This window comes from Loxodonta africana, chromosome 13 (genome assembly GCF_030014295.1).
Source record: "Loxodonta africana isolate mLoxAfr1 chromosome 13, mLoxAfr1.hap2, whole genome shotgun sequence".
Taxonomy (NCBI): Eukaryota; Metazoa; Chordata; class Mammalia; order Proboscidea; family Elephantidae; genus Loxodonta; species Loxodonta africana.
This window is the reverse complement of record NC_087354.1, coordinates 8,767,966-9,056,323: the sequence shown is the minus strand read 5'-3', so window position 1 is coordinate 9,056,323 and position 288,358 is coordinate 8,767,966. Positions and strand designations below refer to the sequence as shown.

General features: G+C 40.7%; 1 protein-coding gene across 1 annotated transcript; it reads left to right on the top strand.

The window, feature by feature from the left end:
• The first annotated feature begins 76,776 nt into the window (after window positions 1–76,776).
• On the top strand, window positions 76,777–277,627 carry LOC100656157 (neuronal acetylcholine receptor subunit alpha-7). The gene is made up of 10 exons (XM_064296216.1): window positions 76,777–76,875; window positions 77,180–77,319; window positions 161,258–161,302; window positions 176,734–176,843; window positions 260,646–260,725; window positions 265,220–265,387; window positions 266,388–266,582; window positions 267,560–267,646; window positions 270,244–270,353; window positions 277,109–277,627. The coding sequence occupies exons 1-10, from the start codon at window positions 76,821–76,823 to the stop codon at window positions 277,625–277,627; spliced, it is 1,509 nt and encodes a 502-aa protein (XP_064152286.1). The 5' UTR covers window positions 76,777–76,820.
• The last annotated feature ends 10,731 nt before the right edge of the window (window positions 277,628–288,358 follow it).

The following is a 288,358-nucleotide window of genomic DNA, read 5'->3' as shown; positions in this document are numbered from 1 at the left end:
TGTTGAGCCCAAAGCTGAAATGTGGAAGGGGAAGCAGGAGCAAGAGGGCCACACACCTGAGACCCAAGGTCACAGAGCATGCCTGTGACTGAGGCTTAATCACAGAGGCAGAGACCTGACCACCACCACTCTTCCACTGCCGGGAAAACAAGGTGTGAATAACATGTAATATCAAAATATGAAAGGAGAGAAACAGGACAAAAATAGAAGTATGCAAAAAGATGCTATCTGAGTTAAAGTTCAAAGGGAAGATCTTAAAAATCAGAATTAGACATTGGTCTGCAAAACAAACCTCCACACTAAAATGAGGAATCTCTACTGATATTCGAAGACTGTGGTTCACTGAGAGTAACCATAGCAACAGCAACCCCAAATCCAGCTGAAATCCTAAGTAGATTAACTCAAACCCCTTAAACTAAACATATATCAGAAGAAAGGTTGCACATAGAAGTTTTCCAGGCATAAAAACTATCTATGTCAGCCTCTGTTGTCCTACACAAGATGCTCAACTTTTAACAAAACATTTTGAGGCAAAATGTTTCTCCAAAGACAAATAAATCATCAGACAGATTCAGATATGACACAGATATTAGAACTATCTGATAGGTGATTTATTATAACTATGATTAATATGTTAAAGGTGGATAATAGGTGAGATCAGATGAATAATTTTAGCAGAGATATGAAGACAAAAAAAAAAAGAACCAAATGGAAAAGAAAAAATGAAGAACACAATAATAGGGATAAAGAATACCTTCAATGGGTTATCAGTAGTCTTGACACAACTGAGGAAGGAATCAATGGATTTGTAGATAAGGAAATAGAAATTTATTGAAACAGATTGAGAAAGAGAGAGAGAGAGAGGCAAACTAAAGAGAATGTCCAAGAGCTATGGAGTAATATTAAATGTTCTAATATATGCATTGTTGGAATGTCAGAAGAACAGAGAGAAAATGGAGCAAAGGATCTACTTAAAGAAATAATGGCCAAAAATTTTTCAAAATTATTTACAGACATCAAAGATACAGGAAGCTCAGAGAACTTCTGGGGGATCAATACCAATACATACACACACACAACACACACACACACACACACACACACGTTTATATCATATTCAAACTGCTTAAAACAAAAGACAAAGAGAAAATTTTGAAGGCAGGCAGAGAAAAAGAAACATTATAAGGAACAAAGTTGAGAATTAAAGCAGATTTCTCTTTAGAAACTATGCAAACTAGAAGACAAGAGAGTCACAGCTTTTTTTTTTTTCTTTAATTTAAGGTAGTTTTTAAAATTTAACTTTATTTTTAAAATAATATTTTATTGTGTTCTGGGGGAGGAGCCAAGATGGCGGAATAGACAGATGGTTCTCTTGAGCCCTCTTTACAACAAAGACCCCAAAAAACAAGTGAAACCAGTACATTTGTGACAAGCTGGGAGCCCTGAGCATCAAAGGCAAGCTTAGACAATGAACTGAGGGGCAGGAGCAGGAAGAGACCATTCAGAAGTGGAGAGGAGTTACCGGACCTGAACCACGGGGAGCCCTCAGGCACCGTTCTTGGAGCGGTGGCTGTGGCAGCAGCGGGCTGGTCCTAGCGTTCGGCCGCAGTTCCTCATGGAGAAGCAGCCAGCCACACAGCCCACTCACACCTCTGGAACCTGAGGAGAAGGGCGCTCTCAGCAAAAGCTAAGTACTTGCGTATATTTTACTGCATCCTCCCACCCCCAAGCTGGCTTCAGCGGCTGAGTCCCTGGGCCTGAGATAGACCCTGGTGAGCACCTAGAGCCGTCCTCCCGGCCTTGGGGAAGGAAAAAATTTCCAACGGGGGGGAAAAGCTAATTTGCTAGCTCCATTAACTGGGGGAACTCAGGACAGAAGCAGCTCCTGTCCAGGCATAAACCATCTGTGGACCTTGAGCACCTTTCCCTTCTGCATGGACCTGTGTGGGCCTATTTCGAGAGAATAGGCTCTTGTTAGCAAACTCCAACCATTTCAGCTGTGCGGTGGAGAGGTGGGTGTTTGACATTTGATATTGCTTTGTCTATTAAACAAGGTCCTCACCTACCCACAACAGGGACCTAAGGACTGGTGGCTCCACTTGGGTCACCCAGCCACCCGCAACAGGGGTCCAGGGATAACTGGTACCTCCCAGCCCTTACAACAAAAACTTTGGGTGCCCATGGTCCCTCTACAGAGCCCACCCACCAGCACGCTTTAGGGAACAGAGATGCGTTTTCCTCAGAGACACTTGGGGGTTGGTTCTCAGCCCCCTGCCTTGTTCAGAGTGTGATCCCCTGCTGCAATCAGATACTGGTATATATGCCAATCACCCCTGCCCCTCTAAGACTGTAGGACAGAGCCTGTACCACACACTTGATGATCAGCTACCTGGAAACCTGAGCTGAATTCATACAAGAAAACTGAACGGACTCCTAGACTGGATATACCTGATAACAGCTCTAGCCAGCTGGGGACAGGACACCAGAGCTCCAAAGGTGAGAATAATCAAACTAGCTCACTCAAGCAACCCATAGGCGTATACCAAAACAAAACAAAACAAGCAGCTACAACAGTAAGCAAGCATAAACTAATACAATAACTTATAGATGGCTCGGAGACAACAGTCAATATCAAGTCACATAAAGAAACAGGCCATAATCACCTCAACAGGCTCTTAAAACAAAGAATCCAGGGATCTTCTGGATGAAAGTGCATTCCTGAAATTACCAGATGCAGAATACCAAAGTTTAATATACAGAACCCTTCAAGACATCAGGAAGGAAATGAGGCAATACACAGAACAAGCCAAGGAACACACAGATAAAGCAACTGAGGAAGTTAGAAAGATTATTTGGGAACATAATGAACAGTTTAATAAGTTGGAAAAATCCATAGACAGCAATCAGAAATTCAGAAGATTAACAATAGAATTACAGAATTAGATAACTCAATAGAAAGTCAGAGGAGTAGAATTGAGCAAGTAGAAGCTAGAAGATAAATCACTTGGCACTAATATATTTGAAGAAAAATCAGATAAAAAATTAAAAAAAATGAAGAAACCTTAAGAATCATGTGGGACTCTATCAAGAGAAATAACCTACGAGTGATTGGAGTACCAGAACAGGGAGGGATAACAGAAAATACAGAGAAAATTGTTGAGGATTTGTTGGCAGAAAACTTCCCTGATATTGTGAAAGATGAGAAGGTATCTATCCAAGATGCTCATCGAACTCCACATAAGGTAGATCTTAAAAGAAAGTCACCAAGACATATTATAATCAAGCTTGCCAAAACCAAAGATAAAGAGACGATTATAAGAGCAGGGAGGGAGAAAAGAAAAGTCACCTACAAAGGAGAGCCAATAAGAATAAACTCGGACTACTCAGCAGAAACCATGCAGACAAGAAGGCAATGGGATGACATATTTAAAAAATTGAAGGAATATTTTATTGTGTTTTCAATGAAGTTTTACATAGACTTTAGCTTCCTATTCAACAATTTCTATACAAATTATTCGGTGACGTTGTTTACACTCTTCACAATATGTGAACCATCACATTATTTCTGTTCTGGTTGTTCTGCTTCCATTAATATAGTTTCCCTGTCCCTTTACATTCTCATTTTTGTTTTAAAGTAATTTTTGACCATTTGATCTCATATAGGTGATTTTTTTAAAGGAGCACAGTACTTCAAAAAGTACTGAGGGATAGTCATTATTTTCTGAGTCAATTTGTTATTTAGCTACAAGGTGACCTTACGGGTTAGTTTCAGTGCAAGGTTTGAAGAGTAACTCAAGGCAATAGTCTCAGGGAGTCCTCCGGTCTCAACCAGTCCAGTAGGTCTTTTTATTTTTTAGGAATTTGAGGTTCTGTTCCACATTTTTCTCCCATTCTATCAGGATCTATTGTGGCCTTGATTAGAACAGTCAGTAGTGGTAGCTGGGCACCATCTAGCTCTTCTGCTCTCAGGGTAGATGAGGCCATAGTTTGTGTAGACTATACTGTAGACTAGTTTCTTCTTGGAGTCTTTGGTTTCCTTCTTTCTCTTTTGCTCTGGATGAGTAGAGACCAATAGTTGTATCTTAGATAACTGCTTGCAAGCTTTTAAGACCCCAGATACTACTCAGCAAACTATGATGTAGAACATAACTGTATGAACCATATTATGCCAATTGACTGAGAAGTCCCATGAGACCATGGTCCTAATTCTTAAATCCAGAAATTCAATCCCTCGAAGTGTTTGGTTATGTCTAAGAAATATTCACAACTGTGCCCCCTCTGCACTTTATTATGTACATGAATATGTGTGCACACAGTCACTAGATGAATACGTATGCATACATCTATATCCAAAAACCAAACCTGTTGCTCTTGAGTTGATTCCAATTCATAACAATACTGTAGGACAGAGTAAAACTTCCCCACAGGGTTTCCAAAGTAGCAAATCTTTAGCAAAGCAGGTTGTTACATCTTTCTCCTGCAGAGCGGCTTGTAGGTTTGAACTATTGACCTTTTGGTTAGTAGCTGAGCACATAACCACTGTGCCACTGGGGCTCTCTATACACCTATATATACACACAAATATATATACCACACATATATGTTTTGCATGAGGCCCTGGTGGCACAGTGGTTAAGTGGTATGGCTGCTAACCAAAAGGTCAGCAGTTCAAATTCACCAGCTGCTTCTTGGAAACCCTATGGAGGAGTTCTACTCTTTCCTATAGGGTTGTTATGAGTTGAAATTGACACGACAGCAACAATTCTTTTTTTAAAATACAACTAATGAGGGGTACCATTGCTGATGTCCAGATGGATCTTCGCTGAAAGCAGAGAACACCAGAAAGATGTTTACCTGTGTTTTATTGATTGTGCAAAGGCGTTCAACTGTGTGGATCATAACAAATTATGGATAACATTGCAAAGAATGGGAACTCCAGAATACTTAATTGTGGTCATGAGGAACCTGTACATAGGCCAAGAGGCAATCGTTTGAACAAAGCAAAGGGATATCGTGTGGTTTAAAATCAGGAAACGTGTGAATCAGGGTTGTATCCTTTCACCATACTTATTCAATCTGTAAGCCAAGCAAATAATTCGAGAATTGGAACTATATGAAAAAGAACACAGCATTAGGATTGGTGGCAGACTCATTAACAGCCTCCGATATGCAGATGACACAGCCTTGCTTGCTGAAAGGGAAGAGGACTTGAAGCACTTACTGTTGAAGATTGAAGACCACAGCCTTCAGTATGGATTACACCTCAACATAAGGAAAACAAAAATCCTCACAACTGGACCAAGAATCATGATAAACAGAGAAAATATTGAAGTTGTAAAGGATTTCATTTTACAGAAGTCTACAACCAACACCCATGGAAGCAGTAGTCAGGAAAATCGAATGACGTACTGCACTGGGCAATTCTGCCCCAAAAGACTCTTTTAAAGTGTTAAAAAGCAAAGTTATTACTTTGAGGACTCAGGTGCACCTGACTCGAGCCATGATATTTTCAATTACCCCGTATGCTTCCGAAAGCTGAACAATGAATAAGGATGAAGGAAGAAGAACTGATGTCTTTGAATTATGGCATTGGTGAAGAATATTGAATATACCATGGACTGCCAGAAAAATGAACAAATCTGTCTTGGAAGAAGTACAGCCAGAGTGCTCCTTGGCAGCCAGGATGGAGAGACTTCATCTCATGTACTTTGGACATGTTATCAGAAAGGACCAGTCCCTGGATAAGGACATCATGCTTGGTAAGGTAGAGGTCAGCGGAAAAGAGGAAGACCCTCGATGAGATGGATTGACACAGTGGCTGCAACAATGGGCTCAATCATAACACTTGTGAGGATGGCGCAGGACCAGGCAGTGTTTTGTTCTGCTGTGGTTAGGGTCTCTGTGAGTCAGAACCAACTTGCTGGCACCTAACAACAACATACATACCCCCCAAAAAAAGAAACCAAAACATACATATATACATAAATGCCTACATATATACATATGTACCCACACATTTTTTCGGTTGTTTTTGCTGTTGTTTCAACATTATATATACCATTTAAGTTACCAACAGGTCCTTTTTTCTTGTGTACTTTTTAATGACACTGTTTACCTTCGTCAAGCTGTGTATACCTCACCCACATTTGGTGTTATCTTTCCCATCACAAGTGTTTACTCTCTAGAATGAATCCCTCTCTCTCTCCCTTCCCATCCCTGATAACCACTAATGAACATTAATTTCTGTGTATTTACTTGTTCATGTCATTTCACAAAAATGAGAACATATAGTATTTTTGTGTGTGTGTGTGTGTGATTGACTTAGTTTGCTCAATATAATGTCCTCCAGGTTCATCCAAGTTCCAAAGATGTTTTGGGAACTCATTTTTCTTTATTACTGGGTAGTATTCCAATGTATGTATGTAACACATTTTACTTATTCAGCCACTGATGGCCACTTAGGTTGTTTCTATCTTTTTGCTACTGTGGATAGTGCTGCAATGAATATAGGTGTATATATGTAGAGTGACATTTTTAAAGTGATATAAAAAATATGGGAAGCCCTGGTGGTGTAGTGGTTAAGTGCTATGGCTGCTGACCAAGAGGTTGGCAGTTTGAATCCACCAGCTGCTCCTTGGAAGCTCTATCCGGCAGTTCTACTCTGTCCTACAGGGTCGCTATAAGTCAGAATCGACTCGATGGCAGTGGTTTTCTTTTTTATTTTTTAAGTAAAAAATACTGTCAACCCAGAATTCTATACGCAGTGCAAATATTTTTTGAAAACGAAAGAAAAATAAAGACTTATTCAGACTAAAATGGAGGGAATTCATTGCCAGCATATTCTCTATTTTCACTACAATAACCGTTAGCAGAAGTTGTTTGGGCAAAAGACTGAAACATACTGAAACATGAAACATGGTGTGGTGGAATGGTTTTTTTTTAATGTGTCCTTTCTGGGCCTTGGTTTCCAGTTCTCCCAGAATGATTGATTGGCCTCAGTCTTGCAAGAGATTGGTCAGTTTACTATCTGCGTAAGTGGCTTGCAGGGATTGGTCTGTTTACTCTCCACATGAAAGGATTGCAAATCCACCCAATAGGATTGGTCGATTTATGATCTCTCTAAGGGATTGGTTGATTTACAAAAGCCAGACCTTAAATTGACAAGGAGTTTCCCTGTATAAATGGTCAATCTCACAGATTGTTTTGAGGCTTCCTGATGAGGAGAGCCAGGAGGGAAGTGTGTCCTTTGGACACAGGGCCCTGTTCTAGTACTTCCTAGAGGAGCTGTAATACAGGTCAAGGGCTATAACACTGTGCTGGTAACACCGAAGACTGAGAGAACAGGCAGGAAGCACAGCAGAGCTGAGTGGCAGATAAATGGTGGCAGTGTGAGCAACAGGAGCGACAAGACCAGCAGATGGCAGCAGTGGGCAGAGATGGCCCACAAAGAATTGCTGGGCACCTCTGGGCAGGAGGTCATCAATGGAGCAGGAGTTGCCTGTAAAATGGTTTTGCCTCAAGAGCTGTCATAATGCCAAGATAACCCTAGCACTGGCCCAAGGTTGTCCCAAAGCTGCTGGTTGTGAGCTGGATCAGCAAGCACAGGAGCTAGCCAAGAAAAGCCACGGAGAGAGACAGAGAGGAAACAAATACAGCCATGCCACTCCTGACTTGACAACATACCTGCTGAAGGAGAGAGACACTTGCTGACACATGATTCAGAGTGTCCCCTCCCAGTGACAGAGAAGTGGACATGGGTAACTAGGGAAGGGCGAGCAGGTCCCTGTTTAGACACAGATAGATTCCTCTGCTACGATGCTAAGTGGGGGTACTTATAGGGGTAAAAGGGACTGGTTCTCCTCAAATTTGTTCTTACTATTTGCTGTGTTGCTTCCTGTAAGTAATCTGTTCTTCTTGTTTAGTGTTTACCTTCTATAAATAGTAACAATTGCTAACACCGTGTCTTATGTGTGTGACTCAATTATATTGGATAGTAGAGCCCTCATCCCAGCAGTCTCATGAGTGCTTGGAATTTAGAGTACAACATGTGTGTATAGACATGTATGTGCATGTGCACATAATTTACATGGAGTCGTCACAAAGAAAAGAAGAGCTCTGGAAATAGAATAAATGAAGATAAAATATGTATGCATTTTTAATTTCTGTAATAGATAACTGTTTGAAATTCGCTCAGACTGGATCAATGACCTAAACTATGGGAACCAAACCCAAAATACTTTAGATGAAAACATAGGATGAAGATTCAGGACTTGTTTTTAACAATGAATTCTTAGATATGACAACAAAAATATAACCAGCAAATGAAACTTTTTCACATCAAAGAATTTTATCAAGAAAGTGAAAAGACAAGGTAAAGACCAACAGAATGGCAAAAAAAAAAAAAAAAAAAAAAAATTGGGAACCATATATCTGATAAGGATTTAATATCTGAATATATAAAAAAAACTCCTACAACTCAACAACAGAAAACAAATGAACCAATTAAAAAATGAGCAAAGGACTTGAATATACATTTCTTCAAAGAAGATAAACACATGGCCAGAAAGCACATGAAAAGATAACATCTTTAGTCATTGTTATTGACTCTGACTCATGGCAAACTTAAGTACAACAGAACTAAAGATTTCCCAGTCCTACATCATCCTCATAATCGCCAATATATATGAGTCCATCATTGTAGCTACTGTGAATATCCATCTCACCGAGGGTCTTCCATGACCTTGTCAGCTGTCTACTTCACCAAACATGATGTCCTCCTCTAAAGACTGATCACTCTTAATGACGTGTTCAAAGCAAGAGAGTCAGACAATGTTCTGTTGTGATCCATAAGGTTTTCGTTGGCTAAGTCCCAGAAGTAGATTGTCAGGTCTTTCTTCCTAGTCTGTCTTAGTTTAGAAGCTCTCCTGAAATCTGTTCACCATAGATGACCCTGCTGGTATTTGAAATACTGATGACATAGCTTGCATCATCACAGCAATACACAAGCCACCACAAGACAACAACCTGACAGATGGGTGGTGGTATTAGTCATCAAAATATTGAAATAGGAAGTGGAGCCAATATGGAGCTATAGACAGAGCACTATGCTGTCCCTCCACAGCAAAGGCCCAAAAAACTAAGTAAAAAAAAGACAAATGTCAGTCTTGGAACCCTAAGCATCAACTGAAAAGATAAAGAACTCAACCAAACATCGAATGGAATAAGAAACTGACAGACAACAGAGAGTGAGGAGAGATACAAGCAGAGGTCCCTTATCAGTTAACGCAGCATGGATTCACCATCTTGGACTCCTGTCGGAGATTGGCAGGCAGGGAGTACAGGAAAGCAGCTTCACGGAGCTCCTAGCAGGAGACAGAGCAACCAGTTACCAGTGATACACGCTTTCCCACCCCTCACCCTTCCACCCCCTGTTCGGCCTCTGCAGCTTCCCAGCTGACCAAGCGACCACAGCCCGGGAGGCACCGGCTCCAGGCCACTTGGATTCACCCCACCCACACAGGCCAGCTCCTTCAGTGCCATTTTTTTGTTGCTGATGTTGATTTTTTTTGACTTATTTTGGTTTCTTCCCTGCCTCTCACCTCCTCCCCCTCCTTTCTCTTGATCACCTGTCTCCATGTACCATTTTTGTTTCTTCTTGACAGACTGTGGAACACCGCTCAGCTGGGGAAATGTTTCCCCAGTCCGCAAGAACCTCAGCTTGTTATGATTCTTTGCCTGGTGGGGTGACCCAAAACTTCATTCCTGGAGGGTCTGGGTCGTTAGCACTCATGTCGGAATTGAGTTGCTGTAGTTTTTCATTGACTTTAATCACAGGTCATGGTAGTACTAAGAGATGCCCTAGGGGATCTCCTGCATTCCAGACATACTCTTCTTTACCTCCATTATGTAACAACAATCCAATTTCCTCTTGGTAATCAGGATCAATCTCACCAGCCAGTATGGTAACTCCCTTTTTTGCCTGTTGATCCAGAGGCATAAGAAGCCCAAAGTAGCCAGGTGGCACCCTTTGCTTCCAGTTCAATGGAATCAGTGATGTGTCTCCAGGTGGGAGTATATCTCCCTTTGGAACTAAGACTTCTAGACCTGCAAAGCATAAGGTTGAAGGGACAGGAAGCAAAAATCTTGCAAGTGGGTCACTAGGGGTAATAGTTAGTGGTGCCACTCCTATTTCCACCTCTTGATTCCTGGACCCATGAATCCTGGCTATGGGAGAAACAGCACCATATATTGGATCCTGGTTTAGATCATATACAGCCTCCTGGAGAACACTGCCCCAACCCTGCAAGGTACCGCCCCCTAGCTGGTGCTGTAACTGTGTCTTTAGAAGACAATTCCGTTGTTCTATCAAGCCAGCTGCTTCAGGATGATGGGGAACATGGTAAGACCAGTGAATTCCATAGGCATGGGCCCACTGCTACACTTCATTTGCTGTGCAGTGAGTCCCTTGATCTGAGGCAATGCTGTGTGGATACCATGACAGTGGATTAGGCGTTCTATAAGTCCATGGATGGTAGTTTTGGCAGAAGCATTGCTTGTAGAGAAGGCAAATCTGTATCTAGAGTAATTTTCCAGTAAGGAAAAACATTGCTCTTTCCTTGATGGAAGTGGTCCAATGTAATTAACTTGCCACCAGGTTGCTGGCTGAACACCTCGAGGGATGGTGAGATATCAAGGACTCAGTGTTGGTCTCTGCTGCTGGCAGTTTGGGCACTCAGCAGTGGCTGTAGCCAAGTCAACTTTGATGAGTGGAAGTCCATGTGGCTGGACCCGTGCGTAACCTCCATCCTTGCCATCGTGGCCCTTTGTTCACGAGCCCACTGAGCAATGATGGAAGTAGTTGGGGAAAAAGGATGACTGGTTTCCATAGAATGCATTGTCCCACCCACTTCGTTGTTAAAATCATCCTCTGCTGAGGTCACCCTTTGGTGAGTATTCACATGAGACATGAATATCTTCACTTCTTTGGCCCATTCAGAGAGGTCTGTCCACATACCTCTTCCCATAAATCCTTGTCTCCAATGTTCCAATCATGTTCCTTCCATGTCCCTGACCACTGGCCACAGCCCACGAATCGGTATACAATCACACATCTGGCCATTTCTCCTTGCATGAAAAGTGAACAACCAGGTGCACTGCTCAAAGTTCAGCCAATTGGGAGGCTTTCCATTCACCACTGTTCTTCAGGGAGGTCCCAGAAAGGGGCTGTAGTGCTGCGGCTGTCCACTTTCGAGTGGTGCCGGTACATCACACAGAACTGTCTGTAAACCACACACAAGTTTTCTCTTCTTCAGTCAACTGATTATAATGAACTCTCCATGAGGCCATAGGTGCAGACTGGGAGATGGAAGGTAATGTGGCAGAAGTGGAGACCATGGGCACTTGGGCCACTTCCTCATGCAACTTACTTGTGCCTTCAGGTCCTGCTTGGGTCGAATCTCATATATACCACTTCCATTTAATGACAGAGTACTGCTGTGCATATCCAACTTTATGACTCTGCGGGTCAGGCAACACCCGGTTCATAATGGGCAGTTCAGGCCACATGGTGACTTAGTGTCCTATGCTTAAGCATTCAGTCTCTACTAAGGCCCAATAATAAGACAAAAGCTGTTTCTCAAAAGGACAATAGTTATCTGCAGAGGATGGCAAGGCTTTGCTCCAAAATCCTAAGGGTCTATGCTGTGATTCACCAATAGAGACCTGGCAAAGACTCCAAACAGCATCTCTACCTGCCACTGACACTTCAAGCACCATTGGATCAGCTGGAGCATATGATCAAAGTGGAAAAGCAGCTTGCACAGCAGCCTGAACCTGTTGCAGAGCCTTCTCTTGCTCTGGGCCCCACTCAAAACTAGCAGCTTTTTGAGTCACTTGATAAATAGGCCCAGAGTAGCACACCCAAATGAGGAATGTGTTGCCTCCGAAATCCAAAGAGGCCCACTAGGTGTTGTGCCTCCTTTTAAGTTGTGGGAGCAGCCAGAGGCAATAACTTATCCTTCACTTTAGAAGGAATATCTCGACATGCTCCACGCCACTGGAACCCTAGAAATTTCACAGAGGTGAAAGGTGCCTGAATTTTTGTGGGATTAATTTTCCACCCTCTAGCGCACAAATGTTTTACCAATAAGTCCGGAGTCATTGACGCTTCTTCCTTACTAGGTCCAATCAGCATAATGTCATCCATGTGATAGACCAGTGTAACATCTTGAGGAAGCAAAATGTGATCAAGGTCCCTTTGGACTAAATTATAATATAGGGCTGGAGAGTTGATATAGCCCTGAGATATGCAAGTGAAGGTGTATTCCTGGCCTTGCTAGCTGAAGGCAAACTGCTTCTGATGGTCCTTCAAAACAGGTATGGAGAAAAAGGCATTGGCCACATCAATAGTTGCGTACCAGCTACCAGGAGATGCATTAATTGGGTCAAGCAATGAAACTATATCTGGAGCAACAATTGCAGTTGAAGTCACCACCTGGTTATATTTTCAATAATCCACTGTCATTCTCCAAGGTGCATCTGTTTTTTTGCACAGGCCAAATAGGTGAGTTGAATGGGGATTTGGTGGGAATAACCACCCCTGCATCCTTCAAGTCCTCCTTCATGGTGGCAGTAATCTCTGCAATCCTTCCAGGAATGCAGTATTGATTTTGGTTTACTATTCACCTAGGAAAGGGCAGTTATCATGGCTTCCACTTGGTTTTTCCTACCATAATAGCCCTTACACTCTTTGTCAGGGATCCAATATGGGAGTTCTGTCAGCTGCTGAGTATATCTATTCCAATTATGCATTCTGGAACTGGGGAAATCACTACAGGATGGGTTCAAGGACCCACTGGATCTACTGTGAGAAGGAGATGAGCCAAGACTCCATTAATAACCTGACCTCCATATGCCTCCACTCTGACTGGTGGGTCACAGTGACATTTTGGGTCTCCTGAAATTAGTGTCAGTTCAGAGACAGTATCCAGTAATCCCTGAAAAGCCTGATTATTTCTTTTTCCCCAATGAATAGTCATTCTTATAAAAGGCTGTGGATCCCTTTGGGGAAGGCTGGGAGGAAGATTAACAGTAAAAATTTTTGGCAGTGTATTGAAGTCCTTCCTCAAGGGAACCCGGTCTCCCCTTTGTTCAAGGGGTTTTGAATCTTTAAACTCACTCAAATCTGGAAATTAATTGAGGGAATGTGCCTCTCTATTCTGGCAATTCAAGTTAGACTGCTGTTCACCTGAACTAGAATTCATCCATTTGCACAGATCAAGTAAATATTTAGTAGGTTTCATAATGATTTCACTCCTAGGGACACCATTTCTAAGTAGCCAACTCCAGAAGTCCATATGAATCAGAGTATTCTGATTACTGCTTTAACTCTGCTGTCCATTACTGTAATTATGCCCACCTTTTCTTTGTTGATTGAGTGCAGCCACTTGGCCCTACTACCACAGTGTCCAACCAGCCCCATTGTAGTCAGGTGTTTTAATTCAGTTAGGGCAGGTCCTACTGTCGAATCTGATTTACATAAAATAGCAGTCACAGCAGTCTTCAAGGATACTGGAGCTCCCTGTCACAAATTTGCTCCTCAGAGTTATGGTAAAAGGTGTGTCCTCTGGGCACTTCGTGTGTGGGTCTGTGGGTCTAACCCGATAAATCCACTCTTGCATGCCAATTTCCCTAAGCCTTTGGTTACCCTCTTCTACAGTACACAAATGCTGGTCTGGTACTTTAACTTGATTTAACATAGACCACCTCGTAATCCATACTTCAGCAACCCAATGAAAAAAAAAAAAAAAAAGATCCTTTCTTAACTTCTTGAGCTGAAGCATTGAATGAAGAATCTATGCTTAGTGGACCTATATCAGTAAAATCAGAGTGATCCATCTTTATTTTCCTTGTACCATTATCCCACACCCTTAATAGCCATTCCTACACATGTTCCCAGGTTTCTGTTTGAACATATTAGAAAAGTCAAGCAGTTCTTTTGGAGTGTATCTTACCTCCTCCTGGGTCATGCTTCGTACTTCACCTTTGGGGCTCGCTGGGACTTAATTCTAGTTATAGGTTTAGAAGCCATAATCAGTAGTGTGGGATTGTTTTGAGAACATTCAGCATTGTCTTGAGAACTGTCTGCCTCAGGCACTGCCCCAGACAATGACTCAGGCAAGGGCTCTTTAGAGGCAGCTGGGCTAGAGCTAATCACATTAGATGGGAGTAGGGGAGTTAATAGTTTTTCTGGGCAGGGTGGTTTAGCAGACAAACATGAAGTAATCTCTTCAGATGGAAGTGGTTCTGCTGGCAGGAGTGATTCAATGAAATTTAGGGGCTCAGTGTCCCCAGCCTCCTGATTATCTGCCCATATATCCCCATCCCAAGCTTCAGGATCCCATTTCTTCTCAATGAATGCTCTTACTTTAACTTCAGACACCTCTTGAGGTTGGCAATTGAGCTGGCGTTATAATGCAGACACTCTTACAATAAGACTCTGGGTTTGGTTTTCAGCAATTTCAGCTCTGTTACTACAAGAAATAAGGCTTTCTTTCAAAGCATTAGTGGAAGTCTTGATGTCATTTATGTGGCACTTAAGCCTTGACTCTGAAGCCTGAGCACATCTCTTTCTTTCACCAGTTTGTGTAGCAAAAGTAGGACCAAACAACCAGCTTCCTTATACTTCTAATTCTGTCAAAACTGTAGGAAGATATCACACATGTGTTCATGCAGAGCCTCGGCTTTCACCAATACCTGATTTACTGGTGGTGATATTTGTGTAATTGTATCCCCACCTCATGCCATGGATTAGCACTGCCCTCTTTACTGCTGGAAGCAGAGTGGTCAACATCTTTAAGACTAACTAGACTTGACAACCAATTTAGAAAACTCATCCTTACAGTTTTGTTTTTCTAGAACCATTCTCGGTTGAGAAGCAAAACCAGTAAAGTGTATATATATATATATATATATATATATATATATATATATATATATAGACAGAGAGAGATTAATATCAAGGAAACAGCTCACACAATTGTAGAAGCTGAGATGTTCCAAGTCTGTGAATCAGGATAGAGGCTTCTCTTGATTCATGTAGGCACAGGAGTTGGGGAACCCAAGATTGGCAGGTCTCAGAGGGCAGGGCTGTTGCTCACAGGCTGTGAATATTGATGAATTCCAAAATTGGCAGGCAAGGCTGCAAGGGTTATCCTGACTCATGTAGCTGCAGTGGCTGGCAAACCCAAGATTAGCAGGTTGGAGAGCAGGGCTCATGCTCTCAGGCTGTGAACATCAAGGAATTCCAAGATTGGCAGATAAGCTGATAGCTCAAATCCCAAGAGCCGGAGATCAGATGAACAGGAGGCAGCTGCAGGATTCAGAGCAAGGAAAAAGCCAGAATATCTACTTATATTTGGATGCAGGCCACACCCCAAGGAAACTCCTCTTCAACTGATTGGCTATTCACAGCAGATTCCATCATGGGAGTGACCACTTATTAACATTGAGAATCATGGCGCAGCCAAGTTGACACACAAAGTTAACCATAGTTATACTACAACAAAACTTTATTTAAAACGTGTATCCAGAAATTATCAAGAGCTCTCAAAACTAAAAAATAAGAAATGAGCATGCAATTTAAAAATGTCAAAAGATCTGAACAGACACTTCACAAAAGAAAATATGAGGGTAGAAAATAAACATATGAAAAGATGTGATGCTTCATATAATTTACCATTATAGAAATGCAAATTAATACACAGACTAAAACAACTAGATGACAAGGATAACAACTAGGAAAACAACAAGCTGACAAGGATATGGAGTCACTGGAACTCAAATATATTGTGGGCAGGAATACAAAATATTATAGCCACTTTGGAAAATAGTTTTACAGATTTTAAAATTATTTTAATTGAAAATTTTATTGCTATTTTATTGATTATGGCTTTACATGCAGTTGTAATAATACATAGAAACTCATTGCATACTTTGCCTAGTTTCCAACAATAGTAGCATTTTGAAAACCTATAGTATATCACAACAAGAATATTGACATTGATAGAATCCACCTACCTTATTCTCAAGAATAGATTTGACAGATTGAATACTAACAAACAAAGACAAGGCAAGCTGTGGAATGACATCAAGGACATCATACATGAAGAAAGCAAGAGGTCATTAAAAAGACAGGAAAGAAAGAAAAGAACAAAATGAATGTTAGAAGAGACTGAAGGTTGTTCTTGAATGTAGAGTAGCTAAAGCGAAGGAAGAAATGATGAAGTAAAAGAGCTGAACAGAAAATTTAAAAGGGTGGCTAGAGAAGACAAAGTATTACAATGAAACATGCAAAGACCTGGGTTAGAAAACGAAAAGTGAAAAACACACTTGCGGCTTGAGAAAGCTGAAAGAACTGAAGAAAAAAGTGCAAGCCTCGAGTGACAATATCGAAGTATTCTACAGGGAAAACATAAAAAAGATGGAAGCAATACACAAGAGTCACTGAACCACTGTACCCAAAAGAAGTGGTCGACATTCAACCATTTCAAGGGGTAGCATATGATCCAGAACCAATGGTACTGAAGGAAGAGGTCCAAGCTGCACTGAAAGCATTGGTGAAAAACAAGTCTTCAGGAACTGATGGAATAACCACTGAGATGTTTCAACACATGTAAGAGCTCAGTTATCTATGAAGAAATTTGGAAGACAGCTACCTGGCCAACTGACTGGAAGAAATCCATATTTGTACTCATTCCAAATAAAGATGATCCAACAGAATGAGGATATTATTCAACAATATCATTAATATCACACAAAAGTAAAATTTTGCTGAAGAATATTCAAAAGCTGTTGCAGCAGTACATCAACAGGGAACTGCCAGAAATTCAAGCTGGATTCAGGAGCGGATGTGGAACAAGGGATATCATCACAAATGTCAGATGGATCATGACTGAAAGCAGAGAGTACCATAATGATGTTTACCTGCGTTTTATTGACTATGCAAAGGCATTTGATTGTGTGGGTCGTAACAAATTACAGATAACATTTCAAAGAACAGGAATTCCAGAACACTTAATTTTGCTTTTGAGGAACCTACCTGTACATAGACCAAGAAGCAGTCATTTGAACACAGCAAGGGGCTACTTTGTGGTTTAAAGTTAGCAAAGGTGTGGTCAGGGTTGTATCCTTTCAACATACTTATTCAGTCTGTATGCTGAGGAAATAATTTGAGAAGCTGGACTGTATGAAGAAGAACAGGCCATCGTGATTAGAGGAAGACATATTAACAACCTGCGTTATGCAGATGACACAACTTCGCTTGCTGAAAGTGAAGAGGACTTGAAGCACTTACTGATGAAGATCAAAGACTACAGCCTTCAGTATGGATTACAACTCAACATAAAGACAACACAAATCATCACAGCTGGACCAATAAGCAACATCATGATAAGCAGAGAAAAGATTGAAGTTGTAGAGGATTTCATTTTACTTGGATCCACAGTCAACACCCATGCAAGCAGCAGTCAAAAAATCAAACAATGCGTTGCATTAGGCAAATCTGCTGCAAAAGACCCCTTTAAAGTGTTAAGAAGTATAGATGTCACTTTGAGGACTAAGGTCCACCTGACCCAAGCCAGGGCGTTCTTAATTGCCTCATATGTGTGCGAAAGCTGGACAATGAATAAAGAAGACTGAAGTAGAACTGATGTGTTTGAATTATGATGTTGGCGAAGAATATTGAATATAACATGGACTGTCAGAAGAACAAACAAATCTGTCTTGGAAGATGTACAACCAGAATGCTCCTTAGAAGCGAGGATGGCGAGTCTTCATGTCACATCCTTTGGACACGTTATCAGCAGGAACCACTCCCTGGTGAAGGACATCATGCTTTGTAAAGCAGAAGGTCAGCAAAAAAGAGGAAGACCCTCAATGAGATGGATTGACCCAGTGGCTGTAACAATGGGCTCAAGCGTAACAACGATTGTGAGGATAGTGCAGGACTGGGCCGTGTTTCGTTCTGTTATACACAGGGTTGCTATGAGTCAGAACCAACTCGATGGCACCTAACAACAACAACAATGGTAATTACATGCTTAGTTTTATAAGAAACTGCCTGAGTTCTAGAGTGGCCATGCAGTTTTATATTCCCACCAGCAAAGTATGAGTGGTCCAGTTTCTCCACATTCTTATGAGCATTTGGACTCCAATTTATCAATTTTTCCTGATATGTATCACGCTTTCGGTGTCAAGTCTAAGAACACCTTGCCTAGTCCCAGATTCTGGAGATTTTCTATTTTTTTTTTAAAGTTTTATTGTTTTACATTTTACATGCAAGGTTATGAAAAAATTTCAGTTAATTTTAATATAAAATGGAATGCTTAGGTTGGAGCCATTTTTACCCTATGGCCATTCAATTGGTTCAATACCATTTGTTATAAGGTTATCCTTTCCCAAACCAGGTGGGCATATTTCTGGATTCTCTATTCTCTTCCCTTTATCTATAAGTCTATCTTTCTGAAAAGATTACATTGTCTTTATTATTGTAGCTACATATTAACCTTTAATATACAGTGCAGTGTTTTCTCATACCTTATTCTTCTTTCTTCAAGATTGTTTTAGCTATCCTAGGATCTGTATCATTCCATATCAATTTTAGAATAAGCTTCTCTATGTCTACAAAAACTTTGCTGGGATTTTATGAAATTACCTGTACACGTCAAGTTGAGGAGAACTGACACATTTTCTATGTAGAGTCTTGGTAATCATGGACACAGTATGTGTCTCCATTTATTCAAGCCCTCTCTGGTTTCTTTTATCAACATGTTGTAATTTTCAGCATATAGATCCATACAAGTTTTATTAACCATATACTTAAAATTTAATTTACATTGGAATGATTGTAAATTATATGTTTATAATTTTAATTTCTCTATCTTCATTGTTAGTATGCAGAAATGCAATTCATATTTGCGTGTTGGTCTTTTATCCTGTGACTTTGCTGAACTCACTTATTAGTTCTGGGAGTTTTCTTATAGATTCCTTGGGGCTTTCTAGGTAGATAATCATGCCATGTGCAAATAGGACCAGTTTTATTCTTCCTTTCTGATCTGCATGCCTCATTTCTTTTCACTGCCTTTTTGAGGTAGCTACAACTTCAGTACTAGGTTGAGTAAGAGTGGTGACAGTGGACGTCCTTGCTTTGTTTCTGATCCTTGGGGAAAAGCATTAAGTATGATATTAGCTATATTTTGTTTGTTTGGCTATTTTTTGTTAAATGCTTTTATCAAGTTGAGAAAATTCCTCTCTATTCCTAACTTGCTGAGCGTTTTTATCATGAATGAGTGTTGGATTCTGTTAAATGCTTTTTGTGCATCAGTTGACAAGATCATATGATTTCTCTTCGTTAGCTTGTTGACATAGGGCATCAGCCCTGCATCTCTATAATAAATCCAACTTGATCATGGTGTGTAATTCTCTTTATACATTGATGGAGTCAGCAGCTAATGTTTAGTTTTTTTGTGCCTATGTTTATGGGTTAAACATGTTTATGGGAGATATTTGTCCATAGTTTTCTTTGTTTATACTTACTAAGTCTGGTTCTGTGCTCAAGGTAAAAATGGCCTCATAAATGGAGTTGGGAAATGCTCCTTAAATCGATGTTAATTCTTATTTAAATAGATTTTCTAATTCTTCAGTGGACTCATTCGGGCCTTGGTGATTTCTTTTTCAGGAGATCTTTAATTACAAGTTCATTTTCTTTAATTACTTATTTCAACTTGGATGCCTTTTGGCAGTTTGTGGTTTTTGAGGTATTGGTCCATTTCTTTTAAATTGTTTAATGTATGTGTAATGCATTCGCAACATTCCCTTGTTTTTTTTTTTTAATGGTGGCAGATATGCAGTGACAGCCCCTATTGCATTCTTAGTATCGATGATTTACGTCTTCTCTTTTTATTTTTTCAGTCTGCTAGAGGTTTATCAATTTTATTTATTTGTTCAAAAAGCAAGCTATTTATTTCATTGATTTTATCTGTTTTCCTGTTTTCAATTTCATTTATTTCTGCTCTTATGTTTATAACTTCCTTCCTTCTGCTTTCTTTGATTTTTTTTTTCCCCCTCTTCCTTTCCTAGGTCTTGAGGTAGGGACTTAAGTTATTGATGTGAGACCTATCTTCATTTCTAATATAAGCGTTTAGTGCTGTACCTTTCCCTCTCAGCACTGCTTCACTGCATCCTAACATTTTGATATGTTGCGTCTTTGGTTTGCATTCCATTTTATGTATTTTTTTATTTCCTCTGAGACTTCCTTGGTGGTCCATGGACTATTTGGGAGAGTCTTGCTTAATTTTGACAAGTTCAGAGATTTTCCTGCTATATTTCTATTATTAGTTACTGGTTTGAATCATTGTGGTTGGAGAATACACACTTTGTATGATTTCAAATTTTTATTCTGACCCAGGTTGTAGTCTATCTTGGTGAATCTTCCACAGGTATTTGGGGAAAAAAAAGTGTATTCTGCTAGTGTTGAATAGGGTGTTACCTGTATATAAATTCAATACTGATGTTCTGCTGTGTGGTTGAGTTCTTCAATATCCTTGCTGATTTTCTGTCTAGTAGTTATATCAGTTGCAGAGAGGTGATGATGGTGGGGCATTGAAGTCTCTGACTATAATTGTGGATTTTTATATTTCTTCTTTCAACTCTTTGCTTTATGTATGATGAGACTCTGTTTTTTGGTGTATACACTTTTAGGATCATTATATCTTCCTGGTGTATTGGCAGTTTTATCATTATGTAATGTCCTTCTCTGTCTTTGTTCTGAGGTCTCCTTTTTCAGATATTGATATTATCTGAAAATTTGTCACTCCTGCTTTTAAAAGTTAATGTTTGCATGGTATATCTTTTTCTGTCCTCTTGCTTTCAGCCTACCTATTCCATTGAATTTGAAGTGAGTTTCTTACATGCAGCTGATATTTGAGCCATGTTATTTTTTTATCCATTCTTTCAGTCTCTGTCTTTAGACTGGTAAATTTACACCATTTACATTAAGACAGTTATTGATATGTATGACTTAATTCCATTAAAAAAGTATTTGTTGTTTCCTTGGGTTCTTGTTCTTTTCTTGCCTTCTTGTTGATTACTTGAATACTTTTTTAGGACTCCATCTTATTTTATTTATAGTGTTTTTTAGTGTTTAAAGTTTTCTCTGTGGCTGCCGTGGGTATAACAATATGTGTATTTTACTTATCACAGTCCACTTCATCAACATTTTACCACTTCGTGTTAAGGGTTGAAACTTTAAACTTCCTTTTAGCTCCCTTTATCTTCTCCACCTTAAATATCACTGTCATAAGGATCAGACGGTGTTTTCATTTTTGTTTAAATCATCAAATATGATTTATAAAACTCATACGAAGGATAATCTATTATATGTACCCATTTTTTGTTGTTTTTTGCTGTTCTTTCTTTCTGATGCTTTAAAATTCTGTCTATCTTTTCCTTTCTGTTTGAAGAACTTCCGTTAGCCAATTTTTAACCATAGGACTAATTGCAACCATTTTTTTTTTTTAGTTTTTCTTTGTCCAACAATATTTTATTTCCCCTTCATCCCTGAAGAATAGTTTCACTGGATATAGACTTAACAGTTGACAGTTACTGTCTTTCAGCACTTGAAAAATACTGTGCCCCTGTCTTCTAGCCTCTGTGATTTCCCAAGAGAATTCTGCTGACATTCAAATTAGCGTTTCTTTCTTGGTAATGTATTGTTTCTCTTTAGCTGCTCACGAGGTTTGTTCTTTGCATTTAGTTTTCAAAGTTTCATTATGACGTGTCTCGGCATGGATTTCTTTGGATTTATCCTGTTTGGGGTTTGCTCAGCTTCTTGGATGTGTAGGTTTGTGTCTTTTACCAAATTCTGTAAATTTTCAAATATTATTTCTTCTAATACTCTTTCAATCCCACTATCTTTCTCTTCTCTTTCTGGAATTTTGGTGATATAAATGTTGGACCTTTTGTTACTGTTCCACAGTTCCCTAAGACTCTTTACATTTTCTTTTTGTTGTTCAGAGTGGGAAGATTTTGTTGACCTGGCCCTTTGTGTATTGATTCTATCCTATTTCATTTCCATTGTACTATTGAGGTCATCCTGTAGGTTAGTTTATTTATTTATGTGATTGTATTTTTCAGGTCTATAATTTCATTTGGTTCTTTTTTATAGTTCCTGTTCTTTGATGAGATTTAATTTTCTTTGTTTCAAGAGAATTTGTAATTGATTGTTGAAGCATTTTTATGATGACTGCTTCAAAATCCTTGTCAGCTAATTCCAGCATCTGATTCATGCTGGTGTTGGCATCCGTTGATTTTCTTTTCTTATTCTAGTTGCTCGTGATATGGCTGGTGATTTTGAACTGTATTCTGGACATTTTCTTTATTATGTTAGAGGACTCTAGGCCCTATTTAAATATTTTATTTAGGGGGCAATCACCAGTTTAAGTTTATCACATAGGCCTTAGGTACTTTTGTGGGCTGTGGTTCCAACATCAGTCTAGGGCTTAGAACCATTTTGGTGTTATTTTGGTCTGTTTGGTTTATCTGTGCCACTGGGCCTCACACAGATCCATGTATGTCCTGCCAGAGGTGGCAGAAGGGGCTTATCTAAGTGGGTAGTTGTGTATTTCTTGGTAGGGGAGGGGAGTGACGAGTTCTACCCCTCAGTGCCCCCCTCCATATACTGGTGTCTCTAGGAGGGGGAAGAGAGTTTCAAGGCTACAAGGACAAGGAGGGTTCCCTGGCCGAGACATTGTTGTGGTTGAGGATCACTTTTTATCTCCTCCCACCTGTCCGGTGTTTCTTTGCTGAGGAGGAGTAACTCAGTACTGTGAGGACAAAGAGAGAAACTGAGATACTACTGAGAATCATGGCCCAGCCAAGTTGACACACAGCCTTAATGATCACAATAGCCTTAACAGTTTTGAGGAGTGCTGGTCATGTGTTTTGTAGAATGTCCCTCTATTGGGATGTGTCTGATGTTTTCTCATTACTAGACTGAGGCTATGGGCTTTTGGAAGGAAGACTACAAAGGTATCATTCTCATCACATTGTATAAAGCATACATTCTATCTACATGATTTATAGTTCTTGATGTTAACCTTGGTCACCTGGCTGAGGTAGGAATAGGTATATTTCAAAATGCTAATAGTGTGGTGAGATCCTTGGAAACCCGAAGCTGGAGCTCCCTGAACTGCACGAGTATAAGGTGTGCTGTTTGTGCACTTGTGCAGGTTTTGCCCCCTTCTTTGGCAGGGTCCTCAACTTTGGTTCTGTCCTGGAGCCTCCCAGGCATCTGATGAAGTGGTAACATCTTTCATAATTTTGAGGAGGTTGCTGAACCAGTATTGCTGATCCACTGAACCTAGATCAAGGTTACTTGCCTTGGAGCCTAAATGGGGGAATAAAAAGAAAAGAACTGGAGGTAATAAGAGGAATACTTCTCTCTCTTTGTTTCTCTGTCATTTAAAACTTGCTTTGGTGTTTTTTTGGTGTAAAAAAGTAATGGAACAGCAAAGGCTGGTTTTATTGTGAACTAAGGAGGAAGCAACAGGGCTTGGCTATATCTTGGCCAAGAAAAGGAAAGGGTGAACCAGGAGGCTTTCCCTGGACTAAGATCAGTCCCTGGGAGTTAAGAGATCGGAATCCCTGATCACACAAATCTCTAAGACCCACTCCTCATTCTTTACTCTACAGACTTTTTTGTGACCATCACTCAACCTGCTTCCAACACAGTTCTTATTACTCTCTGGTCCTCAATTGTAGCAGACACAAATTGACATGGCTCCCACTTAGAATATTTCCTCCAGATGTCATGTCCTCATCACTCACCACATCCTTGGACTGTTGAGAAGGGATGATTGGTGTAAATATAGAATTCACCTAAGTTGGCCAGTGCTTGAGCCAAATAAAACTGGTCATGATACTTTCCTGGGACTTTTCATGCTGGGTCTTGGAAATTCCCTGCTGGTAGTATGACTTGTAAGCCAATGAATCATTTACTTTTTCTTAATTAGTGAGGGTTGGGTTTCTGTCATTTGCCATTTCTAGTGTGCCCTGGTTTGCCTGGTACTCTTCTGGTTTTAACACTGAAAGTTCCACCTCCAAGGAAACCATGTAGTCCCAGATGAACTGGGGCAGTTGGTCACCCTACTTGCAACCAAAATATTCTGGCTAATATATTTTCCTGTGGATTTTCTGAAATGTCCTTTCTTCGATCTTCCTAACAGGGCTCATAAATGAACCATCACCTGGGTTTAACACTACTACATGGAATTCTGAATTCATTCCCACATACATCCTGAGATATTATCCCAGCTTTTGCAGGCCCCCATTCTCTCCACAGAACTTTCCTGTACACTTCAACTGGCAAAAGCAATCTGAGGGTCAGACCCAGATACTTCTGCCTCTTTTCAATACATAGCACTTCATCTTCCTCTCTCAAAGGTTGGAATTGAATTTTGTTATCCACATGGGTTCACACAACACTAAGATTTTATCATTTTATTAAAAGGCATGCCAATCACCAGATTTTTATAAACTGGAATTGTAACTTGTTACTTTCCTAATAAATCCCATAATCGTGAGTATTGTCTGTGGGTTTTGTGTGACCATTGCAATGAATTAGCAAACTCAACATAGAAATAGAGTGTGCCCTGGGAGGGTCAGAGAGTGTCAGAATTAGTAAAGATGGGACAGAGGGGATGTTTGGACCCCAAATTGCTGACATCTGTATGTCAGAACCACACTTCCTACTCTGCCTCCACGAAGTTGTTTGGGGAGCATTACTCGGTCCCACATGTGGTTCAGAGCTTCTGAACCCTGAAGCACAAAATCCACTCTTTAGTTATTTGTTTTTACTCTTGACTGATTGGGTCTCTGGCCAAAATTGAAGGCCACATTCTGGAAAGTTAAGAAAGAAAAGCCATGATTCAGTTGGGCTCTTTAATGTCATGAAATGGATTTGCTCAGACTATCTAATATAAGTGAGAGTACATCTTGAGGGTTTCTGTAAGAAAATGGAAACTAGGAATCTTGGCTATGGGATGAACCTTCATAAGAACACAAGGAAAGCTGAACAACTACACCTCAAGTCAAGGTCAGGGACCCTAAGCTGGCCACCAGGAAGATTTGAATGGGATGAGAGAGGGTGAGCAGCATACTGAGTCCAAGGTAGCTCCACGCCTCAGCAGTTAGAATCCAGGGTTCTTCTAGCAGATTACTCAGCTAATTGCTGCTTCTCCATTTTTCTCTATGTGAATCAATTTCCCTTTTGCCAATTAAGGAGATCATTGTTGCCAAATCTTCCAATTTAAATTCCAGAGAGGAAGGTTGTATTTCTCCAAACCCCAGTAATGTCCATAATACCTGTTATGGAAAAGCTTTTCATTATAGACCACACTTCAGGCCACTGACTTTTGGAATGCTTACCTTCAGTCTTGTGCCGATTCCTAGCCCATCAGCTGTGGGCTGGGAGTGGAAGGTCTCTCTGGCCTGTTGGCCTCTGCCCTGCTTGGGCAAGTGTTGCCAAGCTCTTAGAGCTCTGCCAATAAGTGCCTGGAGGCACCCCACTTCGCAAGTAAGCCTTGGCAGAAAGGTGCTCAGCTCTGGATCCATGGGTTGTCAAACCTAGCTCCACGAAGTACCCAGAGGCACTGTACTCCACCTGCAAGCCTTCTGTCTAAATATATTCAACTTACTCACTCCATGGGTCGGGCCTTCCCCTGGCTCTGCTACCACTGTTTCTCTGCCACTGCTTCTCTCCATCTTCAGTTTTACAGCTCTATCTCTCTCTCTTGGTCTCCTGGTTCCAGGAGCTTCTCAGTGCAGCCACCCTGGGTCCAAAAGACATGTTCTAATCATGGCTATTCTTTCTTGGTGGTGGTGAAATCCTCCTCTCCCATCCCTGGGGCGGCTCATTTTAAACCTAATGGAATAGCAAAACTATCAATTTCTTTGTTAGGGTTCCATAGGCCTTATTTGCATGGCCCCACCCCCACAGAAGATTTCAAAGTCCAGCTTGAGGTGACAAAGTATTATAATGACATGTGCAAAGACTTGGAGTTAGAAAACCAAAAGAGAAGGACATACCTGGCATTCCTCAAGCTGAAAGAACTGAAGAAAAAATTTAATCCTCAAGTTGTAATATTGAAGGATTCTGTGGAAAAAATATTGAATGATGCAGGAAGCATCAAAAGAAAATGAAAGGAACACACAGAGTCACTGTACCAAAAAGAATTGGTTGACATTCAGTCATTTCAGGAAGTAGCATATTATCATGAACTGATGGTACTGAAGGAAGAAATCCAAGCTGCACTGAAGGTATTGGCAAAAAAACATGGCTACAGGAATTGACTGAGTAACAATTGAGATATTTCAACAAATGGATGCAGCTCTGGAGGTGCTCACTCTCCTATGCCAAAAAATTTGGAAGATAGTTACATGGCCAACTCGTGCCCATTCCAAAAAAAAGTGAGCCTGTGGAATGTGGAAATTATTGAACAATATCATTAATATCACAAACAAGTAAAATTTTGCTGAAGGTCATTCAAAAATGATTGTAGCAGTACACCAACAGGGAACTACCAGAAATTCAAAACTGCTTCAGAAGAGGACATGGAACGAGGGATATCATTGCTGATGTCAGATGGATCTTGGCTGAAAGCAGAGAATACCAGAAAGGTACTTACCTGTGTTTTATTGACTATGCAAAGGCAATCAACTGTGTGGATCATCACAAATTATGGATAACATTTTGGAGAATGGAAATTCCAGAACACTTAATTGTGCTCACGAGGAACCTGTACATAGACCAAGAGGACAGAACAGAACAAAGAGACACTGACTGGTTTAAAGTCAGGAAAGGCCTGCATCAGAGTTGCATCCTTTCACTATACTTATTCAATTTGTGTGTTGAGCAAATAATTTGAGAAGTTGGACTATATAAAGAAGAACATGGCATCAGGATCGGTGGGAGATTCATTAACAGCCTGTGATGTGCAGATGATACAACCTTGTTTGCTGAAAGGGAAGAGGATTTGAAGCACTTACTGATGAAGATCAAAGACTACACCCTTTGGTACGGATGACACCTCAGAAAAAAGAAAACAAAAATCCTCACAACTGGACCAACAAGCAACACCGTGATAAATGGGGGGAAACATTGAAGTTGTTAAGGATTCCATTTTACTGGGATCCACAATCAACACCCATGGAAACAGCAGTTAAGAAATCAAACCATGTATTGCATTGGGCAAATCTGCTGCAAAAAACCTCTTTGAAGTGTTAAAAGCAAAGATGTCACCTTGAGGACTAAGGTGTGCCTGACCCAAGCCATGGTGTTTTCAATCACCTCATATACATGCAAAAGCTGGACAATGAATAAGGAAGATGAAAGAAGAATTGATGTCTTTGAATTATGGTGCTGGTGAAGAATATTGAATATGCCATGGACTGCCAGCAGAACGAACAAACGTGTTGGAAGAAGTACAACCAGAATGTTCCTTAGAAGCAAGAATGGAGAGACTTTGTCTCACATACTTCGGACATGTTATCAGGTATGACCAGTCCCTAGAGGAGGACATCATGCTTGGTAAAATAGAGGGTCAGCGAAAAAGTGGAAGACCCTGGACAAGATGGATTGACACAGTGGCTGAAACCATGGGCTCAAGCATAACAATAGTCGTGAGAATTGCTCAGGACTGGGCAGTATTTTGTTCTGTTGTACGTAAGGTCACTATGAGTCAGAACTGACTCAGTAGCACCTAACAACAACAACAAAATCATACATTTAGGTCTGCTTTACAACAGTAGGAAACCCTGGTGGCATAGTGGTTAAGTGCTATGGCTGCTAACCAAAGGGTTGGCAGTTCGAATCTGCCAGGCACTCCTTGGAAACTCTATGGGGCAGTCCTACTCTGTCTTATACGGTTGCTATGAGTCGGAATCGACTCGACAGCACTGGGTTTTTGGTTTTACAATACTAAGTAGGAGAACATTCGCTATCCATAGCACATTCAAATAAACCCTTTTTAAAAACACCCCAGTTTCATCTTCTCCACAACATGACTGTCTTCCCATTCATATGCATATGGCCTCAGGCCTCTGGATGGGTGGAATCAGAAGACCTTGGCTCCCTATTAATCATCCTGTTTTGAAGGACTGGCCATTGCCCGTAGCCACTCCAGATGCTGCTTTTCTCCTCTCAGCTGTAGCATAAGATCTCTCACTTTCCTTTAAGCCATTATAGATAACAACAAAGTAACGATCTAGGAATCAAAAGTTTCAATTCCAGTGCCCCTTCATTTTTTTCCCTTACAAAATCCTGTGCTTCCATGAGTTTGGAGCCATTGCAACGACTCCTGCTTCTGACACCAACTGTAAAAATGACGTGGCAGAGGCATCTGACCTCCTCTAACTTCAAAAGAGGGAGGGAGAATCAAGATAACAGCCTAAGGCTGATTCTTGTGAGTCAGAGGTCAGACGTGCCTCCTCTCTCTGCCGTCTTTACCAATTCTGACACCATCTGTCCCTCCCATGGTGCACTCTACTTCTCTGCTTAGTTCAATAATTCATTGCAGTGGCCATACAGAACTCGTAGACAATACTCATGATTATGGGGTTTATTAGGGAAGTAACAGGTCACAGTTTAAGTTCAGGAACACTCAGGATACAGTTCTCCGACAAGGAGAGCCTCTTCTAGGCCATGTCCACAGGCACGTGTCTCTCTGGCCCCTCAGCCTCTGCCCTGCTTGGGCAAATGTTACAAAGCTCTTTGAGCTCTGCTGATTAAGTGCCCAGAGATACCCCCACTTCACCCATAAGCTCCAGCCCAAAGACTTTCAGCTGTAGATCCATGGGTCAGCAAACCTAGCTCCACAAAGTGACCAGAGGCACGCTATTCCAACAAGCCTCCTGCTCTTAGGCTCTCAGCTTTCTTGCTCCATGGGCCAGGCCATCTCCTGCCAGTCTCCTGTTTCTGCTGCTACCATTTCTCTGCCACCGCTTCTTGCCATCTTCAGTGTTACAGCTCTCTCTCTGGGTCTCCTGGTTCCAGGAGCTTCTCAAAGCGGGGATCCTGGGTCCAAAAAAGGTGCTCTACTCCTGGCTCTTCTTTCTTGGTGGTGGTGAGATCCCGTTCTACCACCTCTGAGATGGCTCATTTTAAGTCTAGTGGGATGGCAAAACTGATCGATCCCTTTGTTTTGGTTCCACAGTCCTCATTTGTGTTGTCCCACTCCCACAAGGGTGCCCAGAACTTTATAAGAATCATTGGCAAGCTCTTCATTCTCCTTGGTTGGCCACAATTACCTTATTTTTATAGCCCCATCCAATCACTTTGGTGGGAGTTAGAAGACTATGGCAAGGAAGCACGTATAAAAATGATAGATCACGTCACAATGGGAATACTTGCTTACTGTGTCTGTTGTGACTCCAAAAGCATCTTGCAAAGGCCCTGACGCACCATAGGGCATTTGTAACTACTAGTTTCCAGCATGGACCTAGGATCCAAGCAAGGCCTGACATCCACTCCTGTGCCTCTTTTTCCTGAGTGATTACACTGCACCATAACACAGCACAACAAGGGCTCTTCAATCAACAATTGGTCTTGCTTTTGATGGAACATGAGCTGGGTGGATTTGGGCACTCAGCAGCCATTCATCAATCTCAAATCTTTTATGTAATCCAAGCACATGACCAGAGATCTTATACCTTAATTCTGAATCATCAATCTTAGTATTACTGGAATATAGAAAAATGTTTTTCCCTGGAGGATCACTGAAAGGTCACAGTCCTGTTTTCCCCTGATAGATTTTCTGTCACATGATGTAGTAATATTCAGTTGAGTGGTGAGATTACTGTCCTCTTGAGAATAACAGTTGCTCTCTGTATCTATGCAGCCCAACTCTTCAACTGGACTGTGAGTTTTTCCAGCGATGACATTTGAATCACGGGGATCTAACCCGGTGCCTGGTTCAATAATTTTTAGCCGGTTTTATCTTTTAGGATCACAAATAAGCAAAATTAACTTGACTGTATTTCTCAGCATATGGTACTTTCTCCATAAATTGTACAAAGCCCCTGTTGTGTTAATTCATGCATCATTTATTTGAGTTTTAATGTATTTATTAATAAAATAATAAGTTATTAATTTATTTATTAATTTTCCTTTCCTCCATCACCACCTTTCCAATTCCACTCCCCAACCTTGACCTCCAAGGTGTACACACATTGTACCTAAAGAAGGGCATTGCAAACCGTAGTGTATGCTCTCAGATATACATATGACTTAGAGATTTGCTTTGTGTATGAGTGTTCAATCAAATAATACTTTTTAAAAAATCATACCTATATTGGTATGTTTTTGTTTCTGTTAGCTGCCATTGAGATGGTCCCGACTCATAGCAATCCTATGTACAACAGAACGAAATACTGCCTAGTTCCATGCCATCCTCACAATCCTTGCTGTGTTTGAGCCCATTGTTGCAGTCACTATGTCAATCCATCTCATTGAAGGTGTTCCTCTTTTTTGCTGACCTTCTACTTTACCAAGCATGATGTCCTTCTTCAAGGACCGGCCCCTCCTGAGAACACGTCCAAAGGATGTGAGACGAAGTCTCGCCATCCTGGCTTCTAAGGAGCATCCTGGCTATATTTCTTCCAAGACAGATTTATTCGTTCTTCTGGCAGTCAACATTCTTCCCCAACACCATAATTCAAAGGCATTATTGTCCAGATTCCACATGCATATGAGGCACATAGCTTGGGTCAGGCACACTTTAGTCCTCAAAATGACATCTTTGCTTTTTAACACTTTAAAGAGGTCTTTTGTAGCAGATTCACCCAGTGCAATATATCATTTGGTTTCTTGACTGCCTTTTCCATGGGCATTAATTGTGGATCCAAGTAAAATGAAATCCTTGACAACTTCAATCTTTTCTCCATTTATCATGATGTTGTTTATTGGTCCAGTTGTGAAGATTTTTCTTTTCTTTATTTGAGGTATTATCCATACTGAAGGCTGTAGTCTGATCTTTGTCAGTAAATGCTTCAAATCTTCACTTTCAGCAAGCAAGGTTGTGTCATCTTCATATTGCAGGTTGTTAACGAGCCTTCCTCCAGTCCTGATGCCTTGCACTTCTTCATATAGTCTAGCTGCTTGGATTATTTGGTCAACATACAGATTGAATAAGTATGGTGAAAGAATACAACCTATTGGTGTATGTAAATCTAATTCATTATTTTTTACGGGTGCTGAGATCTCTGCTGTGTGCATACACATTTCCATATAGAAGACTACCCTGAGTATCAACAGCTCCTTGCTGTCATAACCAAGGATATTCATGAATGAATGAATGTCTTTGTAATGTTTCCTTGTGCACATTGTGAAGGCTTTCTCTGGGTCATATAGTCTGGAGTGGGATTGCTGGGTGTAAAAGAGTAGGACTAGTAGTAGTCACAGCAACATCAGAACCTGACTAAATTCAGAGAGAATAATGACCAGGATCAGCCCAAAGCTAACTCCCATGAGATGGAGGTCAGACATACCTCCACTCTCCAATCTTTTTACCAATTCTGACAGCAGCCGTCCCTCCCATAGAACTCTTTACTTCTCTTCTGGGTTCAATAATCCATTGCAACGGGCACACAGGACTCACAGACTATACTTACAGTTAAGTGGTTTATTAAGGAACAGGGTACATCTTGGGATCAGGATCAAGAAGCATGTAGGCAAAGTCTCCCTTCTTCAGTGAAAGACAGCTCTCTAGGTTCCTCTTGGCAGTGCAGGCCCCCTCTAGAACCCCTGAGGATGAGCTCCTCTCAGACCCCTGAGGACAGGCTTCTCTTGGGCCCCCTGAGAATAGGCTCCTCTCGGTCCCCTCAGGACAAGCTCCTGTTGGTCTCCTCTGGACAAGCTCCTCTTGGCCCTGGCTTCTGTCATGGCAGCCTATGCTGCTGGACCCTGACTGGGCCTCTCGCTTTCTTCAGTGTTACAACCTTTGACCCTGTTACAGTGCTTTTAGGAGGTTCCCTGCCTTTTCTTTCTCTGTTTCTTCTCTATTCTTTCTTCCCTCTGCTTCTTCCTGCTGCTTCTCCTCCTGCTTCTTTCTGTCTCCAAAAACCTCTATGGGATTGGCTGCTAATACAGAACTCCTTAACAATTTCAAGTCATGGGCCCTCTCAGTGGGGGCCACAGACACTTCATTTGCATAGTAGGCTACAACTCGCCTCATTTGAATAGTCCATTGACCAATTCCTGCAAGGTGTATACAAATCCCAGGGCAGGCTGCAGCCCAGGACCAGACAAAAAATATCAAACCAAGTTGTTTGCAGCTTTCCCAGAAAAATATCAATTAACCTGGCAAAATAACAGATACTCTGGGGCAGAAAACTAGGGCAAATGTAACTCCTCAGGGCTTAGGGGAAAATCCTCTTAAGTTGTCTTTCCAAAGAACCAAGGCAAAAGGTGACATAAAGGACCTCATTTCACCACACATGTCAGAAGGTACACACACGCATAGTTGTACCTGATTGCCCTCTAGAACATTCTACAGTTTTCAGTCCCCAAATTATACATAGGTTCCCATTTCATCACACCCTTTCTAGCATTTTATATCAGAACTTTTTTTAGTTTTTGCCAATCTGATGTCAATATGGTAATTTGACATTTAAATGTGCATGTCTTAGGCTATTAGTGAGGCACCTGTTCATTCAGTGGGCAAATACTCTGTCTGATTTTCCCTCTGAGAGCAACTTTTCATATTCCATTGCCTATTTTTCTATTGGACTGTTGTTCTTTTCCTTGGTGATCTAGATATTGCAAATAGCAGAGCTCGAATCTACCATCCATCTATTAACTCTGTCTTTGCTGAACAGAAATCACACATTCTGAATCTGTCAAGTCCATTGATCCTTCCCTTTAGTATGCATGATTATTGGGTCTTGGTTAAGAAAGACTTCTCCACCCAAGTTCATAAAGCTATTTTACATTTTCTCCAGTAAAAGTCTGTCCTCTCTAGTCAAAAGGCCAGGAAAGTTGAAACCTAGCATAACTGAAAACTTTTTAGACAATACTTGCCTCACCCCTACCCCTGTGAGCAAAAGCCAAGTGGGAGGCCCAGACTGCCATCCTCCCCTGACCGTAAGGAGGTGCCCTCCCTGCCGTCAGGGAAGAAGGAGTGGAGAGCGGGGACTTCACCCTTGCCCAGTGCTAAAGAGCCACCCCCCAAGTGTGAGTGGGGCCTTGTGGGGATCTTGGCTTTCCATCTCCCCAAGCCCCTGCCCAGGTAAGGAGGAGATGCCCCTCCCTCTGCTCACCTCTGCTGGAGGGAACAGAGTCAGATTCCAGAACTTGCCAGCCACTCTAGTAAGGGATTATCTCCCACCATGTCTTACCAAAAGTGTCCCTCCGGCTCCCAGCTGGGGTGGTGCCAGCCACGGTGCCAGCCATGGCCTAGTGGGAGCTTGAATTTCACTTCCATCCGGTAGTAACAGGGTACATACCCAAAGAAGGCTGAGTGAGGAGCAAGGACCTCCCCTCCACACACATATCAGGAGCAAGGTGGTACACCCTTGAACTGAATCGGGCTTATGTGGGTATTTACAGTAATTACTTAAGTTGTATAATTGTGTGGTCTTCCTGCATTTTTCTGTGTGTGTGTTATGTTCATAACAAAAAGGTTAAACATATTTTAAAAATAAACATGTTTAGAATCCTCAGTGGTAAAAAAAAAAAAAATAGTGTGATAAAAGAACAAGAAATGATGAAAAAATAGGCAGAAATGAAATAAGATAAAGTGCACGTGAACAAATAAAAATAAGGAAAATGAAAAAAATAGACATTTTCATTTATAAAACCTAATTGACAGAATAAATTCTAGACATGGCATAGTTAAAGAGATAATTACTAATTTAGAAGCTAAAACTTATCATCCAGGCTGAGACTCTCTCAAGTGTATAAGGGGGTGCTGCTAATAATTTCATGAGGACAACATCCATAAACCAGGACTGTCAGGAGCAAACTGGGATATGTCCCACCTACTCATAACTCACTGCAGAGATGTAGAGGGAAAAACACAAACAAAAACAAATCATGAAGGGAACATTTAGAAGGGAGGAGACCATGAAAACCTCCAACATAAATCTGGCTGCAGTTTCAGAATAAGAGACCAGAGAAAATGGCAGAGAAACAATTTTAGGAAAGATAATGTCAGAGAATACTTTCTAAGGTACCAAAAACAAACAAAGCCCAAACCAGTTGCTGGTGGGATGGACCCTGACTCATGGTGACCCCATGTGTGTCAGAGTAGAATTGGGCTCCATAGGATTTTCAATGGCTGATTTTTTTTTTTTTTCAGAAGCAGATAGCCAGGCTTTTCTTCAGTAATGCTTCTGAGAGGGCTCTAAACTTTTGGTTAGCAGCCCAGCACGCTGTCTGCATCACCCAGGGATTTGGAAAGCGATTTTAATTTGAAAGCTCAAAGGTAAAAGAAAAAAAATTTTTTTTTAAAGAGCTTTAAAATTAAAATTTACTCTGAGTAACAAAGCAACTATATTACCTTAAAAAAAATAAAGGAGCATAATTGAAAATACACACACTAAGGTATAGCCTAGTGAAACTGAAGATTATCAAGGAAACAAAAATCTTAAAATCTCCAGAGAAAAGATAAAGTAGCTACTGGGAAATGACAGGGCGGTCTTAGATATTTTTTAGGGAAAACAACTGCCAGAAAGTTGTGGAGTAATATTTTCAAATGTGCTGAATGTAAACAGCTATCAACATAGAATTTTATATACACTTAACATATTTTTCCAAGGATTCTGGGATGATGGTACAAGGAGCAGCGTCAGTTATGAATGTCTCCCAACCCCCCATGAACACCCTAAATGGCAAAAGCGAAACCCAAATTTAATGGACAACATCTGTGACAAAGCTAGATAGCCTGGTGTGCCCAACAGTCTGGCACACAAGGCAATGGGGATGAACCCTGATATCTAAGAGACATGTATAGCTTTAGCAGGGGAAACCAAAAGGGTGTTTGATGTGTCTGAGCCCCTCACAACCCTGCACCCAGTGCAGTCACACAGGGCCCTGCACTCACAAGGGGGCCAAGTTTGGATGTTAATATCTTGCACCTGCTATGTTTAATAATAATTTTATATTTGAATTTGTTAGATGGACAAAGGAGCACACATCAGGGTTTTGGAGCCTTGACTCCTGTGTAGTCCTAGTTCTCGCTGCCTTCAGGGGATGGGTTCTCTGTCACCCGCTTCTGGCCTCTGCCAGGTGACTGCCATCTCCCTTTGCCTCTGCCCCCCCTTGTCCCCTGCCCATGAGCACTTGGTACAAGGAAGGCTGAAGCTGGGTGTGTGAACCCTGTGAGCTGAGTCACAGAGTGGAGCTGCCCACACCTGAGATGGTCTGCACTCATCCTGCAATTATCCCTGTGTCTGAGTGGATAAATAAATAAATATAAAAATTAATTACTTAATTTAAAAAAGCACCATCACAAACCAAGAAAAAGATCTCAGAAAAAAGAATTTTTTCTCCCTGATTTTTGAACAAGAGGCCCTGTATTTTCATTTTGCACTCATTCCCCCAAATTTTTTGTCAGATCTGCTAACAGTTACTTACTGGAAATCCCAGAAGACCAGCTCTGACAAAGCAGTGGGGTCAGGAGGGGTTTGCACACTGTTAAAGCAAATAAGTTCAAGAGGACTCAGTAAGGTCTGAAGGGGTTTGAACCCACTAGGTCTTCCAAGCTCTAAATAATTATAAAAAAAAAAAATTCCCTTTCAGGTCAAATTCCCACACTGAGAAGAAACTGTTGAGGACAAAGGCCAAAAGGAACTGAATAGGGACAAAAGAGATGAAGGAAAAAGAGAGTCCCCACCCCTTCACAGAAACAACAGAAGGGGGTACTTGTGTCAGCAGTCAGGATTCAATCAGAGAAGCAGAACCACTGGGGTGCGTGTGTAGTGAGTTCTTGAGAATGATGGTACTGGAAAACCTTCTAAATCATGCCTCCATTCTGAAAGCTTACCAGAGTTAATTTCATGTAAAAATCAGTGACAGGAAAGGATCAAAGTCATATAAAATTATTATAGATAAAAGAAAATAAAAACAATCCAGAAAGATGTTTGGTAGGATTTAAAATGTACAAACATATCAAATTTGTATCGGTATCAATATTTGTAAAATATTTTAAAATAATGGGTGAAGAAAATGATACAAGAGATAAAAGAACAACATAAATGAATAGAAATCAATAAAAATAATTAAAAGAACTCATTTTTTAAATAAACAGTGCAAATAAACACAAAACATAATGTCTTAAGAGAAATGAGAAAAGAAAGGATAGTTTAAAAGTGAAAAAGAAGGTATGAAAAGAATTTGAGTGAGTGTTCATTTTGAAAGACGAATTAAGAGAACAAAACAAATACTAAAAACTGTAATTAAAAAATATCCCTAAAAAAAAAAAAAAAGGAAACTACAGAATGAAAAGATATACTGCATACTCGAGAAAGTCAACCCAGAGCATGCGGCACCAAGACATTCAGTTAACATATTTGGGTTTAAAGTAAAAGAAAAATGTTCTTTGGGTATTAGGGAGCAAAGAATGTATAACATAAAAAAGTGACATAAAACAAAATCAAAATTAGATTATCATAGACACTTCAAAGTAGCATTTTATGCCAGAAAACAATGGTGCAAGATATTTAAAGATACTTGAAATTTTAACAATTGTCCAAGAATTATATATCCTGCCAAACTGACCTTTTCAGTAAAAAGACAGTAAACAAATTGTCACCAGTAGGCAAAGACTCAAGGAATAGTTTTCCATGAGCCCTTTCATAGAAATGTACTCGAGAACGAGCATTAGACAATGTACATTACAGGAGAGTCAGCATCATAAAAGACTGGTTAAAAAACCAAAAAATCCATTGCCGTTCAGTTAATTTCTACTCATAGCGACCCTACAGGTCAGAGTAGAACTGCCCCGTAGAGTTTCCAAGGAGTGGCTGATGGATTTGAACTGCTGACCTTTTGGTTACCAGCTGAGTTCTTAAGCAGTGTGCCACCAAGACTCCAAAAGACCGGTGGTAAGCATCAAATATGTATATATATGTAGAACTAAGATTCAGTATCACTTGTCTATTAGTTTTTTACCTCACCTGCTAAAAGTTAAGAGGACTTAGAAGCACTCACTGATGAAAATCAAAGACTACAGCCTTCAGTGTGGACTACACCTCAACATAAAAAAACCAAACCAAAGAGGAAATCCTGGTGGCACAGTGGTTAAGAGCTATGGTTGCTAACTGAAAGGTCGGCAGTTTGAATCCACCAAGCGCTTCTTGAAAACCCTATGGGGCAGCTCTACTCTGCCCTTTTAGGGTGACTATGAGTCAGAATCAACCTCAACATAAAAGAAAACAAAAATCTTTACAACTGGGCCAATAAGAAACAATATGATAAATGGAGAAAAGATTGAAGTTGTAAGGATTTCATTTTACTTGGATCCACAATCAATGCCCATAGAAGCAGCAGTTAAGAAATCAAATAGCATATTGCATTGGGATTGGGCAAATCTGCTACAGAAAATCTCTTTAAGGCATTAAAAAGCAAAGATGTCATTTTGAGGACTAAGGTGCACCTGACCCAAACCATGGTATTTTCAGTCTCCTCATATGTTTTTTTTTTCTTTCTTTCTTTTTTTTTTATTATGCTTTAGTTGAAGGTTTACAGAGCAAACTAGTTTCTCATTAAACAGTTACTACACATATTGCTTTATGACATCAGTTAACAACCCCACGATGTGTCAACACTCTCCCTTCTTGATCTTGGGTTCCAGCTTTCCTGTCTCTTCATGCCTTCTAATTCTTGCCCCTGTGCTGATATGCCCTTTTAGTCTCATTTTGTCTTACAGGCCTGTCTAATCTTTGGCTGAAGATCTTTGAACCTCGGGAGTGACTTCATTACTAAGCTAAAAGGTTGTTTGGGGGTCATACTCTTCGGGTTTCTCCAGCCTCTGTCAGGCCAGCAAGTCTGGAGATTTTTGGGAGTTAGAATTTTGTTCTGCATTTTTCTCCAGTTCTGTCCAGGATTATCTATTGTGATCCCTGTCAGAGCAGTCAGTGTTGGTAGCTGGGCAACATCCAATTGTACTGGACTCAACCTGGTGGACGCCGTGGTAGATGTGGTCCAGTAGTCCTTTGGACTAATCTTTCTCTTGTATCTTTAGTTTTCTTCATTCTTCCTTGCTCCTGAAGGGGTGAGACTAATGGAGTATCTTAGATGGCCACTCACAGGCTTTTAAGACCCCAGAAACTACTCACCAAAGTAGAACGTAGAACATTTTCTTTATGAACTATGTTATGCCAGTTGAGCTAAGTGTTCCCTGAGACCATGGTCCCAACAGCCCTCAGCCCAGCAATTCATTCCCTCAGGGAGCTTGGATGTGTCTATGGAGCTCCCATGACCTAGCCTTGTACAAGTTGTGCTGGCTTCCCCAGTATTGTGTACTGTCTTACCCTTCACCAAAGTTACCACTTACCTATTGTCTATTTAGTTTTTCCATCCCCACCCCTCCCTTCCATTGTAGCCATCAAAGATTGTTTATTTTTGTGTGTAAACCTTTTCATGAGTTTTTATAGTAGTGGTCTCATACAATATTTGTCCTTTTGTGATTGACTTATTTCACTCAGCATAATGCCCTCCAGATTCATCTATTTTATGAGATGCGTCACAGATTCATCATTGTTCTTTACTGTTGCATAATACTCCATTGTGTGTATGTGCCATAGTTTTGTTTATCAATTCATCTGTTGATGGGCATCTAGATTGTTTCCATCATTTTGCTATTGTGAACAATGCTGCAATGAATATGGGTGTACATAAGTCTATTAGTGTGACAACTCTTATTTCTCTAGGATATATTCCTAGAAGTGGGATTGCTGCATCATATGGTATTTCTATCTCTAGCTTTTTCAGGAAGCACCATATCGTTTCCCAAAATGGTTGTATCATTTTGCATTCCCACCAGTAGTGCATACATAAGAGTTCTGGTTTCCCCAGAGCCTCTCCAGCATTTGTTACTTCCTGTTTTTTTTGTCAATTGCCTCATGTGAAATGGAAAGCTAGACAATGAATAAGAAAGACTGAAGAAGAATTGATGCCTTTGAATTATGGTGTTGGCAAAGAATATTGAATATACCATGGACTGCCAAAAGAATGAAAAAATCCGTGTTGGAAGAAGTACAGCCTGGTTGCTCCTTAGAAGGGAGGATGGCCAGACTTCCTCTTACATACTTCAGATATATTATTAGGAGGGACCAGTCCCTGGAGAAGGGCATTATGCTTGGTAAAGTAGAGGGTCAGTGAAAAAGAGAAAGACTCTCAATGCCATGTATTTACACAGTAGCTACAGCCATGGGCTCAAAAACAGCAACAATGGTGAGGATGGGCAAGACTGTGCAGTTTTGTTCCATCATACATAGGGTTGCTATGAGTTGGAACCAACTCAGCAGTGCCTAAAAACAACATGATGCTGGAAGCTATGCCATCAGTATTTCAAATACCATCAGCAGCCATGGTGGGCAGGTTTCAGTGTAACTTCCAGACCAAGACAGACTAGTAAGAAAGGCTTGGTGATCTACTTCCCGAAAGTAGCCTAAGAAAACCTTCGGATAACAATAAAATATTGTCCCACGCAGTGCTGGAAAATAAGCATCTCAGGTTAGAAGGCACACAAAATATGACAGGGGAAGAGCTGCCTCCTCAAAGTAGAAAACAAAAAAAAATCGAAATCCGTTGCCATCGAGTTGATTCCCACTCATTGCAAACCTATAGGACAGAGTAGAACTGCTTCACAGGGTTTCCAAAGAACAGCTGGTGGATTCAAATCACTGACCACTTGGTTAACATCAGACTCTTAACCACTGCACCACCAAGGCTCCCTTCAAAGTAGGGAAAAAAAACCCATTGCCATTGAGTCAATTCTGACTCATAGGACCTTATACGACAGAGTAGAATTGCCCCACAGTGTTTCCAAGGAGTGTATGAAGGATCTGAACTGCTGACTTTTTAGTCAGCAGCCTATCTCTTAACCACTGTGCAACCAGGGCTTCAAAGTCAACCTAATTATGTGAATTGAGTAAAGTCTTTTGGACTTTCAGTGGCACAATATAAAATGAGAAGTAACAACAGCTGCACATGTCCATTATTAATCAGAAAGTGGAATGTATGAAGTATGAATCAAGGAAAATTGGAAGTCATCAGAAATGAAATGGAACACTTGAAGATCAATATCCTAGATGTTAGAGAGCTGAAATGGACTGATACTGGTCATTTTAAATCTAACAATCATATGGTCTACTATGCTGGAATGACAAATTAGAGAGAAGCGGCGTTGGGTTCATTGTTACAAAGAAAATTTTGAGATCAATCTTGAAGTACAAGTCTGTTAGTGATAAGTTAATATTCATACATCTAAAAGAAAGACCAGTTAATACAACTGTTATTTAAATTTATGTGCCAACCACAAATGCATAAGATGAAGGCATTGAAGATTTTTATGAATTGCTGCAGTTTGAAATTGATTGAACATATAGTCAAGGTGAATAACAGCAACACATTATTCATTGGAAATACTTTTTTTTCAACAACACACAAATGACTATACAAGTGGACCTCACGAAATGGATTACATAGGATTAAATTGACTACAACTGTGGAAAAAGGCTATAGAAAAGTTGATTATCATCAGTTAAGACAAACCAGGGGCAGACTGCAGAATAGACTGCAATTGTTCATATAAAAGTTCAAATTTGAGCTGAAGAAAATCAAAGCACAGGCACAAGAGTCAAGGTATGATTTTGAATACATCCCACCTAAATTTAGAGACAATCTCAAGAATAGATTGGTTGCACTGAAAACTAATGGACAAAGATCAGAAGCATTGTGGGAAGATATCAAGGACATCATACATGAAGAAACTGAAAGGTCATTAAAAAGAGAGGAAACAAGGTAAAGACCAAAATGGGTGTCAAAAGAGACCCTGAGGGACTTCTGGCCAACATGGTGCCTTAGATAGAAGCACCATGCCATACCTCCATAGCAAAGACCTGAAAAACTAAGCAAAACAAATGTCAGTCCTGGAACCCAAAGTGTCAAATGAGGAGATAAAGAACTCAGCCAAGCACAGAATGGAATAAGAAACTGACAGAACAGAAAGCAAGGAGAAATACTGCAGAGGTCCCTTATCAGCTAACGCAGCACGGACTCTCCATCTTGGACTCCTGCTGGAGACAGGCAGGCAGGGAGCATGTGAAAGCAGCTTCACAGAGCTCCCAGCAGCAGACACAGCACCCGGTAACCACTGATACACACTTTCCCATCCCCCATCCTCTCCCTGGTGCTCTACCTCCCTGCTTCCTGGCTGGCAGCAGTGGCTCAGCTGGCCAGGAAGTGCAGCATCTGTGCTGCTTGGGTTTGCCCCACCCACATCAGAGATTGGTGAACAGAGAGTACGGGAAAGCAGCTCCTTAAAGTCTCCAGGAGGAGACGGAGCACCCGGTAACCAACCATACACGCTTTCCTGTCACTCTTCACCCCCATCCACCCCCTGCCTCCTCGGCTTCTGCCAGCTGCAGTCTCTTGGCCCAGAGGCAACTGCTTCAGCCCGGGTATCTTGGATTCACCTCGGCCACACTGGGTGGCTCCTTCGGTGCCAGTTGTCTGTTGTTTTTTCCATTTCTTTTGGTTTCTTCTGTGCCTCCCACCACCTCCCACTCCTTTCTCTCAAATGCCTGGCTCCATATGCCATCTTTGCTTCCTCTTGAAAGGCTGTGAAGTACTCCTTGACTGGGGAACCACTCCCCTGGCTTGTGACACCATGCTGGTGGAATCCCTGGGGATTTTTTTTGTTTTGTTTTGTTTTGCTTTGTTCTGTTTATTTGTTTTCTTCTTCTTTTTGCAGCTTGGGAGCCCCTTCTAGCCAGGCTGTACTGCATGGCTTAGGAGCCACTCTTTCAATCTGCACAGCCACATAGGTGGGCTCCCTGGGGGCATTGCTTTTTGCTTTCTTTCTTTTTTTCCTGTTCTGTCTTTCTCTGTTTCTCAGTTCTCATCTCTCTATACTTACCTTCTTTTCCTGTTTCCTGAGTATCTGGTGCCTTGTGACATCTATACGCCCTCTAGCCAGGCCATATTGCACAGCCTGGGAACTACTTCCCCGTCTTTTTTTTTTTTTTTTTAAATAATTTTTATTGTGCTTTAAGTGAAAGTTTACAAATCAAGTCAGTCTCTCACACAAAAACCCATATACACCTTGCTACACGCTCCCAATTACTCCCCCCCTAATGAGACAGCCTGCTTTCTCCCTCCACTCTCTCTTTTCATGTCCATTTCGCCAGCTTCTAACCCCCTCTACCCTCTCGTCTCCCCTCCAGGCAGGAGATGGCAACATAGACTCAAGTGTCCACCTGATCCAAGAAGCTCACTCCTCACCAGCATCCCTCTCCAACCCATTGTCCAGACCAATCCATATCTGAAAAGTTCGCTTCAGAAATGGTTCCTGTCCTGGGCCAACAGAAGGTCTGGGGGTCATGACCACCGGGGTCCTTCCAGTCTCAGTCAGACCATTAAGTCTGGTCTTATGAGAATTTGGGGTCTACATCCCACTGCTCTCCTGCTCCCTCAGGGGTTCTCTCTTGTGTCCCCTGTCAGGGCAGTCATCGGTTGTAGCCAGGCACCATCTGGTTCTTCTTGTCTCAGGATGATGTAGTCTCTGGTTCATTTGGCCCTTTCTGTGTCTTGTGCTCTTAACCGCCTTGTGTCCTTGGTGTTCTTCATTCTCCTTTGAATCAGGTGTGTTGAGACCAATTGATGCATCTTAGATGGCTAATTGCTAGCATTTAAGACCTCAGATGCCACTCTTCAAAGTGGGATGCACAATGTTTTCTTAATAGATTTTATTATGCCAACTGACTTAAACGTCCCCTGAAACCATGATCCCCAAACCCCTGCCCCTGCTACGCTGGCCTTCGAAGCATTCAGTTTATTCAGGAAACTTCTTTGCTTTTGGTTTAGTCCAATTGTGCTGACCTCCCCTGTATTGTGTGCTGTCTTTCCCTTCACCTAAAGTAGTTCTTACCTACTATCTAATCCTTTCATTTTTTAGGCCTTCCTGTTTCCCTAAATTCATACTTTGTACATTCCATGTTCCAATTATTAGTGGATGTTTGCAGCTGCCTCTTCTCATTTTTTTAAATAATTTTTATTGAGCTTTAAGTGAACGTTTACAAATCAAGTCAGTCTGTCACATATAAGCTTATATACACCTTACTCCATACTCCCACTTACTCTCCCCCAATGAGTCAGCCCTTCCAGTCTCGCCTTTCGTGACAATTTTGCCGGTTTCTAACCCTCCCTACTCTCCTATCTCCCCTCCAGACAGGAGATGCCAACATACTCTCAAGTGTCTCACTCTTCATCAGCATCTCTCTCCTACCCATTGTCCAGTCCCTTCCATGTCTGATGAGTTGTCTTCGGGAATGGTTCCTGTCCTGGGCCAACAGAAGGTTTGGGGACCATGACCAATGGGATTCCTCTAGTCTCACTCAGACCATTAAGTCTGGTCTTTTTATGAGAATTTGGGGTCTGCATCCCACTGATCTCCTGCTCCCTCAGGGGTTCTCTCTTGTGCTCCCTGTCAGGACAGTCATCAGTTGTGGCCAGGCACCATCTAGTTCTTCTGGTCTCAGGATGATGTAAGTCTTTGGTTCACGTGGTCCCTTCTGTCTCTTGGGCTCCTAGTTATCGTGTGACCTTGGTGTTCTTCATTCTCCTTTGATCCAGGTGGGTTGAGACCAATTGATGTATCTTAGATAGCCGCTCGTTAGCATTTAAGATCCCAGAAGCCACATTTCAAAGTGGGATGCAGAATGTTTTCATAATAGAATTATTTTGCCAATTGACTTAGAAGTCCCCTTAAGCCATAGTCCCCAAACCCCCACCCTTGCTCTGCTGACCTTTGAAGCATTCAGTTTATCCCGGAAACTTCTTTGCTTTTGGTCCAGTCCAGTTGAGCTGACCTTCCGTTTATTGAGTATTGTTCTTCCCTTCACCTAAAGTAGTTCTTATCTACTAACTAATCAGTAAATAACCCTCTCCCACCCTCCCTCCCTCCCCGCCTCGTAACCACAAAAGTATGTGTTCTTCTCAGTTTATACTATTTCTCAAGATCTTATAATAGTGGTCTTATACAATATTTGTCGTTTTGCATCTGACTAATTTCACTCAGCATAATGCCTTCCAGGTTCCTCCATGTTATGAAATGTTTCACAGATTCATCAGTGTTCTTTATCCATGCGTAGTATTCCATTGTGTGAATATACCACAATTTATTTAACCATTCATCCATTGATGGACACCTTGGTTGCTTCCAGCTTTTTGCTATTGTAAACAGTGCTGCAATAAACATTGGTGTGCATATATCTGTTCATGTGAAGGCTCTTATTTCTCTACGGTATATTCCGAGGAGTGGGATTTCTGGGTTGTATGGTAGTTCTATTTCTAACTTTTTAAGAAAATGCCAGATAGATTTCCAAAGTGGTTGTACCATTTTACATTCCCACCAGCAGTGTATAAGAGTTCCAATCTCTCCGCAGCCTCTCCAACATTTATTATTTTGTGTTTTTTGGATGAATGCCAGCCTTGTTGGAGTGAGATGGAATCTCATTGTAGTTTTCATTTGCATTTCTCTAATGGCTAATGATCGAGAGCATTTTCTCATGTATCTGTTAGCTGCCTGAATATCTTCTTCAGTGAAGTGCGTGTTAATATCCTTTGCCCACTTCTTGATTGGGTTGTTTGTCTTTTTGTGGTTGAGTTTTAACAGAATCATATAGATTTTAGAGATCAGGTGCTGGTAGGAGATGTCATAGCTGAAAATTCTTTCCCAATCTGTAGGTGGTCTTTTTACTCTTTTGGTGAAGTCTTTAGATGAGCATAGGTGTTTGATTTTTAGGAGCTCCCAGTTATCAGGTTTCTCTTCATCATTTTTGGTGATGTTTTGTATTCTGTTTATGCCTCGTATTAGGGCTCCTAACATTGACCCTATTTTTTCTTTCATGATCTTTATCGTTTTAGTCTTTATGTTTAGGTCTTTTATCCACTTGGAGTTAGTTTTTGTGCATGGTGTGAGGTATGGGTCCTGTTTCATTTTTTTTGCAAATGGATATCCAGTTATGCCAGCACCATTTGTTAAAAAGACTATCTTTTCCCCAATTAACTGACACTGGGCCTTTGTCAAATATCAGGCTCTCATATGTGGGTGGATTTATATCTGGGTCCTCAACTGTGTTCCATTGGTCTATGTGCCTGTTGTTGTACCAGTACTAGGCTGTTTTGACTACTGTGGCTGTGTAATAGGTTCTAAAATCAGGTAGAGTGAGGCCTCCCACTTTCTTCTTCTTTTTCAGTAATGCTTTACTTATCCGAGGCTTCTTTCCCTTCCATATAAAGTTGGTGATTTGTTTCTCCATCACATTAAAAAATATTATTGGAATTTGGATCGGAAGTGCATTGTATGTATAGATGGCTTTTGGTAGAATAGACATTTTTACTATGTTAAGTGTTCCTATCCATGAGCAAGGTATGTTTTTCCACTTAAGTATGTCCTTTTTAGTTTCTTCCAGTAGTACTTTGTAGTTTTCTTTGTATAGATCTTTTACATCTTTGGTAAGATTTATTCCTAAGTATTTTATCTTCTTGGGGGCTACTCTGAATGGTATTGATTTGGTGATTTCCTCTTCGATGTTCTTTTTGTTGACGTAGAGGAATCCAAGTGATTTTTGTATGTTTATCTTATAACCTGAGACTCTGCCAAACTCTTCTGTTAGTTTCAGTAGTTTTCTGGAGGATTCCTTAGGGTTTTCTGTGTATAAGATCATGTCATCTGCAAATAGAGATCATTTTACTTCCTCCTTGCCAATCCGGATGCCCTTTATTTCTTTGTCCAGCCTAATTGCTCTGGCTAGGACCTCTAGCACAATGTTGAATAAAGAGTGGTGATAAAGGGCATCCTAGTCTGGTTCCCATTCTCAAGGGAAATGCTTTCAGGCTCTCTCCATTTAGAGTGATGTTGGCTGTTGGCTTTGTATAGATGCCCTTTATTATGTTGAGGAATTTTCCTTCAGTTCCTGTTTTGCTGAGAGTTTTTATCATAAATGGGTGTTGGACTTTGTCAAATGCCTTTTCTGCATCAATTGATAAGATCATGTGGTTTTTGTCTTTTGTTTTATTTATATGGTGGATTACACTAATGGTTTTTCTCATATTAAACCAGCCTTGCATACCTGGTATAAATCCCACTTGGTCGTGGTGGCTTATTTTTTTGATATGTTGTTGAATTCTATTGGCTAGAATTTTGTTGAGGATTTTTGCATCTATGTTCATGAGGGATATAGGTCTGTAATTTTCTTTTTTTGTAATGTCTTTACCTGGTTTTGGTATCAGGGAGATGGTAGCTTCATAGAATGAGTTAGGTAGTATTCCGTCATTTTCTATGCTTTGAAATACCTTCAGTAGTAGTGGTGTTAACTCTTCTCTGAAAGTTTGGTAGAACTCTGCAGCAAAGCCATCCGGGCCAGGGCTTTTTTTTGATGGGAGTTTTTTGATTACCGTTTCAATCTCTTTTTTTGTTATGGGTCTATTTAGTTGTTCTACTTCTGATTGTGTTAGTTTAGGTAGGTACTGTTTTTCTAGGAATTCATCCATTTCTTCTAGGTTTTCAAATTTGTTAGAGTACAATTTTTCGTAATAATCTGATATGATTCTTTTAATTTCAGTTGGGTCTGTTGTGATGTGGCCCATCTCGTTTCTTGTTCGGGTTATTTGTTTCCTTTCCTTTATTTCTTTAGTCAGTCTGGCCAATGATTTATCAATTTTGTTAATTTTTTCAAAGAACCAGCTTTTGACTTTGTTAATTCTTTCAATTCTTTTTCTGTTCTCTAATTCCTTTAGTTCAGCTCTGATTTTTATTATTTGTTTTCTTCTGGTGCCTGATGGATTCTTTTGTTGCTCGCTTTCTATTTGTTCAAGTTGTAGGGACAGTTCTCTGATTTTGGCTCTTTCTTCTTTTTGTATGTGTGCATTTATCAATATAAATTGACCTCTGAGCACTGCTTTTGCTGTGTCCCAGAGGTTTTGATAGGAAGTATTTTCATCCTCGTTGCATTCTATGAATTTCTTTATTCCCTCCTTAATGTCTTCTATAACCCAGTCTTTTTTCAGCAGGGTGTTTTTTTTATTGTTCAGTTTCCAAGTATTTGATTTCTTTTCCCTAATTTTTCTGTTATTGATTTCCACTTTTATGGCCTTGTGGTCTGAGAAGATGCTTTGTAATATTTTGATGTTTTAGATTCTGCAAAGGTTTGTTTTATGACCTAATATGTGGTCTATTCTAGAGAATGTTCCATGTGCGCTAGAAAAAAAGTATACTTTGCAGCAGTTGGGTGGAGTGTTCTGTGTAAGTCAATGAGGTCAAGTTGGTTGATTGTAGCAATTAGGTCTTCCGTGTCTCTATTGAGCTTCTTGTTGGATGTCCTGTCCTTCTCCAAAAGTGGTGTGTTGAAGTCTCCTACTATAATTGTGGAGGTGTCTATCTCACTTTTCAGTTCTGTTAAAGTTTGTTTTATGTATCTTGCAGCCCTGTCATTGGTTACATAAATATTTAATATGGTTATATCTTCCTGGTCAATTGTCCCTTTAATCATTATGTAGTGTCTTTCTTTATCCTTTGTGGTGGATTTAACTTTGAAGTCTATTTTGTCAGAAATTAATATTGCTACTCCTGCTCTTTTTTCATTGTTGTTTGCTTGATATATTTTTTTCCATCCTTTGAGTTTTAGTTTGTTTGTGTCTCTAAATCTAAGGTGTGTCTCTTGTAGGCAGCATATAGACGGATCGTGTTTCTTTATCCAGTCTGAGACTCTCTGTCTCTTTATTGGTGCATTTCGTCCATTTACATTCAGCATAATTATAGATAAGTATGTGTTTTATTTTAGTGCTGTCATTTTGATGCCTTTTTATGTGTGTTGTTGACAATTTCATTTTTCCACTTTTTTTGTGCTGAGATGTTTTTCTTTGTAAATTGTGTGTTCCTCATTTTCATAGTATTTGGCTTTATGTTTGCTGAGTCGTTATGTTTTTCTTGGTTTTTATTTTGAGTTATGGAGTTGTTATACCTCTTTGTGGTTACCTTAATATTTACCCCTATTTTTCTAAGTAAAAACCTAACTTGTATTGTCCTATATCGCCTTGTATCCCTCTCCATATGGCAGTTCTATGCCACCTGTATTTAGTCCCTCTTTTTGATTATTGTGATCTTTTACATATTGACTTCAATGATTCCCTGTTTGGGGCTTTTTTTTTCTTTTTAAAATTAATCTTAATTTGTTTTTGTGGTGTCCCTATTTGAGTTGATATCAGGATGTTCTGTTCTGTGACCTTCTTTTGTGCTGGTATCTGATATTGGTTTTCTGACCAAACAGTTTCCTTTAGTACGTAGCTTTGGTTTGGTTTTGGAAATTCTCTAAGCTTGTGTTTATCTGTAAATGTTTTAATTTTGCCTTCATATTTCAGAAAGAGTTTTGCTGGATATATGATCCTTGGCTGCTAGTTTTTCTCCTTCAGTGCTCTATGTATATCATCCCATTGCCTTCTTGACTGCATGGTTTCTGCTGAGTAGTCTGAACTTATTGATTCTCCTTTGTAGGAGACCTTTCTTTTATCCCTGGCTGCTTTTAAAATTTTCTTTTTATCTTTGGTTTTGGCAAGTTTGATGATAATATGTCTTGGTGATTTTCTTTTTGGATCAATCTTAAATGGGGTCCGATGAGCATCTTGGATAGATATCCTTTTCTCTTTCATGATGTCAGGGAAGTTTTCTGCCAACATATCTTCAACTATTCTCTCTGTGTTTTCTGTTATCCCTCCCTGTTCTGGGACTCCAATCACATGCAAGTTATTCTTCTTGATAGAGTCCACATGATTCTTAGGGTTACTTCATTTTTTAAAATTCTTTTATCTGATTTTTTTTCAGCTATGTTGGTGTCAATTCCCTGGTCCTCCAGATCTCCCACTCTGCCTTGTAATTGCTTGAGTCTGCTCCTCTGACTTCCTATTGCGTTGTCTAACTCTGTAATCTTCAACTGCTTTATCAGTGTGTTCCTTGGCTTTTTCTGTAGATTGCCTTAGTTCATTTCTGAGGTCACCCTTGATGTGTTGAAGCATTCTGTAAATTAGTTTTTTATATTCTGCATCTGGCAATTCCAGGATTGTATCTTCATTTGGGAAAGATTTTGATTCTTTTGTTTGGGGAGTTGTAGAAGCAGTCATGGTCTGCTTCTTTGTGTGGTTTGATATCAACTGCTGTCTCCGAGCCATCACTAAGATAATGTAGTGATTTATTCTCTACTTGCTCACTGAGTCTTATCTTGTTTTCTTTTCTTTCAATATATGTAGATGGGCTACTAGATTGCGCTGTCTTGATTGTTATAGCTCTGGAATCACTTATGTCCTATTACCAGCTGGTTTGGGCTGTTACCAGATATATAAGCCTAAGAGTCCATTCACTATTCTTGAGTAGAATGTGATTTTGGGTCATCAAATATGTAGTGCACACTGTCACCTATCCACCTAGAGAAGTAGTGGTGATAGTTGTGTGCACCAGAGTCTAGTAGCAGCTGGGGTTCACACTCCGGGGGGAGGGGGGAAGGATGCTGACAGGCTTCCCCCAGGTGCCAGTGAGGTAGGTGTGTCTCTATTCCTAAAGCACTTTGGTGGGTGGGCTCTGCAGCTGTACCTTAGGCACCCAATGCAAGTACCTCTACAGATTGGTAGGTGTCACCCTCCTTAGACCCCTAAGGCCAGAGGCTAAGTGGTCTGGGGGGAGCTTCAGCCCTCAGTTCCCTGTTGTGGGTCAGTGAGGGCTCTGTTGAATACGCAGAGATATCAGACCTGGGAAACTTGTCTTTCCAGTAAATCCGCTAAAACAGTTGCAGTCAGATCCCTATCAGAAATGCCTTTGCATTATAATAGCCTCCTTGTTTTTTTTATTTTCCCTATAGGGATGAACGCCCAAGACTGTGGATCACATATGCTTGGCTGGAGCTGGCTCTGTGTTTTTAGTGCAATTAGGGAAGGATTTTTGTTCCCTGGGTTTTTTGTAGCTGCTTCTCTCAGGCCAGGAGAATGGGTTAGGAAAAGACCAAAAAAAAAAAAAAGGAAAGAGAGAAAAACCGCAGCGCAGTTCACTCTCTGGCTCAGGAAATTCCAACGTTAATGAAGCTGCCTGGGAAGGGGAGGGGAGGGTTCAGATAAATAGGAGAGAGTAGCACTCTGGAATATAGACAAAGTTACTTATCTTGCTTGAGATGACTGTTTTATCTAAGATTCCCCAGGGGCACGTCGACTGTGTGCGCTGGCTGGGTTGAGATTGCCCCCGAGGGTCAGGCCTGTGTCCCGTGCTTGTGCTGTCTCAGAAGCCATGGCTGGTTCCTCCGTTCCCAGTCCAAAGCCCAGCGCCAAGGTTCCCCGGCTGGGATGCGGCACTCCCGGCTCCAAAACCAGTCACTGCCTGCCGGTGACTTCTTCTCCTGTCAGCCACCTTTCTGCGCTGTCTGCGTGCACTGGCTGGGCTTCCCCTGAGGTCACTTCTGGGGGCTAGGGCGGCATCCCGTGTGCGCCATCTCAGGATGCCCTGCTCAGCTCCCCTGAGCCCAGTCCAATGCCCAGCACCAAGGTTTCCTGACTGGGACGCTGGCTCCAGGCTCCGAAAACAGTCGCTGCTTCCCCGTGGTTGTTCGTTCTCAGTCTCTGTCACTTAGGTCAACTCTTTAGATCTGTGTTTGATGGTCAGGGTTCATAGATTGTCATGTATGTGATCAATTCACTTTTTTTTCTGAGTCTTTGTTGCAAGAGGGATCTGAGGTAGCTTCTACCTAGTCAGCCATCTTGGCCCCACTTCCCTTCCCTGGTTTTTGATGCCACACTGGTGGGACCCCTGGGAGCTTTTCTTTTCTTCCAAATTTATATCTAGTTATTTTTTTCTTTTTCCTTATTTTTCTCTATTTCTTAGTTTCTTATCTTTCCATTCCAACAGCAAGCTCCCTTAGAACTCTTTTTTGTTGTTGTTGTTGGCTCCTGTTTCTCTCTCCTTTTTTCCTTACCAGTATTAGCTCCACACATCACAACCTCTCCCCACCTTCCTGCCTACCTGCACTGTGCACTGAACATCACACCCCTGAGCAGCACAGGCATGGCCTCCTGGAACCTGACCAGCACTGATTCTCAGCCTGCCCTGTTGGCCCTATTACATGCCCCAAACTACCCATCCAGTCCATTCCCTTCAGCTGGATCTGCAATGCTGCACCATAGCTGAGTGACTGGCCCTGCCCATTGGACAAGGAGGTGAAAAGTACCAAGACCACTGACAAGTAAACAACCAAGAATGCACAGCTGGCTTGCTCAGACATAACCAAATTAAAAAAAAATAATAATAATCAGGATGAAACAAACAGATCTACAATCAATAAAGAAAGAAAATAACCACTGAATGTCCCAAAGACAGCAGACAATATCAAAACATATTAAAAAGCAGGACAGGATGGTTCCAGCAGGCACATAAAATAAAACACCAGATGACTTTCCAGTAGAAGAAAAGGCACTAGAACTACCTGATAGGGAATTTAAATCTCTAATATTCAGAGCTATCCAAGAGTTAAGCAAAAAAGCTGACAAATGTAAGTCAAAAATAGACAAATTCATGGAAAAAGCAGACAAAAATTGGAAGAATTCAGGAAAATAATACAGGAACAAAATGCCAAAATAAATTCACAACTAGAAATCATATAAAAACAGAATTAGAAATCCAAAAGATAAACAAAAAGATTTCAGAAATGGACAGTGTAATGACAGTTTTATGAAAGGCTAAGGAGCAGATTTGAAATGATGGAAGACAGGATCAGCAAAATTGAAGACAAACACTTGGATACAACTCTGAGGAAAAATCAGAAAAAAAGAATGAAGAAACCCTGAGAATTTTGTGGGATACAATCAAAAACAAAAATTTGCAAGTGATTAGAGTTCCAGAACAGGGGGAAAAAAATGGAAAACACAGAGAGGATCATTGAAGAATTGCTGACAGAAAATTTCCCTAATATCATGAAAGATGAAAAGCTGACCACCCAAGAAGCTCAATGAACCCCATATAGGTTAGACCCCAAAAGAAAAACACCAAGGTGTATTTTTTTTTAATTGCATTGGCTAAAACCAAAGCCAAAGAAAGAATCCTGAGAGCAGCTTGAGAAAAGCAAAAAGTCACATACAGAGGAGAAACAATAAGTCTAAGCTCTGATTATTTGGCAGAAACCATGCAGACAAGAAGGCAATGGGATGACATATATAAAGCCTTAAAAGAAAAAAAAAATTGCCAACCAAAAAAAATATATCCTGCAAAACTCTCATTGAAATATGACGGTGAAATTAGGGTGTTTCCAGATAAACAGAAATTAGAGGAATATGTAAAAACCAAACCAGACTTACAAGAATTGTTAAAGGAAATCCTTCGATCTGAGAACAAATAACATCAGACCGCAGCCTGAATCTAGGATGCAAAATTGTACCATCCAGATACCAACATAGGAAATGAACTCTCAAAGACTATCCAAAACCAAAAGAACTGCATAAGGGAACCAGAGACATTAATCTATAAATGACATCACCATCGGAACAATAAAAGAGGGAATAAACAGTGTAGGTATAGAACTTTCTAATGGAGAGGAAGGCAAGGTGATACCAAGTAATAATAGGTTTAAACCTAGGAAGATAAGGGTAAATTTCAAGGTAACCACAAAGAAAGTTAACAAGCCTACTCATTGAAATAAAGAAGAAAAACATAAAACCGCAATAAAAACAAAATATACAAAAACGAAAGAAATCCACAAACAAAAGAAATTCAACACAGGAGAGCAAGAGGAACAAAGAAAATGTCAGCACCACACACACACACACACACACACACAAAGCACTACAAGGGGTGGGGGTTTGGGGACCATGGTTTCAGGGGACATCTAAGTCAATTGGCATAATAAAATCTATTAAGAAAACATTCTGCATCCCACTTTGAAGAGTGGCATCTGGGGTCTTAAATGCTAGCAAGTGGCCATCTAAGGTGCATCAATGAATCTCAAACCACCTGGATCAAAGGAGAATGAAGAACACTAAGGACACAATGTAATTACGAGCCCAAGAGACAGAAAGGGCCACATAAACTAGAGACTACATCAGCCTGAGACCGGAAGAACTAGATGGTGCCCAGCTACAACCTATGACTGCCCTGACAGGAGAGAACCCCCGAGGGAGCAAGAGAGCAGTGGGATGCAGACACCAAATTCTCATAAAAAGGCCAGACTTAATTGTCTGACTGAGACTAGAAGGACCCGGGTGGTCATGACCCCTAGACCTTCTGTTGGCCCAGGACAGGAACCATTCCCGAAGCCAACTCTTCAGGCATGAATTGGACTGAACAATGGGTTGGAGAGGGATGCTGGTGAGGAGTTAGCTTCTTGGATCAGGTGGACACTTGAGACTATGTTGGTATCTCCTGCCTGGAGCAGAGATGAGAGGGTAGAGGGGGTTAGAAGCTGGTGAAATGGATACAAAAAGAGAGACTGGAGGGCAGGAGCGGGCTGTATCATTAGGGGGAGAGTAATTGGGAGTGTGTAGCAAGGTGTATATAAGTTTTTATGTGAGAGACTGACTTAATTTGTAAACTTTCACTTAAAGCACAATAAAAATTATTTAAAAAACTACAAAATGACAGCAATAAACACACACCTATCAATAATTATGCTGAATGTAAAAGGCCTAAATGCACCCATAAAGAGACAGAGAGTGACAGAGTGGATTAAAAAAAAAAAAAAAAAAACAGGATCCATCAATATGCTGTCTATAAGAGACACACCTTAGAAACAAAACTCTAGCCAATAGAATTCAGCATCACATCCAAAAAAAAAAAAAATACACCATGACCAAGTAGGATTCGTACCACATATGGAAGGATGGTTCAGCATTAGACAATCAATCAACGTAATCCACAGCATAAATAAAAGGAAAGAAAATAATCACGGGATCATATCAATCGATGCAGAAAAGGCACTGGTGAAAGGTAAAACAATACACAATACTGGGGAAGCCAGCATAACTTGTACAAGCCAAGGTTATGGAAGCACCATAGACACGTCCAAACTCCCTGAGGGACAGAATTTCTGGGCTGAGAGCTGTGGGGACCATGGTCTTGGGGAACATCTAGCTCAATTGGCATAACATAGTTTATAAAGAAAATGTTCTACATTCTACTTTGGTGAGTAGTGTCTGGGGTCTTAAAAGCCTGTGAGCGACCATATAGGATATTCCACTGGTCTCACCCCTTTGGGAGCAAGGAAGAATGAAGAAAACTAAAGATACAAGGGAAAGATTAGTCCAAAGGAGTACTGGACCACATCTATCATGGCCTGCACCAGACTGAGTCCAGCACAATTGGATGGTGCCCAGCTACCACCACTGACTGCTCTGACAGGAATCACAATAGAGGGTTCCAGACAGAGTTGAAGAAAAATTTAGAACAAAATTCTAACTTAAAAAGACTAGATTTGCTGACCTGACAGAGACTGGAAAAACTCTGAGACTATGGCCCCTGGAGACCCTTTTAGGTCTGTAAAGAAGTCACTTCTAAGGTTCACCCTTAAACCAAAGATTGGACAGGCCCATAAAACAAAATGAGACTAAAGAGGCATATCAGCCCAGGAGCAAGACTAGAAGGAAGGAGGGAACTGGAAAGCTGGTAATAGGGAACCCAAGGTTGAGAAGGGAGAGTGTTGGCATGTCGTGTGGTTGTTAACGAATGTCATAAAACAATGTGTGGCTGTTTGTTTAATGAGAAACTAGTTTGTTCTGTAAACCTTCATCTAAAGCATAATAAAAAAAGAAAATAAGAAAAAAGAGAGAGACCCTGAAAATTGTTCTTAAAGAAAGAGTAGCTAAAGAAAACAGAAGAAATGAAGTAAAAGATTGAATAGATTTCAAAAAGTGATTCGAGAAGACAAAGTATTATTATGAAATATCCAAAGAAAATGAAATGATTGCCATTTTTCAAGCTGAAAGACCTGAAGGGGTGGTTCAAGCCTCGAGGGACTCTATGTGTAAGAAATTGAATGAGGCACAAAGCATTAAAAGAAGATTGAAGGGATAACAAGTCCACAAGAGCCAAAGTATGACTTTGAGTGTGCCCCACCTGAATTTAGAGGCCACCTTAAGAATTGATTTGACACACTGAACACTAATGACCAAAGACCAGAGTGGTTGTGAGACTACATCAGAGACATCTTACTGTTGTTGTTGTTAGGTGCTGTCCAGTCAGTTCTGATTCATAGAGACCCCATGTGCAACAGAATGAAACAGTGGCCAGTCCTGCGCAATCCTCACAATTATTGCTATGTTTGAGCCCATTGTTACAGCCACTCTGCCAAATTATCTCATTGAGGTTCTTCTTTTTCTCTGGCCACCTACTTTACCAACCGTTGTATCCTTCTCCAGGGACTGGTCCCTCCTGATAACATGTCCAAAGTACTTGGGAGGAAGTCTTGCCATCCTCCCCTCTAAGGAGCATCCTGGCTGTACTTCTTCCAAGACAGATTTGTTTGTTTTTCTGGCACTCCATGGTATATGCAAAACTCTCACCAACACCATAATTCAAAGATATCCATTCTTCTTTGGTCTTTCTTATTTATTTTCCAGCTTTTGTGTGCATATGAGGAAATTGACAATACCATGGCTTGGATCAGGTGTACCTTAGTCCTCGAAGTGACATCTTTACTTTTTAATACTTTAAAGAGGTTTTTTTGCAGCAGATTTGCCCAATGCAATACGGGGTTTGATTTCTTGCCTGCTGCTTGCTTGGGTGTTGATTGTGGACCCAAGTAAAATGAAATGCTTGACAAACTCAGTATTTTCTCCATTTATCATAATGTTGCTTATTGGCCCAGTTGTGAGGATTTTTTTTTCCTTTAGGTTGAGGTCTAATCCGTACTGAAGGCTGCAGTCTTTGATCTTCATCTGTAAGAGCTTCAAGTCTTCTCTACTTTAAGCAAGCAAGGTTGTGTCATTTGCATATCACAGGCTGTTAATGAGTCTTCCTCCAATCCAGATGCCACGTTCTTCACATAGTCCAGCTTCTCAGATTATTTGCTCAGCATACAGATTGAATAAGTATGGTGGAAGGATACAACCCTGACTCACACCTTTCCTAATTTTAAAACATTCAGTACTCCCTTGTTCTGTTCGAACAAGTGCCTCTTGGTCTATATACAGGTTCCCCTTGAGCACAATTAATTATTCTGGAATTCCCATTTTTCCCAATGTTATCCGTAATTTGTCATGATCTCCACAGTTGAATGTCTTTGCATAGTCGATAAAACACAGGTAAACCTCTTTCTGGTATTCTCTGCTTTCAGCCAAGATTCATCTGACATCAGCAATGATATTCCTTGTTCCACATCCTCTTCTGAATCCCACTTGAATTTCTGGCAACTCCCTGTTGATGTACCACTGCCACCGTTTTTGAATAATCTTCAGCAAAATATTGTTTGTGATGTTAATAATATTGTTTGATAATTTCCACATTCTGTTGAATCACCTTTCTTTGGAATGGGCACAAATGTGGATCTCTTCCAGTTGGTTGGCCAGGTAGCTGTTTTCCAAATTTCTTGGCATAGACAAGTGAGCGCTTCCAACATTGCACCCATTTGTTGAAACATCTCAATTGATATTCTGTCAATTCCTGGAGACTTGTTTTTTGCCAATGCCTTCAGTACAGCTTGGACTTCTTCCTTCAGTTCTTGATCATATGCTACCTCCTGAAATGGTTGAACATTGATCAATTCTTTTTGGTACAAGGACTGTATGTATTCCTTCCATTTTCTTTTGATGCTTCTTGAATTGTTCAGTATTTTGCCCATAGAATCCTCACTATTACAACTCAAAGCTTGAATTTTTTCTTCATTTCTTTCAGCTTGAGAAATGCTGAGCATATTGATCCCTTTTGGTTTTCTAACTCCAGGTCTTTGGACATTTCATTATATTTTTTGTTGTGTTCCCAAAGTGCCACTTGAAATTTTCTGTTCAGTCTTTTACATTATCAACTCTACCGTTTTCTTTAGTAACTGTATGTTCAACAGAAATTTTAAGTCTCTTCTAACATCTATTTTGATCTTTTCTTTCTTGTCTTTTTAATGACCTTTTGCTTTCTTCGTGTATGGTGTCCTTGATGTCATTCCACAGCTCATATGTTTTCCAGTCATTAGTGCTCAATGTATCAAATATATTCTTGAGATGGCCTCTAAATTGAAGGCTATACTTTGACTCTCATGGGCATCAAATTGAACTTGCATATGAGCAATGGATGATCTGTTCCACAATAGTCCCCTGGCCATGTTATGACTGATGATATTGAACTTCTCCATCATCTCTTTCCACAGATGTAGTTGATTTGATTCCTGTGTATTCCATCCCTCGAGGCCCATGTGTTTAGTAACCATTTATGTTGTTGAAAAAAGGTATTTGCTACGAGTAAGTCATTGGTCTTGCAAAATTGTGTCATCCAACCTCCAGCATTGTTTGTATTGCCATGGCCATATTTTCCAACGAAAAATCCTTCTTTTTGTTTCCAACTTTTGCATTAAAATCACTAGTAATTATCAATGCATCTTGATTGCATGTCTGATCAATTTCAGACGACGGAAGTTGGTAAATGCCTTCAATTTCTTCATCTTTGGCATTAGTGTTTGGTTGTAAATTTGAATAATAGTTGTCTTAACTGTTTTTCCTTGTAGGCATATGCGTATTATCCTATGACTGATGGCAATGTACTTCAGAATAGATTTTGAAATGTTCTTTTTGACCATAAATTCAATGCCAGTACTCTTCAATTTGTCATTCCCAGTATAGTAGACCATATTAATGATTCAATATGGCTAATATCAGCCCATTTCTGCTGACTAATAACTAGGACATCAATTTATACACTTTCCATTTTGTTTCTGACAACTTCCAATTTTCCCAGATTCATACTTCGTACATTCCACATTCAGATTATTAATGAGTATTTACAGCCATTTCTTCTCATTTTGAGTCATGCCACATCAGCAAATGAAGGCTCTGAAAGCTTTACTCCATCTATGGCTTTAAGGTCAACTCTACCTTGAGGAGGCAGCACTTCCACAGTTGTATTTTGAATGCCTTCCAACTGCAGGAGTTCATTTTCTGGCACTATATCAGTCAGTGTTCTGCTGCTATTAATAAGGTTTTAACTAGCCAATTGTTTCAGAAGCAGACTGCCAAGTCCTTTTCCCTTGTCTGTCTTAGTCTAGAAGCTCCACAAAAATCCTGCTGGTATTTGAAATACCAGTGGCATAGCTTCCAGTATCACAACAACAAGATAGCTACCACAGTGTTATAAACTGACAGACAAGTGGTGGAAAGACATTATGCATGAAAAAAACAAAAGGTCATTAAGAAGACAGGAAAGAAAGAGAAGACCGAAAAGGATGTCTGAAGAGACTCTGGAACTTGTTCTTGAATGCAGAGTACCTAAAGCAAACAGAATAAACGATGAAGTAAAAGAATTGAACAGAAGATTTCAAAGGGCAGCTCGAGAAGACAAAGTAAAATAGTGTAATGAATTGTGCAAAAACCTTGAATAAGAAAACCAAAAGGGATGACACATTTGGCATTTCTCAAGCTGAAAGAACTGAAAAAAAAAAATCAAGCCTCGAGTTGCAATATTGAAGGTTTCTATGTGCAAAATATTGAATAACGTAGGAAGCATGAAAAGAAAATGGAAAGCATACACAGAGTCACTGTACCAAAAAGAACTGATTGATGTTCAGCTTTTTCAGGAGGTAGTATAAGAGCTCAGCTGCTAACCAAAAGGTCAGCAGTTTGAATCCACCAGCTACTCCTTGGAAACCCTATGGGGCAGTTTTACTCTGTTTTATAGGGTCACTATGAGTGGGAATCGACTCAGTGGTAATGGGTTTGGTTTTTTGTTTGTTTTATTGTATGATCAAGAACCCATGGTATTAAGGAAGAAGTCCAAGCTGTACTAAAGGCATCGGTGAAAAACAAGGTTTCAGGAACTGACAGAATACCAGTTGAGAAATTTCAACAAACAGATGCAATGTTGGAAGCACTCACTCTTCTATGCCAAGTAATTTGAAAGATAGCTACCTAGCCAACCAACTGGAAGAGATCTATGTATGTGCCTATTCCAAAGAAAGCTGATGAAACAGAATGAAAATTAGTGAATAATAACGTTGATATCATATGCTAGCAAAATTTTGCTGAAGATAATTAAAAAAAAAAGACTATAGCTGTATATCAACTGGGAACTTTAAGAAGTTTAAGCAGGATTTAGAAGAGGACACGGAATGAGGGATATCACTGTCAATGTCAGTTTGCTCTTGACCAAAAGCAGAGAATACCAGAAAGATATTTACCTACATTTTATTGACTATGTGAAGGCATATGGTGGAGTAGATCATAACATTATGAAGAATGGGAATTCCAGAACACTTGTCCTCTTGCAGAATCTGTACGTGGATCAAGAGGCAGTTGTTTGAACAGAGAAGAGGGGTAATTTCATCATTTAAAATTGGAAAAAAAGATGGCATTCTTTCATATTACTTATTTAATGTGTATTCTGAACAAATAATCTCAGGAGTTGGACAATCTGAAGAAGAACCTGACATCAGCGTGGAAGGAACAACCATTAGCAATCTGTCATATGCAGGTAACACAATCTTGCTTGGTGAAAATGAAGACGACTTGAAACACTTATTGATGAAGGTAATAAATCACAGCTTTCAGTACTGATTACACTTGAATGTAAAGAAAACAAAAATTCTCACAACTGGACCAATTAACAACATCAGGATGAGTGGAGAAAAAATTGAAGTTATCAGGAACATCATTCTACCTGGATCAATAATCAATATTCATGGAAGCATAAGTCAAAAATCAAACAATGTGTTGCACTGGGAATATCTGCTACAAAAGGCCTCTTTTATGTTCTAAAAAGCAAAGATGTCACTTTGATGACTAAGGTACACTTGACCCAGGCCATGATCTTTTCAATCAACTCATATACATGTGAAGACTGAACAATGAAAAAAGAAGAAATAAGAATTGATGTGTTTGCATTGTCGTGTTGTGAAGAATATTGAATATATCATTAAGTGCCAGAAGAACAAACAAATCTGTCTTCGAAGAAATACAACCAGAATGCATATTAGCAAGGAGGATGGTGAGACTTTGTCTTACTTATTTTGGACACATCGTATGAAAGACCACTTGCTAGAAAAGGCCATTATGCTTGATAATCAAATAGAGGGTCAGCGAAAACTAGGAAAACCCTCAATAAGATAGATTGACACAACAGGCTCAACCATGGGCTCAAACATATCAAAGATGATGGAGTTGGCACAGGACTGGGCAATGTTTCATTCCTTTATACATAAGGTCACCGTGAGTTGGAGCCAACTTGATGTCAACTAACAACTACAAAAACAAAGATTCAATATGAAATGTGAGGGAGAGAGTAAACAGCATGTAATAACTATATTCTCTGACAATGGACATACAGCAAAACTTTTTAAAAAGTGACAGAGAAAATAGGAAGACGATATACAAAAACAATTTAAGGAATATTTTTTAGTAATCAAGTTGGTGATAGTGTTGATATTAAAAAAATTTTTTTTCTTAATGTTGATATTACTATTCTGAATATGGTTTCTCTATAATGTGAGATTAAAAAAATAAATATGTGTATGTTATTCTAATTTGATTACCACCAGTGTCTTTGAGAACCAGAGTTTTTAGGAGAGGCAAATGTAAGATAGAAAAGTTTAAGTAAATACACAGTAATCCTGAATTTGAACTCGTGAGATATTTTATTTACATGTAGGTAGGTAGATAGAGTTGGTGATTTGAAACTGCCTAAAGGCAACTCGGAAGAAAGATCTGGCAATCTGCTTCTGAAAGATCACAGCCTTGAAAACCCTATGGAGCACAGTTCTCCTCTACACACACGGGCTCACCATGTGTCAGAATCTACTTGACAACAACTGGTTTGGTTTTTTGGCTGAGACAGACTGATAGACAGACAAATAGATACCAAAACCAAACCAAACTTGTTGCTGTTGAGTCAATTCTGACTCGTAGTGACCCTATAGGACAGAGTAGAATTGCCCCATAGGGTTTCCAAGGAGCAGCTGATGGATTTGAACAGCCAACCTTTTGGTTAGTAGTCAAGTTCTTAACCAGTGAGCCACCAGGGCTCTGACGAATGGATACATATCCTAAATGTATCCATTTGAGAAGTCCAAAAATAACTTCTACCACTAGAAGATAACAGGGCCTCTTAGAGAAATCATTGAAATAACTCATTCCAGGCCCGGGGCAGGAAATGTATAAAAAGAGTTTAGAATATCATGTTGTAACAGAAAACAAGGACACTCTGTATTAGGTTTGTGTTAAAAGGATTTGGGAGCCAACCTGAATAATCTCCCACTCACCAAACATAGGACAATTTGATCATCATGAAAGGTAATGGCTGCAATAAATTGAGACATATCAAGTATGTTTAGATCTGTGAACATAAGTCTATGAAATCTGTGTTGTGCAAGTCCTCCAAAAGCCGTTTCCAAGGTAGGATTAAATATGCAAGGATTTTACTGGAGGGAATAACCATGTGAGATAAAATAGCAAAATAGCCAGAGAAGTCTGGAAGGTCTGTGAAATTGCAATGTATGACTGACACCAAGTGAAGGAAGGAGGGAGGAAAGGCTGTGTGGAAGGGTATTAGAGCCTTATCCACCCATACAGGAAAGTTCAGAAAGAGTGTCAGGGAGCCCTTGAGTCAAATTTGGTCATTAGCCGGCTTTAGTATCTCCCAGGAAGAGCATTTCCTTAGAACAATATCTTCCAGGAATGTGTTGCCCAGGAACAAGAAGCAGCCTGTCAGAGATGTGGCTTTATCACGGACAGAGGTATGGATTTCATAACTAAGTAGCTGGGGCCCTTGGTGAATTGTGCTCCCTGCGGTTGGAGGTCTGCATGATCTCACACACACACACACACACACACACACACATACACAGAGGTTGGTCCCTTTAGAGGATGCTAACCAGCTCTTTATTCTGAAATCTCCTAAATAAAAGGAAAAATTCAAACATCTATCTTGCCTTTCCTATGTAAACTACTGCTGAGAAGACAAATAGCAGAAGTGGGGAATGTATTTAAATGAAGAAAGAACGATGGGTTTGCAGCATCACCATTTGTAATATCCACAGATTAAAGATTTAAGCTCTTCCAACGAAGTATGTATTGCTTCCAATATCATAAAAAGAATGGTAACTGAGAAGTATATGCCTCTTGACAATGAACACAGAAGCACCAACGAAGTAATCTTCCTCTTAAGATAAAATCTGAGTCAGATTAAACCTGTAGATTCAACTTGCAGGAAATCTAGAGGACACATGAAAAATTCAAGCTATACCATGTGAATTGAATCAGCAAAATTTTGACTAAAAAGGAAAAAAATGGTCTGATTTCTCCAACGCATAATTTTCAAGATTAAAAAGACACAAGGGGTAACATACATATTATAAAATCAGGATAAGCTAAACTATAGGGCTGCTTGAAACAAAACAAAAAAAAAAGATTGCCATCGAGTTTATTCTGACTCATAGCAACCCTATAGGACAGAGTAGAATGCCCCAGAGGCTTTCCAAGGCTGTAAGTCTTTCCAGAAGCAGACTGCCACATCTTTCTCCTGCAGAGTGGCTACTGGGTTCAAATCACCAATCTTCCAGTTAGCAGCCAGAATGCTTTAACCCCTGTGCCACCAGGGCTCCTCACTCAATTAGATACTAAATTTATAATGAAAAGTAATAAGGGAGTTTCTATAACAGCTAGAGCAGTAGCTACTTGACAAGGGAGGGCGATGCTTGTGTTAAGAAGGGGATATGTGGAGGCTTCTAAGGTGGTTGCCAGTGTCTGTCTGATTTATGGGTGGTGATTAAAAAGGACATTCATCTTATAACAACTCATTAAGTGATATATTTGTTTTAAGCTGTTTTCATATTATTTTCACAGTAAAATATTTAAAAAGTTGATGGGAAAACATTCATAGACATTTAATAATAAGGAGCTTACCACCTTGAAAGTGAATTTTATCTTGTATAGGATTATTTAATCACAGTTTCTTTATTTTAATAGACTATTGATGATTATTTTTCTATAATTTTCAATTTGGATGTGTACAATTTCCACATGTAACTTATATATCAATTAAAAATCAATAAAACAAAAAGAAAAGCATACTAGTAGTTTTTCTCTTTTGTGGAAATACATAAGCTGATTTTAAAATTTATATCTAAATGCAAAGGTAGCCAAAGTGAAGGTGCAAGGACAAACGGAACCGGGGGAGACAGAATGTAGAGCCCAGAAACAGACTCTCATATACACTGTCATCTGATTTATTATATAAGAGATACTGTAATTCAAGGGAGAAAGGTAACATTTCCACTAAATGGTGCTAGAACAACTGGATATCCATACAGAAAAAAAAAAAATCTTGAAGCCTACTCTACCTCAGGACATAAACAAGAGTCAATTACAAATGCATTACGTATCTAAATGTGAAAGATAAAACAGTAAGTATTTTAGAAGAAACCGTAGGGATATCTTTCTGACTTTGGAGTATGAACATGTATGTTTTAAACAGGACAAAAAAAGCACTAACCACCAATGAAAAATATATAAATTGGACTGTATGAAGGCTAGTAAATTTATGGGTCAAACGATGTCATTCAGAGAGTAAAGGGGAAGCTATGGAGTGGAAGAAGATAATTGCAGCGTATTTTCCCGACAAAGGGCTCCTATCTAGAATACATAAGCAAGTCCTACAAATAAATAGGAAAAAGAAAGCCTATTCAATTAAAATTGGGCAAAATCTTTGAACAGGCACTTCACAAAATAGCATATTCAAGTGGTCGATAAATATATGAAAAGGTCCTGGACCTCATTTCTTAGCAGAAAAAACCGATAACTAATACCAATACTAACTCAAAGGTTGAAAACAAAAGGGGAAAAAATCAAGTGTTCATAAAGGTGGAGTAACCGTATGCAACAGAAATACACACATATTCACCAAAGATCATTCATAGAAATGCTCATAGCAGCACTAAACAATTTTTAATTGCTAAGAACTAGAACATATACAAGTGAGCATCAACACTAAAAGAGTGTTTGGTGTATTCACAAAATGAAATACTATACAGTAAAGAGAATCAATGAACTACAACTGCATGCAAAAATATGGATGAATACCACAAAGCAAGTTTGAGTAAAAGTGGCCAGACACAAAAGAAAATGCACTCTATGATTCCATTTATACAAAATTTAATAATAGTTAAAACTATCATTTTTTTTTATGATGTTAGAAGTCAAGATAACATAACTCTCTGTGGGGTAGAAACTGCAAAGGAGCAAAAGAAGGGATTTTGGGAGCTGGAACATTAATTTTCTAGATCTAGGTGCAAGTGTCATATTTTGTGAAAGTCATCGTATCGTAAACTTACCATTTGTGCATTTTTTTATTTGCTTGTTATATCTCAATAAAAATTACAAAATGAAATCTTCTGTTAAAGAAAACACCACATTAAGTGACGTTGTTGTTGTTGTTGAGTGCTGTCAAGTCGATTCCAACTCATAGTGACCCTTTAGGACAGAGTAGAACTGCCCCATAGGGCTTCCAAGGAGTGGCTGGTGGATTTGAACTGCTGACCTTTTAGTTAGCAGCCCTATCTCTTAACCACTACGCCACCAAAAACAAAAACCAAACCCGTTGCTGTCCAGTCCAACTCATAGCGACCCTACAGGACAGAGCAGAACTGTCCCATATGGTTTCCAAGGAGTGCCTAGTGGATTCGAACTGCCAACCTTTTTGGTTGGCAGCCATAGCTCTTAATTGCTATGCCAGCAGGGCTTTCACTACACCACTGCGGCTCCAAAAATGACTCTACTACTTACTTTTTGTAAATATTTCAGGATAAAATAACATAAACCTTATAAAAACTCTGTCTGAATGTAGGTAATGGGGAATAACTTCCAATTCATTTTATTAGACCAACATAATCTTTATAACAATGTCTTACAAGTTTATTACTAGAAAAGAAAATTTCAGGTGTATTCCTTTGATAAACAGACACAAATTTTTAAAGAAAATATTCACAAATTCATCACTGTATAGAAAACAATAAAGAACAAGAGGGTTATGTTTCAGGACTATAAGGTAGGAAAGAACTGTTTAGCTGTGAGTCTGTAATTCATGACTCCTGTCTCTCAGGCAGTTTAACCTTGACAGGAACTCTAATAGAAAAGAAGTTATTCACAAGGCTAGAGCAGGTCTACCTGACTGGCAAGTGTAAAAGCTGAGTCATAACCAAACTCAGCTACTTTCCAGTGCTGACTTGTCCCTTATGCAGTTAGCACTCATCACTCTGAAAACAAAATTCACCATGCGTAGGAAAAGGAGGCTTAGGGAGCTGAGTCTGGGGAGTTCAGGGCCTCCCAGATATTGATGTAATATTTGTTGTTGCTCTTGTTTTGCATCTTTTGCTAATTATTGGCAAGAGTTGGTGCTGGGCAAGAATTAAGTCTGATTGATAATAATGTGGGCCTTCTTAATGGTGCACAAAGTTCATTTAACAAATTAAAAAGCAATGTAATTCAACATATTAACTGAACAAAGTATAAAACAATATCTCAATAGATGCTGAAAATATGATATAATTCTACACCCATTCATGATTTTTAAAAATTATTATCTGAATAGGAATAGAAAGAAATTTTATTTTTTGGAAAAGAAATATCTACCAAAAAAAAAAATAGCAAGCATTTTACTTGGTGAATTATTCAAACCCTTTTTTCTGCAGGAGATCAGGAATGAGAGAAACTGGTGTGGTATCACCTCTATTCAAGAATGAACTTGATGTCATAATTAGTGAAATAGTCAATAGAAAAATGAAAGAATAAGGACTGGGAAAAAAGAAGTTTATGACTCTTTGATTCGGCAGTTGTTATGAATGTGTTCATTAAACAAACAAGAATAATCTATAGAAAAACTATTAGAATTAATAAGTGAGTTTATCACATTCACTGGGGCAAAAAAAGATCAATAGGCATATATCAAATATATTGCTATATACAAGCAATAGTTATAAAATGGATTTTTAGTAAAATATCAATTTTGATAATATAAAAAAAGATCAAATATCTATGAATACTTCTAATAAAAGGTTTCCAGGAGATCTATATATGTTTTCCTTCAACAAAAAGCTTATATGAAAAATAAATAAATAAAGACTTAGAAAACAAAAGTTGGAATTATTTAAAATCATCAGATCCTAAATGTGGCAGACTATAGAAATCTATTTCTGGAAAAAGGAAAATAATTCCAAGGAGAGAGCCTGGAATATAAAAGTAAGTGGTATGCTTAAAATAAGAGATAAACACAGAATTTTTTTTTTTTAATTTACTGGTTAAACTGCAACAATAAAATAATGTCTAAACAGTAATGATGCCTATTTTCAGTAGTAAAAAGGCAAGAAAGAAATAAAACTTTCAATAATAATGACATATAATATTCAATGGGTGCAATCACATTTAAAGTATCCTAAGCTCCATGGGTTGTGTTGGAAGAGGGCAGAGATAATGCTTAACTTTAGACTTGATAATGTTAAGTATTCTTTTTTAAGTGTAAAGGGTACCAAAGCTATCTACTTGAAGGTAATAAGGAATAAATGATACCAGAGTAGTTCTGCACTCATAAGCAATATAAAATCAAATAAAATATATTTTGCAACTATATTTAGATGTACAATAAGCAGGATTGTGATCCCAGAAAGAAGAGAAATGCAGAAAGCGACCCCTGAACTCATGCTGTTGTCTGCCTCGGGGAACTTTTGGGGCACTGGTGTGGAGAGATGGAACCCAAGCAGAGCAAAGTGGTGTTGATCTGAGAAGGCCAAGATGGGATTTTTAGGCTGCAGAGAGCAGCTGGAATTTGTGTGTCAGCATAAATAAGAAGGAGCAATGCAAAGAGTGGTGGTACAGAAATTTGTGTGTGACTTAACAATGACCATTTGGCCAAGAACTGGGCTGCATATGCACAGAAGAAACTCCACAAGGCCTAAGACAAATTGCCTGTTGTGGAATAAAACCTGAACAGAGATGCTATATGTTGTTCTATGCTGAGTGTCAGTGTTCTGGAATAGCCAAAGGGGAGAAATAGTTCTGAATACCTTTGCCATTTGGTTGAGATCCCATAAATGCCAAGGCTTAAGCATAAGAATAATAACCTAGAGTAAGGGCTAGACTCTAAATTAAGTTCATTAAGTAATCAAATATATACATGTGTCTTAGTCCTCTAGTGCTGCTATAACAGAAATACCACAAGCGGATGGCTTTAACAAAGAGAAGTTTATTCTTTCACAGTCCAGTAGGCTAGAAGTCCAAATTCAGGGCACAAGCTCCAGGGAAGGCTTTTTCTCTCTGTCAGCTCTGAAGGAGGGTCCTTTTGATACATCAATCTTCCCTCGGTCGGGACCATCTTGGCACAGGAACCTCAGGTCCAAAGGACATGCTCTGTTCCTGGCGCTGCTTTCTTGGTGGTAGGAGATCCCCATGTCTCACTGCTCGCTTCTCTCTTTCATATCTCAACAGGGATTGGCTTAAGACACTACCTAATCTTGTAGACCTCATCAATATAACTGCCACTAATGCATCTTATTACGTCATAGTGATAGGATTTACAACATATAGGGAAATCACTTCAGAAGATAAAATAGTAGACAATCATATAATTATACAAGGGACCTAGCCAAGTTGACAGATATTTTGGGGGGACACAATTCAATCTATGACAACAAACAAAAAACAAAACAAGATGAAAAGGACCAAAACAATCCACCGTTAATAACTGCCTGCCAAAATAAAATTCAGTACCCTTTAAATGACTCCCTGCAATGCACAATTCACAATGTACAGCATAAAATAAAAAGTAACTAGACTTTTTTTTAGACACATGGAGAAGCAGAAAAATGTGACCTATAATTAAGGGGGGAAAGGCAGTCAATAGAAACAGAATCTGAGTTAACCCAGGTGTTAGAATTAACAGATGAGGATTTTTAAAGCAACAATTTTGAGGGTTTTTTTTGTTTTGTTTTTTTGTTTTTTTAATGTAAAGAAAAATGTTGTCATAGAGAATGATCAAATATGGAACCTGGGTTGTTGTTGTTGTTGGGTGCCAACTAGTCAGTTCCGACTCATAGCGACACTATGTACAACAGAATGAAACATTGCCTGGTCCTGTGCCCTGCTCACTACACTCACAAGAAAGAGAACTACAAAAAGGAAATCAGGAAAACAATACCATTTATAATAAAAAATCAAAAACCAAACCCATTGCCATCAAGTCGATTCCGACTCATAGTGACTCTAGAGGACAGAGTAGAACTGCCCCATATGGTTTCCAAGGAGCGCCTGGTGGATTTGAACTGCGACCTTTTGATTGGCAGCCATAGCTCTTAACCACTATGGCACGAGGGTTCCGTTTATAGTGTTGTTGTTTTGTTGTTGTTAGGTGCTGTTGGGTTGGTTCTGACTCATAGTGACCCTACATACCACAGAACGAAACATTGCCCAGTCCTGTGCCATACTCACTATCAGTGTTATGCTTGAGCCTATTGTTACAGCCACTGTGTCTATCCATCTCTTTGAGGGTCTTCCTCTTTTCCACTGACCCTGTACTTTACCAAGCATGATTCCTTCTCCAGGAACTGATCCTTCTTGACAACATGTCCAAAGTATGTAAGACACAGTCTCGCCATCATTGTTTCTAAGGAGCACTCTGGTTGTACTTCTTCCAAGACAGATTTGTTCCTTTGGCAGTCCATGGTATAGTCAATATTCTTCTCCAACACTACAATACAAAGATGTTAATTCTTCTTCGGCCTCCCATCTTCATTGTGCAGCTTTACCACGTATATGATGAGATTGAAAATACCATGGCTTGGGTCAGGTGCATCTTAGTCTTCAAGGTGACATCTTTGGTTTTCAACACTTTAAAGAGGTTTTTTCAGCAAATGTGCCCAATGCAATGTGTGTTTTGATTTCTTGACTGCTGCTTCCATGGCTGTTGATTGTGGGTCCAAGTAAAATGAAATCCTTGACAACTTCAATCTTTTCTCCATTTATCATGATGTTGCTCATTGGTCCAGTTGTGAGGATTTTTGTTTTCTTTATGTTGAGGTGTAATCCATACTGAAGGCTGTGGTCTTTGATCTTCATCAGTAAGTGCTTCAAGTCCTCTTCACTTTCAGCAAGCGAGATTATATCATCCACATAACGTAGGTTGTTAATCAGTCTTCCTGCAATCCTGATGCCATGTTCTTCCTCATATAGTCCAGCTTCTCTGATTATTTGTTCAGCATACAGATTGAATAGGTATGGTGAAAGAATACAACCCTGACGCACACCTTTCCTGACTTTAAACCACACAGTATCCCCTTGTTCTGTTCAAAGGACTGCCTCTTGATCTATGTACAGGCTCCTCACGAGCACAATTAAGCATTCTGGAATTCTCATTGTTTGCAATGTTATCCATAACATTGTTATCCATAACAGTGGAATGCCTCTGCATAGTCAATAAAACACAGGTAAACGTCTTTCTGGTATTCTCTGCTTTCAGCCAGGATCCATCCAACATCAGCAACGATATCTCTGGTTCCTCTTCTGAATCCAGCTTGAATTTCCGGCAGTTCCCTGTTGATATAGTGCTGCAGCTGCTTTTGAATGATCTTCAGCAAACCTGGGTAGTGAAATCATAACTAAAAAAAAATGAAACATGTAGAACTTGAAAATAGACTTTTTGGTATGAGAAATTCACTGGCTGGGCTTAATATCAGATTGGAACCTTCAGAAGGAAGGATTTTGGAATTTAAGGACAGATGAATAGAAATTATCCAATAAAAAGAACAGCAAGAAAAAAAAAGATAAAAGAAAGAACAGACCCTCGATAATATGTGAAACAGTACCAAGCAGACTAACATATATGTAACTGGAGTTCTAGAAGGAGAGAATGGGTAGGAAAAAAAAATCCAATAAAAAAAACTAATTTTTTTGAAAAGTATAAACTTAAAGATCCAATAACTTAGCAAACTCTAAGTTAAAAAAAAAAGACAGCCCCCCTCCCCCACAGACAAGCCCACCTAGGTATATCATGGTTACACATAAGAAAATCAAATCTGAGAAAATTGTAAAGACAACCAGAAGGGGGAAAAGGAAAAATGCGATACATCTAGGAGGACAGCAAAAAAATGACATCTGATTCTTATTAGAAGTAATGGGGACCAAATAACAATGGGATGATATACTTAAAAAAAAAAAAAAAAACTTAACATAATTTTACATCCAGAAAAAATACTCTTAAAAATGGTCGTAAGTAGTAGCTATGCACATTGGCTGCCAGCAGACCTGCACACATACCAAAGAAAGTTCTACAGGATACAGAGAAATGACATGGAAACTTGGATCTTTGCGAAAATATGAAGAACTTCAAAAATAGTAAATGTGTAATAATTTAAAAGACTATCTTTTTCTTCTAATCTTAATTTACTTGAAATTCAACTTCTATTTTAAATAACAATTTTTAACATTGTACTATAGGGTTTATTACTCATGTATATGTAAAATATATGGTAATAGTTGTACAAAAGATGGAGATGAGTTGAATTTTACTGTTATATGATTTTTGCATTTTATAGGAAGTAGTACAATAGTAACCATAAAGTAGACTGTCTTAAGTTAATGATGCATATTGCAATTCCTAGAGCAACTACTTAAAAATACAAAAAGGTCCCCAGACCTTTGGTTAGCCCAAGACATGAACCATTCCTAAAGCTAACTCTTCAGACAGGGATTGGACTGGACTATGAGATAGACGATGATACTGGTGAAGAACGAGCTTCTTGGATCAAGAAAACACATGAGACTATGTTGGCATCTCCTATCTGAAGTAGAGATGAGGTGGTAGAAAGGGTCAAAAGCTGGCTGAATGGACGCGAAAACAGAGAGTGGAGGGAAGGGGCAATTATGAGTATATAGCAAGGCGTTTATAAATTTTTGTATTAGAGTCCAACTTGATTTGTAAACTTTCATTTAAAGCACAATAAATTTTTTAAAAAATACAAAAAGATATTAATAAAAAGGCAATAGAGAAATTAAAATGGAATACTATATAAAATTTAAAATTTTAATTAATAAAAAAAGTATGAAGGAAGGAATAGAGGTGCAAGAAACTGATTGGACAACTTGGAAATCTATATCAAAATGTTAGACTTGAATATAATCAAATAAATAATTATTTTACATGTAAAATAGACAAAAAACTCCAAATAATAGCTTAGATATTCAGACTGGAGAAAAATCAACACTCAATTGTATGCTATCTTTAAGATATATTTTAATTATGAAGACTTAAAAGTAAAAGATTGTTTTGAAAAAAGTCATGAAAACAGTAGGAATAAGAAAGCAACTGTGACTCTATAAATATCAAATTAAAGTAAAAGATAAGGAGTGTTATGAAAATTAAAGAAGAATATCTCATAATGGTAAAAGTGTCAATTTAGCAGCAGGACATAACAATCCATAACATGTTTTCACTTAACAACAGAGATCCAAAACACATGAAGTAAAAACTGACAAAACTAAAAAGAGAATTAGAATAATCATTGATGACCTTCTTCTTAGAAATTAAAAAAAAAATCAGTAAAACTATAAAAAAATATAGCATAAGTGAAAAACTATAGCAATTTGCTTGCTTAATTGACGTTTATAGGGCACTCCATTAAGCAACTACAGAATGCATGCTCTTGTCAAGTGCACACATGGGATTTTCACCAAAATGGTACATTTATCATATTCTGGGACAAAAAGTAATTGTTAACACAGTTAAAAGGGTTGAAATCATAGAGAGTATATTCTCTGACCACAAAGGAACTAAATTACAAATCTATAAAAATGATCTATCTAGCGAAGTCACAGGCATTTGGAAATGAAACATCACACTTTAAAATAAATCATTGGTTAAAGAAGAAATCACAAGGGATATGAGAAAATTTTTTGAGCTGCAGGTAATTAATACAAAACCAAACCAAACCTGTTGCCGTAGAAATTAGTGGAAGGTAATAAAGTACAGGTACTACACATTTACCCAGCCAATTTGAAAATGTATGTCTACACCAAAACAGTGGGTGATTGTTTATAGCAGTTTTGTTCATTAAGTATTTCTTCAGTATTCAGTATACTTTGTAATTTTTGCCAATTGGACTTATTTTTGTAGTGGAAGAATTTGCCTGTTACCTGTACTTGTCATCTTCAGAGAACCAAAAAGGTCCTCTTTTGTTTTTCCCTTCCAAATTATTCTTCTTATTTCTTAATGGTCATTGTTTGTTTAGATTTACTTCTAAGTTTATCACTCTCTTGCCCTCTCATGCATCTTACCACCCATGCTTTTCTTCTGTGTTAAGTGTCCTTCTTTCCAAAATAAAACTTTTAGTTGTTTTAGTAACTGAATCTGTGAATGATTCTCTCCCTCCCTTTCTCTCTTTGTCTCTTTCTCTATTTCAGTCTTTCTTAGTCTTTAAATACTTATATGTGGCCATTAGTCTTAAATAATGATTTGCCTGACAGTGATTATGAGAACTTTGTAAGTAATGTCCCACTGTTTTCTGGCCACCATTATTGCTCTTAAAGAGTCTGCTGTCAGCAGTCTTCTGTCTCTTGAGGTTTGCTTTGAGTCTTTGCTATTTTTGAAATTTCACTACCTTTACTGTCTAGTTTTGAATTTTTATTTACTTAACATGCTCATTACTTTTTGCACATCCTTAATAATTACTTTTTCTTCAATTCTGAAAAAACCCGTAGTTATTTTCTCTAAATAATCCCTTGCTCATTCTATTAATATTTTCTAGAACTTCTATTAGATGAATTTGCGTTCTGGCCTTTTTTCACTTAACCCTTCTTATCTGTGCTGTTTTCTGGGTAAAATTTTCAGCTCTGTCAGTCAGTGTACCAATATTCTCTTCATCAGTATCTAATCTCTTTAACATGTTCACTAAATGTCCTATTTTAATTAATGTAGATTTTTATTTTTTCATTTGCCTGTGGTTTTTTGCTTTGTGGTTTCTTCTCTCCCTGTGTTGCCAATTTCTACTTTCATGCCCTTCTTGTGACAGATACTGCTCACTCTTCGCTTTATCTCTGAGGTCCATATATGAAGTCTGTGCTTCCAGTTTCCCTTGCACTGAGGCTAGGACCAAGTTCTGACAAAAGGAATGTGGGAAGAAGTGATGTAAGCCACTTCCAATCCTGGCCATAAAATATCCAGGTACTGCTCTTTTTGCTTGCAGGCTCTTTGAACGCAGCAGCTCCAGCAGGGCATTTGGGTTAGGCCCTATCTATTCTCAAAGACAGTGAATCCACCTGATGAAATGATGTAGTGTTTCAACCATTGGGAGGGTAGCCACTCAGGAAAGTCACCTGATTTTGACTGGTATGAGAAAGAAAGAAACTCTTATTGTGTTAAGCCAATAGAATTTGGTAGTTATTACTGCAGCTAACATCACTTACCATGATCAATAAATTTTGTATTTTAAACATACTTATTTTACAGTTTTTTTTTTCCCCAGATGGTGCTATTATCTCAAAATTGTGGACGCTAAGTTTCCAGATGATTATGTCTGTGGAATTTTCCTTACTATTTTCTTGCATGATTTATAGTTTGTTTCCTGGCGTTTTATATTTTATAATTTTGAGCTAATTTTCATGAACATCGTGATTTTCTCTTACTGTTTCACATGTGTGAAGTCAATGAAGTCTTCCTCCAGAGAGACTCTTGAATTCCAAATTATGTGGATAGTATGTATTTAGACTTCACACCTAAACCTAACACACTTTTGATTTTTCAAATGCTTACTTATCTTTTATCCTCTATCCAAACTCGAGCATTAGGCATACTTCCTTCCATCTCCCTAGTTAATGGCTTGGGTCTTTGAGGCTGTTTCCCGGGCACTGGTTTTATGTGGATGTCTCTGTTCCAGTTTCCCACCTCTCATAAGCCCAAGGCTAGGCTACCTCACTGGGTTGTTTTGTAACTTCCAGTCTTGATCCTACCCTGGGTCATGACAGCAATATCAGCTTGTGGGTAAGTGCTTAGGATTTGTTTTTACCCCCCACCTTTATGAGCTCAGATATGTATTCATTTTTGTTATACTTTATTTATCATTTCTTTATGTGGGATTGGGAGTAGAGATGGGGTCTGGGTATCACAGTCTGCTCTACTCTCAGAATTTCCTCCTCCTTTCTTCATTTTATGAATTAAAAGATGGATCCCATTAGATGGGACATAAATATAACCAAATTCACAGACATTGACACAGTGAAAACTGGAATTTATTTTCCACAATTACATCAGCTATAAATTGTAAACTGAGTGAAAGGACTATACTTGCAGGTCTTCCAGGTACATACATAGGGCATAAATAAATACTTATTGATTGATTGTCCTAACCAAAAACAGTGTACTTCTAAAACTAGGTTCATAATATTATGGGGTGTCATAGATGTAGGGAAGTTCTTATTTTATGAACGTGGTCAAGAAGTATGAGTTCCCATGGCCCCTTTGGACTCATCTTTCTCTAGAATGGACAGCAGAGCTCTGAGCCCCTTTTAGATGTGTGCAACAGACTAAGTGCTCTGTTCATCTGACCAATGGAGGCAAGTGTGCTGTGAGACTCCTCCAATTGCAGCTGACGCTTCATGTACCTCCTCTGTTCTATTGGCTTTTATTTTCCTTCTCTGACTCCAACTTTGCCAGTAGCCAATACCCTGTAGCTCATTCCTTCACCATATGCCTGCTCTATGAGTGTCCAGACTGCATGGATGGTGAACTCAGGTGCCAGAGGAAGCTAAGGGCACTCCTGTCTGCTGGCCAGAAGCCCCCTGCTCCAGTGTCCCCTTCTCCTGCCTGAACATCTGGCCATCTTTGAAGCAAGCCCAGATCAGTTGTCACCTCTTCTACCACTCCTGCTCCAGAAAGTGAAGTCCTCCTTCCTCTAGACTTTTAGAGCAGTTAATCAAGCTTATATTGGTTATTTGTTTGTACATGTATCAGCTAACAGGTATGAATTTGCTTCAAGACACTTCATTGCAAAGGCATCATATTTCTTTGTTTTTCTGAATTAAACAACAGGGTCTGAGTCTGCTACTGGGGTAAACCAAACTCAGGTTTTGGTGAGCCTTTCCCTTATTCTTGGTGTCACCCAGACATCCCCGTATCTGCATCCCCGAAATGTGGGCAGGGCCTATGGTGTCAAGTCCACAGTCAGCTGGCACTCCTGTGTAGTTCAGATGGTTCCAGGCCTACAGGAAGGCAGGCAGCAGTGCTCCTATGTGGGCGCCGGGAATCCTGCGGCGCTCAGCTTTCTTCAAACTGTTTGCTGGATACAAACGGTCAGCGCTTTCCACCATTTTGAAGCTCCTCTCCAGTACCAACTTTTCTTCTTATCCGACTAGAAACCACAGCCCCTTTTCAACCTCAAGACTTGCCTCCGCCTCCTGATCCCTCTGGCTGGTTTCCCTTAAAGCCTTGCCGCCTTGCTTATTAACTTGCCCACTAACTCTCCCTTGCAATAAAAAAATAAAAATAAAAAAGTCTAGATCAGAATAAAAAGTTTTGGCTCTCCCCTTCCCCCCACCCCCGCCAAGCGCCCGCTTTAACTTTGCATTAAGGCTGAGACATGAATTAGGATACCTACAGGGAATCCCTTCACACAGGTTTGCTGCCTCTCTCCTCCTGGACAGAACACTTCCAGAACAAAGACCTAAGACAGAATTTGGCCGGCAGTAAAAATGTCCAGCAAATGGTTGCTGGAAAAACACCAGGGCCTGACTAGGGACTAGGAGCAGTTCCTCTCGGGTCTGACTCCTCTGGCTGCAGACAATTCCAAATCCATTGGGTCGCTGTCCTCCTACCGCTGGACTAGACCCAAGGACTTTTCTGGCATTCTCCCAGTGGTCCCATGCAGCTTAAGGTTGAGAGCGGGAAGAAGCTGAGTGAGGGCAAAGGACATACGGGATCCGCGGAGCCTTGGCGTCGACAGCTACTTGCGTGGCCTGAGGCGCGGTGCAGAGGGGCCGCTGGGTGGAAACCAGATTTGGGGAGCCCCAAGACCATAGACCAGAGACTGGGTGTACGTTCTTTGCACCTCGGGCTGCAGTTCCCCGGGCAGCCGCTGCTCCGGCTGGCCTCTGGCAGCCGCCGCGCTGCCCAGCTTCTCCCCGGAGGGCGGGCGGAGCTCGGTCACGTGGAGGGCGCGCGGGGGCGGCGGAATGCGCGCTCCGCTTTTTAAAGGCGCGCGAGCCGGGCCAGGGGAGCCGGCTCCGCGGTGGAAGGCGCAGGCCGGAGCCGAGAACTGGGAGCTTAGACTGGGGCGCATCAGCCCTAGGCAGCTTCGGACTCAACATGCGCCGCTCGCGGGGAGGCATCTGGCTGGCGGTGGCTGCCTCGCTCCTTCACGGTAATGCTGCCGCCGCCGGGTCTCCCCGCCCTTCACTCTGCCAGATCCCAGGCGGCATCCTGGGGCGGCATCGCAGGCGCTTCGAGCGCCTGGATGGAGCGAGGCGGGGCGAAGCCAACGCGGGGTCCAGGTTCGGGCTCTGCCCGCGTGGGACAAGGGGCGGTGGGGACATTGCGGGTACTGTCCTGGCTAGTCCCGCTCTTCAGGGCTGAACCCGTTGGGCTGCGAGGGTCGCGAGCAAGTGGGCGTGGGACGCTCCCGGCTGGCCTTCTCTGAGCAGCTGCTGGGCTCTCCTCTCTTAAAGTGTCCCTGCAAGGCGAGTTCCAGAGGAAGCTCTACAAAGACCTAGTCAAGAACTACAACCCCCTGGAAAGGCCGGTGGCCAACGACTCTCAGCCGCTCACCGTCTACTTCTCCCTGAGCCTCCTGCAGATTATGGATGTGGTGAGTCCCGCCCGCCCGCCCACAAGACGCCCTCTCCCTGTCGCGATCGCAGGCACCGGGACTGCATCCTGCAGCCGGTTCCGAGGGTTCCTGGAAGGCTTGGGCTGGCAGGCCATGTAGCTTGGCTCGGAGTCTGAGGTGGCCCCAGAGAGGAGGGGCCCGCTCTCCGACCCCAGACCCCAGCCTCCCTCTGCTACGTGCCTCTTTCTCCTTGCCCGAGGGGTAGCGGGCGAAGCTGTGTTAAATCGCCCTGCCCACCTGTGCGTGGGGGACTTCAGTCCCACTTTCCTTCCTCTCAGCTCAGAAACTCAGGGCTTAAAGTATCCTGATACAGAGTCAGTAGCCAGAACAAGGTGTGAATGGCCACATCCGTGTAAGTGTTTCCATGCAATCTGGGCATTCGGTGATATTTTAGCCTTTTACAGACTTCTGCTGCCCGTGGTACAGCGTCTCAGGTAGGGTCCTGGCCCTGGGCTCTGCGGCTGTGAATCTGGCCAGGTAGAGGGCCAGCGGTGGGATTATAGAGCCCTTCTCACCAACTCGGATTCTAGTACTGGGCATTTTTTACCTTCCTTTTGAGGCTTTTTTGAGGCAGGGGAAACCCTGGTGGTGTAGTGGTTAAGTGCTACGGCAGCTAATCAAAGGATCGGCAGTTCGAATCCGGCAGGCGCTCCTTGGAAACTCTATAGGGCAGTTCTACTCTGTCCTATAGAGTCGCTATGAGTCCGAATCGACTCGACGGCACTGTTTTTTTTTTTTTTTTTTTTTTTAATCGAAGCAGGTGCTTTCACTATGAAAAAGGCTTCATACCAGGGATACACTTGTCTATCCCTGCTGCCAGCCTATGGGTTGTTTCTTCCCTTTGGGCCTTATCAGAGTCAATGTCAGCTGGCAGAATCTGTGTAGTTATCTATGTGAGTTTATTCTTTTGCTCTTCTGGGCTGCTGTGAATATTTAATTGCGTTTATATATCCTTCATACAATACAAAAAAAAATTTTAATGCTGAATTCATTGAAAATGGGTTTTGGGGTCTACTTTGTACAAGGTGTTGGAATCTGTTCGGGGGAGGATAGGGTGGGGTAGGGGTGTGGCACATGGATGAGGTTGACCAGGAGGAAAGCATGTGGTGGGAAAGAGGCGTGGGAACAGCCACAGCTCTAAGTAGAAAACTGCTAAGAGCCACCTGAGGGGCTCGGATAAAGTGGTGTAAGAAGCCGTGTGGTATTTCATGATCTTTTTACAGGTGGTTACTCACTTTGCCATCCTCATGCATGTTACTTCACCCTGCCTCGTTAAATTGCTGTGATGAATGGCTTCCTTTCCCACACTCCACCTGTGTTAACTGTGTGCTTCCTCCTGCAGACAGGATTAGGCTTTGAATGTTTGTGTGGTAACTTGGAAAAGTTATCATTAGAGAAAAGCTGTAAAGGAAGACAGGTGCCAAAATAGCACAAGTTGCCATTTACAGAGCTTAGATACAGGAAAGGAACAAAGATGGGGGTTTTGAGTTAGGGAATGTTGTTGTGTGCTGTCACATCCATTCAGACTCATAGTGACCCTATAGGATGGAGTAGAATGGCCCCATAGGGTTTCCTAGGCTGAAATCTTTACAGGAGAGCAGATTGTCAAGTCTTCTTTCCCATGGAGCGGCTGATGAATTAGAAATACCAACCTTTCAGTTACCAGCTGAGCACTTAACCACTGTACCCCCAGGGCTCCTTGAGTTAGGGAATAGATAGTGAAAAAGAAGCTCTAGCAGTTGAGCCAGGCTGGACCAGAGGAAAATGGAGGTGTGGGCTGTGGGGGCAAGGAGAGGAGGGAATAGGCTCTGGGACATTTGAGGGCAAATAACCTTATAGAGCAACTTCTTTGTTACTGGAGTACCTGGGTGGTACAAACAATTAGAACACTCAGCTGCTAACTGAAAGTTTGGAGGTTTGAGTCTACCCAAAGGTACCTCAGAAGAAAGGCCCAGTGATCTACTGTTGAAACACCAGTCATTGAAACCCTGTGGAGCACAGTTCTGCTCTGATATGAGAAGGGTTGCCATGAGCTGAAGTCGACTGTTTGTTTGTTTTTCTTTTTTTACTACGAGTAGTTCATCATTTGTACTTGGGAGCCCTCTGAGTTCTGTCTTTGTCAGTTTCTTGATGGTTGGTCTTAGGTAAGTTTCTTAAGTGTCCTGAGCCTTAATGTACCTGTTAATAAAATGGGCATGATAGCCCTTTACTTTCCTTGTGGTAAGCTAAATACTGTGAAGGCAAGTTTCACAAACCATGCCATTTGGCACACGACTCTGGTTGTGTTCAAACAAAACCCCAGGGGAAAAGACCAGCAACTGAGTTCTGCCATCACATGTGTGAGCACAATAGGGTGGGGAAGTGACAGCACCCACCCGCTTGCCGAGTGTCTGTTCCACAGCTGTCTCTCATGGAAGGGTCCTTGCACCAGACATGGTGTGACTGCACAGTGGCCACTTATTGAGGAGCAGGAGTGGGCAAGTGAAGCAGGGCTCCTGAGGCTGTGGCTGTGCCTTTGGAGAGGAGACCACTCCCCAAGGTGCTGCAAGTTTCTTCCTGGGTACCTCTGCCTCTTTAAGAGACCTTTAAGGAATCAGACAAAAATGCAGAACAATGGGTCTTAAGAGAAATGCAGGCAGAAACTAGGATTAGACAGTGTGAAATAAAAATAAATTCATTAAGTTAAAAAATTAAAACAAAAACATATGCATAGTGTGTCATCGACAGTCCAGATTTAGGAGAAACATATATGAAGCTGAGGTCAGCAGCTACAGGTTGGAAGAGGTGACAGGAGAAAACCTTGGTCCTACTAGGGCCATGGGTCTTTCCATGAACCTGTTGAACTTCCCAGCCAGGCAATGCTGCTTGCTTGTAGGGTGGCCTTGAGGAAATTGCTTTACCTTTCTAAGCCCTGTTTCCTCATGTGTAGAATGAGAATAATACCTACTTCACAGGGTTTTGAGAGGATTAAATAAGAGAAAGTGCTTGCCGCACGCTGGTTGATTCACTGATGGTTTGCTCAATCTTAATTATCTAGGTACTCAACTCAAAGCTGAGAAAGTCAATGCCCCTATACAGGTATGGTTGCTTGCCCAAGGTCAGTCAGCGGTGACGGGAGGGCTGCAGGAAAGCCCATATATCCTGACTCCCAAGTCCTTTGCCCTCTGTCTGCTGCCTCCTTTAGTTTATAACTTCCTTTTAGAGAAAAGTGAGATTAATTTATTTAAACTGGTTGCACTGTAACTGACTGGATGTGGCTGTGCTGAGATCCTGGAAAAAAGGAAGTCTCTATACCAGAAATAATGCAATATGCAAACATTTGTATTCCAACTGGATTTGGCTCCACCTGAATTTGAAACATGCACATCCAGGTCTTCCAGGCTGTATTTCAGCACCCTGGACAGAGACACAACTGCTCTTATAAGCAATTCATGTGGGCAAAGTCTTGGCTGGTCAATTTCCTTTTTTTTTTTTTTTTTTACAAGTTCAGTCCCAGGGGGTACTTGCCCATTCTGACCGGCTGTTCTAGAGACCATAAGTTTTTCCCATGTCATGTTTCCCTTTTTTGCTGTTGAGATTTCCTGGCTGGAGTTGTAGGGAAATGGCATATGAAGCTATCTGTATATTTTCATGAAAGATCATTTACTTTTCCATCGATGTATTCCACAAATACTGAGTTCTTATGGTGGGCTTTGCCAGATTCTGGTAATTCATAGATAAGAGATGATTTCTACTATCAGATAACTTAGAATCTGGCTAGGAAGACTGACTTGTAAATCCAAGATTACCACATGTACTGAAATGTAGCATAAATGTCTGTACAAAATGCTGTAGTACACATAGGAGAAACATTTATTTCCAAGTAGTGTGACTGAAAATGGTTTCAAAGAGTAGAGGGTTACATTTTAAAAATTGAGTAGGGTTTTTTTCCAGTTGGAGAAAGTTGGAAAGACTTTCCTGGCAGTGAAAACAGGGTGAGGAAAGGCTGAAAATGTGGTGGCAGACAGTGCAGCTTTCAACAAGGTGTGTTCTGGGGAACACTGGTGTCTACTTGATCTTTTCTACAGGTTCTACTGCAGGACTTCTCAGAAAATATATTGTGCTTATACTGATCATGAATCCCTTCGAGAATTTACAAAATGCATTTTTAGAGACCCTTTTGTAAGAATTATCTTCTAGAAACACCCTTTACAAGGTAGATGATACAGTTTTTTTCTTTAGGAGTTGCAAAATGGATCCAGATAAGTAGGGGTAGTAGATGATGAGAAAGGTCTTGGTTTATATTTTGCCCTGTGCCCTAGTCGGGGCATCTTGGAGGGCATGAGGTGGCAGTTTGCCAAGGGCTTTGTGAGCTGCAAGGTCAGCCTGCCATAGCATATTTTTCTAGAAATGGAAACACGCCAAACCATAATATTTGTATTAAATCCAACAAGTATAATTTATAGGTTAGAATAAAAAATGTGTTTTCATAGTAAAGACAAAACATGAGACTTCAAAGGAATTGCTTTATCTGCTGTGGTCTGTTCTAGCTATTCAGCAGGTCCCTTGGTGAAGCACTAGGTGGAAAGTGGAAAGTGTAGTGTATTTTTAATCAGGGGAGGGCTGTAACTAGATCTGTGTTTAGATAGAGCATATTGAGAGTAGGGTGTGTTTGTGGGGCAGGGGGTAAATTAGAGAGGAGGGAAAGTGTAGGTGATGATGAGGCAGTCAAAACTAGAATGGCCATTGCAGGAATGTGGAAATGGGGACAGATTCAAGAGATACTTTGGATATAATGCTTATGATGTATAACTGTATATATACATCATGTAGATACACAGATGAATTTATTAGGTGAAAGTGCCTAAATTATTCCTCAATGCATGCTCTAACTTATGGTGATTATTAATTTACTTCTCGGGCTTGCAGCTGAACTGGGAATGAGATAATATACCAGAAATCATTTCGAAGTGAATAAATGAAAGGTATAACTGCCAGAGGTTTCCACACTGTTTCTCCTTTATTCATGCCATTTAGTCAGTCTCCTCTACACGCACACCTAGAGGCTGTTCTAAGTGCTGGTTTGTGTGGAATCAGTCATGAAAGCGTGTGCAGAATACAAAGTGTTTAAAATGAATAACATGAATTAATGTGTGATTACACACAAATGTAAAACCAATAATTACAAACTAATGAATTTTGGTATTATTTTACAGATTTTGGATTGCAGTTTCAAAATTTTAGAAGCTTTAGGCACAAGATAGCACAGCTAAGTGGTTGGACATCTGAGGTTTGTTATTGCAGGTGGCAGGCATGGTTGTGGAGCTAGATATCCTCAGGGGTTGTATGTTATCTGAAATCTCTATGGTGTCTCTCCACTCAGGTTAATCAGATTTATGGCTTTGCATATATTACCTATGATTTAAAATACTACAACTCTCATTTAAACAATATTATCAAATATTAATTATAAAAAAAATACACTTCAGTCACATTCTATGAAGAAATGCCCAGGTACAATTAGGAAGCTATCCTGATTTTTTTAAGAAGTGATGTTTCTTAAAATTAAAAAAAAAAAAGTAATAATAATAAACTACAAAAATTTTGGTTTAGAAAACCAAATTTTTTAATAAAACCCAGGGAGATAGAGGAAAAATCACCCAAATCATCATTACACAGAAAATTCTGGTGCGATTGTCTCTTTTTATTTATATTTATAGGTGTGTAGAGAGGTATTTTGTAAGGAGTCCTAGAGCAGTAGTTAAGCGCTTGGCTGCTAACCTAAATGTTGGTGGTTTAAACCTATGAGCCGCTCCATGGGCGAAAGATGTGTCAGTCTGCTTCATAAAGACTACAGCCTTGGAAACCCTATGGGGCAGTTTTTCTCTGTCCTGTAGGTTCGCTATGAGTCAGAATCTACTTGATGGCAATGGGTTTGATTTTTGCTTTTAGAGATGTATTTAAATATTAAAATGGTATCACATCATGTATGATGTCTTAAAAATATTAACAGGCATTACTTTTAAAGTAGCACAAATAGACTAAGTAGTAAAAGAATACAAATTTTACAATAAACTTATTTATTTCCCCACTATTATGTAATGCTCACCATTACTGAGTATTCAATACCATTTCCTATTTTGGAGTTCCTGCCGAGAGCGAATGATAAAGCTCTTGACTACTAGCTGAAAGGTTAATAGTTAGAACCCACCCAGAGGTGCCTCAGAAGAGAGGCCTGGCAATCTTCTTCTGAAAGGGTGACAGCCCTGAAAACCCTCTGGAGCAGTTCTACTCTGCACACATGAGGTTGCCATGAGTTGGAATCGATTCAATGGCAAACAACAAGAACAACATTCCTATTTTATTATAGAAATTATTTTAAACATTTTTATTGACATGATTCACCTTACCTCCTGTAAGTAGCACTGTGGTGAAATGAGATTCTCTATGTGGCCTTTTGCCTTGGTTCTTTGGAAAAATATCTTGAGAGATTTTTTTTTTTTCCCCTCAGCAGTGATGAGTTACCTTAGCCCTAGTTTTCTGCCCCAGAAAATTTGTTACTTTTATCCAGGTTGATCAACTTCCTGGATAAGTTGTAAACGATTTGATGGTTTGATACTTTTTGTCTAGCCTTGTGCTGCAGTCTTCCCTGTGATTGATTTATTTTATTTACCTTGCATGGAATGATTGGTTTGCTATGCAAATCGAGTGACTTGTGGTCCACTGAGGGGATTGGTCAGTTCATGGGCCTGCTGGAAGTCCCATGCCTTGAAATTGACAAGGAGTTTTCTTATATAAGCAGCCAATCCCACAGATGTTTTAGAGGCAAGAAGAGAGAAACGAGAAGAAACAGAAAGAAGAGGCAAGGACTCTCCTAAAACAGCTGCAACACAGGCAAGGGCTGTAACACTGAAGATGGTAGGGAGCCCAGAAGGGGCCCTGTGGTAGAGCCCTTGTGGCAGAGGTGGCAGCAACAGCCTGAAAAGGGGTCTGAGGCAGAGCTGACTATGATGGCGGAAAGCTGCTGCTAGGAAGGCAGCTAAGAGAGCTGAGAAAGCTGCTACAGTGTCTATGAACTGGACTTGTGGAGAATGGAGAGGTGGACAATGGGTAAGCCGAAGGCAGAGAGGCCAGCACAGCTGAGAGGAGCATGAACAGCCCAGAAAAGGCTAGCATGGCTGAGACAAGAGCCTGTTAACCCAGGCCATAGGAGGCTTGAGAGAACTGTTCTGGTCAGAAGGTGTCCTGCACAAAAGGGAGGGATGTGCTCCCCACGTCAGGGGGGCCTTCCAAACCTGCCCGTGTGCTTCCTGATCCTGATCCTGAGTTGTTCCTCTTACTTTCAAGTTGATCCTGATCCCAAGTTGTAGCCTGTTACTTCCCTAATAAACCACTTAGTTGTAAGTATGGTTTGTTGGTTTGTGAGCTCTGTGTAACCATTGCAATGAATTACTGAACCCAGAAGAGAAGCAGAGAGTATCACGGGGATTGGGGAGGAGAATAGCTGGTATTAGGAATGGTGAAGAAGTTGGAGGGTGGAGGTGTGCCTGACTTCCACCTCATAGTGACCAGCTTTGTGCTGACCCTGATTCTTACTGCCCCTCAGGAATTTAGGTTTTTTTTTCTGAGGCTAGGTCACGAGCTCATAGTTGCTTTTTTTTTTTTTTTAAATCTAGTCTGACAATCTTTGTCTTTTGGTCACCTTTAATGTGATTGCTGATATTCTTAGTTTAGAATTATCACTTACTATATTTTTTTATTTATTTTCTACTTGTCATTCCTTTGTCTCTCCGTTATTGCATTCTTCTGAATTAACTACACATTTTATACTTTTCCCATTTTCTCTTCTTTTAGCTTATTATTTAAGTGCTATTGCTTGTGCCCATTTCTACCATGGCCATATTTTCCAATTACTGACGCTTCTTCTTTGTTTCCAACTTTCACATTCTAATCACCAGTAATTATCAACGCATCTTGATTGCAGGATTGATCAATTTTAGACTGCAGAAGTTGGTAAAAATCTTCAATTTCTTCATCTTTGGCGTTAGTAGTTGGTGTATAAATCTGAATAGTAATCATATTAACTGGTCTTCCTTGTAGCCTTATAGATATTGTCCTGTCACCGACAGCTTTGTATTTCAGGATAGATCTGGAAATGTTCTTTTTGATGATGAATGTGATACCATTGGTCTTCAATTTGTCATTCCCAGCATAGCAAACCATATGATCTTCTGATTCAAAATGTATTGACACAGTGGCTACAACAATGTCTCAACCATAGCAATAATTGTGAGGATGGTGCAGGACCAGGCAGTGTTTTTGTTGTTGTTGTTGTTGTTGTTGTTATACATAGGGTCTCTGTGAGTCAGAACCATATCTTTTAAACTCCCTAAGATTATTCTTATTTTCTACAGCCATTGTACTTTTAGATTTACCCATATGTTTACCTTTTCAAGTACTTTTCATTCCTTTCTGCATGTCCTGCCTCCATCTGAGATAACTGTCTTTCTATCCTTTAGTGTTCTCTTTCATGTGGTTTTGCCAGAGTCAAAATCTCTCCATGTTTGTTTTTCTGAATATACCTTTATGTTGCTTTTATTTTTGAAGGGTACTTAAGAGAATATAGAATTCCGGTTGGCACTTACTTACTTTCAATATTTTGGACATATTATTCCATTGTTTTTGACTTCCATTACTTTTCTTAAGATGCCATTTGTCAGTCTTATTGTTGCTACTTTGAGTGTACTTTCTTTGCCTGCTTTTAAATTTTATTCTCTTTGCTCTTCAGCAGTTTTACTACGATATGCATAGATTTTTGTTGTTTTGTTTTACCCGCTTGGTATTCATAATTTCTTCCTGAATCTGTTACTTGGTATCTTATATCAAAACACAGACACACACACACACAAACCCATTTCTGTTAAGTCCAATTCTGACTAATAGCAACCCTATATGTATCTTACATAAGTGTTGGAAATTTGTCACCAATAATTTCTTCAATCAGTTCCTGCTCCATTTCGTATCTTCTCCTTTTGGGACTGCAATTATGTGTTTGTTTCAGCTTTTTACTTTATCCCAGTGATTCTCATCCAAGGACAGTTTTGTTTCCCAGAGGACATTTGGCAATGTCAGGAGATTTTTTTTTTTTTAAATCACAGCTGGGAGGGAGGTGCTACTGTTATCTAGTAAGTAGAGGCCAGGATTGCTGCTAAACATTTTATGGTGCATAGGACAGTTGCCCGAGACAAATAATTAGTGGCCCAAAATATCAATAGTACTAAGATTGAGAAACCCTGCTGTATGCCATATGTCTCAAATTATTTTCTATAATTTCCCTTATTTTTTTCTACATGTTTCATTCAGAATATTTTCCTGTTGACCTGTATTCAGTTCACAAATGCTCTCTTCATTATTTCTATCTGTTGTTAGTCCTTTATATTATCTTGTTTTTAAATTTTCTGATACCATATTTTTTTTATTGTGCTTTAGGTGAAAATTTACAGCTCAAATTAATTTATCATACAAAAATTTGTACACATATTGTTATGTGACAGTAGTTGCAACCCCTAAAATGTGGCAGTGCACACCACCTTTCCACCATGGGTTTCCTGTGTCCATCCAACCAGCTCCTGTCCCTTCCTCCCTTCTCATCCTGCCTCTAGACAGGAGCTGTCCACTTGGTCTTGTGTATCTGCTTGAACTAAGAAGTATACTCTTATTGAGTATTATTTTATGTTTTATAGTCCAGTCTAATCTTTGTCTGAAGAGTGGGTTTCGGGAATGGTTTTAGTTCTAGGTTAACAGAGGGTCCAGGGGCCCTGGCTTCAGGGGTTCCTCCAGTCTCAGTCAGACCATTAAATCTGGTTTTTTATGTGAATTTGAGTTCTGCTGCACACTTTCCTCCTGATATGTCAGGGACTGTCTGTTGTGTTCCCTGTCAGCTGGGCACCATCTAGTTCTTGTTGTCTCAGGCTGATGAAATCTTTGGTTTATGTGGTCCTTTTGTCTCTTGAGCTAATATTTTCCTTGTGTTTTTGGTGTTCTTCATTTTCCTTTGCTCAAAGTGGGTTTAGACCAATTGATGTATCTTAGATGGGCACTCGAAAGCTTTTAAGACCCCGGACACCACTCACCAAAGTGAATTGCAAAGCATTTTCTTAATAGACGTTGTTATGCCAGTTGGCCTAGATGTCTCCCACAGCCATGGTCTCCAGACCACAGCCTCAGCTACCCTGTCCCTCGAAGCATTTGGTTGTGTTGCTCAAAAACACGGATTTGAGCCACTTGCCACAAAGCCAATACTGAGACATGGGTGAGGTAAGCAGTAAGAGGGCTTTATTGTATACTGGTATACAAGAGACAGAAGGCAATGGGCTCCTCCAAAATCTGTCTCTCAGAGACTGACTGGAGTGTTTTATAGGGTTAGGGCTTATGTTTTTTTTTTTTTTAATTAGCTTTTATTAAGCTTCAAGTGAACATTTACAAATCCAATCAGTCTGTCACATGTAAGTTTACATACATCTTACTCCCTTCTCCCACTTGCTCTCCCCCTATTGAGTAAGCCCTTTCAGTCTCTCGTTTCGTGCCAATTTTGCCAGCTTCCCTCTCTCTCTGTCTTCCCATCCCCCCTCCAGACAAGAGTTGCCAACACACTCTCAAGTGTCCACCTGACTTAATTAGCTCACTCTTCATCATCATCTCTCCCCCCCCCCCCCCCGCTGACCAGTCCCTTTCATGTCTGATGAGTTGTCTTCGGGGATGGTTCCTGTCCTGTGCCAACAGAAGGTCTGGGGAGCATTGCCGCTGGGATTCCTCTAGTCAGTCAGACCATTAAGTATGGTCTTTTTATGAGAATTTGGGGTCTGCATCCCACTGATCTCCTGCTCCCTCAGGAGTTCTCTGTTGTGCTCCCTGACAGGGCAGTCATCGATTGTGGCCGGGCACCATCTATTTCTTCTGGTCTCAGGATGATGTAAGTCTCTGGTTCCTGTGGCCCTTTCTGTCTCTTGGGCTCTTAGTTGTTGTGTGACCTTGGTGTTCTTCATTTTCCTTTGCTCCAGGTGGGTTGAGACCAATTGCTGCATCTTAGATGGCCGCTTGTTAGCATTTAAGACCCCAGACGCCACATTTCAAAGTGGGATGCAGAATGTTTTCATAATAGAATTATTTTGCCAATTGACTTAGAAATCCCCTCAAACCATGTTCCCCAGACCCCCGCCCCTGCTCCACTGACCTTTGAAGCATTCATTTTATCCCGGAAACTTCTTTGCTTTTAGTCCAGTCCAATTGAGCTGACCTTCCATGTATTGAGTGTTGTCTTTCCCTTCACCCAAAGCAGTTCTTATGTACTGATTAATCAATAAAAAACCCTCTCCCTCCCTCCCCACTTCGTAACCACAAAAGTATGTGTTCTTCTCAGTTTTTACTATTTCTCAAGATCTTATAATAGTGGTCTTATACAATATTTGTCCTTTTGCCTCTGACTCATTTCGCTCAGCATAATGCCTTCCAGGTTCCTCCATGTTATGAAATGTTTCAGAGATTCGTCACTGTTCTTTATCGATGCGTAGTATTCCGTTGTGTGAATATACCACAATTTATTTACCCATTCATCTGTTGACGGACACCTTGGTTGCTTCCAGCTTTTTGCTATTGTAAACAGAGCTGCAATAAACATGGGTGTGCATATATCTGTTTGTGTGAAGGCTCTTGTATCTCTAGGGTATATTCCGAGGAGTGGGATTTCTGGGTTGTACGGTAGTTCTATTTCTAACTGTTTAAGATAACACCAGATAGATTTCCAAAGTGGTTGTACCATTTTACATTCCCACCAGCAGTGTATAAGAGTTCCAATCTCTCCGCAGCCTTTCCAACATTTATTTTTTTGTGTTTTTTGGATTAATGCCAGCCTAGTTGGTGTGAGATGGAATCTCATCGTAGTTTTAATTTGCATTTCTCTAATGGCAAATGATCGGGAGCATTTTCTCATGTATCTGTTGGCTGCCTGAATATCTTCTTTAGTGAAATGTGTGTTCATATCCTTTGCCCACTTCTTGATTGGGTTGTTTGTCTTTTTGTGGTTGAGTTTTGACAGAATCATGTAGATTTTAGAGATCAGGCGCTGGTCGGAGATGTCATAGCTGAAAATTCTTTCCCAGTCTGTAGGTGGTCTTTTTACTCTTTTGGAGAAGTCTTTAGATGAGCATAGGTGTTTGATTTTTAGGAGCTCCCAGTTATCTGGTTTCTCTTCATCATTTTTGGTAATGTTTTGTATTCTGTTTATGCCTTGTATTAGGGCTCCTAGGGTTTTCCCTATTTTTTCTTCCATGCTCTTTATCGTTTTAGTCTTTATGTTTAGGTCTTTGATCCACTTGGAGTTAGTTTTTGTGCATGGTGTGAGGTATGGGTCCTATTTCATTTTTTTGCAAATGGATATCCAGTTATGCCAGCACCATTTGTTAAAAAGACTATCTTTTCCCCAATTAACTGACCCTGGTCCTTTGTCAAATATCAGCTGCTCATACATGGATGGATTTATATCTGGGTTCTCAATTCTGTTCCATTGGTCTATGTGTCTGTTGTTGTACCAGTACCAGGCTGTTTTGACTACTGTGGCTGTATAATAGATTCTGAAATCAGGTAGAGTGAGGCCTCCCGCTTTCTTCTTCTTTTTCAGTAACGCTTTGCTTATCCGAGGCTTCTTTCCCTTCCATATGATATTGGTGATTTGTTTCTCTATCCCCTTAAAATATGACATTGGAATTTGGATCGGAAGTGCGTTATATGTATAGATGGCTTTTGGTAGAATAGACATTTTTACTATGTTAAGTCTTCCTATCCATGAGCAAGGTATGTTTTTCCACTTAAGTATGTCCTTTTGAATTTCTTGTAGTAGAGCTTTGTAGTTTTCTTTGTATAGGTCTTTTACATCCTTGATAAGATTTATTCCTAAGTATTTTATCTTCTTGGGGGCTACTGTGAATGGTATTGATTTGGTTATTTCCTCTTTGGTGTTCTTTTTTTTGAGGTAGAGGAATCCAAGTGATTTTTGTATGTTTATTTTATAACCTGAGACTCTGCCAAACTCTTCTATTAGTTTCAGTAGTTTTCTGGAGGATTCCTTAGGGTTTTCTGTGTATAAGATCATGTCATCTGCAAATAGTGATAGCTTTACTTCCTCCTTGCCAATCTGGATACCCTTTATTTCTTTGTCTAGCCTAAATGCCCTGGCTAGGACTTCAAGTACGATGTTGAATAAGAGCGGTGATAAAGGGCATCCTTGTCTGGTTCCCGTTCTCAAGGGAAATGCTTTCAGGTTCTCTCCATTTAGAGTGATATTGGCTGTTGGCTTTGCATAGATGCCCTTTATTATGTTGAGGAATTTTCCTTCAATTCCTATTTTGGTAAGAGTTTTTATCATAAATGGGTGTTGAACTTTGTCAAATGCCTTTTCTGCATCAATTGATAAGATCATGTGGTTTTTATCTTTTGTTTTATTTATGTGATGGATTACATTAATGGTTTTTCTGATATTAAACCAGCCTTGCATACCTGGTATAAATCCCACTTGATCATGGTGAATTATTTTTTTGATGTGTTGTTGGATTCTATTGGCTAGAATTTTGTTGAGGATTTTTGCATCAATGTTCATGAGGGATATAGGTCTATAATTTTCTTTTTTTGTAATGTCTTTACCTGGTTTTGGTATCAGGGAGATGGTAGCTTCATAGAATGAGTTGGGTAGTATTCCGTCATTTTCTATGCTTTGAAATACCTTCAATAGTAATGGTGTTAAGTCTTCTCTGAAGGTTTGGTAGAACTCTGCAGTGAAGCTGTCTGGGCCAGGACTTTTTTTTGTTGGAAGTTTTTTGATTACCGTTTCAATCTCTTTTTTTGTTATGGGTCTATTTAGTTGTTCTACTTCTGAATGTGTTAGTTTAGGTAGGTAGTATTGTTCCAAGAATTTATCCATTTCTTCTAGGTTTTCAAATTTGTTAGAGTACAATTTTACGTAGTAATCTGAAATGATTCTTTTGATTTCATTTGGCTCTGTTGTGATGTGGTCCTTCTCGTTTCTTATTCGGGTTATTTGTTTCCTTTCCTGTATTTCTTTAGTCAGTCTAGCCAATGGTTTATCAATTTTGTTAATTTTTTCAAAGAACCAGCTTTTGGCTTTGTTAATTCTTTCAATTGTTTTTCTGTTCTCTAATTCATTTAGTTCAGCTCTAATTTTTATTATTTGTTTTCTTCCAGTGCCTGATGGGTTCTTTTGTTGCTCACTTTCTATTTGTTCAAGTTGTAGGGACAGTTCTCTGATTTTGGCTCTTTCTTCTTTTTGTATGTGTGCATTTATCGATATAAATTGGCCTCTGAGCACTGCTTTTGCTGTGTCCCAGAGGTTTTGATAGGAAGTATTTTCATTCTCATTGCATTCTAAGAATTCCCTTATTCCCTCCTTGATGTCTTCTATAACCCAGTCTTTTTTCAGGAGGGTATTGTTCATTTTCCAAGTATTTGATTTCTTTTCCCTAGTTTTTCTGTTATTGATTTCTAGTTTCATTGCCTTGTGGTCTGAGAAGATGCTTTGTAATATTTCGTTGTTTTGGACTCTGCAAAGGTTTGTTTTATGACCTAATATGTGATCTATTCTGATCTATTCTAGAGAATGTTCCATGTGCACTAGAGAAAAAAGTATATTTTGCAGCAGCTGGGTGGAGAGTTCTGTATAAGTCAATGAGGTCAAGTTGGTTGATTGTTGTAAGTAGGTCTTTCGTGTCTGTATTGAGCTTCTTACTGGATGTCCTGTCCTTCTCCGAAAGTGGTGTGTTGAAGTCTCCTACTATAATTGTGGAGGTGTCTATCTCACTTTTCAATTCTGTTAAAATTTGATTTATGTATCTTGCAGCCCTGTCATTGGGTGCATAAATATTTAATATGGTTATGTCTTCCTGATCAATTGTCCCTTTTATCATTATATAGTGTCCTTCTTTATCCTTTGTGGTGGATTTAAGTCTAAAGTCTATTTTGTCAGAAATTAATATTGCTACTCCTGCTCTTTTTTGCTTGATATATTTTTTTCCATCCTTTGAGTTTTAGTTTGTTTGTGTCTCTAAGTCTAAGGTGTGTCTCTTGTAGGCAGCATATAGATGGATCGTGTTTCTTTATCCAGTCCGTGACTCTCTGTCTCTTTATTGGTGCATTTAGTCCATTTACATTCAGCGTAATTATAGATAAATAAGTTATTAGTGTTGTCATTTTGCTGCCTTTTCATGTGTGTTATTGGCCATTTCATTTTTCCACATACTTTTTTGTGCTGAGACGTTTTTCTTAGTAAATTGTGAGATCCTCATTTTCATAGTGTTTGACTTTATGTTAGTTGAGTCGTTACGTTTTTCTTGGCTTTTTTCTTGAGTTATGGAGTTGATATTCCTTTTTGTGGTTACCTTATTATTTACCCCTATTTTTCTAAGTAAAAACCTAACTTGTATCGTTCTATATCACCTTGTATCACTCTCCATCTGGCAGTTCAATGCCTCCTGTATTTAGTCCCTCTTTTTGATTATTGTGATCTTTTACCTACTGAGTTCCATGATTCCCTGTTATGTGTATTATTTTATTTATTTATTTAAATTAATCTTAATTTGTTTGTTTTTGTGATTTCCCTATTTGAGTTGATATCAGGACGTTCTGTTTTGTGACCTTGTATTGTGCTGGTACCTGATATTATTGGTTATCTGACCAAACAATCTCCTTTAGCATTTCTTGTAGCTTTGGTTTGGTTTTTGTAAATTCTCTAAACTTGTGTTTATCTGTAAATATCTTAATTTCTCCTTCATATTTCAAAGAGAGTTTTGCTGGATATATGATCCTTGGCTGGCAGTTTTTCTCCTTCAGTGCTCTGTATATGTCGTCCCATTCCCTTCTTGCCTGCATGGTTTCTGCTGAGTAGTCTGAACTTATTCTTATTGATTCTCCCTTGAAGGAAACCTTTCTTTTCTCCCTGGCTGCTTTTAAAATTTTCTCTTTATCTTTGGTTTTGGCAAGTGTGATGATAATATGTCTTGGTGTTTTTCTTTTTGGATCAATCTTAAATAGGGTTCGATGAGCATCTTGGATAGATATCCTTTCGTCTTTCGTGATGTCAGGGAAGTTTTGTGTCAGGAGTTCTTCAACTATTTTCTCTGTGTTTTCTGTCCCCCCTCCCTGTTCTGGGACTCCAATCACGTGCAAGTTATCCTTCTTGATAGAGTCCCACATGATTCTTAGGGTTTCTTCATTTTTTTAATTCTTTTATCTGATTTTTTTTCAGCTATGTTGGTGTTGATTCCCTGGTCCTCCAGATGTCCCAGTCTGCATTCTAATTGCTCGAGTCTGCTCCTCTGACTTCCTATTGCATTGTCTAATTCTGTAATTTTGTTGTTAATCTTTTGCTTTTCTGCGTGCTGTCTCTCTATGGATTCTTGCAACTTATTAATTTTTCCACTATGTTCTTGAATAATCTTTTTGAGTTCTTCAACAATTTTATCAGTGTGTTCCTTGGCTTTTTCTGCAGTTTGCCTTATTTCATTTGTGATGTCTTAAAGCATTCTGTAAATTAGTTTTTTATATTCTGTATCTGATAATTCCAGGATTGTATCTTCATTTGGGAAAGATTTTGATTCTTTTGTTTGGGGGGTTGGAGAAGCAGTCATGGTCTGCTTCTTTATGTGGTTTGATATGGACTGCTGTCTCCGAGCCATCACTGGGAAACTAGTTTTTCCAGGTAATCAGCTAAAAAAAAATGTAGTCAGATCCCTATCAGAGTTCTCCCTCTGGCTCAGACTATTCGGATGTTAATGGAGCCGCCTGGGGAGGGTGGGGGAGGTATCAGAGAGCTGGGAGAGTAGCACCTCAGAATATAGCCAGAGTTGCTTGTCTTACTTGGGATGACTATTATATCTGAGATTTCCGCGGGGCGCGTCGCCTATGTGTACTGGCTGTGTGGAGATTGCCCCCAGGGGTCTGGCCTGCTGGCGTCACGTTCAGATCCTCCGCTGTCAGCCCCACCCCCAAGGTTAAGGCTCCCCTACTGGGACGGTGCACTCCCGACTCCAAAATCAGTTGCTGCCTCCAGGGGACTCCCCGTCCTGCCAGCCGCGTCGCGTGCCGCCCCCGCGAACCGGCTGGCCCCCCCCCCCGGGGTCAGCTCAGGAGAGCGGAGTAGCTCCCCGCGCCTGCGTCGCTACTGCGCGTTCCGGCTGGGACGCCACTCTCCCCGCTCCAAGACCAGCCACTGCCTCCTGGGGACTTCTCCCACCGGCTGCGCCACCATGCTGCCCCCGCGAAGCGGCTGGGCCCCCCCCGGGGCCAATTCAGTTGGATGGAGCTGCACCCTGCGCTCACGCCACGCCCGCCAAAATCCTGGCGGGATGGCTCCCCGGCTGGGACACTGCTCTCCCCGCTCCAAGACCAGTCACTGCCTCCCGGGGACTTCTCCCACCGGCTGTGCCGCCATGCTGCCCGCGTGAACTGGCTTGGCCCCCTCCCGGAATGAGTTCGGGGGCTAGGGCTGGGCCCCTTGTCTGTGCCGTCTGCCCCCCTGGGCTCTGCCCCAAATCAGGCTCCGAAGGTCACCTGACTGGTACGGTGGCTCCAGGCTCTGAAAACAATTGCTGTCTCCCCGTATTTGTTCGTTCTCCGTCTCTAAATCTGTGTTTGTTGTTCAGAGTTCATAGATTGTTATGTATGTGATCGATTCAGTTGTTTTTCTGAGTCTTTGTTGCAAGAGGGATCCGTGGTAGCGTCCACCTAGTCCACCATCTTCGCCCCGCCTCCCAGGGCGTATGTTTGAAGAATCTGGACAATGTGAGTTCCCCCTTGAGGGGCATGTGGACCTTCTATGAGTATTCTTAGAGGTCTTCTGATGCCATCCTGGTTTCGATCATAAGATGCGCCCCCATTGTCTGGTTGTCTTGTCCTAGGTTTTGATCGTTGTTCTGATTGTCAAGAAGGACATAGGTTAATCTTAAACTTTATAGAATCGTGGAGGATAGGAGAGGGAAGGGAGGAAACAAACCACAAATCACAAAATCACCCAGTATGCAAAAGCTAACTATGCAACTCATGTAGGAACAATGCTACAATACCCAGGATGTTAGGCCCCTACAATCTCTTTCTCATGCTGCCCCTTTCAGTTGTGTTCAGGGAACTTCTTAGCTTTTGGTTTAGTCCAGTTGTGCTGACTTCCCCTGAATTGTGTGTTGTCCTTCCCTTCACCTAAGATGATTCTTGTCTACTATCTGGTTAGTAAATTGCACTCTCCTTCCCTCCCCACCCTGGTAACCATCAAAGAATGTTTTCTTCTGTGTTTAAACCTTTTCTTGAGTTCTTATAATAGTGGCCTCATACAATATTTGTCCTTTTGTGACTGACTAATTTTATTCAGCATAATGCTCTCCAGATTCATCCGTGATATTGCATTTTTAACTTTTGGAATTTATTTCCTTCTTTTCTTGCTGTTTTTATGTTTTATTTCAGATATAATATGTGAAAATGTTTAATATTACTTGAGAGTCTTTAAAATACTGCCTTCCTCCAGTTTCATGATTGCTTCTGACCAACAGTCCTTACTTCTGACCAGCAAACCTAGATTACCTTAACGCAAGTAGGGCTGAGAGTGTGAGAAGCAGGGCTGGTCTGTTTCTGGTTCTTGCATATACTTCCTAATGTGTAAATCTGGGGCATTTACCTTTGCTCTTTACTTTCTTCAGCAGACTCTGAACTCCTCTTTTGTCTCCCTAGTTCTTGAGTCTGTTGAGGTATGCTCCAATTTTTAGCATCTTAACCATTCCTTTAGGACTCACCAGTTGGCTCTAAAACCAAACCAAACCTGTCACCATTGAGTCAATTCCTACTCGTATTGATCCTTTAGGGATAGAGTAGAACTGTCTGGTAGGTTTTCCAAGGCTGAAATGTTAAAGGAAGCAGACCATCACATCTTTTTCCCATGGAGCCACTGGTGGGCTCGAACCACTGACCTTTAGGTTACCGAGTGCTTAACCACTCTGAAAAAGTGGCCCCAAATCCTGTCATTCTGTTGGGGCTTCTCTCCCTTCCAGAATCTTGGCCCTGATGTTTCTCACCATCCTGTTTATTCTTTGGTGCCTTCAAGCACATGCTTTTTGTATTTCTTCCTTCTTTTCTAATAGTTTTTTACTGGAAGGTTGGTGAGAACTTCCTAGTTCATAATTGCTGGTAGCAGAGCTGAAATTCTAAGTTAAAACTTGTTTATAATGCACCTTTATATTAGATCCAGATTTATTATGGTATAAATTTTATCCTTTTTAAACATCTTCATGGCTCTGGTACATAAAACTACAAAATTATTTTAGCTTTATAGACTGAGAATTATGGGCATTTCTACTAAAGAAATCTTTCCTGTAAATGTTGCCTTTCAGGTGTAGCACTGAAAATGTTCCCCAAAGGCTTCAGCTCTCTCAGAGCTCCTGTTTCATCCCTGACACGCTATTAAAGAAAGAGAAATAGTCTTGTCATAGAGGGATGCCAGTGAATATCTTTGCTATTTTATTGATTTAGTTTTATATCAGGATTATGTAGTGTTTTTACTCCTTCTTAGTGAAGAGGAAAGTCATTTGGTACCATCTAATAGCAATTTCAAGGAGCCCCAGTGGTGCACTTGTTAAGCACTCAGCTGCTAATCGAAAGGCCTGCAGGAAGATGTGGCAGTCTGCTTCCTTAAAGATTTACAGCCTTGGAAACCCCATGGGGCAGTTCTACTCTGTCCTATGTGGTGGCTATGGGTGAGAGCTGACTGGACGGCAATGGGTTTGAATTTTTTGTTCGAATAGCAATTTCCATAATGTTTATTTCAGTGATTTCCTTATTCAAAGTCAACATTATCTACAGAGTATTCTAGTAAAATTTTTTTCAGAACTATTGTAAAACCGTGAATCTATGTACAAACTTATGTATACATGCGTGCATACAAGCAGGCACGTCCATGCGCACGCAAATACACACACACAGTTACCCTAATCTTTAACCTCTTTCTTAAATGCCTTTAAGAATATATATCTTAAAATAAAGCATCACAAAATATGCTTATTAAATTTTCAAGATATAAAGCTAGAAGTTACAACAAAAGCCTTGGAGTCACGGCTTTAGGAAAGCCAAAAACATTGATCGAAATTAATGTGAAATTAAGAAATTACACAAAATCCTGCATCATGGGTAACAAATTACTGCAAGAGAACAGGCTGCAGGAAAAGCCTTGATGTGTGGCTGACTATGGACTCCCTGTCAGCTACTAGTTGAAGGAGTTGACCTGTTCCAACTGCAGGTGGCAGTGGGCAGAGAGGGAGGAAGTTCTTTATGTCATGGTTAATGAATGCAGCCTGTGAGATGATTTGGAAAATGGGAACTTTGCTCTCGGATCACTGAAAGTAAATTGTCTGTAAAGAATCCTAGAGGTGGTGTTTATACCAGAGGGGATAAATGTAGAGGAAGGAAAATGTCTATGTTTTATTTTGCCCAGAGAAGGTGAGGGACAGGGTAGATGTTAAGTTAGTTTGAAATTTCAGAATTTCACAAGAATTTTCTAATCAAACATATGAACCTTATGAAGCACAGACATATAGTGTATTATGTTTAGGGTTTTAATTTAAGCAGATTAGACCAAGGCTGCTCTCTGATTGCTGGAATAGATTTTATTAAGGTCAAATTTATAAATTTACAATTGAACTCACAAGTCAGGAAACATCAGTTTATTCAGTGCTGTTTATTAGGATGTTTTATTAATGTTTGAAGTAACCTTTAACACACCAGCTAACTCACAGAGAGATGCAAGTTTCTCTTTGGAAGTTTTTCCGTAATCCTGTTTTAAAGGTTTGAATAGAAGTTTAACAGATGTACACAAATGTGGCGCAATACTGCAAGCAGCTCAGTGAATCTTCGCAAAGTGAATCCGGACAAGTCAACACCAAGCATCCTGGCTCCTCCCTCCTCCACAGGAAAACTATTAGCCTGACTTCGAACACCACAGCTTAGTTGTGACTTTCTTTGGAACTTTGTGTAAAGGGAATCACACTGTGTATTCTTTCCTGTCTTGCTGCTTTTGCTCTGTTTTATTTTTGTGAGATTCACCTAAGTTGTTGCTTGCAGCTGTAGGTTGTTCACTTTTACTGTATGAATATAATAAATTTATTATTCTGTTATTGGTGGATATTTGTTGTTGTTGTTAGGTGCCATTGAGTCGGTTCTGACTCATAGTGACCCTATGCACAACAGAACGAAACACTGCCCGGTCCTGAGCCATCCTTACAATCATTGTTATCCTTGAGCACATTGTTGCAGCCACTGTGTCAATCCACCTTGTTGAGGGTCTTCCTCTTTTCTGCTGACCCTGTACTCTGCCAAGCATGACGTCCTTCTCCAGGGACTGATCTCTCCTGACAACATGTCCAAAGTACGTAAGACACAGTCTCGCCATCCTTGCTTCTAAGGAACATTCTGGTTGTACTTCTTCCGAGACATATTTGTTCGTTTTTTTTGGCAGTCCATCGTATATTCAATATTCTTCACCAACACCACAATTCAAAGGCGTCAACCCTTCTTTGGTCTTCCTGATTCATTGTCCAGCTTTCACATGCATATGATGCGATTGAAAATACCATGGCTTGGGTCAGGCGCACCTTAGTCTTCAGGGTGACATCTTTGGTCTTCAACACTTTGAAGAGGTCCTTTGCAGCAGATTTGCCCAATGCAATGTGTCTTTTGATTTCTTGACTGCTGCTTCCATAGCTGTTGATTGTGGATCCAAATAAAATGAAATCCTTGACAACTTCAATCTTTTCTCCATTTATCATGATGTTGCTCATTGGTCCAGTTGTGAGGATTTTTGTTTTCTTTATGGTGAGGCATAATCCATACTGAAGGCTGTGGTCTTTGATCTTCATTAGTAAGTGCTTCAGGTCCTCTTCACTTTCAGCAAGCAGATAGATACTTAGATTATTTATATTATGAATAATACTGCTATTGATTTTACGTGTCTTTTATCGTGCAATCTTTTGATGCATCTGTGTATGCATTTATGTCTGGTTTTTACATGCACAGGAGTAGAATTGGTACTCACAGGGTGACATCTTTAACTTTCACATATAAGGCAAAACAGTTTTCAAATTAGCTATACCAATTCTTATTCCCACCAGCTGTGTATGAAAATTCTTGTTGCTCCACTTGGTGTTTTCAGTCTTTAATTTTAACTGTCTGGTTGATGTGACATGATACTTCTTTGTGATTTTAATTAGCAGTTCCCTGATTTTTATTTTATCCATTTGAGTATCTTGTAAAGTGTCTATCCCTGTCACTTGCCTATTTGATCTTGGGTTTTCTGTTCTTTGTTTTTTTCGTTACTGACTTCTAGATTTATATGTGCCATGGACATGAGCCCTTAGTCAATTATTATTATTATTGTTATTTTGCAAATACCTTCGTGGACTCTTTGTCTTGCTTTTTCACTTTTGATATCCCTTCTTCCTCTTGTTTGCTAAACTTTTAGCTGAAATATTACATACTTACAGATTAATGATGTCTTTTCATAAACAAAAATTCTTAACTTTAAAATTGTCCAGATTTATACATTCTTTTCTCTATGTTTAGTGCCTATTTTGTCATGTTTTTAAAAAAGTCTTTTCTTTCCTCAGTTCATTAATATATTTTCTTATGTTTTCTCTTAAACGATTCCTGGCGGCACAATAGTTAAGCCCTGGGCTGCTCACCATTGACTCTGCAGGAGAAAAGAGCTGCTGATCTGCTCCCCTAATGATTAAAGCCTGGGAAACCCTATGGGGCAGTTCTACTCTGTTTTGTAGGGTCACCAGTTGCTATGGGTTGGAATTGACTCCACGGCACACAATAACACCATTTCTTTTAGAAGGATTTTTTTTTAATTACCTTTTATATTTATATCTACCATCCACCTGGAATTGATTTTTGTATATGGTTTAACAAAAAGTACTTTTAAAGCAATGTTATGGAAATTTTTAATGATTTTTTCTTCCAAGGGGGATTAAATGGTTGTTGGAGCAGTTACGACATGAGTGTTGAACTATCACATCTGGATGTCATATTACCCAATATGTCTGCCCCAAAATATATGGGTTACCTGTATTATAAAAACAAAACCTGTTGCCATTGAGTTGATTCCAACTATTAGAGACCCTATAGGACAGGATAGAACTGCCCTGTAGAGTTTCCAAGAAACGCCTGGTGGATTTGAACTTCCAATCTTTTGTTTAGCAGCCATAGCTCTTAACCACTATGCCACCAGGGTTTCCACCTGTATTATAGACATATTAAATGGTGTTGGTGAAGAATATTGAATATACAATGAACTGCTGGAAGAACAAACAAATTTGTTTTGGAAGAAGTAAAGCCAGAATGCTCCTTAGAAGCAAGGATGGCAAGACTTTGTCTTGTGTAATTTAAACATGTTATCAGGAGGGACCAGTCCCTGGAGAAGGACACAGTGCTTGGTAAAGTAGAACATCAGTGAAAAAGAGGAAGACTCTCAACAAGATGGATTGACACAGTGGTTGCAACAATGAGCTCAAGCATAATAATGATGGTGAGGATGGTGCAGGATGGAGCAGTGTTTTGCTCTGTTGTACGTAGGATCGCTATGAGTTGAAACTGACTCAGCGGCACCCAACAACAACAACATATGGGCTATCATAGCTTTTTTTTTTTTTTTCAAGTTCCTGGGTGTTGCAAATTGTTGACATGCTTGGCTGCTAACCAAAAGGCTGGTGGTTTGGTTGATCCAGAGGCACCTCGGAAGAAAGGCCTGGTGATCTACTTCCAAAAAATCAGCCATTGAAAACCTTATAGAACATAGTTCTACTCTGTGGCACACATGGGGTCACCCTGAGTCTAAATGGATTTGAGGACAACTGACTACTGCTATGGCATTTTTATGTTTAAACATGTTGAAATGGCACACATACATTATTTACAGTGCCAACAGTAAAGCAGGGTCTATGAAAAGCCCTGGCCCTTTGCCCTAGCTTCTCCATTGCTATCCCATTCTCCTAAGAGCTGCCTTTATCAGTCTCTGGTTGGTTCTCCTGTTTTTTAAATTCTTTGCATATATTTCTACTCTGTGATTGATGGTCTTTATCCATTTCCTATTAACAGACCTCACACATCGCTCGTCCTTACAACCATGTCATACCTCTGTCCCCACTTTCCACTAGTCACTTCTGTACCTTCAAAAGACAGTCATACAACTTTGTTATTTCTGTTAACCATGAGACAGTCTCCCTTTTCCCCTCTGTGTAAACACTGCCATTCTGTCCCCTATTTTTATTTACCTTCTTCAACCTCCATGTTGGTAGCATTTACCTTCTATTCTGTAGCCATATTTAATATCTCTGTGATTTGGCTGATTTGATTCTAAATTAAAAATGAGTAGCCCCTATGATTTTATGTCAGTGTGAATACTGTTCTCTGCTAAGCCATTGCTCTGGGCTTGTATTACATTCTGTACAGTGTACTGCTGTTGTAACTGAACTTGGGTTCTTGTCCTGTCCTATTAGCCAATAGAAATAAGACAGATATACACCACCAGTTGCAAGGGAAACAAAAAGTGGGAATTTATTGTTTGTGCAAACAAGAGGCAACACAGAGTCTAGCAGTCGAAAGACCATGAACTCCCTGCCCCAGGGGTGCTGGGAGCTTTTATGTCCTCGAGTCCCCAGGGGGCAGGGATTGGGACCTGAAATCTGAAACCGCAAGCCCTCCTGTGCCCAAATTTGGAGATTAGGGTGTTGAGTCTTTCTGCACAGGAAGGGACTTTTTGCTTTGCAGAGGGGCTCAGGTGCTGCAGTGTGCCAGAAAATATCTTCCCCTCCAGAGATGCTCAGGTCTGGGGTCAGGTAAGGACACGGTTCTTTAGGTCCTGTGCATGTGCCAAGATGCCGGTTCACGGGTGTGCAGGGTTCTGGCACCAAGTTTAAACTGTGGTGTGGTCGGGCCAAGCCTCTGACTGGGGCTTGTTGGGTTACCAGCTGAATGGGGCAAAGGGAGAACCACTGCAGAGCACAGGAAGCCTCAGTGGAGGCTTCTCTGTGAGTTATTTACCATTCAGTGGAGTTAAGGGTTCCTGTTTTCAGTTGATCCTGGGATCCAGTTGCAAATGATTCTTTTTTATACTTCACACCAAATCTTATCATACCTTTGTTTTCCTCATTCATGCTGTTTATTCAATGGATCCTGTTTTTTATTCCCTCAGATCATTACACAGCTTTTTTCCTTCACTGCCCAACTGGATTAGATTCAAAGTTTGCTGGAGCCAGTGTCTTCCTATTAAAAAAAAAAAAAAAACCCAGTGCCGTCGAGCAGCACATACATATGTCTACGTACATACCTGCATTTACTCGCATTTGCTTTATCATACACATATATGCATACATATCTGCCTATGTAGCCACACACATTTTGTGGTTGTTGTTACTGTTGTTGCAAAATTGTAGGCATTATAGCATTTACTGAAATTTCTCCATTTTCTTGTGTATTTCTTAATGTCTTCATTTGCCTTTGTCAAGTTGTGCTGACTTCACCCATATTTGGTATTGCCTTTCCCATCACCAAAAATGGCATGTGTCTACTATCTAGAATTTGCATCAGGCAAATCTGCTCCAGAAGACCTCTTTAAAATGTTAAAAAGCAAAGATGTCACTTTAAGGACTAAGGTGCACCTGACAGAAGCCATGGTGTTTTCAGTCACCTCATATGCATGTGAAAGTGGACATTGAATAAGGAAGGCCAAAGAAGAATTGATGCCTTTGAATTATGTGTTGTCAAAGAATATTGAGTATGCCATTGGCTGCTGAAAAAAAGAACAGTTCTCTCTTGGAAGAAGTACAGCCAGAATGCTCTTCAGAAGTGAGGATGGTGAGACATCGTCTCTCAAACTTTGGCCATGTTATCAGGAGGGGTCAGTCCATGGAGAAGGACATCATCCTTGGTAAAGTAGAGAGTCAGTGGAAAAGAGGAAGACCCTCAACAAGATGGATTGACACAGTGGCTGCAACAATGGGCTCAAGCATAACAATGATTGTGACTATGACGCAAGACCAGGCAGTGTTTCCTTCTGTTGTACATGGGATCGCTATGAGTTGGAACCAACTTGATGGCACATTACAACCACAACAGGTATCTGGAAAGTAATTTCTCCTCCTTCTCCCTCCTATCCTTGGTAACCATCAAAGAACATTGCTTTCTGTGTGTTTTAATCTATCCTTGATTTTTCATAATAGTGGGACCACCATACAGTATTTATCCTGTGATTGACTTATTTCTCTCAGCATAACATCATTCAAATTCATGGTGTTATAAGGTTGTTTTGCAGACTTCTCATTATTTTTTATAGTTGTGTAGTATTCCATTGCATGTATGTTCCTCAATTTGTTTATCCATTCATCTGTTGTTTCTGTCTTTTTGCTACTGTGAATAATGCTGCAGTGAGCATAAGTGTGCATATATCGATTTGTATCACTGCTCTTATATTTCTTGGATGTATACCTAGGAGTGGGATTGCTGAATCATAAGGTATTTCTATTTCTAGCTTTTTGAGGAAGTGTCATACCGTTTTCCATAGTGTTTGTACCATTTCACAATCCCACCAGCATTGTATAAGAGTTCCATTCACCCTACAACCTCGTCTGCCTTTATCGTTTTCTGTTTTTTTGATCATTTCCATTTTTGCAGGGTTGACGTAGTATCTCATTGTAGTTTTGATTAGCATCTCTCTAATGAGTAATGATCCTGAGCATATTTTAATGTATTTGTTGGCCACCTGAATGTCTTCTCTGGTGAACTGTCTGTCCATGTACTTTGCCCCCCCCCCTTTTTAAATTGGTTTGTGAATTGTTTATATATGAGAATCTAGGAGCCCTGAACATCAAAGGAAAAGTTGAGGAATCAGACTGAGCAGCAGCAGGAGGGAGAAATGGTTCAGAAGTAGTGAGGAGCTGCCAGACCTGATCTGGCAAGAACTAGCACCGTGCAGGTCAATTCCTCTGGCATGAGCTTGATAAGACAATCAGTTCAGGATGCGTTTTCCACATCAGGAGAGACCAAGCAGCGGAGAGTCTACCCACACCTCCAGAATCAGTGAAAGTACTCAAACAGCAAAAGACAAGTATGGGCATTTAACCTACCGTGTGGATCAAAAAATACCCCTTTGGGAGAAACCTTTCCCCACTTACCTGCTCCTTTCCCGTTCTGCACTGGGTCCCAGCCAGCTGCATCCCCTGGGCCGGAAGTAGGACCCAGGACTCGTCCTGAGCCATTCTCCCGGCCTTGGAGAGGGAACAAATTAACAAATATGGAAAAATAAACTGCCGGCTCCCCTAAGCTGAGAACTCAGGGCAAACACGGCTCCTTTGCCCAGGAACGGGCATAAGAGGTCCACAGACTTTGAATGCCTTTCACCCCTGGATAGACCTGTGTGGGCCCATTTCGACAGCCTAGGCCCTCATTAGCACAGTACAACAGTATATATGCCTGAAGTCTAACTTCAACTGTTTCATTTATGTGGTAGAAAGACAGGTTCGTGACATTTGACACCACTCTGCCTATTAAGTAGGGTCCTCACCTGCACACGTCAGGGGCCTGAGGACTGGCAGCACCATCCATGCCACCTAGCCACCCTTAACAGGGATCAAAGAATAAGTGGTACCTCCCAGTCCTTACAGCCAACAACATTGGGTGCCCATGGTCCAGCTGAAAACCCACCAACCTATGTGTTCTAGGGAACAGAGATATACTTTCCTCACAGACACTTGGGCAGTTGTCAGTTCCCTGCCTTGCTCAGCACATGACCCCCTACTGTAGCCAGATACCTGTGCCTACACCAATCAACCCTGCTCGTCTAGGACTGTAGGTGAGAGCCTGCACCACATGCTTGGTGACCAAATACCTGGACACCTGACCTGAATCCATACAAGAAAAATGAACAGACTCCTCAGCTCACATACCTAGTAACAGCTCTAACCACCTGGAGACAGGACATTAGAGCTTCAAAGTAACCAATATTCAAGCTAACTCACTCGACCAGCCTATTTGGGCATATCAAAACAAAATAAGAAGCTAGGACACAGTAAGCAAACATAAAATAAATAAATGCAGTAACTTATTGATGGTTCAAAGACAACAGTCAATATCAGATCACATAAAGAGGCAGACTATGATGGCTTAGCAAGCTCCCAAAATAAAGATTCAAGAAATCTTCCAGATGAAGATAACTTCCTGGAATTACTGAACATAGACTACAAAAAATTAATATACAGAACTCCTCAAGAGATCAGGAAGGAGATCAGGCAAAATGCAGAACAAGCCAAGAAATGCACAGACAAAGCGTTAGAGGAAATTAAGCAGATTAGACAAGAGCATAATGACAAATTTAGTGGCTGCAAGAATCCATAGAGAGTCAGCAAACAGAAATTCAGAAGATTAACAATAAAATTTCAGAGTTAGATTTTTCAATATGAAGTCATAAAGACAAAATGGAGGGAATGGAAATCAGAACTAATGAGATCAAAGAGAACGCACTTGGCACCAACATATTTGAGGAAAAAGCAGATAAAAGAATTTTAAAAAATAAAGAAACTCTAAGAATTATGTGGAATCCTGTTGAGATGAATAATCTACGAGTGATTGGAATACCAAAACGGGGGGATAACAGAAAATACTGAGAAAATTGCTGACAATTTGTTGCCAGAAAACTTCCCTGATATCATGAAAGATGAGAAGATACCTATCCAAGATTTTTACCGAACCCCACACAAGGTAGATCCCAAAAGAAAATCACCAAAACATCTTATAATCAAACTTGCCAAAACCAAAGATAAAGAGCAAAATTTAAGAGCAGCTAGGGATAAATGAAAAGTCACCTACAAAGGAGAGTCAATAAGACTAAGCTTGGACTACTCAGCAGAAACCATGCCGGCAAGAAGGCAATGGAATGACATATATAAAGCCTTGAAGGAAAAAAATTGCCAGCAAATTATATATTCAGCAAAACTATCCCTCAAATATGATGGTGAAATTAGGACATTTCCAGGTAAACAGAAGTTTAGGGAATTTGCAAAAACCAAGCTAAAATTACAAGAAACAAAAATCAATAACATCAGATAACAACCCAAGACAGGATAATCAGATATTAACCGAGATAGAGAAATCACAAAAATAAATCAAAGTTAAAATGCTCAAAACAGGGAAACAGAGACATCATTATGTAAAAGGTGACACCATTAAAACAAAAAAGAGGGGCTGGAAAATGTAGTCGTAGATCTTTCATATGGAGAGGAAGTCAAGGCAATATAAAGAAATAAAAGATTGGTTTAAAATTAGAAAAATAGGCGTAAATATTAATGTAACCACAAAGGAAACTAACAACCCCACACATCAAAATAAAATACAAGGAAAACAAAGACTGAGCAAAAACAAAATCAATGACAATGAAAAAGAGGAAAAGAAAATATATAAAGAAAAACAACTCTGCACAGAAAATTAAGTGCAACACAGAAACTGTGAACAACACACACACAAAAAGACATCAAAATGACAACACTAAACTCATATCTGTCAATAATTATGCTGAATGTAAATGGACTAGATACATCAATAAAGAGACAGAAAGTGGCAGAATGGAGAAAAAAACAATCTGTCGATAGGCTGTCTACAAGAGACACACCTTAGACTTAAAGACACAAACAAACTAAAACTCAAAGGATAGAAAAAAAATATATCAAGCAAATAACAATCAAAAAAAGAGCAGGAGTGGCAATATTGATTTCTCACAAATAGACTTTAAAGTAAAATCCCCCACAAAGGATAAGAAAGGACACTATATAATGATTAAAGAGTCAATACACCAGGAGTACATAACCATAATAAATATTTACACATCCAGAGACCCAAAACCAAAACCAAACCCACTGCCGTCAAGTCGATTCCGACTCATAGCGACCCTATAGGACAGAGGAGAACTGCCCCATAGAGTTTCCAAGGAGCACCTGGCGGATTTGAACTGCCGAACTCTTGGTTAGCAGCCGTAGCACTTAACCACTATGCCACCAGGGTGTCCATACATCCAAAGACAGGGCTCCAAAATACATAAAACAAACTCTAACAGCATTGAAAAACGAGATAGACAGCTCCACAATAATAGGAGACTTCAACATAACACTTTTTTTTTCAATTTTTTTTATTAACTTTTATTGAGCTTCAAGTGAACATTTACAAATCAAGTCAAACTGTCACGTATAAGTTTATATACACCCTACTCCGTACTCCCACTTGCTCTCCCCCTAATGAGTCAACCCTTCCAGTCTCTCGTGACAATTTTGCCAGCTTCCAACTCTCTCTATCCTCCCATCCCCCCTCCAGACAGGAGATGCCAACACAGTCTCAAGTGTCCACCTGATACAAATAGCTCACTCTTCATCAGCATCTCTCTCCTACCCACTGTCCAGTCCCTTTCATGTCTGATGAGTTGTCTTTGGGAATGGTTCCTGTCCTGGGGCAACAGAAGGTTTGGGGACCATGACCGCCGGGATTCCTCTAGTCTCATTCAGACCATTAAGTCTGGTCTTTTTGTGAGAATTTGGGGTCTGCATCCCACTGATCTCCTGCTCCCTCAGGGGTTCTCTGTTGTGCTCCCTGTCAGGGCAGTCATCGGTTGTGGCCGGGCACCAACTAGTTTTTCTGCTCTCAGGATGATGAAGGTCTGTGGCCCTTTCTGTCTCTTGGGCTCTTAGTTATCGTGTGACCTTGGTGTTCTTCATTTTCCTTTGATCCAGGTGGGTTGAGACCAACTGATGCATCTTAGATGGCCGGTTGTTAGCATGTAAGACCCCAGACGCCACATTTCAAAGTGGGATGCAGAATGTTTTCATAGTAGAATTATTTTGCCAATTGACTTAGAAGTCCCCTTAAACCATGGTCCCCAAACCCCCACCCTTGCTCCACTGACCTTTGAAGCATTCGGTTTATCCCGGAAACTTCTTTGCTTTTGGTCCAGTCCAGTTGAGCTGACCTTCCGTGTATTGAGTATTGTCCTTCCCTTCACCTAAAGTAGTTCTTGTCTACTAACTAATCAGTAAAAAACTGTCTCCCACCCTCCCTCCCTCCCCACCTCGTAACCAAAAAAGTATGTGTTCTTCTCAGTTTATACTATTTCTCAAGATCTCATAATAGTGGTCTTATACAATATTTGTCCTTTTGCCTCTGACTAATTTCGCTCAGCATAATGCCTTCCAGGTTCCTCCATGTTATGAAATGTTTCACAGATTCGTCGCTGTTCTTTATCGATGCGTAGTATTCCATTGTGTGAATATACCACAATTTATTTAACCATTCATCCGTTGATGGACACCTTGGTTGCTTCCAGCTTTTTGCTATTGTAAACAGAGCTGCAATAAACATGGGAGTGCATATATCTGTTTGTGTGAAGGCTCTCGTATCTCTAGGGTATATTCCGAGGAGTGGGATTTCTGGGTTGTATGGTAGTTCTATTTCTAACTGTTTTAGGTAACGCCAGATAGATTTCCAAAGTGGTTGTACCATTTTACATTTCCACCAGCAGTGTATAAGAGTTCCAATCTCTCTGCAGCCTCTCCAACATTTCTTATTTTGTGTTTTTTGGATGAATGCCAGCCTTGTTGGAGTGAGATGGAATCTCATCGTAGTTTTAATTTGCATTTCTCTAATGGCTAATGATCGAGAGCATTTTCTCATGTATCTGTTGGCTGCCTGAATATCTTCTTTAGAGAAATGTGTGTTCATATCCTTTGCCCACTTCTTGATTGGGTTGTTTGTCTTTTTGTGGTTGAGTTTTGACAGAATCATGTAGATTTTAGAGATCAGGCGCTGGTCGGAGATGTCATAGCTGAAAATTCTTTCCCAATCTGTAGGTGGTCTTTTTACTCTTTTGGTGAAGTCTTTAGATGAGCATAGGTGTTTGATTTTTAGGAGCTCCCAGTTATCGGGTTTCTCTTCATCATTTTTGGTAATGTTTTGTATTCTGTTTATACCTTGTATTAGGGCTCCTAGGGTTGTCCCAATTTTTTCTTCCATGATCTTTATCGTTTTAGTCTTTATGTTTAGGTCTTTGATCCACTTGGAGTTAGTTTTTGTGCATGGTGTGAGGTATGGGTCCTGTTTCATTTTTTTGCAAATGGATATCCAGTTATGCCAGCACCATTTGTTAAAAAGACTATCTTTTCCCCAATTAACTGACACTGGGTCTTTGTCAAATATCAGCTGCTCGTATGTGGATGGATTTATATCCGGGTTCTCAATTCTGTTCCATTGGTCTATGTGTCTGTTGTTGTACCAGTACCAGGCTGTTTTGACTACTGTGGCTATATAATAGGTTCTGAAATCAGGTAGAATGAGGCCTCCCACTTTCTTCTTCTTTTTCAGTAATGCTTTGCTTATCCGAGGCTTCTTTCCCTTCCATATGAAGTTGGTGATTTGTTTCTCCATCACATTAAAAAAATGACGTTGAAATTTGGATCGGAAGTGCATTGTATGTATAGATGGCTTTTGGTAGAATAGATATTTTTACTATGTTAAGTCTTCCTATCCATGAGCAAGGTATATTTTTCCACTTAAGTAGGTCCTTTTTAGTTTCTTCCAGTAGTACTTTGTAGTTTTCTTTGTATAGGTCTTTTACATCTTTGGTAAATTTATTCCTAAGTATTTTATCTTCTTGGGGGCTACTGTGAATGGTATTGATTTGGTGATTTCCTCTTTGATGTTCTTTTGTTGATGTAGAGGAATCCAAGTGATTTTTGTATGTTTATCTTATAACCTGAGACTCTGCCAAACTCTTCTATTGGTTTCAGTAGTTTTCTGGAGGATGGAGGATTCCTTAGGGTTTTCTGTGTAAGATCATGTCATCCGCAAATAGAGATAATTTTGCTCCCTCCTTGCCAATCCGGATGCCCTTTATTTCTTTGTCTAGCCTAATTGCTCTGGCTAGGACCTCTAGCACAATGTTGAATAAGAGCGGTGATAAAGGGCATCCTTGTCTGGTTCCTGTTCTCAAAGGAAATGCTTTCAGGCTCTCTCCATTTAGAGTGATGTTGGCTGTTGACTTTGTATAGATGCCCTTTATTATGTTGAGGAATTTCCCTTCAATTCCTATTTTGGTGAGAGTTTTTATCATAAATGCGTGTTGGACTTTGTCAAATGCCTTTTCTGCATCAATTGATAAGATCATGTGGTTTTTGTCTTTTGTTTTATTTATATGCTAGATGATATTAATGGTTTTTCTGATATTAAACCAGCCTTGCATACCTGGTATAAATCCCACTTGATTGTGGTGGATTAATTTTTTGATATGTTGTTGAATTCTATTGGCTAGAATTTTGTTGAGGATTTTTACATCTATGTTCATGAGGGATATAGGTCTGTAATTTTCTTTTTTTTGTGATGTCTTTACCTGGTTTTGGTATCAGGGAGATGGTAGCTTCATAGAATGAGTTAGGTAGTATTCCGTCATTTTCTATACTTTGAAATACCTTTAGTAGTAGTGGTATTAACTGTTCTCTGAAAGTTTTGGTAGAACTCTGCAGTAAAGCCATCCAGGCCAGGGTTTTTTTTTGTTGGGAGTTTTTTGATTACCATTTCAATCTCTTTTTTTGTTATGGGTCTATTTAGTTGTTCTACTTCTGATTGTGTTAGTTTAGGTAGGTAGTATTTTTCCAGGAATTCATCCATTTCTTCTAGGTTTGCAAATTCGTTAGAGTACAATTTTTCATAATAATCTGATAGGATTCTTTTAATTTCAGTTGGGTCTGTTGTGATGTGGCCCATCTCGTTTCTTATTCGGATTATTTGTTTCCTTCCCTGTATTTCTTTAGTCAGTCTGGCAGATGGTTTATCAATTTTGTTAATTTTTTCAAAGAACCAGCTTTTGGCTTTTTTAATTCTTTTAATTGTTTTTCTGTTCTCTAATTCATTTAGTTCAGCTCTAATTTTTATTATTTGTTTTCTTCTGGTGCCTGATGGATTCTTTTGTTGCTTGCTTTCTATTTTTTCAAGTTGTAGGGACAGTTCTCTGATTTTGGCTCTTTCTTCTTTTTGTATGTGTGCATTTATCAATATAAATTGGCCTCTGAGCACTGCTTTTGCTGTGTCCCAGAGGTTTTGATAGGAAGTATTTTCATTCTCTCTGCATTCTATGAATTTCCTTTTTCCCTCCTTAATGTCTTCTATAACCCAGTCTTTTTTGAGCAGGGTATTGTTCAGTTTCCAAGTATTTGATTTCTTTTCCCTAATTTTTCTGTTATTGATTTCCACTTTTATGGCCTTGTGGTCTGAGAAGATGCTTTGTAATATTTCGATGTTTTGGATTCTGCAAAGGTTTGTTTTATGACCTAACATGTGGTCTATTCTAGAGAATGTTCCATGTGCACTAGAAAAAAAAGTATATTTTGCAGCAGTTGGGTGGAGAGTTCTGTATAAGTCAATGAGGTCAAGTTGGTTGATTGTTGTAATTAGGTCTTCCATGTCTCTATTGAGCTTCTTGCTGGATGTCCTGTTCTTCTCCGAAAGTGGTGTGTTGAAGTCTCCTACTATAATTGTGGAGGTGTCTATCTCACTTTTCAGTTCTGTTAAGGTTTGATTTATGTATCTTGCAGCCCTGTCATTGGGTGCATAAATATTTAATATGGTTATATCTTCCTGATCAATTGTCCCTTTTATCATTATGTAGTGTCCTTCTTTATCCTTTGTGGTGGATTTAAGTTTAAAGTCTATTTTGTCAGAAATTAATATTGCTACTCTTTGCTCTTTTTTGCTTATTATTTGCTTGATATATTTTTTTCCATCCTTTGAGTTTTAGTTTGTTTGTGTGTCTAAGGTGTGTCTCTTGTAGGCAGCATATAGACAGGTCGTGTTTCTTTATTCAGTCTGAGACTCTCTGTCTCTTTATTGGTGCGTTTAGTCCATTTACATTCAGCGTAATTATAGATAAGTATGTGTTTAGTGCTGTCATTTTGATGCCTTTTTATCTATGTTGTTGACAATTTCATTTTTCCACTTACTTTTTTGTGCTGAGACGTTTTTCTTTGTAAATTGTGTGTTCCTCATTTTCATAGTGTTTGACTTTATGTTTGCTGAGTCGTTACGTTTTTCTTGGTTTTTATTTTGAGTTATGGAGTTGTTATACCTCTTTGTGGTTACCTTAATATTTACCCCTATCTTTCTAAGTAAAAACCTAACTTGTATTGTCCTATATCGCCTTGTATCCCTCTCCATATGGCAGTTCTATGCCACCTGTATTTAGTCCCTCTTTTTGATTATTGTGATCTTTTACATATTGACTTCAATGATTCCCTGTTTTGAGCATTTTTTTTTAATAATCTTAATTTGTTTTTGTGATTTCCCTGTTTGAGCTGATATCAGGATGTTCTGTTTTGTGACCTTGTGTTGTGCTGGTATCTGATATTTTTGGTTTTCTGACCAAACAATTTCCTTTAGTATTTCTTATAGCTTTGGTTTGGTTTTTGCAAATTCTCTAAGCTTGTGTTTATCTGTAAATATCTTAATTTTGCCATCATATTTCAGAGAGAGTTTTGCTGGATATATGATCCTTGGCTGGCAGTTTTTCTCCTTCAGTGCTCTGTATATGTCGTCCCATTCCCTTCTTGCCTGCATGGTTTCTGCTGAGTAGTCTGAACTTATTCTTATTGATTCTCCCTTGTAGGAGACCTTTCTTTTCTCTCTGGCTGCTTTTAAAATTTTCTCTTTATCTTTGGTTTTGGCAAGTTTGATGCTAATATGTCTTGGTGTTTTTCTTTTTGGATCAATCTTAAATGGGGTTCGATGAGCATCTTGGATAGATATCCTTTCGTCTTTCAGATGTCAGGGAAGTTTTCGGTCAGCAGATCTTCAACTATTCTCTCTGTGTTTTCTGTCCTCTCTCCCTGTTCTGGGACTCCAATCACGTGCAAGTTATCCTTCTTGATAGAGTCCCACATGATTCTTAGGGTTTCTTCATTTTTTTTAATTCTTTTATCTGATTTTTTTTCAGCTATGTTGGTGTTAATTCCCTGGTCCTCCAGATTTCCCACTCTGCATTCTAATTGCTCGAGTCTGCTCCTCTGACTTCCTATTGCATTGTCTAATTCTGTAATTTGATTGTTAATCTTTTGGATTTCTGAATGCTGTCTCTCTATGGATTCTTGAACCTTACTAATTTTTCCACTATGTTCTTGAATAATCTTTTTGAGTTCTTCAACTGTTTTATCAGTGTGTTCCTTGGCTTTTTCTGCAGTTTGCCTTATTTCATTTGTGATGTCTCGAAGCATTCTGTAAATTAGTTTTTTATATTCTGTATCTGGCAATTCCAGGATTGTATCTTCATTTGGGAAAGATTTTGATTCTTTAGTTTGGGGAGTTGTAGAAGCAGTCATGGTCTGCTTCTTTATGTGGTTTGATATCGACTGCTGTCTCCGAGCCATCACTAAGATATAGTAGTGATTTATTCTATATTTGCTCACTGAGTCTTATCGTTTTGTTTTCTTTCAATATACATTGATGGGCTACTAGACTGTGCTGTCTTGATTGTTGTAGCCCTTGACTTACTTATGACCTGTTACCGGCTGGTTTGGGCTGTTACCAGATATATATGTCTGAGTCCATTCACTATTCTTGAGTAGAATCTGATTTTGGGTCATCAAGTGTGTGATGCACCCTATCACCTATCCACCTTGAGAAGTAGTGGTGATAGTTGTGTGCACCAGATTCTAGTAGCAGCTGGGGTTCACACTCCGGGGGGGGCAGGATGCTGACAGGCTTCCCCCAAGTGCCAGTGAGGTAGGTGTGTCTCTATTCCTAAAGCAGCTTAGTGGGTGGGGTCTGCAGCTGTACCTTAGGCCCCCAATGAAAGTACCTCTACAGATTGGTAGGTGTCACCCTCCTTAGACTCCTAAGGCAGGAGGCTAGGTGGTCTGGGGGGAGCTTCAGCCCTCAGTTCCCTGTTGTGGGTCACTGAGGGCTCTGTTGGATACACAGAGATATCAGACCTGGGAAACTTGTCTTTCCAGTAAATCCACTAAAAAAAAAGATGCAGTCAGATCCCTATCAGAAATGCCTTTGCATTATAATAGCCACCTTGTTCCCTGTAGGGATGAAAGCCCGAGACTGTGGATCACATATGCTTGGCTGGAGCTGGTTCTGTGTTTTTAGTGCAATTAGGGAAGGATTTTTGGTCCCTGGGTTTTTTGTGGTTGCTTCTCTCAGGCTGGAAGAATGGGTTAAGAAAAGACCAAAAAAAAAGGGAAAAGAAAAACCTCGGAGCAGTTCTCCCTCTGGCTCAGGAAATTCCAATGTTAATGAAGCCTCCTGTGAAGGGGAGAGGAGGGTTCAGAAAAACAGGAGAGAGTAACACCCCGGAATATAGACAAAGTTACTTATCTTGCTTGGGATGACCATTTTATCTGAGATTCCTGAGGGGCGTGTCACCTATGTGTGCTGGCTGGGTAGAGATTGCCCCCGAGGGTCAGGCCCGGAGAAGCCACGGTCAGTTCCTCTGCTGCCAGCCCAAAGCCCAGCGTCAAGGCTGGGACGCTGCACTCCTGGCTCCAAAACCAGTCGCTGCCTCCTGGGGACTTCTCCTCCCGCCAGCTGCATCGCTGCGCCGCCCACGCTGATCAGCTGGGCCCCCTCCCGAGGTCAGTTCAAGGGGTAGGGCTGCGCCCCGTGTTTGCATCGTCACATGATGTGGTGCTCAGCTCCCTTGTGCCCAGTCCAAAGCCCTGTGCCAAGGTTCCCTGGCTGGGACGCTGCACTCCCAGCTCCAAAACTAGTCGCTGCCTCCCGGCGACTTCTCCTCCCGCCAGCTGCATCACCGCGCTGCCTGCGCTGACTTCCTGGGCCCCTCCTGAGGTCAGTTCAGGGGGGTAGGGCTGTGCCCCGTGTTTGCGCCATCACAGGATGTTGTGTTCGGCTCCCCTGCACCCAGTCCTAAGCCCGGCGCCAACGTTACCTTGCTGGGACGCTGGCTCCAGGCTCCGAAAACAGTCTCTGCTTCCCCATGGTTGTTCGTTCTCCGTCTCTGTCACTCAGGTCAACTCTTTGAATCTGTGTTTGCTGGCCAGGGTTCGTATATTGTCATGCATGTGATCAATTCACTTGTTTTTCCGAGTCTTTGTTGCAAGAGGGATCCAAGGTAGCGTCTACCTAGTTAGCCATCTTGGCCTCCCCCCAACATAACACTTTTGATGAAGGACAGAACATCCAGAAAGAAGCTCAGTAAAGACTTGAAAGATCTAAATGCCACAATCAGACAACTTGACCTCAGAGGCATATACAGAACCCTCCACCCAACAGCAGACAAGTACAATTTCTTTTCTAATGCACATGGAACATTCTCCAGAATAGACCACATATTAGGCCATAACACAAGCCTTAAGAGAAGCCAAAACATCAAAATATTACAAAGCATCTTTTCTGACCATAAAGCCATAAAAGTAGAAATCAGTAACAGAAAAAACAAGGAAAAACTCAAACACATGGAATCTGAATAACACCTTGCTCAAAAACTCTTGGGCTATAGAAGATATTAAGGACAGAGTAAAGAAATTCATAGACTCAAATGAGAATGAAAACACATCCTACCAGAACCTTTGGGCCACAGCAAAAGCAATGTCCAGTGATCAAGTTATAGCAATAAATGCACACATCCAAAAAGAAGAAAGGGCCAAAATCAAAACATTAACCCTACAAGTTGCACAAATAGAAAGAAAACAAACAAACAAAAACAGCCCTCAGGCACCAGAAGACAGCAAATAATAAAAATAAGAGCAGAATTAAATGAAATAGAGAATAGAAAAACAATTGAAAACGTCAACATGACCAAAAGCTGGTTCTTTGAAACGATCAACAAAAGCGACCATCCATTGGCCAGACTGACAAAAGAAAAACAGAAAAGGAAGTAAATAACCTGAATAAGAGATAAGTTGGGCGATATCACAACAGACCCAACTGAAATTAAAAGAATCGTAACAGAATACCATGAAAAGTTGTACTCTAACAAATTTGAAAACCTAGAGGAAATGGACAAATTTCTAGAAAAACACTACCTACCTAAACTAACACAACCAGAGGTAGAACAACTAAATAAATCTATAACAAAAGGAGAGATGGAAAAGGTAATTAAAAAGCTCCCGACAACAACAACAAAAAAAACCCTGTCCCTGAGAGCTTCACTGGAGAATTCTACCAAATTTTCAGAGAAGAGTTAACACTACTACTGCTAAAGGTGTTTCAGAGCATAGAAAAAGATGGAATACTTCCAGACTCGTTCTATGAAACCAACACATCCCTGATACCAAAACCAGGTAAAGACACCACAAACAAAGAAAATTACAGACCAGTGTCCCTCATGAACTTAGACGCAAAAATCCTCAACATCATTCTAGCCAGTAGAATTCAAGAACATATCAAAACAATGATTTACAGCCAAGGGGGATTCATACCAGTATGCAGGGATGGTTCAACATTAGAAAAACGATCAGTGTAATCCACTACATAAATAAAACAAAAGACAAGGACCACATGATCTTAGCAATGGATGCAGAAAAAGCGTTTGACAAAGTTCAGCAGGCATTCATGGTAAACTCTCAGCAAAATAGTAATAGAAGGGAAATTCCTCAACATACTAAAGGGCATTCATACGAAGCCAATGGTCAACATCATCCTAAATGGAGAAAGTCCGAAAGCATTCCCCTTGAGAAAGGGAACCAGACAAGGATGCCCTTTATCATCACTCTTATTCAACATTGTGCTTGAGGTCCTAGCCAGAGCAGTTTGGCTAGAAAAAGAAATAAAGGCATCCAAATTGGTAAGAAGTAAGAGTATCTCTATTTGTAGATGATATGATCTTATACACAAAAAAACCCCAAAAGAATCCACAAGAAAACTACTGGAACTAAGAGCAGCAGAATATCAGGATACAAGTTAAACATACAAAAATCAGTTGGATTCCTCTCCACCAACAATGAGAACATCAAAGAGGATATCACCAAATCAATACCACTTACAATAGCCCCCAAGAAGATAAAATACTTAGAAATAAATTTAACCAGAGACGTGAAAGACCAATACAAAGAAAACTCCAAGACACTACTGCAAAAGAGACCTACGTAAGTGGAAAAACATACCCTGCTCATGGATAGGAAGACTCAACATTGTGAAAATGTCTATTCTACCCAAAGTGATGTACAGATACAATGCAATCCTGATCCAGATCCCAATGGCATTTTTTAATGAGATGGAGAAACAAATCACCAACTTCACGTGGAAAGGGAAGAGGCCCTGGATAAGTAAAGCATTACTGAAAGAAGAACAAAGTAAGAGGCCTCACACACTACCTGATTTTAGAACCTGTTATATCACCGTGGTAGTCAGAACAGCCTAGTATTGGTACAACAGATACATAGACCAATGGAACAGAATTGAGAATCCAGCCATAAATTAATCCACTTATGAGCAGCTGATATTTAACAAAGGCCCAAAGTTCATTAATTGGGGAGAAGCTGGTCTCTTTAACAAATGGTGCTGGCATATCTGAATATCCATCTGCAAAAAAGTGAAACAAGACCAATACCTCACACCATGCACAAAAACAAACTCAAAATGGATCAAAGACCTACATATAAAATCTAAAATTATAAAGATCATGGAAGAAAAAATAGGGACAATACTAGGAGCCCCAATACACGGTATAAACGATATACAAAACACGATTAACAACGCACAAGCACCAGAAGAGAAACTGGATAACTGGGAATGTCTAAAAATCAAACACTTATGCTCATACAAAGACGTCACCAAAAAAGTAAAAGGAAAATCTACAGACTGGGAAAAAAATTTTTTTTGGCTACAGCAAATCTGATCAGTGTCTAATCTCTAAAATCCACAAGATACTGCAAAACTTCAACCAAAAAAAGGCAAATAACCCAATTAAAAAATGGTCAAAAGTTATGAACAGACACTTTACTGAAGAAGACATTCAGGTGGCTAACAGATACATGAAGAAATCCTCCTGACCATTAGCCATTACAGAAATGCAAATCAAAACTACAGTGAGATGCCATCTCACCACAACAATGCTAGCATTAATCCAAAAAACACAAAATTAATAAATGTTGGAGAGGTTGTGGAGAGACTAGAACACTGCTGGTGGGATTGTAAAATGGTACAACTACTTTGGAAATCGATTTGGCGCTTCTTTAAAAGCTGGAAGTCCCATATGATCCAGCAATCCCACTCCTTGGAATATATCCTAGAGAAATAAGGGCTCTCACATGGATAGATAGATGCACACCTATATTCGTTGCAGCACTGTTTACAATAGCAAAAAGATAGAAACAACCTAGGTGCCCATCAGTGGATGAATGGATAAAGAAATTATGGAGTATGCACATGGTGGAATACTATGCAATGATAAAGAACAATGATGAAACGTGGAGGAATCTGGAAGGCATTGTGCTGAGTGAAATTAGTGAGTCACAAAAGGAGAAATATTGTACGAAACCACTATTATAAGAACTCAAGAAAAGGTTTAAACACAGAAGAAAACATTCTTTGATGGTTATGAGGGTGGGGAGGGAGGGAAAGGGGCGTTCACTAAGTAGATATGAAAAAGATTTATTTTAGGTGAAGGGAAGGGCAACCCACAATACAGGGAAAATCAGCACAACTGGACTAAACTAAAAGCTAAGAAGCTTCCTGAATACAACCAAACACTTCGAGGGACGGAGTAGAAGGGTCAGGGGCCTGGGGCCCATGGTTTCAGGGGACATCAAAGTCAATTGGCATAACAAAGTTCATTAAGAAAGTGTTCTGCATCCCACTTTGGTGTGGCACCTGAGGTCTTAAAAAAAGCTAGCAAGCGTCCATGTAAGATGCATCAGTTGGTTCAACCTACCTGGAGCAAAGGAGAATGAACACTAAAGATGCAAGGAAATTGAGCCGAAGAGACAAAAAGGGCCACATAAACCAGAGACTACATCAGCCTGAGACCAAAGGAACTAGATGGTGCCTGGCTACCCCCACTGACTCTCAGGGAACACAACAGAGTCCATGATGGAGAAGGAGAAAAGTGGGGTACAGACTCAAATTCTAGTAAAAAGGCTAGACTTAATAATCTTTCTGAGACTAAAGTGACCCCAGAGGACATGACTCCCAGACTGTCTGTTAATCCAAAACTGAAACCATTCCCACAGCCACGTCTGCAGACAGATTAGACTGGACTATGGGGCATAAAATGATACTGGCGGGGAGTGTGCTCCTTGGCTCAAGTAGACACATGAAACTAAGTGGGCATCTCCAGTCTGGAGGCGAAATGGGAAGGCAGAGGGCGATAAGAGCTAGTTGAATGGACATGGGCAATACAGGGTGGACGGTGGGAATGTGCTGTCACATTGTGGGGAGTGCAATTGGGTCACATAACTGTGTGTGTATAGGTTTTTTGTGAGCAACTAACTGATATGGACTGTAAATATTCACTTAAAGTGCACACGCACACACACACACACACAAAGAACCAGCTTGTAGTCACGTTGATTATATTGTTTTTCTGTTTTCTATTTCATTTACTTCTGCTCTGATCTTTAGTATTTCTGTGGTCTTCTTTTGCTACTCCTTTTCTATTTGTACAAGTTGTTTGTTTAAACTATTGATTTTGGCCCTTTCTTTTTTGATGTGTTCATTTATTGCTATAAATTCTCCTCTGAGCACCGATTTTGCTATATCCCAAAAGTTTTGCTCTGTTGTGTTTTCATTCTCATTTTATTCTAAGAATTTTCTAATCTAATTTTTAATTTCTTTTGTTGCCCAGTAGTTTTTATGTAAGGTGTTATTAAGTTTCCATGTGTTTAATTTTTTCCTTTGATCTTTCTGTTACTGATTTCTGGTTTTATAGTGTTATGGTCAGAGAAGATGCTTTGTATTATTCTGATGTTTTTGAATTTACCAAGGCTTGTTTGTGGCCTAAAATATGGTTTATTCTGAGAATGACCCATGTCCACTGAGGGTTTTCCTCATTTCCACTGACCATCTACTTTACCAACCATGATATCATTTTCTAACGATTGGTCTTCCCTGATGACATGTCTAAAGTAAGAGAGCCAGAGTCTTGCTGTCCTTGCTCCATGGGGCATTCTGGTTGTATGTATTCTGAGACCAACTTGTTCATTTTCCTGGCATTCCACAGTATATTCAGTATGCGTCAACACCACAGTTCAAATTCATCAATTCTTCTCCTGCCTTCCTTTTTCGTTGTCTAGTTTTTGTATAACCATTCTTGTCTAGGGTGGTGTGTTCTGTACATATCTATGAAGTCGAGTTGATTGATTTTGTTATTTAGATTTTCTGTATCTTTGTTGACTTTCTAGTTCTTTCCATCATCAAAAATGGTGTGTTAAAATCTCCAATTATTATAGAACTGTGTTTCTATTTAATTGTTGGAGTTTGTTTTACATATTTTGGTGCTCTGTCAATGGGCAGATAAATATTTATTATTGTTACGTCATCTTTGTGGATTGACCCTTTAATCATTATATAATGACATTCTTTGTCTCTTTTAATGTATTTTGACTTAAAGTCTATTTTATCAAATTATTATTGCCACTCCTGCCCTCTTTTGGTTACTGGTCGCTGGTTGGGTGGGGCTCTAAGGGGTGGGGTGGGGGGTGGGGGTGGCCATATGCTTCCAGTTGTAGGTCTGGTGGTGCGGGAGCTGGCACCAGGGTGTGCACTGTGGATCTCCAGGCTGGCAGGGAGTGATAGGGGGATAGGCACTGCTGGTTGCCAGGCAGGTGGAGTGGGTGTACATTGCTGATCATGGGTGGGGAGAAGCGGGGAGCACAGTGCTGGTCACCAGGAGGGTGGGGAGGGGGAGCATGCTCCCCTGTTCACCTGTGTGGGTGCTAGAGTACTCCTCATAGACCACCACTTAGTCTCCTCCCCCCTTAAAACACACACACACACACACACACACACACACTTTAAAAACGTCTTTAAAATATATTTTTTGTAAAATTAAAAAAAAATTACTTTAAAATTTTTCCTTAAATGTTATAGAGTTATTCAGCAAATTTGTGACCAGATCATTTAGGAGAGTATTTTTCATTTGCTTAAAATATCTTTAAAGATCCATTAAATTTCTTGATGAAAACTGAGTGTGTTCATAAAAATAACAAAGACAGTATAAACTTGATATTTTAAAACATTCAGGTGCTTGTGGTTATTTTTAAGGGAGACATCCTATAAACAATTAGAAGTCGGAGGATATTGTTATTATTATTTTTAAGTTTGGTATATTTCAGGCGTCTAGATATTTGAAGCAGGAGGGTCTCTCCAAATATGTGTATGCTTTAATAGAGTGAGACTCCACTTGTTCTTCTTATTAGTGGTCTTGTGTTTACAGAGTTCCCTGAGTGGTACAGACAGGTTGTGCTCAACTACTATTCTAAAAGTTGGTGGTTCAAACCTATCCAGTGGCACTGTGGAAGAAAGAGCTGGCGATCTGCTTCCTCAAGAAAATAGTATAGAGAAGTTACACTCAGTAACACATGGGGTCATAATGAGTCAGAGTAGACTTGATGTCAACCTTTTTTTTTTTTTTTGGTTGTTTTGTGTTTTATAACTCCCCACTAAGTAGGAATTATGTCAGAGGCTTTTCTCTCAAAGTTGTGAGGCCATGGCATGGTCTGTATCCGCTCATGTTCCCAAGAATAAGAGAGGCATTTCATTCAGCTCTCTGTACTGGGGTTGAGTTATACAGAGTTCCTCCTGGCTTCCTTTCCCTCTGAAGGAAGGAGAGCCAGATAATTTATACTCTTTTCCTGATTACCCATCATGGTCCAGGGAAATCCCTGGACAATACTATCAGGTGTATATTAAAACAGTAGTGTGAAGATGGCACATGTATTGTATAAAAAAAAAAAAATTGGGGAAAATATAGGCAGTGGGTTAAACTTTTAAAAAATGAAAGAGAATATTCATGACAGGAAATGTGTGTCCTTCCCATTGGTGCTTTGCACCTGAAGGTTCAGCTGGTCATTGATGTGATGTCACAAGACCAGCAGACAATGATTGAAACTCTTTTTCTTTCCCCTGATCTCATGGATTTTTCCAAATATCACTTTAAAAGCACATGGAATCAGGTGGACACTTGAGACTGTGTTGGCATCTCCTATCTGGAGCGGGGATGGGAGTGTAGAGAGGGTTAGAAGCTGGCAAAATTGTCACGAAAGGAGAGACTGGCAGGGCTGACTCATTGGGGGAGAGAAAGTGGGAGTATGGAGTAAGGTGTATATAAACTTATATGTGACAGACTGACTTGATTTGTAAACGTTCACTTGAAGCTCAATAAAAATTAAAAAAAAGAACATGGAATTAGACAAAAGTAATTAATCTAAAGTGCTTGAAACTTAGTCTCAAAGAGAAAAAATGAGCAATATGGGGTACGTTTTGTAGCTTTTTCTAGATCTGAAAAGATTGCACCTATTCCAGAAATGCCATTTTTTGGAGGAAAATAAGTCTCCTCCTGCCTTAATCATTATGTCTCTGTCAGGAGATGTGGAAAGGGCTGTGAGTATGGAGGAGAGGTAGGATGAGATTCAGGGTATGTCTCCCTACTAATTAGTAGCTTTAGTTGTGTGACTTTGGGTTAACTCAGTATTTGTAAAATAATATCATCTGTTTGTATTAACTAAGATTTTGAAAGTAGTTCTCACCATTTCGTATTACTCCTTTTAACAATCCTGTGAGATTGTTGTTGTTAGTTATCATTGCTGCAATTCATAGCAACCTATGTATAACAGAAGGAAATGTTGTCCAGCCTTGTGTCGTCTTCATGTTTGAGTCCGTTGTTTTGGCTAGTGTGTCAATCCATCTCATTGAGGGTTTTTCTCATTTTCACTGACCATCTACTTTACCAACCATGATATCATTTTTTCTAACGATTGGTCTTCCCTGATGACATGTCTAAAGTAAGAGAGCCAGAGTCTTGCCGTCCTTGCTCCATGGGGCATTCTGGCTATATGTATTCTAAGACCAACTTGTTCATTTTCCTGGCATTCCACAGTATATTCAGTGTGCATCAACACCACAGTTCAAATTCATCAATTCTTCTCCTGCCTTCCTTTTTCATTGTCTAGTTTTTGTATAACCATTCTTGTCTAGGGAGACTGCATTACAGGACTTGAACCCAGATACTCTTTTTTTTTTTTTATTGTGCTTTAAGTGAAAGTTTACAAATCAAGTCCGTCTCTCATACAAAAGTTTATATACACCTTGCTATATACTCCTAATTGTTCTCCCCCTAATGAGACAGCACATTCCTTCTCTCCACTCTCTCTTTTTGTGTCCATTCTGCCAGCTTCTGACCCCCTCTGCCTTCTCATCTGCCCTCCAGATAGGAGATGCCGACATAGTCTCATGTGTCTACTTGATCCAAGAAGCTCATTCTTCACTGGTACCATTTTCTATCCCATTATCCAGTCCAATCCCTGTCTGAAGAGTTGGTCCCAGGAATGGTTCCTGTCTTGGGCTAACAGAAGGTCTGGGGACCATGACCACGGGGGTCCTTCTAGTCTCAGTCAACCATTAAGTCTGGTCTTTTCACGAGAATTTGGGGTCTGTATCCCACTGCTCTCCTGCTCCCTCAGGGGTTCTCTGTCCTGTTCCCTGTCAGGGCAGTCACCGGTTGTAGCCGGGCACCATCTAGTTCTTCTGGTCTCAGGCTGATGTAGTTCTGGTTTATGTGGCCCTTTCTTTCTCTTGGGCTTATAATTACCTTGTGTCTTTGGTGTTTTTCATTCCCCTTTCCTCCAGGTGGGTTGAGACCAATTGATGCATCTTAGATGGCTGCTTGCTAGCATTTAAGACCCCAGATGCTGCTCTCCAAAGTGGGATGCAGAATGTTTTCTTAATAGATTTTATTATGCCAGTTGACTTAGATGTCCCCTGAAACCATGGTCCCCAAACCCCTGCCCTTGCTACACTGGCCTGTGAAGCATTACCAGATATTCTTAGAATTTTTTGTTTTCAGGGTATTTTTGTTTATTTTTAAATGTATTATTAAGTATTAAAATATTTAAATAGATGACCAATGAGATTTTATTTTTTATTATCATATTGAATTATTGAATTTGTATTTAAGGTGTTTTAGTTCACTGTAGTTATTCTTTGTTATGGTCACATTGTCAGGTTGGCGCCTGTGTTCTTTTGGTATGGCTTCTGCTGTCTCTGATGGCATCTCTGTTTTCTGGCACAAAATAAAATGAGGTGTTCTAGCCTCATCTTGTGTATTTCCTACCTCAGATATGGAATTTGCCTTTATCAGGGAGCTTGTAAGTGGGAAATTTTTTTCGAATCTCCCGATTAACACTAGGTGTTGGAGTAGAAGCTAATAGACATCTCATAAGAAGACAACTGAATGACAGCTGGATGAATGGGAAGTATAGAAATGAAACGATTTTATGGAAAGCTTCTATTGTTGGAGGAAGACATGAATACTGAGATGTGAAAGACCCACTGAGTACTTGAATTTTAGTGCCCCAAGGAGAAGAAAAAAATCTCAAGCTCCTTCAGGAGAACAGAGCAGAATCATTCACCAAAGATACTGTGTCATAATGACATCTGTCTTCTTATCAGAAAAGGTGGAATTTGAGAAGATAGTGGTGCTAAATGTCAAAGCTAACACAAGAAGCAATTATGATCCTAAAAATCTCTACAAAACCAAGTAGAAAGGAAAAGCATGTTTTAAAATATATAAGGCCCCAAAGTTTACCATCCACAAACTATCTGAAAGAATTGCTAGATAAGGTATTCCAGTATACAAAAACAGAAACAAACTCTAAGCCAAAAAAAAAAAAAAAAGCCAAATAAGTGGGTTACAAAAATACAGGAGGTCATAAAGCAGGGGAAAAAAACGGAGAAATGAAAAAGCCCTAATAAGTGCCAGTTGTTAAACAGCAACAATCCCTGAAACATTAATAGCAATCCGTAACTGAAATCCTAGACTTTATCACCATAGAAACAGTCCTGGTGGGGTGAGGGAGCAGGATATTTCAGAGGAGGGAAAAGCTGGAAAGAAATGTGTTCTCAGGTCTTTATTTATATATCTCTATCTGTTTATCTATCCATAGACATATCTATAGACATACCTGTAAAAACACACACACATGCATATACACAGTATTTTAGCCAGACATAAATAGAAAGACTATAAATGAAAATATGTGTCTTCAACTTTTTTAAATAATCACTATAAAAATAGAAGTAGGATATAAAATTTTCAAACCTTCAAGAGGAAAATGGAACAAAGAAACTTGAACAAACCAATAAAATCAAGAAATGGTTTTAAAAGCACACACACACAAACACAATGTGGTAAACATGAGCCCAGTATTATCTGTAATCACCATATTCTGAATGGGATAGATATACCTTTTTAAAACAGGGACTGCATATGGAATTTAAAAATTCCATCTATATGTCACTTTCAGCCTTTAACAAGACTGACCAAGAAAAAAAGAGAAGACACAAATTACTAAAATAAGAATGAAAGAGGGGGCATCATTACCAACCTTACCCAAATAAATAGAATTAAAAGGTAATACTCTGAACAACTTTATACAAACAACTTAGGCTAAATGAAGTGGATACATCCCTAGAAAGACACAAACTGCAAAAACTGACACACGAAGTAATAGAAAATATTAATAGAAATAACAAGAGATTGAATTAAAATCTTCCTACAAAGAAAACCCCAAGAACAGATGGCTTTACTGGTGAATTTTACCAAAAATTTAGAGGGGAATTAACACCAATGCTTCACAAAGTCTTCCAAAAAATAGAAGAGGAGGAAAAACTCCTAAACTCATTCTCTGAGGCCAGCATTAGACTGATAACAAAACCAGACAAAGACATCAGAGAAAAAGAAAGCTACACACCAATGTCCCTTATGAATATAGTTGCGAAAGTCAGGAAAATATTAGCAAATCAAATCTAGTAACATATAAAAAGAATTATAAACATAACCAAATGGAATTTATCATGAACGCAGAGTTGGTCCAACATATGAAAATTAATAGGGACCAAAAACCACATGATTATCTCAATAGATGCAAAAAAAAAAAAAAAATTGAAGCATTTAACAAAATCCAGCACCTTTTCACAATTAAAAAAATAACCAACCAACTAGGAATAGAAGGGCACTTCCTCACACTGATAAAGACAGCTATGAAAACCCACAGCCATCATCCTGCTTAATGTTGAAAGACTGAAAATTTTTCCGCTAAGGTCAGTAAAAAACAAAGTTATCTGCTCTTGCCATATGTAGTTAACATCATACTGGAGGTCCCAGACAGGGCAATTAGGCACAAAAAAATAAAAAGCATCAGTATTAGAAAGGATAAAATAAAACTTTATTTTCACTTGGCATGATGCTGTATATAGAAAATCATGAAGAACCCCCATAATAACTATTACAGCTAATAAATGAGTGTAGAAAGGTAGCAGAATACAAGACGTGGAAATCAGTTGCATTTCCATACGCCATTAAGTATGTGCAGCTTTATACATTGACCCACAGTACAAGAAACAGCTTCACTGTAACTTATCGAAGATGCATCTCATGATTTTAAAAATGCTGATTTGGTAGCTGACTTAGTTTATTTTACATGCACATACACACCCCTACATATAAGTACAGATTTAAGGACATGATTCACAGTCATGGAAGCCAATCTTTCTTTAGTTCTCTTGGAATCATTTCCCCCTATCTGTGGTGAAAAGGAGCCCTGGTCGTGCAGTGGGTAAGCACTTAGCTGCTAACTGAGAGGTCAGCAGTTCGAATCTACCAGCTCCTCTGCTGGGAGAAAGATGTTGGCAGTCAGGTTTATTAAGTATTACAGCTGTGGAAACCCTCAGGGGCAGTTCTACTCTGTCCTGCTGGGTTGCTATGAGTCAGAATGTACTCGATGACAGTGGCTTTTTTTTGTTGTTGTTGTTTGTTTTTTACTTTTAATGGTACAAAGGCCATGAGTCAGAGGGGGAAGAGAGTCCAGACTGTGGGACAGTAACAATATTTAGTGATTGTGCCCCTTGTTTATAAATTTAATGTCAGAGTTAATCCAATGAAATGAGAGGAGGCAAACATTGAATGACAGTCTGTCTCTTCTCATTTGTATGTTTTGGGAGCCCCGTTTTACTTCCCCAGATAGAGATACACATTCATGACCTTTGTGGTATCATTCCTTTCCTTCTTATCTGTGAGTTTATTGGACAAGATTTTCCTTCTTGTTAGTGTGTTCAGTTTTCAAGAGCCAGAGAGAAGATTGTATTTTCCATCATCTTGACATTCTTCCCCTGTGCTTGCTCTTTCTGATGGAGTTATCCACTGTCAGAACCCTTGGGAACATATGAGAACAAAGGGATGACTTTCACCTCTAGGTGGGACAATTTAGGCTGGATCTTGGGAAGCTCCTACTGGTTGGTTGTGTGGGCCGGTCGGGGATGCTTAGGAAGTGTGTCTGGGGGCTAATAAGAAGACAGTAAAGAAAGATCTGATTTTGGCAGTTTTGTGAAAGTTCTTGGGCTAGATTCTAAAATGTTAAGGGGGTAATTCCTTCCCTGGGAACCCCTCCTAGTTTCACACCTAATCCTTTGCAAAAACCCGACTGTGGCCTTGGGGCAAACGCATTCCTTTGTTAAATTGTGCAGAAACTGAACATTGTTCTAGGTTATAATGAATATAAAAATAGGTACAAATTTATTTTGGTCCACATGTGAGAGGATGGTCATCAATAGCTGGGGTGCGGAGTGGGCAGCTGTGGGGCAGGAATTTAGCTGTTCCTACTGTGTTGATCAAACCCAGTTGGAATTGACTCGACAGCAACAGGTATGCTTTCAGGTTCTCCCCTACACGGGGCACATTTTTTCCTAGCCGTTTGAGAGTTTATAATGAAAAAAACATTTCCCAGACATCATAACTGGCTTACATATAACAAAAGGTCACCTATGAGGGAAAAATTACTTTGGAACTTTTTCATAATTTAGATGATGAAACGGTGTGCGTAAAGGAGGAAATTATCTTCCCTTCCTGATCTTGTGATGGGAAATTTTCCCTCGTAATTGCTGCAGTATGTTTATGGCTTGAGTCACTTCATGGAACTTTTCAGAAGAAGAAAAGAGGACCACGAATAGTCTGGATTTGGTTTATTTAGCTTTCATCGTTCTTTGTACAAGAGAAAGTTAGAAGATGCCCTAGATTAGATGGGAAGTGGAATTTCGGGCTGGGGAAAGGAGAGAGAGAATTTTTCTTAGTGTTAGAACTCTACAGTGGTTCGTTAGAATCACCAAGTTATTTTTGGACACCAGTAATTTATTAGCTTTCTATAAGTGTGTAAGAGAAAAATTAGGTCCTAAAGATCTGTAGGGAACTTGTTATTTATATATTTTATGGAAAAAAAGGAAAGGGACTCTGTAATTGAATGTATTCAGAACTGCAGGTTTTATCAGATTCTCCCGGGCTTCTTAGACTCCTCAGGATAGCAGCGTGAACTGAGAAGCTGTAAGAAGTGATTACAGTGCTTCTCCTTCGCTGATGTAGCTTGTTTAGGTACCACTCTTCTAGCTCAGAGACTTCCAAGGAGACCCAAGGTTTCCCAGGGGTAGGACTTCACATGCAGATTCCAAGGCTTGATGTTTACCATGGGGAAACCTGAGTAAAAACAAGTATGAGAACACAATAAACTCCGAATGACAACTTTGGGCCATGGCCAGAGCCCTTTTAGGTCAGCAGACTGAAGGGTTGGCAGATAGAACTTGTTGCTCCTACATCTCTCTGGAATGATTCTGTTTTAAAGTTTTATTCATCAGTAGAAGTGAATTCCTAGCGGTGGGCATCCCAAGCACTAGCTTGGAGAGGAAGATACTTTGGTCAGGTGCCCTGGGGATGTTGCTTGGGCTCAGCACTGCTGACCCCCTCACCTTGCGTGTCAGATGTGACAGAAAAGCCCATGCCATCCTGTCCTCGTCACAAAAGAGTGCGTGGCCTGTACCCATACCCTCTCTCAGCCATCACTGTCTTCTGACTCCTCCCATCATCTGGCGGCTCCCTCATGATGTCTTTGATTGGTTTAAATGCCCTTTTTTTTTCCTTTTCTGTTGTGCTTTTGTTGAAGTATAGTATTTGGAAAAGGGGAATGGTTTCATTTTGTGCTTAATATTCTTCTTGACCAAGGTGTGCAGGGTAGCATTGTTGTTGTGAGTCAGCTCCCAACTCATGGTGACCCCAAGCACAATGGGATCAGACCGTTGTGATCCAGAGGGTTTTCATTGGCTGATTTTCAGAAGTGGATCACCAGGCCTTTCTTCCTAGGCCATCCTAGTCTGGAAACTCTGCTGAAACCTGTTCAGTGTCATAACAGCATGCAAGCCTCCACTGACAGATGGGCCGTGGCTGCACGTAAGATGCGTTGGCCAGTGATCAAACCCAGGTCTCCCGAATGGAAAGCAAAAATCATGCCACCGAACCATCACAGTCCTCACAGGGTGAAATTAGGCCACGCTATTTAGAAGTGATTGAGTGACTCCCAGCTTCGTTTCCTGAGTTGCAGTTGCTAGTGCTCTGACATGCCATAGCGTATTCTATCTTTTATTTTTCTAATTCTCATAGTTGGGCAACATTTTCTTAAAGGTTATTCCCATTCATTAGCCTTGTGTGTTTAAATTAGTTTAGAGGCATATGCAAACTTAGAAAATTCCCTGCCCTTCAGAGAATTTATAAACATCTCAATGCCGCTTCTGGTAGAAACCCTCCATTTAGGCTCTTTACCCTCACTTGCTCTTTTTCAAACACTGGAGTGAATGACACTGGAGTAGATCATCACCAGTCTCTGCTACTTCACTTATATTTTCTACAATTTTCATTATCCATAAAAAGAAATTTAGCACCATCAATTATAAGATGTACATTTTTTTCACATTTTAACCTTTTTTTTAAAATCAGATGTGTCTTACAATTGAATGACATCTTAGAATTGATGAAATGTAAAACTTCATAATAAACACTGAGAAGATAAGCAATGTAATTAGAATTATTCATTAGTTCAGAAGTTAAAAATAATCCAAAAATAATTTCTTTCTTTTTAAAGCTATTTTCGAAGTTTCAACTACTCTTAATCATTTTTTTCCTCCCATTCTTTTAAATTCAACTGAATCTTCTTCTAGGGATATATCTGAGAGATATTGCCTGGTTTAAAATTAGGAAAGGTGTGTGTGTCAGGGTTGTGTCCTTTCACCATACTTATTCATTCTGTATGCTGAGCAAATAATCTGAGAAGCTGACTATATGAAGAAGAATGTGGCATCAGGATTGGAGGAAGACTTTTTAACAACCTGCAATATGCAGGTGACACAGCCTTTCTTGTTGAAAGTGAAGAGGACTTGAAGCACTTACTGATGAAGAATAAAGACTACAGCCTTCAGTATGGATTACACGTCAACATAAATAAAACAAAAATTCTCACAACTGGACCAGTAAACAACCTCATGATTAATGGAGAGAAGATTGATGTTGTCAAGAATTTAATTTTACTTTGTTCGCCAATCGATGCCCTGAAAGCAGCAGCCAAGAAATCAAACGGCAAATTGCATTGGGCAAATCTGCTACAGGACACCTATCTAAGTATTAAAAAGCAAAGATATCACTTTGAGGACTGAGGTATGCCTGATCCATACCATAATATTTTCAATTGCCTCATATTTTCAGTTGTATGGGAAAACTGGACAATGAATAAAGAAGATTGAAGAAGAATTGATGCCTGTGAATTATGGTGTTGGTGAGGACTATTGAGTATACCATGGACTGCCAGAAGAACCAACAAATCTGTGTTGGTAGAAGTATAGCCAGAATGCTCTTTAGAAGTGAAGGTGGCAAGACTTCTCACTTTGGACATGTTATTAAGAGGCACCAGCCCCTGGAGAAGGACATCATGCTTGGCAAAGCAAAGGGTCAGCGAAAAAGAGGAAGTCAATCTATAAGATGGATTGGCACAGTGGCTGCAATAATGGCTCAAACATAACAATGATTGTGAGGATGGTTCAGGACAGAGCAGTGTTTCATTCTGTTGTACATGAGGTTGCTATGAGTTGGAACCAACTTTAAGGCACCTAATAACAACAACATGCAAAGTCCACACTTAAGGAGTGGGGATTTATATTTCACCTCCTTAGGGGCAGAGGATTTACATAATTTTTAAAAAATTCATCTCCATAGGAGGTTTATCTCTTCTTTCTTATTTATTCAATCATTTATTAATGTCAGTGTGAACTCATGGTATTTATTTTATACTTTAGGTTATAATCCAATACTACTTTATTTTGTTTCTTAAATTGTTGCAGCTTTGGTTGCTGGGAACTCTTTCAGTTGGCTCCTACATTCAACTTACCTCTATCATTTTGGTTTTATTTTATTTATTTTGTTGAAATTCTTATTTTCTGGTATTATAGAATGATCCAGGTTCACTTTGTAGAACTGCAGACATTTTGGTTAGCAGCCTGAGCTCTTAATCACTTCACTACCAGGTCTCCATATATATATATATATATATATATATGTATATACATATATATATATGTGTTTATATGTATATACACACAAATATGTTTTATTTATAAATATGTATGTGTATATTATATATCTGTATTATATTTATATAACAACAACAAGAAGAAATTGCTGTCGAGTTGACTCTGGCTCATAGCAACCGTATAGGACAGAGTAGAGCTGCCTAATAAGCTTTCCAAGAGCAGCTGGTGGATTTGAACTGCTGACCTTTTGGTTAGCAGTTAAGCTCTTAACACTGAACCATCAAGGCTCCATCTATCTGTCTGTCTATCTATATCTATCATCGATCTCTCTATAAACCATACCAAACCCACTGCCATAGAGTTGGTTCTGACTCATAGCAATGCTATGGTTTTCCAAGGCTGTAAGTCTTTTTGTTGTTGTTGTTGTTGCTGTTGTTTCTTTGTTTGCCTTAGGCTCTGCTTTTATTTTTATTTTTTAAATTTTATAGTGTTTTTTGGTGAAAGTTTAGAGTGAAAATTAGTTTCTCATTCAAAAATTTATAAGGAATTTTTTTTTTTTTACATTGGTTGCAGTCCCTGCAACTTATCAGCACTCTCCCCCTTTCCCTTTACACTCAGATTCCCCGTGTCCGTTTGTCCAGGTTTCCTGTCCCTTCCTGCCTTCTCCTCTTCGCTTTTGGACAGGTGTTGCCCATTTAGTCTTGCATACTTGATTGAACTAAGAAGCACATTCCTCACGTGTGTTATGAACTAAGAAGCACATTCCTTACGTGTGTTATGAACTAAGAAGCACATTCCTTACGTGTGTTATTGTTCTTTTTATAAGCTTGTATAATCTTTGCCTGAAAGGTAGACTTTGAGAGTGGCCTCAGTTCTGAGTTAGTAGGGTGTCCAGGTGCCATAGTCTCGAGGATTCTTCCAGTCTCTGTCAGACCAGTAAGTCTAGTCTTTTTTTGTGAGCTTAAACTTTGCTCTACATTTTCCTCCTACTGTGCCCAGAACCCTCTATTGTGATCCCTGTCAGAGCAGTTTGTGGTGGTAGCTGGGTATCGTCTAGATCTTCTGGGCTCAGGCTGCTGGAGGCTATGGTTCATGTAGTCCATTAGTTCTTTGGACTGATACTTTCCTCGTGTCTTTGGTTTTCTTCATTTTCCTTACCTTGAACATGATGGGACCAATAGATGTATTTTAGATGGCCGCTTGAAAGCTTTTAAGATGATAATCACCCAAGTAGGACATAGAACATTTTCTTTATGAACTGTGTTACGCCAGTTGACCTAGATGTCCGTTGAGACCATGGTCCCCAACCCTCAGCCCCAGTGACAGTCCCTCAAGATGTTTGGATGTGTCTAAGATGCTTCTATGGGTTTGCCTTGGTTAAGTTGTGCTGACTTCCCCTATGTAGTGTGTTGTCTTTCACCAAAGTTAGCACTTGTCGTTTTTAGTGATTTCCCCTCCCCACCCATCCCATCCCTCGTAACCATCAAAGACTGTTTTTTTCTGTGTGTAACTTTTCTTGTGTTTTTATAATAGCAGTCCCATACAATATTTGTCCTTTTGTAATTGACTTATTTCACTCAGCATAATGCCCTCCAGATTCATCCATGTTGTGAGGTGTTTCACGGATTCATCATTGTTCTTTACCTTTGCATAGTATTCCATTGCGTGTATGTGCCATAGTTTGTATATCCATTCATCTGTTGATGAGCACTTAAGTTGTTTCCATCCTTTTCCTATTGTGAATAATGCTGCAATGAATATGGGTGTGCATATGTTTATTGGTGTGATGGCTCTTATTTCTCTAGGATGTATTCCTAGGAGTGGGATTGCTAGATCCTATGGTATTTCCATTTCCAGGTGTTTAAGGAGGCAATTTTTTTTTTTTAAGGAGGCGCCATATACTTTTTCATAGTGGTTGTGCCATTTTACAGTCGTACCACCAGTGCTCCAATCTCCCCACAACCTCTCTAACATTTGTTATTTTCAGTTTTTTTTTTTTAAATTAGTGCCAGTAATGTTGGAGTTAGATGGTATCTCATTGTAATTTTGATTTCTGTTTCTCTAATGGCTAATGATCAGGAGCGTTTCCTCATGTGTCTGTTAGCTGCCTGTATATCTTCTTTGGTGAAGTGTCTGTTCATATCCTTTGTCCATTTTTTAATTAGATTATTTGTCTTTTTATTAATGAAGGGTTGAAATATTTTGTAAATTTTAAAGATTAGACCCTTGTCTGATATGTAATAGCCATTTTTTTCCCCCTAGTATGTAAGTTCTCTTTTTACTCCTTTGATAAAGTCTTTTGATGAGCATAAAAAAACCAAACCCAGTGCCATCAAGTCGATTCCGACTCATAGCGACCCTAGAGGACAGAGTAGAACTGCCCCATAGAGTTTCCAAGGAGCGCCTGGCGGATTCAAAGTGCCAACCCTTTGGTTAGCAGCCATAGCACTTAACCACTACCCCACCAGGGTTTCCTTGATGAGTATAAGCGTTTAATTTTTAGGAGCTCCTAGTCTGCTAGCTTATCTTTTGGTGTTTGTGCATTGTAAGATACAGTTTGCATTGAATTTATCCCATGTATTTGGGCCCCATCATGTCCTATTTTTTCTTCCATGATCTTTATTGTTTTAAGTTTTATATTTAGTTATTTGATCCATTTTGAATTAGTTTTTGTGTATGATGTGACGTATGGGTCCTGTTTCATTATTTTACAGATAGACATCCAATTTTGCCAGCACCATTTGTTAAAAACAAAACAAACAAAAAACTGTCTTTTTCCCCATTTAATGGCCTTTGGTTCTCTGTAAAAGATTAGCTTTTGATATGTGGATGAGTTTACATCCGGGTTCTCGATTCTGTTCCATTGGTCTATGTGTGTGCCATTGTACTAGTATCGGGCTGTTTCGACTACCGTGGCTGTTTAGTAGGATCTGAGATCAGGTAGTGTGAGGCCTTCTACTTTGTTCTTTTTCTTCACTTTTGGCAGAATTGACATTTTCATAAGTGGTATGCTTTTTTTTCCATTTATGAAAGCCTCTTTTGGTTTCTTGCAAAGTGTTTTGTAGTTATCTTTGTATAGATCTTTTATATCCCTGGTTAGATTTATTCCTAAGTATTTTATCTTTTTAGGGACTATTATAAATGGTATCGTTTTCCTGATTTCCTTTTCAAAGTTGTTGTTGTTGGTGTATAGGAATCTAACTTATTTTCATATTTTCTGAATCTTGCTCTTAGTTCCGGCAGTTTTCTTGTAGAATTTTTGGGATTCTCTATGTACAGTATTATATCATCTGTGGATAGGGATAGTTTTACTTCTTCCTTTCCAGTTTGGATACCCTTTACTTCTTTTCCTTGCCTTATTGCTATAACTAGGACTTCCAGCACAATGTTAAATTGGAGTGATGATAAAGAACATCCTTGTCTTGTTCCGATTCTCCTGGAGAATGCTTTTAGCCTCTCTCCATTGAGGGTGATATTGGCTGTTGGTTTTATATAAATACCTTTTCTTATTTTGAGGAATTTCCATTCATTCCTGTTTTGTTGAGTGTTTTTTATCAGGAATGAGTGTCAGCCTTTACCAAATGACTTTTCTCTGTCAATTGAGATGATCCTGTGATTCTTTTCTATTTCTTTGTTTTTTGTTCTATTTAGTGGTGGATTATATTGATTGATTTTCTAATGTTGAACTATCCTTGCATAATAGCTGGTATGAATTTCACTTGGTCAGGGTATATTAATTTTTTGATATGATGATGAACTCTATTGGCTAGAATTTTGTTGAGAATTTTTACATCTATGTTCATGAGAGATGTTGGCCTCTAATTTTCTTTTTTTGTGGTACCTTTGCCTTGCTTTGGTATCAGGGTCATGCTGACTTCATAAAATGAATTTGGGAGTATTCCTTCCTTTCCCATGCTCTGAAATAGTTTGAGTAGTACTGGTGTGAGCTCTTCTCTGAATGTTGAGTAGAATTCTCCAGTGAAGCCGTGCAGTCCAGGACATTTTTGGTTAGAAGTTTTTTTTTTTTTAATCTTCACTCTCTTCTTTTTTATGAGTCTGTTCAGATTTTCTACCTTAGTCTGTGTTAGTTTATGTAGGTAATGTGTTTCTAGAAATTTATCAATTTCCTCTAGGTTCTTATATTTGTCGTAGTACAGTTTTTCATAGTATTCAGTTATGATCCTTTTTATTTTGGTTGCATCTCTTTTAATGTCCACTGTCTCATTTCTTATGGGGGTTATTTACTTTTTCTGTTTTTTGGGTTTTTTTTTTTTTTTTTTGGTCAGGTTGGCCAATGGTTTGTTGATCTCTTCAAAGAAATAAGTTCTGTTCTTATTGATTCTTTATACATTTTTTTGTTTTTCTCTGTTTGATTTATTTTTGCTCTAATCTTCATTTTTTCCTTTCTTCTGATGGCTGTGGACTTCTTTTGCTGTTCTTTTTTCAAGTTGTAGGGCTAACATTTTGATTTTGGCACATTCTTCTTTTTTGATGTGTGTGTTTATTGTTTTAAATTGACCTACAAACACTGACTTTGTTATGTCCCAAAGGATTTGGTATGATGTGTTTTAATTCTCATTTGACTTTAGGAACTTTTTTATTCTCTCTTGATTTCATCTATTACCCAGTTGTTTTTAAACAAGGTGTTTTTGGGTTTCCACGTGATTGGTTTTTTTACCCTTTATCTTCTTGTTGTTGATTTCTGTTTTTACAGTGTTGTGATCAGAGAGAATGCTTTGTATTATTTGAATGTTTTGGATATTGTTGAGGGTTACTTTGTGGCCTAAAATATGGTCTATTCTGGAGAATGTTCCATGTGCGTTGGAAAAGAATGTATGCTTTTCTGCTGTTGGGTGGAGTGTTCTAGATATGTCCATGAAGTCAACTTGGTTGATTTTGGCCTTTAGATCTTCTGTATCTTTGTTGAGTTTCTTTCTAGATGTTCTGTTTTTTACCGAGAGTGATGTGTTGAAGTCTCCTACCATTATTGTGGGACTGTCTATTTCTCTTTTCAGTGCTGTTAGAGGTTTTTTTTTTTTTTTTTTTTTTCTTAATGTATTTTGGAGCCCTGTTGTTGGGTGTGTAGATATTTATTAAGGTTAAGTCTTCTTTGTGGATTGTCCCTTTAATCATTGTATAATGTCCTTCCTTGTCTTTTATGGTTGATTTGGCCTTAAAGTCTATTTTATCTGAGATTAGTATTGCCATTCTTGCCATTTTTTCGTTACTGTTTGCTTGATGTATTTTTTCCTATCCTTTGATTTTTAATGTATATATGTCTTTCTGTCTAAGGTGTGTATTTAGTAGACAGCATGTTGATGGGTCACTTTTTTTTTAATCCATCCTGCCATTCACTGTCTCTTTATGGGTATATTTAAGCTATTTACTTTCAGGTATGAGTTTATTGCTGTCATATTTTTGTGGTTACTTTTGTGGTGCTGGTGTTTCCTTTGTTCCTCTTTTTTTGCTGAGTTCCTTTTGTTTGTGGATTTTCTTTTGTTAATATAGATTTGGTGTTTACTGATACTTTTTTTTTTTTATTCTGATGAACACGTTTGTTAACCTTCCTTGTGCTTACCTTGAAATTTACCCTTATCTTCCTAAATTTGAACCAGTCTTTTATTACCTTTATCACCTTGACTTCCTCTCCATTTGAAAGTTCTATACTTATACCATTTATTCCCTCTTTTATTGTTTTGATGTCATCATTTACAGATGAACGTCTTGTTTCCCTGATCCAAGTCTTTTAATTTTGTTTTATTATTGAGAGTTCTTTACGTAGGTCGGTATCTGGTTGACGTTGTGCTGTGTCCTAGATGCCAGTTGTTGTCTGATGTTGTTGGTTCTCTTACAGAAGGACTCACTTTAATATTTCTTGTAAGTTTCGTTTGGTTTTTATAAATTCCCTTAATTTCTGTTTGTCTGGAAATGTCCTAATTTTGCCATCGTATTTCAGAGAGTTTTTCAGGATATATTATTCTTGGTTAGCAGGTTTTTTCTTTCAAGATTTTCTGTAAGTCATCCCATTGCTTTCTGGTCTGCATAGTTTCTGCTGAGTAATCAGTGCTTAGTCTTATCGATTGCCCTTTGTAAGTGACTTCTTTCTCTCAAGCTATTCTCAGGATTCTTTCTTAGTCTTTGGTCTTGGCAAGTGTGATGATACGTCTTGCTAACTTTCTTTTGGAGTCTGTCCTACAGGGGGTTTGTTGAGCTTCTTGGATGATCTGCTTTTTGCCTTTCATGACATTTAGGAAGTTTTCTGCCAGCACATTTTTTTTTAATTAATTTTTATTAAGCTTCAAGTGAACATTTACCATTCCAATCAGTCTGTCACATGTAAGTTTACATACATCTTACTCCCTTCTCCCACTTGCTCTCCCCCTATTGAGTCAGCCCTTTCAGTCTCTCCTTTTGTGCCAATTTTGCCATCTTCCCTCTCTCTCTATCTTCCCGTCCCCCCTCCAGTCAAGAGTTGTCAACACACTCTCCAGTGTCCACCTGATTTAATTAGCTCACTCTTTATCAGCATCTCTCTCCCCCCCCGCTGACCAGTCCTTTTCATGCCTCATGAGTTGTCTTCGGAGATGGTTCCTGTCCTGTGCCCTCAGAAGTTCTGGGGAGCATTGTCTCTGGGATTCCTCTAGTCACAGTCATACCATTAGGTATGGTCTTTTTATGAGAATTTGGGGTCTGTATCCCATTGGTCTCCTGCTCCCTCAGGAGTTGTCTGTTGTGCTCCCTGACAGGACAGACATTGATTGTGGCCAGGCACCAACTAGTTCTTCTGGTCTCAGGATAATGTAGGTCTCTGGTTCATGTGGCCCTTTCTGTCTCTTGGATTCTTAGTTGTCGTGTGACCTTGGTGTTCTTCCTTTGCCTTTGCTCCAGGTGGGTTGAGACCAATTGATGTATCTTAGATGGCCGCTTGTTGGCATTTAGGACCCCAGGCGCCACAACTCAAAGTGGGATGCAGAATGTTTTCATAATAGAATTATTTTGCCCATTGACTTAGAAGTCCCCTCAAACCATGTTCCCCAGACCCTAGCCCCTGCTCCTCTGACCTTTGAAGCTTTCATTTTATCCCGGAAACCTCTTTGCTTTTAGTCCAGTCCAATTAGGCTGACCTTCCTTGTATTGAGTTTTGTCTTTCCCTTCACCCAAAGCAGTTCTTATCTACTGATTGATCAATAAAAAACCCTCTCCCTCCCTCCCTCCCTCCCTCCCTCCCTCCCTCCCTCCCCCCTTTGTAACCACAAAAGTATGTGTTCTTCTCCGTTTTTTCTATTTCTCAAGATCTTATAATAGTGGTCTTATACAATATTTGTCCTTTTGCCTCTGACTCATTTCGCTCAGCATAATGCGTTCCAGATTCCTCCATGTTATGAAATGTTTCAGAGATTCGTCACTGTTCTTTATCGATGTGTAGTACTCCATTGTGTGAATATACCACAATTTATTTACCCATTCATCCGTTGACGGACATCTTGGTTGCTTCCAGCTTTTTGCTATTGTAAACAGAGCTGCAATAAACATGGGTGTGCATGTATCTGTTTGTGTGAAGGCTCTTGTATCTCTAGGATATATTCCGAGGAGTGGGATTTCTGGGTTGTACGGTAGTTCTATTTCTAACTGTTTAAGATAACGCCAGATGGATTTCCAAAGTGATTGTACCATTTTACAATCCCACCAGCAGTGTATGAGAATTCCAATCTCTCTGCAGCCTCTCCAACATTTATTATTTTGTGTTTTTTGGATTAATGCCAGCCTAGTTGGTGTGAGATGGAATCTCATCGTAGTTTTAATTTGCATTTCTCTAATGGCTAATGATCGGGAGCATTTTCTCATGTATCTGTTGGCTGCCTGAATATCTTCTTTAGTGAAATGTGTGTTCATGTCCTTTGCCCACTTCTTGATTGGGTTGTTTGTCTTTTTGTGGTTGAGTTTTGACAGAATCATGTAGATTTTAGAGATCAGGCGCTGGTCGGAGATGTCATAGCTGAAAATTCTTTCCCAATCTGTAGGTGGTCTTTTTACTCTTTTGGTGAAGTCTTTAGATGAGCATAGGTGTTTGATTTTTAGGAGCTCCCAGTTATCTGGTTTCTCTTCATTATTTTTGGTAATGTTTTGTATTCTGTTTATGCCTTGTATTAGGGCTCCTAGGGTTTTCCCTATTTTTTCTTCCATGATCTTTATCGTTTTAGTCTTTATGTTTAGGTCTTTGATCCACTTGGAGTTAGTTTTTGTGCATGGTGTGAGCTATGGGTCCTGTTTCATTCTTTTGCAAATGGATATCCAGTTATGCCAGCACCATTTGTTAAAAAGACTATCATTTCCCCAATTGACTGACCCTGGTCCTTTGTCAAATATCAGCTGCTCATACATGGATGGATTTATATCTGGGTTCTCAATTCTGTTCCATTGGTCTATGTGTCTGTTGTTGTACCAGTACCAGGCTGTTTTGACTACTGTGGCTGTATAATAGGTTCTGAAATCAGGTAGAGTGAGGCCTCCCGCTTTCTTCTTCTTTTTCAGTAATGCTTTGCTTATCCGGGGGTTCTTTCCCTTCCATATGAAATTAGTGATTTGTTTCTCTATCCCTTTAAAATATGACATTGGTATTTGGATCGGAAGTGTGTTATATGTATAGATGGCTTTTGGTAGAATAGACATTTTTACTATGTTAAGTCTTCCTATCCATGAGCAGGGTATGTTTTTCCACTTAAGTATGTCCTTTTGAATTTCTTGTAGCAGAGTTTTATAGTTTTCTTTGTATAGGTCTTTTACATCCTTGGTAAGATTTATTCCTAAGTATTTTATCTTCTTGGGGGCTACTGTGAATGGTATTCATTTGGTTATTTCCTCTTCGGTATTCTTTTTGTTGATGTAGAGGAATCCAAGTGATTTTTGTATGTTTATTTTATAACCTGAGACTCTTCCAAACTCTTCTATTAGTTTCAGTAGTTTTCTGGAGGATTCCTTAGGGTTTTCCATGTATACGATCATGTCATCTGCAAATAGTGATAGCTTTACTTCCTCCTTGCCAATCTAGATACCGTTTATTTCTTTGTCTAGCCTAAATGCCCTGGCTAGGACTTCAAGTACGATGTTGAATAAGAGCAGTGATAAAGGGCATCCTTGTCTGGTTCCCGTTCTCAAGGGAAATGCTTTCAGGTTCTCTCCATTTAGAGTGATATTGGCTGTTGGCTTTGCATAGATGCCCTTTATTATGTTGAGGAATTTTCCTTCAATTCCTATTTTGGTAAGAGTTTTTATCATAAATGGGTGTTGAACTTTGTCAAATGCCTTTTCTGCCTTAATTGATAAGATCAAGTGGTTTTTATCTTTTGTTTTATTTATGTGATGGATTACATTAATGGTTTTTCTGATATTAAACGAGCCTTGCATACCTGGTATAAATCCCACTTGATCATGGTGAATTATTTTTTTGATGTGTTGTTGGATTCTATTGACTAGAATTTTGTTGAGGATTTTTGCATCTATGTTCATGAGGGATATAGGTCTATAATTTTCTTTTTTTGTAATGTCCTTACCTGGTTTTGGTATCAGGGAGATGGTAGCTTCATAGAATGAGTTGGGTAGTATTCCGTCTTTTTCTATGCTTTGAAATACCTTCAGTAGTAGTGGTGTTAAGTCCTCTCTGAAGGTTTGGTAGAACTCTGCAGTGAAGCCGTCTGGGCCAGGACTTTTTTTTGTTGGAAGTTTTTTGATTACCGTTTCAATCTCTTTTTTTGTGATGGGTCTATTTAGTTGTTCTACTTCTGATTGTGTTAGTTTAGGTAGGTAGTATTGTTCCAAGAATTTATCCATTTCTTCTAGGTTTCCAATTTGTTAGAGTACAATTTTACGTAGTAATGTGAAATGATTCTTTTAATTTCATTTGGCTCTGTTGTGATGTGGTCCTTCTCGTTTCTTATTCGGGTTATTTGTTTGCTTTCCTGTTTTTCTTTAGTCAGTCTAGCCAATGGTTTATCAATTTTGTTAATTTTTTCAAAGAACCAGCTTTTGGCTTTGTTAATTCTTTCAATTGTTTTTCTGTTCTCTAATTCATTTAGTTCAGCTCTAATTTTTATTATTTGTTTTCTTCCAGTGCCTGATGGGTTCTTTTGTTGCTCACTTTCTATTTGTTCAAGTTGTCGGGACAGTTCTCTGATTTTGGCTCTTTCTTCTTTTTGTATGTGTGCATTTATCGATATAAATTGGCCTCTGAGCACTGCTTTTGCTGTGTCCCAGAGGTTTTGATAGGAAGTATTTTCATTCTCGTTGCTTTCTAAGAATTTCCTTATTCCCTCCTTGCTGTCTTCTATAACCCAGTCTTTTTTCAGGAGGGTATTGTTCATTTTCCAAGTATTTGATTTCTTTTCCCTAGTTTTTCTGTTATTGATTTCTAGCTTCATTGCCTTGTGGTCTGAGAAGATGCTTTGTAATATTTCGATGTTTTGGATTCTGCAAATATTTGTTTTATGACCTAATATGTGGTCTATTCTAGAGAATGTTCCATGTGCACTAGAAAAAAAAAGTATATTTTGCAGCAGTTGGGTGGAGAGTTCTGTATAAGTCAATGAGGTCAAGTTGATTGATTGTTGTAAGTAGGTCTTCCGTGTCTCTGCTGAGCTTCTTACTGGATGTCCTGTCCTTCTCCGAAAGTGGTGTGTTGAAGTCTCCTACTATAAATATGGAGGTGTCTATCTCACTTTTCAATTCTGTTAAAATTTGATTTATGTATCTTGCAGCCCTGTCATTGGGTGCATAAATATTTAATATGGTTATGTCTTCCTGATCAATTGTCCCTTTTATCATTATATAGTGTCCTTCTTTGTCCTTTGTGGTGGATTTAAGTCTAAAGTCTATTTTGTCAGAAATTAATATTGCTACTCCTCTTCTTTTTTGCTTATTATTTGCTTGATATATTTTTTTTCCATCCTTTGAGTTTTAGTTTGTTTGTGTCTCTAAGTCTAAGGTGTGTCTCTTGTAGGCAGCATATAGATGGATCGTGTTTCTTTATCCAGTCTGTGACTCTCTGTCTCTTTATTGGTGCATTTAGTCCATTTACATTCAGCGTAATTATAGATAAATAAGTTATTAGTGTTGTCATTTTGATGCCTTTTCATGTGTGTTGTTGGTCATTTCATTTTTCCACATACTTTTTTGTGCTGAGACGTTTTTCTTAGTAGATTGTGAGATCCTCATTTTCATAATGTTTAACTTTATGTTAGTTGAGTCGTTACGTTTTTCTTGGCTTTTTTCTTGAGTTATGGAATTGATATTGCTTTTTGTGGTTACCTTATTATTTACCCCTATTTTTCTAAGTAAAAACCTAACTTGTATCGTTCTATATCGCCTTGTATCACTCTCCATCTGGCAGTTCAATGCCTCCTATATGTAGTCCCTCTTTTTGATTATTGTGATCGTTTATCTATTGATTTCCATGATTCCCTGTTATGTGTATTATTTTGTTTATTTATTTATTTTTTAGAATTAATCTTAATTTGTTTGTTTTTGTGCTTTCCCTATTTGAGTTGCGTTGATATCAGGACGTTCTGTTTTGTGACCTTGTATTGTGCTGGTACCTGATATTATTGGTCATCAGGCCAAACAATCTCCTTTAGCATTTCTTGCAGTCCTGGTTTAGTTTTTGCAAATTCTCTAAACTTGTGTTTATCTGTAAATATCTTAATTTCTCCTTCATATTTCAGAGAGAGTTTTGCTGGATATATGATCCTTGGTTGGCAGTTTTTCTCCTTCAGTGCTCTGTGTACGTCGTCCCATTCCCTTCTTGCCTGCATGGTTTCTGAGTAGTCTGAACTTATTCTTATTGATTCTCCCTTGAAGGAAACCTTTCTTTTCTCCCTGGCTGCTTTTAAAATTTTCTCTTTATCTTTGGTTTTGGCAAGTGTGATGATAATATGTCTTGGTGTTTTTCTTTTTGGATCAATCTTAAATGGGGTTCGATGAGCATCTTGGATAGATATCCTTTCGTCTTTCATGATGTCAGGGAAGTTTTGTGTCAGGAGTTCTTCAACTATTTTCTCTGTGTTTTCTGTCCCCCCTCCCTGTTCTGGGACTCCAATCACTCGCAACTTATCCTTCTTGATAGAGTCCCACATGATTCTTAGGGTTTCTTCATTTTTTTTAATTCTTTTATCTGATTTTTTTTCAGCTATGTTGGTGTTGATTCCCTGGTCCTCCAGAAGTCCCAGTCTACATTCTAATTGCTCGATTCTGCTCCTCTGACTTCCTATTGCGTTGTCTAATTCTGTAATTTTATTGTTAATCTTCTGGATTTCTACATGCTGTCTCTCTATGGATTCTTGCAACTTATTAATTTTTCCACTATGTTCTTGAATAATCTTTTTGAGTTCTTCAACAGTTTTATCAGTGTGTTCTTTGGCTTTTTTTGCAGTTATCCTAATTTCATTTGTGATATCTTGAAGCATTCTGTAAATTAGTTTTTTATATTCTGTATCTGATAATTCCAGGATTGTATCTTCATTTGGGGAAGATTTTGATTCTTTTGTTTGGGGGGTTGGAGAAGCTGTCATGGTCTGTTTCTTTATGTGGTTTTATTTGGACTGCTGTCTCCGAGCCATCACGGGAAACTAGTTTTTCCAGGTAATCAGCTAAAAAAAAAATGCAGTCAGATCCCAATCTGAATTCTCCCTCTGGCTCAGGGTATTCGGATGTTAATGGAGCCGCCTGGTACGCTGGCTCCTAGTTCTGAAAACGATCGCAGTCTGCCCGTATTTGTTCGTTCTCCGTCTCTAAGTCTGTGTTTGTTGTTCAGAGTTCGTAGATTGTTATGTATGTGATGGATTCACTTGTTTTTCCGAGTCTTTGTTGCAAGAGGGATCCGCGGTAGCGTCCACCTAGTCCGCCATCTTGGCCCCGCCTCTGCCAGCACATTTTTAACGGTCTTCTCTGTGTTTTCCATTTTCTCCTCTGTTCTGCAACACTGTTCACCACAAAATTTTGTTCTTGATTGTGTCCTACATAATTCTTAGTTTTTTTCATTTTTTTAAAAATTGTTTTCTCTGATCTTTCCTCATCTACTGTGGTGTTCATGAATTTATGTTTTCTTTGTTTCGAATTGCTTCTAAGGTCTTTTATTGAGTTGTCTCTCTCTGAAATTTTATTGTTTATCATTGGGATTTCTAGTTGCTGTTTTTGTTTGATTTCTAATTATTTATTTTGATGTTTTGTTCTTGTGTTATTTTCCTGAATTCTTCTATTGCTCTGCCTGCATTTTCTTTTATTTTGGTTGTGTTTTTGTTGGTTTTGCCTTTTTTTCCCTTGGTTTTGTTGGTGTTTTTCTTGATCTCTTTCCTAATCTGTTAGGAGCCCTAAATATTAGTCTTTCGAATTCCATATCAGGTAGTTGCAATGCCTTTCATTTTGCCAGAAGATCATGTGATTCTTTACTTTGTTCACTTGCTAGAGCCATTTTGTCCTGCCTTTTTATATGTTTTGATGTCTGATACCTCCTAAACATTAAGGTATTATTTTATTTATTGGTTGTATATTCATTTGTTTCATCCTGTTTTTTTTTTTTTTTATTTCTGGCCATGTGTACTTTGCTGCTTGCTCATTTGTGGGTCTAGTACCTCTCACTACCTTTTCCTGGCACCCAGGGCAGCAGCAGGCAGAGGGAGCCTGGTTCACCGTATACTGGTTTGGTGAGGTGACTGAGGGCTGACTGGACAGACACTGTCTTCATCCTGATGGTGTTCCAGCAGTGTGGGAGTATTCACAGCCCTTCACCAGATAGGGTGAGGTGTCGTACATGGAGTGGGAGAGGCTCACTTCCCATTGTTCAGCAGCTGATTGAGTGGTGGGAGGGGAGGAGCAGTGCAGGCCTGGTGCAGTGGTGGACCTGAGCGCTGGGGATGCTCTAACCACGGTGGCATGGCAGGGGCTGGCAGGAAAGGGGTTGGTGTACAAGGTTAGGTGAGGGGAAAGGGAGAAATAAAAGGGAAAAAGAGAAAAGGAAAAAGAAAAAACTGCCAGCATGATAGGGGTGGGCCACTGTGGGCGGGGTGGACCCAGGGACTGGTGGGAAGGGTGGGGAGGTGGCATATTGGGTTAGGTGGGAGAGACAAAGAAAAGAAAGACAAAAAAGAGTGAAAAATAATTGCAGCATGGTGGAGGCCACAGGTGGGTATGGGGTGGACCCAGGGCAGTGACAGGCCAGTACACTGGTGGCTGTCTAGCATGGTGAGTTCTGACAGGAAGGGGAGGTTGTGGCATAAAGGGCTAGGTGGGAGGGAGAAAGAAAGAAAACTAATTAATCAAAAACCTGGCTGCACAGTAGGGGCCAGTGCGTGGGGTGGGATGGACCCAAGGGCCAGAGGGGAGGGGGTTTACAGAGCTAGGTGGGAAAGGGAAAGAAAATAAGACACTAATGGAAGAAAATGGTGCAGCAGAAGTCATTGGGTAGGGGAAAGGTGGGGGAATATACAGCAAAGCAGGCTCATCCTGCTTGCTGCTGCACTGCTTGCCTGGACAAGGTAGTGAGAGCTGCAGGGCTCAAAGATGAGCAAGCAGCAAAGCACATGTAGCCTACCTGTGCTGCGATATCAAAACAAAACAAAAAAGCAGGATGAAACAAAGGAATATACAGTGGCGCAGCAGGAGTAGGCAGGTGGGGAAGTGGCATGGCGTGGCTTGTTGGGAAGTAGTGGGGGTGGTGTATGGGGAAAAAGGGCAAAGGGTGAGAACATGTGTTTCTCTGGTTACTGGTGCTCTGCTCCTGTTGGGAGCTCCGTGAAGTTGCCTTTCCATACTCCTTGTCTGGGGTCCTTGCTGGCTGTGTTCAATATGGTGATGCTGTTAGTTGGCAGGGGACTTCCTCTCCATATCTCTCCTTGCTCTCTGTTTTCTGTCAGTTTCTTTTTCCCTTAGGTGTTTGATCTAGTTTTTTATCCCTTCCTTTGATGCTTAGGATTTCAGAGTCAATATTTATGTCTGTTTTACCTAGTTTTTTGGGTCTTGAACTGCATAATTCTTTTAAATTTTGTCTAGTAATTCCAACATCTGTTTCATATCTGAGTCTTGTTCTGGTGCTTCATCTTGTCTGTGTTTTTTCTTGCCGTTTACCTTGGCTTATAATTTTTTGGAGGGGGGGTATAAATTGGGAAATATAATATCAGAAAATAGGAACTGAGGTAAATATTCCTCTAGTGTGAGGATATACAATAATCTGGCTAGCAGTTGGGCTGTGTTTAATGTTTGTTGTAGCACTAGAGACTTCAAATTCCTTTACTGTCCTTATTTTTATTCCCCTCTTGACTTTGACCTTCTGTAAGTACTCTGTTTCAAGGATAGCCTGTGTCTTGGAGCCTTGGTGGCATAGTGTTTAAGAGCTAGCTTTCAAAAGGCTGGCAGTTTGAATCTACCAGGTGCTCTTTGGAAATCCTATGGGGCAGTTCTACTCTGTCCTATAGGGTCGCTATCAGTTGGAATCTACTCGATGGCAACGGGTTTGGTTTTTTGGTTTAGTCTGTGTCTTACAGCTCTTTCTGATGTAACCCACTGTTATTATACAGCATCCTGTTGGTAGGGTGGTAAGGTGGTGTGAGAGGAAGTATTCTATAGTCTTATGATAAAATCTAGGCATTTAGTTAGCCTGTGTCTCTGGGCTATGCACCTTCACAAGTGTTTCTCTAGTGGTATAGCTATCTACCCCCACTCCTTAGATGGGAAGACTACTGGCTGCTAGAGTGGGAATTATGCCCTTTCCCAGGTGGAATAAGACTCTAATAAGTTTCCCTGGAGTCTGTGTCTTTCTCATGGAGAAGGCTCTGGGCATATTTCCCTATGGTTATTCTTCCCCTGACAAAGCCACAAGAAATCTGTCTTGAGTATTCATGGTGAAGACTTGGTGGGGTTCCTGGAGATAAAGCCTGAAAAAGTATAGGATTTTATCCGTGACTGATTATGGCCATAAAACAAACACTAGGCATTTCTTATTCTCACTCTAGTTCACATTCAGCAACCGCCAACTCATCAAAATTGCCATTTGAGCATTCCTACCTTTCCAGTTTATGACTCTAGTAACTTCTGCCCAACATAAGCAGATCTCTGCTGTGATTCTAGGGATTCATCTGCCTCTCCAGATTTTGAAATGACAGTTTACCCTGGTATTCAGTCTCTCATGGGTCCAAGAAAACTCGTCGATTTTCTCTTTGTTCATTTTTTTTCTTCTTGTTGTAAATACAGGAGTGATGACTTCTAAGATCTTTACATGTCAGGGCTGAAAAACAGTTGAGCTGTGATTAATTTTTGATTCATACCTGTTTAGGGGGCTTGTTGTATTTCCTAAATCAGAGAATAAGTGTTATTCTTCAGTTCTGGAAATTTCTCAGTCATTACTTCTTAAATTTTCTCCTTCTGAAACTTTTTAATATGCATGCTAGTTTTCTTCATTGTACCCTTAATATCTTTTGCCCTCTTGTTCATGTTTTCCTTTTTTTTATTCTGAGCCTCACTGTAGGTCATTTCCTCAGGTATAACTTCATTTTACTAATTTTCTTTTCAATTCTTCCTAAATTGCTGTTTTTAAGCCATCCATTGAGTTTTTATTTCAATGACTGTATTTTTCATTTGGGAAACTTTTTTCAAATCTTTTGGTTTTTGAGTTTTTATTTCAATGACTATATTTTTCATTTGTAAAACTTTTTTCAAATCTACTTCTTTTTTTTTTTTTTTTTTCCCCCTTCAGAATATCCTGTTCTTTTATTGTGGTTTTGATATCTTTAATGAATTTAATTATTTAAAACATTTATTCAGTGTTATCCATCTGATAGTTCTCATCTGAATTTTTTCTGGTGCTTAACCTTGCTGATTTTGTTTTCTGTCATTCAAGGACTTACTCGTTATTGCAGTTTTTGGCACATATTTATTTGTTTATGTGTTTTCTTATTGACTTGCTCTCCTTGCTTCTGTCTGGAACCTCAGAAGTTTCACTGGCCTGGAATCGCTTGCATAGTTCCCCTGCATTGTGGTTAGTTAAAATTTGAATTCTCAATCAGAATGAAGACTCATACTTTTTTAGGAATTATCAATATACCCTGTATTTCTCCACTGTCAGCCCAGAATGAAACAGACAAACTTCCTTTTTGTCACCTTCTGTCACTGTCATGTGGGTGGATATGGAGAGACATGTTCGGTTGAACTGCCATCTTCCATCCCATTTGGCCATTTTTCAAATTCTCTGTTAATATTGCTGGCAACCACTTTCCCTGCTCCCTCAGCCCGTCCTAATGTCAGCTCATGCACTTATAATACTTTTTATAGTTTCCTCTTGGGATTTTTATTTTTGAGGATTTCCATTACTTTCTTGTGAGTTCAGGTTTGCCTTTGAAAGGAGATTTGTTCTCTTCCACATTTATGGAATCTGCTGTTTTGTGTAGAAGCAGGTCTGTGTGTAATTCTGGAATACTTATATTTTTCATGTGTTGTTTTCTCCATTCTAGCTCTAGTTGTGTCATCTTTGCTTCACCTTAGTTTCCATCCTCTTCTCTAATTCACTTAATCTCTTTGTGTTTTTCCTCTGCACAAACCGTTATTATCTCATGCCTTGCTCCATGCCAGTAACTCAATTTTCGGCTATGTCTGTTTTGTTCCCTTCTGTTTCTAATTTATTTGTTAGCTGTGTTGTACTGTTGTTTTGGTTTTCAGTTTATGTGTGTAGGTTTGCAATCTTTCCTCTCATTTCTTTCTGTTATTTTGTGATCTCGTATATGAGATCATGTTTAATTTGGCCCAGGCCTTGTTAAGTTGTATAGTATAAGGAGCTCACAGGAAGCATACCCTTGTTTCGAGGTTCCCCCCCGGCCACCCCGGCTATACTTTATCAGTATTCTAGTGGTGCCTGTCTGCTTTCCTTTCTCCCTTCATGCTTTTGCTATTGATTGATTAATTGATTGATCTCCCCTTCCTTTTCTTTCTCCCTCCCTTCCTTCCATTCTTCCTTTCTTCCTTCCTTACTTGTATCCTTCCTTCCTTCCTTCCTTTCACCCTCCCTTCCTTCTTTCTTCCCTCTATCCTTTCCTCCCTACTTCCTCCCTTCCCTCCCTTTCTTCCTGCTTAACCATACTATGTTTGTGTACCTGTCATTATAAATACTTTCATCTTTCTCAGGCCTTACAAGAGTTTGTCCTCTCATAATTTTAATTTTCTATGATATAATAGGAGTAAAGTAGAAACTCTGAATAATAAAAAAGAGAAATAAAGTTACCATTTTAATTATGTAGTACAGTTGGAATTGACTCAACAGCAGTGGGTTTGGGTTTTGTTTTTTTTTTTTTGGTTATCATAACAAAAAATACCACAAGCATGTGGCTTTAAAGAACAGTAATTTTTTGTTTCACAGTTTTGAAGGCTGGGAGTCCAAATTCAGGGTATCAGTAGGGCCATGCTCTCTCTGTTCATGCATGGAAAAGAGAATTCCTTGTCTCCTTCAGCCTCTACTAGCCCTGGGTGCTTCTTGGCATTCCTTGTCTTGTAGACAGACCATCACATAATGTCTTCTTCCAATGTGTCTGACTCTCCGTGCCTGTTTCCTGTGTTATAAGACACCACTCAGAAGGGATTAGGTTTAGGACCTACCCTACTCTGTTATGACCTCATTAACATAAAAAAATCTATTTCCAAACAGGGTCACATTCACAGATACAACATATCTTTTTAGAGGGCACAATTTAATCCATAACAGTTACTGCTTTTAAACATTGCTCCTACCTTCCATTCCCTATTGTACCCCCTTCTAAGCTTATTGGGATTTTTAATCTACTGTTTCACCAGTTCCACACTAAGGCCTATGTTGGGATCCAATTATTCCAGCTTATGTGTTTAGAGGACCCCAATTTGATAGAACTTGTGTTACATTTAGTCTACTTTTACAAACAAAATAAAATCTCTCAGTAAAGGGGTACATTCTGGTTTCAGAATAGAGACCATTTGTATTCCTTTCCACATGCTGTGCCCAAGAGCATGAAGGTTCTTTTGGGCATCTTGGCATGTCCTGTTCCAGTGTACTGACCCACGGGTCTTTCAGGGGCTTTCTTGGCAGAGCAGGAACAGGGCCTCCAACATTCCACAATGAGTTTCCTGACTGAGTTCTCTGAAAAAATCTGATGCTGGAGCCCATAGACTTTGGTAACTGAGGCATTTGTGGGTGGCCTGGCTGTGAGGGCATTGTGTTCTTTTAGTCCAGTCAGATATAACTTGTCACATGTGTGCTGTATTTGCTGTAAACAGAGAAGGACTACTTGGTAACTGACTCTGTTAGGATGATGACTTAAGAATAAATGGAAATTTATTGATTCTATCAAGAGTTTATTCAGCTGAAGCTTGAGTCATGGTTCACCCAGTGTGACTAGAATCAAACATCTCTCTCCCTCCCTCTCTATCTCCACATCTCTGTCTTCCCCCTATCCCACCCACCTACCACTTCTTCCCAGCTCTGTTTTTCTGTTCTCTGCTAGGTTCTACTTAGTTAGCTAGTCCTGCTATATAGCACAAATACCACAAGTGGATGGCTTTAAGGGACAGAAATTTATTTCCTTACAGTTCTGGAGGCTAGAAGTCCCAATCAGGGCCTTGGTTGCCTGGATTCCTTCTTTGTTAGTATACCCAGGCATTCCCTGGTTTTTGTTGATCCTCACATGGCTCCTCTCTTCCCTTAAATATGCCCATGTCTGTGTCTCTAATCTCCTGTTTTTATAACTCAGAAGTGATTAACTTTAAGACACACCCTACACTGAATGTCCTCATTAACATATCAAAGAAAACCCTATTTCTAAACAGGATTATATCCACAGGTACAGCGGTTAGGATTCCAACACATATTTTGGGGGAACACTATTCACTCCATGACAGGTTCTATCCTCTTCATCCTGTGATGACTCTTTCCACCTTCCAGGCTTCATTCATCAGGGTTAGGTCCATTTGGGAGATCAGAGGTCCTTCTTCCTTCCTGTTGCAGAAGTAGAAAGTCTTTCAACCCCAGGATGCCTGTCTATGTTAAAACGGTACCTTTGACCCGCCCCCACTAGGAAGGTGGGACTATGCTGGGGATGGGGTCTAACCAGCGGAAACAAATGGCCACGAGAGGCAAGGGTGGCTTCCCCATGGGAACCTTCTTTCTACCTGCACACACTGGTAGCTGGAGTGCCTCGCTTTAGTACAGAATTGTGCAGTAGGTTTTGTAGGGGAAAGAACAATCAGTTTGTCATTGCCCAGATCAGGAATCTTAGCTCAGAAGTCACCCTGTGCCTTGTTTACCTGATGTCTACACTCCCTAAAGCAGCCATTCTGGAAGGTCAGCTTTCTACCACGAGTCATGATGTGTCTTTACTGTGATTATATCAAGAAGGAATTACACACTGATCTGTTGGGAGGAAACAAACATGTTATACTCTGGCTTGAATTTTTTAAACCCCTTAAACCTTTCTCTTTGCGTTGCTCTTAAAATCAACCTACCCAAGTAGAAAACCTATCTTATAGCTGTGCAGGATTGACTTTGATAGTGAAAAATATAATAAAAGAGTTTAAAATTATTCTGTTTAGGGAGTTCTAGCTGCAGAAATTTTCCAGCCATGGTAATTTCAGCCTTGGTGGAGCTGTCTGGCTCTAGTAGGAGGTCTCTCAGTGAGCTGTGTTTTAAAGAACTGCAGCGTAGCACATTTCCTTTACGTGTCAGTATTTAACATTGGCTTCAACAGGTTAGTGATAAGCGTATACCTGTAAGCAGTTCCAGAATCTTAGTAGCAAAACAGTGTGAAGCTCCTTGTATAAACCCTCTGGCAAGTAGATAGTGGTAGTAAGAGACCAGTGTCCAAGGCTTGAAAAAAGTCATGTTGGACACAGTCCTTTTGAAAAAATTCACATCTGTGCATTCAGTATACTACCAAATAACGATTAACTTATAAGGCAATGAAATGTTGACATCTAGATACTGGCTTCTAATCCTTGATTTCAGTGAGAATAAAGAGGGATTTTTCTTCGCTAACACATGAAAATTTTTTATCTGAAACCAACATAATTATTTGATACCTCCAAAGGTAGACAGACATAGGTAGAGAGGAGATGTTATTAGTTTAGGCCAGTTCTCTAAGCCTTTGCAGTACCTTTGTATCTGAGAAATATTTTTTCTGAAAATTGGAGGGTAGAAAACTTTACCATATTCCAAATAATTTTTCTTGTGCTGTTTAATCCTTGCAACATGCTGAACAGGTGGATATCACCCTCTGCAAAGTTAGAGAATGGTTAAAAAGACCACCCTCACTTCTGGTACCACTGGTAAGTTTAGGGGTCCCCAAGACTACCCTCAGGTTTAATAATTTGCTAGAAGAACTCATAGAACTCACTGAAAATGGTTTTAAACATGGTTACAGTTTATTACAGGGAAAGGATACAGATTAAAATCAGCCAAGGAAAGAGATGCATGGGGCAGAGCCCAGAAGGGTTCCCAACATGGAGATTCCAATTGTTCTCTCCCAGTGAAGTTGTGTGAGTTCTAACTTCTCCAGCAATGGTGGCAACAGTACACAGGGAGTATTACCAACGAGGGAAGCTAACCCGAGCCTCAATGTCCATAGTTTTTGTGAGCCTCTGTCATGTAAACATGGTTGACTGCTCACATGGCTGACCTCAGGCTAGACTATATGGTATGGCTCAAGGCCCCCAAGTTAGTAAAGATACTCTGATTAGGTAGGACATTCCAAGGATTTAGAACTCACCTCCCAGGAGCTGAGGACAAAGGCCAGACCTCACTTTGGGCAAGGTTAAATTCTTTACTACACTCCCATTTTTGTTAATAGGGAAAGCAAGTCTTGGAAAAGTTCAGTGATCCCTTAAATCCACATATCTAGTGAGTAGCAGAACGCAAGTCTGCTTGTGATGTCTATGCTTTTCACATTATACCCCCAAGATGTAAACCCTGAAAAACCACAGAAGGACAACAAAGAAGGACTCCCAAGAGGGCCAGACCCCAAAGTACGTGGATCTGGGTGTCTTAGTAATGCCAAGTTATACACCAGCAGTTTTCAGGTGTTTTGCCTTCAGGACCACTTTAGTCTCTTAAAAAATTATTGAACAAAACAATTTTATTATGTGAGTTGTGTCTATCAATGTTTACCACATTCAAAATAAAAACTAAGACATTTTGAAGTCCATTAATACATTTAAAATTATAATAAACCTATTACAAGTTAGCATGAATAACATTTTATGAAAAATAACCCTATTTGCAAAACTAAACAAATTTATTGATAAGAGTGGCATTGTTTTATATTTTTATAGGTCCCTTTAAAGCCTTGCTTAATAGAGGCAGCTGGATTCACCTTTCTGCTTCTGTAGTTTACTGCTGAGGCCACGTAGCCTCTAAAGGGCACCACCGAATACTCGTGAGGAAATGAGAGTGAAAAAGGCAAATAACCACTAACTATTTTTTTTTTTTTTTTTAAAGGCGATTAAAGGCGCTCGTTGGAAACTCTGGGGGGCAGTTCTACTCTGTCTTATAGGGTCGCTATGAGTCGGAATCGACTCGACGGCACTGCGTTTGGTTTTTTTGGCTTATTATGAAAAAAAAGATTTGACTTCTTGATCCTCTTAAAGAGTTTTGGAACCTCCAGGGGTTCCCAGGCCATACTCTGAGAACTCCTGTCCTATACAGACGTCAAAGTACACTGTCTTCTGCTATCCTCGCCAAGGGGTATCCTGTTTCCCAGTGTCTAAGTGTTCTCTGTTAGGTACTGGGGAAAGAATTGCAAGGTGGTTCACAACACAGGCGTTGAGCTCAATGGATACGAGGTGGATATCAGCTTCTACACTTGGCTATGTGACCTAGGGCCAAGGGCTTATTTTGTGTTGTTATGCAATTAATATGCTTATGCCTCTGGGGCTCTTTGATTATAAGGATGATACATGCTCACTACAAAACATTCAAACAGAACAGTAGTAGTAATGACTTTGCTAGGTTGTTGTCATGAGGCCTAAATGGGTTAAAACGTGTGTATGTGTATGTGCATATGTCCATGTGCACGTGTGTTTGTGCATGTATATGTGTGTACACGTGCACTTGTGTATGTGTGTGCATGCGTGTGTGTATATGTATGTGTTTGTGTGTGACATTTAGCAGAGTGCAAACTCCATTTAAGAATTAGCTGTTTTTGGCATAGCCGTTAAAAGCTTGGCTCCTAACCAAAAGGTCACAGTTTGAATCCACCAGCTGCTCCTTGGAAATCCTATGGGATAGTTCTACTCTGTCCTGTAGGGTCGCTATGAATCAGAATCGACTTGATGGCAACGAGTGTGGGTTTTTGGGGTTGTTTTGCTATCAGATATCACTTAGGTATATCCTCTGTGGTGAAGTACTTGTTCATTGTTGGCCCATTTTTTGACTGCATTGTCTGCCTTTTTCTTATTGATTTGTAGGAGTTATTTTTTCCTCTAGATATGAATCTTTTATCAGAGGTAGTATTTGGCTTATTCAGGGAGAATCACAGACTGTCAGTTTATTATTCTGTGAAATTAGGGTAATAATATGACTGGTGTGAAGATTAAATTAGATAATAGAAGTAAACTCCATTATCAACTATAGAGTGACACGCAGATTTACATTGTGCAGTGATTTTTCTTTGCAAACATGAATTTAGACACGTTTAAATCTGTCTTAGTTATCTAGTGCCCCTGTGTAATAGAAATACCACAAGTGGATGGCTTTAACAAACAGAAATTTATTCTCCTATAGTTTAGGAGGGTAGAAGTCTGAATTCAGGGCCCCAGCTCCAGTGGAAGGCTTTCTCTTTCTGTTGGCTCTGGGAGAAGGTCTTTGTCATCAATCTTTCCCTGGTCTAGGACGTTTTCAGCATCCAAGGTCTAAAGGACATGCTAAGCTCCTGGATCCTCTTGTTTGGTGGTACTGAGGTCCTTCTCCTCTCTGCTTGCTTCTGTCCTTTATATCTCAAAAGAGATTGACTCAAGATACAACCCAATCCTGTAGACTGTGTCCTGCCTCATTAACATAACTGCCTCTAATCCTGCCTCATTAACATCATAGAGGTTAGGATCTACAACACATAGGAGAATTTCTTCAGATCACAAAATGGAAGACAACCATGCAATACTAGGAATCATGGCCTAGCCAAGTTGACACACGGATTTTGAGGGACACAATTCAATCCATGACAAAATCTATTGTTATCTGTTTATTTTTTGTCAGCATCTACTCAAAAGCAAAGGGAATGTGATGGAGACTCTGTAAAATCGTGTTGAATAATGTTGCCCTGTAACTTCCTTTCCAAATAGTTATTGCCGTAGAAATGCAAGATAGCACATTACACATCGACAACACAGTTGCACTCCAGAGTAAATAAATAAGTCTGAGAGATGGATTTGAAAAAGCATCATTGCTTAAATTGTACTCTTAAGTGCTCAGATTGGGGGGGGGAAGGCTTTGTCATAGACTGAATTGTGTCCCCCCAAGATATCTGTCAATTTGGCTGTGCCATGATTCCAGTATTGTGTCATTGTCTACCATTTTGTCATCTGATGTGACTTTCCTATGTGTTTTAAGTCCTATCTCTGTGATGTACTGATTAGTGGCGGTTACGTTGATGAAACTCAATCTACAAGACTGGCTTGTGTTTTAAACCAATCTCTTTTGAGATATAAAAGAGAGAAGCAAGGAGAAAGATGGGGGACCCCATAGTCCAAGAAAGCAATACCTGGAGCAAAGCGTGTCCTTTGGACTCAAGGTTCCTGGGCTGAGAATTTCCTAAACCTAGACCAGGGGAAGACTGATGACAAGGACCATCCTCTAGAGCTGGCAGTTAGAGAAAGCCTTCCCCTGGAGCTGGCACCCTGAATTCAGACTCCCAGCCTTCTAGACTGTGAGAGAATAAATATCCGTTTGTTAAAGCCACCCACTTGTGGTATTTCTGTTATAGTAACACTAGATGACTAAGATAGGCCTCCTCTGGGATTTTCTTTTCTGTCAAATGAGGGCAGTTGGACCAGTTGGAATTGAGGAATTTTGCAAGACCCACTGTGATTCCATGAGGGCCATGAGTCCTGTCTCATCCCGGAGGCAGAAAGCAGTGTCGGCCATGTGGGAGAGCTGTGCATGTGTGAATGTGTATGTGTGGGAGTGGGTCAATGTGTGCGAGTGTATGTGTGTGCCTATGTGTGTGTGCCTATGTATGTGTGAATGTGTGAGTGTGTAATGTGTGTGCCCATGTGAGTGTACAAGTGTATGTGTGCACATGTGCATGTTTGAAAGTGTGCATGAGTGTGTGTGTGCCTATGTGAATGTGTGAACATAAGTGTGTGCTTGTGTCCCTGTATGTGTGCATGCATGCATGCATGCATGAGTGTGTGTGTGTGCAAGCAAGCAACCACACATTGATAGCCACCAACACTGAGGGACACTTCGCAGCTTATATGAAGCTGCCCTGTCCCACCAACTTGAGGAGGTGGTTGGCGGTTGCTATCATCCTCATTTCCTTGGTGAGAAAATCACACCCCACAGATGAAGTGCCTGAGGACTGGGGAGCTGAGGCTGGATTTTGTCAGCTTGGAGGCTGCTTCTTTGCCCTGCCCAGCTTTCTTGATTTGAGGCATTTAGGGTTGAATGGGCAGCTGTAGGATCTAGAGTCACTGAAACCCATTTTCCTATGGCATGCTGCTTGCTGATCCCCAACCTGGGGCACCTGTGGGATGCTGCTTGCTGATCCCCAACCTGGGGCACCTGTGGGATGCTGCTTGCTGATCCCCAACCTGGGGCACCTGTGGGATGCTGTTTTTCAGGCATCCTTCCTGGTTTATCCCACGACCCTTTGGCTGGGTGAGGTTTGAAAATTTCACCACCACCCCCACCCCCCCCCCCAAAAAAAAAAGCCACAGTGCTTGGACCAGTGTGCCTTGAGCTTGTAAGCAAAGTACCTGTTGAATTTAGCTTCGTCAGCTGACTCATGATTTTAAACAAGTGCTGCTCAAGAGGGTGGTGGATGTTCAGTGGCTCCTTAGTGTCAGTTGTGGATATTTAGGTGACAGAGGAGGCAGTTTCACTCCCAGGGTGAGGAGCTGGAGTATGTTTACTAAGTAGATTCTAGGCAATGGGAGTGGCCCCCTGTGTGCCACTTGCTGCGTGAATAATATTTGTTGGATGAATGAAAAATGAATGAATGGAAACATGGCTGGACTAGATTGCTGTAGAAAGAGCTGTGTACTGCATTAAGAACGTCTGACTGGATTCTTTGTGCAATGAGGAGCCATCGAAGTGTCAAAAATAGGAAGGTGATCTGACAGTACTGGTGGTACACAAGCACTATCTGTGGGATACTGAGTAGGCCAGACGGTGTGTGTGTTGGGTGGATGGGTGGGGGCACTGCACACTGATGGTGGGAAGCAGAGGGGAGACTCTTGTCATGGTGCAGATTGAGAGACGAGAGATTGAGAGATGAGAGATCAAGCCATTGAGGAGGAAGGGACTGACCAGGGATGCAGAGAGCAGTTGCTTTTGAGTTGACCCTGGCTCATGGGGACCCCGTGTGTGTCAGAGTAGAACTATGCTCATTAGGGTTTTCAGTGGCTGCCACCTTTAGGAAGTAGATTGCCAGGCTTTTGTTCTGATGTGCCTCTGGGAGGACTTGAGCCCTCAGCCTTTCAGTTATCAGCCAAGTACATTAACTGTTGGCACCATCCAGGGATTCCAATGCAGACACTGTAGTCATTTTACAGACTCTGGAAGCTCCTCTTCTGGAGGAGGCCATTTATCAGGTGTGCTGCCCTGGGGGGGCCTCTCTACAGAGGGCCCCCCATGGCCTCTGGGCACCGTTGGGGGCTGGCTGGCGGCTTCTCTGAGTTGATTACAGTTTGAAATGCCGTATTCAGTCCCATGGTGCCACACAGCATGGAAATTCATTTTCCCTCCGATGAGGTTTTAGTTAGAATGTTGGAAAGAAGAAAGCCTTTTAATTAGGTTGGTAGTAATTGAGATACCAAACCACAGAAGCTTTCCCCTCAGTGGAGGAAGACACAAATGCAATTAAAAGAAGGAAAGGTACCTAAATGGAACACTTGCCAATTTTAAGTCCATTAAAGACAACAACTCCTTAATAAGTTGAGGCAGCAGACACACGTCCTGAAAGAGTGGAACAGCGCCTTCCAGTAACTGTGGAGAATGAGCTGAAACTAGAGTGCTCGTGCAGCTTAAATCTATGGCTCTGCCATGGATCATTTGCTCAGTACAGAGCACAGAGAAATGTTAGCCTGGGAACTTTTTCCACTAAAAAATCCTGGCCTGTTTCATTTTGGAAAGTGGGATTTATTTTTTTCCAGCACTAGTTGGCAGCTTCTTCTGGACGCAGCCCATGGCCTGGAACCCTCTGGGGCATCATCTCTTGCCCCGCTAGGCAGCCCTACCCTCTCTGTGGGGTTCACTCCCCAACCTCATCCCTCAAAGGTGCCCAGGTGTGAGTAGCTAAGGGAAGGTCATTGATGCATCAAAGAGTCACTGTCACCTCATTACCTGGGAAGCACATTTTTGTTTTAACGAGCAGCAACATTTCTTTCACATTTGCATCCACTGCCCTTTGACCATGCCCCCACAAATGCCAAGCTCTTGCTTCTACCTCCTTTGGGTCTTTCCTGGTGACTGCCCTTCAATGAGCTGAGCCTACTGGTTCCTCTTCTCACATCAGGCACATCTCCATGGAGGCGGTGATAAATGCTTTCCCCTGGAGAGGGTGGCCTCTTTTCGTTCACAGAGTCCTTCAGGTTGTGATTGAGTATTAGACACTGAACATCAGTGTTCGTTCACAGGACCACTGCATAGGACTTGCTTTTTTGTCTCCTGACACACTGGCTTTTCTGGGCCACATTGGGCTTGGCTGGTCGTGATGGAATGCTGGTTGTAGTCCAGCTGGACAGATGGATTTTGACTAGAATCTTTTTCAGATGCCCCATGCCTGGGCAAAGCTGCAGTGGTGTAGGCCCCTGAGCTCTTGGTTAGGGCATAGGCTTGGTGCCCTGCCAGATCCCTTTTTATATGGACAGTTAGGAAAGGGGGAAAAGTTGACTCTGGAGTCAGAAAGGTCCAACTTGAATACCAGGGTCTCAATTCCATGGCGCTCTGCCCTTGGAAATTTATTTCACCTTCCTGACCATTAGCTTACTCCCCTGGACAGGATTCACCTGGCAGGATGATGTGTGTCCAGGGCTTGGAATGCTGCCTGATAGAGGATGAGGGCAGAGCAAACAGAGACCTGTAGGGACCATGGAGATGTGGCTCTGCCCCAGCACCATCAGCACTGGGCCTGGAGGCTCAACCCAGGTCCATGCCTCCTGCCTGGGGAATGGAAGAGAGAGCATTTTTATTGTTTAAACGGGAATAAGCCTGGTAACAAGTAATAAATCTGACTTTTAAAAAATTGGATTATGCGCTCAATTTTATTTTATTTTAAGTATATAAATTGTTAATACGTATGAAGAGAAATACGCTAAAACGTTAGCAGGCATCATCTCTGGGTGGTGGAGTTGTGGAATTTTAATTTTCTTCTTTACACTTTTCTGTTTTCCTTTATACTTTTATTTTGTAAATGTTCTATAATAAATGTGTATTACTTTCAGAACAAATAAAAAAGCATAACTCTGGGAAATGCTGCTTGAATATATTTGAGTCCCTGCTGTATTCCAATTTCCACACATACCAAAGATCCCAACAATCAGATTCTTAAATGAATAACTGTATCATTCTTTCTTTTGTAAACCATATGTCTTAGTTATCTATTGATGCTATAACAAAAATACTACAAATGGATGGATTTAACAAGCAGAAATTTATTTTCTCACAGTTTAGGAGGCTAGAAGTCCAAATTCAGGGTGTTGGCTCTAGGGGAAGGCTTTCTCCCTCTGTTGGGTCTGGGGGAATGTCCTTGTTTCTTCAGCTTATTTCCTGGTTCCTTGGAGATCTCCATGTTCCTTGTCATCAATCTTCCCCCATCTCTGCTCTGCCAGCTTAATCTCTGTTATATTTCAGAAAAGATTGACTCACAATACACCCTACACTAATCCTGTCTCATTAGCATAGCAAAGACAACCCATTCCTGAATGGGATTATAACCACAGGCATAGAAGTTAGAATTTACAAAAAAATTGGGGGTGGGGGGGGCACATAATTCAATCCATAACACCATACAAACCCTGTTTATGCTTTTTTTTCTTTTTTTAGGATGAGAAGAACCAAGTTTTAACCACCAACATTTGGCTACAAATGGTAAGTTAAGTCACTGGCAGTCCACTTCTTCCTGCTCTTGTTCCTGAGATGCCTGTACTGGGTTTGCAGCAAAAGCAGAGGTCCCATAGAAAAGCCGGAACCGTCACCCTGACTCCACTGATGTCATCACAAGGCCGAGTGTCCTGCCTTTGGCTGTGTCACACCACATTCTGCGGGGCTTGGCACATTCTTGTATTTTACTACAGGGCGATTTGGGGGAATTTCAAAAATAATACTTCATGTGATTCAAGTATTGTGGATTGAATTGTGTCCCCTGAAAAATATGTATTGGATACCCGGCCCCTATACCTGTGGATGTATTCCTGTTTGGAAATAGGGTTTTTCTTTTGTTATGTTAACGAGGTCATACAGACTAGGGTTGGTCCTAAATCTAATCCCTTCTGGGTTATAAAAACAGCAGAATAGACAAACGAGACACAGGGGAAGACTCAGAGGGGACGACCAACACCAAGGAAGGCTAAGGAATGATAATAAACTCCGAGGAACTCCTCAGGCTACTAACAAGGAAAGGCCTCCCCCTAGAAACACACTCTGAACTTGAACTCTTGAACTGTGAGGTGATAAATTCCTATTTTTTAAAAACACCCACTTGTGCCTGTCTTACAGCAGCACTAGGTGACTAAGACAACATGTAATGAGATGCAGGGCTTTATTAGATGATACACTGCCCTACCCAGGTCCCCAGGGCTCCAAGTGCTGTGACCTCCACAGGTACTTATGAGTATCAGATGCTCCTTACCTAAGCCAGAGGTCTTCACACTTTCTGCTCTATTAACTCCTAGAAGAATTTTGAAAGGCTGTTCCATTCCGAGCCCTGGTGGTGCAGTGGTTAAGTGTTCAGCTGCTAACCAAAAGTTCAGCAATTTGAATCCACCAGCTGCTCCTTGGAAACCTTTATGGGGCAGCTCTACTCCATCCTAGAGGGTCTCTGTGAGTCGGAATTGACTCAGTGGAAATGGGTTTGGTTGGTTTATGTTCCTTTCACAGATTTTTAATTTGATATATAAAATTCTAACCTAAATTTAATTAATTTCAAATGAAATAACTTCCAGCAAATTGTAAATATTGACATTTAAAAACAAAACTGTTAATCTCTATTGTAAGTAAAATTCAAATATCATAATAATTTAATATCTATATCATTCATTTAAAAATATATGAACAAGCCCTTCTCTGTTAGATATTTTACGTAGTTCCTTTTCCTCTTTGTACTTACATTTCTATTTCACTTTCTGCCCAGAATTTTATCCTAACATAATATGGTTTTATGTTTGAAAGTATTTTATTAATCACTCTGCCTTGGTTCTCTCAAATGCAGATATTTACATAAAAATTATTCCTTCACACCGTGTCAATTTTTTTCTACTGAACTGATTCATGATTATAATTATTATTCATCAAGGCAACATAAAGTATAAATTTTTCAATACAAAAGTACCAATTAAAAATACCTTTGATAAGAATTTATTAAACATAAAATATTTGTTTATTGGGAATTTGTCTACTTGTGCCAAGGACAGGGCTTTGTTTTAAATTAATTTATTTATTCATATATTAAAGGAGCCCTGGGGGTGCAATGGTAAGCACTCGGCAGCTAACTGAAAGATCAGCAGTTCAAACCTACCCGGTGTCTTTACAGGAGAAAAGACCTGGCATCTGATTCCATAAAGATCATGGGCTAGAAAACCCTATGGGGCAGTTCTGCTCTGTCACATGGGGTCTCTACAAGTCAGAATTGACTGGACGGCAAACAACAACAACATCCATAGGTTATGAGAGCCATAGGGTCACAGTGAGTCAGAATTGACTTGATGGAAATGGGTGTTATGGTTTAGTGGTAGAATTCTCTTCTTCCATTCGGGAGATCTGGGTTCAATTCCCAGCCAATGCACCTTAAGTGCAGCCATTACTTGTCTGTCAGTGGAGGCTTGCATGTTACTCTGATGCTGAACAGGTTTCAGCAGAGCTTCCAGTCTGAAACAGACTAGGAAGAAAATCAGCCAATAAAAACGATAAAGGTCACAATGGTCCAGTCCCATTGTACATGGGGCCACCATAAGTTGGGGACCAATTGATGGACGCTAACACTAACAATGTCTATAGATTACTATTTTTTATTAATAGCAATGAGAGAATAATACCGGTTTTGTCATCAATTTCATAATTTTTTAAATAGATGTAGTCAAATGTGTGTTGTTGTTGTTAGGTGCCGTCGAGTCAGTTCTGACTCATAGTGACCCTATGCACAACAGAACGAAACACTGCCCGGTTCTGAGCCATCCTTACAATCGTTGTTATACTTGAGCTCGTTGTTGAAGCCACTGTGTCAATCCACCTCATTGAGGGTCTTCCTCTTTTCCACTGACCCTGTACTCTGCCAAGCATGATGTCCTTCTCCAGGGACTGATCCCTCCTGACAACATGTCCAAAGTATGTAAGACGCAGTCTCGCCATCCTTGCCTCTAAGGAGCATTCTGGCCGCACTTCTTCCAAGAGAGATTTGTTCATTCTTTTGGCAGTCCACGGTGTATTCAATATTCTTCGCCAACACCACAATCCAAAGGTGTCAACTCTTCTTCGGTCTTCCTTATTTATTGTCCAGCCTTCACATGCATATGATGTGATTGAAAATACCATGGCTTGGGTCAGGCGCACCTTAGTCTTCAGGGTGACATCTTTGCTCTTCAATACTTTGAAGAGGTCCTTTGCAGCAGATTTGCCCAGTGCAATGCGTCTTTTGGTTTCTTGACTGCTGATTCCGTGGCTGTTGATTGTGGATCCAAGTAAAATGAAATCCTTGACAACCTCAATCTTCTTTCCATTTATCATGATGTTGCTCATTGGTCCAGTTGTGAGGATTTTTGTTTTCTTTATGTTGAGGTGTAATCCATACTGAAGGCTGTGGTCTTTGATCTTCATTAGTAAGTGCTTCAAGTCCTCTTCACTTTCAGCAAGCAAGGTTGTGTCATCTGCATAATGCAGGTTGTTAACGAGTCTTCCTCCAATCTTGATGCCCCGTTCTTCTTCATATAGTCCAGCTTCTCGTATTATTTGTTCAGCATACAGATTAAATAGGCATGGTGAAAGAATACAACCCTGGTGCACACCTTTCCTGACTTTAAACCAATCAGTATCCCCTTGTTCTGTCTGAACAACTGCATCTTGATCTATGTAAATGTTCCTCTTGAGCACAATTAAGTGTTCTGGAATTCCCATTCTTCATAAATGTGTGGAGTGAAGGCGTTTTGCTGTAGCAATGTTATTGAGTTCTTTGAACTTCTTCCCGGCTATATGCCAAAAATAATGGCATTTTCATCAAAATGTATCAGGTGACAACCTAATTTGTTTCTCTAATTTTGTTGAAAGCTGAGAATTAAAACCCACCTCACCTATAAAGGTACTTGTCATCTAATCGTTAGCATGATTCACATAGATCCTGATACTTTGAATTGACCCTTTGCTTGATTTGGGGGGCAGTGCCCCCAAATAAGATTTGGGGTAAAGGAGATATGCCTTTCTTTGTAAAGTGGAGGGTAGAGGGTGGGTAAGTAAAAGTGGGTGCAAAGTATATTCCCGGGTGGTTCTTGGGCACGTCAGTATTAGTGAAAATACAGGTGGAAGAAGGTTGGAAACATTTGAAGAACCTGTAGTGGATAAGGTAGAGACCTTGGAGAGGTTCCCCCTGTAGGAAGTTAAAGGAACATTCTTCAGTAGTGTATCCTATCCACATGTGTCGTCCTCACAGTATCTGTGCCCACCAACTCTAGCTCCCCTCTTTTTGTCACTGATGGATGATCTGTGCTCCCCTCTGAGGCTGACCTTCCTCCTGGGCAAAAGGTCCTAGCTGTCCTGTCCCACCATGCCTGCTGAGAGCCTTGCTCTAACAGTTGTCGCCACTGCTCCTGTACCATCAGCACCTCTCTGGGGTGGTTCTCACTGCCCGTCCAACATGGTGCACTCTATCCCCTTGACCCTCCCTGCTTTCCTACTCCTTGGCTTCCTCCTCACCTTTACAGCAGAGCCGCTCCAAGGCAGTATACCTCACTGTCACCATTGACTCTCCTCACATTCTTGGTTAAACTCACTCTTATCAGGCTTTTGTTCCCACCACTCCACCAACACAGCTCTGGGTGAGCAAACCAATAGCTCCCAAGTTATTGCACGGAATCATTTTTCTCTCCAAATTTTTGCTGAAAATTTGAAACATACTAAAAAGTTGAAAGTGTTTTACAGTGAATTGCCGCATACTTCCTCGTAGATTCTGTAATTACCATTTGACTACACCCGCTTTCTCACATATCTGCACATCTATCCATCTTTTTTCTGTTGATCTTTTTTTTTTTTAATGGGGTTCAAAGAAGGTAGTGGACATTGGGGCACTTCCACCCAACACTTTGGCATGCAGATCTTTGACTAGAGTTCATATTTACGGTTTTTTTTTTTTAATTGGAGGTAAAATGTACAAACCTTAAATGTACCCTTCAGAGAATTTCCAGGAGTATCTTCAGCTCTGCAACCCAACCTCCACAGGAAACAGTACTTCTCCATCACCCCAGGGTGATTCCTCATGACCCTTACCAGTCAATACTTGCCCAACCCTAACACCACCCCAGCTTCCCTCAGTCAGAGTCCACCACTGTTCTGTCTTTCCAGTGATTAACTTTTCCCCTTATCTCATTCAATTCTCAGAAGCATTTAATAGACCTGACTGTACCTCTTCTTTGAAATGCTTTCTTCACTTAAAATTTAGAATGAGGCTCCTAACTCACTGGCCACCGCTAAATCCCATCTGCTATCTCTTTCTGGCCCTCGAGTTGGAGGACACTGTATCCTAGCTTAAGCCACCATCTCTATGATTACAGCTCCAAACTTGTCTCTCCAACCTGACTACCCTGGTGTCTCCAAGTACTTGTCTAATAGGCTCTGAAGCCCACATGTTCCAAAGCAACTCCTCCTGACCCTTTCACACTTGCACCTCCACAGTCTTCTCTATCTGGATAAATGCCAACTCCATCGATCTGTTTGCTCAGATCAAAAAACAGAGTCACCCTTAATTCTTATCTTTCACACCCTGCATCTGATCCGTCAGCAAATTTTGGCAGTTCTACCTTCAAATCTCTACCTCTACCAGGATAGAACCACTTCCTATCACCTCCACTGCTTCTACCCTGGTCTAAACAAGTTTAGTCTCTCATCTTTCTGTAGAAACCTTCTAACCAGCCTTCCACTTCTGCCCTTGCCTCCCTGAATGGTGTCTGCTCTCAATGTGACAGCCAGCATGAGCCTTTCCTGTTGCTGTCCAGTTGAGTCTGACTCATAGCGACCCTATAGGACAGAGTAGAACTGTGGCATAGGGTTTCCAAGACTGTAATCTTTATGGAAGCAGACTGCCACATCTTTCTCCCGCGGAGCAGCTGATGTGTTTGAACCGCCAACCTTTCAGTTAGCTGCCGAGCTTGCACTTAACCACTGCACCACCAGGGCTCCTTAGCGTGAGCCTAAGAGAATAAAATGACAGCCCAGTCACCTTCTTCCTCAGTGTTGGAGCCGAAGTCCCTGAAGTGGCCTCATTTCCCTGCCTGCCCCTGACTTCTCTTCCTCCCCTCCTGCCCTCTTCTGGCGTGTTCATTGTCCTCCTTGAGGTTCTGCACACACTGAACAACCATGTGCCTTTCCCCTGCTGCTCCATCTACCTGCACAGGTACTTCCTTGGAAAAACACTTGATTTACTCTCTCATTTCTTACGGGCCTCTTCCTAAGCGTCACCTCTTCAGTGAGATCTTCCTCAACTCTGCGTCTACTTTTCCAAACCCTTCCCTCCTGCCCTGGCCCACTCAGTTCTCCTTACCCTGCTTCATTTTTTTTTCTCCAAAATTATTATCACCATCTGACAAACTACATTTTATTGTGTATGTGTTCATTGTCTTAGAGTCTCACCTACCTCATTTTATATGTTGTTGTCATTTGTTGACATTGAATTGACTCCAATTCACAGTGACCCAATGTACAACAGAATGAAACGCTGCCTGGTCCCACACCATCCTCACAAATGTCAGCATGTTCAAGTCCATCATTGCAGCTATTGTGCCAGTCCATCTCACTGACCGTCTCCCTCACCCTTGCTGCCCTCCACGTCATCAAACACAATGTCCTCCTCCATAGATTGATCCCTCCTGATGACCTGTCCAAAACAAGTGATCAGACAGTGTTCTACTGTGATCCTTAGGATTTTCACTGGCTAATATTTAGATGTAGATTTCCAGGGCTTTCTTCCTAGTCTTCCTTATTCTGAAAACTCAGCTGAAGCCTGTCCATCATGGATGACCCTGCTGGTATTTGAAATACTGATTGCATAGCTTCCAGCATCATAGCAACATGCAAGCCACCATAGCATGACAAACTGAAAGACAAGTGGAATAAGATATTAGGTATGCTTACAGGTCCTTAGGATGGTGGGACACAATACAAAGACACTTCGAGAGATGAAAGGTAGACTCATTACTTACAGCTCCAAACAAGAGAAGGCTGCCATTCAGGGAACAGGGTAACAGCATACTGGAGCCCTAGAAGGTGGGTTACATATGGCAAGTGTGGTGGGCTTAGCTAGGTTCCATGGGATTCTTAGCGATTGGGTGTTTTGAATAATTCCACGGGTCCAAGGAAGAAAGGGTCATCCCTAGGTGTTAGGCATCTGGGGTCTATGGTAGTTGGGTGTCTGTGATATAGCTCAGAAGTGTTAGAGCCTGATAAAGGAATTAGTTGGGGTGTGGGCTTAACAAAGTGCTTATGAAGGGGAATTGAGAACTTTTAGACAGAAACTCAAAATGGGTCAAGGTGGCACTTGTGAAATCATGTTATCCCAACCCCAACTGGGAGGTATGCACCAGGAGGGCAGGGCTTTGGTTTGATTTGCTCCTCACTGTGCCCCAGTGCCTAGTCCACTGCCTCACTTCTAGCAGATACTGAAAAACCATTTGTGGAATGAATGAACCAAACAAAAACTCACAGTGAATCTAGGAGGGGCTGAGATATTATGACAAAATGAAGCCAACTCCCAAATAACATTAGAGCACTCTAGTGTAAGGTATAAGTCTGGGGAATCTGGGGGTGATGGAAATGCTAACATTTTTACTTAAAACTGGTGCTTTTCCATTCCCTTGGAGGTTCAGAGGTGCTGCCGACATTTTTATTACAGAGAGAGAAATGTGTGCCTTGGACAGGTCTGTCTCCCTGGTGCCCAGATTCCCTAGCCCTCTGTAAGTGACTGGTCCTCAACAACATATTTGGCAATTTTTATTTGAAAGAGTGACAGCTTCCAGGAAAACGGTCACTGGATCATCAAGTTCAGATGGTCTGTCAATAAACCCCCTTGCTCTGTAGGATGTCACCGGAGACCTCTAAAGTTCTTTCAGATACAGATTATTTCTAATTAAAACTTGAATTTATAGGAGCATCTGCAGCTTCATTTGTTTTGAATCTCATGTTTTTATCTCTTTTACCTTTTCATTTTTTTGAGCACCTCTTATGTGGAAGGCATGGAACTAGGCCATGTAATGGAACCAAAAAGAGTAGTATCCTTCTTTTAAGCCATTCACAATCGGGCTGTGTCTTTAACATATTAAGAAAAAAAAGTTAAAATAGCAGGACGAAGTTACTCGACTGGAAATGTGTTGGAGGAAGACTGGTGGTTTGGCCGGTGAGAGGCCACAGGTGGGCTAAATCTCTGCTGTTGGCATCTAGCATGTGCCCTTGTCCAGCTTGGTCACATGTTTATCTGGAAAGTGGCACTTGTAGCTCATGTAATTGGTAACACTGTCTCCCAACTGAAATTTTGAGAGATCACAACAACTTTGCGTTTGAAACAGGCTTTGAAAGTTAAGGCGATGGTTGCACATGATTGGTATCATCGGTGTCACTGAATTGTACATGTGAGCAGTGTTAAAGTGATGTCGTGAATTGAACTCTGTCCCCAAAAATATCTGTCAACTTGGCTAGGCCATGTTTCCCAGCATTGTGTGATTGTGCACCATTTTGCCACCTGATGTGATTTTCCTAGGTCTTGCAAATGCTGCCTCTATGATGTTAATGAGATGGAATTAGCGGCAGTTATGTTAACAAGGCAGGACTCAATCTACAAGATTAGGTTGTGTTTTAAGCCAATCTCTCGTGAGATATAAAAGAGAGAAGCAAGCAGAGAGACAGGAGGACCTCATACCACCAAGAAACTGCCAGGAGTAGAGTATGTCCTTTGAATAGGGGTCCCTGTGCTGAGAAGCTCCTAGACCAGGGTAAGATTGATGAGAAAGATCTTCCTCTAGAACCAACAGAGAGAGAAAGTCTGCCCCTGGAGCTGACACTCTGAATTTGGACTTTTAGTCTACTAGACTGTAAGAGAATAAATTTCTCTTTGTTAAAGCTACCCACTTGTATTACAGCACACTTTGTGTTACAGCGGCACTAGATGACATGGGGGAACTTGGTGGCGTAGTGGTTAAGTGCTGCAGCTGCTGATCAAAAGGTCAGCAGTTTGAATCCACCAGGTGCTCCTTGGAAACCCTGTGCGGCAGTTCTACTCTGTCCTATAGGCTCACTATGAGTTGGAATCAACTCGATGGCAACGGGTTTGGTTTGGTTTTTAGATGAATAAGACAGTTGACAAATGTGTTATCTATATTTTTATAATGATAACAACAACAAAATGTTATCTAATCAAAACCTGTATGCCCTGGCTGGCCAGGTGTTGTCAGGGAGAGGCCTGGAGAGCTGCCTGGGCCATTGATACATCAGCCATCTCACTGACTGGTGCTTTTGGTGTGATGGCTCATGACCAGCTGGCCTGACCCCAGCCTGGACAATGGGCACAACAACAAGACAAAGCCCAATGTTGAAGCTAACAGGGCTGTAGTTCTGAGGGGGAACAGAAATGTGGAAAGGAAGTTGAAAGAGAGCCAAGAAAACTGTTCTCAGCAATTGGTTTTTTCTCCCAGAGAGTTCCCTGCTGATGAATTTCTGCTCTGAAAATCTGTGAATCCACATAATTCCTTTCTTCAGGGTCAAAGAGTAAGCTTTGAGGTTAATTCACTGCACAGGGTATGATTTTCCATGCATTTAGAGTAGAAAACACAAAAAAGTAAAAAAAAATGAATTTACAATTCTCTTTGATTTACAATTGGTTTTGTATTCCTTTCTCTCACTTTCCTTGACTTTGTAGATGACCTGAATGAATAGAAAGTTGCTGACCTCTCACTTTGCCTCTACACACTCCTAGGAGGGAGCAGTTGGTTTTGTTTTCTCTTTAGGTTGGCTTTCTGATACGGGGAGGTGTGTCAGACATATTCTGATTGAATCTATAAGAAGCAATAACGAAAGCCATTTCAGTTTCTGAAGAGACATTTGAGCTATCCAGGTACTCGCATTTGCTTTAAAAACAGCTGTCTTCTTTTTTTTTTTTGGAATCTTGGCCCTTCTTCTGACTTTAGATTTCTGTTATGGTTTGAATTTTGTCCACCCAAAATACCTGTCAACTTGGCTAGGCCATGGTTGCCAGTATTGTGTGATTGTCCATGATTGTGTCATCTGATGTGATATTCCTATGTGTTGTAAATCCTACCTCCATGATGTTAATGAGGCAGGATTAGAGTCAATTGTGTTAATGAGGCAGGACTCAATCTACAAGATTACATTGGGTCTAAAGTCATTCTCTTTTGAGATATAAAAGAGAGAAGCAAACAGAAAGACTGGGTGTTGGGGCGGGGGGGACCTCATACCACAAAGAAAGCAAGGCCAGGAGCAGGGCGTGTCCTTTGGTCCGGAGTTTTCTGAGATGAAAAGCTCCTAGAATGGGGAAGATTGATGACACGGAGCTTCCTCCAGAGCCAAAAGAGAGGGGAAGCCATCCCCTGGAGCTGGTGCCCTGAATTCGGACTTCTAGCCTACTAGTCTAGTCTGTGAGGGAATAAATCTCTGTTTGTTAAAGCCATCTGCTTGTGGTATTTCTGTTATAGCAGCACTATAGATAGCTAAGATAATTTCCTTGCCTTCTTATATTTGTTCTCTGCTTTGTACCTTCTAAGTATGGAGGCCTTGGTTGGTATAAACGGTTAATGCACTCAGCTGCTAACTGAAGGGTTGGAAATTGGCATCCACTCAGAGGTGCCTCGGAGGAAAGGCCTGGTGATCTGCTTCCAAAAAATCAGCCATCAAAAACCCTATGGAGCACAGTTCTACTCTGACACATATAGGGTTGCCATGAGTTGGAGTCAACTTAATTGCAACTGTTTTTTTTTTTTTAATTCTAATAATGGAGCTAATAACATTTATATAATAGACTCTTAGATTCTAAACCACACTTATTTGTTTTTAAAATTTACCTTTTTAATTCCTGTATTCTTTATCACTCTGTCTCTGACACATAGAAACGCCACACATTATGCTCCTAGATAAACAAGTGGCTTGTGTAGGACAGTAGCCTCCTGTGGTTGAAGCGGATGTTTCGATCGTTATGTCTCCCTGAGGGAGCACAGTTTTGGAGGCGGGGGAAGAAGGAGGCCCACTTTCTTGCTCTTGAGTTCAAAAAATACATTTTTTAAAAGCAAAGAAATATTTACATTTCTCTTCCCTCTTTCAGCCTGTGTCTCTTTCTCTCTCTTTCCTTCTCACTATAAATACTTCTGTGTGTGTGTGCATTTAAGGGAAAACTCCTGTGGGCTCAAGGCAGGCTGTGATGGGGCCCAGTCTCAGACCCATGGACGAATCCGGATTCCCACGGTGCATTCCAAATCAATGGCCCCTTCCTCCCTCAGTGTCCCCTGAGATCTCCACACACACCTTTCTTGAAGATGGAATGAGAAGGAATCACACAGAAATGAAAGGGAGAGAAAGAAAGGCACAGATTCTCCTAAATGTGGAGATCTGAAAGCATTGATGTTTCTAGGTGCTTCAATGGTAAATCCTAAATATGTTCAGTTGCCTGATATGTGGAAAACGCTTTGGGTGCTGTCTACGCAGAGGTTCTGCCCAGCGCCTCAGCCCCAAGGGGCCTCTGACCTGCTGGGGAAGTGAGTGCTTTGAGAGGATGTTCAACCTCTTTCTAGAACTCGACTGTTTATAGATAATTTTCCACATTTATTCTTAGGAAGCCTTCATGGGACCCTGTGAGGAGGGTGCTAGATGAGATCCCGGGGTCAGAGAGCTCGGACCCCAGGCCCAGGGTTCGAAGCCCATGCAGCAGTGCCAAAGTGCACACCACCAGCCCCTTTTTCTTCCCTGTGCTTGTGTCTCAGTTACTGCAGCTCCTGAGACCTGCAGGTTTTGTAAAACAGAGGAACCCTCTTTTAAATAAAGCCTTCATTTATTGCATGCCTCCCAGGGCCATGTTCGTTTTACATGCCATTCCACACATGACCTCCTTTCATCCTCACAATGTTGCCCTTTGAGGTAGGGGACATGTGAGGAAACTGTGGCTCAGAGAGATGATTGGCCCGTGCCAGCTTCTTCAGCTTGTCACTGCCAGAGCTGGGGTGAGAGCCAGGTCTGTCTGGCCCCCAGCTGTCTGTAGCTGCCCATTCCCGCACTGAGGGTGGGGCAGGACCCAGTGTGGTTTAGAGTCAGGGGGAGTGGTGTGAGCATGTAAGCCGCAAGTCCTGAAAGCTTAGGTTGGAAGAACCAGCTCTGGAAGAGCCGAGAGGTTATTCTCCTTGCAGTCAGGTAATGCAAAATCTGACTCCTGACCCTGGACTGTGAGGAACATGGGGGTATACACCCTACTGAAAGTATCAGTCTCCTGGGGCTGCTGTAACAGAATACCACAAAGTGGGTGACTTTAAACAGCACACATTTTTTGGCTCAGTTCTGGAGGCCAGAAGTCCAAATCAGTGTGTTGGCCCAACCATGCTCTCCGAAAGACCTAGGAGAAGATCCTTTTTTGTCTCTTCTTGCTTCTGGTAGGTATTGCTTGGCTCGTAGATTGATCTTCACGTGGCTCTTCTGTCTCTCTGGGTCTTTTCTCTTCTCTTCTAAGGGCACCACTGAGGGTGGATTAGGACGCGTCCTATTCAGGTATGACCTCACGGTGTTAACTGATACCATCTTCATGGACTGTATTTATAAACAAGGTCATGTTTACAGGGATCAGATTAGGACTTTCTGGGGCACACAGTTCAATCCAAACAACCAGCATTAGTACTTTTCCCTGTGCCTTTTTTTCTGTAGGCACATATTCCTCTGACTCCCATCTCCTGCTTCCCTCTCTCACTTTTAAGGTCCCTTGTAATTACATTTGGCCCACATAGGATGATCTCTCCACCCCAAGGTCCTTAACTTAATCACATCTGCAGAGTCCCTATTTTAAAACAAGGCCATTTTCACAGATACCAGGGGTCAGAATTTCAGTACGTCTTGTGGGGAGAGGGTAGAATAGCTGTGGTGCTGGCTGTCAGGACGCATTCGCCCACAGCCCCCACAGCTGGGTGTCAGCATGAATCTTGGAAGAGGAGGGGAGGTGACATTACTGGGGAAGCACCGCATGGCTGTGACCAACCACTGCCAGGCTGCTGCCTTCCCTCTCTGTTTTCCCTGTCACCTCAGCAGGTAGAGGGATGTATCTTCAGCCTGCCATACCCACCTTCGTAGGCAGTTCTTAGAAGCCTGAAGCCCCAGTTGGCATGGTAGTCATGGCAAAACTGACAGGCTCTGTGATTAGCTAACCAAACCCAGAGAAGCATCCCAGGGTGCTACAAGGCAATGCTTAAGAAAGTGCAGTAGTTAAATATAAGCCCAAGAGACAGAAAGGGCCACATAACCCAGAGACTGTATCAGTCTGAGACCTGAAGAACTAGATGGTGCCCAGGTACTACCGATGACTGCCCTGACAGGGAACACATCAGAGAATTCCTGATGGAGTGGGAGGACAGTGGGATGGAGACCTCAAATTCTCATTAAAAGACCAGACTTAATGGTCTGACTGAGACTAGAGGGACCCAGAGGTCACGGCCCCTGGACCCTCTATTAGCCCAAGACTGGAACCATTCCTGAAGCCAACTCTTCAGACAGGGATTAGACTGGACTATAACACAGAAAATGATACTGGTGGGGAGTGAGCTTCTTGGCTCAAGTAGACACATGAGACTATGTGGGCAGCTCCTGTCTGGAGGCAAGATGAGAAGGCAGAGGGGGACAGGAGCTGGCTGAATGGACATGGGGAATACAGGGTGGAGAGGAGGAGTGTGCTGTCACATTAGGGGGAGAGCAGCTAGGGTTACAGAGCAAGGTGTGTATAAATTTTTGTAAGAGAGACTGACTTGATTTGTAAACTTTCACTTAAAGCACAATAAAAAAAAAAAACGAAAGTGCAGAAGGTGGGTATGGAAGGGCTTTCTGTCTACAATGAGGGAGAGACAAGGGGAAGACTAGCAGACGGTGTCAAGAGGGCACAGGCTGAAGCAAACACAATCTGGCTAGTCCCTGGCATTCCTTGAAAATGTACTTTGAGCCAGACTGGTCCTACCTCAGTGCCATCATCCACCCCCCTCCCTTCCCCTGACCCCCCACGCCTCTAATTACAGACCTTGGCAGTGGGGCAGGTCTCAATTCTAGATCCCCAGTGACGGTTCCCCACACTGTCCGTGAACACTTCTTCATTCTTAGAGGCCCATGGCTGTAAATGATGTCAATCACCTGGATAGCGCTCTCTTCCAGTGTCACATATTCCCTGAACAGGGACAGCCTTTCCGGTATGCTTTTCTGCCCTCCTCAGAGAACTGTTGTGTTCCTAGGACATGCTCTTTGACCCCTTGTTGCCAGTCTCGGTAGTTCTAGGTCCATAATACTGAATCTGCAACTCTTAAATCTCAACAGCTCTGAATATTAAAGTTTTTTTCTGCCCCCCTCAGTGTTCTTTTTGTACCTTTGTCTCAAACTCACTTGGTGTGAGGTAAAACTGGAAGTGACATGAGGTTGATGCATGCATCTGTCTGTCTTAGTGAACATATACATGTTTTGCCACAGCAGTAATGATGTGTTTGATGGTTGGGAGCTGCCCTGGGCCCAGCTGGGGCTGTTGAATCACAGACCTTTCCAAAACTGAGAAATGCTTAGTTCCAGAGCACAGATGAACCCCGGGGATGGAGACAGGATGGGGGCCTGTCTCTGAATCTGGCCTGATTATGGTGCACTTACTTGTAACTGGATCCCTGGTGGTGCAGTGGTTAAAAGTTTGGCTGCTAACCAAACGGTAGGCAGTTCGAATCTACCAGCCGCTCCTTGGAAATGCTGTGGGATAGTTCTACTCCATCCTGTAGGGTCGCTATGAGTCAGAATTGACTCCATGGCAGTGGGTTTGTTTTTTTTAGTTTTTACTTGTAACTAGTAACCAGTCCATTCTGACTCATGGCGACCCCATGTGTGTCAGAGTAGAACTGTGCTCCATGGGGTTTTCAATGGCTGTCTTTTTGAAGGTAGATCCCAGGCCTTTCTTCCCAGGCACGTCTGGGTAGACTCATATGGCCAACCTTTTGGTTAGCATCCAGGTGCTTTAACAGCATCACCCAGGGACAGTCCCACATACTTGTAGGGGCTGTTAAGTCCCAACTCTCAGCCCTGAGGCCCCAGCTCAGCAGGCCCAGAAACGCACATCTGAGGGTGTGATCCTGCTCCAGCTACCTCGGCAGATCTGGCAGCCAGGGAAAGCAGGGAAAGGCCAGTGAGCGTGGTCCTGAGAGACAGGTTCTGGGCATGGACCTTTCTCTGGGAGAGCCTGTCCTGAGGAGATGCATCCATGTCTGCGGTTTAACAGTGCTCCTAGAGTCCTCGCCCCACCCACATGCCCCGATTCAGTGTTAACCACCAAGGCCAGATAGTTGCACTGTTGAGTTCTGGTGTCAGAAACACTATCCCAGCAACAAAATTGGAATGCAGATCTGAAACCTTTTCTGTAGCAGCTGCTGAGCAGTTACCAGGCTGCTGCACACTGATGTTGCATGAGAATAAATATTCTACATCTCTCCCATCTGTTTCTTATTCTAATGGAAGTAAGTGGATTTATTTATTTATTTTTAAGCCTTCTTATAATGGGAAACTATGAAAGCAAAAATAGTGTTTCATTTGACTTGAAGTAACCTATCAGCTGCAGAAGTGGAAGCCCCAGGGCTTGCAGTGGCCAGAAGGATCTCTGATGCTGCAAACTGGATGTGGCTGTGGTGACAGCAGGGACATCAATGTGGTTGTTATGCTTTTCATGGGCATTTCGGAAGGATTATAACTCCCAGTTTCCTTATAGTTTGTAGATAGCAACACAATTATGTAAATAAATTTCTGGAACTCTTTTTGGCTTGAATTTACCTAATAATGTCTATAGGAACTGTTAGAAGGCAAGCAAGCAGAGTGCCACTAATGCTGTTGTCTGTGTGTGTCAGTCTTGGACAGATCACTATTTGCAATGGAATATGTCAGAGTACCCGGGCGTGAAGACTGTCCGTTTCCCAGACGGCCAGATTTGGAAACCAGATATTCTTCTCTATAACAGGTAAGCACATTGGACAAGAGGAAAAGTAATTTCATATGTGCATGTGTTTAGCATTCTGACATGCTGGATGAGTTATCCATGAATTGGGACCATTGCTCCCTGTGGGGTTTTCTAAGTGGCCAGGCCTTTGAGAAGCAGTGGGACAGATCCCATTCTGCCAGTGTTTTTCACCCTGAATCCAGGCTTACCCTGCCTGGCCTGCTGCCCGAGTAGCTACATCTGCAGAGTTGGGTACTAAAGGCACGTGGCATTATTTCTCTGCACGTGGGCACTGGAGGAATTCTTGCATGAGGCGGGGTACACTCACTGAATATCAACCAGTGAGGTCAACAGCAGGGCTGGATGCTCTGCTGGAGTCTAGTCTTTGGAGCCAGTCCCTCGTTTGATACATTTCTCGTGTGCGTTGGGAGAGTTCTGCAGCAAAGGCAGCTGAGTGGGTGAGGACTGTCTTCTCTAGCTGCGTGTGGAAGCTTGCAGTGCATGTTGTGTACCCCAGGAAAAAAAGCAGATAAGGGCATGTTCTAATAGTCCTTCTCCTGAGGCCACAGAATATGGTATTAATCAGCAAGCAAAGGCAGTCTCATATGTACACCAGACCCCTAAAAGGCAGACATCCAGGTAAGGTAGATTTCTAGAAGCCATGAAATCTTTTTAAACCATATGGTAAAACAAGCAAATCCAGAATATCTCCTTCCAATAAGATCTACAGGGTAATAAACCAGTTAATGTCCAGTCAACTCTAACTCATGACAACCCCATGTGTGTCAGGATAGAACCGTGCTCCATAGGGTTTTCAGTGGCTAATTATTCAAATGTAGATTGCAAGGCCTTTCTTCTAAGTTGCCTCTGGGTGGACTCGAACCTCTAACCTTTTGGTTAGCAGCTGAGCACATTAACCATTTGCACCACTCAGGAATTCCATGAGATGTAATTGGCTTAATACAAAAGCAACTTATTTCCTAATGGTGATTGCTGTCTTTGACCCCACTCAGAGAGCAAAGCGAGCCTTCCTGACTTGGGAACAAACAGTGCTACCATCAGCCACTGCCCTTAATGGTCACGCAGTGATTCCCCTGGACCACTTGACGAATTTGTCCTGCTTTATTTCCAGAAGGCTGGGTGATTCAGTTTCTTTCATTGACTTCTACTTCTTTCTCTATCTTTGCTGCTGATGGTCACATTTCACTTTAATCATTGGGGCCATCTCTAGAAGAATAACCCTTTCTGGTTTGCTGCCACTATTCTGCTCCTTAAATTAGTTCAGGCAGCCAGGCTTTGAGAAATGATGTCTAAAGTAAGAGTGAGTGGTCCCAACGTGAGGAGGTGAAGCACACATGGGTTTGCATGCCTATGTGTTAGGTCATCTGTTTCCTGGGAGTATTCCTGGGGACATTGACTGCTTAAGGGCAAAAGATTAAGGTGGGACAAGTCAAAGCATATGTCTTAGCCGTGGTATTTACTATCTCTGTTACCCTTGAGTCTCAGATTCCTCCTTTGCAAAATGGGGGACACGCCAGCTTCACAGAGCTTGGAAAGATAACTCTGTGGATATACATAGTAGGTTTTGCATGGTGTTTGACAAAGAGTTAGCATTCAAAATGGCAGTTGTATGTTTACAGGCATGATGATGAAGATTTCTGCCTCGAGTAAGATGGTATGACAATTTAAAAAGAAATATCAATTCTGTTTTCCATAGTTTCCATTTCAGTTTTTTTCTTTTAAAATAAAAAATGAGCTTTATAATATGGTGAGATCTCTTAATAATGAGTCTGTACCGAAAAACCAAACCCTTTGCTATCAAGTCGATTGCAACTCATGGCAACCCCATGTGTTACAGAGAGGAACTGCTTCATAGGGTTTTCTTGGCTGTGATCGTTATGGAAGCAAATCACCAGACCTTTCTTCTGTGGTGCTGCTGAGTGGGTTCAAACTGCCAAGCCTTAGGTTAGTAGTTGAGTGCAAACCATTCGTGCCACTTAGGGGCCTATAATGAGTCTATAAGAGATGGTTTTTATGACTTATATGTAAGACTATGAACTCCAACAAATAAAATGTTTGATGATTCTATTGTTTTGGTTAATGAATATATAATTGAATCTCAAGGAGTGAAGGTATACTAGTATTTTCCTGACAAATGCTGCCAGGGACCAGGCCTTCAGGGATAACAGCCCTCCCTCACTGGGTCCAGCTGATGGTAACAGAACCCCCTTTACTCACATCTCCCCTTGGATCTACCTGAAGATCTTCCTCTTGCCTCTTCTCACCATGTTCCTATTGACCACATCCACCAGACTCCATGATGGGTTCTTTAGAGGCTGCCTCATTGGGATGTAGGACCTCCTTTCTGAAGGAACTGGTAAACATTAGACTTGTGCCCACATGAGCACAGTATGGAAAAAGAACCTAAGAGAAAAATATTTAAGCCAGTCATATATACTGTGACAGTTATCTTTATAACAAACTACCCCACACTTAATGACTTAAAAAAAAAAAAGAGATAACAGCTATTATGTTACTTCTCATGATTCTGTGGGTTGACCAGGCCCCTATGGAGGTTCTCTGCAGGGCTGGCTGCAGCTGGGAGCTCGGCTGGGGCTACCCACTCTAGCACTCCAGTTTCCTCTGCCAGCCTTTTCCACATGGTGAGGGCATCTCACAGCATGGTGGCCATGGGTGGGTGGAAACAGCTAGGCCTCTTAAGGTCTGAGCTTGGGAGTCCTGAAACACCGCTCCCACCACCTTCTGTGGGTCACTTACTGCTGGCCTAGATTCAGGGGAGCAGACATAAGCCAAACCTCTTCAGTGGGAAAGAGGTGGTCACGAGCATGCTGGGAGGGAGAGGAGAGATGGCACCATCTGCAGAGACTAGCTAGCACACATGAGGAAAGGGAAGTGGTAAAAACTGGTAAGGTCAGGTTAAAGACTTGCAGGGGACAGGCAGAAAGACCAGAATAAACACATATGATGAAGTTTGTAGCCTGAAAAGAACACTAAGCTAAATGCATTTTTTTAGTAGTAGGAGGAGAGAGGATAAGTAGGCAAGAAGAGAGCATTTCCAAACACACATCGGATCTAGTATGCCTTTGCTTAGAGCCCACTCACAGACTTCCCTTTGTTGTCTGGATAGAAGAAAAAATTCATGGCCCAAAGTTTCGTATGGTGTGGCCCTCACCTCAGCCCTGACGTATACCTCCTGCTCTCCAGCCCAGCTGTTTGCTTTTCAGATCACTAACATGCCCAGACATTCTTCCCACAGGAACTTTCCATGAGCGCCCTCTCTGCGAGGACCAGTCTCCCCTTCCCCTTATCCATTTGGCACAGCTTGACTCCCAGTTCTCCAGGGAAACCTCCGTCTCCCCTACCACCTCCAAGTCTAGTGTCCGATGTCTCTCATGGGCACCTAGCATAATCCCCTTACCATGGAGTCGATTCTGACTTATAGCAATGCTGTAGGACAGAGTAGAATTGTCCCTCAGGGTTTCCAAGGTTGTAATCTTTACAGAAGCAGACTCCCACACCTGTCCCCCTGGGAGCAGCAGGTGGATTTGAACCTCCGACCTTTCTTTTAGCAGCCGAGTGCATAACCAGCATTACACTTAATAAATATTTGTGCAGAAGTGCGACAGAAGGAGGGAGGGAGCAGGGAAGAACTAAATGGAGGAGTATGGAGAGTGACAGTATAACACAGTGCTGCTAAGAATAGCAAGAGAATGAAGAAATAAAAGGAAAGAAATATTGGTGACATACAAAACACTGTTAAAATGTGATCATGTCAAAAAAAATTCACATAGGAAGTAGCAAAAACAGAATTGAATTTAAAAGGATCCTGACCTTCTGGTATTCTTTTACTGGAGATTTTGGGAGTTACTGAGCTTAGTAATTTCTGCCAGTTTCTAGGCACTCAAAATAATACGTTATCCTCGGCAGGTTCATTAATGCGTGAATGCAGGGGAGCTTTCCTTAAGGAGGGACGATGCCATCATTCTGTGCAAGACATGGCTTTTAAAGGAACCTTGGTTTGGGTTGGGAAACGCATCACAAGGGTGTCTGTCATCTTTCTTGCTCTGTTCCTGTTTGATATTTTCAGGAGTCTGTGTGGGAGTAACAAATGGCTTTTGAGATGTAATGCATCTTCTGTGCTTTGAAGAGGCTGGGTCATTGCAAACAGCCATCCCCGCATCCTTTCTGGGATGGGCAGCTTTATTTCCCTGATGGATGGTGAACAAGTGATGGTGCCTTGGGCCAGCTGGCGGGTTTGCTCCGAATAGAGGACAGGCACTAATAAAAGCGTCTCTGCCTTAATGCTGATCCCAGTGGTTTGCCAGCTGCTGTATCCTGCTCTACTCCAAGCCTGCAGTTCAAGGATTTGTCTGAGCACAGTTCTGCCCCAAGTGAGTAGCAGTTATGGATGGCCTGTCGTGGTTTTCCCTTTGGATGGAATTAAAGGCCTTGCTGGTATCAGCAGTCTGATCACAGGGGGAAGATGTCTCAGCCTCTCCTTATTTGAGCTCCTCCATCAGAAGGTTCAGTACCAATAATTGGGTCTTTTTTTGATGAATATATTTGAAGATGTTTTTATTTGTTCTGTATTTTTATGACAGCATGGGATGTCAGCCATCCCTTTTTAGCAAACTCAGAAGCTGCATTTTCACATAAATAGCTCATAAGTAGCTCAAAAGTGCTGTTCTCTGCTGCAGCCCTTTCTTTCACATGTGCCCATGACCCTGTGGCCATGGCAGAGCTTCCAGGAAGGGACAATGTATGCAGAACACGTTTAGGTGGGATGTGATCCTGCCTCCAAGGCCTTGTGATTGTATTCATCAGTGACTGGCTAATGAAATATCATTTATTCCTGTTCCCAAGAGTTTTAGGTTAGGTTCTCCCGGAAGACAACCCCCAAGATAAGGATTTCAGTGCAGATAGTTTATTTAGGAGGTAATCCTGGGAAGTGCTATTTGGGGAGGGGACAAGGTGATAGGGAGGGAGGGAAGTCAGTAAAGAGTGTCTTAAAATACAAGCTACCACTGTGGGCAGCTGGGGCCCTTTCCCATTGCAAAGCTCATGTCTCAGCATTGTTCTGAGGAGACAGGGTGCTTAGATACCAATGACCTGCAGTACTAGGTAGGGAGCTGCTTCAGGGGTGTTAGTTCTCCTGCTCCTGTGCCTCACCTGTGCTCAGGCCAGGTGGGAGGAGCCTCAAGCAGGGTTGCAGAAGCTCAGGGTAGGAAGCTGTCTGGGCCTCCTGCAGGAAGGATGACTGCTGACCTGCCTGCTGCATCACAGATCTGTGTAAAGTCAATTCCCAACTGTTTTCACCTTGGCATGATTGTAAATCCGACCCTGGCTCTGGTGGGGAGGACAGCAGCCATGTGAGTGGAGGGAAGAACGTTCTAGAACTCAGTGGTCCTCAGCCGAAGCAGAGGAGGCAGGCAGAGTAGCAGCAGAGAGCCTGGGTCTGTGTCTGGGAGTGGGCAGCTTTGTGTGTCCTGAGGAGCGCAGCAGCCCTCATGGAGAATGGGATTGCCAGGAAGGGAGCTCTTAGATCCCATGCTGTTACAGTTGATGGCTCCTGGAACTGGGGCAGCGTGGGGACCAAATGAAGCTGGCATGTTGGTGCTCAGAGGCCCACAGTGCAGCCACGCCAGTGTTTGGGGTCTGGGAGGGCATGGCTGAAAGGAGAGCAGGGGAGTTCTTGGATACCACTGGGATCTTCCCATGAGCAAAGGAAATGTTGCTGCTGTGGACCTCAAGGGAAGGAGGTTTTAGGATGTGCCGTTGCAGCATCTGGATGATCAAATATTCAGTCCTAATTTTTTTTTTTTTAATTTGGAGAGAGGCTACCTCTAAATAACAAGCTCTGGGAGGAGTGGCAGTAGAGAGAACAAGCCTGTTCTCATGAAATGAATGGAGCCAGCCCATATGTGTTTTGTTTGCATCTCCAGAATACCTCCTCTGAATCAGCCTTCTAAACTGCCCTTTTCTTACTTGGCCTTGGTTGTGGTTTTTTATTTTTTATTAAATTTTTATTGGGCTTTAAGTGAAAGTTTACAAATCAAGTCAGCCTCTTACACGAAAACTTATACACACCTTGCTACATACTCACAATTGCTCTCCCCCTAATGAGACAGCCCCCTCCCTCCCTCTACTCTCTCTTTTTGTGTCCATTTCGCCAGCTTCTAACCCCCTCTACCCTCTCATCTCCCCTTCAGGCAGGAGATGCCAACATAGTCCCAAGTGTCTACCTGATCTAAGAAGCTCACTCCTCACCAGCATCCCTCTCCAACCCATTGTCTAGTCCAATCCCTGTCTGAAGAGTTGGTTTGGGAATGGTTCCTGTCCTGGGCCAACAGAAGGTCTGGGGGCCATGACCATCGGGGTCCTTCCAGTCTCAGTCAGACCATTAAGTCTGGTCTTTTTACGAGAATTAGGGATCTGCATCCCACTGCTCTCCTGCTCTCTCAGGGGTTCTCTGTTGTGTTCCCTGTCAGGGCACTCATTAGTTGTAGCCGGGCACCATCTAGTTCTTCTGGTCTCAGGATGATGTAGTCTCTGGTTTATGTGGCCCTTTCTGTCTTTTGGGCTTATAATTACCTTATGTCCTTGGTGTTCTTCATTCTCCTTTGATCCAGGTGGGTTGAGACTCATTGATGCATCTTAGATGGCTGCTTGCTAGCGTTTAAGACCCCAGACACCTCTCTCCAAGGTGGGATGCAGAAAGTTTTCTTAATAGATTTTATTATGCCAATTGACCTAGATGTCCCCTGAAACCATGGTCCCCAAACCCCCACCTCTGCTACTATGGCCTTCAAAGCATTCAGTTTATTCCAGAAACTTCTTTGCTTTTGGTTTAGTCCAGTTGTGCTGACCTTGCCTGTATTGTGTGTTGACTTTCTCGTCACCTACAGTAGTTCTTTTCTTCTGTCTAATTAGTGAATACCCCCTCCTACCCTCCCTCCCTCCCCCCTCTAGTAAATGTCAAAGAATATTTTCTTCTCTGTTTAACTATTTCTTGAGCTCTTATGAGAGTGGTCTTAGACAATATTTGTTCTTTTGCAACGGACTAATTTCACTCAGCATAATGCCTTCCAGATTCCTCCATGTTATGAAATGTTTTACAGATTGATCACTGTTCTTTATCGATGCATAGTAGTATTCCATTGTGTGAATATACGATAATTTATTTATCCATTCATCCTTTGATGGGCCCCTTGGTTGCTTCCATCTTTTTGCTATTGTAAATAGTGCTGCAATGAACATGGGTGTGCATATATCTGTTCATGTGAAGGCTCTCATTTCTTTAGGATATATTCCAAGGAGTGGGATTGCTGGATAGTATGGTAGTTCTATTTCTAGCTTTTTAAGGAAACCCCAAATCGATTTCCAAAGTGGTTGTACCATTTTACATTCCCACCAGCAGTGTATAAGTGTTCCAGTCTCTCCACAGCCTCTCCAACATTTATTGTTTGTATTTTTTGGATTAATGCTAGCCTTGTTGGAGTGAGATGAAATCTCATTGTAGTTTTGATTTGCATTTCTCTAATGGCTAATGATTGTGAGCATTTCCTCATGTATCTGTTAGCTACCTGAATGTCTTCTTTAGTGAAGTGTCTGTTCATATCTTTTGCCCATTTTTTAATTGGGTTATTTGTCTTTTTGTTGTTGAGTTTTTGCAGTATCATGTAGATTTTAGAGCTCAGGTGCTGATCGGAAATGTCATAGCTAAAAACTTTTTCCCAGTCTGTACATAACCTTTTTACTCTTTCGGTGAAGTCTCTGGATGAGCATAGGTGTTTAATTTCTAGCAGCTCCCAGTTATCTAGTTTTTCTTAACATTGTTAGTAATGTTTTCTATACTGTTTATGCCATGTATTAGGGATCCTAACGTTGTCCCTATTTTTTCTTCCATGATCTCTATCATTTTAGGTTTTATATTTAGGTCTTTGATCCATTTTGAGCTCGTTTTTGTACATGGAGTGAAGTATGGGTCTTGTTTCATTTTTTTGCAGATGGATATCCAGTTATGCCAGCACCATTTGTTAAAAAGTCTGTCTTTTCCCCATTCAACTGTTTGGAGGCCTTTGTCAAATATCAACTGCTCCTATGTGAATGGATTTATGTCTGGATTCTCAATTCTGTTCCATTGGTCTGTTGTACCAATACCAGGGTGTTTTGACTACTGTGGCAGTATAATAGGTTCTAAAATTAGGTAGAGTAAGGCCTCCAACTTTGTTATCCTTTTTCAGTAATGCTTTACTTATCAGGGTCCTCTTTCTCTTTCATATGAAGTTGGTGATTTGTTTCTCCATCTCATTATAGAATGTTGTTGGAATTTGGATCAGGATAGCATTAAATGTATAGATCGCTTTTAGTAGAATAGACAATTTTATAATGTTAAGACTCCCTATCCATGAGATAGGTATGTTTTTCCACTTATGTAGGTCTTTTTTGGTTTCTTGCAGAAGTATACTGTAGTTTTCTTTGTATAAATCTCTCACAACTCTGGTAAGATTTATTCCTAAGTATTTTACCTTCTTGAGGGCTACTGTAAATGGTGTTGATTTGGTGATTTCCTCTTCGATGTTCTTTTTGTTGGTGTAGAGGAATCCAACTGATTTTTGTATATTTATCTTGTATCCCGATACTCTGCTGAACTCTTCTATTAGTTTCAGCAGTTTTCTTGAGTATTCCTTAGGGTTTTCTGTGTATAAGATTATGTCGTCTGCACATATAGTTTTCGTTCTTCCTTGCCAATCTGGATGCCCTTTATTTCTTTATCTAGCCTAATTGCTCTGGCTAGGACCTCCAGCACAATGTTGAATAAGAGTGGTGATAAAGGGCATCCTTGTCTGGTTCCCCATCTCAGTGGGAATGCTTTCAGGCTCTCTCCATTTAGGGTGATGTTGTCTGTTGGCTTTTTATAAATGCCCTTTATTATGTTGAGGAGTTTTCCTTCTATTCCAATTTAGCTGAGAGTTTTTATCATGAGTGGGTGTTGAACTTTGTCAAATGCCTTTTCTGCATCAATTGATAAAATCATGTGATTCTTGTCTTTTGTTTTATTTATGTGATGGATTATATTAATTGTTTTTCTAATGTTGAACCATCCCTGCATACCTGGTATGAATCCCACTTGGTTATGGTGAGTTATACTTTGATATGTTGTTGAATTCTGTTGGCTAGAATTTTGTTGAGGATGTTTGCTTCTAAGTTCGTGAGGGATATAGGTCTGTACTTTTCTTTTTTTTTGCGGTGTCTTTTTTTTTTTTTTTTTTTGCCTGGTTTTTATATCGGGGATATGGTGGCTTCATAGAATGAGTTTGGGAGTATTCCATCCTTTTCCATGCTCTGAAATACCTTTAGTAGTAGAGTTGTTAACTCTTCTCTGAAAGTTTGGTAGAGCTGTGCAGTGAAGTTGTCCGGGCCAGGGTTTTTTTTTGTTGTTGTTGTTGGGAGTTTTTTGATTACCTTTTCAATCTCTTCTTTTTTTATGGGTCTATTTAATTGTTCTACCACTGTGTTAGTTTCTGTAGGTAGTGTGTTTCTAGGAATTCATCCATTTCCTCTAGGTTTTCAAATTTGTTAGAGTACAATTTTTCAAACTAATCTGATATGATTCTTTTAATTTCAGTTGGGTCTGTTGTAATATCGCCCATCTCATTTCTTATTCGTGTTATTTGCTTCCTCTCCTGTTTTTCTTTTGTCATTTTGGCCAGTGGTTTATCAATTTTGTTGATTTTTTCAAAAAAACAGCTTTTGGTCTTGTTAATTCTTTCAATTGTTTTTCTGTTTTCTATTTCATTTAGTTCAGCTCTAATTTTTATCATTTGTTTTCTTCTGGTGCCAGAGGGTTTCTTTTGTTGCTCTCTTTCTATTTGTTCAAGTTGTAGGGATGATTCTTTGATTTTGGTCCTTTCTTCTTTTTGGATGTGTGCATTTATTGATATAAATTGACCTCTGAGCACTGCTTTCGCTGTGTCCCAAAGGTTCTGATAGGAATTGTTTTCATTCTCATTGGAGTCTATCAATTTCTTTATTTCATCCTTAATGTCTTCTATAATCCAGTCTTTTTTGAGCAGGGTATTGTTCAGTTTCCAAATGCTTGATTTCATTTTCCTGCTTTTCCTGTTATTGATTTCCACTTTTATGGCCTTATGGTCAGAGAAGATGCTTTGTAATATTTGAATGTTTTGGATTCTGCTAAGGCTTGCTTTATAACCTAATATGTGGTCTATTCTAGAGAATGTTCCATGTGCACTAGAAAAGAAAGTATACTTGGTTGCTGTTGGGTGAAGTGTTCTGTGTATGTTTATGAGGTTAAGTTGGTCGATTGTGGCATTTAGATCTTCCGTGTCATTATTGAGCTTCTTTCTGGATGTCTTTCACCAAAAGTGGTGTGTTGAAGTCTCCTACTATTATTGTGGAGCTGTCTATCTCCCTTTTCAGTGCTGATAGAGTTTGTTTTATGTATCTTGCAGCCCTGTCAGTGGGTGCATAAATGTTTAATATGGTTATATCTTCTTGGTATATTGTCCCTTTAATCATTATATAGTGTCCTTCCTCACCCTTTATCATGGATTTAACTTTAAAGTCTATTTTGTCAGAAATTAATATTGCCACTCCTGCTCTTTATTGATTGTTGTTTGCTTGATATATTTTTTTCCATCCTTTGTGTTTTAGTTTGTTTGTGTCTCTAAGTCTAAGGTGTGTCTCTTATAGTCAGCATATAGATGGACCCTGTTTTTTAATCCTTTCTGTCACTCTCCGTGTCTTTACTGGTGCATTTACTCCATTTACATTTAGCGTAATCATGGGTAGGTATGAATTTAGTGCTCTTTTTGATGTCTTTTTTTGTGTGTTGTTGACAGTTTCTTTTTCCCACTTAATTTTATGCTGAGTAGATTATATATTGTCCTTTCCTCATATTTGTTGTTGATTTTGTTTCCGCTCAGTCTCTATTTTTTTCTTGTAGTTTATTTTGATGAGTAGGGTAGTTTGTCTCCTTTGCACTTACCTTATTTTTTACCCCTATTTTTCTAAATTTAAACCTATTATTTTTTTTTTTGTATTGCTATATCTTCTTCTCTGTATGAAAGATCTGTGATTACATTTCTTAGTCCCTGTTTATTGTTTTAATGTTGGCTTCTTTTATATAATAACATCTCTGTTTTCTTGTTTTGATTTTTTTTTTTTTTTTACCTTGATTTGTTTTTTTTGATTTCCCTTCCTGGGTTGACTTCTGATTGCCTTGCCCAGTGGTTTAGTATTGGGTCAATTCCTGACATTATTGATTTTCCAACCAAAAAACTCCCTTTGTAATTCTTGTAGCTTTGGTTTGGTTTTTACAAATTCCCTAAACTTTATCTTGAAATGTCCTAATTTCACCTTCATAATTTTAGAGACAGTTTTGCAGGATATATGATTCTTGGCAGGCAATTTTTTTCCTTCAATTTTTTAAATAAGTCATCCCATTGCCTTCTTGCCTGCATAGTTTCTGCTGAGTAGTCTGAGTTTATTCTTATTGGCTCTCCTTTGTAGGTGATTTTTTTTTTTATCCCTAGCTGCTCTTAAAATTCTCCCTTTATCCTTGGTTTTGGCAAGTTTGATTATAGTATGCCTTGGTGTCTTTCTTTTAACATTTACCTTACATGGAGTTTGATGAACATCTTGGATAGATATCTTCTCATCTTTCATGATGTCAGGGACGTTTTGTGCCAACAATTCACTCTGTATTTTCTGTTATCCCTTCCTGTTCTAGATCTCCAATTACTCTTAGGTTACTTCTCTTGATAGAGTCCCACATGATTCTTTAGGTTTCTTCATTTTTTTTAATTCTTTTATCTGATTTTTCTTTGAATACATTAGTGCCAAGTGATTTATCTTCAAGTTCAGGAAATCTGGCTTCTACTTGCTCAATTCTGCTCCTCTGACTTTCTATTGAGTTGTCTACTTCTGTAATTTTATTGTTAATCTTCTGAATTTCTGATTGCTGTCTATCTGTGGATTTTTCCAGCTTATTACATTTTTTCATTATGTTCCTGAATAATCTTTCTAATTTCTTCAGTTGCTTTATCTGTGTGTTCCATGGCTTGTTCTGCATATTGCCTCATTTCCTTCCTGATGTCTCGAAGGGTTCTGTATATTAATCTTTTGTATTCTGCCTCTGGTAATTCTAGGAATGCACTTTCGTCTAGAAGACCCCTGGATTCTTTGTGTTGAGAGCTTGTTGAGGTGATCATGGTATGTTTCTTTATGTGACTTGGTAATGACTGTTGTCTCCTAGCCACCTATAAGTTATTGTATTAGTTTATGCTTGCTCACTGTGTCATAGCTTCTTGCTTTGTTTTGTTTTGATATACCCAAATGGGTTGCTTGATTCAGCTAGCTTGATTATTTTCACCTTTGGAGCTCTGACATCTTGTCCCCAAATGGCTAGAGCGGTTACCAGGTATATCAATCTAGGAGTCCATTCTCTTTTCTTGTGTGAATTCAGCTCAAGTGCCCAGGTAGCTGATCATCAAGTGTGTGGTATAGGCTTTGTCCTACAGTCTTTGAGGGGCAGGCGTGAATGATGTATGTACCAGTATCTGATTGCAGCAGGGGGCATGCTCTGAACAAGGCAGGGGACTGAGAACCGACCCCTGAGTATCTCTAAGGAAAGCACATCTCTGTTCCCTAGGGCGTGCAGGTGGGTGGGTTCTGCAGATGGACCATGGGCACCCAAAGTTTTTGGTTGTAAGGACTGGGAGGTACCAGTTATCTTTGGGCCTCTGTCGCAGGTGGCTGGGTGACCTGAGTGGAGCCACCAGTCCTTAGGTCCCTGATGTGGGTAGGTGTGGACCCTGTTTAATAGGCAAAGCAATGTCAGACATCAAACACACATCTCTCCACTGCACAGCTGAAGTGGTTGAAGTCTGCCAACAAGGGCCTATTCTCCTGAAATAGGCCCACACAGGTCCATGCAGAAGGGAAAAGTGCTCAGTCCACAGACTGTTTATGCCTGAACAAGAGCTGCTTCTGTCCTGAGCTCCCTCAGTTAGTGGAGCTGGCAAATTATCTTTTCCCCCAATTGTAAAATTCTCCTTCTCCAAGGCCGGGAGGATGGCTCTAGGTGCTCAACAGTGCCTATCTCAGGCCCAAGGAATTCAGCTGCTGAAGCTGGCTTGGGGGTGGGGTCTGTACAGTAAAATGTATGCAAGTATGAGGCTTTTGCTGATAGCACTGTTCTCAGGTTCCAGAAATGTGAGTAGGCTATGTGGCTGGCTGCTTCTCCCTGAGTAAACTGCAGCTGAACACTAGTAGCAGCCCGCCACTGCCACAGAGGGAATGGTGCCTTAGGACTCCCTGTGATTCAGGTCCGGTAACTCCTCTCAGCTTCTTAACTGTCCATTCCTCCCCCTGCCCCCTGTTCGTTTTCTATGCCTGCCTTTGATGTTCAGGGATCCTAGCTTGTCATAAATATACTCGTTTCACTTTTTTTTTCGGGTCTTTGTTGTAAAGAGGGGTCACAGCAAGTGTCTATCTATTCCGGCATCTCGGCTCCGCCTCTCGGTTGTGTTTGTTTTTAATTTGTGCGTTCACTCAACCAATATTTAGTGAAGGCTTAACTATATCAGCCATAATTCTAGGATCTAAGCACCCAGAGTGATCAAACCAGACAAAATCCCATGCCCTTTTGAGAGAGGGAGACAGGGAAGAGAAAGAAAGACCATCAGTTTGTAGATACTCTGAGACCAATAATGCAAGGAAAGAGGACAGGGAGTCCTGGGTCCAGAGGTAGGGGTGGGGCCAACAGAAGCAGTGAGCAGCAGGTGGAGGAGCAAATCATGTGGTATGGGGGAGGTACCTGTAGTGTTCTTGACAGGAAGAACAGCTAGTTTAGCAGCCCTATCAGGAGAGGCTGGGAAAGGCTTTGAAATACAAAACAAACAAACAAGAGATGACTGGGCTTCCAGCGGTTGTCTGCCCCTTCCAGGTTCCCTGATCTGCAGTGGACTCTTCCTTACATTGTCTTTGAATCATTTTTCAACTCTGTAAGTTCCAGAAGTGAGGCATTGGTTGTTCAGTGCTAAAATTCTTACCTTCCATGCAGGAGACCCAGGTTCCATTCCCAGCCAAGGTTCTCATGCTCAGCTACTACTCATCTGTCAATGGAGGCTTTCCTATTGCTGTGATACAGAACAGGTTTCAGCAGAGCTTCTAAACTAAGATGGACTAGAGAGAAAGGCCTGGCAATCTACTTCTAAAAATCAGCCAATGAAAACTGTAGTGAACACAAGTGTTCCATCCAGTTGTGCGTGGGGTTGGCGTGAGTCAGGCCTAGGCTCTGTGGCAGCTAACACGTTCCAGAAAACCATTAGTGGATGCAAATGATTCTTCTCCATAGAGAAGCAAATAGCTTTTATCTGCTGGAAGCCCACCCCATTAACAAGTTCAGTTGGTTCACCATTTCTGGTAGCCCATAACGTGTCTGCTCTTTGGATTGTTTTTAACACCTTACTGATTCCTTTGTTAATTAAAGACTAAAATCAGAACTTTGACTTGTGCTTGTATTACACTTGTGAAAGCACCATGATTTTATCTTTTAAAAAATGTGTTTTTATTGGCACTGAGGTAGAAGCATGCCCTCTCTATTCTGTTCTGGGAACAGGAGGAGGGTGGCACGGCTGGGCCAGTGGGGGGTGGGCAGAAGAGGAATCAGAGACACAAACGGGCCTGCAGACCCAGCCTTGACTTTTACTGTGAGGGAGATGTGGGAGTCTCGATTCTCTTCTTGAAGCTGGTTTCCTGTCTTTTTTGCCCTTAATAATTGTAAAAATATTTATTTCTGTTCTTCTGTCTTAGTTTCTTAGTACTGCTGTAACAAAATACCACAAGTGGGTGGTTTAAATGAACAGAAATTTATTTCCTCACAGTTCTGGAGGCTTAAAGTCCAAATCAATGTCTGGGCCATGCTGTGTCGATTCCTTCCTTGTCAGTACTTCTGGGTGTTCCTTGCTTCCTTGGCTTGTAGATCATCCTCACACGGTGCCTTCCCTCCCTCAACTCCCCCCACCCTATGTGTGGGCCTGCCCATGTGTCTAATCTGTTCTTTTTATAACTCAGAAGTGATTAGACCTAGAATCCATTCTTCTCCTCTGGTATTACCTAATAAACACAACAAAATTCTATTTTCCAACAGGATCAAACCCACAGATCGGGATTAGGATTCCAACACATCTTCTGGGGGACACAGTTTAATTTCTGTCAGCTCTGACTTGCCCTTCATAGACCCCACTGGTTTATCTTATCCAGAAAGTATCCTCTGTTCTCCGCTCGTGCACTCCTGAGTGATGGCAGTGGGTGTGTTTCTTTCATTACTTTCTCTAGCATCTCTGTTATATTTGGGGAGGGAGGACGTGTGCACATGGTCCTCAGTCAGCCCTTGAAAGCCTCACTAATGTGTCTGCCTTTGGTGAACTTGGAGCCTGGCCTGTCTGCAGAGTGGAGTGTCTGCCAGCTGACCTGGAACACTCCTGTCTTGGTCAGCTCTTTCTGAGAAAGCTGGGGTCTCCATGCCCTAAGCACAGGTGGTCATCCTTGAGCTCTTTTACTTCCACACGTTGGAGCAAAGCTCCTTCGCTGAACACTCACTGAATGGCGGGTTCGGGCTGGTCAGGACACATGGACGCTTATTTCCTTCTTCTGTTTCTGTAAGATTTACAGCCTTGGAAACCATGTGGGGCAGTTCTACTCTGTCCTATAGGGTATCTGTGAGTCAGAATTGACTCGATGGCAGTGGGTTTGGTTTGAGGCTTTGTGTGGTGGTACTGGTGGTTTGGTGGTGAATGCCTGCCTTCCGTGTGGGAAACCCGGGCTCAATTCCTGGCCAAAGCACCTCATGCTCAGCCACCGCCCATCTGTCAGCAAAGGCTCGTGTGTGGCTGTGATGCTCAACAGGTTTCAGTGGAGCTTCCAGATTAACACAGACTAGGAAGGAAGGGCTAGCAATTTACTTCTGAAAATCAGCTGGGAAAATCTGTGGATTACAACAGTCTCATCCCCAACCAACACAGGGATGGCACAGGACTAGGCAACATTTCATTTTGTTGTATTAATACATGGGGTGGCCATAAGTTGGGGAACAACTCGACAGCAGCTAAGAACAAATACATTGGGCTTTGTGAAGTCGACATTAGCATCCTCATTTCTCAGGGGAGGAGACTGGTGCTCAGAGAGGCTCAGTAACTCCCCTATGGTTGCCCAGCTGGTGTGCAGGGGGCCCAACTCTGTAGTCTGTGATTTGCCCGAAGTTGGCCTGCCCTAATCATGACTGAGAAGCGCTCCTGCTGTTCAGAGTTCTTGTGTCTTTCTTTCCTGAAAGTCGAACAAAGCAAAAGAATCCATCTATCCCTCCCTCTAAATCGGCTTCACTTTCCGACCACCTGGGCCACTCTGCCTCTGCCTTTCATCTTTAACTTTCTGAAGAGGGGTAGTTGTCCGTTCCAGTCTTTTGGAGTTGAGGTGGGATTTTCTTACCATTGCTCTTAAGAGGTTATCTTAAGCATCTGACATCCAACTTTTCTTTGACCAAATTCCTTGTCAGTGAGGGCCCAGAGAGTGCTCCCATGGTTGACAAAATTCAATGACAAAATCAAAATCCCTTTGCAAGAGTTTGAGGTGTGAGCAGAGTCTCAGAGGGCCAGGTACCACAGAGTATTGGAGTTTTCTGGGATGGCTCTGTGCTGGAGGTTCCTGGGGAAGACTGCCCTCCTGCATTTGGCCCAGGCCAACCCAGGGAGCATGCCTCACCCCCCACTGCCCCAAACCCTGAGGGCCAGGAAAGTGATCTTGCGTAAGAGGACAGCTTTGGGAGATAAGCTTATTGATCTTCACAACGTCAAATGCAGAGCCAACATGATTGTACCGGCCCAAGTAATAAATATCTGAGACAAGAATTCGATGAGAAGTTCAGTCATCACCACGAGCTGCCTGAAGGAAGAGAAATGGACAGCCACAGCTTTGGGAGCCAGGGTCAGCCCTAGGCCTGCCGTGGAGGTTCCTGAGTATTTTCCCTGCCCACCAGGGCTGTGTTCACTGGTCACTTGCTGTGGGACAAGCACATAGAGAGTTGTGGTTCACAGTGAGGAAACATTTGAGAAGGAACCTCAGCTATGCAGGTTATGGGGAAGGGGCTTTCATGGATGGGCCCAAGTTGAAGGTGTACTATGGTGTGTAGCAGGAACGGGAAGGACCAAGGCTTTCCTCAGGCCATGGCCAGGGTGCTGATGAGGCAGATGCTGGCAGTTCAGCTCAGAGGTATTTTACGAGGACATTCTTCTATGTGAGGGATGCTGCACTTTCAAGAGGGAGACACTATTCACTGCCCTTAAAGCATTTATAATCAGTAACATCATTTTACCCTCAGTGATCTTATTCGATTTCATGTTTGTCAGTGAAGTAATCTGGAATTATTATCCTTAGTTCATCATGCAGAGAACTGTTTGGAGAGAGATGAAATGGCTTCTTCATGCAGGGCCAGGATTAAGGCCTTGGCACTACACCCCTCACAGTTTTTCCAACTCTTGATGACTTCTTAGTGGGTGTAAGACAAGGACACACGAGACCATCCTACAGGGCAGAAGGCGACGTGTGTTAGGGGTATGACTTCGTATAAGGATCTGGAAGAGAGTGATCCTCATCCAATGGGAAGAGGAGATAAATTGTTCAGGGTAGGGTGGCCATGATTCTTGGTCTCCCAGGGACAGCCCTGGCTTATACCCGTCATGCTGACATAACTATTAATAGTGTCCCTTTCACTCTTATGGAGTATCCTGCTTTAGACAATAATTTATGTGGTCCTCTTGCTTTAGGAGGAGAGGTGAAGAGAACATGGAGAAAACAACTGGATTAAGGCATGGGGCCAGAAACGATAGGGCACATTCATGGGAAGACAGGCAAGGAAGAAGATGGCCCAAGGTTCTTAGAAGGAATGGCTGGAGGTAACGCTGGGAAGGACCAAATCATGCAAGACACTCAAAACATTTGTTTTTAATTCAAGGGACAGGATGAGAATAGGAGTAGTAGGGCCAGGGGTGAACCACACACTAAGGCATTTGGATCATTCCAGGCAGACCTAGACCATGCATTATCTTCTCTGGGAATCTGTCCCTGACTTCCTGCCTCAGTCCCTCCTCTGTGCTGTGTGGACCTAGGAGGGTGTTTTTTTTTGTTTATGTCATGGGACATATTTTAACACTGTTGTTCATCACCACTGCCTGGGAAACTCCATGGGATGACTGTATTTTATTCATATTTTTTATACCCACACTATAATGTGGCAAACAGCCCATGGAAAGCAACAAATGACAGTGAGTGAGTGAACCAGTTAGGGGCCCTTATCTTGGTCCAGCAGGGAATTGCTGATGAACAGAATTTGGATAGTAGTACTTGGAACTCACACTCTGTAGATTGCGTTCAGTCTCTCTTCCCACTACCAACAAGTACAAAATAAGAAAATTCTGGTCGCTTGGGTCAGAAGTGTGGGATGTGAATCACAAAATGTACCCAGATTTATCCTGAGAATCAAAATTAACCTAGAGCTTATCATTCTCCTTTTTCCTTCACTTCCCATGCCAATTTGTCCTGAAGGATTATTTATTTTAAATCACTCCAGTTATCTTTTAACATTATGTGTGGTCTTTTATTTAAAATAAATTTTAAATTCTTAGGTAATCACATCTCTGTGTTACATTTTTTATGAATCCTTTGTGACTTTGGGATTCCATACCAGAAGGTTACAAATGCATTCTATAATAGTTCCTTCTAATACATTTTAGTAAATAAAATAGTTTGCTTTTTATTTTATAATGTTTTAGTAAACAAAATTGTTTGCTTTCTATTTTGTAGTGTTTTTCTGAAATTTTTGTGTGTATTGAACAATACATCTTTTTCCTACTGAGTTGAAATGGGAAGATTATATTTGTTTCTTCATGTGCCAGTACCATACTGAGTGTTAAGCAGCGTGAGCCAAAAGAGACATATATGTTTAATGGCATGCTGAAATTTAACCCAAGTTTAAGGGAAAACTCTTAAGCACCCTCAAAGTGAAAAATATAGTAGTAAGAAACAAATTTGCTTACATTAATAGACCACTACTTTCAAAGATGGAAGAAACATTATTTTTAAAATAAAATATTTTACTGAACTGAACTATCCAGTTTGAAATATGTAAAGTCTCACATAGTTTACACCATATCTGAAAGAATTACTCAGGAAAATCCGATTGAAGCAAGATAACAACTTGCTTATTATCTTATATAGTCAGTAGTTGTTAGGAAAAAAACCAGCGAAAGTTACAGTGAAGCTTAAGTATTTTTTGATAATATCTTCATATAAATAATGACGTAAATGTTTGGTTCGCTAGGAGATTGGGAAGTAGAAGGAGAAACAGGAAGTCTACTGTGGGCCTTCTCTGGTTCCTGTATAACAGAGATACCCTAGTTAAACGTGCAAAATGTGCAAAATGAAAAATGTACGAGTAAATATATATGCTAAATATTTGCATACCTATCAGAGGAACAGAAATGGTATAGCTCCCAAACCAATAGACACAAAAATAAGAAACCACAAAAAAAATAAAAATAAAGAATTCTGTGAATGCACCAGATGCAAGCATAGAAAAATTAAAGGGAAAAAATGTACGAGATAATGCTAGGAAAGAACAAAACTAATACAATAGAAATACATTGAAACAATTACTAATTACAAAATGGAAACCCTGGTGGCATAGTGGTTAAGTGCTATGGCTGCTAACCAAAGGGCCGGCAGTTCGAATCCGCCAGGCGCTCCTTGGAAACTCTATGGAGCAGTTCTACTCTGTGCTATAGGGACGCTATGAGTCGGAATCAACGGCAATGGGTTTATATATATATATGTTTTAAAAAAAACAAAGTGACCCTGTAAGACAGAGTAGAACTGTCTCTTAGGGTTTCCAACAAACAGCTGGTGAATTCGAACTCCTGACTTTTTGGTTAGCTGCCGAGCTCTTAAGCACAGAACCATCAGGGCTTCTAGATATATACAGAAGATAAATTTTGATCAAATTGATCCAGAAGCTTGAAACTAAAGGGATTTAAAAATGTAGATCAGAGAAATTCCACCAAGAAAACGCAGATTTTGCACTGTTCTTATTTGACAAATACAGTATGAAGACATGTACACATACAAGCAACAACCACAAAATAGCATGAAATGAATACTTGATATTGATTAAAGGAAAATTTATTCATAAAACAAAAATAGTCATGAACATTTATATGACAAACAATATGACTTGAATATATACAACTAATGCTGATGAAATACAAAAGAAAAAAAAGCCAGAATCTAGGAAAGAAATGATATAAAACAAGTTGGTAAGACTAACCCAAGTGATATACAGAGAGATTTGTACCCATGAAACAAACAAAAAATATTATTTCCAGACATATTTGAAAGCATTCACAAAAATGATTATTTTTGAACCACAGATAATATCTAGTGTATTCCAAAAAAGCATATATCATGTCACTCATATTCTCTGACCACAGTGCTATAAAAGCAGAAATAACAAATGAGAGCAATATAGTAATATATTTATATATATAATTTTTAGTTGAACATTTTTTAAAAAATGCTCTAGATCTTGGCTTAAATAGGAATTTACAATTGATATACCAGACTTTTAAGAAATGAGTGACCTTGAGAGGGCATGTATCAAAGTAGTACTTAAAAATTAGAAAAGGAAAAAAAAAAAAAGGAGGAAGTTTAAAATTTGTGTAATTAAGCCTCTATCTTAAAAAGCTAAAAACTGAATATCAGAATAAAACTAAGGAAGCAGAAGAAAGGAATTAGTAAAGACTTAAACAGAAGTAATCTCACAAAGAAACAAAACAAACACACCTTAAAAAAAAAATCTGGTTATTTGAAGCATCGAAAACTAAATGAGTAATGAGAGTATATTTATAAACACTTAGTTGAAATGGATGAATTTCTAGGGAAGTACAAATTACTAAAATGTGAAAGAATTGGTAGAAAACCAGAATAGATTTTTTAAAAATACATAAAAAATGGAAAAGGTAGGCAAAGGTTTACCTTTTAAAAGGTATATTTTTACATTTAAATTTTACCTCACCTTTAAAAAATAAATATATAACGTATTTTAGAACATGGATAAAAGGTGGAAAATTCATTTTATAAACCTAGTGTAAAATTCATATTAAATTAACACAACAAAGATACCTTAATAGAAGATAACTTTCAACAAATCTACATTTTAATATGGGTGCAGACATCCTAAATAAAATATTGGCAGGTAAAATTCAGCAGTGCATTAAATTAAAAATACCAAGTAAGGTTTATACCAGGTAGGCAAAGATGGATTAATTTGGTAGATTTATTCATGGAAGGAAACAAATATGTAATCTCAATAAAAAAAAATTATGAAATTCAGCTCCCATTCTTGATCAGAACACATTATAAGCTAGGGATATAATAAATTTTTCCTAATTAGATAAATATTATCCACAAAAACTACAGACAACATAAAACTGACTGCTGAAAAGTTAGAAGAATACCAATCAAGTCAGAGAGACTGACTTGAGATGCTAATAGATACCTGTGCTCTCCAACTGTCTTCTGGGGGCTCTCACCCGGGCACTCAAAGAGCAAATTAAAAACAAGATCTAAATACTACAGGGGAAGAGACAACACTGTCATTATTTCCAGTTGATTATTTACCTAAAAATAGAATCAACTGACAACCTTTGGAATAATAAGACAATTGAACAAGGAAGACTAGATAATAATGTTAACTTTAAAAAGAAAAACACACACGGTAACTTAGCCTCATATCAGTGAATACCAAATACCGATAAAGTAAAATGGAAAATAAAGCTCTCATTTACAATAGAGAAAATAGCCATCAAACGCTCAGGAATAAACCTGGTACACATACACCAGACCATAGTGAGGAAACGATAAAAATCTACCAAGGCACGTAAGAGAGTGAAACAAGCCAAAGCAGCAGAAATGCTCTTCCCGCCCTTCCTCCCACAGGGAAGCCTGGTGCAGCAAGCTCGCCCTCAGAGCTTCCAGGCTCAGGGCTCTAAAGCGGCCCTCGCCTGGTACCCTCTAGGAGACATTCAGCAAGCTGCTGCACTGGGCCACCAGGGTATCAACTAGTTGATCAGCAGGGTGAGTTGAAAGCTCTCAGGGTGCTCATCGGTTCCATTGGTGGTCCTTTGAGGCCTTGCAGCCCGTGTGGGTGCTCTAGGTGCTACTGCCCATGTGCACTCTTCTGCCTTGATTGTCTGACTTCACTGGGCCCAAGAGACTCCACCTCTACTTTCCGCAGGGCCCGATGCAGCGGATGTGGAGTAGGGCTCCACAATCTGCTACAGGTGGCTCCTGCTGGCCGTGGATACCAGCCTGCATCCCTTTAGTTAGGTGGAAGCTGGGAGGGACTTGGTGCCTGAAGTCTCGCATTTCAGCCCATGCAGTAACCTCAATTAACATTTGTGTCTCCTTCCTACTGTCCAGAGAAAGATTAACTGAGTGATGCATGACGCTTTCACCATTGACGGCTTATGACAAAAGAAAAGAAACTGGGTTTAACCATCTTTATGTTTCTTCCTAACACTTACCTAGTTTTTGCTTCCAGTTCTCCCCAGGGATGAATTAATGCTAGCCAACTTTAGTGAATCATTACAGGAATTTGTGTGCATTTTGCTATCAACACACAAGATGTATTATGACTGTCACAGTTCCTTTGATTAGTTCTTGGTAAGCAGAACATAGTATGGGTTCCATTTTGTAGACTTGTGGATAGTGCCTCTGAAGGCTATTATTATAAAAGAGTTAAATGTTTTGTACCCACCAATGTAAACGTTAACATGAGAAGATTTCATGGATTTTTGAATTTAAGACTTGTGGTAGGTGGCATCTGGGTTTGAAGGTTGCAGTTCTTTCTGAACTTCCAGTGGACACTGTCATACTCTTTTTACCTCGGTTTTGTTGAACCTTACTTCATTTATTATGAAAACCTAACTTCAATAATTATGCTAAACTATTGTTCGGAATATTTTTGGTTTAAGGTTTAAAGATTGTTGTTGTTAGGTGCCTTCTGTATGGGATAAAATTGACAAAAGGAACTTGAAAGATAAGATAGAAAACTTAGGGGGCAGTGAGTTTGTTAACGGGGGAGGAACAATTCAGAAAAGAAGGGCGAGAATGGTTGTACAACTCAAAGAATATAATCAATATCATTGAGTTGTACGTGTAGAAATTGTTAAATCAGTGTATGTTCTGCTGTGTATATTCTCAACAACAACAAAAAATAAAATAAATTATAAAAAGGAAAGGAAAGCTAACTTTAGATTGAGGGCAAGGCAGAGACTCTTTCAAAACACCAGGATTGATGGCCATGGCCAAGTAAAATTGCTTAATTTCTTTCCCTTCTCTGAACAGCTGGATTTCATTTTATATATTTTCCTCCAGTCCACTCACTTATTACATTTGTCGTGGTTATAATGGCTGCATTTTTCAATCACCGTGAATATTTCCCGTGTTTCCATGGGCTTTCCCCAATTATTTTAATAGTGACATAATATTTTATTGATTAGATGTATTCTCTTCACTATTTGGGGGTATTGGTAAATTTCTTTTTTTTTAAGTTTTTATTTTGAAATAATTACAGATTCACAGGAAATTGAAAAAATATACGTGGAGGTATTGTGTATCCTTCTCATTTTCCCTTAATGGTAACATCTTGCATTACTCAAGGTCAGTGTCAAAACCAGGAAATTGACGTTGGTACAATCCACAGAACCTATGCAGATTTCATCAGCTTTACATGCTTTCATTTCTCTCTCTCTCTCTCTGTGAGTGAGTAGAATTCTGTGCAGTTTTTATTACATGTGTAGGTTTGTGCAGCGACAACCACAATGAACATACAGAGCTGCTTTAGCATCACAAATAACTCCATCATGCTCTGCCTTTTGTCAGAGAACAAGAGTCCTCTCTGTAAGGTAATTTCAAAGTTTATTGAGTGTTATTGAGGGCATAGAGCAGTTCAAATATAAGGCAGTGTAACCACAAGGTTGCAGGAAAAAAAAAAAAAAAACATTGCCATCGAGTTGATTCAGACTCATAGTGACCATATAGGACAGAGTAAACTGCCCCATAGAGTTGCCAAGGAGCAGCAGGTGATTGGAACTGCTCACCTTTTGGTTAGCAGCTGTAGCACTTAACCACTAGGCCACCAGGGTTTCCAAGGCGCAGAAGCACTCCCAATTTGATGAAAGTTTCAGGGAAGCTTTCGTAATAAAATACCCGGAACTTACAGTGCGTTTTTCTGATTGGTTGACATTTATGTCAGGATATGTAATTCTTACAAGACAGCAGTGTGTGCTGAAACATTATAAAAAATAGAAGAGTACAAACCTTGCTAAGACAAGCACAAGTCAGTGAGACATGATTGTAGGAATTCTGGGGTCCTAGAAACAGGACATGCTCATTAATCTTCGACTGTTTTCTGAAAGGATACCTTTCAAGGGCTTCAGTTCACCTGGTCACCTAAATACAGTCGTGTGAGAGAGGCAGAGCAGGATGGCAGAGTAAGCGGACAGTCCCATCTATCCCCCCCACCCCCCAGTAGCTAACTCACTGAACAGGGCGTAAAAACAAGCACAGACTGAGATCTTGGAACTCCAGGCAGTAGCTGAGGAATAGGAGAATTGGGGAGAGTCCAGAAGTGGGGAGAAGAGGAACAGGGTTGGCACAGAAGCTGAGAGATCCTAGCTGCTAAAATCTGGAGTGTGCAGTCATTGCAGCCATTTTAGGATGGGGCTGGGTAACACCCCAAGCAGAGAACATAGAAAGGGAACTTATCTAAGGAAGTTCTAGCCAGATTATTTTAAGGCTGTGCAAACTGGCCTTGGGAGTTCATGGAGGGGGGTGAGGGAAGACCTTAACGCTGTATGAGAGTGCTGTTGAATGTAGCTGAGGCCCAAAACAAAGGAGCACTAGGACCAGGAAGAGCTGCAAGGGCAGCAGGGCAAGGGGAGTGGTCCAGACTGACAGGTGAGAAGGAGGTAGCCCTCAGCTAGACACAGTGGGTAGTGAGTGGGCCAGTGCAGCTGTACCAGGTAGGGAAAAACTAAAAGAAAACCTTCTCAGTCACCACAATAAAGTCTGTGCCCACCATGCACACCAGCTGAGGCATCCAGGGAACCAACCCCCCCTACCCCCCCAATTCCCCCAACACACACACACACACATACACACACACACACATACACACACACACACACACACCCCACATGCTTATTGAATCCCAGACTACAAGCACACAGATTTCTTGAACCTACTGGGGTTGGGGGGCGCAGAGGAGACCTAAGGATAAGAGTGCCATCTAGTGGTTCACAAGAGAAGATAGCAACCCTGCTTCTGCTCAGACATTGAATTTAACAGAGAACCTACCGGATGGAGGCACACTCCTGAGGTTCCATGGCCTGTGAATCTGGGAGAGAGTGGTCTGCTTGGTCTTTCTCCCATGGAGTGGCTAGGTGCAGGCCTTGGCCTTTCAGCTGCCAACTGGACGATTGGATGCTCCCCAATCAGGGCACCCAACCCCAAAATTTTCCCACAATAAACTGAAAAAAAATTAAAGAAAAGGTAACAGAATGGCTCAGGTTCAACAAAAAATAGTGGAAAACACAAAAGCACAAGAGAAGAAGGAACACTCCAGAGCAAAATATGAAGAAGAGGAAATCTCTCTTATGGAGGCCAGAATAATGCAAAGAATTAATAATTTTCAGACTATGGTGCTAAGTATGTTTAAAGAAAGCAAAAAACACACAGAAAAAAAAAAAAACTAGTGGAGTTCAGGAAGCAAATGGAGGAAGACAATGAGAGATTCAACAAGGAATCTGAAAAGAAAAGAAAACAAATAAAAAAAAAACCCAAAGAGAACTACTGGAACTGAAAAATAAAACAACTGAATTAGGAAAAGCAAGAGAAATACTCAATAATAGAGTCAAACAAGCAGAAGACAGGATATCTGAATTAGAAGACAAAAGAACTGAACTTATCAAAACTCAAGAGAAACAAGAGAAAGGAACAAAAGTGAACAAACCCAAAATGAAATGTGGGATTTCAATTACTATGAAAAATTATACTTGAGCCAATTTGAAAACCTAGAGGAAATGGACAAATTCCTAGAAACACACTACCTACCCAGATTAACACAAGCAGAGGTAGAAAATTTAAACAGACACATCACAAAAGAAATTTAAAATGTCATGGGGGAAAAAAAAAAAAAACTACAAACAACAAAAAAACAGGACTGGATGGCTACACTGGAGAATTCTACTAAACGTTCAGACAAGAATTGACAGCAATTCTACTCAATCTCCTCAAAAACATATAAAAGGAAGGAACACTAACAAACTCTTGTGAAGCCAGCATAACCCCGATACCAAAACCAAAGACATCACAAAAAAACTACAGACCAGTATCTCTTATGAACATTCTAGCCAGCACACTACAGCAACATATCAAAAAACATCATACACCACGATCAAGTGGAATTCATACCAAGATTATAGGGTGGTTCAACACCAGAAAATCAATGTAATCTACCACATAAGTAAAACAAAGGGAAAGAATCACATGATCATATCAGTCGATGCAGAAAAGACATTTGATAAAATTTAACATCCTTTCCTGATGAAAAAAAGAAAACCCTCAGCAAGATAGTATTAGAAAGGAAATTCCTCAACATAATTAAGGGCATATATGAAAAACCAACAGCCAACATCATACTGAACAGAGAAAGGCAGAGGACATTCCCTCTGAGAACAGGAATGAGAAAAGGATGTCCATTATCACCACTCTTATTCAGCATTAATGCTGGAAGTCCCAGCCAGGGCAGTAGACAAGAAAGAAAAATAATAGGTGTCCAGATTGAAAAAGAGAAAGTAAAGTTATCACTATTTGCAGATGACATGATCCTATATATACCTTCCCCCCCAAAAAAAAACAAAAACAAATCCATTGCCGTCGAGTTAATTCTGACTTATAACAATAAAAGACCCTAAATAATCCACAAGAAAACTGGTAGAACTAATAGAAGAATTTAGAAACATTGCAGGATGCAAGATCAACACTAACAAAGACTACTCTGAAAAAGAAACCAAGAAAATAATACCATTTACAATAGCCCCCAAATCAGTAAATTACCAAGGAATTAAACTAACCAGGGACATAAAAGACCTATACAATGAGAATTATAAAACATTGCTACAAGAAGCTAAAAGAGACTTACAAAAATGGAAGGACACCCTGTGCTCATGGATAGGAAAGTTTAATAAAATGATAATGTCAATACTACCTAAAGTGATCTACAGGTTCAGTGCAATCCCAATACAAATTCCAAGAATATTCCTTAGTGAAACGGAAAGACTAATGCCCAACATCATATAGAAAGGAAACAAGCCCTGAATAGCCAAAGCAATATTGAAGAAAAAGAACAAAGCAGGTGGCCTCTACAACCTGAAAGCAAAATACACTGTATATCCAAGGTAATCAGAACAGCCTGGTACTGGTTCAGTGATAGATGCATAGACCAGTAGAATGGAATTGCAAATTCAGAACTAAACCCAAACATCTAGGGTTAACTGATTTTCTACAAGGGGTCAAAAGTCATCCAGTGGGGCAGAGACGGTCTTTTTAATAAATGGTGCTAGCAAAACTGGATATCCACCTGTAAAAAATTCAAACAGGATCCAAACCTCTTACCAAACACAAAACCTAACTAAAAATGGATTAAAGACCTAACCATCAAACCTAAAACCATAAAATTCCTGGAAGAAAACACAGGAAGAAAATTGTGTGCCTAATCTGTAAAACTGGGATAACAGGCATTACAATATATGCAGGAATTGAAGTACACAAAATAGATAAATGGGATCTCATAAAAAATTATCAACTTCTGCTCATCAAAAGACATTAACAAAAGAGTACAAAGAGAAACTACAGCCTGGGTAAAAAATCTTCAGAAAAGATATCAGATAGGGTCTCATCTCCAAAATTTGTAGAAAACTTCAATAACTCAACAAAAAGAGAAACATGAACAGAACCTTCACCAAAGAAGACATCCAAGCAGCCAAAAAACACATGAAAAAGATGCACACCTTCATTAGCCATTACCAAAACGCCGAGCCTGTTGGGTCAAGTCAATTCCGATTCATAGTGACCCTATAGGACAGAGTAGAACTGCCCCATAGCGTTTCTAAGAAGTGCCTGGTGCATTTGGACCGCCGACCTCTTGGTTAACAGTTGTAGCTCTTATTCCCTATGCCACCAGTGTTTCCCATTAGCCCATTAGCCATCAGAGAGATGCAAATCAAAACTACAATGAGATGCTATCTCATTCCTACTAAAATGGCACTAGTTAAAAAAACAAAAAAACAAACCCGTTGGTTTTCATGAGCACATGAAAATATGTTCAAAATCATTTGTCATTAGGGGAATAAAAATTAAAACAACAATGAAATATCACATATATCTATCAGAATGGTTAAAATTTTTTAAAAAGTGGTAACACCAAATGTTTTGGGGGATATGCAGAGAAATCATACATTTCTGGTGGGAATATGAAATCATACAGTTACTCTGTGAAAGAGTATGGGAATTTCTTATAAAACTAAACACACATTTATTATATGACCTAGCAATTGCACCCTTGTGCATTTATCCAAGAGAAATGAAAAGCTATTTCATATAAAAGCCTGTAAATGAGTGCTCATAGCAGCTTTATTTATAATAGCAAAAATACCCCAAATATCTTTCAGTGAATGAATGGCTAAACAAACAAATGGTACAGTCATACCATAAAATGCTACTCAACCAATTTCCGTTCTAAAAATGATGAAATTACAGAGATGGAGAATAGACTAATGGTTGTCAGGTTTGAGGATTAGTGGGGGAGGGGATGTTTGTGCCTATCAATTGAACAAGAGCATTTTAAATTTAACCAGAGTGCTTGGCATGACCAAAATGTTTGACAGCTAGTCCAACTTGGGAACCATTTTGTTGCTTTTCTTCTGCTCTAGATACATAACACCTACTTATGCATTTTGCCTGTGTACAGTATGAAGGAGTTCATCTCCTTGTTATACTCAGCAGAATGTCTCCGAGGAAATCTATGATAAATGTAGATAAGGAACTCTCGCAACTACCTTGTTAACTTGTAACTATCTTGTGACTTATGTGTATGACTGATGAGAAAAATGTATACCATGTGAACTGTAACCTTTAGAAGCAACTTGTCTAGTTTCACATAATTGTATTTAGGTGATCAAGTTCACTGAAACCCTTGAAACTTATTCTTTCAGAAAAAAATCAAAGATTAATGAACATGTCCTGATTTTAAGACTCCCAAAAAAACCACTGCCGTCGAGTCGATTCCGACTCATAGCGACCCTATAGGACAGAGTGGAACTGCCCCATAGACTGCACAGATCTCATAATCATGTCTCACTGACCTTGTGGTTTTCTTAGTGAGATTTTTATTCTGCTATTCTTTATAATGTTTGATCATATACTGCTCTCTTATGGGAATTATGTATTCTGACATATAAGTTCCTGATATTTTATTAGAAAAGTTTCCCTGAAAGCTTCATCAAATTTGGAGTGCTTCTGTAAACTTGTGGTTGCACTGTCCCAGTTTGAACTTTTTTTTTCCCTTAATAATGCTCAATAAGCTTTGAAACTAACTTACAGAAAAGACTCTTGTACTCTTTGACATTGCTGGTGCCAGAAGTGGGATTTGAAGGTACGTTACTGTTGGCAACCCCAGGGAATTGAGGACTCAGGCTACAACACCAGCAGAGCCATTTTGGGCTTATAGTCTCCAGGAACCCTCAGGATTGTCACCAGGTAATAACCACTCGAATTTGAGCTCTGCTTCCTTTGAGTGTAGCTTTTCAAGTCTTACTGAGACATCGGGGCCTCCGCAGAGGTAACTGAATTTACTTTCATTTTGTGCTTGCAAGTTTGTTTTTTTCTTTAGGAATCTATTCCCTTGTTACTCAAGGGATCTGTTTTCTCCTTGCAAGGGTGACATTCTAGAACTTTGTATTTGCCCCAACAAAATTTCAGACTTTATAAGCCACAAATTTGGGGTGTGGGCCAAACCTTAAAAGCTGTAGGGCATTTGCCACTCACTTCAACCGAATATAGATGCCTGTGACAAGATAAGCTGGAATGTGAGACTGACCAGAGCACTAGGCTGCCCACCAGCCACAAAGCAAAATCTTGAATGATGAAGGCACGCAATTGTCTAAGCAAAACACTTCCCAAACCCATGGTGCACCCACCGTAATTTCACAAGTAAAATTTTGCTGAAGACAATTCAAAAACAGTTGCAGCAGTATATCAGCAGAGAACTGCCAGAAATTCAAGCCGTATTCATAAGAGGACGTGGAATGAGGGATATCATTGCTGATGTCAGACGGATCTTGGCAGAAAGCAGAGAATACCAGAAAGATGTTTACCTGTGTTTTATTGACCGTGCAAAGGCATTTGACTGTGTCATAACGAATTATGGATAACATTGCGAAGAATGGGAATTCCAAAATACTTAATTTATGCTCATGAGGAACCTGTACATAGACCAAAAGGCAGTCATTCGAACAAAACGAGGGAACAGGGGACAATGCATGGTTTAAAATCAGGAAAGGTGTGCATCAGGGTTGTATCCTTTCATCATATTTATTCAATCTGTGTGCTGAGCAAATAATCTGAGAACAAGAGCAATAACTATGATGATATTAATAAAAGATAAAATAAAAACATTTTATTTTTGTCTTCAAAAAGCAAACCTAAAGAATTTCTGCCCAAAAATACAGTAAGCACATCCACCAAAAAAACTGAAGCACAAAGGAGAAAAATGAATTATGAAAACTCAGCTTGGTTTGGATTAAGTGGACGATATCGTCCAGGACCTTATCTTCTTCAGGAATAAACCAGGCCTTTCTTGCGGGTGCATCATAGTCTAGAAGCTCTGCTGAAACTTGTTCAGCAGCATGCGTGCCTCCACTGATAGACGGGTGATGACTGCACACGAAGTACATTGACCAGGAATCAAACCTAGGTCTGCCCTATGGGAGGCAAGGATTCTACCACTGAGCCACCTACCTAAAACTTCATGAAAGAAGGAGAGCTGAGGCCATGAGTGGGCTCAGGAGAGTGTCCTGCAGTCTTACCCAGACTGCCGGCAAGGCCTGGAGAGTTGAATGAATGGTCCTGGAATACAAAGCTAGTTAACCCCTAAGGCAGGATTAAAACCCATGTTTCCTTCTTCTTGGCTCCATGCCCACAATGGGTCTCAGCTGAGCAAGCCACAGCCCTCAACACGCTATACCCTCAGGGAACCGCTGGACGAGGTAAAAACAAAACAAAAAAATTCTTCAGCACAGGAACAAGACAAAGAAGAATGACAGTGCTAAAGGAAGGCTAACCGTCTCTCCTTTGAATTCGTATCAGTGGGCCTGCCCTCTTATTTTATGGCACCAACATAACCCAGCAAAGCCCCCAAAAGTTACATAAAAAGTGGTTTGGGATTTTCGGCGGAGCCAAGATGGCGGACTAGGCAGACGTTACCTCGGATCCCTCTTACAACAAAGACACGGAAAAACAAGTGAATCGATCACATACATAACAATCTACGAACCCTGAACAACAAACACGGATTTAGAGACGGAGAACGAACTAATACGGGGAAGCAGCGATAGTTTCCAGAGCCTGGAGCCAGCGTACCAGTCAGGTACGGCACAAGCACAGAGACCTGCTCCACCCCCCTGAACTAACCCCGGGAGGGGGACCAGCCGGTTCCACGGGCGGCGTGGGACGCAGCCGGTAGGAGAAGTCCCCGGGAGGCAGTGACTGATTTTGGAGCAGAAAGAGCAGCATCCGAGCCGGGGAACCGTCCCGCAGGGATTTGGACTGCTCGCAGGTACGCCATAAACACGGAGAGTTGCTCCACCCCCTGAACTAACCCCGGGAAGGGGACCAGCCGGGTCGCGCGGGCGGCGTGGGACGCAGCCGGTAGGAGAAGTCCCCGGGAGGCAGCGACTGGTATTGGAGTGGGGAGAACAGCGTTCCAGCCGGGACACTTGGTCGCGGCACAAGCACGGGGAGCTACTCCACCCATCTGAACTAACCCCGGGAGGGGGCCTACCTGGTTCACGGGGGCGGCACGGCCACGCGGCTGGAGGGACGAGAAGTCCCCGGGAGGCAGCGACTGATTTTGGAGTTGAGAGTGCACCGTCCCAGTAGGGGAGCCTTGACGCTGGGCGTGGGGCTGGAAGCGGAGGATCTGAACGTGACTCCAGCGGGCCAGACCCCCCGGGGGCAATCTCCACACAGCCAGCACACATAGGCGACGCGCCCGCGGGAATCTCAGATATAACAGTCATTCCAAGCAAGACAAGCAACTCTGGCTATATTCTGAGGTGCTACTCTCCTATCTCTCTGTTCCCTCCCCCACCCTCCCCAGGCGGCTTCATTAACATCTGAATAGCCTGAGCCAGAGGGAGAACTCTGATAGGGATCTGACTGCAGTTTTTTTTTAGCGGATTTTCTGGAAAAACTAGTTTCCCAGTGATGGCTCGGAGACAACAATCCATATCAAACCACTTAAAGAAGCAGACCGTGACAGCTTCTCCAACCCCCCAAACAAAAGAATCAAAATCTTTCCCAAATGAAGATACAATTTTGGAATTATCAGATACAGAATATAAAAAACTAATTTACAGAATGCTTAATGATATCACAAATGAAATTAGGATATCTGCAGAAAAAGCCAAGGAACACACTGATAAAACTGTTGAAGAACTCAAAAAGATTATTCAAGAACATACTGGAAAAATTAATAAGTTGCAAGAATCCATAGAGAGACAACATGTAGAAATCCAAAAGATTAACAATAAAATAACAGAATTAGACAACACACTAGGAAGTCAGAGGAGCAGACTCGAGCAATTAGAATGCAGACTGGGACATCTGGAGGACCAGGGAATCAACACCAACATAGCTGAAAAAAAATCAGATAAAAGAATTAAAAAAAATGAAGAAACCCAAAGAATTATGTGGGACTCTATCAAGAAGGATAACCTGCGGGTGATTGGAGTCCCAGAACAGGGAGGGGGGACAGAAAACACAGAGAAAATAGTTGAAGAACTTCTGACAGAAAACTTCCCTGGCATCATGAAAGACGAAAGGATATCTATCCAAGATGCTCATCGAACCCCATTTAAGATTGATCCAAAAAGAAAAACACCAAGACATATTATCATCAAACTCACCAAAACCAAAGATAAACAGAAAATTTTAAAAGCAGCCAGGGAGAAAAGAAAGGTTTCCTTCAAGGGAGAATCAATAAGAATATGTTCTGACTACTCAGCAGAAACCATGCAGGCAAGAAGGGAATGGGACGACATATACAGAACACTGAAGGAGAAAAACTGCCAACCAAGGATCATATATCCAGCAAAACTCTCTCTGAAATATGAAGGCGAAATTAAGATATTTACAGACAAACACAAGTTTAGAGAATTTGCAAAAACCAAACCAAAGCTACAAGAAATACTAAAGGATATTGTTTGGTCAGAGAACCAATAATATCAGATATCAGCACAACACAAGGTCACAAAACAGAACGTCCTGATATCAACTCAAATAGGGAAATCACAAAAACAAACAAATTAAGATTAATTAAAAAAAAAATACACATAACAGGGAATTATGGAAGTCAATAGGTAAAAGATCACAATAATCAAAAAGAGGGACTAAATACAGGAGGCATTGAACTGCCATATGGAGAGTGATACAAGGCGATATAGAACAATACAAGTTAGGTTTTTACTTAGAAAAATAGGGGTATATAATGAGGTAACCACAAAAAGGCATAACAACTCTATAACTCAAGACAAAAACCAAGAAAAACGTAACGACTCAACTAACATAAAGTCAAACACTATGAAAATGAGGATCTCACAATTTACTAAGAAAAACGCCTCAGCACAAAAAAGTGTGTGGAAAAATGAAATTGTCAACAACACACATAAAAAGGCATCAAAATGACAGCACTAAAAACTTATTTATCTATAATTACCCTGAATGTAAATGGACTAAATGCACCAATAAAGAGACAGAGAGTCACAGACTGGATAAAGAAACACGATCCATCTATATGCTGCCTACAAGAGACACACCTTAGACTTAGAGACACAAACAAACTAAAACTCAAAGGATGGAAAAAAGTATATCAAGCAAACAATAAGCAAAAAAGAAGAGGAGTAGCAATATTAATTTCTGACAAAATAGACTTTAGACTTAAATCCACCACAAAGGATAAAGAAGGACACTATATAATGATAAAAGGGACAATTGATCAGGAAGACATAACCATATTAAATATTTACGCACCCAATGACAGGGCTGCAAGATACATAAATCAAATTTTAACAGAACTGAAAAGCGAGATAGATACCTCCACAATTATAGTAGGAGACTTCAACACACCACTTTCGGAGAAGGACAGGACATCCAGTAAGAAGCTCAACAGAGACACGGAAGATCTAATTACAACAATCAACCAACTTGACCTCATTGACTTATACAGAACTCTCCACCCAACTGCTGCAAAATATACTTTTTTTTCCAGCGCACATGGGACATTCTCTAGAATAGACCACATATTAGGTCATAAAACAAACCTTTGCAGAGTCCAAAACATCGAAATATTACAAAGCATCTTCTCAGACCACAAGGCAATAAAACTAGAGATCAATAACAGAAAAACGAGGGAAAAGAAATCAAATACTTGGAAAATGAACAATACCCTCCTGAAAAAAGACTGGGTTATAGAAGACATCAAGGAGGGAATAAGGAAATTCATAGAAAGCAACGAGAATGAAAATACTTCCTATCAAAACCTCTGGGACACAGCAAAAGCAGTGCTCAGAGGCCAATTTATATCAATAAATGCACACATACAAAAAGAAGAAAGAGCCAAAATCAGAGAACTGTCCCTACAACTTGAACAAATAGAAAGTGAGCAACAAAAGAATCCATCAGGCTCCAGAAGAAAACAAATAATAAAAATTAGAGCTGAACTAAATGAATTAGAGAACAGAAAAACAATCGAAAGAATTAACAAAGCCAAAAGCTGGTTCTTTGAAAAAATTAACAAAATTGATAAACCATTGGCTAGACTGACTAAAGAAATACAGGAAAGGAAACAAATAACCCGAATAATAAATGAGAAGGACCACATCACAACAGAACCAAATGAAATTAAAAGAATCATTTCAGATTATTATGAAAAATTGTACTCTAACAAATTTGAAAACCTAGAAGAAATGGATGAATTCCTGGAAAAACACTACCTACCTAAACTAACACATTCAGAAGTAGAACAACTAAATAGACCCATAAGAAAAAAAGAGATTGAAACGGTAATCAAAAAACTCCCAACAAAAAAAAGTCCTGGCCCGGACGGCTTCACTGCAGAGTTCTACCAAATTTTCAGAGAAGAGTTAACACCACTACTACTAAAGGTATTCCAAAGCATAGAAAATGACGGAATACTACCCAACTCATTCTATGAAGCCACCATCTCCCTGATACCAAAACCAGGTAAAGACATTACAAAAAAAGAAAATTATAGACCTATATCCCTCATGAACATTGATGCAAAAATCCTCAACAAAATTCTAGCCAATAGAATCCAACAACATATCAAAAAAATAATTCACCCTGATCAAGTGGGATTTATACCAGGTATGCAAGGCTGGTTTAATATCAGAAAAACCATTAATGTAATCCATCACATAAATAAAACAAAAGACAAAAACCACATGATCTTATCAATTGATGCAGAAAAGGCATTTGACAAAGTCCAACACCCATTTATGATAAAAACTCTTACCAAAATAGGAATTGAAGGAAAATTCCTCAACATAATAAAGGGCATCTATGCAAAGCCAACAGCCAATATCACTCTAAATGGAGAGAACCTGAAAGCATTTCCCTTGAGAACGGGAACCAGACAAGGATGCCCTTTATCACCACTCTTATTCAACATCGTGTTGGAAGTCTTAGCCAGGGCAATCAGGCTAGACAAAGAAATAAAAGGTATCCGGATTGGCAAGGAAGAAGTAAAGTTATCACTATTTGCAGATGACATGATTATATACACAGAAAACCCTAAGGAATCCTCCAGAAAACTACTGAAACTAATAGAAGAGTTTGGCAGAGTCTCAGGTTATAAAATAAACATACAAAAATCACTTGGATTCCTCTACATCAACAAAAAGAACACCGAAGAGGAAATCACCAAATCAATACCATTCACAGTAGCCCCCAAGAAGATAAGATACTTAGGAATAAATCTTACCAAGGATGTAAAAGACCTATACAAAGAAAACTACAAAGCTCTACTACAAGAAATTCAAAAGGACATACTTAAGTGGAAAAACATACCTTGCTCATGGATAGGAAGACTTAACATAGTAAAAATGTCTATTCTACCAAAAGCCATCTATACATTTAACGCACTTCCGATCCAAATTCCAATGTCATATTTTAAGGGGATAGAGAAACAAATCACCAATTTCATATGGAAGGGAAAGAAGCCCCGGATAAGCAAAGCACTACTGAAAAAGAAGAAGAAAGTGGGAGGCCTCACCTTACCTGACTTCAGAACCTATTATACAGCCACAGTAGTCAAAACAGCCTGGTATTGGTACAACAACAGACACATAGACCAATGGAACAGAATTGAGAACCCAGACATAGATCCATCCACGTATGAGCAGCTGATATTTGACAAAGGACCAGTGTCAATTAACTGGGGAAAAGACAGCCTTTTTAACAAATGGTGCTGGCATAACTGGATATCCATTTGCAAAAAAATGAAACAGGACCCATACCTCACACCATGCACAAAAACTAACTCCAAGTGGATCAAAGACCTAAACATAAAGACTAAAACGATAAAGATCATGGAAGAAAAAATTGGGACAACCCTAGGAGCCCTAATACAAGGTATAAACAGAATACAAAACATTACCAAAAATGATGAAGAGAAACCCGATAACTGGGAGCTCCTAAAAATCAAACACCTATGCTCATCTAAAGACTTCACCAAAAGAGTAAAAAGACCACCTACAGATTGGGAAAGAATTTTCAGCTATGACATCTCCGACCAGCGCCTGATCTCTAAAATCTACATGATTCTGTCAAAACTCAACCACAAAAAGACAAACAACCCAATCAAGAAGTGGGCAAAGGATATGAACACACATTTCTCTAAAGAAGATATTCAGGCAGCCAACAGATACATGAGAAAATGCTCTCGATCATTAGCCATTAGAGAAATGCAAATTAAAACTACGATGAGATTCCATCTCACACCAGCAAGGCTGGCATTAATCCAAAAAACACAAAATAATAAATGTTGGAGAGGCTGCGGAGAGATTGGAACTCTCATACACTGCTGGTGGGAATGTAAAATGGTACAACCACTTTGGAAATCTATCTGGCGTTATCTTAAACAGTTAGAAATAGAACTACCATACAACCCAGAAATCCCACTCCTAGGAATATACCCTAGAGATACAAGAGCCTTCATACAAACAGATATATGCACACCCATGTTTATTGCAGCTCTGTTTACAATAGCAAAAAGTTGGAAGCAACCAAGGTGTCCATCAACGGATGAATGGTTAAATAAATTGTGGTATATTCACACAATGGAATACTACGCATCGATAAAGAACAGTGACGAATCTCTGAAACATTTCATAACATGGAGGAACCTGGAAGGCATTATGCTGAGCGAAATTAGTCAGAGGCAAAAGGACAAATATTGTATAAGACCACTATTATAAGATCTTGAGAAACAGTAAACCTGAGAAGAACACATACTTTTGTGGTTACGAGGGGGGGAGGGAGGGAGGGTGGGAGAGGGTTTTTTTATTGATTAATCAGTAGATAAGAACTGCTTTAGGTGAAGGGAAAGACAACACTCAATACATGGAAGGTCAGCTCAATTGGACTGGACCAAAAGCAAAGAAGTTTCCGGGATAAAATGAAAGCTTCAAAGGTCAGCGGAGCAAGCGCGGGGGTCTGGGGAGCATGGTTTGCGGGGACTTCTAAGTCAATTGGCAAAATAATTCTATTATGAAATCATTCTGCATCCCACTTTGAAATGTGGCGTCTGGGGTCTTAAATGCTAACAAGCGGCCATCTAAGATGCAGCAATTGGTCTCAACCCACCTGGAGCAAAGAAAAATGAAGAACACCAAGCCCACATGACAACTAAGAGCCCAAGAGACAAAAGGGCCGCATGAACCAGAGACCTACATCATCCTGAGACCAGAAGAACTAGTTGGTGCCCGGCCACAATTGATGACTGCCCTGACAGGGAGCTCAGCAGAGGACCCCTGAGGGAGCAGGAGATCAGTGGGATGCAGACCCCAAATTCTCATAAGAAGACCAAACTTAATGGTCTGACTGAGACTGGAGGAATCCCGGCGGCCATGCTCCCCAGACCTTCAGTTGACACAGGACAGGAACCATCCCGGAAGACAACTCATCAGAAATGAAAGGGACTGGTCAGCGGGTGGGAGAGAGATGCTGATGAAGAGTGAGCTAATTATATCAGGTGGACACTTGAGATTGTGTTGGCAACTCTTGTCTGGAGGGGGGATGGGAGGATAGAGAGAGAGGGAAGCCGGCAAAATTGTCAAGAAAGGAGAGACTGAAAGGGCTGACTCAAGACGGGGAGAGTAAGTGGGAGTAGGGAGTGTGATGTATGTAAACTTATATGTGACAGACTGATTGGATTTGTAAACGTTCACTTGAAGCTTAATAAAAGTTATTATAAAAAAAAAAAAAAAAAAAGTGGTTTGGGTCTGTGATGGCCCAGAAGTGCCTGAAGGGATGAGCATGGAGCACCCAGGAGAGAAAGGCTCTCCAGCAGGCTGCAGGATTAACACCCAGACCTGCCCTATCCATTGCAGCTTCTTTAAAGATTGAAGATTCATTCCAGTTTGTGTAGTCACGAATTTCACCGTGCCGTGTACAAGCTCTGAAGTGGCTAACCTGCGTTTGAGCCAGGAATGTTTTTATAAAAATGTTACAGATGAAGACCCTATCAGTAATGAAACAATGTAGGAATTAAGACCCAAGGTTCACTAAAAAAAAAAAAAAAAACCTGCTGAAAATGAGCTAAGAGCTAAAATCACAAAACGCGAAATACGAGGTCACTTTGAGTGAGCATCAGCAGACACAGTGTGTGATGGATTAGGCCCCGAAACACTGAAGATAGTAGAAATTAATAAATAATTTTAAAATAAGTACAATTAAGAATTGAAAACATAAGAAGAGAACAAAGTGCCCTTTAAAACGCAGATTTTAAAAACGTCAAGTAAAATTAATAGAGGTGAGAAATATAGGCATCAGAATTAAAAACTCAATGGAGGGATTAGACATAGGTGAAGGAACAGAGGCAATTTCCTGGATGAATCATAGAAAATTAAACAGATGAAAAATATGAAAAAATGGTTAACTTCAACGGCAGTGATATTATCTAATACTCTAACACTCTGTCATGCTTCTGTGTGTCAGGTCCTGCTCCAGATGATTTACATATATTAACAATCTTTTGAAGCAAGTGTTAAAAATAATCGAATATCAACAAAATTTGAACGTAATGTTTCTTCTGAGCAGTTATTCTGTGTGCATATAGGGAGACCATTTCTATTCCAGACAAAGCAAGTGGTTCAAAGTAAGCTAAGTACAAAGAGGGTTATAAAGAGAAAAAAGGAGGATTAATTGAACCCGGCTTTCCCCCATTTACTGAGATCAAGGGATATCAGGTCATCCATAAGATGTTCTCTGTCCACTCAGCCATATCTTTTGAAATTCAAATTTAGGAAACCTGGCTTCCAACAGGAAAGAAAGGATTTGCAACTTTGGGTGAAAGAAAAGCTGTTTGTTGGTGGATTAATTTTTGTCAGAATTTCTTTACAGTGAATATTTGTTTTCCTGGGTAAGAAACCCCTAAAATCAAAGCAAAGTTTATCTGCTATCAATTTTTCTTTGATATTTCCCCCCTCCTGATCATGATTCAATGAGAATCTTTGATCACTAAGCTTTGGCTGGGCACCAATCTAGGTTCTTCCAGTTTCACAGGTACTGTTTTGTGGAGTACCTTTTTGTGAAACATACGTTATTCTTGTTGATTCTTTAGCTGCTTTTCTTTATTGTTCCTCCATCTAGTCGGCATGAGACCATTTGTTGTACCTTAGAGAGTCATTCACAAGCTTTTAAGACCCCAGACACCAAGCAGCTTAGCAGTTCGATAACAATATAAAAGACCAGAACGTGGAGAATGTATCAGCCAGTGGTTGGAAAGGCCCACGAAGCCAGATTTCCTAACCATGACCCCAAATGAAGAGAAGATGCAAGAGGGACATCTGCAGCGTGCAGTGCATCTCTAGTCATGAACTTCATCTAAAACTATTACCTAACAATTTTCTTTTTCTGACGTACAAACGCCTCCTTGGGAAGCAGGTAAATAATCAAGAGCCGATGTATTTTATAATGTAATTATCTTTATCTTTACCATTTCAGAAAGAGGAAGAGTATAACATTGCCCAGGTTATTAACAGAGTCACCTTGTCTAATATCATGTGTAACCTTAAATACATACATATATATATGCATATATACACATATATATATTTTACACATATATATGCATATATATATATTTTACACATATATATATGCATATATACACATATATATATTTTACATAGTTTAAACCAATTTCAATAATTAAGAGTATTATGGCTGTTAATACTCTTGTGTTAGGTGTCATTGAGTCAGTTCTGACTCATAGTGACCCCTATGTACAATAGAATAAAACAGTGCCCAGCCCTGTGCCATCCTCATAATTGTTGCTATGTTTGAGCCCATTGTTGCAGCCGCCAGGTCTGTACATCCCATTGAGGGTCTTCCTCTTTTTCGCTGACCCTCTACTTTACCAAGCATGATGTCCTTCTCCAGGGACTGGTCCCTCTTGATAACATGTCCAAAATATGTGAGAAGAAGTCTCACATTCCTCACTTCTAAGGGACATTCTGGCTGTACTTTTTCCAAGACAGATTTGTTTGCTCTTCTGGAAGTCCATGGTATATTCAGTATTCTTTGCCAACACTGTAAGTCAAATGCATCAATTCTTCTTTGGTCTTCCTTATTTGTTGTCCAGCTTTCATGTACATATGAAAATACCATGTATTTTCAATATGTATTTCATGTACATATTGAAAATACCATGGCTTGGGTCAGGCACACCTTAGTCCTCAAAATGACATTTTTGCTTTTTGACACTTTAAAGAGGTCTTTTGCTGCAGATTTTCCCAGTGCAATAAGTATTTCAATTTCTTGACTGCTGTGTCCCTGGGTGTTGATTGTGCATCCAAATAAAATGAAATCCTTGACAACTTCAATATTTTCTCCATTTATCATGAAGTTGCTTATTGGTCCAGTTGTGAGGATTTTTTGTTTTCTTTATATTGAGTTATAATCCATACTGAAGGCTGTGGTCTTTGATCTTCATCAGTAAGTGCTTCAAGTCCTCTTCACTTTCAGTAAGCAAGGTTGCGTCATTTGTGTAAGTCAGGTTTTTAATGAGTCTTCCCCCAATCCTGACACTGCACTCTTCTTCATATAGTCCTGCTTCTTGAGTTAATTGTTCAGCATACAGATTGAGTAAAAAAATATGTAATCAATTTATTGTATAGCCTTTTAAACTGCTTTAATGGAAGTGTTCGTGAGGTGCTTCAGATTAGGTTTGTATAAGCCTCTTGAGACCAGGAAGCCAAGTTAAGAGCTTGCCATCAGGAGCACTGGCTTCATAAACTCAGTCTTAGTTCAGTTAACAGTTGCTGGTCGTACCTGATTTTCTGAGCACCGTTCTCAAATATGGCATTCTGGTCAAAGTCTGGTTATATAACTAAGATTTTCAATTATGCCCAGCTAACGTGGGGAACAGTTTCTTATTGAACTTATGCAAATAATTATGTTGTGAAAAAAATTAAGAACACTCATTAAGAGTTTTCCAGTTTTCGGAGGAGCTAGGAAGGGAGAAATGATGTTTCATCTTTGTTTGTAAAATGATGTTTCATCTTTGTTTGTATAAGCATAGTCTATTAAAATATTGTAAGTTATAGTTCACGAGGAGAGAGAAAATGGTTTCTTATACCCAGTAAACTGAACATTAAAATATCAAGTAATATCCCCTCACATAAAATCCATAATACTCCTTTTGTCCACTCAGTCCTTTAATTAATTTTGGTTCTGTTTATCCTGTATCCGCAGTCGTGAACCCATCAACTTCTCCATAAGAATTCTGAAAGTCTTAGTTCAGTCCATTGGTATTAGCAGTGCCATTTAGAAGTCCATGTCCAGATATCTGCCATAGTTCTATTTTATGAGTCCTTTTTTTGAAATAAACCCTTAGTTGAAACCCATTGATGTCGAGGCTGCTAGACTTAAAGAACAAATTTATTGATGAGTTAGCAATAAAAAAATAACTAAAATTATAACTGATAATATTATGCTCATGGTGTTTAATATTAGGCAATGTATAAGAGGAGATACTGACACAAAATTTTAATTTAAAGAAAATTAGACACTTCCCTTTGGTTTGACTGTACATTTCATGCAACTCATGCCACATGAAATAAACCTCGATTTTTTCCTATTGTCTTTCTCCTTATAACACAGGAATAGATCTTCTCTGGCTTTCCACAAAGTTTCAAATTTGTTAGGAGTTATCCTAGGTCACCAAGATGGATATCTATTTAACCAAAGTGACAATAAAGGATTCTAAAGGTTAGCACCTTAGATTTTTCAAAGCCATGTGGCTTGATGTTCAACAGGAACTCAGGAACTCATGAACTTATGCTAAAGAGACGCTGAGCCCTTATCTCCTAGGCAGATTACACAGAAGAACAACTTTTCATATTATAGGTGAAGACAATAAACAGTAATGAAAGGAAACAAGACCATCAAAACTTAGCAGCTGTGCTAAGATTTTAACATGTTTTGTAGCTTTTCAGACCTATGTATTATAAACCAAAGCAAATAAAAAATTTTCCTCTTTTATATTATGGAACAAACTAACATTTTATTTTAGATGTGTTTGCAGAGGGTCTGTGGCGTCGGAACTAATTTTGCAGTATTATCAAGAGGACTATCAACATGCATTCATTGTGCCTATATCCAAATGATTTAATAAATGAGCATTTCAACTAAATTGGTCCTTAATTTTTAATTCCCGATATGGTTAATGTGAATAGTTACCTGCCCTGCCAATGTGAGACAGACAGGGTTAACTGTGCTGGTGGCTCAACAAAAGAGCTTTTAAAAAATTATCATCTAGAAGTTGGGTAAACAAGAACCACACCCTATCATGAGACAAAACCAAAAACCAAACCCACTGCTGTCCAGTCAATTCTGACTCATAGCAACCCTGTAGGACAGAGTAGAACTGCCCAGTAGAACTTCCAAGGAGCACCTGGCAGATTTGAACTGCCAGCTTCTTGGTTAGCAGCCATAGCACTTAACCACTACACCACCAGGGTTTCCTTGAAACAGGGTTAACTGGTGGAACAAAAGAGCTTTTAAAAAGATTACCGCCTAGAAGTTGGGTAAACATGAACCCACCCTGTCAACATGAGATAGGATTGGGGCAGCCTTGAATTCCTATCTCCTTCTTAGTATTTTTCTAGTCCCTTCCTCCTTTGCAGGCTCCTTTTTTTATGCACAGAGGAGCAGAGTATGACTACTGTTCGACCTTCCTCAGCCTTCCGAAGATGGTGATGTAGTGCCGAAGATCAAGTACACTTACGCTATATCCCATAATAAGTGATGCCACGGGCTGCTGAGAGGACTCCATCTTGAATATCAGTGGGTTCCATCTTAGATTCCAGATGCGCGGGCAACCTAATTAACATACACTGCCATTCTGAGAAGTACCTGTCCCTTGAAAGAAGCCCACTAAATATTCATTACTCTGTTTTCTTCACCGAACCCATATAAACCCTAGCCTTGCTTCCCTTTTCGAGTCAGTCTTTTGGAGAGGCTTAGATCCCCACTGACTCTTTTTGCTTGACTCAAGCAAAATAGAGCTTGCTGAAGATAAAGTTTGTCTTTTGCGTATATTCTTACTGGGGAAAGACAAGGATCCTTTGTGTCAGATTGGCAATTGGTAACATTAAATGTACTTGCAAACTCTTTTACATCCCCAAAGCCTGACGATGGCAAAGGCATTTGAAGACAAAAATAAATAAATACGATAAAACAAACATTGCTTGGAGAAACAAAACTAATCCTTTTCCTTGGGGCGGGGGAAGCATGTACACAATTGTATTCCTCTGAAACTTTCTTCTCAGTATAGTCTCAACCCCTAACTAATATCATAGCTTTTAAGAAAACTAATTTAGTTTTATTACAGAGAGAAAACAAGCAGAGTTAATTCTTTCATTGTAATTTTTATCTTTTGGCTTCTTAAAATTCTTCTACAAGAGAGTGCTTGTTTATGGTTCTTTTATGTTGGGTGTCCACCCATTTTCTGGTAACTGTATTAAGACAGCATTTTTTCTTATTTTAAACCTGATGTCACTGTCCACATTATTTATCCTGTTTTCCTTTGTCTCTTGAAAGATTTTCACCTTGTTGGGAAGGGTTCTTTCTTCAAAAACTCCCCTGGGGCTACATGGGTAGCCAGGCATCAGAGAGAGGGGGTCTTAGAGGCCTGATTCTGCCCCTCTTGACTCTTTGTCAAGAAGAATTTGTGCAATCTCAATTTATTTACATATTTTTAAGTTAGTCTAGGTATTTTGAAAGACAAAACATGGTTTAATTGCTCAGGCTATTTTCAAGAACCAATTTCCTTCCCTTTTTTATTACTATTCTCTTTGTAAGCAGTTTTGCCTTCTCTTCTTTTCTTCTAACCTTCTATCTCCACGTAAATTTTCCTTCTCTTTCAGTGCACTTTTCAAATGAATCAATGTGTATAAAAGTTTTTCAGAGTCTTTACTGAAAGCTGAAATTATAAGCCAGGCATAAGGAGCAGTTTTTCCTGGAGCTGAGGCTTAGAGTGAGCTCATTATGGCAGAATATGGAGAAAACAAAACAGACCAAATATTCTCTCTAGGTCAAAAGTGAAGTCCTGTACGTGAAATCTAATCCATCTGTTCAGGTCACTCACTGCAGAATTTGTCCAAACGGAAGCCATTTTTAATAAGAAACACAGATTCACTGGTCTGTGGAGCCAGCCCCAATAACAGTAGAAAATATCATATTCTGTTAGGAGTAAGGACAAAGAGTTTTATTGAGGAATAGAAACTTGAACTGGGCAGCACAAAAGTACAAAGTGTTCCAAAGTTGAGGGGGAAAGAAATGCTGTATATTTTTATACAGAAATATCAGAAACTTCTAAGAAAATTTTTTGATTGGTTGACATTTACCTCAGTTACAAAACAATCATGAGACCTTTACTTTTAACATATCTTTCTTAACATCAGCTATTTCCGTTTCTAACATATTTTTGCAGACCAGTTACGTCATAAGCTTCCTGGAACATTCTTTTCCTATACTTAAGCTTCCAACTACAATGTGCCCACTTTCCTGTTTACCGTATTAAAATTTTCCATTACAGTGGCTGAAGGTCATGCAGTCAGCAGAAAGCAGAAGTAGAAACAAAATAGAGTCAGATTGAGACCTGGGTTAGCCATTTCAGTCATGCCAAGTGCCTCAGTTTTAGATTGCTCTAACACTGGTCTATGCCTCTGTTCTACCTTATAAGTTTCCATTTTATGATGATCCAAAACAGCACAACACAAAACAAGGCAATATAAACTCAAAAAAGTAGCTACCCGTTGCCAAGCTATTTCAGTTAAGTTGACCCATCTTAAAATGACCAGAGACCTCACTCAACCCAGTTCCATTTCCTTTGAATCCAGTTCAAGTGTTCAGCTATTATTACAGACCTCCCTCAGACCCATTCTAAGATCCCTTGCACCCAGACAAGGGCAAGTATATCCTGCACCAAAACCAGCGCAAGTATTACCCTTGTGCCCAAAATCCTCCCTCAGACCAAATCCAGCAACTTTTATTGAGCTCAGTTCACTATCCCTTGAAAACAGCCCAAGGAAATTATTCAAATAATGCAAATGGAAATTTCCCTATGAAACCTGAGCAAGAAACAGAAATCCCCCAAAGTAGAAAGAAAAAGACAGAGCAGATGGGAACCCAATTCTCCTAACGGACAGTGCAAAAAGGTAACTTACTAAGGAAAAGATGTCCATAACTACTGATATAAACTGAGAGAGTTCAACACAAAAGAGTGGGACGTTAACCCAGGAGATTTTTATCAAGTTCCCAGCCATGGTGAGGTAACGGCTGGACAGAAGTGGCCCATGTTTGGCACCTTTTTTTTTTTTTAATCTCTTGCTATAAAATGTGGTGCTTGGCTCATCCATTTTCTCTGGGCCCTGTTTCTGATACCAAACTGTTAATAATAATAAACTCAATGAAATCTGAACATAAGGTTTATTCTGAGCAGTTATTATATATGCATATAGGGAGAACATTTTGAGTCCAGAAAAAGCAAATGGCTCAAATTCAACTAGGTACGATGAGGCTTAGAAAGAGAAGAGGAGAAAGAAACATAGATCAGCCCTTGGCTAATCTTAACATGATTGTTGAAACCTGCTGTCATGTATTGAACTATGTCCCCCCAAAATATGTATCAAATTGTCTAGGCCATGATTCCCAGTATTGTGTGATTATTCACCATTTTGTCATCTGATGTGATATTCCTACATGTTGTAAATCCTACCTCTATGATGTTAATGAGAGGCAGGACTCAAACTACAAGATTAGATTGTGTCTTAAATCAGTCTTTTTTTTGAGATATAAAACAGAGAAGTGAGCAGGCAGACAGGGGGGCCTCTGGATTTCCACCCAGAAGAGACCATGCTCTCAACTACTGAGTGACATGAGCTTTAGGTGCCTCTCAGCATAGGGTGGGTGTTACCACACACATTTCCTGGGAACTGTAGAAGGAAATAGTAGAATAAAGGAGAAGTGCTAAAATATTATTTTCAGAAAAAGGTAAAATCATGATTGTATGCAGATAGAAAATTGAAGACCTGTCAAAGAACCAGGCAGGTGTTATAACCAGTTCAATGGAAAATGAAAAGGCAGCTCAGACTGATGGGAACCATGGTAATAATCCACCATATTGACCTCCTCAATCTAGCCCCTTCAGCTCCTGCCTTCATCCATCCCTGCCCCCGGTGGTCTTCTCAGCCTCGCCAGCCAAACCCCCAGATGCATCCCAGCCAGCTTGGCCCCTATGTCGCCACATTTTGTGGCTCTGGGGGGAACACCCCAGACCCTCCACACCAGCTCAGCACCCACTCTGTCACACCCCGTGGCCCCAAGGGGAATTAGCCCATCCTGCTATGGGCCCCACTCCAGCCACTGGCCCTGGCCCTGTTCACATTACAGACAAATGACACATCTCCACCCCTTCCCCCCTGCTGGACCTGCCATGCTGCATGCACCATACCTGAGCAATGGGCTCTGCACACCCAGACAAGGTGGTGAGAACTCTCATGCCCACAGACAAGCAAGCAACAAAGCACACCCAGGCATAACCAAACAAAAAAAAGCAGGATGAAATAAAACAAACCTACAATCAATATATAAAATAAGACCTGAATGTCTCAGAGACAGCAGGCAGTATCAAAACATATTTAAAAAAAAAGGACAGGATGGCTCCAGTAAATGACCAAAATAAAGCACCAGATGACCTTCCGGTAGAAGAAGAAGCACTGGAACTACCTAATAGGGAATTCAGAAGTCTAATAACTAGGGCCCTTCAAGAGATTAGGAAAGAGAGAAAACAGAAAAAAGTGACCAAAACATAGCAAAAATCAAGAAAAACGCAGACAAAGCAATAGAAGAATTCAGGAAAATAATGCAAGAACAAAATGTTAAAATATATAAACAGAAATCATACATAAACAGCAAATAGAAATCCAAAAGATAAATAAAATTTCAGAAATAGACAACACAGTAGAAAGTTTTAGGAAAAAAATTGAAACAATGAAAGACAGAATCAACAAAATTGAAGACAAATCCATGGATGCCACTTTGAGGAAAAATCAGAGAAAAGAATGAATAAAAATGAAGAAAACCTAAGAACTATGTAGGATACAATCAAGAACAATTATTTGCATGTGTCAGAGTTCCAGAACAGGGGGAGAAAATGGAAAGCACAGAAAGGATCCTTGAAGATTTGCTGACAGAAAAGTTTGCTAATGTCATGAAAGATGAAAAGGTGACCATCCAAGAAGCTCAAAGAACCCACATAAGCTAGACCCACTCCAAAAAGTCACCAAGACATATCATAATCACATTTCCCAAAACCAAAGCCAAAGAAAAAACCCTGAGAGCAACTGGCAAAAAATGAAAAGTTACATAAGAAGGAAAAACAATAAAACTAAACTCTGATTACTTGGCAGAAACCATTCAGGTAAAAAAGCAATAGGATGACATATATAAAACCTTGAAAGAAAAAGAAAAATTGCCAACCAAGAATAACATATCCTACAAAACTCTTTCTCAAATATGATGGAGAAATTAGGATACTTCCAGATAAACAGAATAAAGGGAATGTGTAAAAACCAAACCAAACTTACAGTAATTATTAAAGTGAGTTCTTGATTAGAGAACCAGCAATGTTAGAAAACAACCTGAATCTGGGACACAGAGCAGTGTCAGCCAAGTACTGACCTAGGTAATGAACTCGCAAGTATAAAACAAAACTAAACACTGAGGTAATACAAAGCATCTTCTCTGATCACAACACCATAAAAGTAGAAATTAATAACAGAGAGAGCTAGGAAAAGTAAATTAAAACATGGAAAATGAATAACACCTTGTTTAAAAACCACTGGGTAATGGAAGAAATCAAACATAGAATCAAAAACATTCTAAAATTAAATGAGAATGAAAGCATATAATACCAAAACCTTTGGAACACAGCAAAGGCTCAGAGGTCAGTTTATAGCAATAGATTTACACATCAAAAAATAAGGGACAAAATAAAAACAGCCCTACAGATCAAACAAAGAACAGCAAAATAAGCCCATAAACACCAGAAGAAAGGAAATAATAAAGATCAGAGCAGAAATAAATGAAATAGAGAATAGAAAAAATCAACAAGTCCAAAAGTTGGTTCTTCGAAAGAATCAACAAATTGACAAACTATTGGCCAAACTGACAAAAAAAAAAAAAAAAAAGCAGCAGAGGAAGCAAATAAACAAAATAAGAAATGAATTGGGAGACATTGCAACAGACCCAACTGAAATAAAAAGGGTTATAATAGAGTACTATGAAAAACTGTGCTCCAACAAATTTGAAAACCTAGAGGACATGAACAAATTTCTAGAAACACACTACCTACCTGAACTAACACAAACTGAGAGAAAATCTGAACAGACCCATAACAAAAGAAAAGATTAAAAAGGTAATAAAAAAAAAAAACTCCAAACACACAAACAAAAAAAAGGTCCTGACCCAAATGGCTTGCCTCAAAAATTCTACCAAACATTCAGAGAAGACCTCACACCAGTACTACCAGTACTACTCAGACTATTTCAGAACATAGTAGAGAAAGGGATACTTCCAAATTCATTCTATGAAGCCAGCATAACCCTGATACCAAAACCAGGCAAAGAAACCACAAAATAGTTACAAACCAATGTGTCATGAATACGGATGCAAAAATTCTCAACGAAATTCTAGCCAATAGAATTCAGCATCATATTAAAAAAAAAAAAAAAACACCCTGACAAAGTGGAATTCATGCCAGATATGCAAGGATGGTTCAACATTAGAAAATGAATCAATGTAACCCACCACATAAGTAAAACAAAAGAAAGGAATTACATGAACTTCTCAATCAATGCAGAAAAGGCATTCAATAACATCCAACACTCATTCCTAATAAAAACTCTCAATCAAATAGGAATAGAAGGGAAATTCCTCAACACAAAAAAGTACATCTATTGAAACTAACAGCTAACATCATTCTCAACAGGAAGAGAGTGAAAAAATTTTCCCTGAGAATGGGAACAAGACAAGGATGCCCTTTATCACCACTCCTATTTAACATTGTGTTGAAAGTTCTAGCTCTAGCAGTAAGGCAAGAAAAAGAAATAAAGGGCATCCAATTTGATTAAGGAAAAAGTAAAACTATCCCTATTCATGGTAATGTACTATATATTGAGAATCCTAAAGACACCATAAGAAAACTACTGGGACTAATAGAAGATTGAGCAGAGTCACAGGATACAAGATAAACATACAAAAATCAGTTGAATTCCTATACCCTTAACAAAGAGAACTACGAAAAGGAACTCAGGAAAGCAATACCATTTGTAATAGCCCCTAAAAAAATAAAATCCTTAGGGATAAGTTTAACCAGGGATGTAAAAAGAAAACTACAAAACGCTACTGTAAAAAAACAACCGAAACCCATTGCTGTCAAGTTGATTCCGACTCGTAGCGACCCTATAGGACAGAGTAGAACTGCTCCATAGAGTTTCCAAAGAACACCTGGTGGATTTGAACTGCCAACCTTTTGGTTAGCAGCCGTAGCTCTTAACCACTACACCACCAGGGTTTCCTCGTGAAAAAACAAAGGAAGCTATATAAATGGAAAAACATACCATGCTTATGAATAGGTGGACTCAACATTGTGAAAATGTCAATTCTATCCAAAGTAATCTACAAATACAACACAACCGCAATCCAAATACCAACAGCATTCTTTAATGAGATGGAAAAACTAATCATTACCTTTATATGGAAAGGAAAGAGGACCTGGATATATAAGCATTACTGAAGAAGAACAACAAAGTAGGAGGCCTCACACTACATGAACTCAGAACCTACTATACAGCTATAGTGGTCAAATCAGCCTCATACTGGCACAATGACAGGCAGACTGACCAATGGAATAGAATTGAGAACCCAGATGTAAATCCCATCTACCTATGGCCACCTGATCTTTGACAATGTCCAAAGTACCTTAAATAGGGGAAAAGACAGCCTTTTTAACAAACAGTGCTGGCAAAACTGGATGTCCATTTGCAAAAAAATGCAACAGGACCTATGCTAATTCAAAATTGATCAAAGACCTAAATATTAACCCAAAAACTATACAGATCCCACACCAAAGAAAAAATAGGTTCAACACTAGGGGCCCTAATATATGCCATAATTAACAATACACATCATCAGAAGATATTCATCAGAAGATAAACTGGATAAATGGAAGCTTTTAAAAATTAAACACTTATGCTCATCAAAAGACTTCACCAAAAGAGTAAAAAGAGAACCTACATGTTGGAAAGAAAATATTTGGCTATGACATACCTGACAAAGGTCTAATCTTTAAAATCTGTAGGAAAGTCCAACACCTCTACAACAAAAAAAGACAAATAATCCAGTTATATAAAATGGGCAAAGGGTATGAATACACACTTTACCAAAGGAGACATTCAGGTGACTAACAGACACATGAGGAAATGCTTGCAATCACTAGCCGTTAGAGAAATGCAAATCAAAACTACAATGAGATGTCATCTCACCCCAACATTGCTGGCGTGAATCAAAAAGACAGAAAATAACAAATGTTGGAGAGACTGCAAGGAGTTGTTTTTTTTTTTTTTTTAATGCCTTGCTGGGGGGAATGCAAAATCGTACAACCATTTTGGAATACGATATGGCACTCCTTAAAAAGATAGAAATAGAAATACTGTATTATGGTATTCCAGCAATCCCACTGCTAGGAAAATATTCTAGAGAAACAAAAGCCATCACACAGATGGACATATGCACACCCATGTTCACTGCAGCATTATTCACAATAGTAAAAATATGGAAACAACCTAAGTGCCCATCGATAGATGAATGGATAAACAAACTACAGTATGTACACACAATGTAATACTGTGCAACAATAAAGAACAATGATGAATCTAAAACACCTCACGACATGGATAAATCTGGAGGACATTATGCTGAGTGAAGCAAGTTAATCACAAAAGAACAATTAATGTATCAGACTAGTATTATAAAAATTTGTGAAAAGGTTTACACACAGAAATAATCTTTGATGATTATGAGGGAGAAGAGCAGTGGGGAGGGAAAAACACTAACTAGAGTGTAAGTAAGTGGTAACTCTGGTGAAGGGTAAGACAGTACACAATACTGGGGAAGTCACCACAACTTGACCAAGGCAAAGTCACAGAAGCTTCACAGATACATCCAAACTCGTTGACGACCAAGTTACCGGGCTGAGGGCTGGGGACCATGCTGTTGGGAGACATCTAGCTCAGTTGGCCTAAGAGTTTATAAAGAAAATGTTCTAACTCCTACTTTGGTGAGTAGCATCTGGAGTTTTAAAAACTTATGAGCAACAATTTAATATACATGTACAGGTCCCATCCTGGCTGGAGCAAAAGAGAGTGAAGAAAACCAAAGACACAAGAGAAAGATTTGTCCAAAGGGTTAATGGGCCACAAGTAACCACAACCTCCACCAGACTGAGCCCAGAACAACTAGATGGTGCCCAGCTACCACCATCGACTACTCTGTCAGAGATCACAATAAAGAGTCCCAGACAGAGCGAGAGAAACATGTAGAACAAAGTTCAAATTCACACACACACACACAAACAGACTTGCTGGTCTGACAGAGACTGGAGAAACCCCAAGAGTATGGCCTCCATAAATCCTTTTAACTGAGTACTGAAGTCAGTCTCCAGGATGACCCTTCAGCCAAAGATTATCTTTGTTGTTTTTGTTGTTAAGTGCCCTCCAGTCAGTTCTGGCTCATAGCAACCCCATACGCAACGGAACGAAACATTGCCTGGTCCTGCACCATCCCTATGACTGTTGTTATGCTTGAACCTGTTGTTATAGCCACTGTATCAATCCGTCTCATTGAGGGTCTTCTTTGCTGACACTCCGCTTTACCAAGCATGATGTCTTTCACCAGGGACTGATCCCTTCTGACAACATGTCCAAACATGGGAGACAAAGTCTTGCCATCCTTGCTTCTATGGAGCATTCTAACTGTACTTCTTCCAAGACAGATTTGTTCCTTCTTCTGGCAGTCCATGGTGTGTTCAATATTCCTTGCCAACACCATAATTCAAAGGCATCAATTCTTTTCAGCCTTCTTTATTCATTGCCCAGCTTTCGCATGCATATGAGGCTACTGAAAACACCAGGGCTTAGGTCAGGCCCACCTTAGTGCTTAAAGTGACATCGTTGCTTTTTAACACTTTGAAGAGGTCTTTCGCAGCAAAATTGCCAAACTCAGTGCTTCATTTGATTTCTAGACTGCTGCTTCCATTGGTGTTGATTGTGGGTCTAAGTAAAATGAAATCCTTGACAACTTCCATCTTTTCTCCATTTAACATGATGTTGCTTATTGGTCCAGTTGTCAGGATTTTTTTTTTTTATGTTGACATGTAATCCATAGTGAAGGCTGTAGTCTTTGATCTTCATCAGTAAATGCTTCAAATTCTCTTCACTTTCAGCAAGCAAGGTTGTGTCATCTGCATAACGCAGGTTGTTAATGAGTCTTCCTCCAATCCGGATGCCCCACTCTTCTTCATATAGTCCAGCTTCTTGGATTATTTGCTCAGCATGCAGATTGAATAGGTATGGTAAAAGGGTACAACCCTGACACACACCTTTCCTGACTTTAAACTACGCAGTATCCCCTTGTTCTGTTCTAATGACTGCCTCTTAATCTATGCAAAGGTTCCTCATGAGCACAATTAAGTCTTCTGGAATTCCAGGGTCGTCGCAATGTTATCCAAAATCCGTACTGATCCACAAAGTCAAATGCCTTTGCATAGTTGGTAAAACCCAGGTAAACCTCTCTCTCGTATTCTGTACTTTCGGCCAGGATCCAGCTGACGTCAGCAATGATATCACTCATTCTACATCTTCTTTTGAATACAGCTTGAATTTCTGGCAGTTTTCTGCAATGTACTGCTGCAACCGCTTTTGAGTGATCTTCAGCAAAATTTTACTTGTGTGTGATATTAATGATATTGTTCAATAATTTCAACATTCTGTTGGATCACCTTTCTTTGGAAGGGCACAAATATGAATCTCTTTCAGTGGGTTGGCCAGGTAGCTATCTATCAAATTTCTTGGCATAGGTGAGTGAGCACTTCCAGCACTGCATGCATTTGTTGAAACATCTCAATTGGTATTCCTTCGATTCCTGACGTCTTGTTTTTCACCGATGTCTTCAGTCCAGCTTGGACGTCTTTTTTCAGTACCCTTGGTTCTTGATCATATGCTGCCTCCTGAAATGACTGAACATTAACCAATTCTTTTTGGTACAGTAACTCTGTGTTTCTTCCATTTTCTTTCGATGCTTCCTGTAGAGTCCAGTATTTTTTTGCCCATAGAATCCTTCACTATTGCAACTTGGGGCTTGAATTTTTTCTTCAGTTCTTTCAGCTTGAAAAATTCTGAGCGTGTTCTTCCCTTTTGGTTTTCTATCTCCAGCTCTTTGATGTGTCATTATAATATTTGTCTTCTCAAGCCCCCCTTTGAAATATTCTGTTCATTTCTTTTACTTCATCATTTCTTCCTTTTACTTTAGCTACTCAAAATTCAACAGCAAGTTTCAGAGTCTCATCTGACATTCATTTTGGTCTTTTCTTTCTTTCTTTCTTGTCTTTTTAATGACCTCTTGCTTTCTTCATGTATAATGTCCTTGGTGTCATTCCACAACTTGTCTGATCTTCAGTCATTAGTGTTCAGTGCATCAAATGCATCCTTGAGATGGTCTCTAAATTCAGGTGATATACTCAAGGTTTTACTCAAGGTTGTACTTTGGCTGGCGTGGATATGTTCAGTTTGAACTTTCATATGAGCAGTTGATGGTCTGTTCCACAGTCAGCCCCTGGCCTTGTTCTGACTGATGATATTGAGCTTTTCCATTGTCTCTTTCCACAGATGCAGTCAATTTGATTCCTGTATATTCCATCTGGCGAGGTTCATGTGGATAGTTGCCATTTATGTTGTTGAAAAAGGTGTTTGCAATGAAGTCATTGTTCTTGCAAAATTCTATCATGTGATCTCTGGCATTGTTTCCAACACCAAGGCCATATTTTCCAACTACTTATCTTTCTTCTTGGTTTCCAGCTTTTGCATTCCAATCATCAGTAATTTTCAATGCATCTTGATTTCAAGTTCGATCAATTTCAAACTGGAGAATTTGGTAAAAGTCTTCAGTTTCTTCATCTTTGGCCTTAGTAATTGGTGTGTAAATTTGAATAATAGTCATATTAACTGGTCTTCCTTGTAGGTGTATGGATATTATCATATCACTGGCAGCATTGTACTTCAGGATAGATCTTGAAATGTTCTTTTTGACAATACAGGGCCATTCCTCTTGAATTTTTCATCCCTGTCATAGTAGACCATATGCTTGTCCAATTCAAAGTGGTTAATACCAGTCCATTTCAGTTCATGAACGCCTAGGATATTGATGTTTATGTGTTCCATTTCATTTTTGATGATTTCCAGTTCTAGACTCATACTTTATACATTCCATGTTCCCATTTTTAGTGGAAGTTTGCAGCTATTTCTTCTCATTTTGAATTATGCCACATCAACAAATAAAGATCCTGAAACTTGACTCCATCCACATCATTAAAGTTAACTCTACTTTGAGGAGGCAGCTCTTCCCAAGTCATCTTTTTAGTTCCTTCCAACCTGAAGATAAGGGACCCATCTTCCAGTCAATGATTTGACGGGTCTAAAGGGCAAACAGTAACACCTGTGAGCAACGTGTTTGTAGTTCAGTCATGTGTACAAGACTAAATGGGCACACCAGCCCAAAAGCAAAGACGAGAAGGCAGGAAGGGGCAGGAAAACTGGACGAATGGAAACAGGAAACCTGGGGTGGAGAAGGGGAGAGTATTGACACATTGTGAGGTTGGTAACCAAAGTCACAAAACAATTTGTGTATTATTTCTTTAATGAGAATCTAATTTTCTGTGTAAACTTTCACCTAAAGCACAATTTAAAAAAATGACAGTCAAGAAAACCCTATGAAACAGCCTACCAGGCATACCTTAGAGATAATGCAGATTTGATTCCAGACCACTGCAATAAATGAATATCGCAATGAAGCAAGTCACGTGGCTTTTTGGTTTCCCAGTGCATATAAATGTTATGTTTACACTGTACTGTAGTCTAGCAAGTGTGCAATAGCATTATGTCTTCAAAAATGTACATACCTTTAAATAAAAATACTTTATTGCTAAAAAATGCTAGCCATCAAAAAAAAGTACAAACTAATATGTAATAAAGAAATGTTGAGATACAATAATATGTAGTAAAGAAATGCTGAGATGCATAATAAATAGAGACAGAGCTTGGTTATCTGGAAGTGGAGGAAGTCAAGTAAATCACTATGAGAAATCAAGGAATTTACATATCTATTAATTTCCTACAACTTACATAGAATTGTACAACAGCTTAAAGATAAGAAACAGGGTTAAAATTGGATAATTCAGAATAGAGCACTATACAGAATGCATAGTTTTCCTTAGAAACACCACTCCCACCCCCTACCCCCGCCCAGTCCTAACAGAAGCCACCTTCTGAAAGAATGGCTGAGAATTTAATAATAATGATGAAAACCATAAATCCTTTGATTCAGGAGATCAAGAGGTTTTAGGAAAGTAATATAACAGACTGTATTAAAAGCTGAGGAACACCCAGAGCCAGAAGAGAACCTAGAAACAATGAAAGAAAAAAGATAGATTACTGTGATGGTTAAGGTTGTGTGTCAAGCTGGCTGAGCCGTGATACTCAGTGGTTTGGCAGTTATGTCATGATGTAGTTTGGCAGTTACATGGTGATGTAATTTGGATGTTATGTACAGATGTACCCATCTTCCATGATGTGATCTGATGTGATTAGCCAATCAATTATAAGGGGAACTTCCTTGGGAGTGTGGCCTACATCATATATATATGTATATATATATGTATATATATGGATGTTCTGGCAAAGTTTGCTTGCTTGCTCTGAATTCCACATCCAGCTCATCATCTTTTGACCTCTGGTTTTTGGGACATGAGCCAGTGGCCTGTGGTATTGCTTGCCGATCTCGGTATTCATCAGCCTACGCAGCCTGTGAGCCAGTGGCTTACTGTCTTACTGTTGATCTTGGTATGCATTGGCCTCCTCAGCCTGTGAGCTGGCAACCTGCTGTCTTACCTGCCGATCTTGGATTTGTCAGCCTCTGCAGCCAGTGGGCCAGCAGCTTGTCATTTTACCTGCCGATCTTGGGTTTTTCAGCCCCTGCAGCTATGTGAGTCAGGGAAAGCCTCCAGCTTGACACCTGACCCACAGACTTAGGACTTGCCAGCCTCTACAACTGTGTGAGCCATTTCCTTGAGATAAATTTCTCTCTATATAAATATATATGTTTTTCTTTGGTTTTGCTTCTCTAGAGAACCTAGCCTAAGACATTTGGTATGGAAAGTGGTTCTAGAGAAACAAAATCGTTAGAATGGGTTTTCTAAATTGGTTCTCATTTCTGACTAATCTCGAAGGTGCTGATGACTCTGACTTAAGTAGTAAAGATGGCCCTGCTAATCCGCGGTGTGAGATGGCAATATTAATATGCAAAATATCACAACCAATAGATCAGCTATTGGTGAGAAGTGAGGCTCTGGGTGATTGTATATTTGATACTTTTCTACAATTTTGTCAGAATGAGAAGTATGGGGTGCTGCTAGGTTGGTCCTACTTTCAATAGACAAAGTGTAAAAGAAAGAGATGAGCTCAGGACTTCAGAGTCACATCATGAGCACCACATAAAACACCTTAAATTTGCATTTGCCACTTGTGTCCTTAAAGAAAGCCTTATTCCTTGTAGTAACAGAGCTGAGATTGCTGAAAACCAAACCCAGAGTCTTATTGTAAGAGTGGCTGAATACAACACCAACTGAATTTTCAACCTCGAATGATGTCTGAAGTTAAAGTGAGTACATTCATTGGGAAGAAATGGGATCCTGAAACTTGGTATTGGGACATATGGGAAGATAATCAGGAAGCAGGGGACAGAGAGCCCCTAAATTCCATGGAATCACTACTGCCAACAGAAGCAGCCCTTTTACTTCCATCTGAAGAGATCACTTCATCTTTGTCTGCTAAATCACCCTCCCCAGTAAAACCATTATCCATTCCACCCCCATCTGAAAAGATTAACCCAGCAGTACCTGAAGAGTCTGTGTCTGAAATATCACCTGAGGTGGTTCCTGAAGTGTTCCTGGGTCATCGCCTGAGGCAGATGCCTTACAAGACATTGATGAATGTTCTCAGGACCATCCCGACCACCTATTTTTGGCTCTGGACATATAACTAGACTTAAGTCCCAGAAATCCCCAGCCAGTGAAGTACAAAGTGTGACCCAGGAAGAGGTACGCTATACTCCAAAAGAACTGCTTGAGTTTTCTAATATGTCTAAACAGAAGCCTGGGGAATATATGTGGGAGTGGCTACTAAGGGTGTGGAATAATGGTGAAAGGAACATAAAGTTGGGTCGGTCTGAGTTTATTGATACTGGGCCCAATAATGACAAATTCTACATTTAATGTTTCAGCTTCAGAGGTTAGGAAAGAATCTAAGTTTTTTTTGTTTGTTTGTTAACTAAAGCATGGGTTGCACAGTGGCCTACGCTAAATCAAGCTGATGTACCCGACCTGCCTTGGTATACTGTAGAAGAAGGTATCCAAAATAGAAGAAGGTATCCAAAGGCTTAGGGAAATTGGCATGTTAGAGTGGATTTATCAGATTAGACCCAGGTACCCACCCATGGAGTGCCTAGAGGACACACCTTTTACCACAACAGTGCAGAGCAAATTTGCAAAGGGAGCCCCAGCATCCTTGAAGATTGCTGTGATTTCTATCTTATGTAAATCAAACTTGACAGTGGAAACTGCCCTAATGGAATTAAGACACCTAACTAAAATGGGGCTGATTAGACCCCACAGTTGCAGAGACCAAGTGTTGCTACTCATTTGACAGAGACAAGGTGGACATGGTTACCGTAACGGACAGAGGAGTCTTAGCAGTAATCAGAATATTCTTACTTGTTTGGACTCATGGCATTGGCTACATAGTCGTGGTGTCCCTAGAGTGAAATAGATGGGAAATCTACTAAATATTTACTTTATCTGTTCAGGCAGAAGAATTCTAGGTCAAGTAAATGGCAGTCTAATTTGAGTAACCAGGATAGAGAGTTACAGCCCCTCAAATCAATTTCCAGACTTGAGCCAGTTTACAGACCAACAATGCCTTGAATGAAGGGGAAGCTATGTCCGTTTGAGGAAGGACCTCACTGCACTGCCCAAAATTTATGCTGTTAATCTTTCTTCCAGCCATCCCCAAAGGGATCTATGGCCTTTTATGATAAAAAAAAAAAGAAAAAAAAAAAATTTTTTTTTTTTTTTTGTTATACTGACCGTTAATTGGGGAAAAGAAAATAATCAGCCTTTTCAGAGATTACTGGTTGCTGGCTCTGAACTGACACTAATTCCAGGAGACCCAAAATGTTGCTGTGGCCCACCAGTCAGTGTCATGTTATTAATGGAATCTTAGCTCAGGTTCATCTCAAAGTATGTTCCGGAACCCATCCTATAGTCATTCCCAGTTCCAGTTGCAGAATGCATAATAGGAATAGATATACTTAGCAACTGGCAGAACCCCCATGCTGGATCCTTGACAAGTGGAGTAAGGGCTATTATGTTAGGAAAATCCAAGTGGAAGCTATCAGAACTGCTTGTACCTAGGAAAATAGTAAACCAAAAGTGACACTTTATTCCTGGAAGGATTGCAGAGAGTACTGCTGCCATCAAAGACTTGAAGGATGCAGGGATGGTGATTCCCTCCACATTCCCATTCAACTAGGCTATTTGGCCTGTTCAAAAACAGGTGGATCTTGACAGTGGATCGTTGTAAACTTAACCAGGTGATGACTACAATTACAGCTTTGTTCGAAATGTGGTTTCATTGCTTGAGCAAATTAATACATTTCCTTGTACCTGCTATGCTGCTGTTGATCTGGAAAATACCTTTTTCTCGATGCTTGTTTTGAAGGAACACCAGAAAGAGTTTGCCTTCAGCTGGCACAACCAACAATACAGCTTAACCATCCTATCAACTCTTCAGCCAATATACCATAATTTAGTTCGTAGGAAACTCGATCACCTTTCCCTTTCATAAAATGTCACACTGGTCCATTTCCTTGATGCCATTATGTTGATTGGACCTAGTAAGGAAGAAGGGTCAATGACTCAGGACTTATTGATAAAACATTTGTATGCTAGAGTGTGGGAAATCTGACAAAAATTCAGGCGCCTTCCACCTCGGTGAAATTACTAAGAGTCCAGTAGTGTGAGGCATGTCAAGATATTCCTTCTAAAGTAAAAGATAAGTTGTTACATCTGGCCCCTCCCGCAACTAAAAAGGAGGCACAATATCTGGTGGGCTTCTTTGGATTTTGGAGGCAGCATATCCTTCATCTGCATGTGCTACTCTGGCCTATTTATCGAGTGACTTGAAAAGCTGCTATATTTGAGTGGGGCTCAGAACAAGAGAAGACTGTGCAATAGATTTAGGCTGCTTTACAAGCCATTTTTCCACTTGGGCCATATGATCTGGCTGCTTGAAGTGTCAGTGGCAGATACAGATGCTGTTTGGAGTCTTTGGCAGATGTCAATTGGTGAATCCCAGCCCATACCCTTAGGGCTTGAGAGTAAAGCCCTACCATTCTTTGCATATAACTACTCTTCTTTTGAGAAACAGCTTTTGGCTTGTTACTGGACCTTAGTAGAGACTTGGGCCACCAAGTCACCATGCAGCCTGACCTACCCATCATAAACTGGGTGTTGTCTGACCACAGGGTCATAAAGTTAGACGTGAACAGCAACATTCCATCATTAAATGGATGTATATATGAAATCAGGTCTGAGCAGGACCTGAAGGCACAAGCAGGTTTCATGAGGAAATGGCCCAATTCCCATGGTCTCCACTCCTGTCACATTACCTGCCCTCTCCCAGTCTGTACCTGTGGCCTCATGGGGAATTTCTCATGATCAGTTGGCTGAGGAAAAAAAAAGCTTGTGCCTGGTTTACAGATGGTTTACTTGAAAGTGGACATCAACAGCACTGCAGCCCCTTTCTGGGACCTCCCTGAAGAACAGTGGTGAAGGAAAATCCTACCAATGGGTAGAACTTTGAACAGTGCACCTGGTTCTTCACATTTCTTGGAAGGAAAAATGGCCAGATGTGTGATTCTATACTGATTCATGGGCTTTGGCCAGTGGTTTGGCTGAATGATCAGGGACTTGGATGAAACATGATTGCCAAATTGGTGACAAGGTGGTATGGGGAATAAGTACGTGGATAGGCCTCTCCAAATGGGCAAAATAAGTGAAAATACTTGTGTCTCATGTGAATACTGATGAAAAGTGACCTTGGCAGAGGAGAATTTTAATAATCAAGTCAGTAGGATGATGCGTTCTGGGGAAACCATTCATCCTCTTTCCCCAGCAACTCCCATCATTGCTCAGTGGGCTCATGAAAAGTGGCCATGGTGGTAGGGATGGAGGCTATACATGGGCTCAACAACATAGACTTCCACTCACTGAGGCCGAATTGCCTACAACCATTGCTGAGAGCCAAATCTGCCAGCAGCAGAGACCAATACTGAGTCACCAACATGACAGCATTCCTCGAGGTGATCAGCCAGCAATCTGGTGACAGGTTGAGTACATTGAACAGCTTCCATTATAGAAAGGACAGTATTTCATTCTTACCGGGAAAGACACTTACTCCGGATATGGATTTGCCTCTCCTGTGCGCAATGTCTCTGCCAAAATTACCATCTGTGGACTCACAGAATGCCTTCTCCACCATTATGGTATCTCACACAGCATTGCCTTGGATCAAGGGACTCACTTCACAGCAAATCAAGTACAGCAATGGCCCCATGCTCAGGGAATTCACCGGTCTTACCATGTTCCCCATCATTCTGAAGCAGCTGATTTGATAGAATAATGGAATAACCTTCTAAAGACACCATTAGAGTGCCAACTAGGAAGCAACATTTTAGAGGGTTGGAGCAATGTTCTCCAGGAGGCTGCATATTCTCTGAACAAGCATCCACAATTTGGTGCTATTTCTCCCATAACCAGGATTCATGGTTCCTGAAATCAAGTGTGGAGATGGAAGTGGCGCCACTCACTATTACCTCTAGTGGCCCACTCACAAAATTTTTGCTTCCTGTCCACAAGACCCTATGCTCTATGGGTCTAGAGGTCTTAGTTCCAAAGGGAAGAATGTTCCTACCTAGAGACACACACAGATTCCATTAAGCGGAAGTTAAGAATGCCACCCAGCCCCTTTGGTCTCCTCATGTCTCTGGATCAACAGGCAAAAAAGGAAGTTACCGTATCAGCTGGTGTGATTACCCTGACATCCAAGGGGGAATTAGATTGATGTTGCATAATGGAGGTAAAAAAGAGTATGTCTGGAATACAGGGGATCTCTTAGGGCATCTTTTAGTACTACCATGCCCTGTGATTAAAGTCAGTGGAAAACTACAGCAAACCACTCCAACATGACTACTGATGGTCCAAGCCCTTTAGGAATGAAGTTTGGGTCACCCCACCAGGCAGAAGACCACAATCATCTGAGATGCTTACTGATCTTAAAGGGAATTCAGAATGGGTGGTGGAAGAAGGTAGTTCTAAGTACCAGTTATGACCATGTGACCACTTGCAGAAAGGAGGACTATAATTGATAGGAGTATTTCTTCCTTGTATGTGTGCATAAAATATTTATGTTTTCTTCACTTACGTAAGATGTAAACAGGCTAGTGCATTTTTTTTTTTTTTTTTTGCACAGATGTTGTATCATGTTAGGTGCAAGTATGACTTTTTAATTGTCTCTATTTAGAGATTGTGTATGGTTTAAGGAGATGTGTACAGGTTGCAAACTGACAAGGGGTAGACTGTGATGGTTAAAGTTGTGTGTCAAGTTTACTGGGCCATGATTCTCAGTGGTTTGTAGTTAAGTAATGATGTATTTTGGCAGTTATGTAATGATGTAGTTTGGCAGTTATATATTGATGTAATTTGACACTTATATAATAATGTAGTTATCCTCCATGATGTGATCGGATGTGATGAGCCAATAAGTTGTAAGGGGAGTTTCCTTGCGAGAGTGGCCTGTACCCAATATATATAATACATGGATGCTCCAGCAAAGCTCGCTTGTTTGCTCTGGATCCAGCAACCGGCTGATCATATAATCTGACCTTTGGTTCTTGGGACATGAGCCTGCAGTCTGCCGTATTGCCTGCCAGTCTTGGAATTCTTCAGACTCTGCAGTCTGTGAGGCAGTAGCTTGCTGTCTGACCTGCCGATCTTGGGTTCGTCAGCCCCTACAGCTACATGAGTCACGAGGAGCCTCCAGCCTGACACCTGACCCATGGACATGGGACTTTCCAGCCTCTACAATTGCATGAGCCATTTTCTTGAGATAACTCTCTCTCTATATATATACGTGTACATATATGCACACATATATACACATCACTGGCTTTGTTTCTCTGGAGAACCCAGTCTAAGATAGTTACTAAAAAGGTATGACAACTAGATTGTCAGCAGACATTTTATAGGCAACAATAGAAGCCGGAAACAATAAAATAATATTTTCTAAGTACTAAAAGAAAATAATTGTAAACCTAGAATTATGCCCCCGCCTAAACTTTATTGTACATTGGAGCAAAAATAAACACATTTTCAGGAAAACAAAGAACTGTAAGAGTTTACTGTGTACAAGCAAAGATTTTAAGCCAAAACAAATCCATTACCATTGTGTTGATTCCAACTCATAGCATCCCTATAAGTCAGAGTAGAGCTACCCTGTAGGGTTTCCAAGGTTGTAATCTTTACAACAGACTGCCACGTCTTTATCCTGCACAGCAGCTAGGTTTGAACTGCTGACCTTTCAGTTAGCAGCCATGCACTTAACCACTGCACATTTAGGGCACCTTGTGCACAAATTTCACTGCTATTAAAGAAATGAAATGAATTAAAGATATATTTAGGAATACAGTACAAGGAGAAATAGTGAGCAAAGCAACTGGTAAAAATTCAGGAAATTATAAGCAAGTTTGAAGATATAAAATGATTAATTTTGGAGTATTAAAAGCATGGTGATATTAAAATACTAGAACACAGTAACATGACAGTTGTTGTTAGGTGCCATCGAGTCAGTTCTGACTCATAGCAACCTTATGCACAACGGAATGAAACACTGCCTGGTCCTGCACCATCCTTACAATCGTTGTTATGCTTGAGCCCATTGTTGCAGCCACTGTGTCAGTCTACCTCATTGAGGGTGTTCCTCTTTTCCACTGACCCTGTACCTTGCCAAGCATGATGCCCTTCTCCAGAGACTGATCCCTCCTGACAACAACTAGGAAGAAGGACCCGGCAGTCTACTTCTGAAAAGTATTAGCCAGTGAAAACACGACAGTACTTCATGTTAAAACATTTATTTGTATATAGTACATTGTTCTGGGAAAGCACAGAGATACTGACTTTATGTGAAATGTACGTGTTAAAGATGTAAAAGTCACCACAAGAAGCATAAAAATAATATATTTAATTTCCAAATAGTGGGGGGTGAGTGGGTACAGAACAAGGGAATCATGGGAAACCTAAAGAAAGAAGAAATACTGCTGTAAAAGGGGAGAGATAAAAAGCACAAAATTAGATGATAGAAATAAAACCAAACATTGCAAAAGATAAAAGTAAGTGGATTAAACAGCCGGTTGAAAGACAAAGATTTATCAACTATAATTAAAAGGAAAAAAAATACAGCTATCAGTTTTTGGATGATAATAAAGCCTAAATACACAAATGGTCAAAAAAGGAGGAAAAAGATTCATCCAACAAACAAGAACTAAAATAAAGTGAGAGTGGCTATGATTACAACCAAAAAAAAAAAAAAAAGAGGAGGCGGGGCCAAGATGGCAGAATAGACAGACATTTCCAGTGAGTCCTCTTTACAACAAAGACCTGAAAAGACAAGTGAAACAAGTATATTTGTGACAAGCTGGGAGCCCTGAGCTTCAAAGGCCAGTTCAGAAAATGAACTGAGGGACGGGGGAGGAAGACACCATTCAAAAGCGGAGAGAGTTCCTGGACCTGAATCACGGGGAGCCCTCTGGCACCATTCCCGGGATTGGTGGTGGTGGGCTGGTACTAGCATTCAGCTGCAGTTTCCTCAGGGAGAAGCAGCCAGCCACACAGCCTACTCACACCTCCAGAACCTGAGGAGAACGGCGCTCTCAGCAAAAGCTAACTACTTGGATTTATTCTACCGTACCTCCCCACCCCCAAGCCAGCTTCAGCGGCTGAATTCCTGGGCCTGAGATAGGCCCTGTTGAGCACCTAGAGCCATCCTCCCGGCCTCGAGGAAGGAAAAAATTTGCAAATGGGGGAAAAGATAATTTACTAGCTCCACTAACTGGGGGAGCTCAGGACAGAAGAAGCTCCTATCCAGGCATATACCGTCCATAGGCTTTGAGCACCTTTCCCTTCTACATGGACCTGTGTGGGCCTATTTCAGGAGAATAGGCCCTCATTGGCAAACTCCAACCATTTCAGCTGTGTGGTGGAGAGGTGTGTGTTTGATGTTTGACATTGCTTTGCCTATTAAACAAGGTCCTCACCTACCCACATCAGGGACCTAAGGACTGGTAGCTCCACCCAGGTCACCCAGCCACCTGCGACAGAGCCCCAAAGATAACTGGTACCTCCCAGTCCTTACAACCAAAAACTTTGGGTGCCCATGGTCTGTCTGCAGAACCCACCCACCTGCACGCCCTAGGGAACAGAGATGTGCTTTCCTCAGAGATACTCGGGGGTCGGTTCTCAGCCCCCTACCTTGTTCAGAGCGTAACCTGCTACTGCAATCACATACTGGTATATACGCCAATCACCCCTGCCCCTCTAAGACTGTAGGACTGAGCCTGTACCACACACTTGATAATCAGCTACTTGGAAACCTGAGCTGAATTCATACAAGAAAACTGAATGGACTCCTAGACTGATATACCTGATAACAGCTCTAGCCAGCTGGGGACAGGACACCAGAACTCCAAAGGTGAAAATAATCAAGCTAGCTCACTCAAGCAACCCATAGGTGTATACCAAAACAAAACAAAGCAAGAAGCTATGACACAGTAAGCAAGCATAAGTTAATACAATAACTTATAGATGGCTCGGAGACAACAGTCAATATCAAGTCACATAAAGAAACAGGCCATGATCACCTCAACAGGCTCTCAAAACAAAGAATCCAGGAATCTTCTAGATAAAAGTGCATTCCTAGAATTACCAGATGCAGAATACAAAAGTTTAATATACAGAACCCATCAAGACATCAGGAAGGAAATGAGGCAATACGCAGAACAAGCCAAGGAAAACACAGATAAAGCAACTGAAGAACTCAGAAAGATTATTCAGGAACATAATGAAAAGTTTAATAAGCTGGAAAAATCCATAGACAGACCGCAATCAGAAATTCAGAAGATTAACAATGAAATTACAGAATTAGATAACTCAATAGAAACTCAGAGTAGTAGAATTGAGCAAGTAGAAGCTAGAATTTCTGAACTCGAAGATAAATCACTTGGCACTAATATATTTGAAGAAAAATCAGATAAAAAATTTAAAAAAAAATGAAGAAAGCTTAAGAATCACGTGGGACTCTATCAAGAGAAATAACCTAAGAGTGACTGGAGTACCAGAAATGGGAGGGATAACAGAAAATACAGAAAAATTGTTGAAGATTTGGTGGCAGAAAACTTCCTTGAAATTGTGAAAGATGAGAAGATATCTATCCAAGATGTTCATCGAACTCCACGTAAGGAAGATCTTAAAAGAAAGTCACCAAGACATATTATAATCAAACTTGCCAAAACCAAAGATAAAGAGAGAATTATAAGAACAGCAAGGGATAAACGAAAACTAACCTACACAGGAGAGCCAATAAGAATAAGCTTGGACTACTGGGCAGAAACGATGCAGGAAAGAAGGCAATGGTATGACATATTCAAAAAAAAAGAAAAAAATTGCCTGCCAAGAATCATATATCCGGCAAAACTGTCTCTTAAATATGAAGGTGAAATTCAGACATTTCCAGATAAACACAAGTTTAGGGAATTTGTAAAAACCAAACCAAAACTACAAGAAATATTAAAGGGAGTTCTTTGGTTAGGAAATCAATAATATCAGGTATCAACCCAAGACTAGCACACTGGGCAGAGCAACCAGAAGTCAACCCAGACAGGGAAATCCAAAAAAACAAAGCAAGATTATTTAAAAAAAAAAAAAAGCTCAAAACAGGGTAACAGCGATGTTATTATGTAAAAGAAGACAACATTTCTTAAAAATTTTTTTTTATTTTTTAAGAAATGTATTCATACACCTTCCATATGGAGAGGAAATTACAGCAATACAAAGAAATAAAAGTTAGGTTTAAATTTAGAAAAATAGGGATAAATAATAAGGTAACCACAAAGGAGACAAACTATCCTATCATCAAAATAAAATACAAGAAAAAAAATAGAGACTGAGCAGAAACAAAATCAACGACAACAAATATGAGGAAAGGACAATATATAAAGATAATCTACTCAACACATAAAATTAAGTGGGAAAAAGAAACCGTCAACAACACACAAAAAAAGATAGCAAAATAATAGCACTAAATTCATACCTATCCATAATTACGCTGAATGTAAATGGACTAAATGCACCAATAAAGAGACAGAGAGTGGCAGAATGGATTAAAAAACAAGATCCGTCTATATGCTGCCTATAAGAGACACACCTTAGACTTAGAGACACAAACAAACTAAAACTCAAAGATGGAAAAAAATATATCAAGGAAAAAAACAATGAAAGAGCAGAAGTGGCAATATTTGTACCTGACAAAATAGACTTTAAAGTTAAATCCATTAGAAAGGAAAAGGAAAAAAAAAATGATTAAAGGGACAATATACCAAGAAGATATAACCATATTAAATATTTATGCACCGAATGACAGGGCTGCAAGATACATAAAACCAACTCTGTCAGCATTGAAAAGGGAGATAGACAGCTCCACAATAATAGTAGGAGACTTCAACACACCACTTTCGGTGAAAGACATCCAGAAAGAAGCTCAGTAATGACACGGAAGATCTAAATGCCACAATCGACCAACTTGACCTCATAGACATATACAGAAGACTCCACCCAAAAGCAACCAAGTATACTTTCTTTTCTAGTGCACATGGAACATTCTCTAGAATAGACCACATATTAGGTTATAAAGCAAGCCTTAGCAGAATCCAAAACATTGAAATATTACAAAGCATCTTTTCTGACCATAAGGCCATAAAAGTAGAAATCAATAACAGGAAAAGCAGGGAAAAGAAAGCAAACACTTGGAAACTGAACAATACCCTGCTCAAAAAAGACTGGATTATAGAAGACATTAAGGATGGAATAAAGAAATTGATAGACTCCAATGAGAATGAAAACAATTCCTATCAGAACCTTTGGGACACAGCAAAAGCAGTGCTCAGAGGTCAATTTATATCAATAAATGCACACATCCAAAAAGAAGAAAGGACCAAAATCAAAGAATCATCCCTACAACTTGAACAAATAGAAAGAGAGCAACAAAAGAAACCCTCTGGCACCAGAAGAAAACGAATAATAAAAATTAGAGCTGAACTAAATGAATAGAAAACAGAAAAACAATTGAAAGAATTAACACGACCAAAAGCTGGTTTTTTGAAAAAATCAACAAAATTGATAAACCACTGGCCAAACTGACAAAAGAAAAACAGGAGAGGAAGCAAATAACACGAATAAGAAATGAGATGGGCGATATTACAACAGACCCAAATGAAATTAAAAGAATCATATCAGATTAGTTTGAAAAATTGTATTCTAACAAATTTGAAAACCTAGAAGAAATGGGTGAATTCCTAGCAACACACTACCTACCTAAACTAACAGAAACAGAGGTAGAACAACTAAATAGACCCATAAGAAAAGAAGAGATTGAAAAGGTAATCAAAAAACTCCCAACAAAAAAAGCCATGATCTGGACAGCTTCACCGCAGAGTTCTACCAAAAGTTCAGTGAAGAGTTAACACCACTACTACTAAAGGTATTTCAGAGCACAGAAAAGGATGGAATACTACCAAACTCATTCTATGAAGCCACCATATCCCTGATACCAAGCCCAGGTAAAGACACCACAAGAAAAGAAAATTATAGACCTATTTTTTTTTATGTCCCTCATGAACGTAGATGCAAAACTCCTCAATGAAATTCTAGTCAATAGAATTCAACCACATATCAAAAAAAATAATTCACCATGACCAAGTGGGATTCATACCAGGTATGCAGGGATGGTTCAACATTAGAAAAACAATTAATGTAATCCACCACATAAATAAAACAAAAGAATCACATGATTTTATCAACTGATGCAGAAAAAGCCTTTGACAAAGTTCAATACCCATTCATGATAAAAACTCTCAGCAAAATAGGAATAGAAAGAAAATTCCTCAACATAATAAAGGCCATTTATACAAGCCAAGTGCCAACATCACCCTAAATGGAGAGAGCCTGAAAGCATTCCCATTGACATCGGGAACTAGACAAGGATGCCCTTTATCACCACTCTTATTCAACATTGTTTTGGAGGTCTTAGCCAGAGCAATTAGGCTAGATAAAGAAATAAGGGCATCCAGATTGGCAAGGAAGAAGTCAAATTATCTCTATTTGCAGATGACATGATCTTATACACAGAAAACCCTAAGGAATCCTCAAGAAAACTACTGAAGCTAATAGAAGAGTTCAGCAGAGTATTGGGATACAAGATAAACATACAAAAATCACTTGGATTCCTCTGCACCAACAAAAAGAATATCGAAGAGGAAATCACCAACAATGCCATTCAGTCACGCCCAAGAAGATAAAATCCTTAGGAATAAATCTTACCAGAGATGTAAAAGACTTATACAAAGAAAACTACAGTACACTTCTGAAAGAAACCAAAAGAGACTTACGTAAGTGGAAAAACATACCTTGCTCATGGATTGGAAGACTTAATGTTATAAAAATGTCTATTCTTTTTAATAGACATTTTTACTCAGAATTTAATGCAATTCCGATCCAAATCCCAAGGACATTCTTTAATGACATGGAGAAACAAATCACCAACTTCATATGAAGGGAAGGAGGCCCCGGATAAATAAGGCATTACTGAAAAAGAAGAAAAAAGTGGGAGGCCTCACTCTACCTGATTTTAGAAACTGTCATATCGCCACAGTAGTCAAAACAGGCTAGTACTGGTACAAGAGCAGATACATAGGCCAATGGAACAGAATGGAGACTCCAGACATAAATCCATCCACATATGAGCAGCTGATATTTGACAAAGGCCCCAAAACAGTTAAATGGGGAAAAGACAGTCTTTTTAACAAATGCTGCTGGCATAACTGGATATCCATCTGCCAAAAAAATGAAACAAGACCCATACTTCACTCCATGTACAAAAATGAGCTCAAAATGGATCAAAGACCTAAATATAAAATCTGAAATGATAAAGATCATGGAAGAAAAAATAGGGGCAACGTTAGGAGCCCTAATACAGGGCATAAACAGTATACAAAACATTATTAAGAATGCAGAAGAAAAATATGCTCATCTAGAGACTTCACCAAAAGAGTAAAAAGACTGGGAAAAAGTTTTTAGCTATGAAATTTTTAATCAGCGCCTGATCTCTAAAATCTACATAATACTGCAAAAACTCAACTGCAGAAAGACAAATAACCCAATTACAAAATAGGCAAAAGATATGAATAGACACTTCACTAAAGAAGACATTCAGGTAGCTAACAGATGCATGAGGAAATGTTCACAATAATTAGCCACTAGACAAATGCAGATCAAAACTACAATGAGATTACATCTCACCCCAACAAGGCTGGCATTAATCCAAAAAAACACTAAATAATAAATGTTGGAGAGGCTGTGGAGAGATTGCAACACTTATACACTGCTGGTGGGAATGTAAAATGGTACAACCACTTTCGAAATCGATTTAGCGCTTCCTTAAAAAGCTAGAAATAGAACTACCATATGATCCAGCAATCCCACTCCTTGGAATATATCCTAGAGAAATAAGAGCCTTTACATGAACAGATATATGCATACCCATGTTTATTGCAGCACTGTTTACAATAGCAAAAAGATGAAAGCAACCAAGGTGCCCATCAACAGATGAATGGATAAATAAATTATGGTATAGTCACACAACGGAATACTACTATGCATCAATAAAGAACAGTGATGAATCTGTGAAACATTTCATAACATGGAGGAACCTGGAAGGCATTATGCTGAGTGAAACTAGTCAGTTGCAAAAGGATGAATATTGTATAAGACCACTATTTATAAAAAAAAATAGTTTAAACTGAGAAGAAAACATTCTTTTGTGGTTATGAGAGCGGGGAGGGAGGGATTGAGGGTGGTAGAGGGGTATTCACTAATTAGATAGTAGATAAGAACTGCTTTAGGTGAATGGAAAGACAACACACAATACAGGGGAGGTCAGCACAACTGGACTAAACCAAAAGCAGAGAAGTTTCCTGACTAAACTGAATGCTTCGAAGGCCAGTGTAGCAGGGGCAGGGGTTTGGGGACCATGGTTTCAGGGGACATCTAAGTCAATTGGCATAATAAAATCTATTAAGAAAACATTCTGCATCCTACTTTGAAGAGTGGCGTCTGGGGTCTTAATCGCTGGCAAGCAGCCATCTAAAATGCATCAATTGGTCTCAACCCACCTGAAACAAAGGTGAATGAAGAACACCAAGGACACAAGGCAATTATGAGGCTAAGAGACAGAAAGGGCCACGTGAACCAGAGAGTACATCATCCTGAGACTAGAAGAGCTAGATGGTGCCTGGCTACAACTGATGACTGCCCAGACAGGGAACACAACAGAGAACTCCCGAGAGAGCAGAAGAGCAGTGGGACGCAGACCCCAAATTGTCATAAAAAGATCAGACTTAATGGTCTGACTGAGACTAGAGGGACCCCAGTGGTCATGGCCCCCAGACCTTCTGTTTGCCTAGGACAGGAACCATTCCCAAAGCCAACTCTTCAGACATGGATTGGACTGGACAATGGGTTGGAGAGGGATGCTGGTGAGGAGCGAGCTTCTTGGGTCAGGTGGACACTTTGAGACTATGTTGGTATCTCCTGCCTGGACAGGAGATGAGAAGGCAGAGGGGGTTTGAAGCTAGTGAATTGGACACAAAAGGAGAGTGGAGGGAGAGAGCGGGCTGAGTAATTGGGAGTATGTAAAAAAAAAATAAAATAAAATAAAGATCATTGAAGGATATGTAGGTTTTAAAAAGAACTGATAAAATAAATACACCTCAGGGAATAATTATCAAGAAGATAAAAAATAAGGAAGGCACAAGCAAACATTTACTAGATGCAACAAACCTAAACCCTGACCTAATAGGACAGAGTAGAACTGCCTTATAGGGTTTCCAAGGCTGTAATCTTTATGGAATCAGACGGCTTCATCTTTCTGCCTGGGAGTGGCTAGTGGGTTTGAACCACTGACCTTTCAGTTAGCCATTGAACACTTAACCACTGTGCCACCAGGGCTCCTTTTATTAGATATGAAAAGGGCTTATTACCACAGACACAGGTATTTAAAAAATAGTGACAATATTATGGACAACTGTGTGCCAATAAATTTGGAAATTTAGATAGAACTGAACATTTTCTAGGAAAGATAGACCATGTGATGTTTAAGATTGTGTGTCAGCTAGGCTGGGCCATGATTTTCAGTGTTGATATATGATCACCCCCATGATGGAATCTTCTGTGAGTAGCCAGTCAGTTGAAAGGAAGCTTCCTTGGACGTGTAGTCTGTATCTGAATATAAGTGGACGTTCTGGCTTTTGCCCTCTCTGGATCCTACAGCTGCCTCTTGTTGGTCTGACCTCTAGTTCTTGGAACTTGAGCTAGCAGCTTACCTGCCAATCTGGGGATTTGTCAATCTTCACAGCCTGTGAGCAAGAGTCCTGCTCTCTGATCTGCCAATCTTGGGTTCACCAGCCCCTGCAGCTACGTGAATCAGGAGAAGCCTCTATCATGATCCACGGACTTGGGACTTTTGTCTCTACAATCGTGTGAGCAGTTTCCTTGATATAAATCTCTCTCTCTATATATATATTTATACGCTTTACTTGTTTTGCTTCTTTAGAAAACTCAGCCTAAGACAGACCACTTCTAGACAAAATAGAGAAATAGATAAATAAATTGAATTAATCTTTTTAAAAAGAAATGTTAAAAGGTGAGTTTACAGGCAAGTTCCATCCCAGCATACAATATCATTTATGAACATGCATATACAGATCTTAACTAAAATACTAGAAAACCAAATTGAGCAATAATTTAAAACTAAATCCTAACAAATTTGGGTTGTATTCAAAATTCAAGTTTTATTTAACTTTGTAAAAATCTCTATAATTAACCTTATTAGTAGAATTAAGAAGAAAAAAGTGACCATTTTAGAAGGTAGAGAAAAATCAATTGATGGCATTTAGCATCCATTTGTAATTTAAAGGCTCACTGCTAAAACATTAGAAGTTTCCTATAATCGAAGTTTCCTATAGTAGGGACAAAACAAGGATATCCATTGTCATTCTGTCATAAAAATATTTTAATGATGGTATAAATTAAGTTTGTAAAAAAAAGGTAAAATAATAAAATATTTAAGGATTGGAAAGAAATAAACTATTTTCATTCCTAAACGGTATGATTTTTTTTAATGTAAAAATTCTAGAGAATATAGAGACAAGATGTGTTGGTTATAAGTTAAGTATAAAAATGTTGAATACATTTCTATACTTTTACAACAATTAGAAAATGTAGCTTAGCAATTTTGTTTCCAATAGCCATAGATATTAAAAACTATCAGTAAGTCTAAGAAAAGCCTAAATAAATGGAGTTATGTATCATATTTATGTATGGGAAAAATCAATATCAGAAAGATGTCAGATTTTCACAAACTAGTCTAAATTTAATGTGATTCCAGCCAAAGTCTGAATAGGATCTTCATGGGATTGGACAGCTGGATCCTAAAGCTTACAATGATGACAGCAAAGGATCAAAAATAATTAAGGCAGTTTTAAAGAAAAGAAAGTTGAGGGGGGGGCTTGCCCTGCCAAATATCAACAGTTCCATAATGCTATAATGATTAAGATGGTGTTGTACTGAGTCAGGAATAGACATATTAAAAAAAAAAAAAAACCTGTTACCATCCAGTCAACTATGACCCATAGCAATCCCAAAGGACAGAGTAGAACTGCCCCGTAGGGTTTCCAAGGAGTGCCTGGTGGATTCGAACTGCTAAGCCAAGCTCATAACTACCGCACCTCCAGGGCTCCATAGACATATAAAGCCTGTTGCTGTCGAGTCGATCCTGACTCTGAGGAATAAAATAGGGAGCTCGGAAACTTGCTAACGCTGTAATAACGTTATCCAGAGGGCATTGGTTGTTCAATGGTAGTGTCTTTGCCTTCCATGTAGAAGACCCGGGTTCAATTCCCTACCAGTGCACCTTATGTGCAACTAATGTCCATCTATCAGTGGAGACTTTGGTGTTGCTATATGCTTAACAGGTTTCAGTGGAGCTTTCACACTAAGATAGACTAGGGAGAAAATCCTGGCCATCTACTTCTGAAAATCAGCCCATGAAAATACTATGGATCAAAACAGTTGGATCCACAACCAATCATGGAGATGGCACAGGACTGGGCAGGATTTCATTCAGTTTTACATGTGGTTGCCTTGAGTCATGGGCCCCCTGATGGCAACTAACAACAACATTGGTGGATAAAGAAAGAATTCTTGATGGTATTCTTCTGAAGACTCCTGTTAATGATGTCTGACTTATGGGATCTTGGCAGATAGTAGTGACCATGAAAATTTGGTTTTGCTCAAGATTTTTTGGTCATTGATTTAAATAGGCCCCATTACTGATTATGAACCCTTCACATTTTAGAATGAAATACAGAGTGGAGTCAAAAGACCATATTTTACACAAATAACTCGTACCTTCTACTATTGTTTGCCAACCACTCCCTTCCGCATGAGGCATTTCCATCAGTGCTTTATGCTAATTTTTTTACAGCAACATGTAAAAAAAAATAACTGATATAGCAGTGCGTGTGTGACAATGACACAGGACTGGGCAATGTTCATTCTATTGTACTTGGGGTCACTATGAAGTGAAAGTGACTCGACGACACCTAACAATATATACCAAGACAGAGAGAGATTGAGATTTATTTTGAGGAACTGGTTCACAGCATTGTGGGGCTGACAAGTCCAAAATCCATAGGTCAGGTAACAGGCTGGAAATTCTAGCAATTTCATGCCCCAAATCGGCCAGACGGTGGGCGAGAGAGAATAATTCTGGTTGGGTATCTATTTATGGTTTGGAGGCAGAATCTTCCCTGGGGAAACTTTTGCAGCAGAGTCAGTGGTGACAGACTTCAGGGCCAAGAGGAGCCTGTCCTGAGAAGGCCAAAATGAGCCTGTCCTGAGGGGGCTGAGAGGAGCCTGTCCTCAGGGAGCCAAGAGGAGCCTATCTTCAGAGGGCCAAGAGGAGGCCTGTCTTCAGGGGACTGAGATGAGTCCTGTCCTCAGGGGGCAAGAGGAGTCCTGTCCTCAGGGAGCCAAGAGGAGCCTATCTTCAGAGGGCCAAGAGGAGGCCTGTCTTCAGGGGACTGAGATGAGTCCTATCCTCAGGGGGCCAAGAGGAGTCCTGTCCTCAGGGAGCCAAGAGGAGCCTGTTCTCGGGGGCCAAGAGGAGTCCTGTCTTCAGGGGGCCAAGAGGAGGCCTGCACAGCCAAGAGGGGGCATGCAAGGCAGAGAGAGGGGTCTGCTTGCTTGTGTGGCCAAGAGGAGCTGAGAGAGCTGTCCTGCACTAAAGAAGAGAGACTTTGCCTGCACGCCTCCTGATCCTGATCCCAAGTAGTATTGTGTTTCTTCTGATCCCGAGTTATACCCTGTTGCTTCCTTAATAAACCACTTAACTGTAATTATGGTGTATGAGTTCTCTGTGGCCATTGAAATGGATTACCAAACCCAGAAGAGAAGCAGAGAGTGCCGTGGGAGGGACAGCTGGTGTCAGAGCTAGTAAAAAGGTTGGAGAGAAGAGGTATATCTGACCTCCACCTCATAGGATCAGCCTTGGGCTGATCTTGATTACATTCTCCCTCTTACATTAGACAGGTGGAGCTCTGATGGCGCAGTGGTTAAGAGGTCGGCTGCTAACCAAAATGCTGGCAGTTGAAATCCACCAGCCTCTCCTTGGAAACTCCATGGGTCACTTCTACTCTGTTCTATAGGGTCGCTATGAGCCGAAATCAACTTGACGGCAACAGGTTTGGTTTTTGTTTAAGTTACACAGGTTCTGATACTACTACTACTCTACTACTACCATTCACAGGTGGAACCCACCCACATCTTTGCTTAAGGTGCACTGATTTAAATGCTAATCACACCTAAATACTTCATAGCAACACCTAGGCTAGTGTGTGATCAAACAGTGGGCCACCATAGCCTGGTTGAGTTGACACATAAAATTAATCCCCTGAAGTCTGGACATACCTCATATCAGTGGTGTCTCAGTACTGTGTATCATGTAAATGACAGCTTTTTTTGTTTTTTGAGGGATTTAAAATGCATGACACCTTAGATCCTCTGTCCTCAGAGATAGCTGGGCCCTCCTCCTTCCCTTTCATTGGTTTTTGTTTTTCCCTCTTCCAGTCTTTCAAGGATAATGTGAGTGCTGGAGGCAATAGGGCAGATCTCACATGAAACCCTATTAATTAGCCTTATCAACAGCACCCTGGATTATTATCATTATTTTTAATTCATCATCTTTAGTTGGATGCAGAGTCTCATTTTGGTGAGCACACCGCATGTTGGAGGTTGACCTTGCTGGGCTCTTGTGGATGGGCCACCCTGTGTTTTCTCACGGGATGCTGACAGCGGGGTTCCTGGTGCAGGTGACTTCAACTCTGCAGGTGGCACAATCGATTTATCCTTTTCTGGCTGAGAATTGAGCCCCTTATACTCAGTGATGGGGGTCAGCACCACAGAGGGAGCAGAGTCAGGAGGCTGTATGGTGTGAGGCAGGCAGTAGTCCCAGGGCCTAGAGCCCTTCCAGGGAGGAACTAGGCACTGCGTGAGGCCCTGAGGGATGCTGAGGAGGAAGAGGTCTCAGCCCAGGCTCACACCATCCACTTGTGTCCACGTAGGCTGTCCCTGCCTGTGCCACCACTGATGTCTGAAAGCACAGTTTGTAACCGGGTAGCCAATCCCACTGCCTCCTCAGCAAGGATAGGGTCCCTGAACCCCAGGCGAAGCCCCAGGGTTTGCTCCTAGGCTCCCTCCTAGGCTTACTCCTTGGGGCAACATCTTGCTCATGGCATGGTCCAGGCAAATCGGGCCTATCCTGAAACTTCCCTTACTCCAGTATATCTCCAGGTGTGTGTACAGACCATGCCCTCTTTGCTTCCGCCTGCAGGACTTCTGCCCACCTTTATAGCCTGACCACATGCCCTCTCCGCCTGCACTTTCTCCATGATCAGTCTCTGGTGGCCTTTACCCTTGCCTCCCCTTCTGTGTTGGGGCGGGGCGCAAAGCCCTTCTCACAGGAAATCAAGCCCTGCTCATCCCATTAATCCTTGGAATCCTGGGAGAATCCCTGGCTGCAGGAGGAGAGAGGCAGCAGGAAGTTCTTGAAGGGAGTGAAGGGCCATTACGAACTCTGAGGATGCATTCTGTTTTCCAGTCAAGGTAGAATATCCTTTTATCGTTTTTCAAACTGTTTAGTTCTGAAAATTTCAAAGGCACAGTAAAGCAGAGAGAGGAGTGAAATCACCCTCCTCATAGACCTGTCCCCATTCTGACGGTTACCAGCATGTGCATGTCATGACCATTGTTTGCTGGCATTCGCTGCGTGCTGAGTGTGTGCCCAGTGTTGGCTGTGGGTAAACTGTGCTGATACCATCACCACCAAGAGTGGTCTTGGCCACCCACTCGTGCTCTAGGGGAATTTCATCTCCTGCCTTAAGGAGCTCTTTCAAACTCAGCAGCAAAGCCCTTTTTCTGGCAAATCTTTTCTCCAACTCTAATAGTCAAAACAGAAAAGTGGTATTTTTTTTAACAAAAATGTATTACAATAGTTTGCTTTTACATTATTTACTTATAAGATCAATTTGTCCATTGGAAAGAACAATAGAAGTACCATAAAGAACATGAAATTTGAATTTTGATTACAATTACAGTGTTAAAATTATATCTGTTTCAATATTTTGTCTTGGTTGAAAAATGTCCCACAGTTGCTACTGATAGCAGTTTTTTTGTTGTTGTTTTGTTTCTTTGTTTTTATCCATTTTCCTTGCAGTCTAAAGAGTCTTCAATGATATTGATCCAAATGCTGGGAAGAAGAGCTGTGGGTTTTTTTTTTTTTTTTTTGAGTTGAAAACATTGACCTAACAGATGATCACAGTCTCTGTTATAAGTGTAAAGACAGATAAGAAGAAACTCAAACTTAAAATAAGCCAAACTACTTATGGTAAAACACGCATCGAATCACGCTTTCAGTGCTGCTACTGCCAACTCCATAGTGGGGGGGAGGGGCAAGTGCTGAGCTGGGTGCAGACCCTCTGTGCTGTAATCGTAGCAACAAACTTGAGGTTTTAAAAGACCAACACAAAAGCTGGAATCTTACTTTGGTAACTCGTTTCCAGAAGGTTCAAGTACATATGCGTTAATGATAAGAGAAGATTTGGTTTAACTTCCTCCCAAAAAGGAATTAACCTGGCCACATAAATGAATACATTGGGTGCAGGACCAGGTGGTATTTCATTCAGTTGTATATGGGGTCGCCATGAGTTGGGGGTCGACTGGATGGCAGCTAAGAACAACAATAGTCTCTGAGGAGTTAATATCTTGTAAACAGACATTTGAGTGTGTTTTGGCTTTTATTACCATTTTAAAAATAAAGGAAAAGAAAACATTGGAAACAAACATTTGCAGAAACCCCAGAGCACCTCCACAGAATATCAGGGTTCCACAGAACCTAGTTTGAAAATCAGGGTACCATGCAGAGTGAATTTATGAAGTGACAAGGAAAGGTCTCTTTTTCAGCTATTTTATATTCAATTACTGTTTAAAATGTGACTCATTAAGACAGACAGATGCAGACTGCAGTCAAGCAAAGAATCTATACTTTGATCATACCCCTCTCTCTTCTCTATGTATGTTTGGAAGTAAAAGGGATGGATGTGTCCATTTTCATTTCAAAGGGCTGCCCCTTTACCATGACAGCCTGATTTTCCTCCCACCCTCCCTCATTTTATCCTCCCCTCCCTCCTCTACTTTCCTTCCTTCCTCCCCTCCTCCCTCCCTTTTTCCCTTCCCTCCTTCCCTCCCTGTATCCTCCCTCCCACCTTGTTTCCAGCTTCATCACCTTATATTTGAACATCGTATTTGAACCATTACTTTCCTGTACTTTTTATTCCCCAGAAATTCTGGTTGTCTTCTTCATTATTATTACAACAATTAAAAAAAAAAAAAGTTTTCTTAATCAAATCCTCAATATTTTCCAGTTTGCTATTTCTCATTTCTGTTGCTCTGAATACACTCCATTCTCTCCTCAGAGACTATTAGTATCTTGTTCTAATTTAGACCCAGAACCCTGGTGGCATAGTGAGTGGTTAAGTACTACGGTTGCTAACCTAAAGGTTGGCAGTTTGAGTCCCCCAGGTGCTCCTTGGAAACTCTGTGGGGCAGTTCTACACTGTCCAATAGTGTCGCTATGAGTTGGAATCAACTTGACGGCAACGGGTTTGGTTTTGGTTTGGTTTCTAGGCCAACCGCCCATTTCTCATCCTGGAAATCACTATTATTGCTCCAGAAAAATGAGGGTGAAAGCAGAGAAAGAAGAAAGAAATTCTTGGACTAAACCTATTTCTTCTTTCATTGTTTTTGCTACCTGAAGTCCGTGCCCATGAAAATGTACATGAGGAACAAACTCTTTGATGCCCAGCATTCTGGAAAACACCGTTCTTTGTCTTCATTTTTCAGTGGTTGCTATCAGCTCTGGGACATTTTTTCCTGTTATTTCTTTGATGGCTTTTCTTCCTCTGGCTGTTGTCTCTTGGTGGAGGTTCTGTTCGCTGAGTTCTCCCGGCCTTGACCTCTGTGGCACTCACCGTCTCTGTCTGATACATCACTTCTATGTCCTGGGACAGATCATTGATTTTTATCAGTCAAACCTCCCACCTGTTTTTAAAAATGTATTTCACAGATCATATTTTTTATTTCCATTGTGCTCTTGATTTTTTTGATGATACTAGAAGTTACTTTTTTTTAAAGTAATTTTTCATCCTTTGCATTGACTTTCTTTTTGGATTATTTTTTGGTGTCTGCTCTTGATTGTGTCCTTCATTCTGCTTGTTGTCCTATAACATCTTGAGATTTTGAGTTTTCTATCTAGAGAAACTCAGGAATAGAAACCACCACTTGTCTGTCAGCTTCTGGTAGTGTGGTGGTTTCCATGTTGGAAGCTATGCTACCGGTATTTCAAATGCCAGCAGGTTTCAGCAGAGTTCCCAGACTAAGACAGGCCAAGAAGAAAGGCTTGGAGAGCTATTTTCTAAAAGCAGCCAATGAAAACCCTATGGATCACAACAGAATGCTGTCTAATACAGCACTAGAAGATGAGCCGCCTAGGTGGAAGGCACTCAGAATGTAACGGAATGAGGTTTCTTGTCCAGTCCTATTAGCTGATGGAAATAAGATGGATGCCACACCACCAGTTGCAAGGGAAACAGGAAGTGGAAATTATTGTTTGCACAAACAAGGAGCAACATGGGGTTTAGCAGCCCAAAGACCAAGTGCTCACTATCTGAGAGGGTTGGGGAACATTTTAATTTCCATTGACATCTGGGGGTTGGGTTTGGTGCCTGGAACTCCCCACTCTTAACCCTCCCATGTCCACATTTGGAGGACCAGATTTTTTTTTTTTTAATTAATTTTTATTAAGCTTCAAGTGAACATTTACCTTTCCAATCAGTCTGTCACGTGTAGGTTTACATACATCATACTCCCTTCTCCCATTTGCTCTCCCCCTATTGAGTCAGCCCTTTCAGTCTCTCGTTTCATGCCAATTTTGCCATCTTCCCCTCTCTCTATCTTCCCATCCCCACTCCAGTCAAGAGTTGCCAACACACTCTCCAGTGTCCACCTAATTTAATTGGCTCACTCTTCATCAGCATCTCTCTGCCCCCCCGCTGACCAGTCCTTTTCATGCCTGATGAGTTGTCTTTGGGGATGGTTCCTGTACTGTGCCATCAGAAGTTCTGGGGAGCATTGTCTCTGGGATTCCTCTAGTCGCATTCATATCATTAGGTATGGTCTTTTTATGAGAATTTGGGGTCTGTATCCCATTGGCCTCCTGCTCCCTCAGGAGTTGTCTGTTGTGCTCCCTAGCAGGGCAGACATCAATTGTGGCCGGGCACCAACTAGTTCTTCTGGTCTCAGGATAATGTAGGTCTCTGGTTCATGTGGCCCTTTCTGTCTCTTGGGTTCTTGGTTGTCGTGTGGCCTTGGTGTTCTTCCTTTGCCGTTGCTCCAGGTGGGTTGAGACCAATTGATGTATCTTAGATGGCTGCTTGTTGGCATTTAGGACCCCAGGCGCCACAATTCAAAGTGGAGGACCAGATGTTGAATCATGTCAGTGATGTTCAGGTCCAAGGACAGATTGAGGACACAGTTCTCCAGGTCTTTGTGTGCACCAAAATTGTGGTTATCACATGCGTGGGATTCTGGCACCAAATTCAAATTGTGGTTAAGGCCACAGAGTGGATGGGCCAAACAGCAGTTAGAAGCTGTGGCTTGGAGGGCTGCGTGGGGTTGGGGGAGGGACTGCGGCAGAGATGGGGGAATATCGGGGGAGGCTTCAAAAATACACAGTGAATGCAGCAATAGACTAGACCATACTAGCAATTGTTTAACGGGCAACATTTTGTTGTGTTGTACATGGGGTCATTGTGAGTTGGAGCAGACTCAATGGCAACTAACAACAGGGACAGAAATAGAAAAGGCTACTGAGGCTCTATGGAAATGGGCAGAGATTTATGTTAAGGGTGAGTGGACCTGCAGTTATCAGAATGAGGGGAACTTTACTCTGTGGCACTAGTGCCTTGACTGCTCATGTTTCCTTGAGGTAGTTTAGTTTTTAAGTAAGTGTAGGGCTGTTTGTTTAAATTTTTGTTTGCTTCCATTTTTTTTTTTTTCCTCTCTTTATCCAAGTTGCTAACTTCAGACTGCAGGAGGTTCTGTACGTGAGCAGGGCTTGTGGGGAGAAGGGCTGTGGCTGGGGTGCACTTGTCTAAAATGTTTACTTACTTCTGCTGTCCTCTCAGTCCTCTTTCCTGTCATCTAATCATGGAGCTCAGACTGCTAGGGGCATTGCTAGCACCCAGCTCCCTCTGCACTCTGCAGCTTCAGTCTTTTGGATGCATTTATTGAACACTAACCACGTGTTTAGACCCCACTGAAGGAACTGGAACGAAAGCCATGAGCAAAGGGGGCCCAAATCCCTGCCCCATGGAGCTGGCAAGGTGGCTGTGTCCTTCCTACCACCCCTTGCTGTTGTTAGCTGCTATCCAGTCCACCCTGGTCTCATAGTGCCAACATGCACAATGGGACAAAATGATGCCCAATCCTGCACCATCCCCATGATCAGTTGTAGATCAGACCATGTGATCCACAGGCTTTTCATTGGCTGATTTTCAGTAGATTGCCAAGCCTTTCCTCCTAGAACATCTAAGTCTGGAAGCTCTGAAATCTGTTCAGCATCATAGCAACACAGCAGCGTGCCCTGACCGACAGGTGGTGACTGTGCATTGGCTGGGAATTGAACTGGCAAGAATTCTACCACCAGAACCACTGCCCTGATCATACCGCTCCTTATCTCCTAAAAATGTATTCACGTTTCCTATCTGCTGGAGTCTTCCTAATTCCTATTTTGTTAAGAGCTTTCTTTTATATGCACATATGAAAAAAAAATCACAGTTTATATGAATGGGGTGTGTGCATGTGTAGGAAGTTGGCCCCTTCCAAGACATGCTTTGAGAAAATGTCCCAGACCCAGACAGGAGCTTCAGTGGGTGCCCTCCGGCTGCTTGCCTCATGCAAACAGGAGTCCCTGCCAAAGCCTCCCCTGCTCCTACCGTGACTGCTCGGTCATGACCTGGAAGCCTTCTGCCTGGTAATGTTGGCTCATGAAATGCTTTTGCTGTTTCTAGTGCTGATGAGAGGTTTGATGCCACGTTCCACACCAACGTTTTAGTGAATTCCTCTGGGCATTGTCAGTACCTCCCTCCAGGTAAGACCCATTTTGTCTTGTTCTCCTACATTAAGAACATCTGAGTGAGTTTGGGATGTCAGCCAGCCAGCACTCTAATCCAGGGTGACCTGGATCTGTGCACCTTCTGCCTGTGTCCACCTTCTCTGCTCTGTCCTGCTTTCTCCTCTCTGCCCTCACAGATTTCCTGAATCTGAAATCACCGTCTTCTTCTTTTGTCTTGGAATCACTACTCAAGCTGTCTTTGCCAACAAGTATCATATGTTCTTATTTTCTGCTGTGTGTTCTTTAAAGTTAAAGAATTAAAGGGAGTTTTCCTCGTTAGATAATTTCCAACTCTCCTTACAACCTGCAAGCCCCATAGCGAAGCCACTTATTTCTCCATTTCAGTGTTTTTGTTCCTGCTCAAGACAGGTCTCTGGTGGTGATGTTGAGGAGGTGTTGGAGGTGACATGTAGAGCTCGTGGTGATCACTGTTGAGAACGCACTAAAGAGCACTCAGCATGTTAGATCCAAGATCAGACTCCTCCAGGGGAGAACTGATTAGTGGCTGAATGAGTTTTCTCCTTTTTTCTCGAACAACTCGATTGTTGATCTTCTCCCTAGGATTGATTCTTTTTCCAGGAGCCCATCATTTCGATCAGATTCACCGGGCCCTGGGCTGCTCAAAGAGTAAGAGTCACCCACAGGTGGGACACTGGAGTTTTATGGCCTTGAGGCACATTTGAGGTGGGCTTTAACATATGGATATTAATAAGGTTTGTTTTTCTTTTTCCAGGATGTTCTTTTCCAGGATTATCTCCCCTACTGCACTGCCCCTGCTTTTGAATGAGGCCAGACGAACTGTTTGGTTTGTCTAATTTCCTGCACCCAGGCAATCATGTCCCGCACCCCTCATACACACACACCAAACCAAAAACCAAACCCACCACTGTCAAGTCGATTCCGACTCATAGCAACCCTATAGGACATAGTAGAACTGCTCCATGGAGTTTCCAAGGAGCACCTGGTAGATTCAAACTGCCACCCTCTTGGTTAGCAGCCATAGCACTGAACCACTACACCACCAGGGTTCCCCCCGCCCCGGCCCCCAGACACGCACATATGTGCACAATCCCTTATCTGATGTTTAAACACTCCCTGGCCCTTTATCCCCAGTCTCAGTGGTGCCACCTATGGGTTCACCTCCCGGCACACAGCAAAGCTGGCTTTGCCTTTAGGGCTTTGTAAGCCCTTCCTCTTTGGCACAGGATAAGCATCCCTAGGCAGGACCTGGCTTCCTCACCTTCGGATGTACCACTGTGAAGCCCTAGGCCCAGACCGGGGTAGATGCTCCGCCTGTCAGTATGTGAATGAGTAATTGAATCAGTCAGTGGCAGATAACCCCCAATAATGTGTGTATAGATGGAAGGTTTTCTGTTTTAAAGCACCAGCTTTCTTGCCGCTTCCCTCCCCGAAGCATGCGTTTTCTTCTAACTGGAGGACCACTCCAGACTGGGGCTGGGGGTGAGCCTCTCATCTCCTGTGTGTTCCTTTCCCCAGGCTTGTAAGTGGCAGCTTCTGTTACGAGGGCTATTTTTGAAAACGATATCAGCAGTCGTCAGTGTAGAAGAATAGGGTGCTGCAGATGGTTCTGAGAGCTGAGGCTATTTTGAGCCTCCAAGAAGAGTGTTCCCTGACGCTGCCGCTGAAGGTGCCCACATGCAGCAGCCCCCCTAGTGCTCCCACCCCCACGTTCTCAGCCAGGACCTTACACACTGTGCTGTGGCCTTGGAGTCTCCCTTTCCATCAGGAAAAGCACAGAGCCGCTGGTTTGGGGTCATGTAGACCTGGCTTTGGGGTATTGTTCTGCTCTGCTCAGCTAGACATGCCTGGGTGAACAAAAGAGTGTTTGGTGATGTTAAAAATAATCAAAACTCAAGGAAGCTTTATTCTGAGCATTCTGTATGCATATAGGGAGACCATTCTGATTCCAGAAAAAAAGCAAATGGCTCCAAGTAAGCTAGTTAAAATGAAACTTATAAAGAGAAGAGGGAGAAGAATAGATTAACCTTTCGCTAAACTTAGCATGATTAGTTGAACCCTGGCTCCTGCTTTTACTGAGATAAACTGATACCTGGCCATAAGGTGGTCTCTGGCCCTCCACCCACCTGTGGCCATGATACCTTTTGAAATTTAAATGAAGTAAGCCTGGCTTTGAACAGGAAAGAAAAGGTTAGCAACTTTGGGTAAAAAAGACTGCTGGCAAGATTAATTTTTGGTCAAGAATTATTTTATGGTTAATATTTTTTTCTGGGTAAGGAAAACCTTAAAATCAAAGTAAGATGTGTTATTAATTTTTCTCTTCAATAGTTGCAAGCTTTGAAATAGAGGCACTGGTTATCAAATGACTTTTTTTTTTTTTTTTTTCCATTGGATGTGTTTAGTTTTTAACTGCTTTGTTGTTGTTAGGTGCCGTGAGTCAATTCTGACTCATAGCAACCTTATATACAACAAAACGAAACACTGCCCGGTCCTGCAACATCCTCACAACCATTATGTTTGAGCCCATTGTTGCAGCCACCATGTCAGTCCATCTTGTTGAGGTTCTTTTTCTCTGACTCTCTACTTTGCCAAGCCTGATGTCTTTCTCCAGGGACTGATCCCTCCTGATAACATGTTCAAAGTACATGAAACCAAATCTCGCCATCCTCACTTCCAAGGAGCATGCTGGTTGTATTTCTTCCAAGACAGACTTGTTCGTTCTTGTTGCAGTCCATGGTATATTCAATATTCTTTGTCAACACCATAATTCAAAGGCATTGAATCTTCTTTGGTCTTCCATATTCGTTGCCCAACTTTCACACACATGTGAGGCAATTGAAAATATCATGATATTTGGTCAGGCACACCTTTAGTCCTCAAAGTGACGTCTTTGCTTTATAACACTTTAAGGGGTTCTTTTGCAGCAGATTACCCAATGTAATACATCTTTTTTTAGCTGCTTTATTGAGGTATAATTTATATATCATACAACTAATCCATTTAAGTGTACAATTCAGTGATTTTTAGTATATTCCCAGAGTTGTGCAACTCTCATCACAATCTAATTTTAGAATATTTCCATCACTCCACAAAGCTCCCTTTTGCCTGTTTGCAGTGAGTTTTGCTCCCACTGCCAGGCCCAGGCTACCACTGATTGGCTTTGCCTAGATAGTCTCCTCTTATGAGCTCTTAGAAATGGAATCATACAGTTAAAGAGTCACGTTTTCTAACTTCCAAACAGTGTGAACTTTGGGAGATCTAGCCCACTCATGGGAGGGGGATGTCTGTATGACTTCCAGATTCTTCTGAAGATTTACTATAATGCTCTCAAATTGTACTTAAAGGAACTTGAGACAAGAAGTTTATGATCCTTTCTCAGCTTGGCTGTCATTGGGGACCCATGTTTGCAAAGACAGTCAGCCCTTTCCCCTGTCCTTTACCCCATTCACTCTTTCTTTAATTCAGTAGCAGAAGTTCACAGAGGGCCTGCCCTGCTGCCACTAGCACTGGAGTAGGCTCACTTCCAATGCCTTCCTTCCAGGGTTTCCTGGGGCAGGGAGGAGCAGGTTGGCATGAATAACTAAAGAGGGCTTGTCTGTTCTCTTGGACCTTCTGGGAAACTCTCTTAAAAGTTGCTCAAGCCTGGAACCCATCTTTTTGGTAGAAATTCTTCCTTGTGTCTAAACAATATGGCTTCATTGTAAACGTATCAGTTCTTGTTCTGTTCTTGACCTAGGATGTAGGTAGTTAAAATTGCCCTGCACATATATTTCTAGACAATCATGTATTTTGTCTATGTTTAACCTAAAGAATATGCTACCCCTTCCCCACCAAATGCACACACACACACGTATCTTCCAGGTTCTATTTCTAACCCCTTCATCGTTTTATTCTCTGTGATTTTCTATGCTCTTTACTTTTGTCTGATTATTTAGCATCCAAGGATGCACATGGTAAATGGAACTTTTCAGAGTTGCTAACTCTTTGCACAGAAAGCCCCCAGAACAGTCTTCTTCAATGGAGTGTGTCAGAGTTGTGTTTGAATTTTAAAAGACAGTGAAGCTTCAGCTGAGCTGACATTCTAGAGATTTTCCAGAAAGGATCAAGCTTATTTGTTCTACGAAACTTAGCTGCAGCTGGAGGCAAGATACCAGCCCGAAAGCCTCTAGGGTGGCACCCAGGCCAAAGGTGCTTCCACCAGTGCGTCCACTTGGGCCACATCCACATGGCTTCATCTGGAAGGCCGCACTAATGGGCAGAGAGATGTGTGCACAAGCACGCATGCTGGAAGAGAAACACAGAATATCACAAATGATGTGACCTGTAGCTCTCCAGCCTCTTTATCTGACCAGCAGGCTTTAACCCCAATCCTGAATAGGCATTGCATGTTATTAGCTGGGTGTGAGTATGTAGGGTGTGGATGGCCTGCGTTTCAGACTTGCCTCCTTCAGCTTGTGGCTGGTTGTCTGGCCATTTCCATTGCCCTCTCAGGCATATTCAAGAGCTCCTGCTACATTGATGTGCGCTGGTTCCCCTTCGACGTGCAGCAGTGCAAGCTCAAGTTTGGTTCCTGGTCTTACGGAGGTTGGTCCCTGGATTTGCAGATGCAGGAGGCAGACATCAGCAGCTACATCCCAAATGGAGAGTGGGATCTTGTGGGTAAGCCCATGAGCATTAATCAATAGAGGTATTGCCAGCAGATGTTGTTTTTGTTGTTGTTAGGTGCTGTCGATTTGGTTCCGACTCATAGCGACATTATGTACAACAGAATGAAACACTGTCTGGTCCTGCACCATCCTCATAATCATTGTTATGCTTGAGCCCATTGTTGCCAGCAGATACACCAGGCAAAAGGCCTGGGAGGAAACTTCTTTATTCTTGCGCTCTCTTTAAAAAGTTTGGGATTTTTCCCCTTTGCTTTTCACTGTGGCTATTTATTGAACCCTGTAGTATTCCCGATCATTTACTGAGAACTCTAGGATGGAAAACTTAAATAGAAAACCCAATGCTTTCCATGAGGAAAGTGTGAGTATGGTAAGGACTGGATTTATACAAGTCATTGCTAGTATATTAAAAAAAAAAAAAAAAGTTGCCATCAAGCCAACTTTGACTCATGGTGACCCTAGGTGTGTTGGAGCAGAACTGTGATCCATAGGGTTTTTAGTGGCTAATTTTTTCAGGATGGCTCTGGGTGGACTCCAACCTCCAGCCTTTTAGTTAGCAGCCAAGCTTGTTACCCACTGACACCATGCAGGGACTCCAGCACTAGTGTAAACATCCCTACGTTATTCCAATCTACCCCATTCCCAAAATCAGGCTGGATAGCAAATGTCAATTGGTGACCTATATTTGGTTATTTCCAATAGAAAAATTATAATTAGATTTATAATGATGTAACATTTATGATTTTGTAATAATATATCTTATTTATAGTAATATATTTCCAGTCCTTCAAAAATACTTATCCATTTGCTCAAATACCACTAAAATACACTTAAACAACTCTATAATAATCCAGCAAGGGTATATTTAAGTACTAATTACCCACTTTTTTACCCCATAATGAACTCCACCAGTATGTTTGTGTGTGATGTGCACCTTAAAACAAACATGGTGGTTTTATTAAAACGTGGTCCATTTTCTGCTTGTCTCTATGGAGGAATCCCGGGGAAGAGGAGTGAGAAGTTCTATGACTGCTGCAAAGAGCCATACCCAGATGTCACCTTCACAGTGACCATGAGGCGCAGGACCCTCTACTATGGCCTCAACCTGCTCATCCCCTGTGTGCTCATCTCTGCCTTGGCCCTGTTAGTGTTCCTGCTGCCTGCAGACTCTGGCGAGAAAATCTCCCTGGGTAAGTGCTCAGGGTTTGGTGGGATCCCGAGGCAGGAAGGGTTTTCCGAGAGAGTGAGTCATGGGGTAAGCTTTGTGGGGCTGATTGTGGGCAGCGCAGAGGCAGGCCTAGGCTCTGGTTCAGATGCCCCGGGTCCTCTTGGCACATCACACAGTGGCCTCTTGGCCCAAGGTGTGTGGCTCAGGGCCTGTCTCCATGATACCAAGAATTCTAGGTTTAGGGTCTTTACTGAAGTCAAGACCTGGAGAATACCATTGTGCCACAGGGAACCCCCTTTGGTAGCTGCCTGTAGGATCCTGACTGTGGAGGGTAGGGAGACCCAGTAAGGAACTAGCTCAATCCTGCTTTGAAGGGCCTCCGCTGGTGGTGACTGGCCCCAGTCATTGTGGACAGGGTGCAGTTTAGTTTAGTATCAGTGCCTTTACATAATGTAATTAATTATGGTAATGTCATTACAGAGATAAGAAAAGATTTAGGATGATGAGATCGGTTTTCTCAATGAGTTATTAACTATCATATTTAGCATGTGGCAGAATTCATTTTTCAAACCCCATCTCTTGACTAAGGCTCAGAAATGCTAAATGACTCATTCAAGGTCACGTGGCTAGTAAGTAGCAAAGTCAGCTCCTGAAACCAGGTCTTCTGACGAAATAGTTTGGAAACTACTTCTCAATAACATTGTAATAAAGAAAACGGGATATAAGTGTGTTCAGTTAAGCTGTTCATGTTTGTGTTGATTCTTCCAAAGCTCTGGTTCCTAAACTTGTCTCCACCTGGGGCTACTTCATGAACCTGGTGAATGACATGGGCTGTCCCCAGAAAAATGCACGTACCCGTGTGCACACCGGTCATAAACACAGTGTCAGGGACTTCATGGAGTTCCCCGCCTGCAATTCCCCCTGGTTCCTTGAATCTCAGCTTGGGATCCCTACCCTACCATCAGTTTGTCTAAGGAACCGCTGTGCGCTCTGTTTCAGGGATAACGGTTTTACTTTCTCTGACTGTCTTCATGCTGCTTGTGGCTGAGATCATGCCTGCGACGTCCGATTCAGTGCCATTGATTGGTAAGGCATCACCAGGGCTCCTGTCTAAAGACATGTGGTGAAAGCGTGTGCGGAATTCCCAGCAGACACAAGGAGAGCTGCACTGCCTGTTTTCTGCTTTGGGGAGATGACTTTTGTAACCATGCAGAGTGACCCAGCCTCTGCTCACCTACCACTGGCTGTGACAATGGAGGGGTCCAGCTTGTGGTTTGATTTTATGGTGCAGAAATGTCCCTTTCCTCCCATACATCTCCCCTTCTGGCTTGCTATGGAGCCAGAGATTTTACCATTAGAGATTCATTATTTAATCTAGGACATTGTTTTTCTACACGCCCTTTATAAAATGGAAGGAGCATATACTTTAACTCTTAGCCATTGTTTTCCAAGGTACCTAGACTTCTCCTTATAAAGGGGTTTGCAGAAATGCAACACAGGGCAAATATGTTTTGGCCAGGAGAGGTATAAGGCATGACCTCTGCCCAGGGAGGGAAGACAGACAGACAGAGCCTTCCTCTGTGTGGAACCCCGGGGTCCAGCAAATGGTGTTGCTGTGACTAAGGACTTTCCTGGGCTGGAGTGAATGGAAGCATTCAAAGGATGCTCGGTGGTCTACTGGTTAAGATTCAGTACTCTCACCACTGCAGCCTGGCTTCTCTTCCTGGTCAGGGATCCCAGACCTCCAAGCTAGCTGAGCATAGGGTTGAAAAGGAAACAATCTGCCAGTGGATACTGGTTTAATATGAACATTGCCACTCTGCTTGGTGATGGAAATCAGAAATGAGATAGCAGCCTTTGCTTATGCCTGTTCAGCCAGTGCTATCTGGGCATCCGTCTTCTGTGCTAATCAAGGATGGATGGGAGTGGGGGGGTTGCCCACGGATGTCCCAAAGCTGATGGAACCAAGAGACCCAAGGCCCTCATCGTGGAGCTCCCCAAACCAAACCAAACCCATTTCCATTGAGTCGATTCTTACCCATAGCAACCGTGTAGCACAGAGTAGAACTGCCCATAGGGTCTCTAAGGCTGTAAATCTTTACAGAAGCAGACTGCCACATCTTTCTCCTGAGGAGCAGCTGGCATGTTCAAATCACTGACCTTTTGGTTAGCAGCTGAGTGCTTAACCACTGCACCATGAGGGCTCCTTGTGGAGCTACCTATATGTGTGATATTTTGGCCAGAGAAACTGTTGATAAAAAAAAAAATGTTGATACAAAGTGACACCTTTGAAGGTGTCACATTTTTCTTGGTACCATCCAGGCAGTGAGGAACTTGGCATTGGCAGTGACTCCATTTTTCTACTTTCCAACCCATCACTTTCAGTGGAAACTTGCAATAGAGCCCACCCTTAGTGGCCTGGTCAGCAGTTGCTGCCTTCACTATTGAACCCCAGGGAAACCTTGGCTGACACATATCCCATATCTAAAAGGAGGGATTGTTCTCAGTCTCAGGGCATCAGTCTGCTGCCCTCTGTCAGTGGAGGTGGCCTTGGATCCTTCCATTTGTCACTGTTTTGTCCATGCTCTTCCCCATTCTAGTAGTTCCCAGTGCCCACATCTGGGAGAGCTGCTCACAGATACATTCGGTCTCTGTAGGAGGCTGTGAGCTCTTTCCTGGCCAGAGCAGGGGTAGTATTCTCAGCCGAGCATGTAGGCTTTCCACCTGGAGCTCAGCCCCCTTAAAAGGCTAGCTACCAGAGGCTTAATCGTCATAATGTAATTAGTCACCGTAAATAAGGACCACCTCCTCTGGGGGTGCAGTGGTTAAGCCCTTGGCTGCTAGCCTAAAGGTTGGCTATTCAAACCCAGACGCTCCCTGGGAAAAAGATATGGTCATCTGCTTCTGTAAAGGTTCACAGCCTTGGAAACCCTGTGGGGCAGTTGTACTCTACCCTATAGGGTTTCTATGAGTCAAAATCAACTCATAGGAAATGGAGTTTTTTTTTTTTTTCTCCTTGTCGACCCATCTAATCTCTAATTCTTACACCAACCCTGCAAGAAAGGGGTTTTGATCCCTGTTCTCCTGGGGAAGATTGTGAGGATGTAACTTGTCCAAGCTCAGAGATGGCTGGTAGTGGACCAGTGTTAAATCTCTTTCCCATGTATGATGTAGCTGGTAAGATATACCCTTGTCTATCTGGCTGAATCTGATATTCTCAGTCTGAAAAGTTATTACTGCCAGACTTTTCCTGGCTAGACAACCGGCCTCCCCATATGTCCCTGCAGGAGAAGGAGCGAAACTCTTACTTTCCAAGACTCATACCCTAAGGATCAGGTCTGATAAGACATCCAGGTTCTACCCCAGGTTTACCCTGGTTATACCCAGAGCCCCTCCTTAGCCTGCACTAGTCACAGTGGTGACCACACCCTCACTGCTCAGGTGTTTCCAGTTAGAAGCATTCCGATGTTTTCTCATGGGAACAACCCTGTCACAATCCAGGAAGTTCGGGCTCACCAGGTAGGCTTAGGTCTTCCAGGCCTCTGCTGCATGGAAGTCACGCTGGGTTGCTCATGCACCCACATCCTGGGGAGTCAATGGATACAGCTGGAGTTACCTGTCCTGTGAGGTTTGGTGCCGCAAGGCTCCCATTGGGTCTCACCCTATGTGTGTTCTCTCTGCAGCCCAGTATTTTGCCAGCACCATGATCATTGTCGGCCTCTCTGTTGTTGTGACGGTGATCGTGCTGCAGTACCACCACCACGACCCTGATGGGGGCAAGATGCCCAAGTGGGTATGTCCCTGCCCTGCACACAGGCACTGTCTGAGCCTACCTCCCAAGCTCTGTGATTTTGACCACAGCCAAACCAAATGAAAGTGCAGACTGTGGCCAGACAGCATGTCATTATGGTCATGGAGTTTTTGTTTGTTTCACAGATTTTGAAAATAGAATATAATAACATGAAATTAATATCCTTAATTATTGATTTTAAAAATCACCCAGAAACCTAGCATTTCCAAAGAAATAGCTTTATTTTTATGTGAGTTCACCTATCTGCACAGAGTACGTTTCTGGGGAACTTAGCAGCCCATGGCACTTCTGTTTGTTTATTTTAATCTAAACATTCAGGGCAGATTAATCAGTAAGCAAGATACCTATGGCCTTAGTTATGTTTACTTACTAATCTGCTGTGCACAATTTCACCTGGGTTTCACCACATATTCCCTGTGTCTATGTCCTCCTGTTTTTTAAAAACGCCAATCATGTAGGATTAGGACTCACCCTACTCCAGTGGGACCTCATGTTAACTAATTAGTTCTGCAAAGAACCCATTTCCAAACAAGGTCACGTTCACAGGTACTGGGGTTAGGACCTCAGCATATCTTTTTGGAGGACACAACTGAATCCACAACACTATCCGTGCATCTACTTGGAATAGGTAATACATTCACATGTTTCAAAAGCTAAAACAAAATTCAGAGCTATACGTAAGGATATCTTGCCCCTGCTCCTGTCCCCACCCTGCTTCCTCCACCACTATGTATAACCACTTATAGTAATTCCTGCTTTTCCTTTCCAGAGTTTATTCAGGCAAACACATGCACACAAAAAAATTATAAACAAATATCTTATGTCTGAAAAGTATTTTACTGATTTAAAGATAAGAGAAGACATGAAGACACAGAATGATTTTTAATGACCTGGCAGCACTTTACTGCTACAGAAAAATCTTAAGGAAGAGCATAAGCTAATTAGTCAGCTCTCGGCAAAAGGCACGTTAAAATTGGTAGCTGCAAATGAAGAACCTGTTCAGCCGTTTCGTGATATGCCACACTGCATTTGTCTTTCTTTCTTTGTGTTCTTGAGGCCTAAACAACCTCCCAGGGACTTTTATTGTTATGACCTGTTGTTATGAAGAAGGCACTGTTGGATGCAGCAGTGTTATGTGACATTTGCACAGCCAGAAACAAGACAGTAACCAACAGAAGAGGTCATGAGCAGTTTGATAAGTGCCAAGAGGATAATCTCATTTTTTGAGATGCTTTAGCCTTGAAAGCTAAAGATTCAGGCCATAGAATTCAAAATAAGTTTGGCAGTATGGATCATCTTAGCTTGTGATGTGCTCCAGGAGGTGTGTAGATCCCACGTGGGAGGAGAGACGTCAGGTTCGTGCTCAGCTGTCCTCTGCTCAACTCCTCTGGGTTCTGTCTCACTTGGTGCTGGGGTGTGGTCCCTCAGACATTCTTGTGTTCTGGCCCAGGTTTTCCTGGACCATCTGCGTGCGGGTTGGGCTAAAATCATAGGAGTTTTGAAGAGAACCTTGTAGAGACCCTTTTATAGATGACATTGTGGAAGTCTAAACACATTGTCTTAACCACTTCCTCGCTGTCTTAGTTGCCTAGTGCTGCCACATAAATGCCACAAGTGTGTGGCTTTAAAGAACAGAAATGTATTTTCTCACAGTTAAAGAGGATAGAAGTCCAAATTGAGGGCTTGGCCCTAGGTGATGGTCCTTCTTTGTCTGTTTCAGCTTCTAGCAGCTGTGCCAATCTTTGGCTTTCCTGGTCTTGTAGCTGCCTCTTCCATTTGTCTTCAAATGGTGTCATTGCCCTGTGTGTCTGTTCTGCTCTTTTTATAACTGTACACAGGTACAGGGGCAAGAATTGCAACATATTATTTTGAGGGGACACAATTCAATCCATAATGCTCACTGTGTGATCTTAAGGCAACACATTAACCTCTTCGAGCCTCCTTGTCTGTAAAATGAGGGAATTACACCCTCTTTACAGAGCCCTGGAAGGACTGACTGAGGTGCATGAGCCATGTGCCCTGTGTGGGCCAAACTTGACCTCGGATTCACATGAGCTCTGGTCCCTGCACCTCCAGGAGTCGACTGACTGGTCTTCCCAGGCTCCAGAGGTTTGTCCATGAGGTTGGACAGGATATATAGAGTGCTACCTGCTGCGTAGAGCCTCCTACGGAAGAAAGGGTTATCTTTCCAGCTGCGATGAAACTCATCTTGTATTGTCTCTCTTTTCTTGGCTGTCTCCAGAGCTGTTGACTGTACTTATCTTTGATAAGATGTCATAAAAATGAGTACTAAGAAAGAAAGTGCTGCCAACCTGAACTTCACACCCTCCTCTCTGTACTTACATATGGAAAATACCTCTGTGTTACTGATGGGATTTGCCTGTATTCATAAAACAAAATTAAAATGAAATGAGTGTCTGGATAATTTCAGAGAAAGAGCCCACTTTTCAAGAACATGTCTAGAAGATATGGCTTGCAAAAATGTTTTTTGACTTGGATCACTGTGTCCAATTTCTTTCTTTTTTCCAACAGAGGCAAAAACAGCGTATACCTCACAGTTAACTCTCCCCACTCCTTCCCTGCATGTAGGTACTTAGTATTTATAAAATACTCTAAACCAGCAGTCAGCAAACGATAGCTCTCTGGCCAAATCCAGCCCACTAATTATTTTCGTGAATAAAGGTTTATTGGAACACAGCTAAACCTACTCATTTACATACTGTCTGCAGCTACTTTTGCACTACAACTGCAGAGATGAGTTGTAGTGCAAAAGCAACAATTGCAACAGAGAACTTATGGCCCACAAAGCCTAAAATATTTACTGTGTAGCCCTTTACACAAAGTTTGCTGACCCCTGCTTTAGACTTTCCAGTGTACTTCCCCAAACATCATTTATTCATTGTTCATTTCAGCCTCATGAGTTAGGTTAAAACCAAACCAAGTCAAACCCACTGCCATCGAGTGAATTCCGACTCATAGAGACCCTATAGGACAGAATAGAACTACCCCATTGTCTCTAGGAACTCCGGGTTCTGCTTGGCAAAACTGTCCAGGGCCAAAAAGACAGAGACTGAGTTAGGGAGAACGAAGGCAACTTTATTGGCTGGCCAAGCAAGGAGACAGTGGGGGCTGCATACCATCCAAGACTGCCTCACAGGCAGCTTGTTGAGGCAGGATCAGTTTGAGAATACAAAATGGTGCATGTGCAGGCACGGAGCATTTTAAAATGAGTAAGTGTTTTATAAGGCCTGTGTTCAATCCCCTGCACAGGAGGAAGTTAGCCATTTTTGTTCATTAGCATGTTAGCTTTCCCTCCACCCAGAGGTGGAGAATTCATCATGCATGGGTGGTTAATGAGCTAAAGGTTATCTGGAGTGCCAAGATGGGGGACAGGACCAGTTTTAGTCAGCCCGTAGCTGTTTCTTTTCAAGGAGGTTCTGAGAAGGAAAAGAAAGAACTCCAGGAAGTGGTGGGGTGAGGGACTGTCTTTAGGCTAAGGATAGATGGCTCTGTGGTTCCAGCCCTGTCTTAGCATAGCATTTCTGAGGCTATAAATAAATCTTTACTGAAGCAAATTGCCACATTTTTCTCCCATGGAGCAGCTACTGGGTTTGAACCGCCAACCTTTTGGTTAGTAACCAAGCACTTTAACCACTCTGCCACCAGGGCTCCCTTTTGAGTTAGGTTAGATGTTCCTAAAGTCTTTTGGCTCATGGTACTGTTAGCATCTCAGGAATTATCTTTTTTTCAAGAACTCCTAGGTCAAAAGAAAAATAGCTTTGTTTATTAAGTAGGCCAAAGCCCTAACAACTCAGTGCCTGTAGGGCACAGCACAGCCTCTCAAATTTTGAGGTCAGATTTGAGAACCTGCCCCATTTTCCCTTCCACATATGCTTTCTTGGTACTTGGTTTTTATCAGGACAACTGTAAAAACCTGTTCTGCAAAGAAAAGGGTTGGAGCAATCTAGGTTGAAACTGAACTACTTCAGGCTATTTCAAGTGGAGTCTAAGGGATATCTCAGGGTTCCCCTTTTGTAAGTTTGCTGTGGCACTCTGAGGCACCTCACTCACAGTTTGGGAACCAGGGAGTTAGGTATTGCCAATCGCTGGGTACAGATGAGGAAGAATCAGAGAGGGAATCCATGTTCACACAGCCCAAGGGGTCCAAATCAAGACAGGCTTCTCTGAGATTGCAGTGTGCTTATTGCTACCAACTGGGTTGTGGGCTCATGGAGAAAAATTCAATTCATTCCCAGGGTGATTTTCTGCACTTGTTTTATTCTTAGCGTACATTGATTCAAAGTTGTAAACAGTTGGCATTCCTTTCTGTGTACAGTCAGGTGGGGAGGCAATAGAGCTGTCACCCCTGTGATAAGTGAAACAGATCTAGTATTGTGGGATCATCTTCCCCCTTCCCTTGGTCTCCTAGTGTCCTAGGGTAAAATCACCACGTTATACTACAGCAAAAAGGAAGGTTTTATTCGGCATATGTTCAAAAGAGGCAAAAGTGGGAAAAGTGACAAGCATGCTGCTGGAGCCATGTCTGCCTGAATCCAAGGAATGTTACAGAATCATCAGTATATATTAACATTATAAATGGGTAAAATCATTAGAACCTTCACCTTTTTCACAGATTGGCTAAAAACTGCCAAATCACTGTGATTCTACATTTTGAATTGTATTAATAATCATTGGTACAGATTTCAGGAACTACAGTCAGGGGGGTCTTCATTGGTCAACAAATCTTACTATTTACTAAAAGGTAACAGAAAAAGATAAGAGTGGAAAGTATGTGGATCTTTTGTGCTCTGTTTGATTAGTTTATATAAAAGATTTCCTAAAAGATGTTTTCCAGGTTTGTCCTAGCTCAGGTCCCAGCTGATGTGTCCTTGTGAGTCCAGCTCCACCTGGGTCATGTTCTTCATACTCAAGAACAGGAAATAATGGCTCCAATGTTACCTCCTATATCACTGGTGCTGCTGTAACAGAAATACCAGAAGCAGGTGTCTTTACAGAATCAACAATTATTTTCCCACAGCTCTGGAAGCTAAAAGTCCAAATCAGGGTCACAGCTCATTCTCTCCTTGTCGGTAGCTCCTGGCATCCTTGGCTTATAGGCAGTTCTAACATGGTATTTGTCTTCCCTGTGTGTGTCTGTGTCTGTGTCTAATCTGCTGTTTTTATAACTCAGAAGCCATTGGGTTTAGGACACACCCTACACTGATATGGCTGCTTTAACATAACAAAGAAAATACTATTTCCAAATGGGATCACATCCAGAGGATGTTGTTGTTTTTAGGTGCCATTGAGTGGGTTCCAACTCACAGTGACCCTATGTACAACAGAACAAGACACTGCCCGATCCTGAGTCATATCCATAGTGACCCTATGTACAGCAGAACGAAATACTCCCAAGGCCATCCTCACAATCGTTGCTATGCTTGAGCTCATCGTTGCAGCCACTGTGTGAATCCATCTTATTTAGGGTCTTCCTCTCTTTCACTGAGGCTTTATTTACCAAGCATGATGGCTTTCTCTAGGGACTGGTCCCTCCTAATACCATGTCTGAAATACATGAGACTAAGTCTCGTCATCTTCATTTCTAAGGTACATTCTGGTTGTACTTCCAAGACAGATTTGTTCATTTTTCTGGCAGTCCATTGCACATCAAATACCATAATTCAGAGGCATCGATTCTTCTTTGGTCTTTATTCATTGTCCAGCTTTCGCATGCATATGAAGCAATTGAAAATAACATGGCTTGGGTCAGGCACGCTTTAGCCCTCAAAGTGACATCTTTGCCTTTCAACTCTTTAAGGAGGTCTTTTGCAGCAAATTTGCCCAATGCAATATGTTGTTTGATTTCTTGACTGCTGCTTCCATGGCTGTTGATTGTGGATCCAAGTAAAATGAAATCCTTGACAACCTCAGTCTTTTCTCCATTTATCATGATGTTGCTTGTTTGTCCAGTTGTGAGGATTTTTGTTTTCTTTATGTTGAGGTGTAATCCATTTTGAAGGCTGTGGTCTTTGATCTTCATTAGTAAGTGCTTCAAGTCCTCTTACTTTTAGCAAGCAGAGTTGTGTCATCTGCACAATGCAGGTTGTTAATGAATCTTCCTCCAATCCTGATGCCTTGTTCTTCTTCATATAGTCCAGCTTCTCAGATTCCTTACTCAACATACAGATGGAATAAGTATGATGAAAGGGTACAATTCTGACACACGCCTTTCCTGATTTTAAAACACGTAATATCCCCTCGTCCTGTTCCAGTGACTGCCTCTTAGTCTATGTTCAGGTTCCTCATGAGCACAATTAAGTGTTCTAGAATTCCCATTCTTTACAGTGTTATCTGTGATTTGTCACGATCCACACAGCCGAATGCCTTTGCACGGTAGTGAAACACAGGTAAACATCCTTCTGGTATTCTCTGGTTTCAGCCAAGATCCATCTGACGTCAGCAACGATATCCCTAATTCTATGTCCTCTTCTGAATTCACCTTGAATTTCTGGCAGGTCCCTGTGGATGCACAGCTGCAACCGCTCTTGAATTACCTTTAGCAAAATTGTACTTGCTTGTGATATTAGTGAATAGGGGCTATAATTCCAGCACATATTTTGGGGGAACACAATTCAATCTATGGCACCCCCATTGGGAGGTGTGCTTCTCCCACGTGGCTGTTGGGATCAACTAATGCTCACTTCTGGACCGCTCCTAATTCTCTGTTGTTTCTGCAGACCAGAGTCATCCTCCTGAACTGGTGTGCCTGGTTCCTGCGCATGAAAAGGCCAGGGGAGGACAAGGTGCGTCCCGCCTGCCAGCACAAGCAGCGCCGCTGCAGCCTGGCCAGTGTGGAGATGAATGCCATGGCTGGGCCACCCACCAGCAATGGGAACCTACTCTACCTTGGCTTCCGTGGCCTGGACACCGTGCACTGTGCCCCAACACCTGACTCTGGGGTCGTGTGTGGCCGCATGGCCTGCTCGCCCACACATGATGGGCACCTCCTACATGGTGGGCAGCCTGCAGAGGGCGACCCGGACCTGGCCAAGATCCTGGAGGAGGTCCGCTACATCGCCAACCGCTTCCGGTGCCAGGATGAGAGTGAGGCCATCTGCAGCGAATGGAAGTTTGCAGCCTGCGTGGTCGACCGTCTTTGCCTCATGGCCTTCTCCATCTTCACCATCATCTGCACCATCGGCATCCTGATGTCGGCTCCCAACTTCGTCGAGGCCGTGTCCAAAGATTTTGCTTAGCTGGTCCTGTACTTGGATAGGAGATTTCTTGGGCTTCGCAAGCCTTCGGGGTGCTAGTTGCACAGCAGGATTAAGCCCACACTTGACCACTCACATGTACTTTTATTGCTGCTTATTGATCACATTGGTTACAGTTTTGTTGTTACTTTTGGTAATAGAATCTTAGAAAATTTTTGTTCAGTCCTCTCAGATGGGCTAATTGATACCCGAAGTGTCATTGGGCCACTGAGAGGTCATTTGTCCATCCCCCAACTTCTGGTGGGACCTTCAGGGGTCCCGGGTAGCTAATGCCTGCCAGGGAGGCTTGTGCCTTGGTTTTGCATGCCTGCATGTCATGTGTCATAAAGGCCTACGTGAGGATTCAACATATGTTTTTGCCTGTCTACAAACCTAGGTTGAAAATAATAAACAGCCAGACTCACTAAATCCATTCATATGATTGACTTGTGAAAGGAACAACAGGGAATACAACAGCAACTATAACAAGAAACCCCCAAACTAAAAAGCCGTCTTCTGTTTTTTCTGCAATTCCACTTCTTTCACCCTCTACCAAAGATATTTTGTAGAGAGAAACAGTTCTACATTAAAAACAAGCAAAAAATGCATAGTGAATGAGTCTCGTAAACAATGTTGTTACCAGCCTGACTAATTACTGCACACCTACCCTACTGGGGGGTTTACCCTCTCGGGGAGGGATCCAGGTTTGTGCAGATTCCCCCGAGTCAGATGCTTCTCTGGATCCCAGATGAGCCCCGTGCTTTTGTGCTCACCTCGGACACTAGGAAGTTGCATGAGGCTGCTCTATTCTGCAAAACCCAAAGGACAAATAGAGTTCTATTAGAATCACCAGCCCAAATAATTGCTAAAGCTAAATTAAGCATTTATGTGTTTTCTTTTTAAATAAAATAATGCATAGATTCTTCAAATGTATTGGGGTTGATTAGTGTTAGAAATGCGTGGTCCATACAAGTGCGCCACATAAAGTGAGAGCATCCCTTAGATTTTCTCCATGTGTCAGAGCAGAGTGTGGGGGCACCTCTTCTGGCTTCCTGGATGGCAGGAACTGGGTCGGGGTGGGGTGGCCGGTGGCTTTCCTGGATGTCTGGTCAGTAGCAGTCAGCAGGGAGGGGTCGACAGGCTACCAGTAGCTGCCCAGCCAGGAACTTGGGATCCTGACTTTGGGGGATCTGTCTGCCATACCCTCCACCTGACCCCTCAGCGCAGAAAGCTGGCTTGGGGTCAATGGGTAAACTCACTGAGAATGTGTGTTTTGAAGACAAAGGAAATGTTCATTTTTAACCTTCACTGAGAACACAGTTCTTGGCCCAGGTTATCTTGCTGACAGTAGTCACTCTGCCTCTTCCCATTCTTCTTATTTTCTAACAAGAGCAGAGAGTAACACAGCAAGGTAATCTCTTCCTTTCTGTTGTGTCATCTAGCAACTGCTCAGAGCTCAAAACAGCAGAAGGCTTCTTAGCTTTCCTGGGGATTTTTAATTTGCATCTAACACCTGAGATGGGTACATCAGGGGGCAAGATGAGTTAGACTTTCAGAGCAGAAGAAATGTCATGTATTTCTCCAGCCATTTATTTCAGTCATGCCTGAGTAATGCACATGAATTCCTTTGCACTGAGATAAAAATGGAGTTTCATGGTATGTGTGTGTGTGTTTGATATAAAAGAGGAGACCTTAGAGGAAATTCTTCACAAGGTTGATAAAATCAGGACATTTCAGCAGCAGCCTTTTGGAGCAGGATCAGCTTCAGAGTTCACCCATTCTACATGGTATGGATGAGGGATGTACAGGTATTTTCTTTGTTTTCTGTTATAGTATCCTTAGACTAGAAGTAGAAGTTTTTTGATATACAAAAAGATTGCTTCATTTCTTATTGTTACCAAAAATTACCACATTTTTTCTTAACAAAAAACTTTTCTGGTTTTGTATTTTATATGGCAAATATAAAAAGCAGACAATGGTAGTTCATATTTTGACCACCAAGTAGCTACTCTGTCATTTATAAAAAATAATAAGGAGCAGATGTGCAGAGTTAGAAAAGTATGAGTGGCTTCAAAAAATAGCCTTCCATACTTCCTGTCTTCTCTCCTCTCAAGGGACACTGGGAGCCTCTTGGGCACCTGTCCAGAAAAGAGAGGACTGAGGCAGAAAGGAGGAGAGCGGGAGGGAGGGAGGGAGGAGGGAGACATCTTTTTCTTGCCCTCAAGCTCTGCAGAGCGCTCTGAGCCTTGCTTTCTTCATTTAGTGTTTCATCTTAGAGACCTTCCCTTAGGAGTGTATAAATATCTACCTCATTCTTCTTAGTAGCTGCTTAGCATTCCATTGCCTCAATGGACTATAATTTATTTGATTGATCTTTTAATGGTGAACATACAGAGTATTTCCAGTTTTTATTTTTATACATGAATCTATAATTAGCATTCTTGTACATATATCTCGGCATACTCTTGTGACCATATCTTGGAATAAATTCTAACTTAGAAGTGGAAATGCTAGATTGAAGGTTATGTGCATTTAAGATTTTGATAGGTATTACCATATGATCCTTTGAAAACTGACCAGTGGATATACCCACCAAGAGGACAAAATAGGCCTATTTCTGGACTTTCTCAACACTGAATAGTATCAAACCTAATTTTTTTTTCCTAATCTGATCAGTGAAATATGATATTGCAGTGTCATTCTGATTTTAGTTCCTTTAATTATGAGTGAAGTTGAACATCCTTTCAAATGCTTTTTCGTGACTTCTGTTTTTTGTAAATTTATGTATTTTACACAATTTCAATTGGGTTATTTGGATTTTTTCTTAATTTGCCTGTGCATTTTGGACCTTTCTGTCTTTGTCTTAAAAATACTTTTACTTTCATTTGTCTTTGGATATTGTTAATTAATTTGCTTATGTACAGAACGTTATAATTTTTATGTTGTCAATTTGTCAGTATTTTTCCTTTTTAGACCCTGGGATTTGCTTCCTGTTTAAAAAGGCATTCCCCACTCTGAGAGTATAAATAAATGTACTCATATTTTCTTCAAAAACTTTCATGGTTTCGTTGTTTACTTTCACTTGTTCTAACTCTCTGGACTCGTTTATTGTAGGACCTGGAGGTAAAGATCCCTGTTATTTCCCCCAAATGATAGGTTGTGGCAACAAAATATGTAATGCAGCATCCCTTTAAGACATTTGTCATCATTCCTCACTTGTCACAATGCCACTTTATTTGTAAATTAAGTTCTGTTACGCATTTGGTAATATTTCTCTCCTTCGAATGCTTTAATTACTGTAGCTTAATTCATATTAAGAAACCCTGGTGGTATAGCGGTTAAGAGCTACGGCTGCTAACCAAAAGGTAGATCGGCAGTTTGAATCCACCAGGCGCTCCTTGGAAACTCTATGGGGCAGTTCTACTCTGTCCTTTAGGGTCACTATGAGTTGGAATCGACTCAATGGCAGTGTTTTTTGTTTTTTTATTCATATTAATGTTTGGTATTTTTAAGTCAGTGCTACACTTAAGGAAACCCTGGTGGTGTAGTGGTTAAGTGCTACGGCTGCTAACCAAAGGGTCAGCAGTTCAAATACACCAAGTGCTCCTTGGAAACCCTGTGGGGCAGTTCTACTCTGTCCTATAGGGTCGCTATGAGTCGGAATCAACTCGACAGCACTGGGTTTGGTTTTGGTTTTTGGACCCTCACAACACACACACACACATTCACATACACTCACATGATCCTTTTTTGATTGGGGTCACAATGAATTTATAGATAAATATCCATAGGGTTGCTATGAGTTGGAATCAACTCGACGGCACTGGGTTTGGTTTTGTTGCTTTATAGAGGGAATTGACATCTTTAAATAATTGAATGTTCTTATACAAGACCACTGGAATCTGGACTTTAATTCAGTCTAATTTTATGTCACTCAGTAGAATTTTACGGTTTTGTTCAGACAGGTCCTACACATTTCTTGTTTATTTCCAGATGTTTTATCATTTTGGCTACAATTTTCAGTAGAATCATTTCTTTCATTTTATTTTCTAACTGGGTGTATGGAAATGCAGTTGATTTTTATAAACCAGTGCCATAATCAACCACCATAATGGTGATTTCTTATTGTTTTCTAAGATCCTCTTTTGCCTCCTTCTTTTTGGTATCTCCCTTCTCCTATCTTTCAGCCAACTGTATCAAGCTACCATTTTGAGAACAGTGTTACTGAATAGTGGGTGGTTCAGGAGGCTGACTTGTCTCATTCTTGACATTCATGGGAATTTTGAATGTCTCACCATGTAACTTGTATGAAGACATGTATTTTATCTTAATTAGAATATATTCTCAAACTATTAAGGCTTTTGGGGAAAAATTGGAAGCTGGTGTTAGCTTTTTATAAATGCCTTTTCAGTATCCACGGAGATGATCATAAGGCTTCTTCCCCTTGCTCTAGTCATGTGTTTTATTATATTAATAGGTTGCTTCAGGCGAAACCACTGTTGTATTCCTGAGATGACCCCTATTTGGTATTAGGATTTTTGCTGCCAATGTTCATATTGAGATCAATAATTCTACCGCTTACTTTTATTGTGCTATTTTTCGGTTTTTAAAAAATATTTTATGCTGACTGAAAAAAAAGGAAAAAAGAAAGAAAGAAAGAAAAATCTTGATAATCTGCATATTTTTGCTTGGTCTGAGAATTATCTTATACTTAAGAGTAAAAGGAGTCTCTGGATAGTGTAAATAGTTAGGCACTCGGCAACCTAATTTCCCAGTTCAAACCCACCCAGAGGTGCCTCTGAAGATAAGCCTGGTGATCTGCTTCCAAAAAGCCACAGCCTTTGAAAGACCTGTGGGTTGCAATTCTGCTCTGACACACAAAGGGCCACCATGAGTCTGAATTGACTTGGCAGCTTTTTTTTTTTTTAAGTGTAAAAAGATTCAGCAGGAGGCCGTGTGGGTGGCACTGGTGCAGTCTGGACTTCCCCAGGGGTCAGGTCAGGCCCTCAGGCACTGCTGGAGTCGATTGCAGTTGCATATTTTCCTAGAAAATTAATTTCAATCCATATTTCCTTATATTTGCATAGTCGTGCAACATAGGCTAAGAATTCTTTTCAATATCCTCTGTGTTGTTCTTTTTCTGCCTTTTTAATTTCTAATTGTGTGTATTTTTACTTTCTTCTGTTTTTTATCTATTTAGCTTGCCAAGGGTTTTACTTTGTATATTTCCAGCACCCATCCCTTAGATCTACTCATCTACTTGGGAAGTTGGCTGCCAGCTGCTGGTGCCTCCGAGGAGATCTGGCCTTCCAGGTGAGGGCAGAAAGCCTTTTGAGCTGCAGCTGCTGGGGTGATGCCTTCTCCAGCAGCCTCCAGGGCCAGGAGACAGCCGCTGCCCTTCGCTCCACAGGGACGTCTGTGGGTTATGCCCTGAAGGCAGCCCAGATGTGTCATTTCACTCACTGTGACCATCAGTCGGAGGAATGACACACAGAAGCTTTCAATAGAAGCCCTCCAGAGGCTCAGGCCTTTCGAAGTAACCCTTTCTTACATAACTGTTTGTCTCATTCCTTCATTTTTCCCTGCACAACCCCTCCACAGTCCTTCCTGGGCCTTCCTTAAGGTGTTGCTGACCGCCAGCTAATGGCTCTTTTTCCAGGTACCGCATCCACTTCAGTTACAGATGGGATTGACAGCCTAATAGCAGAAATTATTGTAAGTTAGGGAAGGGGCTCTTAGCCATGGCCCCTGGGAGAGGCGGTGCCTAGGGTTTAGTCTTTAGGGACTCCTTGTGGTCAAACTCATACTGTGCCCCTAGGACACCCCACTTTGGGACTCTCAGGAATGCAAAACATCCCACAATTCCACCCAGTTTTTCACGCTTTTTTTGTCTGTCTCTTCATTGTCTCACATAAAATTTTATACTTCTTAAAGTGTATTACTTCTGCTGACAGCCTTGTTACCATCCCGTCCTCTGCTATTTCAGAGTTCTGTGAATTTACCTTTTCAGTTCTGCCCATCCACAAAACCTACTCTTGTTACAGTTTATAATTCTTAAAATTCTGCTTTTATTTTCAGTATTTTGTTCCTTTTGTTTTGCTTACTTTGTTGTTCATTTCCTTATTTATTCCTTTATTTCCATTTATTTAATCACATAAGCACTTTTGTCTGAATTTCTTCTGAGCAAAGCTTTAACAGCCATCCATTTGTTTAGCTGTATAGTGCTTTTATTTTATTTATTTTCTAGATATTTAATAATTTCAGTTTTGATATCTTCTTTGACCTGAGCATTTTAAAGTGTCTGAAAACTTTTACGTTAAAAAAAAAAAAACTTTTAAAGGATTAATTTCTAGTTTTATCAAATTGTGCTTTGAGAACAATATGTTATTGTTGTTAGGTGCCATCCAGCTGAATCTAACTCATAGCGACTCCGTGCACAACAGAACAAAACCCTGTCCGGTCCTGTACCATCCTCACAATCGTTGCTATGTTTGAGCCCATTGTTGCAGCCAGTGTGTCAATCCGTTTTAAGGGTGGTCCCCTTTTTCCCCAACCCTCTACTTCACCATGCATGATGTCCTTCTCCAGACACTGGCCCCTCCTGATAACATATCCAAAGTACATGAGACGAAGTCTTGCCATCCTCACTCTTGGGAACAATGTATTCTATACTACTTATAATATCTATAATTATTGAGTTTTTTTTTGTTTTTGTTTTTTTTGAGGCCTAGTGTATGATCAGTTTGTGTAAGTGGGCCCTTCCAGAATAAGCCTAGATCTACATCTGGGGGTCCTGTCCTAGGAGTGAGAGCACTGTTCCTCTCTTCCCAGCTTACATCCCTCCTTACCCCCTTGGTCCACTTGATCAGCCAGAACCTGGCAGGAGGAGCCTATACTCCTAATTAGCAGCCCTTCTCTGAGAGATTTTCTGTATAGTTGATGTGTCTTATTGTCAGTAGTTCCCGTGGTATTCTGAAACTTTTCCTCTGTATCAGTAATTTCATCTTTTGGCATAGTCTATTCTTTTCCTTACTGTTTCCACGTTTTTTCATTTTTATTTCTTTTTAGCATGTTCTTCTGAAATAGTGTTATTGTGATCCTTCATTTGTTTTTAAAGCTCTGCAACTTCCTTTTGATTTTATTCTTCTAGTTTTATCTTTTACATTTTAATTTCTTGAAATTTCTCCTTAACTGAGACTAGAAACTCAACATCTTGACACTGCTTTTATTTACTCCAAACATATTTTTCATGACTACCTTGGGAATGGAGAATGGTGTCCTGTCTTTCAATATCTGGAATAAAAGATACACGTGGCTTGGTCACTATAGTTTTAGCTTCAAACCAAAAAACCATTGCTGTCAAGTCCATTTTGACTCATAGCGACTCTATAGGACAGAGTGGAACAGCCCCATAGAGCTTCCAAGGAGCACCTGGTAAATTTGAAATGCCGACCTTTTGGTTAGCAGCCATTAGCTCTTAACCCCTATGCCACCTGTGTTTCCAGTTTTATCTTCAGGGTAGCGTTTTTGTTACTGGTAGGTGCTGACTTCATTATCTGTCAATTAAAATTTTTGGCTGAAACTATTTTCCTTTCAAATGTTAATTCTTCAATACCATGATTCTTGAGACACCTGTGGCCCCTAAAACTGCTTTTTGTTGGGGGTGAGGGTGGAATCAGCTGAGGACAAATGTTCTGAGGGCCACACAGATGAACTCCCTATGAAGTGTTTTAAGACCATGTTAAGACACCATAGAAAGAATAACCCCAGGTGGCTGGTGATCAGCAAAACCTCCCTAAGGCACCGTATGGCTTGCGTGAACTTTCTGCACTCTCCCTCTCTTTCACTCTGCAGGATATCTGGTACAGTGATTAAAAACCACTGACTCAGGTCAGCAGGCCTCGCCCCAAAACCCAACTCTGTCCCCACTGACTGACCTCAAGTACACCACTCATCTTCTCTAAGCCCCAGTTTCCTCCTCTTTCAAGAGACACAGTCTAGAGCACAGGCTGGAATGCAGAAGCACTCAGAAAATGTCAGCCACATTTATTTTTGGAAGGATCAAACCCCAGCCTTCCCACTCAGGGGACTATATATTTTTGTATTTAAAGGCTTTATGACAACCTCCCCAGCCTTGTCATGGCATCTGTTTCAAGTCTAACAGAAGCTTCGTTGTCAAACTCCTCCTGCCACCATTGACAATAACATGAGCAACACATTCTAGTGAGAAAAGTAAAGTTGAGAGAGGCCATGTCAGTTGTCTCTTCCTCTCCTGGGATCCAAATACCGAGAAGCACATGCTAGGAATCAAGTTATGAATCAGAAAGGAGCTTTGGCAATGCAGTCCTGGAAAGAAGGGAGGGAGCGTCATGCATAAAAAGCACTAAAAACCATGCTTTCAATGAATATCTACCATGTGCTAGGAGCATTCAGAGATGAAAAGGAGAACTATACCCAGTGGAGCTTAGGCCTAGTAGACAGCTTGGTGGACTAGTAAACAGACAATGACACAGTGATACAGGGTATCTTAATTTCCTAGGACTGCTTAACAAAATACTACAAACTGGGTGGTTTATAAGAAGAGAAGTTTATTGTCTCATAGTTCTGGGTGCTAAGAGTCCAAATTCAGCACATTGGCTGGGCCATGCTCCCTCCAAAGTCTCCAGGGGAAGATTCTTCCGTCTCTCAGCTTCTGGTGGCCCCAGGCTTTCCTTGGCTTGCAGCTGCAGGACCACTCCATTACCACATGACCATTCTTCCACTGTCTCCCTTCTTTTTTTTTTATAATGACATCATTTATACTGGATTAGGAACCACCCTATTCCCATATGACCTCATGCGAACTTAACTAATAAATCCTCAAAGACCCTAAGGTCACATTCATAGGTACCAGGTGTTAGGACTTCAACATAAACTTGGAGCACAAATTCAATCTATAACACAAGGTGAGCATGACAAGATGTGATGACCTGGGACAATGGGACAGAGATAACAGGGTCATGCAAGTGCTCCCAGAAGCATCCATGGGCTGAATGGGTTGGGAAGCATAAGTGGGAGTTAAGCCAGTGAGAAGACTCGGAGTATGCAAGGGTGGGCAGGGACAGTAGTGTGACAAAGCCCACTGTTCAGATGTGTCACTACAGCATGGAGCTGAACAGAGTGGAAGATGACCCTGAAAGGGCCTTTGGGTCAGGATTCTAAACTGTTTCCCCTAAGAGTAATGGGAGCCGTTTAAGGTTTTAAGCAGGGTAGTGGCATAATCCTTTTTGTCTTTAGCTTTTTGGAAAAGAACTGAGGGTGTAGTATGTTCTTTCCTCCCTTGCACAGGGAATGGGCCCTAGAGGGCATTTGTTGAGTACTTTGATGGGAGATTGAATAAGTTTGAAAGCAGGAACTGAATTATCCACACTTAAAGGTGGTATAGACGGTAAGAGTTGAGTTGGTGACACAGAGGGTAAAAGTTGGAGGTTAAATTTGAAGGATGTTTTGGTCTGCTTGGTTTATCTGGTGCTGCTGGGGCTCCCATTGGCCTGAGGGGCCTAAATGAGTTTCCCTGTGCCAGAAGACTGCAACCAACCAGATTAATCACTGATGAATAAACGACCTCTGGTCAAAGCCCAGAACAGAAAGATTTAGAAGAAGATAATGTCAGAACAGGATTTTGAGGAATTTTATAGGACAGCAGGATATAAACCTTTTTTCATCTCCCCAGCTAAACAGTCCCTCTGTTAGTCAGAGCTCAGATGGTATTGTTGTTAGGTGCCATGGAGTTGGCTCCAATTCATAGTGACACCATATACAATAGAATGAAACACTGCCCGGTCCTGTACCATCCTCAAGATAGTTGTAATGTTTGAGCCCATTGTTGGAGCCATTGTGTCAATCCATCTCAATAAGGGTCTTCCTTTTTTTCACTGACCCTCTGCTTTACCAAGTATGATGTCATTCACTGGTCCTTCTTGATAACATGTCCTAAGTATGTGAGACAAAGTCTCTCCATTCTCACTTCAAAAGAGCATGCTGGCTGTACTTCTACCAAGACAGATTTATTCGTTTTTTTGGGCAGTCCATAGTACATTCAACAATTTTCACCAACACTATAACTCAAAAGTGTCAATTCTTCTTCAGTCTTCCTTATTCATTGAGACTGAAAACACCATGGCTTGGGTCAGGTGCACCTTAGTCTTTAAAGTGACATCTTTGCTTTTTAACACTTTAAAGAGGTCTTTTGCAGCAGATTTGCCCAATGCAATTCATCATTTGATTTCTCAACTGCTGCTTCCATGAACATTGATTGTGGATCCAAGTAAAATGAAATCCTTGACAACTTCAGGGCTCAGATGGAATGCAGAAATCAGGCCAGAAATGTGAACATAGAAAGAGCATTTAACAAAGAAAAAGGTTATGGCAAATACAATAAAAAAAAAAGGAAAAAGGTTATGGCAAGTACAATAATCACCATAACTCAAAATCCCTACTTTCTACCTTTCTGTTCTGACACCAGAAGCATGTGCAGCACCTCTCCCTCTGACCCTAAACACCCAAAGCTAGTTTAGATCTCAAAAGTCAAAGGACACAATCCTTCAGAATGCCAAGTAGGACCAAGACATCAGATGTCAGCCACAAGTTCAGGAGTCACCAGGGTCGCCTTTGCATCTAACCTGCTGGCTCCATATTCAGTGATCCTCCTACCTCAGGATGACAGTTGTAAGCTCAGGGGTTTCCAGCCCCATC

Bases quoted from the DNA above. Each gene is read 5' to 3' on its own strand.
- LOC100656157 (XM_064296216.1), top strand. From the start codon at position 76,821: ATGCGCCGCTCGCGGGGAGGCATCTGGCTGGCGGTGGCTGCCTCGCTC. The intron at 176,844-260,645 runs GTAAGCACATTG...TGCTGTTTCTAG, and splicing joins GATATTCTTCTCTATAACAG to TGCTGATGAGAGGTTTGATG. The intron at 270,354-277,108 runs GTATGTCCCTGC...TTGTTTCTGCAG, and splicing joins GGGGCAAGATGCCCAAGTGG to ACCAGAGTCATCCTCCTGAA.